The sequence below is a fragment of the Rattus norvegicus genome, chromosome 4, assembly GCF_021556685.1.
Source record: "Rattus norvegicus strain SHRSP/BbbUtx chromosome 4, alternate assembly SHRSP_T2T, whole genome shotgun sequence".
Lineage (NCBI taxonomy): Eukaryota > Metazoa > Chordata > Mammalia > Rodentia > Muridae > Rattus > Rattus norvegicus.
In genome coordinates this window covers 106,702,358-106,990,715 of record NC_141537.1, presented here as the reverse complement: position 1 = coordinate 106,990,715, position 288,358 = coordinate 106,702,358, and the positions used below count along the sequence as shown (strand labels likewise).

At 40.8% G+C, this 288,358-nt stretch overlaps 1 pseudogene; it reads right to left on the bottom strand.

The window, feature by feature from the left end:
* Window positions 1–137,181: 137,181 nt before the first annotated feature.
* On the bottom strand, window positions 137,182–138,976 carry Ptbp1-ps3 (polypyrimidine tract binding protein 1, pseudogene 3; annotated as a pseudogene).
* Between the last annotated feature and the right edge of the window lie 149,382 nt (window positions 138,977–288,358).

Genomic DNA, 288,358 nt, shown 5'->3' with positions numbered 1-288,358 from the left:
TTGGCCAGGAAGCCTCAGCAATCTTCCTGTCTCTGCTTCCCATAGCAATGGGGTTTCAGAAGGTACATGAAGTTATGCCCTACTCTTTATATAAACTCTTGGCTCTAAACTTAGGTCCCCATGGTTGTAATGTAAAAACCCTTATCCAGGGATTCACCTCTCTAGCCACAAACTGTTTAGGCTTGTTACCATAAGGTAATGGCCAACTTCATGAGTCAAATTGTTTTAACTGTGTTGCCCAGGCTCTTAGCCCAGAACACTATTCAAGCTATTCTGGATGCTTCTATTTTGAATGAGATTAACATTTAAATTAGTGGGGTCTGAGTAAAACAGATCTGTACAGCAAGATTGCTTCATGCAATCAGACAAAGGCCTCAGGATATGGAAAAATGATCTCCCCTGAGCACCAAGGAATTATAACAGCAATTCTCTTTCCTGGATCTCCTGTTTGCTACTTGCCCTGCAGAATTTAAACTTTCCGAGCCTCTGTAATTGTTAATCAATTTCTTAAAGTAACTCATTCTAACCCATGGTGTCTACCTAATGCTTCTGTAGGTACATGAAGTTGGGAGGGAGAAGAGGCACAGGGTGCTGGGTGTGAGAAAGTCAGAAAAGAGGAAATAGAAAATTTGTCCAAAACGCATTGGATATATGTATGAAATTCTCAAATAAATGAAAAGTATGTTTTAGAACAATTTTAAAAACAAGCTGTGAAAATTAAAATTAAAAACTTACTCTGTATACATGGTCTGTCTCTTATGCATCTTTGAATAATCCTAGCTAATGCATCAAAATGGACATTACCATCACCATCACCATCACCATCATCTTATTTTGCCATTTTAGGCAAATATATTTCTCTCATTTCTTTCTAGCAAGCAGTGAGTGTTGCATATTCATAGAGAGTTGAAACCTGTAAACTTGGGCACCATATTTATCCACTGTCAAGGGTCATCTTTTTTTGAAACCTCTATTTCCACATCTCTATTGGATAAATTGGGCAGGAACTGCAATTTCTTACCAAGGTGTATTAAAATATGTGTTACTCTAATTTGTTTGTTACTTGATCTCTAATGTACTACTCTTCAGTAATATTTTACTTTACCATTGAATGAATTCAGTAATTCTCACCCCTCTTCTCTAAAGCAAGGAATAAAGTTTGGTACTAGTCATGGGGCATAAGAGGCCATTCTCACAAGCCAAGAGTTCATCATGGGATTAGATAATTGTTTATCTTCCTCTTTATGAATTCAGCAACACATTTACTTCTGCATCAGGAAGAAATATCACCTGTAAAAGGGACAGATTCAATGTTTGAAAAGCTTGAATTTCTCAGTAAGTAAGGAACCACGGTGAGTTTAGGAATGAGTTGGGTTGAAGTTCCCAGACTTATTTCCTCCTCCAAAAAAAAAGGTAACAAGGGCAGCACTTTGGCTAGGTATTTTTGAAGTGAGTTACCACAGAAGGATGCTGGAATCCAGAAAGGGAAGTGGGAAGCTTATAAGACTCAGACATGAAATGACAACGGAAAGAAGATGGTGTGTCAGTACCTAACTTCTCTGCTCCCCAACTAAACTAGGACTCTTCGTCACCAGAAAAGAAGAAACTGAAGTAAGTCCCAGAAAACTCAACCAACACAGACACTGGTGACCCATGGAAATGTTTAGAAGCTTGCACAGTTAAGAGAGAAACTGAAAAGTGCTTTGCTTAACAAAAGTAATGCACATTGTCACTTCTAGTAAACCCCGGAGGGTAGGCAGCTAAAATTTTAATCTTATCTTGAGAAGGGAGCTATTACTCAAATTTATACTATTCCAGGAGCCAGAAAGTTCTACAGACTCCAATCCCTGAGATCTCAGCAACATCCCACTGGCCTTGCAGACGGGACTGAAAACCAATGAACCCACCTTGATACCACAGAGTGAATGGCACTTGGAAGGCCAAGTGTGTACAGACCTTTGTCCTATAGATGTTTTACCGTGGCAAATCTTGAGCATCCACAGGAACTGAGATGGAAAAATGTGTGAAGTTTCAGATCTAAAGCACCATAGCCCACTGCATAGAGTAGAGATGGCTCACAGTTGGCACTGCCAGCCTAAATATCTTGCAGTGGGCTTTAACCAACACTGACACACTGTGAGTGAGCATGATACAGTTATCTGGTGCTACTTCCTTCCTCCACAATCATCTGGATGTGGCTTTTGAACATAATCAAATCCAAGGCTGAGAAAAAATATACTATCATTGTTCTGTCTTACGACAACCTATTCCCCTTGGGTGGCCATACTGCTACCAGACCTGACAAGGAGAGATGGATGCTGGGATAACTTGTTTCTACTTTCCCCATCCTAAGCAGTTAAATGGACCTGGACTCCCATCAAGATTCTGAGGTTCCCTGACAATACTGACAGATTCTATCCAATGTCTGTGAGTAGATAAAGTGATTCCCGAATGCTGCTTTCCCATGAGTCAAACCACATGTGAGCCCACGTCACATGCGAGCTGACGGAAAATAGTGCAAATTTTTCATCATTCCTCGAGCAGTCAAAGCCAGAGGTACCGGAAGACCATTGTGTTAACGTATGTAAAGACATCCACATATACACATTTGCTATTAGAGTTTTCCGTCCATTAGTGGCCCAAGGGAGAAAAAAAAAGAAAGAAAACATAAGCGAATAACATTGTAGATAGAAAAAGAAGATAACACAATTGATAATGTGAAAATAAGAAAGTATCATTAAAAACTAATGAGCAAATAAATGTAAAGAAATTGGAAAATCCAAATGAAGTGGACAAGCTTCTGGTCAGGTATAATCTATTGGAACTGAACTGTAGAGTCACAGAAAGTCTAAATATGTCATGAGAGTGAGTCAGTAATATAAATGTACTGCTTGGCCACTAAATTCTACTTGATTCGGATGGACAAGCTAAAACTCGACGCTTGTCAAACTATGTCTTTAAAAAGATTGGCCGTTAGCTCCTACAGCTTCAACATCCCCCTTTGGGATTCAAGGGCACCTCCACACCTGAAGAGCTGTTAACAGTTGATGACTTTATGGAGTATGGAGAGCCAGTTTTCTTTAAGAGTGTCACCCCTGACAGGCTGACCATTCTCCAGTGGATGTCCAGACCTACAACTGTATGGGCAGTCAAAATTAGGCTCCATGAATCATCTTATAATAGAAAAGAAAAGAAAGAATGTTTGGGGTGATATGATATATATATATATATATATATACACACACATATATATATATATGCAGTTCTCAAAGGATTAAAAAAACTACATTATAAAACCAAAACAAAGCAGCAAGAAAACAAACAACTCAAGCAAGATATGGGCCACAGATATAAACAAAGAATTCTCAAGAAAGAAAAAAAGAAAGAAAGAAAAAGAAAGAAAGAAAGAAAAAGAAAGAAAGAAAGAAAGAAAAGGAAAAATGACTAAGAAATACCAAAAAAGAAAATGGATATAACTTTCAAACTCATTCTGTAAAGCCAGAATTATACACATACTAAAACCAACCAATGAAACAACAATGAACGTTATACAGCTGTCTTTAAAGAAGACAAATACAAGTCTCTCAACAAAATGCTAGCAGGTCTAATTCATCATCATCTCGGATCTTGTGCCTGTAGACACAGTAGATGTGTGCCCTGGTTGAGAACATAATAGCGCTGAGTGGACTTAGTGGCCTTTTATAAAAATGGAGGGAAGGCACATAAACCTTGAAGGGAAAGCACTGTAGAGGACAGAGGAGCATTGAAGAAGAGATGAGGGAAGATTTGGTCGAAACACATTATATGCAAGTGAAGACTTTTCAATAAAGCAATTATCCATCACGAGCAAGTAGAACTTATTCCGAGGATGCTAATACTGTCCAACAGCACAAAAAGAACACAAGCAAGGAAACGTGAGTCTGAGATATAGCTAACTGTAGATAACTTGCACAGCATGTGTGAAACCCCATGTTCAACTTCTCTCACTGAAAATAAAGTAAAAGAAAATTAAAAATATATGTAACAGCACATGAACGTAATGGATAAAAAACATGATTTTGCAATTAATGCAGGAAAAGCAGCCAGTAAAATATAACATGGCTTCGTAATAAAACCTCTCCTAAACCACCTTTTTTCACTGATTTTAATACAAGTGAGAAACTGGGTCAGATTTTATTATTTTTCAATAAGAAGCTTCTCTTTTGCCGAAGAGGTTACCCTTTCCCCAATAAGTTTTTGACTCCTTTGTTAAGAATCATTTGACTACTCATGCATATGCTTGTTTCTTGACATTTACCACTGTTACATGTGTGTGTGTGTGTCCTAAAATCCATAATTCAAAATCCATATGGAATTACAGAAGAGCCAAACAGCCAAAGCAATCTTAAACAAAACTGAAAGAATCACATTGTCTGATGTCAAAATATATCATAAATCTGTAGTCATCTAAACATAGTCATTTGTCGGTGAGTGTAAGAACAAGTGTTTATACTGTTGTTAGGGATTATGCTGTTTTAGTAAAATAGTAGTAATAGATTCTCCTCCAAGATCCATGACTCTAAGCTATTGTCTAAGTTTCTAGAATGAGGAATGTTTTCTCTCTTTGCGAGCATGCCTTAAGTTCTGTTAGAGAGCTTTTGGTTGCTGCTAAGGTATGCATGCCACTAGTAGACCCTGAGGTCCAACAGTGCTTTATACCCACTGTACTGCTGTAGTTCATATGTATTATAACTGGGCAGGACTGTTGGTTGCCACCTTCCTTTGGGAGCTTCCATGGTGATTTCTGGTAAGGTTGAAAGCTGCCATCAGAGAAGAGGCATTTGGATCAATTCTGGCTAAGCGTGAACTAAACAAGGACACGTCAAAGTGGACAGGGGAATTCCCATGTTGTTTCAACCTGACACAGAGATTTACAGGTAACTGAGAAATGCTGAGAATGGGAGAAAAAATCTTCTCCAGGGAATAACACACAATATGGTTACCCAATGCCAAATGCTGAGCCCTGAAAACATACATATGAGTGACATTGTACAAACTGAACAGATTATATTTAGGACCATATGTATATGCATAGACAGACGTCATAACAACTAATAAAAAAGAGGCTATATCCAGAGGGGTGTGTGTGTGTGTGTGTGTGTGTGTGTGTGTGTGTTGTTTTATAGAGAGAAATGGGAAGGAAAGAGTGTTGTAACATTTTAATCTCAAAAAATATAAAACAAAAACAAATGTTTTTTTCAAATTAAAATATTCAAATGGCCAATAGATCCATACAAATAAATAAATAAATAAGTAATTAAATAAATAAATAAATAAAATAGAGGGCATTCTACCTCATTAGCCCTTAGGGGAGTATAATGTGAAACACAATGATATATTTGTTGGAAGGGCTAATACATAGCTTACGGATATTTAAAAGTTTGCAAATACCAGTGCTGAGAAGGGTATAGAGTAAAGGTGTTCCTACCTGTTGGTAGGAACATAAACTAACAGTGCCATTATGGAAATCATATGGCAAACAAGATTCTTTTAAAAATTCAAAGTAGAAGTTTCACAGGAACCAGCTATCCTTGAAACTATCTCTGAATATCAAAGATCCATGTGAGCTCACATTTACGTAAATTTTAGTCATGCTCTGTTGGACCCAATGCTTTGGGCCTATGGTGGTATATCAGGATAGCACCATAGAGTGAAATAACTCCACTCACTTCATGGCCAGAAAGCAAAGGACAATGAGAAGGGGCTAAAGGTTCTTCTGTCCCTTAAAGACACAACTCCACCTACCTGGAGATTTCCCACTATGCCCTATCTTTTAAAGGTCTGAAGAAGTTTTAACACACAAATCTTCGATCACAACTTTTATTTGTAGCAAAATGGAATGAATTTCAGGTCCTTATATAAAGTAAAATAAATCAGAAAGATGACAAATGCTATTCTCTTTCATATAGTGATATCTTAATGTTGATCAAAATATATAATAATATTACTAGAGTCTGAGAATGGAGAGGAGAGATTGCAGGAGATGAGATTAAATGTACCAAGGCACAGCTAGAAATAACAAGGTCTCATATTCTGTAAAATTGTAAAGCGATAATAGTTCCCAATCACACATAATGGGAGGCCAACCACAAAGTGCTGATAAAGAAAGGGGGACATTAATTACTGTGATTTAGTCAGTACATATTAAATCATACCAGGGCAGGTACCATGGCGCATGCCTGGAATCCCAACAATTGGGAGACTGCGACAGAAGAACCATTAGCTCCAGTTTGTGCTACACAGAGAACTCCAGACCAGCTATACTATAAAGAGTTAGCCTGTCTTCACAACTGAAGAAGTCCACACATACGCAAATACTATAAATAATAAATATAATATATATAATAAAATATGTACAAGTTATATATACATATGTATATATTACTGTATAGCTATTATGTGTCAATCAAAAGATTTTTAGATATTTGAGAGATAAATGTTACTACTCTGATGTAAACATTGACTGCTGTCAGTTTCTGTTCTAATGTTGTTATGCAGCTGTAATGAGATAACATACTTGTTCTACTTCTGCACAATAAAATTTTTAAAATATTCTAAACTATTCTTAAAATTTTTACTGGAAAACAAAATAGCAATTACACAACCGTCAATAATTTAGTTCCTGGGCAATATTTGTAAAAATGTATTTCATCCTTTTTTGAGATAGGGAAAATAAGGAGTTTAATAGTTCGAAGGGTGTAGCACAGACACTGCAGTGGTCAACACCGGTGGGGTCTTCCAGCACTGGGCTTTCCATAGTGTCCCAGAAAAGTAGGGGGTTGGCATGAAGCGCACAGAGTGGATGGGCGGAAAATGGGAAAGAACAATGGAGCATCAGAGGCAGCGTAGCTCAGAATGGAAAGTGCTTCACATGTACAGGACAGGAAATTGCTTAATCCCCTTCATCCGTTTCACAACATGGAGGAGTTAGAGTTAGTGAGAGGTACCCTGTGCTGTTGGCATCAAAGCTCTACCTGCAGAGACACAGGAGAGAGAAATGGATAGTTCATCAAACAAGCACACATTTTTGTCATGAGGTAGAAATAGAACTAGCATATTTTATTCTCATTTTAGTTCTATACTTGACTTGAAAGACTGATAAGGCTGGCATCAGTGAGAGGAAGTCATATGGAGTACATGGAAAATAGGTTGACAATAAGCATCATAGTATTTTTTAAATATCCAAAACCCACAGCTCACTTTTAGCAACTCCTCGTGTGAGGCATATGAGGGTGGCAACTGTAGTGTGAGATTGTGTAATTCCCTGTGAACAAGTACTTACTATATACACAAAACAAAGTCCCTAGGAAGTACTAGAGAAACAATTGCTAAGTCATAATCCATCCATGTGGGACAAATTAAGTACCATTAAAGATATCCCTACCATGGTTTTAAGTGACTTAAAGAACATTTTTGTTACAATGTTAAGTGAGAAAACATAGAGGTTATCATGACACTTTCCGACTGATTTTGTCTAGGAGACTTTACCTGTGCCATGGCCACACAAGTCAAATGGGCCACTGTGGTCTGGCGACAACATCATATCTTCTTCTTCACTCAGAGATGAGACTAATTCAGTGATGTTGGCTGGATGAAGGTGATGTTCTGTCACTGTTGCGGACTCCCTTGCAGGCTATTATGTCAGTTTCAAATGTGGAACCTCAAGGGCTTTGGCCTCATCTTACTGCAGAGACTACTTGGCCACGGGCTCTCTAATCTTACATCTCGTCCTTCAATATTCTTAGCTTCAGTTTTTACATCTTCCATAGTGGGTTCTCAGTAATAAGTTGCTGAAGGTGCGAATTATTAGAATCGAATTCAATAATGAATTAAATTGCATCTTAGTACTTGGCATACACTAAAGGCACTCGATTTGCTGCTTGTTTTCATGCTGGGAAGATTTCCCAGGTGAAATAAACCATATGTACTAATGTATTCCATTAATTAATTAAGACTAAATTAATTAATAGTTAATGGGATTCACCCTCTGTGTGGAACCCTAACTACTTCTTAACGTAGTCCAGTGTGTTCCTTTTCTGGTAAATTAAGTATTGTAATGACCACTACTCCTGGAATAATAGAGTGGAATAATAGGATGTAATCTAAAAATGTATTTAATGTACTTAGCATAGTACATAGTTAATAATCAACAAAGCGATTATCTTTTTTTCATTTTTTATTGGATTATTTTCTTTATCTACATTTCTTTTTAAATTTTTTATTAGATATATTTCTTTACTTACATTTCAAATGTTATTCCCCATACCGGTTTCCTGTCCATAACACCCATTCCCTCCCCTCTCCCTCCCCTATACAGGTATTCCCCCCTATACTTCCCCCTTGTTGCCTCCCCCATATTCCCCTGCACTTTGGCAGGACCAAGCGCTTCCCCTTCCCCTGATGCCCCAACAAGGTTATTCTCTGTGACATATGCAGTTGGAACCCTGGGTCAGTCCATATATAGTCTTTTGTTAGTGATTTAGTCCCTGGAAGCTCTGGTCGGTTGGTATTGTTGTTTTTATGGGGTTTCGAGCTCCTTAAACTCTTTCAATACTTCCTCTAATTGCTCCCAAGGGGGTCCTATTCTCAGTTCGGTGGTTTGCTGCTAGCATTGACTCTGTATTGGACATGTTCTGGATGTGTCTCTCAGGAGTGATCTATATCCGGTCCCTTTCAGCATGCATTTTCTAGCTTTATCAATCTTATCTAGTTTTGGTGACTGTATATATATATATATATATATATGTATATATATATATATATATATATATATATATATATGGACCACATGTGGGGCAGGCTCTGAATGGTCATTCCTTGAGTCGCTGCTCTAAACTTTGCTTCCATATCCCCTCCTATGGATATTTTTCCCCTTTTAAGAAGGAGTGGGAACATCTGCATTTTGGTCATCCTTCTTCTTGAGCTTCCTGTGGCCTGTAGATTGCATCTTGGGTAATTCAAGCATTTGGGCTAATATCCACTTATTAATGAGTGCATACCAAGTGTGTTTTTCTGTGATTGGGTTACCTCACTCAGGATGATATTTTCTAGTTCATTCCATTTGCCTATGAATTTCATGAAGTCATTGTTTTTGATAGCTGAGTAGTACTCCATTGTGTAGATGTACCACATTTTTTTAATCCATTCCTCTGTTGAAGGACATTTGGGTTCTTTCCAGCTTCTGGCTATTATAAATAAGGCTGCCATGAACATAGTGGAGCATGTGTCTTTGTTGTATGTTGGAGCTTCTTTTGGGCATATGCCCAAGAGAGGTATAGCTGGGTACTCAGATAGTGCAATGTCCAATTTTCTGAGGAACCTCCAGACTGATTTCCAGAGTGGTTGTACCAGTTTGCAATCCCACCAACAATGGAGGAATGTTCCTCTTTCTCCACATCCTTGCCAGCATCTGCTGTTACCTGAGTATTTTATCTTAGTCATTCTGACTGGTGTGAGGTGAAATCTCAGGGTTGTTTTGATTTGCATTTCCCCCATGACTAAGAATGTTGAACATTTCTTTAGGTGCTTTTTGGCCATTCAATAATCCTCAGCTGATAATGTTTTGTTTAGCTCTGTACCCCATTTTTAATAGTGTTGTTTGGCTTTCTGGAGTCTAACTTCTTGAGTTCTTTGTATATTTTGGATATTAGCCCTCTCTCAGATCTCAAAAATCTTTTCCCAATCTGTTGGTTGCTGTTTTGTCCTAATAGCAGTGTCTTTTGCTTTACAAAAGCTTTGCAGTTTTATGAGGTCCCATTTGTCGATTCTTGATCTTAGACCACAAAACACTGGTGTTTTGCTCAGGAAATTTTCCCCAGTGCCCATGTGTTCGTGACTCTTCCCCACATTTTCTTCTATTGGTTTGAGGGTATCTGGTTTGATGTGGGACTTTATCTACATTTCAAATGTTATCCCCCTTCCTGGTTTCCCTCCAGAAACCCCCTATCCCATGCCCCCACCTGCCCCCATGAGGGTGATCCTCTACTCACCCATCCACCCATTCCCTCCCACCTCCCTGCCATCCTTTGCTGCATATGCGGCTGGAGCCATGGGTCATTCTATGTATATTTTTTGGTTGGTGATTTAGTCCCTGGGAACTCTGGGGTGTCTGTCTGGTTAATATTGTTGTGCTTCCTATGGGGTTGCAAACCCCCTCAGTTATATCAGTCCTTTCTCTAACTGTTCCAATGGGATCCCAGTTCTCGGTGCAATCGTTGGCTGCAAAAATCCACCTCTGTATTTCTCAGGCTCTGGTACAGCCTCTCAGGAGACAGCTATATCAGGCTCTGACAGCATGTTTCTCTTGGCATCCCCAATAGTGTCTGGGTTTGGTGACTGCATGTGGGATGGATCTCCAGGTGGGGCAGTCTCTGGATGGCCTTTCCTTCAGTCTCTGCTCCACACTTTGTCTTCATACTTCCTCCTAAGGGTATTTTGTTCCCCTTTCTTTTTTTTTTTCAAAGATTCATTAATTTATTTTATGTACATGAGTACACTGTAGCCATCTTCAGACACACCAGAAGAGGGCATCAGATCCCATTACAGAAGGTTGTAAGCCACCATGTGGTTGCTGGGAATTGAACTCAGGACCTCTGGAAGAGCAGTCAATGCTCTTAACCTCTGAGCTGTCTCTCCAGCCCTTGTTCCCCCTTTTAAAAAGTACTGAAGCATCCACACTTCGGGCTTTCTTTTTCTTGAGCTTCATGTGGTCTGTATATCGTGGCTATTCCGAGACTTGGAGCTAATATCCACTTATCAGTGAGTACATATCATGTGTATTCTTTTGTGATTGAGTTATCTCACTATATTTTCTTGTTCCATCCATTTGCCTAAGAATTACATGAAGTCATTGTTTTTAATAGCTTACTAGTACTCCATTGTGTAGATGTACCACCTTTTCTGTATCCATTCCTCTGTTGAAAGACATCTGGGTTCTTTCCAGCTTCTGGGTATTATAAATAAGGCTGCTATGAACATAACAGAATATGTGTACTTGTTACATGTTGGAACATCATTTGGGTATATGCCCAGGAGAAATATAGCTAGGTTCTCAGGTAGAATACATCCAATTTTCTGAGAAACTGCGCTGATTTCCAGGTGGTTGCAATCCTATCAACAACAGAGGAGGGTTCCTCTTTCTCCACGTCATTGACAGTATCGGTTGTCATCTGAGTTTTTGATCTTACACACTCTGTCTGATGTGAGGTGGAATCTCAGGATTGTTTTGATTTCCATTTCCCTGATGGCTAAGGATGTTGAACCTTTAGGTGCTTTTTGGCCATTCGATAATCCTCAGCTGAGAATTCTTTGTTTAGCTCTGTACCCCACTTTTAAAAGGGTTATTTGATTCTCTGGAGTCTAACTTCTTGAGTTCTTTGAATATATTGGATATTAGACCTCTATCAGATGTAGGATTGGTAAAGATCTTTTCCCAATCTGTTGGTTGCCCTAATGTCTGATTGACAGTGTCTTTTGCCTTACAGAAGCTTTGCAATTTTATGAGATCCCATTTGTCTATTTTTGATCTTAGAGCCCAATCCATTCTCTTTTCCCCTATGCCTATGTGTTAGAGGCTCTCCCCCACTTTCTCTTCTATTAGTTTCAGTTTATCTGGTTTTATGCGAAGGTCCTTGATCTACTTGGACTTAAGCTTTGTACAGAGTGGTAAGAATGGATCGATTTGCGTTCTTCTACATGCTGACTGCCAGTTGAACCATCACCATTTGTTGAAAATGCTATCTTTTTTCCACTGGATGGTTTTGGCTCCTTTGTCAAAGATCAAGTGACCATAGGTGAGTGGGCTAATTTCTGGGTCTTCAATTCTATTCCATTGATTTGCCTGCCTGTCTCTGTACCAATACCATACAATTTTTATCACTATTGTTCTGTGCTTTTTTTAATAAAGAGAAAGGGGCCTGTAAGGTGAGTCAGAGGATAAGGAATGATTGCTCCCAAATATGAAGACATGATTTAGGTCCCTGTAAGGTGCATGGTGTAAGAAAAAAAAAAACCTAGTACTCTTACTTGCCCTGTTGTCTCTATATACATAACAGTGTGTATGTGTGTATGTGTGCATGTATGCTAATTAAATTCAAGAAGTTTTAAGTACAAACACAAAGGGTATGTCCATAATCTATATCTCCTGTGCATGAATTTTGTTAAATGGTTATCAGTAAGCCCACGGAATCTGACCGATTGCCTGTTGTGAGTGAAACAATGCAGGTACAGCATAAATTTTGCACATTGAGGTCTACAGGAAGTAGCATGGCAGAAGTGTGTGCCACACACTAAACAAAGAAGCTCTCCTCTGTGCTTTGTAGGAAATCTTTCTTCTCTACGTGCACAGTGCTACAGATTTTCTGCATTGTTGCTCCAAAAAAAGCATCATTTCTGTCTAAGGGTGAGAATCAGTGTTTTAGAGAATGACAACAGCAGCGTTGGGAGTTGGCAAAGGGAAAATGTGGCTTGGATAATTTGGTAGTGATTTCTTTTCAAATTTTGGAGAAAGGAGTAACTAAAACAGCAGAATTTTCTAATTTGTATTGCACTTAAAAACGCCACTGGGTTTTTCCTGAAATGCTAACGACAAAATTAATTCAGTGTGATGTGAGAGAGAAACCACTGGAAAGCTTGCACAGGACACCACCAGCAGAATCATCCCACTGTACCGTTCAGAAGAGTGGAGTCACACAGGCGATCTTGAAGTACAAGTGGAATGTAGGGGGCCATAATTAGGAGTGGTGGGATTTGCAAAACATTACCAGCACATAGTCAAATGGAAAAGTTTATTGTGAAGATTTAAAAAGTGTGAATAAAGGACAGTTTGCCATTTAACTGATGCCAGCCCTGTGATGATACTCAGAGCACATGAATATATTCTTTTATGGGTACACACAGAGATAGTCATAAGCACACACACACAAATCCACATATGTACACAAGCACATACACACAAACATATACTCGTACATGCTTGTATAGATGTGCACACACTTACGTAGACACAAAATCACTGACATTCACAAAACCAGTGTTGGGTATGTTGGGTTTGAGATAGAAACTGAAAGGCTTAAAAAGGAAAAGCTTTATTTTTCTGAGTGCTCAGGGAGGCAGCCAGCTCACATCTGAACCCTGTCCGCAATGGGAAGCCATATTGTATACTTAAAGAGTGAAACTCCAAAATGAGGAGGGGCTTTGGTGAGCTACAGGGTAATCCAATCATATTTTAACATTAAGGGTTAAGCAAAGGAGTGTCTGTTGGAGACTAGGCCTCTTTCAGACTCCTGACCTCAAGATCCTTACCTCATCCCCTTAGACTCTCTAGCCAGGATCCAAGGGCCTTAATTCATCCTTCTAGAGATGGAGGCAGGAGCTCAAGGTGGTAAGGAAACAAAGGAGTGGGTCAGCTGCATGCAGTTAATGAGGGCTTGGCAGGTTATACATCCTTATAACTCAGGCAACTTAGTCAAGGTAACAGCAAGTTCTACATTCTTTTACCAGGTTAACAGACAATTAAGATAATATGGAGGGGTCAGAGTAAGAGCAGCTCTTTGAACCTGGGAATATGAACCTAGCTTGATGCTGTTAACAAAATGGGAAAGCAAAATGGGAGAATTGCTTTTGAAAAGGCTGGGCTCTGGTGGCTGTCTCCTTACAATGCCCACATATATACAGATTCACATATATACACTAATGTAGACACAGTCACACAAACATACATGCACACACACACACATACACACACACGCCACACTCATGAACACATGAATACAAACATATGCACGCACAATCACATTTATTCATATGAATACCTTTCACAAACATATGCATACTAATATACTTATACACAATCTCATACACACATATACAAATATACATTCACTCAGTGACACAGACAAACACACATACACTTACCTATATGTACATATATCTATCTATGCACAGAAACCTTTCAAGGAAGGTATTGTGTAATAGTTTTCCCCATATTGAAACATTTTATCCTGCAGAGGAGCTCTTAAATTAGGAAGGTAAACAACTCAAATGAGCTTCAGGAAGTCCCTGAAACTTACCAGATTCATTATGCCCCTCCCTGCCAGAGTAAGTAATAAAAACTTGAGTCTCACTCTCAAAAAATGAAAAGCTTGGCTCCAAAGAACACTCTGAGACCAGGCCTGCTGCCTGAGAGAAGCAAAAATCATCTCAGCTGCCCAGGTGAGGCTTATACCATAAGGCTCATGGAAAGCACACTCTCCCCATTTAGTTGCCTGCAGACAATGCAATGTGTTCTAGGTTCCCAGCTTTGCGAGCTGCCTGTCATAAAGGCTGGAATGGGCTTTGGTGATGCAGTTGTCTCTGAGTCATTTCTGCTCCTATAAGTAACTCCTTACCCATGTCCCTGTAAATCACCCCAATAAAAGTCATCAGTTCACCAAGGTGGAATTAAGTAGTGTCTGTACTTTGGTCTGTCATGGGCTCCCTATCTAGAGTAGAGTAGACATGTATGTTGGGCCTCTCTAATAAAATTTGTTACACAGCAGTTGAAGGATGTATGTAATGTAACAGGCCAGTGGAAAAACACCCTGCTACTGGCCTGACCCCAGGCTCGCAGACTTAGAAATCCCTGCCCCAGCAATTCAGAGTTAAAGGCTAAACGATGTTCAGAGTTAACGGTCAAACGATACTTCTGGTTACTATACTAGTGGTGCTGTACCATCCCACTACCTCCCTGTGCATGATCCAAAGACCCTATCAAACCCCGCCAATGTGTCCACTCTGCTCTCTACTCTTCCAACCTGTTCAGGGGCATCTGCTATTATGTTCTTCTTCCCAATAAATCTTTTGTGTGAGTCACACTATTGAGAAGTGTGACTTTGTGATATGGCTTGGCTGCTGGTTGCCAAAATACCTGTGTGTGTGTGTGTGTGTGTGTGTGTGTGTGTGTGTGTGTGTGTGCGCGCGCGCGCGTGCACATGTGTGTTGCATTGTGTATTTGGTGTAGGAGGGGATCCCTTTCAAAGAGTCCCAATGTTTATTGATCTACATGTCATTAAAGTGAAGAAAATGGAAGCTGAGTTATGAAAAATGTTTACAGTTTTCAAATCACTACTTACTGAGGTAAGTTAGACAGAGAGAATATTCCATTTAACTTAGGAAACAGAATTACAAGGCTGCTGTAGTTTGGATGCAAAATACTCCACCCAAGCTCTTGTGCTTCAACACTTGTTCTCCAGTGGATGGTGCTGTCTGTGGTGTTTGTTGCACCTTTACAAGGAGGAGCCTTGAGGAAGGAAGAGCAAACTGGGGAGGGGTGTGAGAGTGGACGGTAACCTTGAAGCTTCACAGTCCAGTCCCACACCCTATTCACTCTGCTTCCTGACTGGGTTTACAGTGTGGCTCTGTCTCCTTACTCCTTCCATGATTCCTTACCATGATAGTGTGATGCCTTCTCTCTGTGAGCCAAAGTAAACCCTCCTTGAAGTTGCTACCTGGGGATCACATCACAGGAAGCAGAAAAGTAACCAGCATAGTAGGAGAGAGGACAGAATTAAAATCTCAGCCTGAAAGGGATAAGCAGCACATTTCTTTCCTATATTGACATAAAAATGCACACTGTTGTGCCAGCTCTTTTGTTCCCCTGAACCCCAGGAACAATATGCTATGCAAATCCTCAGGAAAAACAGCATCTGAGGACAGAAGCCCTTAATAAAATTGTATAGCACTAATCCTTTAGAGGATCATAGAACCATGCTTTCTGTTTCTCTCAGGCACGCTTGGGCAAGGCTGACTTGGCTGTGCATCCTGATCTTAAGCATGGGACTGTCACCTTAGGGTATCATTCTGTCTTAGTGACTTTCTCATTGCTGTGATAAAATAGCCTGACTAAAGCAACTTGAAAGAAAAACTTTAATCTGGTTTACAGTTCCTGAAAGAGGCAGCTCTAAATAGTGGGACGGACTAGACCCAGCAGCAAACAGACAGAATGATGGCAGAACCAGGAGACTGGCTGGCCTCACTCTACCCGCAAGAAGGGAGCAGCAGGGAGAAGGAAGTGGAGATGGTAGCATGCCCAAAGAGATACAAAGACGCTTTTTTAGTGAGGTATAAAAGCTATACTTGTCTGTTGGTACAAGGATAAATATTAATGATGTAGTGAGAAATTTTACTGATATAAGAAACTGTTAATAATAGGTTATTCCTAGGTCCCATGACCTTACAAACCATGAATAATGGTCAAGATTTGCAGCTCCAGGCATGAATGCCCTACTATTAAATGTATGCTTTAGGTCCAATTAGACAGTTGTTGGCTATCCTCAGGACATAAGTACTATAGCATGTTTGGGGATATCTTACCAGTCTGATCATTGTTGTCAGTTACTTAAAACTTAATAGAACTATTGATTCTTCTTCTCCCATGGCCACTTGCTTAATACCTCCCAGTACTATGAGAGCTAGTTCTCAGAGAGGTGACTTCCAGGTCAATTCAACCTCAATTTCTTTTTTTTTTCCACATATTATTTTTTTTATTAACTTGAGTATTTCTTATTTACATTTCGAGTGTTAGTCCCTTTCCCGGTTTTCAGGCAAACATCCCCCTAATCCCTCCCCCTCCCCTTCCTTATGGGTGTTCCCCTCCCAATCCTCCCCCCATTGCCGCCCTCTCCCCAACAATCTAGTTCACTGGGGGTTCAGTCTTAGCAGGACCCAGGGCTTCCCCTTCCACTGGTGCTCTTACTAGGATATTCATTGCTACTTATGAGGTCAGAGTCCAGGGTCAGTCCATGTATAGTCTTTAGGTAGTGGCTTAGTCCCTGGAAGCTCTGGTTGCTTGGCATTGTTGTACAAATGGGGTCTCGAGCCCCTACAAGCTCTTCCAGTTCTTTCTCTGATTCCTTCAACGGGGGTCCTATTCTCAGTTCAGTGGTTTGCTGCTGGCATTCGCCTCTGTGTTTGCTGTATTCTGGCTGTGTCTCTCAGGAGCGATCTACATCCGGCTCCTGTCTGCCTGCACTTCTTTGCTTCATCCATCTTGTCTAATTGGATGGCTGTATATGTATGGGCCACATGTGGGGCAGGCTCTGAATGGGTGTTCCTTCTGTGTCTGTTTTAATCTTTGCCTCTCTATTCCCTGCCAAGGGTAATCTTGTTCCCCTTTTAAAGAAGGAGTGAAGCATTCACATTTTGATCATCCGTCTTGAGTTTCATTTGTTCTAGGCATCTAGGGTAATTCAAGCATTTGGGCTAATAGCCACTTATCAATGAGTGCATACCATGTGTGTTTTTCTGTGATTGGGTTAGCTCACTCAGGATGATATTTTCCAGTTCCAAACATTTGCCTATGAATTTCATAAAGTCATTGTTTTTGATAGCTGAGTAATATTCCATTGTGTAGATGTACCACATTTTTTGTATCCATTCCTCTGTTGAAGGGCATCTGGGTTCTTTCCAGCTTCTGGCTATTATAAATAAGGCTGCTATGAAAATAGTGGAGCACGTGTCTTTTTTATATATTGGGGCATCTTTTGGGTATATGCCCAAGAGAGGTATAGCTGGATCCTCAGGCAGTTCAATGTCCAATTTTCTGAGGAACCTCCAGACTGATTTCCAGAATGGTTGTACCAGTCTGCAATCCCACCAACAATGGAGGAGTGTTCCTCTTTCTCCGCATCCTCGTCAGCATCTGCTGTCACCTGAGTTTTTGATCTTAGCCATTCTCACTGGTGTGAGGTGAAATCTCAGGGTTGTTTTGATTTGCATTTCCCTTATGACTAAAGATGTTGAACATTTCTTTAGGTGTTTCTCAGCCATTCGGCATTCCTCAGCTGTGAATTCTTTGTTTAGCTCTGAACCCCATTTTTAATAGGGTTATTTGTCTCCCTGCGGTCTATCTTCTTGAGTTCTTTGTATATTTTGGATATAAGGCCCCTATCTGTTGTAGGATTGGTAAAGATCTTTTCCCAATCTGTTGGTTGCCGTTTTGTCCTAACCACAGTGTCCTTTGCCTTACAGAAGCTTTGCGGTTTTATGAGATCCCATTTGTCGATTCTTGATCTTAGAGCATAAGCCATTGGTGTTTTGTTCAGGAAATTTTTTCCAGTGTCCATGTGTTCCAGATGCTTCCCTAGTTTTTCTTCTATTAGTTTGAGTGTATCTGGTTTCATGTGGAGGTCCTTGATCCACTTGGACTTAAGCTTTGTACAGGGTGATAAGCATGGATCGATCTTCATTCTTCTACATGTTGACCTCCAGTTGAACCAGCACCATTTGCTGAAAATGCTATCTTTTTTACATTTGATGGTTTTGGCTCCTTTGTCAAAAATCAAGTGCCCATAGGTGTGTGGGTTCATTTCTGGGTCTTCAATTCTGTTCCATTGGTCTATCTGTCTGTCTCTGTACCAATACCATGCAGTTTGTATCACTATTGCTCTGTAATACTGCTTGAGTTCAGGGATAGTGATTCCCCCTGAAGTCCTTTTATTGTTGAGGATAGTTTTAGCTATCCTGGGTTTTTTGTTATTCCAGATGAATTTGCAAATTGTTCTGTCTAACTCTTTGAAGAATTGAATTGGTATTTGCCCTATATCTAGAGTATGTCACATGTTTAGCAGTAGGGATCTACAATCCAGTTCTGGGAAGCAATCCAGGGGCAATAGCCAACTCCTATGTTATTTTTTTGCTTGTTTGGTTGTTTGGTTGGTTGGTTGGTTGGTCTTTCTTTAATTTTTTTATTAGATACAATTCTTTATTTACATTTCAAATGTTATTACCTTTCCAGGTTTCCAGTCCATAAGCCCCCTAACCCTTCCCCCTCCCCCATAGGAGTGTTTCACCCCATTCACCCCCTTGCTGCCCCTCCCAGACATTCCACTGCACTGGGGGGTCCAACCTTGGCAGGACCTAGGGTTTCACCTTCCACTGGTGCCCCAACAAGGCTCTTCTCTGCTACATACGCAGACTCTCGTGGACCCTGAGTTAAGAGTCCCGTGCTCAAAACTAAGGATTTTGTTAGTCCATTATTCACAGGGGAACATTGTCACCCCAAGTAGCATGAGTTCATTCAAACTAAGAAGATATTGTATTTTAAAGAAGAGAAATAATGGCTAGAAATTGGAACAATTGTTAAAAAGCACTTGCTCTTCTTCCAGAGGACTGAATTTCAGCGCGACAGTTCATGCCACCTAGAAAGTACAACTCCAAAGCACCTGACACCCTCTTCTGTTTTTGAGACCCAGGTACCTTCATATATATGGTGTGCATATGCATTCGGGCACACACACAAAATACAGACAGATAGACATATTAAAAATCAAAACAAAGAGAAAGAGAAATAGGCACACATTGAAAAGATTTTTTCCCCTTCTGTTTTGTACTAACAGTCCCTGTGTTCAGTTACTTGAAAGATGGCCTTTTCTTACATCATCAGTCTTCATGAAATCCTTATGGAAGTGACAGTTGCAACCAAGCATTTAAAAACACTGAAAATGTCAGCTGTGGTGCTCAACATCCCATCTCTGTCATTAGGAATCCTTTGCCAGCTGCTTCTTGCAATCCTTCTTAACTTTTAAGTGAATGGTTATGTTGTAAGATGAGAGAACAGTGAGTAATAATTCAAGTTCAGCTCCATTTTTCTCTGGGGGTTAAGCAGAAGTGTTCTTACCACAGATTCATAGGCAGACCCAGTGAGCACAAATATACCTGCCATGTGGAATGAAACACGTGCTTATCTTTCTACACTGAAGGCTGGCAAGTCTCAGCTTAAAGGAAACATTTATCTGAGTTTGTGTTCAAAGAAGGCACTCATCTGGTTTAGTCACACCAAGCAGGCTGTTCCTGGGATCCCCTGAACCTTGTAGGATTTAAAGTGCATGTGATGTTTTGCAAACACTGGTTGGCTCAGGGAGGGTTCTGTAACAGGACAAAGCGGAATGGTATCCTGTTCAAGGCGGACAGGTGAACTTTGCTACAGCAAAAGGATAGACAGAAGGTTTGCAACTCATGCTGTTCTAAACTCTGACAAGAGGAATAACTTCTTCTGGAGCTACACCAATAATGAGATGGTAAGAAGGAGACATAAGACAAAGAGACAGGAAGAAGGGCCTCATTCAGAATCTGGCTACCACTTAATAAAGCAGGCAAGAAGAGATTAAACTCCACCCTAGCTATAGAGGTCAACAGTTTACTAAGGCTTGGAGTTAAAGATGGGATACTGGGAGAAGGGTCAGAAATAAAGTCAAGCTGTATGTCATCCTTGTCTCACAGGCTCAGCTGTTTATTCAACAAATGATTTTGAACATCTGCTAGATGTCATTACTCTTTTGTAAAAATATTTACTATGGTGTTTGTATGCACACATCCGCACAAACATGTACAAGTCAGAGTGCCTGTCCTTCCACCACGTGTGCGTCCCTGAGACTGAACTCAGATTGTCAGGTTTGGTAGCAAGTGCCTTAGCCACTGGGCATTCCTGCCAGCCCTAGGTGACATCACTCTCCCAAGTATAGGGTAATAAGCAATGCAAGAGACAAAAGGGCCCTTCTTTGTTCATTTCACATTGAGATGGAAGGAAGCAGAGGCAAAGTATGTAAGTAAAAAGCATGTTTGATATTAAGTACTATCTTGAAACGTAGAATAAAAGCATGAAGAATTATGCTGCAGTTAAAGTGAGGTGATTGCATGATCTGATTTATATTACTTAAAGGAAAACATCACTGTTCTTTGAGAATATGATATACAGGGACCAGTTATGACAGTTGAGAATGAGAGTTGAATTGAGGTACAGCTTGTAATGGTAGTAAGTACATGTTGTGGGTGTTTAGAGCACAGTGTAGAGATGTAACTTTTGCGTGTGTGGAGAGATAAAAATGTATGGGACTTAGTATTATTAACTAAATAAAGGATAAGGAGGAAGGAGGGGGTGAGTTTTTTTAAATTTGTAAGTGGGGAAGGTGGTGGGGCATTTCCAAAATGGGAATGACTGGTTAAGTGAATGTCTAGGTTAGCAATATCTGTTTTGTTTTTAAAAAGTGGGGCTAGTCCTCATTTACAAATATTAAATAGATAAAGGGGAATTCAATAATCATAACCAAGCCCTTTTATATTATTCCCAGAAGAATAAATCACTCCAGCAGACTATATCAAGTAGTATGGAATGAATACGTCTAAGACTTGGTTCTCTACCAAGAAGAGCCTGCATCAGCATCTTCACTTGAAGAAAGACATTGACTGCACAAATTCTCTTGACCGAGATGATCCATGGGGTTAAACTCTGTGCAGTGTGTGGAGGGCAGCCAGTGATGAAACTCCACACCACTATCTGCCTTCCCATATGAAGAGGGTCATTATGACCTTGTTACATTATACTCTCCATTTCCTTCCCCCTGACTAATATAATTGCAAATGAAGCCACATTTTCATAGAATTGCTTTAAATTTCTTTTGGTCAAATAAGACGAGTCTCAGCAACTTAGGTTAGTTTAGCATCCCTTGGCAAGTTGTAGGAACACTTAATGAAAAAAAAACATGGAGATTTCTTTCCAATTACTGAAGCATCCTTAATGATCTGAAGATTAGCTGTAGATCAGAATCATAATCGAGAGAGAGAGAGAAAAAATGAGATTGCATTGGAATTCTCTCAAACTTAACCTGAGATGACTTTTTTAAAAAATGCAAGCTCAGGATAATTCACTTTAAGTAGGAAAAAAAAGTGCTGCAATTATCAGTTAAAAGCAGACAGAGCAATTATGAGTAAATGACCTGAGGAGAAAATAGAGGGAATTCTCACTAAGTATGAGTCAGCAAAATGGGCATCACGCTGAAGCACAACTCCTAGAGACTAAAAGAAACTATAGAGACAGGAGAAGTTAATAAGGATGGGCCATTCAACTCGAACCCTGGGAATCAGAAGCATGGTACTTTCCGAAGACAAACAAGGGCAATTTTATGTAACAAATATTGACCTCAGAAGACATGGGCTGCCCTAGATTCATTCCTAATGAGTGACAAAACTTGTCAATTCACTTAATTTCTTTAAACACTAGATGGTTTGTCTATAAAATGTGTGTGATAGAAAAGTTATGTTGGTGATTCCATTTATATAGATTGTATAGATTAATTGCCATATAATTATATTTTTTATACACATAGTACTACATGTAACATATCCTTAAACCTATGTATTGGGAGTGTTAGTAAAGAAAATTTAAATTGAGGTATTAGTATAATACAATGAGAAAGTCAAAACTAGGATTCTATCTTTAAGGAACCCCATCAGAATGTTTAAAAAATATTAAAAAATTTTAAGGTAGCAACAATAAAGCAACAAGCATGTGTGGGGCTGTGTGAACAGTGAAGTAATGACTGTTCAAGAAGCTGGTTCTATAGTCAAGGACACTGTTCTACATGCTCCCATTGGCTGGAATTTATATACTACTGTTCCATAAGTTGCCTTAATGTATGTAATGTAAATTTCCCTACTACTGATTCTCAACTGCAGAATACCCTTCAAAGCCAGGTTGCTGAAATTGTAGAAGCACAAAGAATTCTGACTCCAAGGACTACAGAAGAAAACCATAGAGCAACTGTGAGTGAGTTGTTGAAAGGCTGAGATATAAAAACAAAATTCTTAGGGTCCAAGAATCGCTGAAGGAAAACCCCAAACTCCAATAGCTCACAATGGCAAAGTGTGTTTATTCTGTAGAAATTACCAGCATATAGAGGTCAACCACTCATCAAAATAGTGATGGCACAAGGGCCTTTTATACAGGGCTAGGTTAGTTCCAGAAGGATTAGGTGACCTTTAATATGACTGGTAAGAGCAAAGCAATGACATAAGTAACATTTTGATTGGCTGCTATGTTAGTTTCATTATATTTGAAGAATTTTAGAAACCAGCTCAGATCTGGCCATGCTATCTCCTCCAGCTAGGTGTCCCAGGAGCTGGCTCATGTGCCCTAAGTTAGAGCCATTGTTGACTAAAGGTGCATCATCAGTGGCTCCTTCTAAGGAGCCCAGGATAACTTCCTGGGGAAAATTTTTATTCTGAAGGTTTTCGGACCTCTCATTCCCCTCTCTGAATTGTAACTGAAACACATCTTTAATTTGTGACCTTTTTTATCGGTTCAAGACATTGGCTGAGGAATAAACTGGAACCTAAGTTTTATTGCTGAAGTGTGGCCATTTTTGACTTAGCATTTCAGCCTATGAGGTGAGACAATGGGACTGCTTCCTGATGACATTAGGACACTGTCTTAGGAGCCCAAGAAGGCTGAAATGCTAAGAGGAGGCTGAACATTGGTGCAAATATCAGAAGCATCTGATTAGGTAATCCAGCTGAAAGACAAGAAAGAAACTGTCATATCACTGGGCTGGTTAAGCATCAGCTTCCAGCAAGTCCAGAATTGAGCAGCTTGCAGTCTTTAGGTGATATCTGGACAGAGTCTGACAGCCAAGTGAAAAATCTTATGAGACAAACATAGACTGGAGACAGAAGTTAAAATTTTCTAGTAGTGGGGGACGGTAAGAAATCACAAGACCAAGAAGAAAATCCCATTTCAAGAACAGATGTGTACTTATCTAAACACTATTTCATCTGTGGCAAGTGGATCCAAATCTTATGACTTTTTAATTTCCTCAAGATTATGTGAATTTAGTTTACAAAGGGATGTACATTAGTATTACCATTATTGAAATTCATACTCTAGAAAAAGTAGTTAACAGATGTCCATAGGACAACAGGAATAAACTCATGCCTTTCAGAGTAGTAAATGCTGTAGGTTTGGGTTAAAAGGCACAGAACGTTCTTTCTTCAATACAGAGGGTTAGATACACAGATTGAACAGGGATGTTTTTGGCATGATGAGAAGATCTTTAAGTCTATATTTAGAAGACAACCAAAGAGAATTTAAAATCTTGAGCTTGTGACTGAATTGTAAGCAGCCATTGCTAAATTAGGTTATCAGAATTTCATTGATCAATGTTAAAATTGTGAACTTTTGAAATCTTAATATAACAATAGCATGGGAGAAATAAGAAACATCATACACACAATCATTTCTTTTTTAATTTTATTTTCTTGTATATTTTATGCATTTACGTTTCAAATGTTATCCTCTTTCTACCCTCTCCCATACCCTTTCTCCCTCCCCCTACTTCTATGAGGATGCTCCCACTCCCACCTACCCACTCCAACCTCAACGCTCTGGTATTACCCTACATTCAGGAAACAAGCCTTCACAGGACCAAGAGTTTTTCCTCCTATTGATGCTGAACAATGCCATCCTCTGCTACATATGCAGCAGGAGTCATGGGTCCCTCCATGTGTACTCATTGGTTGGTGGTTTCTTAAATCATTTCTTATATTTTTTATAATTTCTATTTATATGCCTTAAAATATTTCCTTAGACCCTACAGTCTTTATATCTTGCAATTATCAACCTTAAGAACCCCCGTTGAAGGAATCAGAGAAAGAACTGGAAGAGCTTGAAGGGGCTCGAGACCCCATATGTACAACAATGCCAAGCAACCAGAGCTTCCAGGGACTAAGCCACTACCTAAAGAGTATACATGGACTGACCCTGGACTCTGACCTCATAAGTAGCAATGAATATTCTAGTAAGAGCACCAGTGGAAGGAGAAGCCCTGGGTCCTGCTAAGACTGAACCCCCAGTGAACTAGACTGTTGGGGGGAGGGTGGCAATGGGGGGAGGGCTGGGAGGGGAACACCCATAAGGAAGGGGAGGGGGGAGGGGGATGTTTACCCGGAAACCGGGAAAGGGAATAACACTCAAAATGTATATAAGAAATACTCAAGTTAATAAAAAAAAAACATCCTTTTGGACTCTCTAATATTTTCATTTGCATTTACCAACTTTAAAACATATTCCACCTGAAATTACTTTTATATCTTCTAACATTTATCATCTGCACTGCCAACCTCACTTACTTTTCTAGACTTTCAAATATTCTTTAGAAGCTTTTCTATCCTCAGACCTTACATAAACTTTTTATTTAGTATTTTTACCAATGGGCACAGATGGTCGATTATTGAGAGCAGTTATTTAATACAAAGCCTGTGAGAAAGACAAACTTGTTTTTGTTTTTGTTTTTAAATAAGAGCCCTAGTAGTTTTACTTAACTAATGAATTGAGCAATGAACTGGGGGTTGATTATCTTAAGGTAAGGAGTTAGTTGCCTATTGTCTAGCTGTGAAACTATAGTTAGTTTAACAGTCAAAATGATCAGAGATCTGAGAAGGATAAATCATAATCTAAATCACCTGTGCCAATTAGACAAACCTATCTACTATACAGATGGCCAACCCATTATGTTCCTGTGATGCTGATAGCTCCATTGGGGATACAGGTCCCAGGGCAGGATCAATCTTCAGCTGCCAGGCCTGACAAATCTGAGACATCTTCTTGAGGAGGGAAATTTAGGAGAGATGATCTCATTTTATCTTTAAGCAACAAGTGGCGATCAGTTCTCCATGTGTCCTCTGTTCATGCTTCAGACCAGGCTCTGGTAGCAGGTGAAGCGGTGGGAAGTGGTTAGGATACCACAGTTCATGTGGTGTCCTTTGTTATTGTGCCCTTCTCTTCTTGGAGACCTTGGGAAGTCATTGTTAGGATTTTGGAGTCTCTGTCTGTCATAGTAAGTGTAAGCCTATTAAATACCATATTCAGCCGATCTCTGACTGACTTGTAGGCTACTACCGCTCTAGCATACCTGAGTCAAAACAATCTTTGTTTATTCTTAGTTATCTGCTTCAAATTGTGCCTTACAAACATAGAACAGGAGACTGAACAAAGCTTTAATCTTGTGATTAACTGCATCAGTACTTAATATATATTTCTGAGCATATTAAAGGATTTGTTCATCTTCAAGGTTACTGATTGTTAATGCATCAACAAGCAGAAACAGATCCTAACAATGAGAAATAGTCAATAGTGACTTACCTATACTCAGGTTTGTGTTACAAAAATGAAGGAACAAAGTACTCCTGGTTGCAAGAAATGGCAGCCGGTAAGGGTTGTCAGAAAACTTGATGTCTTGTTAGTGCTCTATATGTCTAGCCTTCCTTAAAAGGGATCATTCTGGGAAGAATATGATGTCTGGAGACATGAGGATCAAAGAAAAAGGAAGACTTTACAGCGCTGCTGGTTAGAGAAAAGAATGGGATGGGGAAAGAGATGTATTCCAGAGAATATCTAAATTAATATGACAATATGGACTTTTTCAATCTATTTCTTCTGAATTTTCTCAGAAGCTAGAGAAAAACAGAGCTAGCACAAACTGTTTAAAAGGGATCATCTCTGGATAGGAAAGGGGAGTGGCGGGATGACCATGCCACAAAGAGAATGTTTTTCACTAGGAAGACAGTGAAGTGTTTCTAGAAGTGTTTTCTATTTTGTCCTAGGTAGTATTGAAACTCTTATACCTATGTAAAAACGTAAGGATGTTCATCTGCTATTAAGGTACTTTATACACCTTTCTTTCATTGCATTATTTTTTAAATGAAGACATTAACAGATACTAAGAAACACAGTATAGAATCTATATGACCCACAGGCTCTCTAGGTGTTTCTTATAAAAATTAACAACTAAGAATCATTGAATATGTAAACATGTTAAAGTCTAAAACAATTTATTTTTTCAAAAGTTATTATGCTCGTTAACAAAGCTTTCAAAACATGGGGCTTTAAGGCATTAAATAATGCAATCTTTATGATAAATCCTAAGAGTGGTTCAAGACTAGCAACTGATGCAAGATAGCACCACAAGTTAATAACACAGAATTTAATGGAAAGGAGGTTGAAAAGGCATATTTAATACAAAGAAGAACCTTAAACATTGGACTGAGCCCGGGGACCCCAGTGGAAAAGTTAGGGCAAGGACTGAAGGAGCTGAAGTAGTTTGCAACCCCATAGGAAGAACGACAATATCAACCAACCAGAACTCCTGAAGCTCCCAAGGGCTAAATCACCAACCAAAGAGTACACATTGGGGGACCCATGACTCCAGCTGGATATGCAGCAGTGGATTGCCTTATAGAGCATCACTAGGAGGGGATCCCCTTGGTCCTGTGGAGGCTGGATGACCCAGGGTAGGTGAATGCTAAGGTACTGAAGGACAAGTGGGTGGAAAGGTGAGTGAGCACCCTCATAGAGGCAGGGGGAGGGGGAGGGGATGGAAGGTTGTGGAGGGGAAACTGGGGAGGGGAATAACATTTGAAATGTCAATAAAATAACCAATAAAAAATGAAAAAAGACAATTCCAATTTATTTTTTCTGGACAGCAATCATTGGTTTGTTGTATTTATTGTTGTTTTAATAGAGGGTGAGATAAAATAAGAATATGATCTTCGGGAAAGTAGTTATGAATTATAGGTGGATTTTATCTGCAAGAAGCCATGGTAACAGCAAAAGTCAATCCTACATTAGGACAGTAGTGGTGTGAATTAAAATAAAGTGCAGCAATGAAAGTTTAAAAGGAGTACCAAAAGTACTGATTATAATAATAGAAATACTGGTAACATTCACGGGCCATCTACTCTTGGCTATATAATTATTTACTCATCTGGCTCCATCAACAAATCCACAAAAAGGAGAGTTTCTTCACCACATGTTTTTAAAATGAGAACATTTAAAGGAGAGAAGATACAGCCATGTCAAAGTTTACTGGATAAAAAACAAACCCAGATTTTGAACCACGTTATGTCTGATTATGGTTGTTCTGTTGTTTTCTTTACAAGAGAGAGAAGAGAGCAACTCAAAGACTTCATGGAACTCTAAGTGACAGCTAAGTGGTGTTGCTGTTAGATAGACTGAGGAAAGAACAGATTTGATGGCCAACAGGATGAGTTCAACGTATTCACCTTGACTCCGAGGGTCATTAATTTTTAATATTTCCCTGCATTAGCATGTGTTGCCATAAGACTGAACAAAGGAGAAAGGGACAAAGCAGTGCTTTAGTCGCTCCTTTTTTATAACTTACTTTATAAGGCTTTTGCAAATAACTAGGTTCATTAAAATGTATCTAGTTTTAAAATTCTACCAGAATGCTAATATGCCTTCTACAAAGAAATTACAGGTATTACTATGCCCTAAGAACCTTGGAATGTTTCTATATTTGGAGATATGTTCTTTCCAAAGATAATGTGAAAATGAGGTCATTAGTGTGGCCCTCATCTAATATAATTACTATTCATAAGAGATGAGAAGCTTAAGACACAGACAGACACAGAAGGAAGAGCATGGGGAGACCCACTGCAAGCCAAGGGCAGAATTCTCTGAAATCAACTCTACCATCACCTTGATTTGGTTTTCAGCCTCACCATTATGAAACCATAAATTTCTGATGTTGGAAATCAACAGAGTGACCATTTGTTGTGACAACCCCAGAAAAATCCGTACACTCTGCATATTTACATTGCTATCCTGGGTCCTTAATTACCACTGTTGGGTGTGATTTGTGTGTCATTGCTGTGAGACTAGAGCTTGTGAGAATGAGATCAGAGATCTTGATCAAATTATTAGAAGCTCATACTACTGAGTTAATTATTAGTCATCTCCTCATCTGCACTGACCTGGCTTCCAGCTACAGCATGAACAATTGTGATTCTGGGAAACGTGGTCTAGACACCCCTTAAAATGGGCTCTTTGGGTGCATTGTCATCTTTTCTGTTCTCTGTATCATGAAGACAGGGACTTCTGCATTCTTCCATACTGATTCGTCTTAATATGACCTATTGTAAATAATCTGAGCAAGACAGCCTTTGTGCTCCAGGAAAGTGTATCCTAAAAGAGTTGGAGGAAGCAGCATAATGTTTAAGACTAGGAGGATGGATGGCAACCCTACAAAGAACCTACTATGGTGTGGACAAGGAAATAAAAGATGGTTTTTTCATCATACTAATGCCAAAATGTCAAGAGCAGTGTCAAAAGCATCAAATTTAATAATTCTACTATTGAAAATGAAGGTGGAAAACCTTCATACATTAAAGAGGAGAATTGGCATTCATGAATGAATCAATGACAATTTATAAGCCAATCTTTGGGGAAAGACAAATCTACCCACCATACTCCACACAAAATATGGAAGGATGAACATATGAAGAGTCAGTAAGGCTCTGATAAAATCACAGACTTGCATTTTTCATTAGCTTTCATCAGCATCTCAATTAAAATTTTTGATGATGATATCTGAAATGCATTTTATAAGGTTCTTTCTCAACTGGAATGTACAGCCCATCAAAGGCCTTCACTGTTCATTTACTTGAAGCTAAATATATGCCCTCATGAAATTTTTATTATTTTGCATTAAAATAGATTCATTACTTTAATTAAAAGATAACGAAGGAGCTTAAAAATTATGTACCAGAATCAAAATGTAAGCATTAGAAACATACACTTCACATTCTGATTTAGTTGCAAAAGTCAAAAGTTATAGCTTTCAATTAGAAAGTATAACCAGGAAATGGGATACCATTTGAAATGTAAATAAACAAAATATCCAATAAAAAAGAAAAGATCACATATATAACTGTCCAAATCAAAAGTCAAAAGCTGATGAATTACTCACCCTGAACCTACCTACTGAAAAGGCCATTCAGATCAAGAAACAGCCTAGAGAAGGAAAGGCAACTCGATTGTTAAGAGCACAAAGGGTCTAACAGAAAACCTTGGTTCAGTCCCCACCAGCCTGTAACAGTCCAGTTACTACCTGCAACTCCAGCTCCAGCAGATCTGTCTCCCTCATCTGGAGTCTGTGGGCACCTACACTCATGCATGCATATACTATTCCACAAACAGATATACATAATTAAAAACTTTTTTAAAATCTTTAAAATATACAAGTCAATCCTGCATATGTTATTATGCAGGACCCTAAATACCTTCTTTAATAGCAGAGCCCCCCATCCTTATGAACAATGGAATTTGAAAGCTGTCATAAGTGGAAAAAATATATATTCTGTGTATCTATTGTGTATATCCACCCCTCGCACTGTGGGATTCACCCATACTGCTAGTTACATAGAATTCTTTGTTCACTTTTACTGCTGTATGATATTTCGCCATGTAAATATTGAACATTTCATCATGCTATCAGTTGACTTTTATTTCATTGCAATTTTGAAGCCTTGTTGAACAGGATTGCATGTTCACTTCTTGATTAAGCAGAAGAGCATACATCTCTGTAAGGGAATTAACTCATGAATGAAATGACAATTAGGAATGAAGAAAATATTAACCAAATGTTTTCCAAGGTAGTTAAAAATAAATGCCCTCAACAGCCATAGCTATGACTTTGTATATTTCAAGGATGGACTCTACTAGACAAGAACTCAAACTTTATATATTGCTAGATTGAATCTGATAATGTTTGGTTAAAGATTTTTATATTTATCTAAAGGAGCGCTACAGGAAGAAATGCTTCCTAATGCTTCTCTTGTTTTTGCTGAAAAATCATTCTGAATTTCCTACTAAGATACTCTTATTTCTATGGGTATCATTTTAAGAATAATTTAGTTTTTTACTTTTCTATTTTCAGTGAATTTTATTTAGTTCTTTATTGACTTTTTATGCTTTTGGATTTATAAGCTCTACTTTGAATTGAGATATCACTCCATGTGAATATAAGAAACATACAACAATGCATTTGCATTCATCCTCACTGCATGCTTTGTCTCATCCCATCATTTATTACATTTACGTAGGTGGATATCCCGCTTGTCAGTCTTGCCTGCAGCCTCAACAGCAGCCTCCCTGTGATGTTCCCGCAGTATTGGTCTCCTGGTGGCAGATCTCTGTTTTTTGTTTGTTTGTAAATGTCTTTATTTTGCCTTCAGTTTCAAAGGATGTGTTTATCGAAACAAAAATTTAAGTTGGTGTTTTTATTTTTCCTTTGAGGGCATTGAAAATGTCTTTCTATTGTCTTCTGACTGAAATCTTTCTGCTTCAAACTGAGTTTACATTCTTGTTGTTTCTCATTCTGTGGCTTTTTTTTTGCCACAAGCTGCTTTAACATGTTTTTGTTTGATCTTTGTTTTTTCAAGTATTTGAAGAGGAAATACTAGTGTGATTGTCTCTCCGCTTGTCCTGATCGACTTTCTTTAGCCTGGACACTGGTACTGATTTGGAGACACAATTGAAAGTGTTTTTCCATCCTAATCTCTTTCTTTCTCCACCCTGCCCCCCCCTCTGCTCCTAGAGACTCTAACTGCACATATATTACAATAATTTTAGATTGTTCCTTGAACAACTGAGAGGTCCTTCATTTCTTTCAGTCTCTTTTCTCTCTATGCTTCAGTTTGTATGGTCGTTTTCACCATGACTTCAAAGTGCTCCTTAGTGCTCAATCCTGTGTTTCACTGTCATTTTTTTTTATCTAGTATGACATTTGTTTCAGTACCAATGCTCATAGTTCATATTCATATTTCAATATTTCATAGTTGATCTTGACTCTCTCAGATTTACTCAACCTATTTTGGCTTTGATTTAAAAACAGAACCTTTTGAAACAGTCTTCAAAGTGTTACAGAGACTTGGATATCTGTAAGATCTCGAATTTATCATAGGTAAATAAAAAAATTAAGTTAGGGGTTGGGGATTTAGCTCAGTGGTAGAGCACTTGCTGGCAAGCGCAAGGCCCTGGGTTCGGTCCCCAGCTCCGAAAAAAAATAAAATAAAGCTATTCTCTTACACAAATACAGCTGTCAGAATAACATTTAAAACATAAATTACTTTTACTAGCATTAATTTTATTAAAAGTGTGATTAAGATGAATGGCCTGGAGATGGATCAGTGAGTATGAATACTAACTCTACATGATAAAGATTTGAGTTCAGTATATAGTGGGCATTGCTAAACATGCCTGCAACCCCAGGGAGGTAGGGTGTGGAGACAGGAGGACTGAGATAAGAGGAGTTGCTGCTTCTTAGCCTTGCTCCAAATTCAAGGGAATACACAAGATAATGATAAAATTTGACAACAGACATCATCATCTTCACTCCACACAGGTGCTCAGGTGTGAGCACCTGCACATAAACCATGAACATATATGTATTCCCCACAGAGATGCAGACACACACACACACACACACACACACACACACACACACACAAATGCATTGAAATGTGATTCATATACCATAAAGTTAACAATCTAAAATGAATAATCTATTGGCTTTGTTGGATGCAAAATGCTGTGCAATTCCCATATCTAAGTGTTTCCAATATATTTTTGATTGACCTCTCAAATAGCTCATTGCCCAATTAACATTCCTCCCTACCCTCCAGAAACCATAAAGCTGTGATAGAATATATATATATATACATATATATATATATATGTATATGTATATGCATATAATATGTGTGTATATATACATATATACATGCCCTATGTATGTCTGCATATTTTATATAAATGGAACTGTACATATGTAAGATTTTTCTGGCTTTTTCACTCAACTCAACAAAATTTAGATATTTTGTGCATTGTAACATTGATTTAACTTTATCTATTTTTATGGATAAAAAAATCCTACTATGTGCAGATATCTCAATTTACCTGTCCATCCTTCTTTGAATAGATGTTTAGAATTTTCCAATTTTATACTATGAACAACAATCTGCTATAATTACACATCTATGTGGATAATAAGCCATGTATCTTAAATGTGTCTTCTCAGTTCTTTGGGGTACATATTAGGGATAGAATTGCAGGACCCTAGAGTAACTTTATATTTATTTTTTAATTTATTTTTAATTTTTTAGGTACTCTCATACTGCTTTCCAAAGTGACCTACTTTAAATTCCCACAGCGCTACTTTCCTACATCCTTGCCAACACTGGACATTTCACTTTTATTTTTACTGTTGTCCTAGCATTATAAAACAAGGGCCCCATTTGGTCTTGATTTTCATTTCCAGAAGGACTATTCATCAAACATTTTCATGTGTTTTTTGATTATTTTATTTTAGGCAGGATCTCATATAGTTATGGCAGTCCTCAAACTCACTGTAGCCGAAGGATAATCTTGAACTCCTCATTGTCCTACTTCTATCTCCTGAGTTCTGGGATGGAAGGTGTACACCGCCACACCCAGTTCATGTAGTGGTGGAGACAGAGCTCAGCCTGGGAATTTGAGCTTCATCTAAACTCTACCTTTTGGTATTTGCGTTGCCTTCACATCACTTTGTTCATTTTAATTGGGTCACTAATCCTTTCATTGAGTTGTAAGCGTTCGTTATAAATTCTGGATTAAAAGCTGTTATTTATTATGATAAGATAAGTTTTCCCACTGCTTCTTTTATCCTCCATGTTCTTGACAGTATATCAAATTAGAAAAGATATATCTTTTATTATATTAAGTCACTGATGTTTCCCAACTTCATTTTTCTTTGTTTTGGATAACCAATGGTGCCAGAACAACTCACTAAAAGGCTTTCTTTACCCATAGAATAATCTTACCCCCCCCCCATGATACATTGGTTGCAGATTTGGAGATTTGCTTCAGAACACTTCATTCTACTTCACTAGTCTACATGTATAGCTTCAGATGTCCAGCTGTCAATACCAAATTTAATAACTGTAGACTTAAGTTCTGAAATTAAGAAGTATGAATCTTCTAAGTTTCTCATTTTCAATATTTTTTACTATTAATACACCATTTTAATTCCACAATTGAATTGAGAACCAAGATTTTTATTTCTCTCTGAGAGCAGGGAGAAGAGGTCATAAAGAGTGGAGAAGAAGGAACAAGTGAAAGTAATGGAGAAAGACAATATTTTGAATCTCTTTTCTTTTTTATTAGATATTTTCTTTATTTACACTTCACATATTATCACCTTTCCTGGTTTCCCCTCCAGAAACCCCCTAACCCAGCTTCTATAAGGTTGTTCCTCAGCCCACCCACACCCTCCTACCTCCCACTCTGACCTTCTCCTACACTGGGACATCTTCACAGGACTGAAGGGCTCCCATTGATGCCCAATAAGGCCACCTCTGCTACATATGCTGCTGGAGCCATGAGTTGCTCCCTATGTACTCTTTGGTTACTGGTTTTGTCCCTGGGAGCTCTGGGGTATCTGGATGGTTGATACTGTTGTTCTTCCTATGGGGTTGCAAACTTATTCTTCTACTTTAATCCTTTCTCTAACTCCTCCATTAGGATCCCTGTTCTCAGTCCAGTGGTTGGCTGCCAGCATCTGCCTCTGTATTTGCCAGAGCTAGTCAGGAGACAGCTGTATCAGGCTCCTGTCAGCATGCACTTCTTGGCATCCTCAATAGTGCCCAGGTTTGGTGACTATATGTGGGATGGATCCCCAGGTATGACAGTCTCTGGTTGGCCTTTCCTTCAGTCTCTGCTCCACATTTTGTCTCCATATTTCCTCCTGTGAGCATTTTGTTCCCCCTTCTAAGAAGGACTGAAGCTCAGGGTCCTAGCCAGAGCAACGAGAAAACAAAAGGAGGTCAAAGAGATACAAATTGGAAAGGAAGAATTCAAAATATGACTATTTGCAGATGATACGATAGTGTACTTAAGTTATCCTAAAAACTCTACCAGAAAACTCCTAAACCTGATAAACAACTTCATCAATGTGGCTGGACATAAAATTAACCCAAACAAATCAGTAGCCTTCCTCTACTCAAAGGATAAACAGACTGAGAAAAAATTATGGAAATGACACCATTCATATTAGTCACAAATAATATAAAATACCTTGGTGTGACTCTATCCAAGCAAGCGAAAGCACTGTATGATGAGAACTTCAAATCTCTGAACAAAGATATCAATGATCTTAGAAGATGGAAGGATCTCCCATGCTCCTGGATTGGCAGGATTAAATAATAAAAATGACCATCTTGCTGAAAGCAATCCACAGATTTAATGCAATCCTCATCAAAATTCCAAATCAATATTTATAGAGTTAGAAAGAGCAATTTGAAAATTCATTTGGAATAATAAAAAACCCAGGATACCAAAAACTATTCTCAACAATAAAAGAACTTCTCGGGGAATCACCATTCCCGGCCTCAAGCAGTATTACAGAGCAATCATGATTAAAAAAAAAAAACTGTATGGTAAAGAAACAGACAGATCAATGGAATAGAATTAAAGACCCATAAATGAACCCACCCACCTATGGTCACTTGATCTTTGACAAAGGAGCTAAACCATCCAGTGGAAAAAATAAAACATTTTCAACAAATGGTGCTGGTTCAACTGGAGGTCAGCAAGTAGAAGAATGCAAATCGACCCATTCTTATTGTCTTATACAAAGCTCAAGTCCATGTGGACCAAGGACCTCCACATAAAACCAGATACACTGAAACTGATAGAAGAGAAACCTGGGAAGATTTTTGAACACATGGCCATGGGGGAAAGTTTTTCTGAACAGAACACCAATAGCTTATGCTCTAAGATCAACAATAAATAAATGGGACCTCATAAAATTGCAAAACTTCTGTAAGGCAAAGGTAACTTGCATCGCTATTCCTATATGTGAACCCCAAATTAAATCTACCCATGTCTAAATATGCATATGTTTATACACACACACACACACACGCACGCGCGCGCGCGCGCGCGTGCGCATTCAATACACATACATGTACATGCTATAAAAGCAAAGGGGAACTATTATGTGGAAAACAGAAAAAGCTAATGAGAGTAGGAAGAACAGATATGAACAAAGAATAAGAATGAATTGCATAAAAATGTCTTAGTTAAATCCATCGTTTTCCATGTTAGCTGAAAACATTGATTAGAAAAATACTTTCCTATTTCTATAAACAGGGCTCTCAGAATGCATACAGGAATTTTTAACAAATCTGTATATTATTTGTGTATCTGCTCCTTACAAGTAAGGAATTTTCACATTCATACATACAAAATGCCTGTCTAAGTATTTACATATAAGCTTCCTTTGGCAAGCCTATATAGTTTTAATGGAGTGAATCTTTTCAGCCTTATTTAAATTTATTCCCAGAAATTTAATTTTCAACTGATATCATAAGTGGGTTTACTTTCTTAATTTCATCATCAGATTGTTCAGCTCTGGTATATAGAGACAAGTGATTTTCCTGTGTCAAGTTTGCATGATGACTTCGTTTAATGTGTTTGTGAGTGCTCATAGTTCTCATGGTGGGTGATTTGATATTTTTCTACATAAAGGATGATGTCATCTAAAAAGTAGACCAACAATTCCTTTCCTATCTGAAGATCTTTAACCTATTTTTCCTGCCTCACTACTCTGAGTAGAATTAATAATGTAGTACCTATGTCATCAGGTGGAGAAAGCAGGAGTCCTTGTCCAGCTGCTGCTCTTAGATGAAAATCCTTTCTCCCTCATTAGAAAGCATGATATTACCATCTAACCTTCCGTAGATGCACAGTTGTCTGACTAGGGACTTTTCTGACCTGATTTTGACAGTCTCATACACTGTCACTGAGAAGGCTTCTCTTAGCTAGTGTTTGATGGATGTCCTGAAACAGTTCTGCCGATGGCACCAAGAGCTCAGCCTCAGCCTTACCTTTTTGCCTTATAGACACAATCATCCCCTGGTTGTTTGCTTGGGTCTTTCTGGAGCACAAACTCAGTATAGGAATGCCCACATCTTTATAAATTCCCTGTCTCCTACAGGTGCATTTCCATGCACTAATTACCCAAAGAAGCTCTCCACATTCTACACTCAGACTCTACGATGGGTGTGGCATGTGACAATTAAATAATACCACCCCAAGTGGCTACAGTTTTCTCACTTATTTTATAGTATTTTCAGTAAGTACACCTGAATTTCCTTCCCATAGCAAATTCCAAATTTAACAAAGGAAAAGTTCCCTATGTGTAGGCTTTAGATTTTTTTCAAGACCTACTTTAATTATTATTAAATGCTTTGGATTTAATTTAAGGATAATAATTTAAGGATTATTAAATGCTTTGTCCTTTCCCCCTTCTAGCCCACCATCCAAAGGTAGGCGAGAAAAGGTAGTAAATAGGATAAGGTGATGTGGACCTGTTTTGAAGCAGCTCTTTGGGGCAGTTCCATTGTTAGGATATCAGCGGTCCAACTCAATAGTGTCATGATACCAACAGTCCAGTTCAAAAAGTGTCACAAAACATGAATCAGTACCAGCAGCATGATCCAGCTGAAATAGCCGGGCTCTGCAGAATCAGTACATGTCAGCAGGAGTGATCAGAACCATCAGGGATAGCAGGCGAAGTTCTCTGCTGTGCCTCTCTCAGTGAGGTGAAGATCAGCAAAGGGAGACCAATGAAGTGTTGCAAGGTAAGCAGTGCTAGCATGCTGTCACACTCTGGTGAGTCTTACTTATACTCTATCCAAACACCACGTGTTCTCTCAGGGGCCTGCTTCAACAAAACATCACATGAGTGTGCATCACATGACACAGCCCGAAATTTCCATTTCACCTATGTTAAAAGCTCACGATGCCCATAATACAACCAACAGACCATATGGAGCATAGAAAGAAGAAAAACCAGGGTATAGATGCTTCAGTTCTGCATTGAGAGGGGAGCAGGATGGTTGTAGGAAATGAAGGGAGACAGGGACTGGTGAGGGAGACAGGAGAGGGAGGAAATAAGAGTGGCAGTATCAGGAACTGGAGGAGACGTGAAAGAGGTACAGAGGGTCAGGAAATCAAACAAAAATATGTAGCAGGGAGGATGAGGAACTAGGGATAGCCACTGAAGGGTCCCAGGCACCAGGGAAACTTGAGGCTATCAGAATCCAACAGGGATTACATTACCCAATTGCACAGAGAAGGGGGAGACCACCTCCACTAGATAGGCATGGCCCCTGGTTGAAGAATGGGGCCACCCACCAATCTCAATGTTTTTTAACCCAGAAATGTTCCTGTCCAAAGGAAGAACAGGGACAAAAATGGAACAGAGACTGAAGGAAGAACCAACTAGGTAGGGACTGCCCCACCTGGGGATACATCCTGTCTGCAGACACCAAACCCAACACTGTTGCCATAATCAAGAAGCACTTGCTAACAGGAACCTAGTATGGAGTTTCCTGAGGAGGTCCGGCCAACAACTAACCAATACAGATGTGGATGCTTGGAGCCAACAATCACACTGAGCTCAGGGAACCTGATGTGGGAGCTGGCGAAAGGACTGGAGGAGTGTTGTTCCCATTGGAGGAACAACATAGGCTAGCTTGACCACCCAGTTCTCCCAGAATCTAGACCACCAACCAAAGAGTATACCTGGAGGGATCTGTGGCTTCAGACACATATGTAGCAGAGGATGGCCTTGCCTGTCAGCAACTGGAGGGGAGGTCCATGGTCCCTGGGAAGTTTGATGTCCCAGCGTAAGGGGATGGGGTAGTGACGGGGCAGGAGAATGAAGGTGAATGTGACGAAGCACTCTCATACAGGCAAAGGGGAGCAGAGGGCAGATGAGTGATGGGGGATTGATGGAGGGGGTAAGTGGGAAGTTAGGTATCATTTGAGATATAAATGAATGGAATGGTTAATAAAAAATAAAAACAAATAAATTAATCATAAGAAAAAAAGGTAGGGCTCAGAGAGCTTTGGATAAACAAATACAATTATTTACTTCTGCATCATGTTAAAGATTATACAAACATTTAATTCAGTAATCCTTTACAGTTAAAACCAGTATCTGATTATTCATACAATGGTAGAAGTTATTCTTTTTAAATTAATTTATTTTTGAGATTATAATGTAATTAAAGAATTTTCCCTTCCCTTTCATCCATATAAATCCTTCCATATATTGTAGCTTGCTCTATTATAAATTCATTGCCTCTTTTTTATTAATTATTGTTACATGCATATATGTATACACACACACACACACACACACACACACACAAACACACACTCTGTGTCCCTAAGTGCATATATACAACTTGTTTAGTCTATATAATGTTACTTGAATGTAGGTTTTTTTTTCATCTTTATTAACTTGGGTATTTCTTATTTACATTTCAACTGTTATTCCCTTTCCCAAGGCTGACATTATTAATTCAACTAAAATTCAACTTTAAGGACTGGGGAGATGGATCCACAGTTAAGAGCTCTTATTGCTTTAGTAGAGAGGCCAATTTCAATTCTTAGCACCCACATCTAAACAACCCACAGCCACTGATAACTCCAGTTCCAGGAACTCCAGTGCCCTCTGAGTAAGTTCATACTTGTGGTCTACACTCATATAAAGATAAAAATAATTTAAACAAAAACAAAACGCAACCTTATTTGGATTTAATGTTTCTATATTGAAAATGCTTATTCCATTTCACACAACCATAAGTCACCAGTCATAGCTAGCTATACTCTGTGACTGAACACATCCTGGGATCATATTCTTATTTCTTTCCAAATAAAAACATTTTAGTGCATTTTATCCCCAATAAAACACTATCATAATTTTCTTTTAGTTCTACCAACCTATAGTTTCTATAGGTCTTCACAGAGATAAAAATTCTAGTTTCAAAATCAATATTTTCTAAGATAAAGATCATGTGTGATTTATTTCTGTGGCTCTTCGCTGACTCTGGTGAGAGGGACCCCCAGATCAATGTGGGTGTAGATTTGCCATCTTGGTCCTCTCCCTCCTTTGTAAGTCTCAAGTCTGATACATTTTCGAGGATCACACTGAGACATTTTACCTGGTTTATGGTGTGTTTATGGCTTTATTTTTTAATGAGCTTAGCCACAGGAGCCTCCCAGAGAATGAAGGTTCATTTAAGGGATAAATTGTTCCTTGCTCTAAGAACTCAAGAAAAACTTCCCTTCTGTTGGGTTTCTCCTCACTTCACTTCACCCAATTTGTTCAGCAAAAGCTTATGTACAAATATTAGGTCAGGAGCATCATGGGGGAAGGGGAAGGCCCAGCCTGGGAATAAAAGCCAGTGAATGAATCTAATTGTTGCAGTTTAGCAGGGACAAACACTGAGACCACGGGGTTTATTGGCTACTGTAGCCAGTGACCCAGGGATTGAGACTCCAACCTCATGAACAAGGAAGGAAGCACTATCAGTTTGTTCATGTCACTCCAGAACAGCAAAGAGAAAGGCCAGACAGTAGAGTGAGCACACTCTTAGCAGGAGAGTTTGCTCCAGCTAAGAGGCATGTGTGCATCAACGTGAGTACCCTAAAGGTGATACTGTAGTGGAGAGGTGTGTTGCCAGTTTGGGGGACAGTGCTTACTGTCTTGAAAGTTTTACTTCACAGCCTCAGGTGGGTCACATGGATGAGAGATTAGACAAACCAAACAGCCATGTTACATTGTTCCTCCCACTGAGTTCCAGTCTACATTTGTAGCTTCTGCTTAGGACCTAGCTCATAGCGATAAGGTATCAGTGTGTAAAATGTTTGAAGTTTGCTACAATGTTCCAGACTTCTCTATGTTTTCTTCTCTTCTCAAAATAAAAGAAGTCTTGTACTGGGAAGGAAGTTTTCTGAGTGTGTAGAGAGCAAAGACAGTCTTAATTCCTAGACCATGAAATGCTGTTTTCTAGTGGGCTTCACGGTGAGCAGTACAAAATATGACTTTTGGCCCATGTGTTCTATGCCCAGTCTTCAGAAGACAGAGAATCTGCTCACACATTCTCCCAACAGCCTGAAGTTTTCCTCACATGCCGTCCCTTCCTCGCCTTCCTATAATGGATGTGGTTTATAATAGACCTACTGCCTTAAGTAAGAGTTGATTTGATTAAGCCATAAACCTACCTACATCTGAGGAGAAAGGAACCAGGCTTTCAAAACCTGTGAAGAGAACTGACCACAGGGAAAGACACTGTAAATAATTTAGAGATGCCCAGTGAGATTACTCCCTAATATTTAAGGCCGTGAAGGAGCAGGCTCTTCAGAGTCATGCAATGCTTTCTCTCTGGAAGAGCTGCCATCCAGACAGTTGCTGAGTCATCTTTACTTCCTTAAAGTCTATGAGTCTTGCAGCTTAGCTGTCAAGTCTAATCAAGAATGGAAAAGCAAGGTAGTCAGGGTTCTTGACTCCTAGCTTGTAGATGAGACGTCGACATGAGATGAGAATTGCCTCATCTAAAGATACCCAGATTCTGGAATGTAGATTCCAGTTGTAATAAAAGCCTTGAAATGAGCCTGAAAACTGTCATCTCCAATACTGCACAAATACTTGTCAGACACTTAAAGTACTTTTGAGGAAGTTGTCATGCCAAGTATAGTAAGACACAAGGAACTGAAAGATGGCAGTCGCTACTTTAATTTTTATTGGATATTTGTCATTTACATTTCAAATGTATTCTCTTTCCTGGATTCTCCTCCAGAAACCCACTATCTCCCCCTGCTTCTTTGAGGGTGCTCTCCCACCTACCCATTCACTCCCTCCCACCTCCCCACCGTAATATTCCCCTACACTGGGGCATTAAACCTTGACAGGATGAAGGGTCTCTACTCCCACTGATGTGCAGCAAGGCCATCCTCTGCTACATATGTGGATGGAGTCATAGGTCCATCCTGAGTACTCTTGAGAGTACTCTTGAGGTTTAGTCCCTAGGAGCTCTGGGGAGTCTGGTTGGTTGATATTGTTGTTCTTATGGGGTTGCATAACCCATCAGGTACTTTAGTCCTTTCTCTAACTCCTCCATTGGGGACCCCGTTCTCAGTCCAATGGTTGGCTGAGAGCATCCACTTCTATATTTTTCAAGTTCTATCAAAGCCTCTCAGGAGACAGCTCTATCAGGCTACTGTCAGCATGCACTTCTTGGCATCCTCAAGAGTGTGTGGGTTTGGTGGATGTCATATGTGTTCTTTCATGATTTGGTTACTTCACTCAGGATGATATTTTCTAGTTCCATTCATTTGCCTAAGAATTTCATGAAGTCATTGTTTTTAATAGCTGAGTAGTACTCCACTGTGTAAATGAACCAAATTTTCTATATCCATTCCTCTGTTGAAGAATTTCTAGGTTGTTTCTAGCTTCTGGCTATTATAAATAAGGCTGCTATGAACATAGTGGAGCATGTGTCTTTGTTATATGTTGGAGCATCTTTTGGGTATATTCCCAGGATGGTATAGCTGTGTTTTCAGGTAGTACTATGTCCAATATTTTGAGGAGCCACCAGACTGATTTCCAGAATGGTTGTACCAGCTTACAATCCCACCAACAATGGAGTAGTGTTCCTCTTTCTCTGCATCCTCGCCAGCATCTGTTGTCACCTGAGTTTTAGATCTTAGCCATTCTGACTGGTGTGAGAGAGAATCTCAGGTTTGTTTTGATTTGCATTTCCCTGATGACTAAGGATGTTGAACATTTCTTTAGGTGCTTCTCAGCCATTTGATATTCCTCAATTGAGAATTATTTGTTTAGCTCTGTACCCCATTTTTAATAGGGTTATTTGATTCTCTGGAGTCTAACTTCTTGAGTTCTTTGTATAGATTGGATATTAGCCCTCTATCAGATATAAGATTGGTAAAGATCTTTTCCCAGTCTGTTGGTTGCTGTTTTGTCCTAATGACAGTGTCCTTTGCCTTACCAAAGCTTTTTATAAGGTCCCATTTGTTATTTCTTGATCTTAGAGTATAAGCCATTGGTCTTCTGTTCAAGAAATTTTCCCCTGTGTCCATGTGGTCTAGGCTCTTCCCCATTTTCTCTTCTATAAATGCAGTGTATCAGGTTTTATGTGGAGGTCCTTGATCCACTTGGACATGAACTTTGTACAAGGTGATAAAAATGGATTAATTTGCGTTCTTCTACATGCATACCTCCACTTGAACCAGCAAGGCATGCTATCACAGTGTAGATTGCTGTCTGTAAGCAGGTCAGAGTAGGTGAAAGACAAGGCTAGAGCTAATGATTAGACAATAGAAAAGGAGGGCAGCGTGAGCATTTTTGAGAGCCAGGAGAGATATGAGGGATAAGAGAAGGAAGGAAGATGGAGGAAAAGAAGGACAACCCCAATCCATGTGGCTTTAAATAGCCAGAGGTAGTTATGAACATCATATAAGGGGTGGATTATTACAGGACAGGTCACCCAAACTAAGTGCTCATCTTATATAAATATCAATTGGCTCTGAGTTCTTTGTTTGGGCATTTTTTGGGTTCAGAATTTACTGATTTAAATCTGACTGATAAATTACAAACCTCTACAGTTTTGATATTACTGAGTTACAGGGATATGTGACAGCTAACCGTAAATGGGCAGCCGCTGCGTGGTACTAGCCATAGAGGCAGCCAGACTGCTGGGGCCAGAAAGTAGCCGACACTAGCATGGGATAGTGCATCATTTTTTAATATCTCATGCAACATCAGAGCACTGTGCAAAAGTGCAAAATAACTTGACTACAGGCTACAGATGTGGCACTTAGGGAAAAAATAGTGTTTAAGCTTGGCTTTGAGTGCGTATGAGAAAGTTGAAATGAAGAACAGAAACTATCCATGGTGGACCGTGAACAAGGAATTATCAGCTATCCTTTTACTCTCTAGGTCCCTGACAAATGCTCTGTGCCAACAAAGTGACCGTTTGACGACAAAAACAAGTCAATTAGAAATTTTAGTTAAATGTGATGAATAATGAGGTTAAAGAAGATACCTGCTCTTTTTTATTACACTTTTGCTGTTATATATGATTATTAAGATGTGGGTAATTAACACACAGTAAAAATGTATTCAGCTTCTGGTTGGAAAGTCCACAGGCATGAATTATTGTCATACACAGCACTAGAAAACATGTGAGGGCAAGCAAGAGATCAAGTCAAGTTCTTAGCCTCAGGCTCTGTTACAACCAGTGTATCCGATTCATGAGGATAGAGTCTTCCTACCCTTCTGTTACAAATCTTACTGTGTCCATAATTTTTCTCAAGATATGAATTTCGGGGTCTCATTTAACTCTATCTGTACATTTCATATGAGAGACAGTAAGTGGATCTACCATGCAGATAGGGCCTTGCTTTCTGTTCTGTCAGAATGAGGGATTCTACCAAGCACCACTTGGGGATGTTTCTAGGAAGAAAAACATGCACCATTCTTCTCTAAAGCAGTAACACTGAAAATATAGTCATTTTGCAAACGGAGTAGCTGTACCTATTAACAAAATACCATTTTTCCTACAAAAAAAGGACAGCCAGTCTATGTTGGATTGAGAATTAAACCAACCCGATACCTAACAATGCTCAATATATTACAAGATGGAGGTTTTCCTTCTCCCTATTTCTCTGTTGTCTTTCCCACCAGTAATATTAACTGTGAATCTCCTAGTGCAAGAGGGAAAGGCACATAAGAGGTACAACTTCAATCACAAAGTTTACATCCTTGCAACTATAATCTTAAAACCTTGAAAAAATTAAATATGAATTTTAAAGACCTTCCCCCTTCAACCTTATGAAACAGGGAAAAGCCGCATTGGTGCCATCAGTGCAGAAAGAGAAATCCTGTCAGCAAAGGAGGAGATGTGTCTGCATAAGGCAGTTTGATCCACCTAAGGGAAGTATGTATGTAACCCCATGTCAGAAGTTTTGAGGGACTGGAGGATTCATTTCATTTCTGCTGAGGACCAAAACCTAATGGGTTTTTGTTGTTGTTTTGTTTGTTTTTTTAAGTCTCTGCCTTTTAATCTTTGAATGTACCTGTGAAGGAAATAAATAATACATTTGTTTATTGGTTTAAACACTCTATAGTCATTGTGGAAAGCACTCAGAATATAAGATAAATGAGCTTCTCGGAGAAAATGGAAACCCAAGTTCCTTGGTAAGGAAAATAAAAGCCGGGGTTGGGGATTTAGCTCAGTGGTAAAGTGCTTGCCTAGGAAGCGCAAGGCCCTGGGTTCGGTCCCCAGATCCGAAAAAAAAAAAAAAAAAAAAAGAACCAAAAGGAAAATAAAAGCCAGAGGAGAACAGAAAAAGAAACCAGATTACTCTTCTAACCCATAGAAAGTGGATACCAAAGAGACATGGCAGATCTAAAACTAAGCAAATAGGTCAAGCCAGGGACCCCAGGGCAGGGACTCCTGATCAAAGAAAACCTAGGAAGTTCTGAGACTCAGGTGAACTTATTTAATGGTAGAAGGGAATGAGCAAAGGAAAGAACTTGACATGCAAAAGGTCATACCTGCTGCTCATCTCAGTTCTCTCTGAGCTCTTAGATTAGGGGTGGGGAAACCCTAACTTGTTTGTTGTTGTTGTTGTTATTTTGTTTATTTACATTTCAAATTTTATCACCCCTCTGATCACCTCCCCAAGAAACCCCTCCACCCTTCTCCCTGCCTTACATGAGGGTGCTCCTACTCCTACCCCACAGCCTTAGCATTCCCCTGCACTGGGGCATCGAGCCTTCACAGGACACAGGGCTTCCCCTCCCATTGATGCCAGACAAGGCCATTCTTTGTCACATATACAACTGGAGCCATGGGGGTCCCTCCATGTCTATCTACTCTTTGGTTGGTGGTTTAGTCCCTGAGAACTCTGGGGGTTCTGGTTGGTTGATGTTGTTGTTCCTCCCATGGGGCCACAAAGCCCTTCGGCTCCTTCAGTCCTTCCCCTAACTCCTCCATTGGAGTCCCCACACTCAGTCTGAAAAGCATCCACATCTGCATAGATAAGGCTCTGACAGAGCCTCTCAGGAGACATCCACATCAGGTTCCTGTCAGCAAGAATGTGTATCCGGCTGATCAAGTTAGGAACTATAGGCCTTCTGTGAGCAGCCATTGCAGAGTGCCACTACATCCAGGAACCACATGGATTAACCTCCTGGTTAAGATGAAGAGATGTTACAAGCATCAGAAACAGGAAGGAAGTTGTTAATGGAAAGGACAAGGCCTTGACAGTACCACAAGCGCAATACACATGTCATAACAACTAGCTTTCAGCAGCTACTACAAAATCTCTGAAAATGTCATGGGACAATAGCCACCTGCCAACAAACCAGGCAGATCTTTCCGGGTAGAACAATGTATGCATGTACACAAATATTCAGTGATCATTATAGAGGAGACGGATGGAGTGTCTCTTGGAAGTAGACACCATTGTGGTATATGCAAGGCGCAGAAAGTAATTCCAAGTCGCATGTGTTCAGTCAGTTGGCTTATATAGGTTCATTCTTCCATTTCTATTTTGTGGAAGTTTGAGGAGTGTTGGAATTAGCACTTCTTTTAAAGTCTGATAGAATTCTGCAGCAATAAAACTGTCATCTGGCCCTGGGCTTCTTTTGGTTGTGAGACTTTTAATGACTGCTTCTATTTTTAAAGTGCTGTTTAAATATTATACCTGATCTTGATTTAATTTTGGTAAGTCATATTTGTCCATTTCGCTAAGGTTTTCCAATTTTGTGGAGTACAGTTTTTTTTTTTTTGAAGGAAGATTTAATGGTTCTTTGAATTTCCTCAGTGTCTGTTGTTATGTCTCCCTTTTCATTGCTGGTTTTGCTTATTTGGAAACTGCCTCTCTGTCTCTTGGTTAGTTTGGCTAAGGGATTGCTTATCTTGTTTGTTTTCTCAAAGAATCGGTTCTTGGTATCATTGATTCTTTCTGTTGTTTTCTCTGTTTCTAACTTACTAATTTCAGCCCCGATTTTAATTATTTCCTGTCTTCTATTCCTCCTTGGTGTGCTTGCTTCTTTTGTTCTAGAGCTTTCAGGTGTGCTTTTAAATTGCTGTTATGAGATTTTTCTAGTTTATTTATGGAGGCATTTAGTTCTATGAACTTTCCTCTGAGCACTGCTTTCATTGTGTTCCATAAATTTGGGTGTGTCGTGCCTTGATTTTAATCGAATTCTAGAAAGTCTTTAGTCTCTGTCTTTATCGCTTCCCTGACCCAGAGATCACTGGGAAGAGACTTGTTCAGTTTCCATGAGTGTGCAGGCTTTCCAGTGTTTCTGTTGCTGTTGAAATCCACCTTTAATCCATGGTAGTCTGACAAGATACAAGCATTGTTTCAATTATCTTGTATCTAAATGTTGAGGCTTGCTTTGTGACAGACTGCATGGCCAATTTTGGAGTAGGATCCATGAGGTGCTGAGAAGAAGGTATATTCTTTGGTGTTTGGGTGGAATATATATAGAAATGTATTAGGTTCATTTGGTCTGCAATGACTATTACTTTTATTGTTTGTCTGCTTAGCTTTTATCTGCATGTCCTGTAAACTCATGAGTGTAGGGTGGAGACAAGTTCCTGAACAGAACACCAATGGCTCGGGGTCTAAGATCATTAATTAATAAATGGAACCTCATGAAACTGAAAAGCTTCTGTAAGGCAAAGAACACGGTCCATAGGACAAATCAGAACCCTACAGATTTGGGAAAGGATCTTCACCAACTCTACAACTAACAGGGGACTAATATCAAAATTTTATTTTAAAAATTCAAGAAGTTAAACCACCAACAACCCTAATAATCCAATTAAAAATAAAATAAAAATACTATACTTCTGAAAAGGCTAGTTTTAAGAATGAAGAGAATTATCCTGGAGGACAAAAGACTCAATTTCAGAGGTGTTTAAATGTCAAGCCAAGGGTCTGGATTTCATCTCTTAATTTTAAGTTGACCTGAATGCGTTGTACAGAAGAAGGAAATCAGATTAATATGGGAAGTTAGGTATTCTAAAGTGAGTTGGATGATGTAGCTGTGCTAAAACAATGTTGTAGGGATCTCCAATGACACATTGTTTACTGATTCAAAAATGACATGATAAAGGAGTAAGTAAGGTTAGGATAACTGCATTAGTCTATTTTTTCTTTCTTTTTTTATTAGTTATTTTATTTATTTATGTTTCAAATGTTATTCCCCTTCCCAGATTCCCCCTGACAAGCCCCCTATCCACTCCTCCCTCTCCCTGCCTCACTCCCCCACTCACTCACCCACTCCTGCCTCAACAGCCTAGTGTTACCTATCCTGGATCATCAAGTCCCCACAGCACCAAGGGGCTCCTCTCTCAGTGATGCCAGGTAAGGCCATCCTTTGCTACATATCCAGCTGGAGCCATGTATTCCCTGTGTACTCTTTGGTTGGTGATTTAGTCCCTGGAGGTCTGGTTGGTTGATACCCTTATTCTTCCTATGAGGTTGCAAACCCCTTCAGCTCCTACTGTCATTGCCCTAACTTCTCCCATTGGGGTACCCACACTTAGTTCAATGTTTGTCTGTGTGTATATGCATCTGTATTGGTCTGACTCTGGCAGAGCCTCTCAGGGGACAGCTATACCGGGCTCCTGTCAGTAAGCACTTTTTGGCATAGGCAATAGTGTCTGGGTTTAGTCTCTGCAGATCAGATGGATCCCTAGGTGAGGCGGTCTCTGGATGGCCTATCCTTCAGTTTCTGCTCCACTCTTTGTCCCTGTAATTTCTTTTGACAGTAGGAATTCTGGATTAATATTTTTGAGGTGGGTGGGTGGCCCCATCCCTCAACTGGGACCATGCCTATCCACTGGATATGGTCTGTACAGGTTCTATCTCCCCTTTGTTGAGTATTTTGGCTAAAGTCCTTCCTGTTGGGTCCTGGAAACCTCTTGGGTCCCTGGCATCTGAAGCTTTCTAGTAGCTACCCCCAGTGCCCCCTCTCCCACTGCTGCATACCTACTTTCAAATTCCTGACCCTCTGTACTTCTCCCCTATCTCCTTCCATAACTGAACGGTCCCCTATTTCCTTCCCATCCTCTCTCCCTCCCAGATCCTTCTCTCCCTCTAATTCCCAGAGATTATTCTCTTCCCCCTACTGAGTAGTCCTGTAGCAGCCACACTTCGGTGTGATCTTTCGTTTTGGGTTTCATAAGGTCTGGAAATTGCATTACGAATATTCCTAGCTTCTTTTTTGCTAATATCCACTTATCAGTGAGTACATAACATCTATGTTCTTTTGTGACTGGGTTACCTCACTCAGGATGATATTTTCAAGTTTCATCTATTTGGTGCAGATTTCATGAAATCACTGTTTTTAATAGCTGAATTGTACTTCATTGTGTAAATGTGTTCTGTATCCATTCCCTCTGTTGAGGGACATCTGGGTTCTTTCCAGCTTCTGGCTATTATAAATAAGGCTGCTATGAACATAGTGGAACTTGTGTCCTTGTTATATGTTGGAGCATTGTTTGGGTATATGACTAGGAGTGGTAGTACTATGTCCAATTATCTGAAGAACCCCCAGACTGATTTCCAGAATGGTTGTAGCAGCTTGCAATTCTACCAGCAATGAAGGAATGTTCCCCTTTCTCCACATCCTTACCAGCATCTGCTGTAATGAAATACTCAAGGTTTTAAAACTTGGCACATGGTTTGGAATAGGTAAACTCTAAGTTTCTCATCTGCCTTCTGACTTGGCAAACCAAGTGGCACATGGCAAGAGATAACATGAATGTCTATGCTCATTTCCACCAAGATTTTACTAAGACACTGCCTTTTAATGGTTTTATCTAACCTTAATCACTTTCAGAAGGTGTGCCTTCTGAACACCATAGTAGGACTATTTCCATCTATAGCCTTATTATATGACTTTGTGAATTAAATTCTCACATGGGTTTGGAGAAATAATCAGAAAAACAGCACATCCAGATTAAGCAGAAAGAGAAAAATGGGGGTAGGTTAGGAATCAGCTTTCATAACTAGCTATGTCTTCCACACATCAGTCACCCATTTTCCTTCTAGGGCCTTTTTGCCTGTGACAAGTTCAGGTTAGAGCTATAGATAAGCTAATGCAGGAAGAGAATAAGGCTCAATGTGAGCCTCCCAGGGTGGCTGTTACAATACATGCTCCTGAGTTCTTTTTCAGGCTGACTGAACCAAAATACTAGATATGACTTCTGATGTCTGATGGCTTCCAGTATCTGTTCTGTATTATGTCAGTCCTGGACAATTTTAATGCATTATAGTTCTAAAGACAATTTCCCCAATTTAATCATTGTGTGCCTTCCACTTAAAGTATATTTTGATATTCAGCTGAGATTTGCTGGAACAGGAGGGAGCTGTGAAGTATAACTTCATAAGTGCATATGGTTAATGTGTGTTTAAAATATGGGGTTTCACCTTATTAACTTTATTGGCCACAGATTGCAAACTTAATACTGTCTCATTCAAGCCTTCTTCCACTTTTTCTGCTTTCCAGTTCATAGCCCTCTTCTTTCAGGTCTCAGGTACATAACTCAATGTTTTTCTTTATTACCTGAATTACTGTAGTCCTGTGTCTATGCTGACTGCTTTTGACTGATTCTGTTTCCCATGATGAGGTGGGAAAGTGACCTCTATCTTTGGCGTAAAGAGGTGGATGCCTGGCACAGCCACCACCAGATGCAGAACACACTGTGTTTTTAAAAGGCTGTGATAGCAACTGATTTTATACTTCTGTATGAGAACATTTCAAGCCTTAGTATACTCATGTATTAAATGAATTTTTGAATGTCTCTCATAAAACAATAAAAGTGAGGGCTGAGAGAGATGGCATAGTAGTTAAAGTGCTTATCATGCAGACCCAAGTTAAAAATGCCAGGCAGCAATGGGGGAGGATGGGGAGGGGAACACCCATAAAGAAGGGGAGGGGGAGGGATTAGGGGGATGTTTGCCCGGAAACCGGGAAAGGGAATAACACTCGAAATGTAAATAAGAAATACTCAAGTTAATAAAAAAAATGCCAGGAGTGTCAGCATACACCTGCAAATTCAGTGCTAAGGCAATGTCTCTTTGGGACAAGGAGGCTACTCAGAACACACTTGGCCAGCCTGTCTAGCCAAACTGGAGCACCAGACTTAGTGTGAGAGACTGTCTCAGGAGAGTGTTTGAGAAGACAAGAAGTACTGATCTCTAACCTCCACATAGATTTGTACACACATACAAAACCACACATACCTGTATACATACACACACATGCACATGCATACACACATATATACATACACATACATACATACATACACATGCACATACATATTACAATTAAACAACAAACTGGAAAAGTGTCTCACATTGTATCTGTCTAAAGAATTACCGTTACTACTTTTTCATTGTTTTTCTTTTTTTTATTATCTTTAATCTTTTTTAATAGTCTAGTCGTTATCCCCCTGCCGTTCTGCCCTCTGACAGTTCCTCATCCCTTTCCTCCTCTCCCTTCTCTAAGAGGATATTCCCACACCCCCACACCTTCACACTCCCAAATCCCCACATCCTCACAACCCCACACCCTACACATCCCACCAGGGCTTCCCACTCCCTGGGACCTCAAGTCTCTCAAAGGTTAGATGCATCTTCTCTCACTGAGGCCAGACCAGGCTGTCTGCTATGTATGAGTTGGGGGCCACAGACCAGTTAGTGTATGCTACCTGGTTGGCGGCTCAATGTCTGAGAGATCTCAGGGCTCCAGGTTAGGTGAGACTGCTGGTTCTGCCCTCGTTCTTAGCTTCTTCCAGCCTTCCCTGAATTCAACCACAGTTTCCCAGCTTCTATCCATTGGATGGGTATAATTATTTGTTTCTGTCTCAGTCAGCTGCTTGTTGAGCCTCTTGGAGGGCAACCATGCTAAGCTCTTATCTGTAAATACATCAGAGCATAAGAAATAGTGTCAGGGTTTGGACCATCCCCTTGAGATGGGTCCCAATTTGGGCTAGTCACTGGACCTCCATTTCCTCAGTCTTTTCTCCATTTTTGTCCCTGCAATTCTTTCAGACACGGACAATTTTGTCAGCGTTTTGACTGTGGGGTGGCAACCCCATCCATCCACTTGATGCCCTGTCTTTCCACTGGAGGTGGATTCTACAAGTTCCCTCTCCCCACCGTTGGGCATTTCATACAAGGTCCATCCCTTTCAGCCTTGATATTTTCTCACCTCCGAGATCTCTAGTACATTCTAGAGGATCCTCCCACCTCCCACCTCATGAGGTTGTATATTTCCATTCATTCTGCTGACCCTGGGTTTCACTCCTGGTCCCTCACCCAATACCTGATCAAGTTCCCCTTTTCCCCTTCCCTGCCACTTCCCATCTCCCACCCAATTCCCTCCCTCCCTCTGCTCTCTGGTTTCTTCTCCTCCCTAGTGAGATTGAAGCTTTCTTACTTGGACTTATTGCCTATCAACCTGTTTTTGAGTTCTGTGCATTGTATCCTGGGTAGTCTATGCTTTTTTGGCTAATATCCATTTATTAGTGATCACATACCAGGCATATCCTTTTGGGTCTGAGATACCTCACTCAGGATGATATTTTCTAGTTCCATTCATTTTCCTGAAAAATCATGATGTCCTTGTTCTTAATAACTGAATAGTATTCCATTGTGTAAATGAACTGCATTTTCTGTATCCATCCTTACATCTTCCATTGTGGGCCATATAGATTATTTTCAGCATCTGGTTATCACATATAAGGCTGCTATGAACATAGTGGAGCATGTATCCTTGTTGCGTGGTAGGGCATCTTTTGGGTATATGCCCAGGAGTGGTACAGCTAGGTCCATAGGTTGTACTATGTCCAATTTACTGAGAAACCTCCAGATTAATTTCCAGAGTGGTTGTACCAGTTTGCAGTCCCACCAGCAATGGAGGAGTGTTCCTCTTTCTCCACATCCTCATCAACCTGTACTGTCACTGGAGTTTTTGATCCTATCCCTTCTGATTTGTGTAAAGTAGCATCTCGGGTCATTTTAATTTGCATTTTCCTGATTACTAAGGACTTTGAACATTTCTTTAAGTGCTTCTCAACCATTAGAGATTACTCTGTTGTAAATTCTCTGTTTAGTTATATACCACATTTTTTGATTAGGTTGTTTGGTTTTATGGAGGTAAGTTTCTTGAGTTCTTTATATATTTTGGATATTAGCTCTGTATTAGATGTGGTGCTAGTGAGGATTTTTTCCTAATCTGTAGGTTGCCAATTTGTCCTATTGACTATGTCCTTTGCTTTTCAGTTTCATGAGGTACCATTTATCAACTCTTTTCTTTCTGTTATTGAATATTTTCTTTATTTACATTTCAAATGTTATGCCCCTTCCTGGTTTCCCCTCCAGAAAAACCCTATCCCATCCTCCCTCCTTCTAAGGAGTGAAGCATCCACACTTTTGTCTTCCTTCTTCTTGAGCTTCATGTGGTCTTTGGATTGTATCTTGGGTATTCTGAGATTTTGAGCTAATATGCACTTATCAGTGAGTGCACACCATGTGTGTTTTTTGTGATTGTGTTACTTCACTCAAGATGATATTTTCTAGTTCCATCCATTTGCCCAAGAATTTCATGAAGTCATTGTTTTTAATAGCTGAGTAGTACTCAATTGTGTAAATGTACTACATTTTCTGTATCCATTCCACTATTGAAGGACGTCTGGATTCTTTCCAGCTTCTGAATGTTATAAATAAGGCTGCTATGAACATAGTGGAGCATGTGCCTTTGTTATCTGTTGGGGCATCTTTTGGGTGTATTCCCAGGAGAGGTATACCTGGGTCCTAAGGTAGTACTATGTCCAATTTTCTGAGGAACCTCCAGACAGATTTCCAGGATGGTTGTACCAGGTTGCAATCTTACCAACACTAGAGGAATGTTCCTCTTTCTCCACATCTTCACCAGCATCTTCTTATCACCTGAGTCTGAGCCATTGGAGTTCTGTTTAGGAAATTTCCACCCTGTGCTCATGAGTTTGAGGCTCTTTCCCACTTTCTCTTCTATTAGATTCAGTGTATCTGGTTTTATGTGGAGGTCCTTGATCTACTTGGACTTGTGCTTTGTGCAAGAGGACAAATATTGATCTATTTTCATTTTTTTCTACATACAAATTGCCAGTCAGACCAGTACCATTTATTGAAGATACTTTCTTTTGCCCATTGTATATTTTTTGGCTTCTTTGTCAAAGATCAAGTATCCATATGTGTGTGGTTTTATTTCTGGGTCTTTGATTCGATTCCATTGATCAACCTGACTGTCTCTGTTATAGAGCTGTTACCACCATTTGCTCTGTAGTATAGCGTGAGGTCAGGGATTCTGATTCCCCCAGAAGTTCTTTTATTGTAAAGAATTGTTTTTGCTATCCTGTTTTTTTTCTTTTTCCATATGAAATTGAGAACTGTTCTTTCCATGTCCTTGAATAATTTCTAGCCAGAATAAATAAATAAATATCAAGGGATCACAAATTGACAAAGAAGTCAAGGTATCAGCATTTGCAGATGATATTATATTATATGTAAGCCACCCAAAAAATTCTATCAGAAAACTTCTGCAGCTGATAAACAACAGCAAAGTGGCTGGATACAAGATTAACTCAAACAAATCAGTAGCTTTCCTTTATACTGATGAGAAATAAAATAGGGAAGCAACACTATCCACAATAGTCACTAATAATATAAAATATCTTGGGGTAACTCTTACCAAAACAAAAAACAAAAAACAAAACAAAACAAACAAAAAAATTATCTATGGCAAGAACTTCAAATCTCTCAAGAAAGAAATCAAAGACTGCAGAAATAGAGACATCTCGCATACTCATGTATTGGTAAGGATTAACATAGTAAAAATGGCCATCCTATCAAAAGCAATCTACAGATTCAATCCAATCCCTATCAAAATTTCATTTTCTTTAAAACAAATCAGAACCCCTGTCCAAACAGTAGAGTTTGTGGCCAGCTCTGAGTCCACTCATCATTGCCATGGGACACAAGTGAGACAGCATTTCGTCAGTATGCCCTAAGTTCCCTGATCTTGGCATTTGAGGAAATGATTGTTACAAGTCACCTTTCTCATGTGGCTTTCTCATCACCACACTGTAACCTCCTCTTTGGTCAGTTCCTTTTCATTCTTTAAAACTCTGGTACCATCCCATGTCTGACACAGCTCAGGTCTGTCTTTTTCCAGAACAACTTGCATATCTGCAATATCAGTGAGAGATACTGGAAAATTGACAGCTCTCACTACTACAAAGACATTGCAGTGATGACATCCCAGACATCTCACTCCTGCATAAGACGCATCAGAATTTAGACCTTCTGTTTATTTTGTTTCTTAGTTGCATTCTTCATAATATTTCCTCTTTACCCCCAGTCTCCATTATCTCCCTGATCCTCAAGAACCTTTTATGAAATGATGGCCTACCTCATAGTTCCCCATTTCTTAGATTAAAAAAAGAAATATGCCTCAGGGTTTTGATTTCTCCCCCGTCTTTTTCTCTCAAGTGTGAAAATTTATATTGGCTTCACAGCACCTATATCATTCTGGAATATTCATAACACCCTTGGAGATAGAGGAAGACAGAAGGAGAAACTTAAACAATATTATTTGAATAGTTTAATTAATTATTAATTAAAATACATTTGACCACATTGTAATAAATGATCGGTTAAATTCCAAACAGGACATAAATGTTATAACATGATGAAGCTGAGGAGTATTTTGTGAGGAAGTATTGAAAACAGGAGACAGAATTCATTAAGTAAAGGCGTTCATTCTTTCCAAAGAATGTGAGGGAGTCTGGGACAGCCTAAGCAATAAGACAAGACACAAAGATGATCTTGAGAAAAATCACAGTTTTGTTCATTACTATGTTCAGAAAGAATCTAGGATTGTTATTGGATACCTATGAACAATTGAGAGTAAGTTTTAAATACAAGAAAGATATTTTCAAAACATTTAGTAGGAAGAATTCATCATTTTCTCCCTGTAGACCTTTTTCATTATTTTTTTGTTTGTTTGTTTGTTTGTTTGTTTGTTTTTACACTTCAGATTTTATTCCCCTCCTGGCCCACCCCCTGTGAGTTCCACATCCCATACCTCCTCCCTGCCCCACCCCTGCACTCTCCAGTCTCCACAAGGATGTCTCCACCCCACCCCCCCACCAGACCTCTTAACTTCCTGGGACCTCCAGTCTCTTGAGTGTTAGGTGCATCTTCTCTGACTGAACCCAGACCCAGGAGTCCTCTGGGTCTCATCTTAGCTGGTGTACGCTACCTGGTTGGTGATCCAGTGTCTAAGAGATCTCAGGAGTGCAGGTTAATTGAGACTGCTGGTCCTCCTATAGGCTTGCCCTCCTCCTTAGCTTCCCCCATCTTTCAACCAGAGGGGTCAGCAGCTTCTGTCCATTGGTTGGGTGCATGTATCCGCATCTGACTCTTTTAGCTGCTCACCAAAAGACCCAAGAATCAGCTGGAAGAATTCATCTTATTCATAGGTGCATCCGTACTCCGAGCTTCCTGGTGCAACCCATGTCATCTATGCCTGTCTCCATCTAAGAGCTGTGATAAGAAGAATCAGCTCACTTTGTCTGGTGAGATCTGCTCCAGAGAATTGTCCTAGTCCTTTAAAATGGTTTCAATATCAAACTTGTTCTGGAAAGCTTGATTACGTTATTTACTCTGTGATTTTTGAAGTGGCCAGAATTCTAGAAGTTTTAAAAACCTCTGTTGAATTTAAAAAAAAATTGTTTCAGGTTCCCAAGCCATCTTTGTTCTAATGCTTTGACATCTATATCATATTTATTGACATTTGGCTCATAGACTGGAGACACATATAAGCTATTAATTTTAGGTGAAAAATAGATCAGAAAAAAATTCAAGCTGTGGCTGTGGTGAAGGCTTGGTAAAGTACTTTCTACAAAGCTTAAATACATGAGTTCAGTCCCTAGAACCCATGGAAAATATTAGGGCATAGTTGCGTGAATCCCACTGAATCCCATTGCTGGGAAGACAAAGACAAGTGGTCACTGTGACTCACTGGCTAGCAAACTTTCATGAATTGATTAGCTCCATGTGACAGAATTATCTTCAAAGGAGAAACAAAGGTGGATAGCAGTGCAGGAAGTCACATCAAACTCTGCCATACATGCACACATACACACATACTCACACATAAACACAGACACTGCACAGAAATGTGTCCACACACATATACAACTACAAACAAAAAAGCTCCAGTGCTCCCTGCTGTACTATGTACTCATCCATGGTGTCCCATGCTAATAATAGTACAAGAAATGTTAGTTTATTTAGCCTTTTATTCATTGTCAACACTTGTTTTTATAATTATTTTATTTATTTACATTTCAAATTTTGTCCCACTTCCTGATGTCCCCTCCACAAACCTTCCACCCAAGCCCCTTCCCTTTGTCTCTAAGAGGGTGCTCCTCCAACCACCCAATCACTCCTGCCTCAACCCTCTAGCGTCCCCCTTCACAGGGGCAACAAGCCTCCACAGGACCAAGGGTCTCCCCTCCCACTGATGCCAGACAAGCAGTACTCTGGTACATATGTAACAGGAGCCATGACCCCGTCTAGGTATACTCTATGGTTTGTGGTTTAGTTCCTGGGAGCTCTAGGGGTCTACTTAGTTGATATTACTGTTTTTGCTATGAGGCTGCAATTCCCTTCCAATCCTTCAGTCCTTCCTGTAACTCTTCAATTCGGGCCCCCAGGCTCACTCCAGTGGCGGCTGCATCTGTCTCAGTAGTATATAGCTCGGTCTTCAGGAGCACTATTTCCAATTTTCTGAGGAACTGCCACATCAATTCCAAAGTGGTTGTACCAGCTTGCAATCCCACCAGCAAGAGAGAAATATTCTTCTTTCTCCACATCCTCACTAGCACATGCTGTCATGAGTTTTAGAACTATTCTGAGTGATGTAAAGTGGAGTCTCAGGGTAGTTTTGATTTGCATTTCTCTGTTGATTAAGGATTAAACATTTCTTTAGGAGCTTCTCAGCCATTGGACATTCCTCGGTTGATAATTATTTCCTTTGCTCTGTACCCAATTTCTTAATTGGGTTATTTGGTCTTCTGGAGTCTAACTTCTTAAGTTCCTTGTATGTTTTGGATGTTAGCCCTCTGTCAGATGTAGGGGAGGTAAAGATCTTCACTCAATCTGCAGGTTGCTGTTTTGTTCTATTGACAACGCCCTTTCCCTTACAGAAGCTTTTCAGTTTCATGAGGTCCCATTTGTCAACTGATGATCTTAGACATGTTCAAGGTTCTTTCCCGCCTTCTCTTCCATTAGATTCAACAAATCTGGTTTTATGTGGAGGTTCTTGATCCCCTTGGATTTGAGTTTTGTAAAAGGAGGTAAATATGGGTCAATTTGTATTCTATTGCATGCTGGCCACTCGTGCCAGCACCATTTGTTGAAAATGCTGTCTTTTTCTATTCGATGGTTTTTACCTTCTTTGTCAAAGATCAGGTGTCTACAGGAATATGGGTTTATTTCTGGTCTTCAATTCAATCTCTGTACCAATTCCATACAGTTACTATCACTTTTGCTCTGAGGTACAGCTCCAGGTCAGGGATGGTGATTCCCCCATTAGTTCTTTTATTATTGAAAATTGTTTTCACTATGATGGGTTTTTGTTACTTCAGATGAATTTGAGAATTGCTTTTTCTATCTCTATGAAGAATTGAGTTGAAATTTTGACGGGGATTGCATTGAATCTGTAGATTGCTTTTGGTAAAGTGGCCATTTTTACTATGTTAATCCTACAATCCATGAGCATTGGAGATCTTTCCATCTTCTGAGGTCTTCTTCAATTTCTTTCTTCAGAGACTTGAAGTTCTTGTCATGCAGGCCTTTTACTTGCTTGGTTAGAGTTAAATCAAGATATTTTATATGACTTGTGCCTATTGTGAAGGGTGTTGTTTCCCTAATTTCTCTCTCCTTTATCCTTTGTTTATCCTTTGTGTAGAGGAAGGCTACTGTTTTGTTTCAGTTAATTTTATATCCAGCCACTTTGCTGAAGTTGTTTATCAGCTGTAGGAGTGCACTGGTAGAATTTTTGGGGTTGTTTATGTGAACTGTTATATCCTCTGCAAATAATGAAACCTTGACTTCTTCCTTTCCAATGTGTATTCCTTTGGCCTCCTTTTGTTGACTAATTGCTAAAGCCAGAACTTTGAGTACTAAATTGAAAAAATAGAGAGAGAATGGGCACCCGTGTCTCAGTTCTGATTTTAGTGGGATTGCTTCAAGTACCTCTCCATTTAATTTGATGTTGTTTGGTTTGCTGTATATTGCCTTTATTATGTATGTGTATGTGCCTTGAATTCCTGATATTACCTAGACTTTTATCTATCTCTTATATTCTGTTGATGTTGCCTGCCTCTGTGCTCCTGCTCTCTCTCTCCTAGGTTTTTCATCTCCAGGGTTGTCTCCCTTTATGATTTCTTTAATGTTTCTATTTCCATTTTTAGATTCTGGACAATTTTGTTCAATTCTTTCGACTATTTGATTGTGCTTTCATTTATTTCTTTGAGATTTATGTGTTTCCTCTTTAAGGAGTTCTGTTTCTTTACTATGTTGTCCTGTTTTATTTACGAGTTATTTATGCCCTCACTAAGGTCATATATATATATATATATATATATATATATATATATATATATATATAAAATCCCTCTTCAGGAGATGGGATTTTAGGTTCAGGAGTGTGAGGGTATTCAGGGCTTGCTGTGGTGGGAGAACACAGTTTTTGATGGTGCCAAGTGGCACTGGTTTCTGTTGCTTATGTTCTTACACTTGCCTCTTGCCCTCTGGTTATCTCTGGTGTTAATTGGCCTTGCTATCTGTGACTGGAGATTTTCCCTCCTGTGAGCCTGTTTGTGATGGATCTCCTAGGAGTAAAGCTGTCTCTGTGTGTGGGAGGGGGTCTGGAGGGCCTGATCAGCCCTGGGCAGAGTTGCAGGCCAGGAGGAAGATGTGTCTCTGGCAAGGTAGTAAGATAGATGTGTTTGCTGGACCCACTCTCTGTTTTCTTACCACCTGTTCTCTGTAATCTCCAATCTTAAGGCATATTCTGCCTCAATGACCTTTCTCTACTTTCATATAGTAAAAAGTGTTATGAGGAAGATTTGCCTTTCTGGGTCTGGGTTATTTCACTCAGCACATTTTTTCCACCTATGTTCACATATCTGAAAATTCCATTATTTTACAGTTGAATAAAATCCCATTGTGTATAGATACCACATTTTCATTATCTATTCATGTGCTGGTAAGCACTGGGGATCTGTACCATTTTTAAATTATACCCTGGCCTCTAACCTCATCAGGAAATACAATACTTTCTTTTCTTGGTGGGAAATAGATTATAAAGATATAATCCATGCCCTAAAAACTAACCCACTTAAAGAACACACTCCAAGTGTGCGATCATTACTTCAGTGAATTTTAGAGCCTTTTCCTGTTTCCAGAAAGAAACTGCATGCCCTTTAGAAGTCATTCCCCATTCTTCCAGCCCCCACATTCCTAAGCAGCCACTAATTTACCTTTTGGCTCCATATTTGAGTCCCAATCTGAATGTCCAACTATGGACCTTTTTATATGAATGACACCATACACTTCTGTATGCTCTGGTTTCTCACACTTCGGTGTTATAAAATGTTTTAGGGGATCATTGTTTTCCACTCACAAATGAAAATACTACATTGTATGGAAATAACATATGTTTTAAGCTATTCATCAATCAAATTAGCATTTGCACTCTTAACTTTGTCCATTATGAATCACACTGCTAGAGACGTTTGTATGCAAATCATTTGTTCATGCCTATTTAGTTATGTTCTATCATGTGCCTAGAAGTGAAACTACTGTGATTACAAGAAGTTTCAGTGGTACACGAAAATTTGTTTTGATTTTTTTAAATGATAATTCAGTCACATACCGAGCAAAAACTAACACACATGATATTTATCTTACGCTTAATTAATTTTTTTTTACAGAGGATATTTTTATTTGGACTTACATTTTCATGGCGATGGTAGGTTATCATGGCTATACTAGTGTGGTGGTGAGAACTAGTCTATTCCTGTTGGTAGGGGGCAGATTAATTTTTGATAGTTTGAGTTTTGATGAAGCGAAAGTATTGTGTACTCAACAGAACTCATTTGTCTTAATTGGTTTTCTTTTGCTGTTATAAGACACCAAGACCAAGGCGACTTATAAAATAAAGGGTTTATTTGTGGTTTACAGTTTTAGAGAGTGAATCCATGATGAGCAATGGTGAGAATGGTGACAACAGAAAGGCAAGCATGACATTGATGCAGTACCTGGGAGCGTACATCTTAGTCCTTGGGCACTAGGCAAAGAGTTAATTGGGAATATAATGGGTTTTTGAAACCTCGAAGTTCTCTCCCAGTGAGACATCACTTCCATAATGGCCCACCTCTTATCCAACACCTGGTGACCAAGTATTCAAACATATGACTTAATTGGGAAAATTTTCATTCCAACTACCACACAATACACTGAGATGTTACCATCTCCTTTCATAGCAATATAGAAAAGGGACCTTTGAGATGTTGAACAATACAACAACCTACAAATCAAAATCAGCCAGTACATCATGAGTATGAATAATTGGCAGTTTATTTTGTACTGTGTTACTGAACAATTGCGTTTGGTTAAGTTGTTTATATAAAAAGCATTTTACCTTACGGTATCCCCAATGATTTTGTTTTTAAGAAATAAGTGAATCTATTATGAAGGGTGTCGTTTCCCTAATTTCTTTCTCGGCTTGTTTCTCTTTTGTGTAGAGGAAGGCTACTGATTTATTTGAGTTAATTTTATACCCAGCCACTTTGCTGAAGTTGTTTATCAGCTTTAGTAGTTCTCGGGTGGAACTTTTGGGATCACTTAGATACACTATCATATCATCTGCAAACAGTGATATTTTGACTTCTTCTTTTCCGATCTGTATCCCCTTGACCTCCTTTTGTTGTCTGATTGCTCTGGCTAGAACTTCAAGAACTATATTGAATAAGTAGGGAGAGAGTGGGCAGCCTTGTCTAGTCCCTGATTTTAGTGGGATTGCTTCGAGTTTCTCTCCATTTAGTTTAATGTTAGCAACTGGTTTGCTGTATATGGCTTTTACTATGTTCAGGTATGGGCCTTGAATTCCTATTCTCTCCAGGACTTTTATCATGAAGGGGTGTTGAATTTTGTCAAATGCTTTCTCAGCGTCTAATGAAATGATCATGTGGTTTTGTTCTTTCAGTTTGTTTATATAATGGATCACGTTGATGGTTTTCCGTATATTAAACCATCCCTGCATGCCTGGGATGAAGCCTACTTGGTCATGGTGGATGATTGTTTTGATGTGCTCTTGGATTCGGTTTGCCAGAATTTTGTTGAGTATTTTTGCATCCTTCATAATAGACCCAAATAATATAAAGTACCTCGGTGTGACTTTAACCAAGCAAGTAAAAGATCTGTACAATAAGAACTACAAGACACTGAAGAAGGAAATTGAAGAAGACCTCAGAAGATGGAAAGATCTCCCATGCTCATGGATTGGCAGGATTAATATAGTAAAAATGGCCATTTTAGCAAAAGCAATCTACAGATTCAATGCAATCCCCATCAAAATACCAATCCAATTCTTCAAAGAGTTAGACAGAACAATTTGCAAATTCATCTGGAATAACAAAAAACCCAGGATAGCTAAAGCTATCCTCAACAATAAAAGGACTTCAGGGGGAATCACTATCCCTGAACTCAAGCAGTATTACAGAGCAATAGTGATAAAAACTGCATGGTATTGGTACAGAGACAGACAGATAGACCAATGGAATAGAATTGAAGACCCAGAAATGAACCCACACACCTATGGTCACTTGATTTTTGACAAAGGAGCCAAAACCATCCAATGGAAAAAAGATAGCATTTTCAGCAAATGGTGCTGGTTCAACTGGAGGTCAACATGTAGAAGAATGCAGATCGATCCATGCTTATCACCCTGTACAAAGCTTAAGTCCAAGTGGATCAAGGACCTCCACATCAAACCAGACACACTCAAACTAATAGAAGAAAAACTAGGGAAGCATCTGGAACACATGGGCACTGGAAAAAATTTCCTGAACAAAACACCAATGGCTTATGCTCTAAGATCAAGAATCGACAAATGGGATCTCATAAAACTGCAAAGCTTCTGTAAGGCAAAGGACACTGTGGTAAGGACAAAACGGCAACCAACAGATTGGGAAAAGATCTTTACCAATCCTACAACAGATAGAGGCCTTATTTCCAAAATATACAAAGAACTCAAGAAGTTAGACCGCAGGGAAACAAATAACCCTATTAAAAAATGGGGTTCAGAGCTAAACAAAGAATTCACAGCTGAGGAATGCCGAATGGCTGAGAAACACCTAAAGAAATGTTCAACATCTTTAGTCATAAGGGAAATGCAAATCAAAACAACCCTGAGATTTCACCTCACACCAGTGCGATTGGCTAAGATCAAAAACTCAGGTGACAGCAGATGCTGGCGAGGATGTGGAGAAAGAGGAACACTCCTCCATTGTTGGTGGGATTGCAGACTGGTAAAACCATTCTGGAAATCAGTCTGGAGGTTCCTCAGAAAATTGGACATTGAACTGCCTGATGATCCAGCTATACCTCTCTTGGGCATATACCCAAAAGATGCCTCAACATATAAAAGAGACACGTGCTCCACTATGTTCATCGCAGCCTTATTTATAATAGCCAGAAGCTGGAAAGAACCCAGATGCCCTTCAACAGAGGAATGGATACAGAAAATGTGGTACATCTACACAATGGAATATTACTCAGCTATCAAAAACAACGAGTTTATGAAATTCGTAGGCAAATGGTTGGAACTGGAAAATATCATCCTGAGTGAGCTAACCCAATCACAGAAAGACATACATGGTATGCACTCATTGATAAGTGGCTATTAGCCCAAATGCTTGAATTACCCTAGATCCCTAGAACAAACGAAACTCAAGACAGATGATCAAAATGTGAATGCTTCACTCCTTCTTTAAATGAGGAAAAAGAATACCCTTGGCAGGGAAGGGAGAGGCAAAGATTAAAACAGAGACTGAAGGAACACCCATTCAGAGCCTGCCCCACATGTGGCCCATACATATACAGCCACCCAATTAGACAAGATGGATGAAGCAAAGAAGTGCAGACCGACAGGAGCCGGATGTAGATCGCTCCTGAGAGACACAGCCAGAATACAGCAAATATAGAGGCGAATGCCAGCAGCAAACCACTGAACTGAGAATAGGTCCCCTATTGAAGGAATCAGAGAAAGAACTGGAAGAGCTTGAAGGGGCTCGAGACCCCAAAAGTACAACAATGCCAAGCAACCAGAGCTTCCAGGGACTAAGCCACTACCTAAAGACTATACATGGACTGACCCTGGACTCTGACCCCATAGGTAGCAATGAATATCCTAGTAAGAGCACCAGTGGAAGGGGAAGCCCTGTGTCCTGCTAAGACTGAACCCACAGTGAACTAGTCTATGGGGGGAGGGCGGCAATGGGGGGAGGGTTGGGAGGGGAACACCCATAAGGAAGGGGAGGGGGGAGGGGGATGTTTGCCCGGAAACCGGGAAAGGGAATAACACTCGAAATGTATATAAGAAATACTCAAGTTAATAAAAAAAAATAAATAAATAAAACATGATACCGTGAAAAAAAAATGGGGTTCAGAGCTAAACAAAGAATTCACAGCTGAGGAATGCCGAATGGCTGAGAAACACCTAAAGAAATGTTCAACATCTTTAGTCATAAGGGAAATGCAAATCAAAACAACCCTGAGATTTCACCTCACACCAGTGAGAATGGCTAAGATCAAAAACTCAGGGGACAACAGATGCTGGCGAGGATGTGGAGGAAGAGGAACACTCCTCCATGGTTGGTGGGATTGCAAACTGGTACAACCATTCTGGAAATCAGTCTGGAGAATCCTCAGAAAATTGGACATTGAACTGCCTGAGGATCCAGCTATACCTCTCTTGGGCATATACCCAAAAGATGCCCCAACATATAAAAAAGACACGTGCTCCACTATGTTCATTGCAGCCTTATTTATAATAGTCAGAAGCTGGAAAGAACCCAGATGCCCTTCAACAGAGGAATGGATACAGAAAATGTGGTACATCTACACAATGGAATTATTACTCAGCTATCAAAAACAACGACTTTATGAAATTCGTAGGCAAATGGTTGGAACTGGAAAACATCATCCTGAGTGAGCTAACCCAATCACAGAAAGACATACACGGTATGCACTCATTGATAAGTGGCTATTAGCCCAAATGCTTGAATTACCCTAGATGCCTAGAGCAAATGAAACTCAAGACGGATGATCAAAATGTGAATGGTTCACTCCTTCTTTAAAAGGGGAACAAGAATACCCTTGGCAGGGAAGAGAGAGGCAAAGATTAAAACAGAGACTGAAGGAACACCCATTCAGAGTCTGCCCCACATGTGGCCCATACATATATAGCCACCCAATTAGACAAGATGGATGAAGCAAAGAAGTGCAGACCAACAGGAGCCGGATGTAGATCGCTCCTAAAAGACACAGCCAGAATACAGCAAATACAGAGGCGAATGCCAGCAGCAAACCACTGAACTGAGAATAGGACCCCCCGTTGAAGGAATCAGAGAAAGAACTGGAAGAGCTTGAAGGGGCTCGAGACTCCATATGTACAACAATGCCAAGCAACCAGAGCTTCCAGGGACTAAGCCACTACCCAAAGACTATACATGGACTGACCCTGGACTCTGACCTCATAGGTAGCAATGCATATCCTAGTAAGAGCACCAGTGGAAGGGGAAGCCCTGGGTCCTGCTAAGACTGAACCCCCAGTGAACTAGACTGGTGGGGGGAGGGCGGCAATGGGGGGAGGGTTGGGAGGGGAACACCCATAAGGAAGGGGAGGGGGGAGGGGGATGTTTGCCCGGATACCGGGAAAGGGAATAACACTTGAAATGTATATAAGAAATACTCAAGTTAATAATAATAAAAAAAAAAAGAAGATGAAACTGCTGCCAGGGTCTGCCACGTGGGTTTCCGTCAGGATTAAATAAGTAAATACCTGTAAAGACATCTTTACCCTGTCTCTGGAAACAGTAGGTCTTCAAACAATGTTAGCTGGAATGATTCCATAAGACTTTATATCACCGCCAAGGACTCCAGAGAAATACTTTATTCATTTATCACCCGGCACGAACACCTCACTATCACTCAGGTATGTGTGGGTGAAGAGTGCTCCTTCGTTCACTCGGCAAATGTAACATAGTTACAGGTGGGAGTGATGCTGTGAGGGATTTATGATGCCTAATGTATATCAAACTCCAATCGCACCTCTGTGTCTAATTAATCGCCATAGGAAAAATTTCACTAATAAAATTCTGTCTTATTACATAAAAAAAGAAATACTCAAGTTAATAAAAAATATATAAAAAAAGAAATAAGTGAATCATGAGTAGAAAAGTTTCTGCAATGACATTTTATCTCAATTCATTTAGTGAAAATTCTATTCAAATAAGTCTCACAGTATATAATAATAAGAGAAAAAAAGACCAACAATCTGGGTTCTACCAACAACTACATAAATGTCCACATATAAGTAACTGCCTGCTAGCTTTCCACACTGATCTTACTTGGAAAACGAAAGAACTGGAATTTTCATTGTGTAGCATCTTTTCTCCTCTTAATACGCTGTAATTTTATAAACATGTGTGAAAGCATTTTGACACATTAAAAGCAGTTTTAAAATATCAGCCACCATTATCACATATTGCCTCCTTGCTAAGAAATGGCTGTGTCCCATGGTGAAATAGCATCAGCATTCACTCTTGTGGAAAAGTATGTCCAAAATAGAGCATTTTCTCAAAAATAAGACTATGTATTTTCATGCAATTCTCAGGTGCTTATGGGACTCCTCAAAGGATGGGAGAGCACATTTACTTTTTCATACGTAACTCTATTTTCTGGAACAAAGAAAACACCATAAGGGGAATCCTCCATGAAATGCATTTGCACAACTTCCCTGGAAACATAAATGACTTTGGAAAGAAACAGAGAGCTATATCCTCCGCATAATTGGAACCATGATGAAAGTGCCCCATGGTACAGTGTGTTACAGATTTGGAGAAAATGAAGACTCGACGCTAAGACTTTAAAAAGTTACAGTAAACTGTTGAAAAGCACAAAAGATGTCGTTTTAGCAGAACCTCTCGTTCTATGGGGCTTAGGAATCTCAAAGTTAGTTCAATTTCCTGAGTGTTCCCAGTTCACACAGAAGATGAGCACCACACTCCTTTATGAAAAGCTTATTGTCTCTTGTAGTTCGGTAGGCTGACTAGATCAACTGGCTTGTTTCAACATGGGTTCCCCTCAAGAGGCTGCACTTACCTGCGGTTGGAGTTATCTGAATGCTCATCTCTTAAGGTGATTGGGGGTATCTTTAGTGATGTTCATCCAGTCTCTTTTAATACTGTACACTACTGGAAATGGGACTCAAAGTCTTGTGAATAAACCATTGGACTTTCTATTTCTGTTCCAGTTCTGAATAATGACATGGAGTCTTATATTTATTATTTGTAACTTTAGGTCTTAGCTTACTCTTGTTCCCAACTAGCCCAGATAACTTGAGTTAATCCATACAGATCAATCTGGGTTCTGTCATGTGACTCATTAGTTACCTCTCCTGCATTCCCGGCCTGCTTCTTCCTTTAGGTCTGGCTAGAGAATTCTCCCATGCCTGACTTTTTTCTAAGGTTCCAGTCTGCCAGAAGTCCTGCCTAGTCTCTTCTCTTTTGCTATATGTCATAAGCTTTTTATTAAATCAATCAGGAGGTAAGAGAGGGCATGTTTACAAAATATGATATAGCTATATGAATAAACAATACCAAAGTCCAGTCTGCTCTCAACTCTCTGCCCAGCATTTCAATAATGCAATGATAGTCTTTACACAAAGAGTCACCCCAACAGTTGTGCATGGTTGCTAACTAAACAACCACTAAGCTATACCCTTGGCCCCAAAATTAAATACTTTATAAACTGGATAATTTATCTCAGTTGCCTTTGCACTTAAAAAAATCTAAAAATGTATTCATAATGGTATTCTCACATGGTTGACTTAAGATAGCTCTCTTAAGTAGGCAGATCAGGAGTAGAAAACAGATTTAGGTATACTGTAGTTTGCCTAAAGCAGCATAGGTATGACCTAGAAAATATCCTGGTCTCATTTCATACCCCTTTTAGGTCACTATAGTACTTGTCTGATTCTAGGGAATTATGGTCCATTAATGGTAATTTTCATGGAAAGGATGCTTTCCTGGACGATGTACAGTGGTGCATTGACTGACATACTTAATACCACCACTCAAGAGCAGAGGCAGATAAATCTCAGAATTCTAATACAGCCTGATCTACAGAGAAAGTTCTGGTCCGGCCAGCATTACTTAGTAAGTTCCTGTCTTAAAAAAGAAAGTTTTCCTTTTTTGTACCAAAAAAGATTACAAGTACATAGCCCTCTATAAGCTATAGTAAGCCAATTTTGTCTTCTGCTTCAGAGCTCTACAAATGTTAGATTTGGTTGTTTTTCAAGATTTAACATGCTCCAAGTTCTTAGATATTCAGTTACTCTCAGTTATTCATGTAAGTTATATTTTTCTCTTTCCTGGTCCATGAATTCTGGTCATCTTGTTTCTAATATTTATATTTACGTCTATTGAGACATGAAACTTGACTTTCTTAATTAGCAGCAGTCATTTTGTTTGTCCATGTCTCCTTCTTTGCCTTCAGAGTAATGCAGTAGTAGCCAGATACCACCCTGAGTGTAAACATTTTCTTTCACTTATCTATCCTGACACTATGGATCTGGGGGCTTATATGAGAACCACTACAAAACTGCAATTCTCTCTTCCAAAGAGACGGTTGAATCTTTGCTCCCTGGTGTTTTATAATCTTTTGAATCATTGACAGATGGCACTAGAGATTTGCCCCACTTTGAAACTGAAAAAATATGCTCATAGAAGATAAACATCTTATTAACTCTAGAGGTCTTAATTTGCTCCATCATCCTGAAACATAAGCTATTGCTTCTTTTACTCACCTTTTTTTCATCAGGCCATATTTATGTAAAGACAGCAATATTTTTTCTGATACACATTTTAGTACCAGAAAAGCATCAAATCTTCAACCTCACACGCTATAAAACCTGCTATATATATTTTATGCAGTATACAGTACACAGATTCTTCCTTCTATATAAATTTTCCTTTTAGCTTCAAACATAGAATCTAAATTTCTAGTTGAATCTCCATAGACATGTTTTGGGGGGTATCTGAAATACAATATAAAGTTGCTTTTCTGATCCATTCATTTCTAATTTTCAAAAATTACTTTTGTTTTGCAGCCACAGAGGTAAGGTGATCAAGCGCCTGATAATCCCCTCCCTGTCTACAGCTTCTCTCCATCTCACTAGGATCGCCATAATTTTCTCTATGATTCTGACACTAAGAATCCAACAGTGACTAAAGGAATACAATTATCTGCTCACAGAAGTTTTTATTGCAGTAGAAAGAAACTTTTAAACAAATAATTACTGGATATAATTGGTGGAAATAAGTACTAAGAATAGTAAAGAGAAAAATGGGGACAACATCTTTGAACTATATTACCCGGCAGGATCATACTAGAAAAATGCCATCTTTGATCTCTGACATTCTGAAAGGCTGTGATGTAGCTCAAGGATAGCGTATTTAGCTCAGATTCATAAGGCCCCAACATTTAATTCTGTGCACCAGGATGAAGAAAGAAACAGCTTTGACTTCTGAAACAGGACTAATGAGTCATACAAGTAAAAGTCACATTGTTTTAATGCAGCAAGGCTGAAGGAACATCCCTCAAAAACATCTCCCCAAAATATTAATCATGACTGAGATTCTTTTTGAAGGGAACCAAGAGATGACTCCCAACAACACACTCAGTTCCTTTGTACATTCAGACATTGGTGGTTCAGTGCATCCTTGAATATCAATGCTGAGGAAATAGGAAACGGAGGTGAATTTTTTACCTCTTAACATACTGAATATTCTGTATCCCCAAACACATCCATAGAGCTCGATAAGAAATTTAGATTGTATATTTAAAGTTGAAAGGTGAAACCAGAGATTCAGTTCTATCTCTACAATGCTTTTTAATGAAAAGCATATGGCAGGGTTTATAACATCAGCTCCCCAGGAAGATGAAGGCTGGTCCCAGGAAGATGAAGGCTGGTCGCAGGAAGACGAAGGCTGGTCCCAGGAAGACGAAGGCTGGTCCCAGGAAGATGAAGGCTGGTCCCAGGAAGACGAAGGCTGGTCCCAGGAAGACGAAGGCTGGTCCCAGGAAAATGAAGGCTGGTCCCAGGAAGATAATGAAGGCTGGTCCCAGGAAGATGATGAAGGCTGGTCCCAGGAAGATGATGAAGGCTGGTCCCAGGAAGATGATGAAGGCTGGTCCCAGGAAGACGATGAAGGCTGAGAGCAAAGCACTTTGGGGCTTACAGCTTTCATACAATCCCCTCGAGGGAAAACGCCACTGCTTTGTTCATACTGTACATAAAGTGATTATAGATACATATTCAGTTGTGATGTTCTTCCTCACTTTTAACTGGGTTTTACTACATGTATCTGTGGCAGAAGAAATGTGAAGGAAGGTAGGCTTTGCAGAATGAGAGCTAACTCCCAGACCTACTCATCTTAAAATGTGCATGATGAATTCATGGCCTTGTCCAAGAAGAAAATGAGGGCAGTGAGACATAATAAATTTATAAACATGAAATAGAGGCTTATCTTGTGAATAACGAATGGCACTGTAGGAAAACTTGGGCAAGTGAGACAAGAGCAATAATCAAAAGTTAAATCAAGGAGTTCAAGAGTGAGCCAAACCCAATATTGAGAACCTCTCATGTCACAGGGGAAATGCACAGAAAGACATAAATACCTTAGTTCTACTCTGAAAAAACATGGTTTAATTTCAAGGTTTTTTTAAAAAAATGCTAAACTTCTGCCTTGCATATAAACACTAAATATGGGCTGGAGAGATGGCTCAGCGGTTAAGAGCACCCGACTGCTCTTCCAGAGGTCATGAGTTCAATTCCCAGCAACCACATGGTGGCTCACACCCTCTTCTGGTGTATCTGAAGACAGCTACAGTGTACTTATATATAATAAATGAATAAATCTTATTAAAAAAAGACAATTACATAAACACTAAATATTAACGTATATTCTGGCATCAGACACATGTTGCTTGCATACAAACGTAAAAAGAGACTCTTTGTCTTGAAATGACACTCGAGACACGCTACATATGCTATTCTTTGCAAGTGGGAGACCCAGCACTAACAAGACCATCAATAAAACATGTTACTATGGAAGGATAAACAGGTTCACAAAGCAGACAGACAAACACAGCATGGGCTAATAGACAGGAGAAATAGGAATGCCTCAGAAATTTGTCTTTTATCCCCTCTCCACGAGTAATTTATATAATGAAATAAAATGATAAATTGATGACTGGTAAATAAATCGATTGATATTAATAAACATTTTAGTATATATGTATATATATATATAATAGATGGATAAACAAATGAGTAGAACAATGTGTAGACAAATGTGTAAAATAAAGAAAAAGGAAAAAAATATTGATAAGAAAACCCAAGTTGGATAATGTAACAAGGGAGGCCCTTAGAGGATTTTATAAGCAGCTGCTCCATGGCCATTTTCTGTATCTCTACTAGATCTTAAATAAATCCCTCTACACAGGGAGGTAGATATGGATATCTTCATTAGAATTAATAATACGAAATGCGATAATGACCACAATTAAGTCTCATCAAGTTTGTGACAGAATAATTAGTGCCTCAAGTAGAGAGTACTATATATCCCTATAAATCTTCATCAAAATGGACTTTTAAAATGTAATTGCTTTGTAGTCTTGTAATATATTTCCTGTTGGAATATAGTTTTCTGAGTTGAGATTTTTCTTTTCTTCAGATTGGAACATCAATAGTCTCTGACAGTCAGGATAAAATGCTGATGCATCTTGAAATCTAATCTTCCCTCCTGCTTCCTGAATTTGATTCTGCACACTGTGAGATCTACACAGGAAGAAAGACAAAAGTTCACCTTGGAAACTCTCTTCATTTGTGGACCAAATAAATAAGTTTCATATTGAGTACCGATCCATCTTCCTAATTGACACTATGCAGAGGAAAAGTAAAGTAAGTTGGTAATTTGAAAAGAAAATTAACCTCATTGGCATCATGTGGGCAAGACCTGAACTTCCTTATAAAAATGACTCCAGTCCTTTCTCTAATTCCTCAAATAAAAAAAAAGATTCCGTTCTTTAAGAACTATTATATTCCAGCAAGGTGGATTTTTTCCCCCTGGGGGATTGGTACAAGAGAATTTTCACAGAGATGTTCTAACTTATATAAAATCATCTCTTTGAGAAAAGGGATGCAGGCAGAGAACAGCATGCAGTCAGCACTGTGGAAGAATTTTATTCCTCACAGATGAAAATGTTTCTGTGGAGTTGCTATAGCTTCCCCTCTAAGAATATAATTGCTGCATCTTAAATTAAGGGTTGTTATAGACCAAAACAACGTATGAGAAGAAACAAGGGAAAACAAAAGAATAAAGCATAGTAATAAGAAACAATAACAAAAGCAGACCAGTATGCTTACCAGAGCAAAATTTTTCATGATATTTTTCTTTCAATCTTCAGAGTTCAGTGTGTTAACTCCTGGATCCTTATGTGCTGCTCTAAAAGTCTAACAAACTCAGTCACATCCCATTGCAATCTCTTTCTCCTTCATGAACCGGGAATAGATAGATGACAGGGTCACCTGATAGCAGGCATATAGCATACATCACATATGAACGAAGCCTGCTGCCTTGTGGTATATGACCACCCTCCCCATTAGAAACTTTTAATGTCAGGGGAGAGTGAAGCTGCTTCTGCTTCAGACTCCCAGAAGTTTGTTTTGCTCTGCCAAGGTATTGTCAGAAAATGGTTGATTGAAAAAGACTTATAAGTGCCTAGTGGTGAGAAGCTCACCTCTGTTGCATTGTCTATATAGGCAATATGTCAGAAATCTCCCCTAAACTCAGCAGTCACAGGAGGGCCAGATTGCAGATAGCAGGTCAATTATAAAATAAAAGAATAAGAATTATAATTTCTATAGCCACTTAACACTAATGACATTAGACCCATTTATCTGCTGCTGCAATGGAGTCAGACAAGATCCAGCTAAATGACTAGGATTAAAAAAGAATCTAATTTCACAACATAAAATCCCCAGTATTCAATAAAAATTTTAATAAAAAGACCTAGGCAGATTTCAGACATAATGAGAAGATAGATTATAACACTAAAATGATGGAAAATCGGAATATATATTTTTAAAGAAGTCATTGCAAAAGCTTCTGTAAGACAAAGGACACTGTGGTTAGGACAAAACAGCAACCAACAGATTGGGAAAAGATCTTTACCAATCCTACATCTGATAGAGGGCTAATACCCAATATATACAAAGAACTCAAGAAGTTAGACTCCAGGGAGTTAAATAACCCTATTAAAAATGGGGTACAGAGCTAAACAAAAAATTCTCAACTGAGGAATATTGAATGGCCATGAAGCACCTAAAGAAATGTTCAACATCCTTAGTCATCAGGGAAATGCAAATCAAAACAACTCTGGGATTCCCCCTCATACCAATCAGAATGACTAAGATCAAAACCTCAGGTGATAGCACATGTTGGTGAGGATGTGGAGAAAGAGGAACACCCCTCCATTGCTGGTGGGATTGCAAACTGGTACAACCATTCTGGAAATCAGTCTGGAGGTTCCTCAGAAAATTGTAAATAGATCTACCTGAAGATCCAGCTATACTACTCTTGGGAATATACCCAAAAGATGTCCTACCATGCCACAGGGGCACATGTTCTACTATGTTCATAGAGGTCTTATTTATGACAGTCAAAAACTGGAAACAATCCAGATGTCCCACAACAGAAGAATGGATAAAGAAAATGTGGTTCATTTACACAATGGAATACTACTCAGCTATTAAGAACGAGCACATTCTGAGTTTTTTCAACAAATCGATGGAACTAGAAAATACCATCCTGAATGAGGTAACTCAGACCCAAAAGGATATGCATGGTATGTACTCACTAATAAGTGGATATTAGCCAAAAGAGTACAGAATTCCCAGGATACAATCCACAGAACTCAAAAAATTCAACAAACCAAAAGGCACAAGTGAAGATGCCTCAATTCCACTTGGGAGTGAGAAGAAAACAATCACATGGGAGGAGGGATGGAGGGCCCAGTGTGGGAAAGGGGACGAGGAGGGGAAGAGGAGAACACAATCATGTACTAGATGAGTGAAAGTGACTAAAGCCCTGAGGGCCAGCAGAAACAATGGAAACAGGCAACCTTGAGAAGTAGGAGGTAGGGAGACCCTCCAGAATGGGCCAGAGACATGGGAGGTAAAAGACTCTCAGGACTGAAAGGGACAGACCTTAGATGAAATACCCTGCAGTGGGGAGAGGGAACTTGTTGAGCCCACCTCCAGCAGAAATACACAGCATCAAATGAGGGATGGGGCGGCCATCCCACAGTCGAAACTCTAACCTATAGTTAGTTGTTCCTGTCTGAAACAACTGCAGGGAAGAAATGGAGAAGAATCTGAGGAAAAGAAGGTTCAGCAACAGACCCAAAGTGGGATCTAGCTCAAGAGGAGGCCCCACGGGCTGACACTATTACTGAGATTGTGGAGTGCTCACATAAATGGACCTATCATGACTGCCCTCCAAAAAATCCAACAAGCAGCTGAGTCAGATGCAGATATGTGCACCCAACCAATGGACAGAAGTTTCTAAGCCTGTGGTTGAATTAGGGAAAATCTGGAAGAAGCTGAGGAGGAGGGTGACCCTGTCAGAGGACCAGTAGTCTCTATTAACCTGGACCCCAGAGATCTCTCAAACACTGGGTCACCAACCAGGCAGCATACACCAGCTGATATGAGTCCCCCAACACATATACAGCAGACTGCTGGGTCAGGGTTCAATCAGAGAAAATGTACCCTAACCCTCAGGAGACCTAAGGTCCCAGGGAGTTTAGAGTTCTGGTATGGTGGAAGGTTGTAGGGTGAGGACATCCTCCTGGAGAGAAGGGGCAGGGAGGAGGTATGGAATGGGGAACAGTCAGAAGGTGGACTGGGAGGAAGATAAAATCTGGAGTGTAAAGAAATAAAGATTAAATAAAATTAAGAGAATGGAGTGGGAAATTAAAGGGGAAGTAAAGTCCCCATATGGCACGTGAGCTGCTAATGTGATAGAGGAGAGTGCGTACAGCAATCACACATAGCGCTCTGCAAAGACACACCCACAAGGGCCGCTGTGGGGGAGAGGTCACCCTGTCCATAAGAGCTAAACTGACAGAATATAAGCTTTTTGAAGACTCTGGAAATCTAGAGTTGCAGTATTCCAGAGGACTCTCACTGGAAATATCCATAAAACATCTGAGTTTTAAGAGGAACAGTGAGACTCATCAAAGGATTCTTATTATATTTGCTGGTTTATTTATTCATTTGTCTGTGTGTGTGTGTGAGTGTGTGCGTGCGTGCGTGTGTGCATCTGTGTGTGTGTTTTCACCATGCTGCATTCATGGAGATCAGAGAACAACTTTCAGGAGTCTGTTACCTTTTCTACTATGTGGGACTTGGGACACTAACTTGGTTTTTAGACTTAGAAGGACTGAGGAACTTAGTATAATCTAGCATAACATTATTTAAACATTTGCAAACAAATATTAAATAAACTAAATTATTTAGCTTTCTAGCACTCTGGCTGTTAGTAGCTTTAACTGTTAATTTCACATAGCCTAGAATCACCTGCAAAGCGAGTACTAATTGAAGTATTGCCCAAGTAACATTGGCCTTTAGTCATGTCTGTGGGGAATTGTCTTGATTGTTAAATGATGGAGCAATTAACAAAGCTGCTGTGAGGAGTACCATCCCTAAGCAAGTTAGTCTTGAGCTTTATAAGAAAGCAAGCTGAATTTAAGCTAGCCTGTGAGTCACCTCGTAAGCAGGGCTCTCCGTGGTTCCTGGTATACTTCTTGTCTGGGAAGTAAGTTCCTCATTTCAAGGAAATGCTATGTGGAACAGCAAGCAGGCTTGCCTTCAAGTTCCTGCCTTTAGTTCCTGAGCTGAGTTCTTCCAGTGATAGATTGTGACCTGGAATTGTTGGCCAAATAATGCATGGTTCAGAGAAAAAGGGTCCAGGGCTAAACAAAGAATTCACAGCTGAGGAATACTGAATGGCTGAAAAGCACCTAAAGAAATGTTCAACATCTTTAGTCATAAGGGAAATGCAAATCAAAAAGACCCTGACGAGTCAGAATGGCTAGGATCAAAAACTCTGATGACAGCAGATGCTGGTGAGGACGTGGAGAAAGAGGAACACTCCTCCATTGCTGGGATTGCAGACTGGTACAAACATTCTGGAAATCAGTCTGAAGGTTCCTCAGAAAATTGAACATTGCACTCCCTGAGGACCCAACTATACCTCTCTTGGGCATATACCCAAAAGATGCTCCAACATACAACAAAGACACATGCTCCACTATGTTCATAGCAGCCTTATTTATAATATCCAGAAGCTGGAAAGAACCCAGATGCCCTTCAACAGAGGAATGGATACAGAAAATGTGGCACATCTACACAATGGAGTACTACTCAGCTATCAAAAACAATGACTTCATGAAATTCATAGGCAAATGGAATGAACTAGAAAATATCTTGAGTGAGGTAACCTAATCATGGAAAAACACACATGGTAAGCACTCATTGATAAGTGGATATTAGTTCAAATGCTCAAATTACCCAAGATGCACAGACCACATGAAACTCAAGAAGAATGACCATAATATGGATGCTTCACTCCTTCTTTAAAAGGGGAACAAGAATACCCATAGGAGGGGATAGGGAGGCAAAGTTTAAAACAGAGACTGAAGGAATGGCCATTCAGAGACTGCCCGACATGTGGCCCATACATATACAGCTACCAAACTAGATAAGATGGATGAAGCAAAGAAATGCAGGCTGACAGGAACCGGATGTAGGTCGCTCCTGAGAGACACAGCCAGAATACAGCAAATACAGAGGCGAATGCCAGCAGCAAACCACTGAACTGAGAATAGGTCCCCCGTTGAAGGAATCAGAGAAAGAACTGGAAGAGCTTGAAGGGGCTTGAGACCCCATATGAACAACAATGCCAACCAACCAGAGTTTCCAGGGACTAAGCCATTATCCAAAGACTATACATGGACTGACCCTGGCCTCCAACTGCATAGGTAGCAATAAATAGCCTACTAAAAGCACCAGTGGAAGGGGACTGGTCCTGCCATGGTTGGATCCCCAGTGAACAGGATTGCTGGGGGGAGGGCGGTAATAGGGGGAGGATGGGGAGGGGAACACCCATAGAGAAGGGGAGGAGGAGGGCTAGGGGGATGTTGGCCTGGAAACTGGGAAAGGGAATAACTTTTGAAATGTAAATAAGAAATACCCAATTTAATAAAGATGGGGAAAAAAGAAAAAGGAAAAAAATATTTCAAATAACAATAAAACAGCAACACCATGTTATAAAATAAATTGATTCAGCAAAACTGTGTTCAGACGGAACTTTGTAGCATTAAATGTGCATATTAAAATAATGCATAATGTAAATGGTACACAGGAAGAAACTAAGAAACAAATGAGCAAGTTAAGTAAGTTGAAAATGAAAAGTTAGTAAAGAAAATAAATGACCTGAGTGGTGGTAATGCATGCCTTTAATCCCAAGCCTCCAGAAAGCAGAGGTAGGCAGATAGATCTCTGCGAGTTTGAGGCCAGGTTAGTCTACAGAACAGGTTTCAGGAGAGCCTGGGCTATACAGAGAAACCATGTCTCATAAAAAGAGAAAGAGGGGGGCGGGGGAGGAAGCAAGGAGGGAGGGAAAGAGAGAGAGAGGAAACCAAAAAATGTTCATTAACTAAAAACTAAATTAAATTATTGAACCTTCCATTAGGCATGATAGTTGAAGACTTTAATAGACCAATCTGTCAAAGTCTCCAATCAACCCAGGTTGGCTGATGGCAAGAGGTCTGTGAGTTTTGTGGGTACTCAGGTGAATTTTATGCAAGTACAGCTTGAACTGGATTAGATAAAAGCCAGGCTAGAGAAAGAGAAACTATTTCATCTCATTTTAATCACAGGTATGAAAGAGACTGGAAGCCTGAAATAAGCCTGTCAAGTACAGAAAAGAGTATAATTTGGGAGAACATTGAAATATAGGATTTGAAGGAAATGGTACCATAATTAACTCTGAGAAAAAAATATAAAAATATATTTCAAAGATGGTTTGTGTCCTATAATTTGCACATGGGGCCAATAGTTGTGCTGTTGTTTTTGTTCAAGATGACCCAAGCTGAGGGCTGAAGGTGGACACAATACAGTAGAATTAATCCAATATATTTAGTACAGTAATTAATATTTGACAACTCCAAGAAATGTATTAAATGAACATTTTTGTTTTTAAGATGTTGAGTTTAAAACACCATGATGATATCCAGTGTAATGATATTTGTCAGTTCGAGTAAAATAAAAGAAATGTAGACCAGAACTCTGATGGCTGTCAGTATTTAGTGGTGAGAATAAGTATTGTGTCATTCAAATCTTGACCCATGACACACGAATGCTCCCCAGTGGAGCACACAATGTATTTGAAGTCCAACGTATGAAGCAGACCATCAGTTTCATTCTAAAATCCTATAAACTACTGGGTGGGCTGTGCAGACTCTAACCCTAATCACCAGACCACAAAGAGCTTAAAATCACACCCAGCTGAGGCACTCTGACGACCCTGCCCTTCATCTTTGAGCTTCCTCAGCACCAGTTAGTGGAACATCTCTCTCTTAAATGCTGAAACTGATAGCATGTCTAACTTGAACTTAAACATACATTCTCCTGAAAGTAAAAGATCCTACCGATGGAGACCAACAGTACTGAGTTATCTGCCCGCTTTCTGGAGAGCTATTTTTAATCTTATTCATCTCCAGACATCATTTCTTCTTCCTAGGATGATCAGAGAAAGGAAAATATTTATAGTACCTGGAAGGTGTTCTGCCTTCCCAACAGTGACCAAGGCAGCAATATTTCTGTCACATTTCTCAGTGGAGCAGGAATACAGGAAATAACATGTGTTCAATTAGTGATGCAGCCTCCAGCTCAGAGTGTTTAGAGCAGGACACTTGATACCTCTGTCAGAGCTTTCGCCATTAAAGTAATAATTTCCTTTCCTAGGACCTGCTACATATGACCATGGAATTATAAACAGACTTAACTGCTAGGATTCAATAAGCCATACAACAAAATTAAACACAACGGTGTTAAAATAAAATGGACTCTGAGACTAAGGAAAGAGTATAGGTTAGGCTTTATTATTGTAACACAAAATGAAGTTAAAGAAACAAAGTGGGGCTGGGGATTTAGCTCAGTGGTAGAGCGCTTACCTAGGAAGCGCAAGGCCCTGGGTTTGGTCCCCAGCTCCGAAAAAAAGAACCAAAAAAAAAAAGAAACAAAGTATACCCTTAACCTAAAAAAGACAATGCAAGAGAATATACTAAAATATTTGTGGAAAATCATGGTTAAGTGTTTCATCTGTTCATAATTAACATGATTTTTAAAGTTGCATTTCCATAAGACACATATTAGAATGCTGGATTTGGTAGCCTAATCTCACCTAGGATAGAGGTTTGCTTCAAATACAGAGTAACCTCAGCCAAGCAACCAGGTAAAATTATGTTTCCATATGAGTATGACACGCATTTTAATGTTCTTTCTTAAACTATTGACTAAATGAAGGTCCAAATGACATGCACTCAAAAACACCTATTGGTGGCGGCAGGGGTGGGGGGAGTAATACAGAAACAATACAAAGAAGAGTAATATTTTGTGCAGGTGCTGTCCCCAAGCAAGTACTGGCTCAGAAGGACCCATGGAGTCCCGAGACCTTCCAAAAAGGGAGCAGGAGTTAATGATGTGGTGTCTCCTTTGAAACCTGAATCTTCAAAGCATGTCACTTATAAACACTACATGGTTTCCTATAGGTTGACAAGACCACTCTGTGAAATCATATAATGACCCTTATTTAATAAAGCTTACAACTAAAAGCAATGTTCTGTTATCAGAATCAAATAATAATTATACTATCAGTCATCTATCAATATTAAATGTGACAAGCTCCTTTGATATTAATGTTCATGTTTATTGCACATAACTAATCAAATTGAATAAAGTTTTAACCTGGTTAACTGAAGGAAAACATACACGTATCTTAAGATATTGTTGCTACAGTTTCTTAGACAATGGTAGAAGTATGGTGTATCAAAACCCTACCTTCAAACAGTTCTGAGTATGTGCCATTTATAGTTTCTTAAAAGATCAATTTAAAGAAGCAAATTCAATTACAGACTCATGTCATACGCTTTCCTGTCTTAGACAAAACACTATGGCCAAAGTCTTCTGAAGGAAGAAATTATTTATTTCGGTTTAGAGTTATAGTCCATCACAAAGAGAGGTGAGGGCAGGAATTTAAGGAAGGAACCTGGAGAAAGGAGCGGATATAGAGGCCATGGAGCTGTTGCATTTACTGGTTTGCTCTTCATGGCTTTCTTGGAATCTTGCCTTCTCTCTTGTCTAACTTAGGACCACCTGCCCAGGAACCTCCCACATTAATCTATAAAATGCCCCCATAGACTTACCTACAGGCCAGTCTTAAGGAGGCATTTTCTCAATTGAGGTTCATTCTTCCCATACAACTCAAGGTCTCTTTCTCTCTCTCTCTCTCTCTCTCTCTCTCTCTCTCTCTCTCTCTCTCTCTCTCTCTCTCACACACACACACACACACACACACACACACACACACACACACATACACACACACCAAATAACAGGACAAACAAAAACAAAAAGCTAACCACATTAGTCTTAAGGTCTAATTATAAAAACTCCAATTCAGAAAGTCACATTCTCTGCTGTATGAGCTGACAAAATATTTAATGCAACCATGTTTCCTTAAATATATGAAAGCATATTTTTATCAATCCATTCCTCATCTTCCCTCTAATTTCTACAGGATCCCTCCCCTTCACATTCCTCTCCCAATTTCATTTGCAATTAGAGTTGTTCTCATGTTTGTGAATGCAGGGATGTTTACTGTAGCATGGGTCACCTATCATGGGTCCCAGGTCTGAAGAAAACTGACTTTCTCTCTTTCCTATGGCTTTTTCTCAATTTCCTATGGCTTCTCAACTAGGGGCAGGACCTTGTGGGCACACCCTCCCCCAGCCACACTGTAATATTGGCAAACTGATCTTGTACCAGTCTTGGGTAGCAAGCACAGCTGTTGCAAATTCATGAATGCAACTGCCTGCTCTGTCCTGAAGGCATATTCCTTCATGTCCTCCTTAACTGATGTCTCTTACATTCTTCCTTTTCATTCTTTGTTCATGTTTCCTAAGTCCTGGGTGTGAGTGTTGTGCTATAAATCTCTCATATGGGATAAGTGTTCCTCCAGTCACTTAAATGCAGAGGCATTTAGAGCACTGTATTTCTCTGTCTTCACCTCCATCCATCAACTGCATAAAAAAAAAAACCTTCTCTGATGAGGGGTGAGCTCTATCCTACTCTATAGGTATGAGGTATATCAATTTAGCAAAATAATAGCTGTAAGTTCTCCCCTGGGATCTGTGACCTCTCTAGACATGGATCATTTGTTTACAGTACCATTCATGAGCTCCCTCCTGTTGAATGAGCCTTGGCAATCAAAATCATGCTCAATATCTAGAATTTTTAAAGAGCTCTACAGTTTGAGCACCAAAAGCCAAAGCAGCCAACCAATAAATGGACTAATTAATTGAATAGATATTCTCAAATAATGAAAAACAAATAGCCAATAAATATTTGAATTAGACTTCAATATTCTTAGCCCTTAAGGGAAATACAAATTGAAACTAATCTGAAATTCCATCTCACCCAATTCACAATAGTTTTCATCAAAGCAACACATGGCAGGCTTGGAGTATGACTTAGTCAGTAGAGTGCTTGCCTTCAAGCATGAGGACCTGAGCCAACATTCTTTAGAAAAAGTAAAAGAAAAGCCAAGCATAGTGTTGTGCCCTTGTAATCACAGCACAGGGGACAAACTGTCAAGATATCTAGCTTACTTGTGATTTTTAGACAAGAGGTGGGGAGGGAGATAGAGAGGAAGAGGAAGAGGGAGAGGAAGAGGGTAGCATTTCAGAAACACTACCTGAGTTTGCCCTCTAGTCTCCACATGCACACACACACAAAAAAGCCTATGCTGCACATCTGTGAACACATATGTACCTGTACACACAAATAAAGAGGGAGGAACAAACAAGAATGTAACATGGATGAAGAAAAAATAGAATTTTGCAGGTTATCATGTAAACCTGTTCAGACACTATGGAATCACGGTGGATATTTCATGTTTCCTTAATAATAATTTTAAAAACAAAAGCTAAACATAGATCCATTATATGGCGTTACTATATTGCTTCTGGGTATAAACTTCCCTATTTTGATAATATGGGGTTAAAGGGGTGGATTAAACATATTTGCTGCTCTTGTACATGGTCAAAATTCAGTTCCCCAAACAATATCTATGACAGCTCCAGGGGATCCCACCCTCCTCCAGATTCTACAGGCTCCCTTGCATGTTCTCTCTCTCTCTCCCTCTCCCTCTCCCTCTCCCTCTCTCTCTCTCTCTCTCTCTCTCTCTCTCTCTCTCTCTCTCTCTCTCTCTCTCACACACACACACACACACACACACACACACACAATTAAAAGTAAAACAAAATATAAGTGTGGATGATTCTAAGTACACCATAGAGATAGTTACACATTCATACTCATGTTTTCTGTGACATCACAATATCCAAATGCTCAAACATCTTAGACATCCATTCATAAATGCAAAGCTAAAGAAAATGTGGCAAACAGAAAGAATGGAAATGTCTTCGACTATAAAGAAAAATGAAATTATGACCTTCACAAGGAAAATGGGTGGGACTAGAGATCATAGAGATCCTCCAAATTCAAGAAGAAAAGCATCAAACATTTCCTGTCATATGTGGAATCTAGATGTAAATGTATGCATATACACATTTGTGTGTGTGTGTCTCTGTGTGTGTGTGTATGTGTGTGTGTGTGTGTATGTGTGTGTCAGTGCATCTGTGTATCTGAGTTCGTGTGTTTCTGTGAGAAAAGAGGGTAGAACTAAACATTTGAGAGGAGAGTGGACTGTCTTTCAGTAAAGAGAGGTGGGAGCAGGAGAGAGCAGTGGGATGTGTGAGAAGACGACAGGACGCTGTATGGCTGAAGGACAGAGAGCAGCCACAGAGTAGGAGGAGAAAGCCGGAGGGCCAAGGGCAATGTGTGCGTGAAGATGTTACAGTGAAACCTATTACTCTACATCCCAAGTAAAAGATAAACCAAAACCCTGAGTTCAAAATTAGTTACATGGCTTCACAGCTAATGCTACAGGCATCTACAGAGTCTCCATATTGTTAAAGTATCATGAGATATAACTTCAAAATAATATACTGCCCCAGGCCCACAGTTTTATTTTTCCCTGCCTCATTTCCCAATCATGAATTACTGTTAACAAAATAAATTATGTGCTTGGGTGAAGTCTCATGGTAGAGCACTTGCCTAGCTTATTCAAGGTCCTAGGTTCAGTCTTCAAAGCTACAGAAACAAGATTAAAATTTAATTTAGAAAGTAAATGACTCATGAATTTTAACATGCACTCTATTCTAAGCAACACAACAAAACCTCTGCTGACACAAGCCAATCTGGGATAGAAATGATCCCCTTGTTCAGTGAGGCCATGTTATGAGTATCACCCTACTGACAGTCACTTAGGAGCGTCTTGGCTACCATGATGACTGTGGCAGTACTGGTATCCAAGGAATACTCTTTGCATTAATAACAATCCAAAACTGTAAGAGTATCAATGCTGGTAATTCACATGGACTTCAGAGAAGCCACAAAACATTTCCTTTAGTAAACAAAATTCTTCTTGTGGCATATTTTAAATTTCAATAATTCTTTAGAATCTCATGCATGTATACAATAAAAGCATGATCACACCTATTCATTCTTTCCTCCCTCCAAATTTCCCATATCCTACCCAACATGTCTCCCTCCCAACTTCATGGTGTGTGTGTGTGTGTGTGTGTGTGTGTGTGTGCGCGCGCACGTGCACGCGCACGCGTGTGTGTATGTGTGTTAAATGATTCACTAGGGCCAACCAGTGTTGTCCTTATGTGTATTGGGTTATCCACTGGTGCACAGGAAACCTACTAGAGTCCACACCCTCAAAGAAAGAAAATTCCCCTACTCATTAACCTCAGCCCTAAAACTGCCAGAGATAAAGTCAGAGAGTACACTTCAACTTACAGGCACAGGTAAGGACTTTCTTAATAAGACTCCAACAACACAGGAAGCAAACAATTGACAAATGGGGCCTCGTGGAAATAAGAAGTTTCTGTACAGCAGAAAAGAACAAAGCAAGTTAATAGGCAGCCCACAAAATGGGAGCAGACCTCTGTCAGCTACTCATCTGACAGAAAATCAGTGTCTAGAATGCACAGCACATTAAAAAGCACGCAAGAAGAATTAAGCAGCCAGATTTTTAATGGGCTATGGAAATGAATGGAAGTCTCCAAGGAAAAATACAAACAGTGAGGAAACACTTTAAAGATTGTGTGTGTGTGTGTGTGTGTGTGTGTGTGTGTGTGTATGTTCTATGCATGATAATATATGTGAGGAACTCATCACTACCTATGGTTTCAAATATCCTTGGTGGTAGGGAGGAGGTAGGAGTTTTGCTCAGAAGATAGTGTGCAACTTTTCCCACAGTCTGGGAGCTTAGAGCAATTCCTCTACCCAGGAGATGCTGCTGGAATTCTTACTATTTCAAAGATTCCTTCGGAAGGAGGAGACGCCCTCCAACCAGCACCTTGACTTGGACATTACTGCACTTTTTAACTGTCCCCGCTAATAAATTTTATAGGTTGAGAATACTGGCTGAATTTCTACTTTATACAAATATAGAGATTTAAGGAATTGATGTTAACTATATATTTGCCTTAAAAGGGGAAATATTGCCTTTCCATCCATGTGTGACAAAATAATATGAGGCCCATGAGGCCAGGAGAAGAGGAACTAGAAACACAAGGCAAGGATCCCCTGAAAGTAAGATTCTTCACAGAGAGTGGATCAGTCACTGGGTTCATAACATGGGAAGTTCTTTTAAAGACTAAAATGAAGAGAACCATAAGTCAAGCCACTAACAGGTAGACTATGAACAGTTCACTAATTATTCACTTAGTAATAGTCCTTACCATTTTGATCTGGGAATTACCTTGAATTAAAAATCTGCAAAGATACGAATTCTGTCCTTGTCAAATTCTATTTAAGCTAGCTTAAGTGTACAATTTTACCGCCTTAATAGCAAATAACAATTTATTAAATATCAAGACATACACCAAAACATGCTTAAAATGTTTTTAGTATATTTGATCAGCATTGTAGATGAAAATGAGAGATACAGATGCACAATATAGATATAAACATAAGGATGTGGCCTATTAAATATTCCAGACACCAAGAAAAACTTGTCTTCAAATGCATGAGATACTCTTCCCTCATATGTGATATTGGGACATGAACAACATGCTCCTAAAACCTTGATTCCTGACCTGTGAAATCAGTCTAAAATCTAAGAGATTATGCAGACATATCAAGCAAGTGTGTCTAACATTCTCCATTTTTTGATAATTGTCAGCTGTGACACTGGATATACAACAGTTGAGGCCAAGAACATACACTAAGGCAATCTGACCAGTTTTTTTCCATTTCAGAATAAGGAAATTTCTGAACGTAAGACTCAGTGGGCAATGAAAACCTCTTGCCTGGAATTATTCCTCCATCTGGCCCTATTAAATCTTAGTGGTCCCTATATCATAATTTTATATGAATTAAAGCATTAAAACCTCACTTAAGAATTCATATATTTAGTTTATGAGGTAGATAGACTATTAGTCTCTGAAGAAATCTACACTTTTACCCTCCATAATGCGGAAATATGTTGCATTGTAGGGCACAGAGATTACACAGATGTAATACAGTTCTCAGGGCCTCAGGATGGGAAAATTACCTGGCTTACACAGGTGGGATGAATATGACCACATAATCCTTAAAAAATAAAAGTATTTTCTCTGGCTTGATGAGAAAGAAAGCAGGAGGAGACGCTCAAAAGTGCTACTGAACTCAACTCTGCCTTGGATGGTTTTAAAACACGGAAGGGGTCAAATGCTGGCAGCCTCTACCAAACCAGCAGCTGACAAGAAGACAAGGGCCTTAAAGTTCTATATCTCAAAGGACTGGATTCTGCCAACAATTTATATGAATAGGAAGCAGTCACCACCTACTCATAAGACCCCCAAAAGAGCACATTTTTGCCTTGCTATAGCCCAGAGAAACTCACGTCAGATGGTTGACTTGGGAACTGTAAAATAAAACTTGTGGCACTTAATGTAAACATGGTAAGGAGTTTAACTTCACCAACAGTTGATTTCTCTCCAAGGTAATGTTGTCTATGTTCTCAAATGTCCTGCCTGCTAAGAGAGGCTTTGTCTGACAGCTTTGGGCCCCAGATAGCCTAACAGCATGACTTACAATGGAGACCTTGGACAAAGCTATACCTGTTTGAACATCCAGAAGAACTTGTGACTAATATGGGCAGTATATTACCAAACTTTAATACAAACTGTAGACACAAAGGGATTAAAAGAGCTTCTGATTGATAATATTTTGAGGATATAGCCAAATATAATCCCTGAGGGGTGCTATCACCATCCATGACTCCATTTGGTGAGGAGACCCAGGAATCTGGATGATTTCCTTTAAGACTCCATTTCCTGTGCCTCTTTCTTTGGCTGTTAGCTTGTCATTTTCTCCATACAAAATCATAAGTATAATAGAGTTCAGTGGGTTCTGTGAATCAAGTCTAAATTCTGATGGTGACCTGAATTTTCAGTAATCTGTTTTGAATACAAGGTTCTGTATTTAAGATTAGGTCCAGAGTAACCATCCTGGAAATGGTCCCTCAGACTGTCTATTTCTCTGAAAGACACTGGCCATGAGAAACATTCCATAGTTATTTGTTATATCAGAAATGGCAAACCAATGAGAGAGAGAGAGAGAGAGAGAGAGAGAGAGAGAGAGAGAGAGAGAGAGAGAGAGTGTCCCTATTTTTCTCCTTGAAAGTGAAATGACCATAGATTCTTGTGTTTGAATATTTGGTCTCCACCTAATATTCTATTCACTTCCTCCTTCCAAATTATAGATGCAATTCGACCAGATGCAGCCATGTCTTTGTTAGCAGGATGAACTGTATGCCCTTGAACTATACACAGGAATAAGTCCTTCCCTATATTCCTTCTTCTCAGGTATTCTGGTAACAGCAATGAGAAAACTAGCTAAAGTATTGTGAGTATAGATAGTTTGCCTGGAACAAACACTTTAAGAGGTGGGCATGGAATGATAACTTTGATGGGGCATTTGTCTGCAAAACAATGGCAGTCAATGGCACAGTAAATACAAGCCTGAGTGGCAATGAAGTGAAGCCCACACTGAGGCAGGACCTAGTGCAGTCTGAAGAATTATTCAGTGACCACTCCTAGGCATATATCCAAAAGATGCTCCAACATATAACAAGGACACATGTTCCACTATGTTCATTGCAGCCTTCTTTATAGCCAGAAGCTAGAAACAACCTAGATGTCCTTCAACAGAAGAATGGATACAGAAAAAGGGGTACAGTTGCACAATGGAGTACTACTTGGCTATCAAAAGCAATGACTTCATGAAATTCTTAGGCAAATGAACTAGAAAATATCATCCTGAGTGAGGTAACCCAATCATAAAAGAACATATATGGTATGCACTCACTGATAAGTGGGTGTTAGACTAAAAGTTCAGAATACCCAAGAAACAATTCACAGACCACATGAAGCTCAAGAAGAAGGAAGATCAAAATGTGGATGCTTCAGTCCTTCTTACAAGGAGGAACAAAATATTCACAGGAGGAAATACAAAGACAAAGTGTGAAGCAGAGACTGAAGGAAAGGCCACCCAGAGACTGTCCACATGGTGACGCATCCCATATACAGATACCAAACCCAGTCACTCTTCTGATGCCAAGAAGTGCTTGTTGACAGGAGCCTGATATAGCTGTGTCCTGAGAGACTCTTTGAGAGCCTTACTGATACAGATTAAGATGTTTGCAGCTAACCATCAGACTGAGCACTGGGACCCTAATGGAGGAATTAGAGAAAGAACTGAAGGAGCTGAAGAGGTTTGCAACCCCATAGGAAGAACAATGATATCAACCAACCAGACACCACAGAGCTTCCAGGGACTAAACCACCAACCAAAGAGTACACATGGAGGGAACCATGACTCCAGCAGCATATGTAGCAGAGGATGGCATTGTCTGGCATCAATGGGAGGAGAGGCCCTTGGGCCTGTGAAGTCTCATTTCCCCAGTGTAAGGAAATGCCAGGGTGTTGAAGTGGGAGTGGGTGGGTGGGTGGGAGGGGGAACATCCTCATAGAAGCAGAGGGGCAGCGGGAGGGGGGACAGGAGAGGAAGGAACCGGTAAAGGGGATAACATTTGAAATGTAAATACATAAACTAGCCAAGAAAAAAGAAAAAAGAAATGTAAATACATAAAATATCCAATGAAAAATTTTATTCCATGACAAAACAAAAAACAATAAAAAGAAAGTCTAACAGGACCAAGTAGCAGGTTTCATTCACAGACTCTTTTAAGGGAGTAGTCTTTTAAGGAGAGGGTAAAAAATCTCTCATAGATGCAATTACTACGGAATAAGCTTCACACTCGCAACAAAAGTCAACCTAGCAATATCTTTCTAGGAACTTACTACTTTTAGTTTTGTGTGTGTGTGTGTGTGTGTGTGTGTGTGTGTGTGTGTGTGTGTGTGTGAGAGAGAGAGAGAGAGAGAGAGAGAGAGAGAGAGAGAGAGAGAGAGAGAGAGAGAGAGAGATTCATCCTTGCTTTTTTATCTGCTTGTGTATGGACATATGTGAAAAGGTGTCTGTCCGTGTGTGTGTGTGTGTGTGTGTGTGTGTGTGTGTGTGTGTGTGTGTGTGTGTCTGTGTGTCTGTGTGTGTGTTTGTATGTTTGCATGTGAGAGCCAAAAACTCTATTCTCAAAGTCTATTATCTTACATATCGATACCAAGTCTCTCATGGGAGCACATATGTCCAATTCAATTACTCTAGCTAACCATCTTGTTTCAAGATGCTTCATGCCTTCAATCCCTAGTGCTGGTATTGTAGGTGGGCCACTATATCTAATTTTTGCACGGGTACTGGAGGTATAAACTCCATAAAGAATTTTACACATGATGATCTCCCTAGCTCCTGGAACTCTACTCGCCCCCTGAGAACAGGATGTGTAATCTCTTACTTTCCCTCAGCTGAACTCATGATTCAGCCTTCATATATGTAATCCCAGGATGATGATCCTTGGAGCCAGTAACAGGATTTGATAACTCTCAGTATAGATGCTGCAAAATGACTTGTCTAAATTGTTGTAGATTTAGAATTTCTAATGAATTCCGATTCTTTCCTTTAAAAATGTATTTATATTTAACTATGTAAACTGTCTTTATAGGGGCATGTGCATATGAATATAGATGCCTGTATAGTCTATAAGAGCATGTCATAGCCTCAGAGGCTACAGATCACTGAGAGCTGTGCAAATGGTTGCTGGGAAGCAAACTACAGTCCTCTTCTAGAGCAGTATGTAGTTCCAAGCACTGAGCTGTCTCTCCCGCCCCACATCTTATTTCTGTTACAGACCCATACTGCAAACAATCACATTAGAAAACATCCCTTGAAAATTCTTCATTTTCTGAGTTGAATATTAATATTCTTTATAAATAAAAAATAAACTTCATAAATATTAGCAGCACATTGCTTTCCAGTAAATGCATTTAAAGAGGAGAGTCCAAGATTCACTGAGAAAGAAGCTTAGTGCTAATGACCTGTACACTATGTCAGCCTATGTGACCATTGTCTCTTCTCTGTCATGTATTCCTGATTCTAAAGCTCAGAGTCCTGATGCTGGTCCTGTGAAAGATCTTATCACACTTGAAATGTAGTTAGGCCAGGCCCATTCTCCTGACAGCATGTTCATCTGTTCACAAATTGGGAATTGTGAAAAGCAGGCTAAGCAGTTTTGGACATTGGATGAATATATTTGGAGATGAGTTTAGAGAAAACAGCTCCATCTATCCAACAACCACTAAGGAAAAAGCAAATTTTATGGTCTGTGATAAAAAAATTCAGTAAGACACCCATCTTCAGAGCTCTTTTCAAACCAGCACATTGACTTTTATTCCTCCTCCTGAGGCCCCAAGGAAGAAAATGAATGGTCTGAGTGAGCAATTATCACAACACATCGCTTCGGTTTGAGCAGTTCTGATTGAACTGTGGCCACCAGGCTACTTGGGAAATCACTCCGGTTCTTTGCAAAGGACCAACTGTAAGAGCTAATATACTTTCCAAGTGGAACCTCATGCATTTTCCAGAAGTAGCATAGACACATGTCAGCACCAATCTGATAAGATGTCCTCAGAGTCAGAAAGAACTAAACTCACCTTCTTCTGGGAATCACAGCAGATGAGCAGTGGAGAGCGAGCACTTGCATTTTGTGTTTGTTGGGCTGTATGGGGGCAGGGCAGGGAGTGTGCGCTAAGAAACCAGATGGCAAAAAGAGGTCCTCCTCCTCAGGTGAAGTCCTGGGCACTGTGACTGCCTGTCTTTAGAAAGTCTCTTTTCCTAAAAAAAAAAAAAAAAAAAAATCAAAATCTGCCTCTCTGGAGGACTTTTGTCCATATTTCTACAGGCATTTCTTCTTTGGCCACTGTGTAACAATACTTAAAACTGAGATATGACACATCACCTACTTGATCTCCAAACTCCAAGCTTGAGCCATATTTTGATGCCCTGTCAATCTTTCTGCAGCCCATTGGATAGCAGGATACCAGTGACCTCTCACTTGTGTCCAGACTTCAGAAGCCAACTTGAAGGTCTTGTCATTTGGTTTATCTTTTCGTGTATTTATCTGCTCTTCTCCTACACATTCATTTATAGATTTCTGTATGTAATGTGCACTTGGTTTTGTCCTGGTCTGACCCCCTTTTCATAGAAGTTGTAGCAAAGCTAAATGACCGCTTTTAGAAATCTGTTCTCTACTTCCAACATGTGGGCCTTGGGGCCTCTTGGGGACAGGAGGACTCCTGCCCGCCTATAGGCAGTTAACAGTTCTTGATACTTTTTTCTTCAGTGGTAAAGCCACTCATAACTTGCCCATGCTAATGGTAAGTTGAATAAGAATAGCCCCCATGGACACATGTATTTGAATGCTTAGACACCAAGGGCACTGTTTGAAAGGATTGTAAAGATTAAGAGACATGCCTTATTGGAGAAAATATGTCACTCAGGGGTGGGCTTTAAGTTTTCAAAAGGCCCTGCCTAGCCCAGAGTGTCTGCCCTCCTACCCCTCCCTCCCTCCCTTTTTCTATTCTTTCTCTCATTCTTACTGCCTGAAGATGAGGATGTAACTCTCAGCTTCTGAGCCATGTTCCCTGCCATGATGATAATAGACTAAGCCTCTGAGACTGTAAGCAAGTCCCAATTAAATGATTTATTTTCTAAGAGTTGCCTTGGTCATGGTGTCTTCACAACAGTAGAACACTGACTAAGACACCCATGCTCCTAGAAAGAACTTCAGTTAAACTCATTGGTTCACAGGAAGGAGCCGAAAGAGCCACAGATGTAGAAATCAGACTAGAAGAGCACAGAGTTCATAGAGCAGGGAGACAATTAACTATGAAATACCCATTGCCAGAATAATTTGACTTATTGCTTGCTCCAGAGGAGTGATGGTTCATGAAACTTGGGAAATAACACAGCCAGAGAAAACCAAACCCTGGACCCAGCCCTCTAGAGGTAATGACATAAAATTGACTTACCTCACATTGCATGTACTGCCCATATCCCCAGGGCTGTCCCCACATGGTCATATCAGTGCCCAACTCAGATTTCTACATTATGCCTTGCACTTTTATAGTACGTCCTTCTAGACAATGTACAAGCTATGAGAAATTCAACACAGAATGTCAATTTCAGCCTTTTCCCTTCAGCACCTAACTCATTTTCTCCTCATAAACTATTCAGAGCATTTAAAATTATTACTTTATGCCTAAGTCATAATGTTGGTAAAGCTTATGAAAAATCATCTCAGTGTTAATTCCCCAGACCCAACTTTAAAATATATTCCTTCTCAGAATCTGTCTATAATATAACCAGAAAAGGTTCTTTTTTTAAAGACATAGACAGAAAATAGATGAAGTAAAGATGATAAAATATTGGTTAACTGGAGAGAGAGTTTGGGTTTGGGATCTGTGAACATAGTTCTCATAGGCTGTAGAAAGAACAATTTTGTCCAAAGTCATATCTACCATTCTTTGTGGGCTGAGGAGGAAACTATGCCATGAACAATGTTTCCGATGGGGCTAGAGAAGTGGCTCAGTAGCTATGTGTGCTTGTTCCTCTTGCACAGTTCTCCAATTGAGTTCTCAGTAACCACATCGAGGGGCTCAGAGTCATTTGTAATTCCACTTCCCAGGACGCTGATGCCCTCTTCTGTCTTCCACTGGCATTGAGCACATATGGTGTGTGTACAGAGAAGCATTTATAGACACAAACACCTAAGTGAAAAATAAGACCATTTGTCATGGTCTTTCTTTAAATATTTAATCTTCCCTCTCTTTTCTTTTTTTATGTTTTTTATTTTATTGGCTATTTTTATTTAGATTTCAAATGTTATCCCCTTTTCCTGCTTCCCATCCACAAGCCCCCTATCCCCTCCTCCTTCTTCTATAAGGGTGTTCCCTCCCCTACCACCCTCTCTTCCCACTTCCCCGCCCTAACATTCACCTACACTAGGGGTTCCAGCCTTGGCAGGACCAAGGGTTTCTCCTCCCACTGATGCCAACAACGCCACTCTCTGCTACACATGCAGATGGAGCCATGGGTCTGTCCATGTGTAGTCTTTGGGTAGTGGTTTAGTCATTGGGAGCTCTGGGAGCTCTGGTTGCTTCTTGTTGTCATTCTTATGGGGTTGCAAAACCCTTCAGCCCTCTCAATCCTTTCTCTAATTCCTCCAACAGGGACTCTGTTGTCAGTTCAATGGTTTGCTGCTAGCATTCACCTCTGTATTTGTCATGCTCTGGCTGAGCCTCTCAGGAGACAGCTATATCAGGCTCCTGTCAGCATGCACTTCTTGGCTTCATCAATATGGTGGTTGTGTGTGTGTGTGTGTGTGTGTGTGTGTGTGTGTGTGTGTGTGTATACATATATATATATATATATATATATATATATATATATATATATATATATATGCTGGATCACCAGGTGGGGCAGGCTATGAATGGCCATTACTTCAGTCTTTGGTCCAAACTCTGTCTCCATATCTCCTCCTATGAATATTTTTGTTCCTCCTTTTAAGAAGAACTGAAGCATCCACACTTTGGTCATCCTTCTTGTGCTTCATGTGTTCTGTGGAATGTATTTTGGATAATTCGAGCCTTTGGGCTAATATCGCTTATCAGTGAGTACATACCATGTGTGCTTTTTTGTGATTGGTTTACCTAACTCAGGATGATATTTTTTAGTTCTAACAATTTGCCTATGAATTTCATGAAGTCGCTGTTTTTGATAGCTGAGTAGTACTCCATTGTGTTGATGTACCACATTTTCTGTATCTGTTCCTCTGTGGAAGGGCATCTGGGTTCTTTCCAGCTTCGGGCTATTATAAATAAGGCTGCTGTGAGCATAGTGGAGCACGTGTCTTTGTTATATGTTGGGCCATCTTTTGGGTATATGCCCAGAGTAGTATTGCTGGGTCCTCAGGTAGTTCAATGTCCAATTTTCTGAGGAACCCCCAGAATGATTTCCAGAATGGTTGTACCAGTTTGTAACCCCACCAACAATGGAGGAGTGTTCCTCTTTCTCCACATCCTCGCCAGCATCTGCTGTCACCTGAGTTTTTGATCTTAGCCATTCTGACTGGTGTGAGGTGGAATCTCAGGGTTGTTTTGATTTTCATTTCCCTGGTGACTAAGGATGTTGAACATTTTTTCTCACCACTTATTGGTCAAAAAAAATCTAGAAAGATTGTCTGGTTTGTTTTATTATTTCTTTTATTTTTTGAAATTACATTTTTTGCCCCTTCTCTTCTCTCCCCACTCCAAATTATCCCATATACCTTTCCATGCTCTCTTTCAAATTCATGACCTCTTTCATCACTAATTGTTACATAGATGTGTATGTATGAGTATGTGTATATACATATAGAGTCCTACTTACATAAGTGAAACCTGCTCAGTTTGTATAAAGTTATGTGTATGTTTGTTTTCAGGGATGACCACTGATAATCCATTGATGTGCTTTTCCAAGTGGAAGAGCATTTCTCCAATTCTCAGACTTCCTTAGCTGCCTGTGGCTCTTTATGTCAGATTAAAGACTTATGGTTTTTTCCTATCCAATTTGTCATGTCTAATGTCATTTGTCCTTGTTCAGCTCATCTTTATACACATGTTGCTTTGTTAGGCTCATCTTTTTGCAGTCACGCTGGTGAGACTTCATAGGTGTAACTTCTGATATTGCTTGGAGACACAATCTCCCAGCAACGCCTGCTCCTCTGGCTCTTAGGCTCTTTCTGCCTTCTCTCCTGCAATGTTCTCTGAACCTTAGGTGCAGTCTTCTGTTTCTTTTTTAATATGTATCCATAGGGCCCAGACTCCACAAACTCTGTATTTTCATTTAATTTAGTTTGCTTTAATAGTCTTTGTATGTTGAAAAAAAAGAAGTGTGAAGTGGAAACTTAAGGGTCCTTTGAAAAGTCAGTGTTTTTCTGGGGCAAATACATAAAGAAACATTATCTGTGAAAGACTAAGGCAGACTCTTAAAGGAATGTTTAGCTGAAGCAGACACAAGTGAAAGGACGATTTGCTAAAGCAAGCATGTGAAAGGACTCACGATGAAGAATTCTTTGCTAACAACATGTATGTATTGGTCTGCTTTACATGTTGTAGTTGAGCTACATTTGCCTGGACTCCATAGAGAGAAAGGCACAAAAAATAAACAAACAAGCAAATTTCTGGTGGTGTACCATGGTTTCCTGATGCTTCCTCAAACTTGGGCTGATTGACAAAGTGATGACAGCTGAGACAGACGCACATGCTGAGGCAAGACATGTGGAGGACAAGTGATGTTTGGAGGATATAAATAGGACTCAAGGGACAATAATGGAGTCTGAGCTAGGCTTGTTTATATAACATGGGTCTCCTGTTATCATTGATCAGAACTTCTGGCATTCCTCTGGATTCCCCTGCTGATTCATGCCTGGCTATCTCTACTAACTAGGTCATGTCACTGCTGCTGATTCCTGTTTGCTATCCTGACTCTACTGAACTAAACTGCTGAAGTGTTTTCAGCGGATTAAGCTGCTGCTAATAACCTGTAAATTGAACTGCTGGTTTCCAGACAACACAGATAGGAGTTGCTCCAAAGAATCTTATTAAACAGGTAGTTAGGCTCTTCTCCATTTCCATCCCTGCAGTTCTTTCAAGCAGGAACAATTATGGGTCAGAGTTATGACTGTGGGATAACAACCTCACTTGATGCCCTGTCTTTCTGCTGGAGGTGGGCTCAACGAGTTTCCTCTGCCCATTGTAGAACTTTTCATCTAGGGTCCCCCACCTTTTAGTCCTGAGAATCTCTCACCTTTCAGATCTCTAATATATTCTGGAGGGTCCTCTCAACCTCCTTCCTCTGAGGGCTCCTGTTTCCATTTTTCTGCTGGCCCTCAGGGCTTCAGTCCTTTTTCCCCACCCAATACTAGATCATGCTACCCTCTCCCAACTCCCCAGTTCTTTTTCCTTCCCAGATCCCTCCATTCCTACCCACTTGTGATTGCTTTTTCTCCATCCCAAGTGGAACTGAGGCATCCTCACTTGGGCCCTTCAGTTTATTGACCTTTTTTTAGTTCTGTGGACTGTATCTTGGGTACTCTGTACTTTTTATTTTTATTTTTATTTTTGGCTAATATCCACTTATTAGTGAGTACATACTGTGCATGTCTTTATAGGTCTGAGTTAACTCATTCAGGATGATATTTTCTAGTTTCATCCATTTGCCTGCAAAATTCAGGATGAAACCTCCTCACTCTAAATAGCTGAGTAGTATTCCATTGTGCAAATGAACCACATTTTCTGTATCCATTCTTCTGTCATGGGACATCTGGCTGTTTCCAGCTTCTGGCTATCACGAATAAGACCACTATGAACATAGAGGAACACATGCCCCTGTGGCATGGTAAGGCATCTTTTGGGTGTATCCCTAAGAGTGGTATTGCTGGGTCTTTAGGTAACTCTATTTCCAATTTTGTGAGGAATCTCCAAATTGATTTCCAGAGTGGTTGTACCAGTTTGCAATCCTACCAGCAATGGAGGAGTGTTCCTTTTTCTCCACATCCTCACAAACATGTGTGCTAAAGGAGAAGCCCAAGACCTGACACCATTACTATGATGTGCTATGGAGTGCTCATAAAAAGGGACTTATCGTGACTGCCCTCCAAAGATCCAACAAGCAGCTGAAAGAGTCAGATGCAGATATTTACACCAAACCAACAAACAAGCCGCTGACCCCTGTGGTTGAATTAGGGAAAAGCTAGAGGAATCTGAGGAAAAGAGTGAACCTGTAGGGGGACCAGCAGCTCTCAACTAAACTGGACCCCTGAGATCTCTCAGACACTGGATCACCAACCAGGCAGCATTACAGTAGCTGACATAAGGCCCCCAAAATATATACAGCAGAGGACTGCCAGGTCTAGGTTCAGTCAGAGAAGATGCACCTAACCCTCAAGAGACTGGAGGCCCCAAGGAGTTTAGAAATCTGGAAGGGTGGGTGGGTTCCCTCCTGAACTCATGCTGTCTCTGATTATCATGGAGTTATTAACTTTGGCAGAGAAGACATTCCTCAAAGGAAGAATGTGAAAACATGTACATTATTAAACAAGCAAGCCTTATGCCCAACAAGCATATGCCCGTGTGTGTGTGTGTGTGTGTGTACATATATATGTATATATTTTATATATATATATATATATATATATATATATATATATATATATATTCCCACTACCTCTGGTGGGTGGTGGTCTACAAGGGAAGTTAAAGCATTTAAGAACCATCATTAAAACTAAGGTTTGAAAAAATTGCAGTGTCCTTTGTGAGGAGTGAAAACCACACTTATCTATGGATATGAGGACAAATATTAATAATTTATTGGAGATTATATTTGTTTAGTGATTTTTTCTTTGGAATCTATTTCTGCCTCACAAAAAGTCATTTATGATGCTAGTGAGCCCAGTGACATCATTAATGTAGGGTTATGCATATTCAGAAACAGCAGCATATTCAGGAACCATGTCTAAACCTGCAATCTACAAAAGTCAGATAAGGAAAGAAGGGAACTGGAAGTTGAGTTGCTTCAGCAGGAGACTCAAAGAGACAGAGATGCTCGCAAAAGGTACACACAAAGGCTAATCCAGAGGTTCCAGGAACTGTCGGAGATTTACAGGGAGGATATGGGCTGGTTATAGCTTTTCAGAAAATAGACCAACAACTCTAATCAAGATGATATAAAAAAGGACCATGAATAAAAAGAAATTAAGTCACTGTCTCTGTGATCAAAGAGTAAGCCAGGCAAAAGAGGTCCTAAACCAGTGTGTCAATAAAATGAACTTTCGGAATGCTCTGGCATGAAAAATTAACTTCTCTTTATCATAGGTGAATATAATTACACAGGAATGTTAAAATTCTAGGTGACTGCCAGCATTCACAGAGCATAGCATTACTGCTATGATGGCAATTCCTGGTTGTCAACTTGACTACATCTAGAATGAACATCAATACAGAAATGGAAGGCACACCTGTGATCCAGATCTCCAGACTGGAAAACACAGGCTTCTGACCCAGTTTTTGAAATGGATATCTTGAGGCATAGGGGCCTGGCTTAGGCTCAGGCAAGGTAGTACATGTCTTTAATCCCAGGAGACTGAGGCAAGCAGATCTCTGAGTTCAAGGTCAGCCTAGGACAAAGCAAGTTCCAGATCCAGTCATGATAGTGCACACTGTTAATCTGGGCCAACCTGTAGGGCGTCGGGCAGTGAAAGGTACCCTGATTCCTGGTCGAGATAGGTAGAATCCTCAGGAGATCCAAAAAGGGACAGCAGGTGCATTCCCAGTCTCCCAGAATATCAGGACCCCACGTAGCTGGACCCCCAAAAACTCCCGTAAAGAGGTTTGAGACAGATCAGTCATATAGAGCAATGTCCCAAGTCCCTCTTCCACAGGTGAGAGTGTGACCACAGGTCACTTAGACTCAAAACAGATCAGTCCAAAACAGAAACAGGACCATGTCCCCAAATATGTAGATGAGGTCTTCCCAAGCTCTCAGGCTAAATCAATAGGAAGTACCTGCTGTCAGACATTGTCCCATCCAAAAACTGTATTTAAGGGTCATGTTCAGAATTAAAGGTGTGCAGGAATTATTCCACTGTCTGGGAGGTTTTGTCCTAAGAGATGTAACACCAACGCTTGGGGAAGAAATTGGTTCTCCCCGAAATCCCTGCCACAAGCCCCCCTGCACCCCTCACCAGCTAGTCAGTCTCCTGCTGGCTCAGCCCCACAGAGCAACCAAAGTGGCAGGCAGTGGAGGAAGAGGGACCGGCAGCTGGGGTGGTGAAAGCTGTTCCCCCTCCCTGCCTGAGATCTCTCCCCCTCACTGAACCCACACTCCTAGCCCAGCAAGAGATTGTTGTGGAGAGCCCTATACCACACCTTCTGCTGGAGGCCTATAGAAGGACTTTGGAAAAAAGACTCACTCTTCTTCACCTGACGCACTTAACTTGCCAGCACATCTGTGGGAGCCTACTCCTTTATGATTCCAGCTTATCCAGAAGACCAGGTGAAACAACTAGCCTAGAGGTACGGAGAAACTACTAGATTCTTGGACTTCCCATTCACAGCCGCACATTGGGTTAGTTGGACCACAAACAATAAATTACAATCCTTACAATAAATTCCATTAATATATAGAGAGACATCCCATAAATTTTGTTACTCTAGAGAACCCTGAATAATACAAATGTTGAAGAGGAGTTGATGAGATGAAGAGGGGTATCCATTTTGATGATGTAGAAGATATAAGTGGTTGTTAATTATTACAGAAAAAAAAAACTCTCACAGAATCAAAAAAAAAAAAAACTAGTATGGATAATCTACTAAATCAGGCATCTTAACCCTTAACACAAAGACTAATTCTTTTGGTCATGGAACAATAGCAACTCAGGATCTAATAAAGATATCTGAAGTTTCATAGTGCAATAGAGTGTGATAGATGATGAATTTACACATTGGAATTACAGGCTCCACTTCTAACACTGTATCCAGTTAAGAGGCTCACTAACAATTCCCAGCACTTAATACCAGTTCATACCCTGTACCAAAAGTGATAGTTAAGACACAGGGCATCCCAAAGATGGGGCATTTCATACCCATGCTTCCTGAGGAAGAAAGATATCCTGCTTTAACTATTCAATTAATTTTTGTTTGCCAACATTAATATTCAGAATAGAAGCAGAGAGCACTAGCACTGGGCAGAAAAGAAAATATAGCAATTTCGATGTTTTGAAAAAGAGATGTAGGGGTTGGGGATTTAGCTCAGCGGTAGAGCACTTACCTAGCAAGCTCAAGGCCCTGGGTTCGGTCCCCAGCTCCGAAAAAAAAAAAGAGATGTCCCCCATAGGCTCATATATTTGAACACTTGCTCTCTGGTGGGTGGTTCAGTTTTGGAAGGTTACTGAACCTTTGGGAAGATGACCTTTTGGTATTTATAGCCTCTCCCTGTTCTACTTTGCCTTCTCTGTTGACTATACAGACCTCTGAAATCTCTTTCCTTAGTATCTTTGTGACAAGCTGACTCATAGTGCACTGTTTTTCTAGGTCTACAAAGACCCTCATATAATTTATATTGCATCTTTATATTTTGCATAGTTGAGAAATTATATATTTCGAACTCAGGTTTCCAGTACTCTTTCCCACAGCCTTAAGGGCTATCCTGAAGGTCACAGTGTCCTAATATTTTCCTGAAATATTAGACTAACCCTCCCCTCTTGGATTCATGCTGTCTCTGATTATCATGGAGTTATTAACTTTAGCAGAGAGGACATTCCTCAAAGGAAGAATGTGAAAATACGTACACTATTGTACAAGTAAGTTTTATGCCCACAGCAGCCATCAGTACTCATAGTCTGTTCCTACTGGTATGTTCCAGGGGCAGGAACCATGTCATCCCATCCCTACCATGGCCAGGCTGAAGACAAAAATGGGAGAGGAGGCAAGAGAGAGAGTAAAGAAGAATTTAGGAGTATCAAACTCATGAGATAAAGACATGCAGAAGAGAGGAATAAGTCTTTATACAAGTTTAATTAAACTGAGTTTATTTTGATGACTAGGGGAACAAATTTCTTGTCCTTATATTTTATCACTCACATACAGAACTATTTTAATTTCCCTAAGCAGACTGTACATATTTTAAAAATTCAGAGTATGTGTTCATCTAGGGAGATAAACAGAAGAAATAAAATACCTGTTATTTTAATGTTAAAAAACCTTCAAAGGTACAAGTTATTACTCGTGGTTTCAAGCTTGGTGATGTGGAGGAGGTACTCTCGAGCCCTTGGAGACGATATTGGAACCTCACCCATTCCCCTTCTTCTTTCGCATTCTAGTTTTTAGGAAAACAGTTTATCACATGGTGTAGCGCAACTCATAAAATCAGTAATGAACCTGGTCAATCACAGACTGGAACTGCCTCTATGAGACAAAGAAAACTTCTCTTTATAAATTGCCTCAGCTACCTCTGGGAGTTTAAGAAAATAAAAAATTCTAGCTGTTAAACCTTTCATAGGCAGGTTCAATCCATGTAACCACAGAGGTTAGGTATAGGTCTCTCTAGGAAAGGAAAAATTAGTTCTCTCCAACTGAGTCCCATTGGATATACAAATCATACTTACAGGCAGTTATGAACTATTGGTAATGGGTACAGGGACTGGAATGGGAGGATAAAATGGAGAGTGAAAATGAAAAGAGAGCTAAAGGAAAGAAATGTGGGGAGGGACAGCTAAAACTAAGGACCAGGTAAAGGGTTATATAGAAATCTATGACTATAGAAGCTTTTCCAAAATATATACATGTATAAAAATATCTAAATGAAAACACCAAACAATGGGAGAGGTAAAGCCTCAAATAGACATCCCTTGACACCAAATCAAACTTGCAATGTAACTACTCAAATTTTTGGCCAAAGGGGCCCAGTGGAAACACCCAAACAGTCCAAGATTTTGAGAAGGCTATTTGCTGCTCTCCAAAAACCGATGGGAAGGTTCTGTTGCTGACAATACCTACATAATTCACTGAGCATGGAGAAGTTGAGCTGGTGCCTACTTACAGCCTTCACTCCACTACTCCGCATGCTACCAGATAAGAAAGGTAACCACAAGCTCAGCTACAATTCCTGGGATCTACAGTGATGACCTGCCTGTGAGATACATTAGGGAAAGAGTGGCCTGAAAGTTGTGGGAGTAGCCAATGGAACAATAAAATGACTCCTAAAAAGATTCAGATATAATCATAGTATCTTGTTTAGCCGTCATCAAAGAAGCTTCTTTTTATAGTTGATAGTAACAAATACAGAGACCCACAACTGTAAAATGTACAAAGAATGAGAGATCCTGAAACACTCAATCATCAGTGAAATGTCTCCATTAAATACCTCCCCTTAGAGGTCAGGGGACCCTATGAAAGAGGAGGTGAAGAGACTGTAAGATCCAGCGGGGATGAAGGACACCAAGGAAATAAAGCCTTCTAGAAACAATAGGACTAATGAACATATGAACTCAGAAAGACTGTAGCACTATGCACAAGGCCTGCACAGGTCTTAGCCAGATGACCTTCAAGTGCAGAGAAGGGAAGTTGACATAAGCCAATATGCCTAATCCAGAAGCTCTCTCAAACTGATAACCACTCAAAAAGGAAAAAAGCATCTCTCCGATGGAGTTTAATTGAGTATACCAACCACACTTAAAGCTAGGCTTCATGCCCACAAAGCAAATTCAGTGGTATTTTTGGAGGGTTTTGTTTGTTTTATTTTGTTTTGTTTTTTAACCTAACAGATCTTTGCTTATGTATTATGGTTTCTTTTCTTTTTACAGGTTTTCTTAATGTGTGAACTTGTATGTCTCCAAGTCTGTTTGTATTTCTTGTGCTTTTTCTTTGACTCTTTTTTTCTGTTTGCTTGTTTGTCCTATTTTGTTTGTTTTTTATCTATTTTATTTTATTTTTTCTTTTATATGTATGTTTTATAAAGAAAAAGAAAGAGAAAGAAAGGTTATGGATTTTGGTGGGTGAAGACGGGAAAGTTGAGGAAGGGAAATCATAAACATTATATAAAACATATAAAATCTATTTTCAACTTCGTAAATAAATATATAAATAAAATGAAAATAATTTTAAAACTTTATTTTAGAATAATTTTTTAAATATTTTAGAATGGAAGCAAGAGGAGCTCCCAAGACTACATCCTGGCTCAGATGCTAATGGCAGCTGATGGCTGCTGAGGGAAGGAAGTCATCTTTCTTGAGGAGGAGAAGAAGACATTGATAAATTGCCAGAGGATGATGCCTCACACGTGTATATATGAGCATCACTAATTGAACTTACTGGATTGCTAAACAAAAAGACACAAGTTTGCTAGAAATATAGAAAATGCTAGTAGTGATCAGGAGAGCTGGAAGGACAGAGTGAAGAAAGGATATGACCCAATGTATGCATGACATTTTCTTTTTTTTTTTTTTTTTTTTATTAACTTGAGTATTTCTTATATACATTTCGAGTGTTATTCCCTTTCCCGGTTTCCGGGCAAACATCCCCCTCCCCCCTCCCCTTCCTTATGGGTGTTCCCCTCCCAACCCTCCCACCATTGCCGCCCTCCCCCCATAGACTAGTTCACTGGGGGTTCAGTCTTAGCAGGACCCAGGGCTTCCCCTTCCACTGGTGCTCTTACTAGGATATTCATTGCTACCTATGGGGTCAGAGTCCAAGGTCAGTCCATGTATAGTCTTTAGGTAGTGGCTTAGTCCCTGGAAGCTCTGGTTGCTTGGCATTGTTGTACTTTTGGGGTCTCGAGCCCCTTCAAGCTCTTCCAGTTCTTTCTCTGATTCCTTCAATAGGGGACCTATTCTCAGTTCAGTGGTTTGCTGCTGGCATTCGCCTCTGTATTTGCTGTATTCTGGCTGTGTCTCTCAGGAGCGATCTACATCCGGCTCCTGTCGGTCTGCACTTCTTTGCTTCATCCATCTAGTCCAATTGGGTGGCTGTATATGTATGGGCCAAATGTGGGACAGGCTCTGAATGGGTGTTCCTTCAGTCTCTGTTTTAATCTTTGCCTCTCCCTTCCCTGCCAAGGGTATTCTTTTTCCTCATTTAAAGAAGGAGTGAAGCATTCACATTTTGATCATCCGTCTTGAGTTTCGTTTGTTCTAGGGATCTAGGGTAATTCAAGCATTTGGGCTAATAGCCACTTATCAATGAGTGCATACCATGTATGTCTTTCTGTGATTGGGTTAGTTCACTCAGGATGATATTTTCCAGTTCCAACCATTTGCCTACGAATTTCATAAACTCGTTGTTTTTGATAGCTGAGTAGTATTCCATTGTGTAGATGTACCACATTTTCTGTATCCATTCCTCTGTTGAAGGGCATCTGGGTTCTTTCCATTTTCTGGCTATTATAAATAAGGCTGCGATGAACATAGTGGAGCACGTGTCTCTTTTATATGTTGAGGCATCTTTTGGGTATATGCCCAAGAGAGGTATAGCTGGATCCTCAGGCAGTTCAATGTCCAATTTTCTGAGGAACCTCCAGACTGATTTCCAGAATGGTTTTACCAGTCTGCAATCCCACCAACAATGGAGGAGTGTTCCTCTTTCTCCACAACCTCGCCAGCATCTGCTGTCACCTGAGTTTTTGATCTTAGCCAATCGCACTGGTGTGAGGTGAAATCTCAGGGTTGTTTTGATTTGCATTTCCCTTATGACTAAAGATGTTGAACATTTCTTTAGGTGTTTCTCAGCCATTCGGCATTCCTCAGCTGTGAATTCTTTGTTTAGCTCTGAACCCCATTTTTTAATAGGGTTATTTGTTTCCCTGCGGTCTAACTTCTTGAGTTCTTTGTATATTTTGGATATAAGGCCTCTATCTGTTGTAGGATTGGTAAAGATCTTTTCCCAATCTGTTGGTTGCCGTTTTGTCCTAACCACAGTGTCCTTTGCCTTACAGAAGCTTTGCAGTTTTATGAGATCCCATTTGTCAATTCTTGATCTTAGAGCATAAGCCATTGGTGTTGACATTTTCAATAAATTAAAGAAAATCAATTTTAGTGACTTCCTAACTACAAACTATTAATTAACTACTGATACTGAAACATGTATTAATGAAAAATTGTCTCAACTGTATTTTATTGTAACAGAAAACTAACAAACTCGTAAGTATGATTATTAAGGTAAGATGCCATTGACTGGCATACCTTTGTCACTGTAGGAAAGGATAATGCAGAACTGACTGGAGCCTTTTTTTATATAATTATCTAAGACACGGGGCCTACAACAGTAAATTAGGACTCTCACAAGAGCCCTCTCTGTTCAGTGAGATGCACTTGTTTTCTTCTATTTATCTCATTAAGAAGCAGTAAACTCCTAGGTACAGTCGCAGGGCGAACTGGGCACACACCCCCTGACAGTTGGCAAATAAGACAGCAGATTATTCGCTACACATGTGGGCAGCCTTGGAAAAGACTACACTTATATCATAGAGAGCCACAGAAGAACTCATAGCTCCCACAAGTAATCAAAACCTGCAGTTCCCACAAGAAGGCATCCGGCTAGTCTGAGATAGAGGCAACTCACCGTGGTGCTACAAGCAGGGTGTGGCTTGAAAAGATCTAATTGCTATGAATTAAGTGCTAAAGGAAACGTGGAGCTGAGCCATTTGAAGCACTTCTCTCAAGCTATAATACAGGGTTATAATTTTAGGCATTATCTTACAGTCAAGGAACCACTGTACTAACAAGGAACAAAGAAACAAATCCAAATCGCAGCAGAGTAAGGACCGAACTCTGTTAAAAAGAGAAAGAACATAGCAAGCACGGAAGGGCTGCTTGAGACATTCAGTACTTACAGGAAGGAAATCCTGGGAAAGTTAGTCGGCCCCTCCCCCAGTTCATTGTCCTCTCTATGCTGAGAAGTCTGAGATGCACCTTGAGCTGCTATGTTTCAATTACCTATAAAACAGTGAGGTGAGCAGTGTTTACACAAGGAAATAAACTCTTGGGGAAGATTTTTATTTGGTATTAAGAGACACAGACTCCAAGATAGACATTTACATTTAGTAATTACATTGTAGACTCATTGATGATGGCATAGGCTAGGAACACGTTACATTACAATGAATAGAGTCCAAACAAAGACCTCAGATAAACACATAGGAAGGAAGCTAAGGGCTGGAATGGCCCTGGTGCAAAACTTTGTAGTCCTACATCAACTAATCATTACAGACAAGCTGTCAGCATGGAGGAAATGCGACCTTGAGTAAAGGCAGCTCCCTTAAGCTGAGGCCATTCTCAGGGGAGGGACTCAAATCTGTCAGGCACAGAGGAACTCATTTACTGAAAGATTAGACATTGACATCCCAAAGGGAACGGTTGGAGTGAGACACAACAGAATCCATTGCAAAGGCTTTAACAACCTGTCCATGTTCACATAGTCATTACTCTTCTGTGCCACAACTTAAACCCAAGTGTATCTGTTCCAAACCCATGTTCATCGTAATAGGATCCAGTTAACTCTACTGCAGTGCAGGAGAGGGATGAGAACGCCCTCCTACAACACAGTCGCCCAGTACATCTGTGCTGTTAAATCCAAGCAAAGGCCCACAAAGATATGATGTCCTCCTCTTGAGCTTCTTTTTAGTATTCTCTTCTCCCATGAGAGAGCCCACATTCCAGTGACTTTCACCACCTTTATTCATACACTGATCTCAACCATCAACTCCCTAAAATAGCTTATGATGTATTCCTTTGCCTCAAATCACTGCACAACTTATTTAATACGCATGTGATTCACATATCATATACATGCAGCATGTTTTATATATGGAGTATATAAGTGGATATATCAGCAAAATTTCTGTGTTAAATATATTTTACCTCAGCACTTTTGTGAACACCATCCATGGAAGGGACTCAAGGCAGTAACCAGGAGGCAGGAACAGAAGCCAAGGGTATAAGGGAATGCTGCCTACTGGGTTGCTAGCCATGGCTTGCTCAGCTACCTTTCTTATACAACTCAAGCCCACCTGCTTGGGAGTGGTACCACCCACAAGTGGCTGGACATTCATCAATTATTAATGAAGAACATGCCCGCCAAAACATACCCACAGGCCAATCTGATGGGAACAACTCCTCGATTGAGGTCTCCTCTTTCCAGATAATTCTAGTTACTATCATATTGATAAAAATTAAATAAATAAAACCATCATATATGTTCTCTCTCTCTGTGTGTGTATGTGTGTGTGTCTGTCTCTGTCTCTCTGTCTCTCTCTGTCTCTATCTGTATGTGTGTGTATGTGTCTGTGTCTGTCTCTGTCTCTCTCTGTCTCTCTCTGTGTGTATATGTGTGTGTGTCTGTCTCTGTCTCTCTGTCTTTCTGTCTCTGTGTGTGTGTGTGTCTGTGTCTGTCTCTGTCTGTCTCTGTCTCTCTCTCTCTCTGTCTCTCTCTGTGTGTATATGTGTGTGTGTCTGTCTCTGTCTCTCTGTCTTTCTGTCTTTGTGTGTGTGTATGTGTGTGTCTGTCTCTGTGTCTCTCTGTCTCTCTGTCTCTCTCTATCTCTGTCTCTGTCTGTGTGTGTATCTGTCTGTCTGTCTCTGTCTCTGTCCCTCTCTCTCTCTCTCTCTCTCTCTCTCTCTCTCTGTGTGTGTATATGTGTGTGTCTGTCTCTGTCTCTCTGTCTCTGTCTCTGTCTCTCTCTCTCTCTCTCTCTCTCTCTCTCTCTCTCTGTGTGTGTGTGTGTGTGTGTGTGTGTGTGTGTGTGTGTGTGTTATGTATAGTCTATAGTCTATGGAAGCTACCATGTGCGGTTGCACCAGCTCATGCACATATGGAGAGCAGAGGAAGATATTGGGTATCTTCCTGTAAAAGTCTTCATCTTAAATGTTGTAGGAGGGGGAGAAAGATTTATTTGTTGTTGTTCTTTATGTGTGTGTTTTGTGTCTGTGTGACCACTATGTGTTTGTGGGTAGCAGACGGTGTACCCAATCTAGCAGAGCTGGTCTGACAGACTGTTGTGGGCAGCTCAACATGGATACTGGGAACCAAAGTCAGATTCTCTAGAAGAGAAGTAAGCACTTTTAACTGCTGAGCCATCTCTCCAGCCCCTCATCTTGTTTACTGAGAAAGAATCTCTGATTAAATATGAAGCTTACCTCTTGGGGTAGAATAGCTGATAGGCCATCTCTCAGAATCTGCCTGAAGTTAAATGCACGTGTAGTCATAGGTGCCTTTTATGTGTGCACTGAAGATTTGAATACAGTTCTCACATATACAGAAAGTACTGCCACCAATGGGCCATCTCCCAGCCATGAAAAGCATATCTATATGAGTCACATTTTTTTCATTAGGACATAAAATATAGTGATAAGAAAATATAGAGGACTAAACATAGATACTGTTGGATGAGTGTGTTTTTCTCTCACTCAAAATGAGAGGGAAAATTCAGTTTTAGCCCTTGATCCTTGGGGAGCACAGGAAGTTAGTAAACCTTGAGGATGTAATTAGGTCCACATAAGGTTGATGGAAAAGTGTTCAGTCGGCCATTTTTATTGATTAAAATGGAAAATAATTGTTCTAGACAGTTATATAATGGGTGGAAAGATGTGTGTGAATGTGGTGTGCATGTGTGTGTGTGTGTGTACATGCACACATGCACGCACACATGTGTAAGAGAAAGAGAGAAATACATAGTGTTATAATTAGTGTTTTCTCATCGCCTGCCTGTGAGGTAGTCTGCAAATACCACTCATGTGAGTAATACGCGCAGTTTAGGAGGCAGGAGAGCCCAGTCTACTATTCAGCCCTGCCTCCCCTTCAGTGCCAGCCTAGCAAGAAGAAACTCCAATTCAACTTCCCTACCTAAAAAACGACACGGAAAGTTTTTTTCTTTCTCAGAAGTTCAGATGATAACTAGAAAATCAAAAAAAAAAAAAAAGTCTTAGGAACTGGAGTGTGAAAATACTTGAACTTGTTTTTTTTTGTTTTTTTTTTGTTTTGTTTTTTTGTTTTTTGTTTTTTAATACTTGAACTTGTTAGAGCAAAGCTTTCTCCCGTGGCTCATTATCTTAGCACCTTGACCTCACAGGCACAGCTGCACCTTCAGTGCTCACCCAAAGTCCACTTTCGCAGATTATGAAACAAAGAGCCAAAAAAAAAGTCAGTTACTTTTCAAGATTAGACAAGCAGATCAAGGGGTTGTATACACATCTGTCACGTTTCCAGGAGCATAGCTCCACTGCGAGAGTCAGTCTATGCTGAAAATATTCTGTTTACATTCAGAGGCTGCGGGAAGGCCTCCCTCGCATAAAACAACTTTTACAAGATTGCCATAATGCCTTTGTTTATTAGTTTCTCTGTGAATTCATTATAGTAGCCACTTAATTTATATTAGTCTCTTGACTCTGGTTGCTAGGTTGTTAGTTACTTTTCTCATTGCTAGGAGAAAACACACAAATAAAGCAACCAGGATGGTACCTTTTTTGGCTCATTGTTTCTGAGTACAGCCCACTGAGGTAGGTGTGGCAAAGTAACAGTTGTGTGAGGCAGCTGGTCCCATTGTAGCTACAGTCAGAGAGAAGTGAGCACTGTGGTCAGTTCACTCTCTCCATTTCACCCATAATGGGAGCCCGGCCCAGAGAATGGTTTCCTATGTTCAGGGTAGTTCCTCCCTTCTTAATTAACCCAATGTAGGAACTCCCTCACAAATACACCCGATGTCTGTCTCCTAGATGAGTCTAGAAGCATTACAGATAGTCAGGCAGTGTTACACCCATCATCCATATCTTCACAACACAAAAGGACATAGCAAACCTTGACCCTTGTGAAATGACCACAATAAATCCTGTGCTGGAAGGTTCTTTGTGAACTAGCATTCTGGAAACATCCCTTGTACTTACAAAACTGTCCAAAGTTACTAATTACCAGGACATTTAGTCACAATTCTACAGTTAAATGTATTCTATGTTGATAAAATGTTGGATGACAAATTCTTAAATCTGACTGAGAATAGCCTAATTCCAATTAAATACCTAGAGGGTATAGCACTAACCTGACTAAAACCATTAAACTGATCATTACCTTAGTTCAGATTAATTGAAATCCTGATTTGACTGAAGGTTTGATACCACTTTATCTACAGTTTCCCCTTTCACAAATTCAGTTATCTCTGGCCAATTACAGTCAGAAAATACCAAAAGGAAAATTATAGAAAGCAACAACTTGCAAATTTCAAATTGCACACCAATTGTGAGGAATATAAAGAAATCTGATGCCAGCCAACTCCATACCACCCAGAACAAGAAACATCTCTTTATGCACTGTCTTAGTTACGGATTCTATTGCCGTGAAGAGACGCCATGACCATAGCAATTTTTATAAAGGAAAACTTGCTTATAGTTTCAGAGTTATCATCATGTGGAGAAGCATGGTGGTGTTCGGGCAAATATGGTGCTGGAGAAAGAGCTGAGAGTTCTATAGCTAGAACTGCAGTCAGCAGAAGGGATTGACTCACTAGGGCTGGCTTGAGTATCTGTGAGACATCAAAGCCTTCCTTCACAGTGACGCAGTTCCTCCAACAAGACTGCTACTGCTCCAGCAAGGCCACACCTCCTGATAGTGCCATTATGGGCTAAGCATTCAAACGTATAGGAATATGGGTGGTAACATTCCTATTCAAACCACCACACACTGTACTCAACTCTGTGTATTGTCATGGCTAGTCAGTCACCCGCGATCCATTCTATAAGATTGATGGCAGAGTTTATAGTCAAGTGACCCTTGTTATACTTAATAGCTCTCCAAAGAAGCTGACAATTCAAATATGTCAAAGAAAAACTGCAAAATGCTAACTTTAAATGGAATGATTCAAATTCTATACTTACGAAGGAAAGAAAACAATCCTGTGGTAAGGTCTTGATAGCTACAGTGGGAACAAATCTTCTGTCAATGAAATTGTGAAGAAGGTAAAGAAACTTGTGAAATGTTGTTGTCATGCATCAAGTTGTCAACGTTGTAGCTGCAGAGCCTGATAAATGTTCAGCAGAGATGGAAAATGCACTAACTGTGTGAGTAGAAGACACATGCAGAAAACATGGTCTGATCACTGACATGTTGCACCAGAGGACCCTAAGCTATGAGAAGAACTCAGCCATAGATCCAGAAATAAATGATGTCAGGCCATTCATTGCAAGCAAGGAATGGTTCAAAATACTCTGGATAGATTTCACAAGAAGCATAAAAGTCACTCTAGAGCATGTGTCTGTCAACAACTAGTAACAGAATAAAAGAATTCGATTGAAGAGAAAGGATATCACAGAAAACAAGTCTTCAGTTATAATCAAACTGGGTTCTTCTGGATCGATCTATATATACATGTGCCCAGGACATTCCAAGGCATAAAGCATGGAAGGACAAGTTAATCCTGGGGGCATCGTGATCAGAGGCTTTATCTATGAATGTTTGTGGAGGGAAGCAGTCCCTTATCACTGTGGGATATGAAGTAATTCCAGGTAAGTGATAAAGGTCAAAGAACCCACAAACTCTGGAAAAATAAAACAAAATTAAAATACCATGTTCTGGCAGCACAGAGACACAGTAACATCTTATTTATATAATGGTTCTACGAGACATGAAAAATATAGTTACAAGAGAGGTAGATAGTAGATGCTGCCTCTGGCTATCCTGAAGTGTTTGCTATGAAAATACCAAAGTCATTTATTTACATCAAAATCCAACCTCTTTACTTCAGCCCTTTGACTGTGGCATTGTTTGGTTTACCAAGGTAGCATAAATCCACCCATCATGTAGTATTACAATGAGGACTCAGAAGAACATGTTGAGTCATTTACAAAGAAAAAGGACCACGTTGAAGAAGAAGGTGAGGCAGGTATATCAGCATGGGCACTTCTGAACTCTGCAAAAATACTTCAAATCACAAAAACAAGGCTCTGGACAATAATTCTCAGTTGAAACACAGTAATAAGGTCATCAAACAGTCTATGTAGAATTTAAGATTGTGCAACAAGTTTTGATGAGTTAGAGACAAACGTCAAGTGGGGGAAACTACCATCAATGTTCTCTCACACTGTTAAAAATATGAAAGCATCAATGGAAGGGGAGTCTCTTGGTCCTGTAAAGCTCGATGACCCAGCATGGGGAATGCTGGAGGGCTGAGGCGGGAATGGGTAAGTGGGTAAGCACCCTCATGGAAGCGTGGGGACCAGGGGAGAGGATAGGGAGTTTGTGAAGGGGAAACTGGAAAGAGGGATAACACTTGAAATGTAAATAAAATAACCAATAAAAAATACAAAAAGCATCTTTCGACTGTCAAAGATCCCCAACCGATAACCTCAAATGTTTCTACAATCCAACCATGGTCACTGATCCACAGTTACTTGAATCCAACAACACTCCCCACCCACCCTCCAATTCATCAGAGTAGCATAATGCCAAGTCACAATGCCTGTGTAACTGAGCTCAATTTATCTTACCTGTAGATATTTCATTATCCCAAACCACAGAGAGAAGTATAAACATAGTACAAAAATATATTTCTGACAGAAGGATGTATTCATGTTACTTTTATTGTAGTATGTCTTAGTTAAGGCTTTCATTCCTATAAAAGGACACCATGACCACAGCAATTCTTATAAAAGAAAGCATTTAATTAGAGCTGGCTTACCAGTTCAGATGTTTAGTCCATTTTCATCATGGCAGGAAACATGGCAACATGCAGACAGACATGGTGCTGGAGAAGGAGCCAAGAGTTCTACATCTGGATCTCAGGCAGCAGGAAAAGAGAGTGACCCAATGGTCCTAGCTTGAGAAACCTCAAAGCCCACCTCCAATGATACACTTCCTCCAACAAGGCTACACCTCCTAATAGGGCCACTTCCTATGGGCCTATAGGAGTCATTTTCATTCAAATCACCACATAGTACATTATTAGACTCGTTCTGCTTTATCATTAGTTTTTTGCTAATTTATTACTGGGCATAATTTACATATTTTCTTGGTGTAAACATGAGGAAAATCACAGTTTATTGGGTGAGTACTAGCTGCAGCTGCAGGCATCCACTAGAGGCCTTAATATATGTCAAGCACCCAAGTGAGTCTACTATAATCCCAACTTTGTGTTCGAAGGTTGTAATAATAATAGGTAACAGAGCCTAATTCAGTGGCAGGAAGTCTCCATTGTAACCAACAATCTCGTTCTCGCTGAATGCCCTGAAACCTTTCATGGGTCTTGAAATCTGAATGATGCCCAGGCTGAAAGTTTCCACCACTGTACATCTTCCCCAGTGCACACCCAAAGGTAGATGAATCCCGGCCATTTATGTACTTCCGAGATCTCAGCTAGCATCCTCCTCTCTCTTCACTGTTTTTATCCTCCCATTTTCTTAATTAAATAATGCCGCTTCTCTCAAGGCAACAGCTAGACAATTCTATTTTGAGGAACTCAACGTCTTACAGAAAAGATTGGAACTCACCCTGAATTCTAAGAACTTGCTTCAGTATTTTCTGTAAAAATCTCGGTAACAGGGCAGGGAGATTCTGGCTAAGCAATGTGCTTTTGCCTAGGCTGCTTTGTTACATGGCAAGCCCTTCAATGGCTTCCAGCAACATTCCTAACGTGGTTCATCTAATGATGCCCAATTGTGACGTATGCCTGCCCTTACTGGCTTCAGGTACATCCTCTTGCCATTTGGATAATAGCTTTAGTTTTGGAATAAATCTTGTGAAGTGGTCTGTTTCTCCTGGGCCAAAATTGGAGACACTCTTGCACAGAGGAGACCATGTGATGGCCAGGACTTCCTGGGTAGTTGAAAGTCTCTTTTTTATATCCCTTTTGGAAAAGACTGGGAGAGCAGGATAGAGCTGGACTTTTCATCAGGTGAAGAGAAAAAGATTTCAGCCACTAAGAGGATGAAGGGCATAGCTTTTCAAGGGCAAACAAAAGCTTGGAAACAGCAGTCTACTATTGCAGCCGAGTGATTCCAACTTTGTGCATATCCCTACGCAGAATGGCCTGAGGACACAGATCATAGTTTGAATAAAATATAGTTTATTCATTTATTCATTGCTTTCTTATTCATTCAAAGTGGTGGTCAAAAAATCTCCAGGAAAAAAATCTCCAGGAGTTTCTTAAAATAAATCAAGAGGCATTAGCCTTGCCACAGGATACAAAAGATGGCCTCTAGGTTTGTATGTCCCCAGTACCTGTGTTAAGCAGCCATGACTTTACCAGACCGCTCTGTCAGGTAGTGGATGGAATAGTAGATAGTATTTTTAGCTTACCGACATGTTATCTGATCCAAAGGAGATCCAAGACTTGTTTCTTATGCCAGAGTTCTAAAAGACAAGCACATTCAAAATAGTCCACACAGTAATCATCATGGATAACTGAGGGGCCCAAGGCACAGCAGCAGCTGTGGCCCTTGTAGGATGAGAACGAAGCCCAGGTGCTGTATGAGCTAAAGAAGCCCTCTGCCTTCTTCCCAGTGAAATGGTGGAAGAAAATCTTGGTGCCTGCAATGCTACCCTCACTTTTTAACCCAGAACTATGAATCTGCCAAAATATTATACATCTCAGTTGTTGTAACGGATTCATTGCACATTGATGTACAGAGTGACATCACAAGCCATGCGCACAATGTACACTGATCAAGCAGGAAAATTAACACTCCCGTTTGCTTCTTATTACTGCTTTTGGAGTCTTCAAGCTTATCACCCATTACTGTAAGTGACAGTGACCACACCGCGCTGCACACGGAATTCATACTTGTGCATTTGAATGCCTCCCGCCACACCCCCTGTGAGGATTAATCTTCATTGTCACCTTGGCTAGATTTAAAGCTAATTTTGAGTAGCATACTTCCGAAGTATCTGTGAGGTCGGTGCCTGAGAGGACCAACTGTGAGGAGATTTAGCCTGAATATGGGAAGTAGCACCCCAAGTAGGCTCAGGCACGTGAAATAACATGGAAGGAGGAAAATCGATGTGACTCCTGGCGTTTTCTATGGTTCTGTGTTCCTCTGTCATGATGTGAACTACTTGCCATGCCCTCCTACTGTGATGGACTAAATACCCTGAAACCATGGATAGTAAATAGCCCCTCCATTTAAGTCATGCATACCAGTTACACATGGTATTGAGATAAGTATCTAATAGATCCTCTCTCCTGGGAGTCTACATGCCCAGACTTAATGCCTCTCTAAGCCACTGCTTACGAGGAAATGGTGTCTACACTGACACTATGAAAATGGTGAACATCTCTTTACTATAAAAATCCTGTGGTAGACTCACAGTGTGAGAAGAGACTGCAGCTGTGGTCCAGTCAGGAGCTTCAGTCCCACAGCCCCGCATCTGTGGACTGGCAGTGGAGAGGACTCAGAGGTCTGCTGCACTACTCTGCCTATCTCTGCATTCCTACCACATCACTGAGTCACACTCGCTGTTTTGCTCAGTTTAGCCCCCAAGATCCAACACAACAGAGAAAAATTTCTCATTGGCCAGAGGAAAAAAATGGGAGCCACAAAGGTCATTTGATGCATGTAGTGTCAGGAATACATTACACTCTCTTTCCACTGCCCCATCTCTCTCTGGTTTTATATCAATTTTCCCTTTCTTTTCTTCTCCTGCCCCAAAGAAGAGAATAAATCACTTTCTAGGGAAAAGAACACACATAATTAACTTTATATGAATAATTTTAACCATACAATCCATAATCCCTACCTTATTGTTCAAGTGTATATGCAGGAATGTTTACTTTCACTTTCTATTGACTTTTCTATCCTTCCTTGTTGTTTGCAAAACACCAGTTTTTTAAAAAATCAGAACATTTTAACTCCTTATTTCTGATTAAATCTACTTTACATTCTAAAACTCAACTGTTTTCTATCTTCTTGAGCAAATGTACGTATCGTGAAAGGGGTGACGTGCCGTAATGTTCCACTTTAATAAATTGTCTAGAATAACAATTCAAAAGTATTTTTCATATCTTATCTGCCTTAAGTAATATTCCAAATCATTTCAGGAGTCTGTGAGAGGTTTTAAAATGAGAAATAACTCTAATTTACTTTCTCCCAGTTGTTGTGTACACTGCCCCCTTTAACTGTTGAGAAAACAGAACAATAGCTGACTATCCCCATCTAGAGCCTGTTTGGGGAAAATGTCATTGCGCCTAAGAAGTCATTTAGTATTCTGAGGATGGGCCGCAGTGCAGCCCTCATCAACATGTCAGGAAGAAAATCATCAATAGACTAACCTTGCGTTGGGATGGACACTGTGTTACCCGGTTTATATCCCCAGGATGCTGGTTTAGTTTCTATTAATGTGTCCGAAGATGGCTGTGCACAAAGTAACTCAGTGCTTTATGGCTAAAATGAACCAAACGGAGCTCTAACTTTCCTCTACGCCCGATTCCACCCCTGCATAAGCAGCAAATAAATAATTTAGAGTCTATCTGTTAAGCTCCATCATAAAAAAAAAAAATGAACAAAAGGTGCATTTAAAGAGTCGGGGCCTGGAAGCTGATCTCACTATTTCAAGGAGAGTCTCCTGATAAGATGATATATGAGTTGGGTCATAAACAGTATTTTAATGGGATTTCACTTTATTGCATACGTTTTATTTATGTTGACCCCACACATCCATCTTATTCCCTTCCTGAATCTTATGTGACCACTTATCTACTTTTCTGCTTCTCTCTTTTCTGTTTGTGGTAGTAGTTTTATCCCAGAGAAAGAAGAATTCTTAGGCTGCCCTTTATTCTCTAGGTTTCTCAGCCCCTGAGGCATATATTACTGCTTTCTCCTCCAGAAATTCTCTTTTCTTGTGGTTCTCACAGAACTCAATATGGTAGAACTGAAAATGATCCATCCAGGCAATATTGCCATGCATGGCAGCCTTAACACTCTTTCCTGAAAAGTCTCTCAAATCACTGAACCCTGCTTGTGAGATAGGCCAACAGTGCCATGAACTTGATCCTCCTGAAACTATTCCCTGACCAATGACTCCCTGTGACTGGTGTGATAATCCTTAAGATCTCGGGTCTCTTCCTGAAGGTAAGCATTAGTAGCTCATGCCTATGAGTTATGTGATACATTCTTCCAACTATCCATCACCTCTTCTCTCCCACTTCATCACTCCTTCTACAGTGCTTCCTAGGATCATCCATCAGATAAATTCCTGACATTTGAATTTGGTCTAAATTAATAAGTCTGTAAAAGAGGAGCTGGCAAAAAATTACCTTTCAGAATGAATTTTATTAGAGGGGAAAGCCTCACAGCTTCAAGTAGCTGTGATCAGGTCTTGAACTAGAAGGGGGGAAGTGGAAACTTCTGGTTCTTTGGAAAGTTAGTTACGTCAAATGATGGTTTGCTGGGGCACACAGGTGAAAGGTTGTCTTGCTAAAGCAAACACATGGAAGACTGTTTTCTTGAGGCAGACACAGGTGAAAGCATGTTTTGATATAGCAAACATGTGAAAGGACACTTGATGAAGGAGTATAAATATGACCCCACAGACAATGGGAGAGGTGAGCTCGGAGGGAGCACTGAGCTTTGGTTTGGTTTACTCTGCCTCACTATTCTTCTCTAAAGACATGCACATATTGGTTCACCTTACGTAACATTGTTGAACTCAATTTGTGATAACTCGGATATTTAGAGAAAGTTTCCCCAAAACTGCTTGTGAGGTTCTGTGACTTCACCTCAGGCTGGTTGGCAAGCCTACTGGTTTCTTTAAGACTGAACTATAGTTGCCTGGTGTCTGTTTGCTAAAAGGACTGGATTGTAGCTGCTGGTTCATTCCTCGTGTCTGCCTGTATATAGCACTGGTCTGCAGCTGCTAAGTTGTACTTGGTGTTTGCTACAGGACTTAACTGCTGAGGAAGAAGATCAAGCTCGTTCCCAAAGAACTATTGCTAACAGGTCCCCTTCGCCCACATCCTAATAGCTTTTCTTTTCCGCTACCTCTGCTGGATGGTGAATTAGAAGAGAGGTTTAACCCTTATTAAAAGTAGGTTGTCCTGGGTTCGGTCCCCAGCTCTGAAAAAAAGAACAAAAAAAAAAGTAGGTTGCAAAAAATATATGCCAACAAATTAAAACAAAAGAGATGGCGCATCATTGACATTGGTCCCAAAAGGAGCTGCATGGAGAGAAACAATCACCATGGATAACATTATCAGGATCAGAAATGGAGAGAAAGACCCAGAAAACTGGCATGTAATGGCCACACTGTACGACCTACCTATCCTAGTCCACAAGTCAAGAGGAAGGGAGGCACCAACTAGTTATGACCATAATATTACCTTGCAACTATAAGTGCAGCATAACATGCTTTCTAATCAACCCCTCTATCTCAGAGGGGGCAAGAAGCAAGCTGCAGGGAAGGGGAGGAGCCTAATTTCTGGGAAAAGGAAACAGATGGCAGAAGTGTGATTTAAAAAACAATCTTGTCTTCAGTCTGATTTTTAGAGAATCCAAACCTTTAATTCTATAGTTGAGTCTCTGTCCTTTCTTTTTTCTTTTTCAGTTGTCTTTTCTCTCACCAGACCTTCTGCGAACTGTTTAAGTGTTGATAATTCTTCAATCTCCATGGTTCTTAGTACACATTCATATTTCTGCCTTCCCTTACCTATCATAAATATGCAATAACTTCCGAGTCTGTTTCTCTAGGTGCAGCAAAACTTGCCAAGACTCATCTTCACCAAGATGCTTCTGTCCCACACCAGATGGTTAACTCATTTAGAAGTGGTGTCTGTCTATTTATTTCCTTATGACCAGATTCTAAATAGTACCTGATGCTCATAGACATTTAGTTAATAGAATTCTAATTAATTTTAAATATAAAAGAACTTTACAATGTTAATTTGCTGTTTAGAAAATACCAGTCATTTCTATTAAAGAAAATTGATGTAATTAATTTATACAATGTATTTAAATATGTAAAAGAAAAGGTGGAAGAGGGCACTGCCTTCAGGAGCCCAATAGCATGTATACCTGATTGAACCTTTTGCTTTCCAGTTAAAGCTATTGGTCAATGAATCAATTTACATATTTAGATCTAAAAGTGAGTATTTAATCAATTTATTTTTCATTATCTTTTCAGTAAATCAGTTATTTGGAAACTATATTGCCTATAACTTAGACAAATCTGCCAAGTGTCCAAGTATGTCAGCAATCAGAAACCACACTCCTTATGCTTGAAATAGGAGGAAACACAAGTTGAGAGTGGATGCTGGCTACACAGTGTCTTGCTAATAGTTGACATTCAAATGACTATTTCCTCAAGGCCAATAAAATATTTCATGTGTAAGCACTAAGGGTACAGGCAATAAATTAGGTACTTTTTGCTATATCTATTAAAATAGCAGACTAGGCTTTTGTTGCCATGTAAATTAGCCACCTAATTGCATAGGTGAAGAAGCCAAGATTCAGGCCTACTAGGTAGCTTATTTTAGACTGCAGCACAAATGATAAGCTCAGACCAAGATAATTACCTTCTGGTTGGGGGAATGGTTATTTCTTTGGGCTTCTTTGTCTCTTTTTAATGTAGATGACTATGTTGAGTGAGTGTATGTATATGCACTCGTGTGTGTGTGTGTGTGTGTGTGTGTGTGTGGTGTGTGTGCTCATGTGTCAGGGGGGCTCATCCACACATGCGTATGTATGTGCAGTGGCCAATGTGATGGCATGTCTTCCCTCTTGTATATTGAGACAACATATCTCACTCAAACCCAGAGCTTACTAATTCATCGAGTCAAGCTATCCAGCTTGCCCTGGGGGATCCCTGTCTCTGCTTCCCAAAGGCCAAAATTACAGCAGACTACTGTATTTAGATTTACTTATGTCCTGGGAATCAACTCTGGTCCTCATGTTTACACAGCAAGCATTTCACTACTGAACTACCTCCCTGGTTTTTATTTTTTCTATCCCACTTGGATAGTGTTCCCAAAATGTAGCACCCAAGACTCATAACTGTGGATTTGTCCCTTAAATTTATAGGGAGAGATTTTATGAAATCAGAAAAATTCCAACATAAAATCAATCTTAAAAATCACTAAATACAATAATTCTCCTCATGAAAATGGCCATTCTCTCTCTCTCTCTCTCTCTCTCTCTCTCTCTCTCTCTCTCTCTCTCTCTCTGTGTGTGTGTGTGTGTGTGTGTTATACAATTATATTGTTCCTGCTTAGAAATGAAAAACCAGGACCATTACTAACATTGCTAACTTCCTTATGACAAGCAATATAAAAGATAAGCAAATGGAAAACCAGAAGCTCTTTGTCTGGCCATCTACTACAGAATGAACAAGGAGCACATTGCCCTAGAAACTGAAGAAATATAATACCAAGATCCAAGCTTTCCAATGCATATATGTGCATATGAAGAAACCACTGTCAGTCAAGGCAGTTCAAGTGACTCCAAAAAAATCCATAAATGATACAGGCCATTCCTGTTGCCCTTGGTTGCCTCTCAGAGGTTAAAGACAAGTCCCTGTGTCTGAAGCCACACAAATCAGAAAATTTGAACTGGATCTAATTTGAAAGCCCCCTGTCTGCAGTCTAACTTTTATGTAAGAGGAGACACTTGTGATGTGCTGAGGGAGGGAAGTAACTATGTCTTAGGGTTCCATTGGTATACAGAGACACCATGACCAAGGCAACTCTTATAAAGAGACATTTAATTAGGGTCTGGTTTATAGGTTCAGAGTTCAGTCTATTCAGTTCCACCATTGTGGCAGGAGCCTGGCAGTGTCCCGACAGGCATGGTGCTGGAGGAGCTGATATTTCTACCTCTTGTTCTGAAGGCAGCTAGAAGACTCCAATCTTTAGGCAGCTAGTAGGAAGCTCTCTCAAAGCCCAACATGACAGTTACACACTTCCTCCAAGGCCACACTACTCCAACAGGGCCACACCTCTTAGGAGTGCTACTCCCTGGGCCAAGCATATTTAAATCACCACAAACTGATAGTTCTAACAAGCTGTGATGCTTATAAATCACAGCAAAATGGAAAAGGTAGCTAATAATGACACTCATATCTTGGTGGCAACCAACAGCTGTATAATTTCGCTCAAGGCCCATTCAAAAGGAGGAGAAAACATGCCTGGAACTAGAAGTATAACTAACTGCCAAGGAGTAGTGGAGTAGTGGAGTTATGAATTATAGAGGAGAAACTGCTTCCTCCATTTTGTTAGACTAGCATAATTCCTAATGATATGCTAAAACTTACCTTTATATCCACAGATAAATGTAGCTCTCATCCTTTCTCAAAGGATCTCTCTTTGCAGCCAACAGACACCATCACAGAAAACTAAGCTGGCCATAACACAGAGATAATGAATATGAAGGAGCCCCAGCCCTTGTGGATACAGATACAGTGCAACTGCATCTACAGCTCAGGAAACATTACAGAGGACAGCGCAGAAATGAGAGGCTCATGAAGTCTTCTGTGAGATAAGAAATGATTGGGAAACTGCACACACTGTACCACAGTAGAAAACCTGGCTAAACAAGACCTAATAATAACAACTCCAAGACAGGCTAACGTGGAAGGCTGAGAAAGCCCATGGAGCCCCACACATAGACAAAGGACTACGGACAAATAATGACTGCTGAGCAAGGAAGAATTAGTCTCTCCCATGAGTGAGGCCCCTAATTAATTATCCAGTATATAGTGACTAGCCCTAAAATCATATACACACAAGCAACAAAATGGATTCAATGGGCTTTCCTTATAGATTTATATGTGTATAACAACAGTAATCAAGGGAAAGAGGACATCAATTTGAGAAAGAGTGAAGGGGAAAACAACAGAAGACAAAAGGGAGAGGGAAGGAGAAGAGTGATGGGAAGACATTTTAATTAAAACAAACAAACAAAATGTGAGGGCCCGTTAAAAGAGAGAAGCCAGAAAAATAAGATACCTAAAAAAGAGACGAGAACAGTGGGTAGAAAACTACTACAGATAGGTATAATCTTAATCCAACAGTAATCACTTTAACATCAGTAGTCAGTTGAGATTGTCAGCATTGGTGAGAAGTAATAATGTGAGACTCAATTATATGCTGCCAATAAAAAAAATACAGATTGAAAGTAAAGAAATGGGAGGAGTAGGAAGAGGTGGAGTGGGGAGAGGGAAGGTAATGGAGAGAAAGAATATGGTCATAGCAGGATATATTCATGTGCACAAATGTCACAACACAAGGCATTAGTCTGTACAAGTGATATGAGCTGATACATACAGTAAAGAAAAAGCAGGGCATGGAGAGAGAACTGTCCAGGAAACAGAGGCATCATTAACATACCAAGGATACTCTGAATCCTCACACAAATCCCAAGCAATTGATACCTGTTAGATCTTGCAATTCAAAATGTCTCCTCTGTGGTGGTCCCAGCAGTTGCCTGTTTCAAAATACATACTACAAACAGCATGCAGTACCTGTTGTTCAACTCACACCATGATATTTGCTTTTGAGCCTGGTGCAACTTTTCAAAGAAATTCTAAAACTTTCCTGAGAAAGAAGAATGCTATGTATTTTAATAAAACTGAATGGGACAGGATTTTTCAAAGAAGTTTTCTAAAGCCTTATGGTTTTAACTTTTGTGTTTGGGTCCTTGGTCTATCTATCTTTGATTATTTTGTGTCTGGTATGAAGTAGGTATTTAGGTTCAGATTACCCATACTTTAGCCATCTATTTCCCTTTCCCCCACTGAATAATGTTCTTGGCACAAATCATCAAAAGTTACTTGGCCTTTTAAAGTGTATCCATGTTTCAGGGGCTTCGTTTCTGTGCCATTGCCAGGTTTGTTAACAATTAAATCAACCCAGTTCCATACAGTGTTAAACCAATATGTAAGAATGATGGGAGAGGGACAGTAAATAAGTGCAGACTGTAAACTGTGCTGGCATTCGTTGAGAGAAGATGGAGTAGATGCATTAATTTCAGAAACAGCCAGTTTCTCAGCAAGGAAAACAAAGAAAAAGGACCCATCATCTAATGATAAAAGAACTGTTCCACGAAAAGACACCGCAATCTTTAATGTTGTCTCAGTTGGGTTTCTGTTACTATAATAGAGGACCAAGAGCAATGTGGGAAGGAAAGTTCCTATCATCTTACAATTGTAGCCCATCACGAAGAGAAGTGAGGATAGGACTTTAGGACTAAAACCTTGAAGCAGGAGCTGATTTCAGGGACCATGGAGAGGCGCTCCTTACTGGCTTTCTCCCCATGTCATGCTCAGCTTGCTTTTTTATACTATCCATGACCTCCTGTCCATGGGTGACACCTCTCACAGGGAACTGCTCCTCACCTCACTTCTCAGTCAAGAAGCAAGAAAATGTTCTACAGACTTGTCCACAGGCCAATCTGATGGAGGAATTTTCTCAGCTAAAAGTTCTCTTCCTAGATGATGCTAGCTTGTATACTATTGACAAAAGAAAACTAAAAGCCAGTATAATATTTATATATATATATATATATAGTATGAATTCATGTATGTGAGACATATATTCATGTACATATTATGTATATATGTATATGCAATATATGTTGTTTGCATTTTGATACTCTATTGTTAAACACACACAATAGAACACAATAGAATACCCACTTTCATGAAAATCATGTGGAATAAGTAAGCATCATGAGGCCTCATTCTGAGCCCCATGACACATCTTAAGAGTAGAAATCACTGTGCTCTCAGAGCACAAATGATATCCATTAGAAAGCAATCAATGAAAGATGGCTGGGAAAAAAGAATATTAAATATTTGAAGAATAAACTTGAGTTCTAACTAACATAGTAAGTGTTCTCCGTGAGAAGCCACGGGGAATTTATGTCAAACTCAATGTGTCTTGAAGTCTAACACACTGAGAGAGACACTGAGAGCGGCACTCACAAGGAGTTTATAGCACTGAATGTATCCATTAGAAAAGAAATGTGATCAGGAAGCTTGAAGACAAGGGTCAATGGGGGAAGGCACTAGCTTCCAAAGCTAGGGATCTGAGTTCAAACTCCAGGTCCCTCATGTTGTTACACACATGCACACACACACACACACACACACACACACATACACACACACACAGAATACATACATGTAGTGAATGCTATCATCTAAGCTCATCTTGGTGAATTTTAAAAAGGAAACATAAATTATATCCAATGTGATCAAACAAAAAGAGGTGATAAATTTGAGATGAACTTGAGAATACTACCACTAACATGTATGTCTTTTCAACAGAGGAAAATGGAGTTTGGAAAACATAAATGAAGACAGCCCCATTAGAAAGGAGTGTATCAAAGAGGTGGTTCAGAGTCTGGCGCTGTGGAGAGCAGATGCTGTGGAGAGAGGCAAAGGAACATTCACTTCCCACTGGAAGACCAGCACATCCTTGTCATGCCTTGATTTTGGAAATGTGAGTGGACTGTGACTAGAACTGTGAGGAAACGTTTCTGTTGTTTCAAGACACCATAATTGTGATGATTTGCACAGCGGCAGTGAGGAAGCTAACACAGCATTCAAGAACTAAGTTTGTGGGGACAATGTTCAGAAAATATAGTTTTTCAAATTCTCACTCAGGACATCAAGATACTGAAATCATTCAAACTGAATTGTCAGCTGACATCACAAATGTCAGCCTTGCCAGAACATTCTGGAATTCCTGAACATTTTTCTTATAATGAGTTGTTTTCCCGTTGGACTTTTTTTTTAAATGTATCTAAATGCCTTCCTGCCTGTGTGTATGTGTACCATATATGTGCCTGGTATTCATAGAAGCCGAAAAGGGCATTGGATTCACTGAAGCCCGTTTTTAAAACATTGATGTTGATTATACTGAATTGAGTCTTAGAAATACCACCGAGTTGCTCATGTTTGATCCAGCTGCACATCCTGTTGTCTGAAGGCTTCATAAGAACAAAAGAAAGGAGGGGGGTTGACAGAGCAACATCACCTGTGAAAAGCATTGTCAGCCAGCGCTGGTGAATTGACTTGCAGAGTCCTTTGTCTGAAGCTAAGCATTTTTGTTATATTTGGACCTGACTACTACACTACATATTTCCCTAATTGGACACCCTCTTTATACCAGGAGAAAACACAGTTTCCACTCCTTTCCGTCATCCAAATTTCTCTACTCAAGCTTTCAAGTTTTATTTTTAATTAAATTCTTACATTTCCTCAAGTTTCAAGGTCCAATTCAAAGTAGCCAATACCATGTCATTCAAACAGGTTTCTCTGCCTGCCCTGCATATTAATAAGAAATCCTTGGAGCATACAGTCCAGACTGCCTGAATCATGTTTAATGCTTAGCTATGTAAACGCGCCTAGCAAAGCAATGATTTTTCAACATTGGCTGTGTCGTGGGCGCCAGGTTCGGGGCATATGGAGACATCCTCAAGAGCCTGTTGAAGATCTTTCCACTATGTTTAACACTCTCCCTGAAATCTTTATTTCATGAATGCCAAGCAGGTATCAGCCTCCATGTTGCTGAGGATCTCCCCTCTCAACCTTGCTATCTACTCATTGTGCTAGAAGACCCAGAGAAAGAAAAGTCAAGGGCAGTGACCTTACAGAATGCTGCTTTATAAGGAGTCTCTCTGTTGTTATGTCATTGATCCCTCTAGAAAATCTGTCAAAGTTGAGGACCCATACTTTCAAATTAATACATATATAAAAGATTTTATAAAATCTCATAAGGTCCATAATGACCTTATGAAAATCATCCTTGCATCTTAAAAGGATCCTAGAGCGGAAAGGGAGAAACCATAGGTTAAATCATCATGTATTAGACATTGAACATGTTTACCTGATCAATATGTTAAATGGCCTTATGATACTATTAAGGCCTAGCAGATTCTGTAGACTTCATAATAGCAAAGATATTTGTATTTTCCTATAAACAGCGGCGTAATTCCTCTGCTTGTGACGAGTTACAGAGTGAGTATGTAAATAAAGAAACGTTTAAAAAATCTAATCAGCCTGAGTCAAAGTCATCCTTTTAGGGAAAAACATAATCATTCTTACTTTCTGAAATCACAAGTCCTTAACTATCTTAAAACCACTGCTCCTGCATTCCCTGAGGAAGTAAAAAGATGAGGTAAAATTACTTCATTTACTTAAATGAGATTTCTTTTTAAGTAATATTGGACTTTCCTGGTCAATTGGGCAAGGCCTCATAGGAAAATAAAGAAGCCTTTGGTCTCAAGTCATCTTAGAAGTTAAACACCAACCCCCATTGGTTTTGTTTGCTTTTTCTTCCCTAATTCTCAATACTTTAATCTATAGCTTAGAAACCCAAAGATGAAAAAACTTCCAGGGCAAAAGATCAATGCCAGGGTGTTGAGGTGGGAGTGGGTGGGTAGGAGCATGGGGAGGGAGCATGGAAGAGGGGGGAACCTGGAAAGGGGATAATATTTGAAATGTAAATACATAAACTACCTAATTTAAAAAAAAAAAAAGATCAAGGGCAGAAGGTGATTCAGGTAAAGGCCCAAGCCTGTGTCTATAAGAAAGTTTTCAAGCACTTTGTAGTGGTTAAGTTTCTCAATGCACCACCAGACAAACACCAGACAAAAGCAACTTAAGAAAGGTTTTGCTGTTGTTGTTTTTTATTTTGTTTTGTTGTTTTGTTTTTATTTGTTTTAGCTCATTGTTTGTGGTGACAGCCCCTCATGGTATGAATTCATGATTGCTGGCATGAGAGACAGCTCATCATGTACATCCACTGACAGGAAGCAGATAGGTGAATGCTGGCACTCATTTTATTAGGCATGGAACTCTTTTTATTAGCCCGTGGAATGTTGCTGCCCACATCTCAAGTGTATCTTCCAGTCTCCATGATGTTACCTATATCTAGACATTACCAGAGTACTGTCTCCTAGATTACATTGGTCATGTGGAGTTACCAATGATAACTATCACAACTATAAAAGGTTCCCAAATGGAAAACTCAATCTAAGCGTTCAAATTATTAACCATCAGTTCATTGATTGACATATTCACCCATAACTCAATAACCTAGGACTGGTGTTTGGACTTTTACCACCACTCAATGTTCCAAGAAGAAGAATATGGAGTATGGAAAGAAGGTAGAATGCAAAGAAACTTGTAATCTAATAATTAGAAAAATCCTGCCAAATAGCATTGTGATTGTTTGGTTGAAAAATATCCTCCAAAGTTTGATGTATTGAAACACTTGGTCCCCTGTTGATGGTACTGTTTGGGAAGTTATGGAACTCTTAGCAAGTAAAGCTTTGGTGGAGAAATGCCACTAGGTTAGGATTGGAGTATGGATAGCCTAACCTCACCTCCTGTTCTTTCTCTGCTTCCTGTGTATAGGTGAAAATGTGATCAGACAATGTGTTGATCCCGGTACTATGCTTTCCTTGATTTTTCCATTCCTTCCCAAATATCATGGACTCTGATTCTCCAACTCTGAGCCAAAATAAACCCTTTCTTCCCTAAATTGCTTTTGGGCATGGTTTTTGCCACAGCAATGGAAACGTAGCTAATATAACCATTGACTCACTGAATAAATGAGTTGTAAGTCCAGATACTTGAATAAATACTTGCGTGCCTTTGCTAACCTACCACTAATTTTAGACTTAATCATCTTTTCACTGTTAGAGCCAAGGAACATTATGCTGTAGAAATGTTAGCCATCTCAGGAAAAAGACAATCTCATCTACTATTTCATATTGTAGAGTGAAGATAAAACCTGCTTTTCGCACCAGAGTAACACCCAACTTTGATTATCCGAAGAAATATTTAAGAAGAGCATTCAAATATGAACCATATGAATAGATATTTTCATCTTAAAGTACTTTTTGTATTCTAGAAACAGAGTAAAAGTGTCTTCAGTGGGAGTGGCCACAGAGTAGGAAAACTTTCCAGACACATTATTCATTGGCTTAACTAATTTTTCTTTAATTGGATATGTTTTTACTTATACATCTTTATCTATTACATATCATTTCAGATATTTGCATATTATATATATATATGTATGCATTTTAAGCCATATAAAACTTGAAAAGCTTTTTTCCTATGAGAGTATACACATAGCTCAAATATTAAATATTTGCCATTTAGATTTTAGAGTAAAATTTCTAGGTTTCCCATAAGAATATTTGAAGGAATATGTAATATCCTCAAGGTAAAGAGAGAAAAGAGATGAGAAACAAAGAACAAAAGCCAGCCTCTGTTCCTACAAAGAACATCTGAGCTAGAACGCCGAGCTCACCCACATCCTGGGGTTCTTCATGTTTTGATGCATGCATGCCCTTGGCAAAGAAAAAAGAAATCAAACAAGGCAAAAGCGCAGCAAGTAACAGTGAGAAGCTTCTCACATTTCCCCCTGGAGGAATAGCATTTCCTAGAGGAAGGTACACATGAGACTGGCTGCTTGTAACCTCCTCTAGCTCAGAGATGTGGGAATTACTCATACCTAATGCACAAACACAATGTGGTAGGTGATTCACATATCCCTGCCCCAGATTCCATTAAAGACTAGATTTCCCTGGAGGTCTCTAATCTCCTATTGGCCATAACCTAACCTTATGTATAAACCAAAAGTCAACCAGAGTGGAGCATCTCGCAATGAACAAATCACTACTGTTTATGACGTTAGTCACAATGCTAAGGAAAAGTCTATCTGCCATTGTTCAAATCAATATTCAGTGAGTATGGTGTGAAAGAAAACATCTCCTAACCTACCAGGCATGTGAGCATTTAGTTCCCATTGATGGCACTGTTTTGGGAAGTTGGGGAAGTATGTCCTGCTAGAGAAAGTAGGAAAGTAGGCCACTGGAGCAGGCTTTGAGAGTGCACTCCCCTGTCCTACTTCTAGTTTGTTCTGCTTTGTGTTTCCCGTGAGTTCTCACCTTTGTGCTCCAGCTCCCAATGAAACCATCCTTCCTTCAGGACCCACTCTTGCTCATGGTGTTTTATCACAGCAACAGGAAAGCAGCTCACTAGAATGCTCCCTAAGCAAAGCAAACCTTTTTATTATCCACAGAGAAATGCACAAGATAAAATTAATACAAGGAGGGTTTCTGATTTTCTAGCTATCTGATGTGGACCTTCTGCAATCCTACCATCACAAACCTCTATAAAAAGAACACTTTCCCAGCCCTGTGTGCCCAAGTTGTACCAAATGGTTCTGCTTCTGGAACAATTCTCAGAAAGTAATTTGAGTGTGCAGAATGGTGCTTGATGCTCTTGCTTGTAAATGCAATGTTTGTGGAAAGGATCTATAACCAGAAGCTGGTCAGCTGGTCATCATCTTCTGAGTCTGTTCTCTGCCAGGCAGCTCTGCCAAGCTGCCTTTTGTGTCTCAGCAGTGGGCTTACTCTTACAGTGTCTGCTGCTTCTGGTTTTCTCCTTGGAAAGAACAAGGAACTGGCAGGAATTATGTATGATCTCTTTTCAGCAGCCACAAATGACCACAAGCACATCGCAGGAAACAGTCCATGACACACTCTTTTTTAATGGTGGGGTTATTTTTTAACTCCAATATCTCTCTGAGTGAGAGTGTTCTCCAGTCCTAGCTTTTTAGCCAACTCCAGAGCTAGAAAACATACAATGCTTGCAATGTCCATGGATTATTTCTATGACTTTTGTTGTTATTGTTGCAACTACATAAACAAGGTAATATGACTTCTTTCCCTAGCTACTAAAACATTTCCTTATACAGTGGCCAAGTGATACTGCCCATTTGAAAACCACTTCGGTGCTGAGAATGACGGCCTTAAAAGCTAGAGTTGTTAATCTCACTACTAGTGGCCTGTGTAGGAACATCACCAAGGAAAACATCTGCTCATTGGAGGGAAAGCCAACAGCAGTCTCTGGAATCCCACAGTCTTGGGCATCTCCTCCTCCTCTGCCCCAATTTAAAATTTAAATGACTCCAAGTCAGAGAAAGCAAACTCATGTCACCAGATGCCACTTGCCACATTCCAAGAGCCCATCTGCTCCATTAAATGCCTCCATTGGCCACTTCATACAAGGCTCCAGAAAGAGCTTCTAAATTGATTTGGGTTCCCTCCAGTTTGTTAAGCTGATTTTCACAGGCAAGCAGCCTTATGAACATGGCAGTAATTGATACGTCATAGTCATTCAGTAATCTTCTGGGGCCAACGTGTGAGCATCCTCCCCACCCCAGCCCCCATGTCATTTCGCTTGAGAAGGATCTATCCAATCCCAGCTCTCATTACAATGTGAAGTCATCTTGGAGCCAGAGCAAATGTGGAAGGAAACATCTGTTGTAGTTTAAATGTGAAAGGTCCTGGGAGGCTCCTTGTTGAACACTTGATTCCCAACTAGCAGGGCTGTTTTGAAAGAGTATAGAACTTTTAGGAGGAGGAACCCCTCTGAAGAAGGTATTATTTGATACCCTAGGCCCCTTTCTATTTTTCTTGATTACAAAATGACTAATTGTCTCATTCACTGACACCATGACTTCTTAAGTATGCTGGGCTGTATCCTTTATTAAGCTCTAAGCAAAAACATATCCTGCCTCCCTCAGATTGTTACTTCCTGGGTATTTGGGGCTGGAGAGAGATGGCTTAGTAGTTAAACATACTTGCTGCTCTTACAGAAGACCCAGATTCAATTCTCAGCACCAACATGCACTCGCAACCATTTGCAACTCCAGTTCCAGGAGGATCCAAGCCCTCGTCTGACCTCCATGGGCACTGCATGTATGTTATATACTAACATACCTACAACAAAACACTTATACACATAAAAGAAAGATAAATAAATACTTTTATAAAGTATTTTTTAAGCATCTATTTGACTTGAAGTGATAAAATTTCAAAACACTGCTGATTTTAGACCCCACGTTTAGATACTTAGATGACTGCAGTGAGGAGAGTGGGAATTTGGCTTTGTGAATACGCTGTGATCTTTCTTCCCTTCACTTTCTGGGATCTAAAGAGAAACAATAAAATAATACCGATACAATTGCAATTGCATATGGGGTTTATTTGTTTATTTGGTGTTTGGTGTAGTCTTGTTTGTGGTTATTGGTGGGGTTTGTTTGTTTTGAGTTGGGGGGTATCTTTCTCTCCTCATGTGAATCTCATAGGGAGGTCTCCTGGGTTTCTCAAAGAGCCTTCTGCCAGAGCACACCCACAAAGGCTGAGCACCAACAAGAATTTACCACCAACCCCATCCCATCAATGGAGCCCCTTGACCTCTCTAGTTAGACTCTTAGGGAAGAGCCTTTTAAGATAAAGTCCAGGTTAGTGGGCCATACATGCAATTCCATCACTTGAGAAATGAAAGCAAGAAGATAGAAGGATGAAGTGGTCTGCATAGTAGTTCACGCCACTCCTTCTGGAATAACAACCAGACCCCATTCCTTAAGTTCTGTCCTTTTTCTTGGGCTCTAAAATGTAAAAATGTCCACACTTGGTTCCCCTTATGTCTGATATCACGTCTCAGTATCTTTAGCTTAGCGTTCTACTTCTACCTATCTTACAGTGTCTTTTGCTCCCCTGCCTTTTCTACATTAACTCAATAACCTCTCTGGTCTAACTTATACTTATGGCCTCTGTATCTGTCTTTCTAGCCCCAACCCTTCTGATTCCACATCATCTGTCTAGCTACTCACAGATAGAGATGCATGTATTCAGAGCTGGACTCTGTATTTTTGACAAAGAGCTTAATAGAAACCTCTCTTGACTAAGAACACTGCCATCCCAGCAGCAGAACTTTAGGAAGGAGGGAGGAAGGGACGAAAGAATGAAGGAACAAAGGAACAAAGGGAAGAAAAAAGAAAGATTGCCAGGGAATGTGTGTAGTTAATACTTCCAAGTTAGCTCTACTGAACCCTGTGTTTGAGCATCTTAAAATTCTATAAATTTTAGAAGGCAGTCATTGATGCCAATAATTCTATGTACACACATGCATGCTATGTCTGGTAAATACAACAAGTCACCATCCTATAGATATTACCCAGTTTGCCAGTTTTTAATTTATTTATAAATTTAGTCCACATAACTGTGCAGTAGTTTGAATTGTCCTTTGGTTAAAGTTGTCATATTTAACATATAAAATACAAGGTAGTCAGATAGACTGCTGAGAATACAATGATTGGGAGGAACACTCGTATTCAAAAACTATATGTTGTTTATCTGAAGGTCAAGTTTAACTAGAGATCCTCTACTATAGCAGTCATTGATTTGACATCTTACTAGTTGCCTTGTTAGTAAGTAAAGTGAGAAGTTTAATATATATTCACTTCATATTGTATCAAAGTCTGGGTTCTTCCTTAAAATAATTCTTAATTTTATGTTTATAATTTCTCTGAGGATCAGAGGAACAGGAAAGTGAGATAGGGAAGGGGGGTCAGCTACTACATCATTAGTGTGGCCAGCGGGACTTATTCTCTGGGGAGCTCGCACCAGTGAGGTAAACTTTCCTCATTGGGAGACAGGTGAGAGTTGTAGCCATTGTCCACAGCTCCTCAATCCTCCCAGCCTTGATTCTTCCTGGCTATAGGCTATGCATCCATGAATGAAGGCTACATAGAAGGGATAACGTTAAGTATGTTCCATCTCTGTGGAATGTCCAAGGAGCCAGCTTCAGTGGTAACTGAAGCATTTTTGTCAATGCTTTTGTTGCACTAACAATAAAAGAAAAGGATAGGCAAGCCGCCAACACCTCGGTCTCAGTCTCCTCATTGCCTTTGCTTCCTGTCACCACAGGTAAATGATTTGAACCATCACATGTTCCTACCATGATGTGCTGCCTCACCACAATCGGGAATCATGGAACTCAGACTGAAACTTGTGAAACCAGGAGACAAAATATTTACTCCATTAAGTCAATTGTTCAGATCTTTTGTCATGGATATAAAAGCTAACCACCAGAAAAGGCACACTGCAGGCATCCAGTATCACTTCCTGGGAACCTCAGTAAAGCATGGCCACAGTGTACATTTATTCCCCTTCAATCTTAATAATAATAATAATTAATAAATGCACTATACACTTTCTTTTTAAGTGTGTGTGTGTGAGTATGTGTGTGTCTGTGTCTGTGTCTGTGTCTGTGTCTGTGTGTGTGTGTACATATGCTGACATGCATTTAGGTGCCTATAGAAGACAGAAAAGGTTATCAAGTTTCCTGGAGGTGTAGTTACAGGTAATTGTGAACACTCCAAGTGGATGGTTGAAATCAAATGGAGGTCCTCTGCAAGAGCAACAAGCTCCCCTAACCTCTGAGCCTTCTCTCCAGCCCCAATATACAATTCACTACCTCTAAGTATAACAGCCTTGCTAATTCCTCGGGGCAATGGTGGTCCACTGTTTTATAAGTACGTTACCTTTCATAAAACTCCTCCAGTAGGAACTTTGAGAAATAGTACATTTAATTTAACTTGCTTGGCACGTCTATCTCCTCCAACAAAATATGAACTTCTGAAGGACAGGACAGGAAGGACAGGGAAGCCCAATGAGGGACAGAATCAGAATAAGCCAATGAATGAAGAGAGATGATTTTTAAGACAAGTTTTGTCTTATTTTCAATAGGAAATGTTTCTCCTCTCCTCTATGCTTTTCCACTCTTGATCCTGAAGCATCTTAAAAGTACTTCTGAGAAAGAGGGTTGACTGTGCTGTGGTACTATTTACCTGACGTTCTCACATCTCCCAGGAGCAGCAGTAAATGCTCCATCTGAAGTAATCAGCACTAAAGGTACCAGCCACGCTTTCATTTTTCTCCAACGAGGCCACGATCGATCGATCGCATTGTAGCTCCTTACACAATTAAGATTTTCACTCCCTCACCAAGGTTGGTGGTATAGAAAGTACATAATTAAAGCCATTCCCTTTTGAGTTGCTTACCATGAAAGCCTTAAAAGAATAAAATAAAAACTAATGTAAAACCATCCTTGTACCCTGGCACAACATCAGATTGCCAACATATGAAATGGCTTATTTTGTCAACCTGATAATGTTGCCCTGAATGCCACTGTCACTCTTTCCTGGGGTTTAGTGATTTTTTATAATTTAAATGCTGAGAAATGGAAACCAGGAACCATTGTAGGTTAGGCACTAAACAAATGCTCGAATCTGTAAGTAATTAAGTAAGCATCATGTGGGGTTGGGGATTTAGCTCAGTGGCAGAGCGCTTGCCTAGCAAGCTCAAGGCCCTGGGTTCAGTCCCCAGCTCCGAAAAAAAAAAAGCATCATGACTAAAATTAGCAAAACTAAATACCTTAGTATTAATCCAGCATTTTTAAAAATGAGAAATTTAAGAGTTTGGAAGATGAGAGAGAAGAGAGGAAGGCAAAAAAAGAAGGGAGGAGAAAGGGTGAGTTAAGGAAATGAAAAGAAATAACAAAAGTCAGAGATAAGAAACTCTGAAGTGCTCCTCAGAAACTTAAAAGCAGATGGTATAACGAACTGCTTCTGCATCCTATTCTGAGCACTTTTCAATGACTTTTTCCCCAGAGTAAGCTCAGACTTCATCCAATATTAAGGAATACAAACAATGAATGAGAAAGGGTAACAGAAGGCACATAAATATTTTATAACTATCAAATTAGGAGCATCATAAGTATTCTTTATTTTAAATACCATACCATGAATATATTTAAGTTGTTGAATATTGATTAAAAGAATACATGTCATATATTTGAAAATACAGATGATAGAAACTTTGATATGATAGGGTCTAGAGTCTTAAAATAATAAGATCATCTATGTTTAGTAAAAAAAGAATGCATTTTAGGAATTTGAAATCTTTGTGCGCATATGTTGGCATATTATAAGTCAGTATTGTTAAATGTAAAATGGCTTGCTTGCTTTTTTGCTACTGAGTTTGTCTCATATGGGCCCTGTACTACTGGGTATGGAAATCGAGCTATAAGCTCAAGTGGTTTGTATTTGCAATGAGAGTCTACTGGAGGGAACAAATTTTTCATTTACAAATGGTTAACAACTGGAGATAGATTTTGGGTAAGGGATAGGTTTGTTGGTCCTGCTTTGTTTAGAAGGCCGTGATATTTGCTCTCTTTTGTTTTAGTTGGTTGGTTGGTTGGTTGGTTGGTTGGTTGGTTGGTTGGTTGGTTGGTGGGTGGGTGGGTGGGTGGGTGGGTGGGTCAGTCGGTTGGTTGGTTGGTTGGTTGGTTGGTTGGTTGGTTGGTTGGTGGGTGGGTGGGTGGGTCAGTCGGTTGGTTGGTTGGTTGGTTGGTTGGTGGGTGGGTGGGTGGGTGGGTGGGTCGGTCGGTTGGTCAGTTGGTTGGTTGGTTTGCTTTGGTTTGGTGTCCTTCATCCTCCCTAGATCTTACAGTCCTTTTGCATCTTCCTCCACACACATGGTTCCCTGGACATTAAGAGGAAGGATTTGATAGAGACATCCTAATTAGGACTAAACATTCCATGTTCTCTCATTCTCTGCACATTGTCTCAGTGCCTGACTATGGGTCTCTGTACCTGTACCCATCTCTGATGATAACAGAGCAAAGCAATGATCTTGAATATACAAGAATGTCATTAGGAGTCATTTTATGGATGCAATCCTTTAGCAGAAGAGTAGTTATTGTTTTCCTCTAGGTCATTTGCCCATCTGTTCTCTGGTTCTTGGCCACCTGAGCCATGTCAGGCATGGCTTTCATCTCATGAAGTGGGGCAAAGTCCAATCAGATATTTCTTGTTTCCTCCCACAAGCTTTGTGTGACTATAACACTGTCACATCCTGCAGGCAGGTCATCATTGCAGTCCAAAGACTTTGTAGCTGGATTAAGCTTTACCTTCCTCTTTTGGTAGCATGGGAAGTACCTTCCAGAAACCATGAACACCAGTCAGTAGTGGTAAAGGCTCTAGATAGGAACCTGCTCAACTTCTCCCTGTTCAATGAGTTATGTAGGCATTGTCTTCAGCAACAGGTCCTTCCTGTCAGTTTGTGAAGAGCAACTACCAGCCTTAGCAATATCCTGGCTTGTCTGGGGGTCCCCATGGGGGGACTTTGGCCAAGAATGTGATTATATCTAGCCCATTCCTTGCAATGAGACATCCAGTTGGAGCTCTGTCTGCTCTGTTATTCGGTAATTTCATTTAGATTACCTTTATACATGTATATATTTTAGGAAGCTTCTACTGTATTAGGTTTCCATATGGCCTCTCATAGTTTTAGCTGTCCCTTTCCATATTCTCTTCCTGTTCCTCCTCTTTCCCACTCCTCCACATTTCATCTCTTCATTCCAGTGCCCTTCTGCCATGCACCCATAACTATTTACTTTGTTTCCCCTTCCTAGGGAGCTCCTTCTTTCCCCTTGCTATACCTAATGCCACTGGTTAAATGGATTATGTTTACTTTAAAAAATTAACAGCTAATATCCAAGTATAAGCAAATATATATTGTATTTGTCTTTTGGAGTTTGGATTACCTCACTCAGGATAAATTTTTCTTTTTCCATCTATTTATCTAAGAATTTCATTATTTCATTTTGTAATAGCCAAGATGCCATTGTGTAAATGTACCACATTTTCTTTATCTACTCAACTGATGGATATCTAGGCCTTTCACAATTTATAGCCATTATGAATAGAGCAGCAACATACATGGTTGGGCAAGTGTCTCCATAGTAGGATGTGAGCTCTTTGGGTGTACGTCTAAGAGTGGCATATCTGGATTTTGAGGTCAATCTCTTTTGTTTTTAAGGTTATAAAACTGCTTTCATGGAAAGTCCCCACTCCCCCCAGTACACCATCTGGGCTGGGGTAGATGTGGCCAGGGCTGACCCCAGACAATACTGAGGCTGTAGTCATTACCAAAATATACATCTGTCACCACAAAAAATGCTGCACCGCCTCAGCCCCACAGGTATAAAATCATAAATATTTATACTCTTCCATGACTTTCACAGAACTGAGGTGCAGGGAACCCCTCCCATAGAAACAGGCCAGGATGGAGGTGGGCGTCCGGAAGGAACATTAAAGCCTAGAGGTTAGTTAGCCCCTCAACTGGGCATAGTCAGAGGCGGGCAGAAAACAAAACTTTGGTCCAAAATTTGAAGGTAGAAACCCTCAAGTCTCAGAGCTTTTTCTCCAACCCTGGCCTGGGCCCACCTTCACTGGAAGGAAGAAGTGCAGGGGACACAGAAGCTTAGAGTACACACATACAATTGTACCACTGCTATACAAAGTTACTTTAAAACTATATCTCTTGCATATAAATGGAAAAGACTCGGGTGTATGGTCAAGTGGAAATATTGCTAGGCACAGGTGTCTGTGACCACACGGAATAGAATACGAAGGTCACACAAGGCTTGGCAGCTAAGAACGGCCTGGGCCCTCTGGGCCGGCCAGGGACAAGGGAGAATCATGTCACTTGATTATAAGGGTGTAGGAGGGGGCTGGGGATTTAGCTCAGTGGTAGAGCGCTTACCTAGGAAGCGCAAGGCCCTGGGTTCGGTCCCCAGCTCCGAAAAAAAGAACCAAAAAAAAAAAAGGTGTAGGGGAGTGGCTACTTGGCTCACTGCAGGTCTAGAGACAACTGGAGGCCTTAGAGAGTAGGTGTGTGGCCGTGAGACAAGCTGGTTTTGTAAGGCACAGAAAGTGGCTGTGCTCAGGGCACCGCTGTGGCCTTATGGTTGAGCCCCTCAAGGTATGGTGCTGGGACTGGTCCTTTGTGGCCCAAGCCATTTCCCACCACGGAAAAGTGGGCTAGATTTAATTTTTTAAAAAAACAGGTAAACTGATCTCTCTTTAAAAAAATAAAATCTCTGGTCTGTAAGGTCACTTCAGCTGCTTTTTAAAGTGGCTTTTCTGGAATGGCTGAAGCTTTCACAGGCCCACAGGCACTTAGATGGTGGACTTGGAAAAGAACACTCTCGGGTGGTAGTTCTCCCCCAGGTCATGGCTGTGCAGCTCAATTAGTGCCTGCACTGCCTCCTCCACAGAGCCCATCTGGATCAGTGCCATCTTGTGGTCCTTCTTGAAGAACTTGAAGCCTTTTGCCATATCACCATTGCTGGAGAAGAGGCTCTTGAGGCCATCCTCTGACACAGAGGGCGGGATGTTGGAGAGGTGCAGGGTAGCTGAGGGTGGAAAGATGTTCTGGAAGTTCTTGGAGCCTGGTTTCTGGACGCAATGCAGTGGTGAGCTGTCATAATTCTTGGTCAGTCCCTGGTCCTCCTGTCTCTCATGAGGCAGCTGCACGCTCTGATGCTTTGACGGTGTGATGCGTACTGACTTCCCATCCAGCTTGTGCCCGTTCAGGTGACTCATGGCCAGCTGGGCCTGGCTGCCGTCTGCCATCTGCAGGAGTGCATTCTCCTTCTTATTGAACAGGATCTTCATCCGCTTCACATCACCGTAGATGCTGAAGAGAATAAAGAGGCTTTGGGCTGTGACTCTCTCAGGGTTCAGGTTGCTGACCAAAAGGATGGAATTCCCAACTCCTGCCAACCCTGGGATGGCAATGCGGCCGGCTGCAGCAGCCGCAGCAGAGGGTATGGCCAGGGTGGCCAGGGCTCCATGGACATTAGGAACAGAGAGGCCTGCGGCCTGAGGGGTGGCAAAGGTGAGAGGGAACCCGGCTCCTGCATATGGAGAGTCTGACGTTATGCCGGGCACAAAGAAGACTGCTGCCATGGCCTGGCCAGTGATGGCTGGCTGTCTCCAGAGGGCAGAGCAGGTCGAGTGTAATCTCTGCTCTTGTCGTTATTGTATTTTACGTCGAGACTGGTGAGCTTGGAGAAGTTGATGTGTAGCGTACAACAAGCATTGTAGATGTTCTGGCCATCCAGGGACAACTTGGCATGCTGGGCGCTCACAGGGTCAGCATGTTGCAGCAGCACCTGGAACTGGTTGTTCTTGGTGAACGTGTGATCTTCAGGACTGCGCCAAACTTAGAGAAGATCTGGTGCAGTGCGTCCAGGGTCACTGGGTAGAAAAGGTTCTCCACGATGAACCTGATAACTGGCCTCTGGCCTGCCTTTGCCATTCCTGCATCCACCGCAGCAGCCGAGGCTGCCAAGGCCAGGTTTCCTGACTGTACAGAGTTCACAGCCTGCAGGGCTGCCTGGGCACGTGCCTGGTTGGGCGAGCTGTGGGTTTTGAACTCCTTGTGGTTGGAGAACTGGATGTAGATGGGCTGTCCATGAAGCACTGGCGCCACCCATGTGTAGTAGTTAACCATAGTGTTGGCAGCCTCCTCTGTGCTCATTTCAATGGAGGCCTGGTTCTTCCCCTTCAGCATAAGGAGGTTGGTAACGTTCCCAAAGGGCAGCTCCAGGGAGATGACCTCCCCCTCAGTGACATTACTAGGTAGCTTTTGGACATGGATGACTCTGGAAGGAACTCCTGTACTCCTATTGTCACCTTTGAACTTCTTGCTATCATTTCCATTGGCTACTGAGGCCAAGCTGCTCATGGTGAAGGGGCCGTTGTTGACATGTGTGGAAAAGAGCTCATCGGATCCCGGGACACTTTGTACCGACTGCTATGTCTGGGATGATGCGGTCCATGGCACACGAGGAGACCCGTGGGGGACGGAGCAGAGGCACAGGAATAGCAGAAACCAATCCCCAATCTTTCTAATATTCTGAGGAAATGCCAAACAGATTTTCATAGTTTCTGTACAAGCAATGATTGAGTATCTACTTACTCCACATCCTCACCAGCATGGGTTTTATTGGCTTTGGCCATTCTGACTTATATAAGATAAAGTCTGAAGGTAGTTTTGATTTGCATTTCCCTGATTTTTCTTGAATCTGTGAATCCTCTTTTGAGACCCCTCTGTTTGTATCTGTACCATACTTTGAAATTTGTTTTTCTGATGTCCAGCTTTTTTAGTTCTTTATATATTTTAGATATTATCCCTCTAGTGGATGTATAGTGGTAAAAATCTTTTCCCATTCTGTGCTCTGCTACTTTCTCCAAATGATGGTGTCCTTTGCTGTACAGAAGGTATGAGGCTTCATTTATTAATTGTTGATTTTAGTGACTGTACTAATGGTGGTCTGCCTGAAAGACTTCTTCTGTGCTGATGAGTTTATGACTACTCCCCAATTTCTCTTCTATCTCAGATGAAGTTATCTAGCCTTACACTGAAATCTCTGATAATGTCTCTATTTCAGACGAGATCGGGCGCGTTCAGGGTGGTATGGCCGTAAACAATGTCTCTATTTCAATCAAAGTTGAAAAACTATTAACTCCTTCCTATTATGAAAGAAAGAATAACCAGTAACTTAAGTATATTCCCCACCCTTTCATTTATAAGTGTGAAATGTCAAATTTTTAATTTCTTCATTTGTTATTAATGTGTGTATTCCTGTATGTGGGATAAGAGGGGGTGCATTTGCCCCAGTGTATATATAAGGTTCAGAGAACAACTCTGTACAGTCAGTTTCCTCTTTCTGCCTTTACATTGGTTGCAGGAATCAAACTGAGGTAAATAGAATTAGATAATAGTTCAGCACTGCCTTTCCTACAGAGCCATCTTGCTGAACCTGTGTTGCCAAGTTTTAAATATTCTCAACAAAACAAAGTTTTAATAATCTCCATCAATTTTCATCAGCTCTGCTGTGACATGATAGGAACAGGGTACTTTAGCAATATATAAGCCTATTTCCTTATAGGTAACGCAAGTTGATCTAATGTGGGAATGACCAAATGTCAGATAGCATGGTATATTAATAACAGAAACTTAAAAATGCATGAAATATTGTCATGCAGATCAGAGAGAAAATGTAAGTTTCAACTAACAAATAAATTAAGCTGAGATCATTAGACCAGATGACACTCAAATCTAAAAATTCAAATATTTCTTTTATTTTGCTAATATAATCTGCCATGTTACTAAACTAATATAATTTCTAATTACATTCCAAATATTTGTCCTTATACTCACTCCTCGCCCCTCACTAAGGAAACTTCTTTGCAACACACAAAGATCATTCCAGAAAAATCACCATAAATCAAATCTAATTTTTAAATACAGTATAAGATCAATAAAACACTGCCTCACCGGCCTCCAATGGTGAATCAAACCGAAAATATGTATTCTGAGCCATAGAAAATGTCACGGAAATGTCACAGAGGTTTATAAAAGTTCTCTTATAATTGAAAAAACTATGGCATGGATTAACTGAAAAGTGGTTAATATTTTTAAGTTGATTTTTCAATTTTTGCATCTGGCATAAGCACTCATACGTTACAAGAGAAGAAGCATCCTCTTAAAATTGACTCTCAAGTGACTCCGCCAGCCCACTTCCTTTCATAATTACACATGTCCCCAAGACTACCAGAAGAGAAGGAGGAGGAAAAGGAAAATGGATAAAAAAATAAAAGGAAGAAGATAAAGTAACAAAAATCAATGGGGTTTCCTTTTTAAAAAAGAAGGAAAGAACTATAGGAGGAATAATGAAGGAATGAAAACAAGTGTAGAAATAGAGAAGTTAGAGTATGGCCACTTTTGAGACTAAGAGCATGGAATTTCAGTGAAAAATTGTGTGTGTGTGTGTGTGTGTGTGTGTGTGTGTGTGTGTGTGTGTGTGTGTGTAAGTCAGGGAACAGCTTCTGGAAATAGGCTCTCTCCTCCTACCACCTTGACTCCAGGGATGGAATGCAAGTCATTAAGTTTGGATGCAATTAACTTTACCTGCCGAGCCATCTCGCCATCCTGGGTTCTTTTAAATCATCACCAATCAAAATGCAGAATTGTGGAGCCCAGTCCTAATGGATAAATCTACAAATGACTCCCCTAGCTAAGGCCCCAGGAACACTCCAGAAGAAGGGATAGAAAGATTAAGAAACAAAAATCGGGGAGATCACTATGAGACTGTGTTGTAGTTATATTATGATCTCAAAAATAAAAGAAATATTTTTAAAAGCCAAGAAAATGGTGAGTCTAAATAAAAACATGTTTAGACTATTTTCAAAAATGTGATTTTTATGCTAAACTGAACTTAATTAGTATTTTTTTTTTTTGTAATCTCAGAAGAAGCTTGATTCTCCTTTGCTCTCTGGTGCAGATGCACAGTAATTAAATCATCCTCCATTGCTCGGAAATCAGCCCACTGAGCAATTTCACTGAACATTTGTCTGCCTCGCCTAAGGATGCAGCAACCTTAACAGAGCAGCTCCTGTTGCAGGGGTGCCTAAGTCCACGTTAACTGCAGGGGACAGAGCATCAGAGTCAATGCATATAGCTATGGCCAACAAGACATAACACAGAGCTGCACTCCCTGTGTGGACCCTTGTTCCCAGGTGCAGCCTCTAACCGGTCACATCCACCCATGGACAGCTGGAATCTTGGGGGACCGAACAGGCTGGTTGAAGCAGTGATCCTGTGAGACGGACGGTGGCAGAAAGAGACTAGTCTTAGTAACTAAGAAAGAGAGAAAACTTTGGAGAGCAGATGAGCCCAGAATACTTTCTGAAGTAGTGAGTCATGACTGAGGACTGTGCTTTCCTGTAAATAATAGTGTGACTGCAGAGAACTGGAACCACAGCAAAGACAGACTCAGAAGACATTTTATTGTCCTTATAGCAGCATAGCACATCTACCTACCTATCATCTAGATATCTATCATCTTTCTATCTAATATATCTGTCTGTCTGTATATATGTATGTATGTATATCTATCATTTGTCTACCACCGTGTGTGTGTGTGTGTGTGTGTGTGTGTGTGTGTGTGTGTGTGATTTGTAAGCGTGGGCTTTACAGAACCATTTAAAACTGGTTCCTGCTGCCTTCTTCCTTGTTGTGACAGGCTCTCTTATTTATGCTGTGCTGCCTACTCCAAGCTAGCTGGCCTAAAAACTTCTAGATCGTTCTCCTTTCTTTCTTATATGTCTGTCTACTGCATGGGTGTCATCCATATGTAGACCAAATCTACAAAGATTTTGAGAGAGAGGTCAATCACAAGAGCCTATGAAAAGCTAAACAATATCAATAGACAGGCTAGAAAGAAATAGATATGCTAATAAACCAGGGAGACTGCAAGCACAGATGTGATCCGGGTGCAGAGGTTAAAGAAATGAACTCTCTGTCGGCCCTAACCTGCAAACATACACTTCTAGAATGTAACAACAATGACTCCACTGGAATTTTGAAACTGGCCATTCCTTCCTCCTAATCTCCCCATCCAGGTATCCCCCTCTAGAACTTGTATACATTATTTTCTTGCCCACTTAAGTATGGTGGGAAAAAAGCACAGTGTGTCTTACTAACTCTCCAAATACTTTACTTCCATGACTTCCCGCACCATATTCAAAGAAAGCACAGAAGTAAGATCTAGAATCTCAGCCCTTCCACCAGGAAGTTTATTCCCTAAGAACCAATTACCCTGAGTATAGAAAAGGTAACAGTGTTCAAAAGATTCATTCACTGAATCTTTCTACTAACTAAAATCCTGAGCAGTATTTTGCTCCTGCCTCTGGAATATGAAGAACCCATATTTTTCCCCTATGGAATGATACAGGAATCTAGAAAATGATACATCCCCGTCCTAGCTGTGGTAAATACTTAGTCTGCATCTATCTACCCCGTTATTGCTGATAATATTAATGCTAATCCAACATGTGAGCAAACTAAAAATATCGTTTGGTAAACATAATTTTGAATCATGGCCTCAATTTGAATAGTTCACAATTTATACCTGTTTACTATGCCCCACAATAAGGGTTATGTGTTTCATAAAATGCCATAAACTGTGTGTTAAGGTTTATTTTATCACAACAAGAAACTATGCTTATATATTTACTATTGCTAAGAAAATCATGAATCATTCCTACTAACAGGATCATAATGGTGATGTTCAGCACGTGGTTAATAAAATTGTTCATCGTGGTCTTAAACTAACTATGACCTCACTGCCAATCATAAACCCCTGCTCTTTTATTCAATTAAATAAAAGTTATAGCATTTTCTCTGTAAACATAAACTATCCCTTGCACTGTAAAAGTTTAATTTATAAAGTTAACAGAAAAACATATCAGAGAAAAATGAACAATATATTCCAAACTTAAGTTGGTGGACTTTACAGAGACCTGTATTGCAAGTGAGTCCCCTATCTTGAATCAATGAAAATATGTGCTAAACAAACTAAGAAGTGAGTTCTCAAAAACAAAATAAAAGAGGATGTAAATAAGTTATAACCGAACACAATGAAGCATTATTCACAAATTACATTACTTTTGAGTGACCAGAAGACCTCTCTGCTCTACTCAGTCTATGATATAATTTCTTGGGATGAAGAAAATAAAGATGAAGCCACCAGACCAAGGAAGGTAATAGACAATTACATAACTCCTGCAAATATGAATTTCCCAAACTGAAAAAGATTTAGTCATTACCTAGGCTCATTTTGTTGGCTGATCCTACAGATAGCATTTTTTTAATTCTGTGTGCTTGGAATAGTGATGGGTGAAATACAATGAGGATGGTGTCCAGTGGAGTATGAAATTGGTAGCATCGAGTCCAGCCTTCTCACTGACTACACTCATGAAGTCAGACCCAGGGAGAGCAGACATCTGTCTGTAAGTGTGGCTTTGACAGTAAGTTTGGGAACTAGTTGAATGGCAAGTCTCCATATCACTGTCCCTGTAATTCTGCACAAGTGACCCTGTACCTATAGTCTAGCCTGAATCTTTGGGGGTCTAATACCAATCTACATCCTCCCAGTATTCGATAAGTAAAGAAGACAGTGGGTTTTGATTAATGGAACTTGTGGACTCCCTGAGACTTCGATGTCAGACAGGTAAGCTTATCTAGGTGACGCAATGGTGGGAGGAATCTGACAGAAACTGAACAGCATGTGTATAACACAAAGGAAACATGGAGGACACAGGCTACGGCTGGGCCTCTGTCAACCTCTCTCTCCTGGCCTGCTCTTTCACTGGTCAATATCTACCCCTATAGCTTCAGAATCTAGCTCTGTTTTTATGCTATGTGAAGTCTGAAATACATAGTTTGAGTTAAATTTCAGTCTGCTCTACTAGTTAACTGTTTAATTGCTTTGTATAGACATGAGCTAACATACCATCAGATTGTCAGTGTAAACATGTAGAGTCCTGACGAATGTAATGCCAGATCATACTGGAATCCCCGTGAAAAGAGAAAACATGGTCTGCGGGGAGTAAGACTGGACAGAAAAACAAAACACCAAGTTAACCGATTCCTGAAGCAGGAGGCTTTATCAGCCTTCCTTTTTAGGTTCCGTTTTGCTACTAGTATCATGAACAAAACTCTCAGTCTTAATCTCTATCCACAGGCCATGACCAGAAAGGATTTTTTAGCTTCCACTGAGACAGGTGTGATCTGAGGACTCAATCCCAGCCACATGGGGGCTGACATGGGGGACTCAGTCCTTTGACATGGGGGGCAGGAAGATTTCATTACTAGCTAAGGAATGTGATTCGGTTTGGTTTGGTTGGTCAGTTAGTTTTCCACACTTCATGTTTTCCCATTCTGCTTTCTTCCACCCACTGGCTGGGATACAGAAGTATGACCTGACAATATTTCAGAGCATTGAGTAAAATTGACCCAAAGCTCTGGCACCTTCATAAAGATACAAAACCATCCTTCTGTTAATATCTCTAATTTATAGTCTCCTCTGTTAAAATGTTTTCAGTTCTCTCCTCCTTTAAGCTATATCATTTCTGATGTTAGAAACTGAAAAGGGTCCCAATTTACATTACGTTGATGTGTAGATGTGAAAGTAAGGAAATGCCCATCCAACAGCAAGAGTATTTGCACCAAGGTTGTTAATGATTATAAAACTCTGTATTGTTTGCTTTAGAATGCACAATACTCTGGTCATCATAGAGAGGAATTAATAATAGAAAAAAGGCTCAAAGACAAATGGGGACAAATTAGAGTCCTCAAGGTCTGAAGCAATCACTCAAATCTGTTCCACTCAATACCAACCTCGGCAAAATTACTTTCAATCCTGTGATAGGCAAGAAACAAATTAGGAAATAATCTAGAGAGACTGAGTCCCAGGTTAAATCTTGACCAATAAAGTGAAAGACAGGCTAAGAGAGTTATGATAGATTTGAAACCAGCTTATTGGTCAAGTCTCAATCTGGGAGCCCTCTGTTTCCTCAACCCTAAGATAACGTCACTAATACACCAGAATAGGGTTTTGCCCTTTATAGTCTGAGTACATTTTACATTTAGCCCTTTTGAAATGCTACATTGTATTTTATTGGAAAGGTTGCATCTACCCAAATAGATAACAAGCTTCTAAAATAGTTTTTACAATTCAATATTCTGCAAAATGTAAGATGACCAAATAAAATCTTATATCTACACCAATAAGTGATCAGAGGTAATGTGTAGGAACAGAATGGATGGCAGGGGTTAGACAATGGCTAGCATGTTTTTCAGATTAATGTGTTTGAGTTGATCTAACTCATTCCGTGTTACATTTGCTTATGTGCGTTTTCTTCTTGATTTTTTTTGTGTATGGTGGAGGTGTATGTATCAAGTGTGTATGTGGAGGTCAGAGGACTATTTGCAGAAGTCAGTATTCTCCTTCAGTCATGGAGGTCCTGGGGATTAAACTAGGGTCATCAGACTTGGCTGCAAGTACTGTTACAGCTAAGCCATCTTATCTGCTCCAGTTGACATTTTTCTTGCATATTAGGGCCCATAGTTTTGAAGCGGGATATTTTATCAAAGCAAGAATCTTGAGATCCAAATCAATCACATTGCATCCTACAGATGGACGATCCCCAATGACATAGCCACCCTCCCCAGGACAAACAAATAGCAATATCTGCTCGGCATGAATACGAAGAGAAGTGTTATCAATCATAACATCTGAAGCTCTACTGATTTTGTTTCCTAAGCATGAAATTAAAGAACACTTTCTACATAATTTATGGAATAATACCACCCAGGAATCCTGACAGACAGCATACGAGGAAAGTTAGAGAACAGAAGGCTGAATGCTTAACCCTACATGAAACACCTTTATCAACCCTCCCCCACTTTCTATGACAGCAAGGCTCAGGGAACATCCTAGAAGAGGAGGCAGAACAAATTTAAAAGCTGGAGAATGGGGAGGGGTGCAGGGAAGTGCTGTCTTCTGGACATGACTTGTCTATGTCACTCATGGACTCACAGTAGCTGTATAACCTACTCAAAAGTCATGCCAGCTGGTTGTGAGTGACCTGCCAGGTGACACTGCTAATGAAAAGCAGCTAAAAGTCACCAATACCTTCTGGGAGTTGACTTGGTACCATCTTCCCCCATCTTCATCCTGGAATGTTATCTGGACTTGAGACTGCATATGTCTTATGCATGCTATGGTAACCACTGTCTTACACATGCACACGCGCACACACCTTCCCTGTTAGGTAAATATACTATCCAATTCTAGACAGTAACCAAGAGCAATGACAAGAGCCTATAATGCTTGGTTGTCTATAAGAATCTACTAGCCAAGCACTCCAAAATAGTAACCAATTTCTGTCACTAGACTTTTTATTTGTTAGTCTGAGGTATCTAGTAGGAACACCGTTACCCCATTGAAGGTAATTGAATTTGAATTTTTATTTTTGTAGGTGTACAACATTAGGAAGCACCTGTAATAATAGGTTTCTATATGACTCTTTTCGAAAGGTCTTTGATGTCAGTAATCCATCCCCATATATCCTCCTAGACTCTGCCTTCCTGTCCTTGTCCTATTATGCCCTTCATAAACCATTATTCCCCCTTCCCCTTCATGCCTGTGTTCTATTTCCTATCCCTTGAGAGCACCTTCCACATCTTGTTGCTGCTTTCCTGACTTCTATGAGTATTGCAAATAAAAATAGCATGAAAAGAATCTAAGACAAAAATAGGGACTAGATCCAATGCTTTAATGATACATACTTGCTCATGGCCTCCCAATCATCTTGCCTGGGTAATCTTCTCTGAAGAATTAACTGAACACAAATTTGATTTAGGCAAACTACCTTGGATCATTATATTATCTTAGCTCTTACTGTCAATTTTAGGCAAAATTTTCTGAATGGATATCTTTAAAAGAATGCTTCTTTTCATAATTTTTCTAAGCAAACCACATTAGTAATAGCAATAATAATAATTAAAGTAATAACCCGCTTCCTCTTCTCTCTTCATTTGGTGACTTTGTTACCTTCATATCAGTTTTATTTTCTCTCTATAGTAGGTAGACAGTCCTCAATGGAAGCCCATGTTCATAACCAGTCTTGTAGCCCTCAGAGTGAAAATGATGTCAGCACAGGAGAGGCAGTGGCTACATAAAAGATATCCTAGGGCACTACCTAATTGTTTCTGTTTTCTAGACTACATTGCCTGTGGCTTGAGATATTGTTTGGTCAGGCAAGTAATGTGAGATTAGCCCTCTGGACTCAAAACACCTAGTGTATTCAGTCAGACAAAGTCATTTCAGGGAAGCAATTAGTTCAACTAGCTGCTTGGCTGCTCTAATAAAATCAGCCTGTTGTCTGACCTTCTATAGAAGCTGGGAAGGAAATTTCTTTCCCCCATGACTCTCTTGGGGACATTGTTCTGACTTCTCTTGATCAAAAAAGAGTATTGGAGTCCCAGCGTTTCAGTGACCAACAGCCATTGCATTAACAGATTCAAGGAAAACTAATCCTGAGCTACGTGAGAAGAACGCTGACTTAAGGATTTAGGGAAGGCCCATTTGCAGAACTTTAAGAAAGCTTTTTGAATTGTAATAAAGGACACTTCAAAGTGGAGTTCCTTGTCTTATAAAAAATTCAGTAACAATATTTTACCTGTCAATAAATTTTCCAGGAGCTTAAGACATGGCTCTTCCAGAGGACCTAGATTTGATTCCCAGCTTACAATGTCTAATTCTAGTTTGGGGAGTAAGGGGTCAGTTTTTCTCTTTTGGCTTCTAGGCACAATGCATGCACATAGCACACATACATATGTATGTACATACATACATACATACATACATACATACATACACACACATACTTACATATACATACATACATACATACATACATACATACATACATACATACATACATACATACTGAAAGACCCCCCTTAAAGGAGAATCATACAAGCTTAAGATCTACAAATATAAAATTAAAAGAGTAAGCCCCAAAAGCCACAGACTCAGGGCTAAGCCCTGCTGCCAGGAATAGCAGGCCATAAAGATAAAGAAAAGGAATGCAGGAACCAACCCAGGCTACCGGGACTGATTCATGGGCCACCCGGCAAGAAGACATCCCCCCAGTTTGCTCAGGGCCATACTTTAACCAGATGTCCTCCAGACCCTGATAAGCCCCTGACTTCTAGCACGTACTCTTCTGCTTTGTTCTCACTGCTATGTTTGAATGAGCCAATTGTGTGTAACCGTGCCAAAACCCCTAGCTTTCCCTATATAAACCCTGACTTTTGAGTTTCAGAGTCGACACCTCTGTCTCCTGTGCGGGATATGTGTTGGCCCGGAGATCTCTGTAATAGGTCTCCGTAATAAACCTCGCCTTTGCTTATTATATCCAAAATGGTCTTTCTGTGTCTGGGGTCCGTGATTTCCCAAGACTTGAGTAAGGGTCTCTCTGCGTGGGATCTTTCAATACATACATACATACATACATACATACATACATACATACATACATACATACAGGTGAACAGCCCTGTTGTCTAAGAAGACATAATAAATCCCTACCAAAAAGGGATTATTTACTCCCTACCAAAACAAAAAACAAACAAACAAACAAAAGAACTAATGATACAGGGAAGTCTGTATATAAATATGCATACAGATTTTAAATGAACTTTCTTCATCTGACTTAATCCTTCAAGAGCCAAAGATGATCTAATAAACACCACAGCACTAAGCCTGAAAATTGTACCTTGAGTTGTTGGTCTTAGTTGTCCAAGAGACTCATAAAACAATACAGTTATTACCTTTGATTGCCTCTCAGAAGTGGAAGGTAAGACCCTATTGCTGAAGAAATTGTGCATTTCACATGCAGATAAAAAATTAAAACATAAAATAAACTTAACAAATAAAACTATATATATACATATATACAGACAGTGGTGTGTGTGTGTGTGTGTGTGTGTGTGTGTGTGTGTGTGTGTTTCAGGAAAAAATAAGAAAATGTAACCTACATCATTTAGCAAGCACATAGTGAATTTTCTATTTATCCAGATTTGATGTTGGCTGCTGGGGATGGGGGCAGATAAAAGCAGAGATTTCCAAAAGGAATTAGTTAATAGGGCATGTATAACAGTAGTTAGAGTGTGTTTGAAGCAGAGTTTTCCACACAGCATTCACCCTGAGTGGAACCATTTTGTCAGAAGCTCGGCTTCACTCCACTGACTTAATCTCCTTCTATAAAGTCCAAGGTACACCCACCTTCACGAAATCTCCTTGTAGAGCAAATCAGGCTTTTGCAAAAACCAAGTGTGGCCATTCAGTGGGACACCAGGAAACTAGGGAAGCGTGTCTTGAAAGGAGTTGGTTCAAACCAGCAGGGACAAGGTGACAGGTAGCTATAAGGAGAAATAGTTGAAAAATAATAGAAAAAAAGTAGGTCAGGACCTAGCGGATCCACAATCTGTCAACAGTGCCCTTCGCCTTCATGGCTCTGTACAAATCCTGATAGCCTCAGGCTGCATTTAAGGATTAACCAGTGCCTTGAAGTAAAGTGTAGCCCCATTTTCTGAGGAAGGCAGGGCATATCAATCTGACAGGCAAAGATCTCAGAACTACCCAGTGGCTGTTGCCCTGAAGTTTGACATCCTGTCTTCCCCAGTGTTCTGTAAATTGCAACTTCATGCATGAACCTTCTATCAAGATCTGCAGACTGCTGCTGGTCCCTGGTTGTGTGCAAGTGAGCTAAGGGGCATATTTGTAATTTTTTTTAAGTTTAAAGAGAAGATAACCTAAAATTCAAATCCTAGGGATGTTACTGTGAAGCGCTCATGCCCATTCACTTAAACACGTTATATCCTTGCTTTTCCATAAATGACAAAGTTGAGTCAATGTCAAAGAGATACATAAAGTCCACCAACTTAAAATATATATTATTTAGTTCATTGCAGTTTTCTAGCCTCTGCTGTAGATTCACTATTTTCCTTGAGGTTCTCATACCTGGTGTAGTGGCTTGAATATGCTTGGCCCATGGGAAGTGGCACTATTAAGGGGCGTGGCCTTGATAGAGGAAGTATGTCACTATGAGGGAGGGCTTTGACATTCTATGCTCAAGTTCTGCCCATTGCAGAAGAGACCCAACTTCAGGCTGCCCAAGGAAGGCAGTTTCTCCTGGTTGCCTTCTGATCAAGATGTGAAAATCTCAGCTCCTTCAGCACCATGTCTGTCTGCAGGCTGCCATGCTTCCTGCTGTGATGATAATAGACTGAACCTAGGGAACTGTAAGCCAGCCTCAATTAAATTTTTCCTTTATAAGAGGTGCTTTAGCCATGGTGTTCCTTCATAACAACGGAAACCCTAACTAAGATGTATGGAACTCCTATCTTCATTCTTCAATTTACTTAAGATACCCTCTCTCCCACCCACAACCACACACAACCTGCTCCCCAGGCTGACTTTGTACACAAGGTTTGTAAGTTTTATTGGACTCACACTCATTTTACAGCAGGAAAATAAAATGACTGCTCTCTGTGTAAGGTCTCCTCTCAGCTTAACGCACAATGTAGCAGGGAGTGGAGATTCAGAAGTTACTATCACCTGACATGGGGTGCGTGTGCCCATGTTTGTTACAGTTGTGTTCGACCATGAGTAGTGAGGTGAAGCAATCCTGCACAGGATAGATGAGGAGCAAAGCAAACATGAGAACTGAGATAGAGTGAAACTGGAAATACTTTGCGAAGGAGTATTCTTCATGCCGAGACTTGTCTGGGGAGGACCAAAAGATTAAGAAATCAATTGTTTGGGGTTGGGGATTTAGCTCAGTGGTAGAGCGCTTGCCTAGTAAGCGCAAGGCCCTGGGTTCGGTCCTCAACTCCGAAAAAAAGAAAAGAAAAAAAAAAGAAATCAATTGTTTTTGAAGACTGACTATGTTCCAACTAACACATATTGAATCTGATTGACATTAGCACCCAAGATCATCAATATTTCCCCCATTGAAGCCAGCACAATGTTTATTTTACTGATGAGTTGACTAAGCCATGATATAGCCACATCGATAATGACAAGCCAAGACTCTCAGCCCCCTGACACCAGAGCTAGAGATGATGACCACTACACAGAACAATAACCCTCAACAGCACTTTGCAAAATGCTTAAAATAAGGAGGAATGTCTTCTGCACATAAAAAAAAAAAAAAAAACAAAAGCAGAGGTGAATGAGCACTGGTTACGGTAGAGCAACAGGGAGAAGAAAATGGCAGATTCCTTTTGCTGGGTCTCACAGAAAGAAAATATCACTAATACGATTCACTCCATAGTAAAATTTTATTCAAAATAAACCCATATTTAGTCTAATCCAAGGAAGGATTGTCCGGATGCCTCTAAGCACAAGCACCTATCAGCAGTCCTGCAAAGACAATGGCTTTCTGGTGTAGACATCACAGCCCGTAGGATAAAAACAACAAGAGAGCACGCCAGGACCCCTCTTGCTTTTACAGGTGTGTAATTAGAGCTGCACATGGAAGATGGCTGTCCTGGAGTCATACGACTGCTAGTGGCAGGTGCCAGACTGGATTTTCCATCACACTGCAGTCCATGCCACAGTGGCAGGAGCATGGACTGTGAACAAAGGCAGACCAGGTGGTGTAACACCTGTCTGGCCTGGTGTCTGGAAGTCATAGTTCTTCCCTTCCCGAGGCACTTCGGAATCTCCAGAAAAAAAGCTCACCCTTTCTCTCAGAGCAGTTCATTCTATTTCACTAAAGATAATTTGGAGCTGTGTATCCTATTAAATGCCTGCACAAAAAAGACCATTGTTCCAAGGAGAGTCTTGGTAAAGAGACCTAAAGGAATGGGATTTGTGACCAAAATGCCAACTCCCTCCTTTCCTGCTGGGCCAAATATCCAATAAAGAATAAAAACAGCATTCTTGGTCTTCTTGAGTCTTTATGGAAGACTGTTTCTCTCTTTCTTCAGGTCCTTACCTACAGTGAGTAGTATTTCTGGAGGCTAACATTACTGATAGTTCAAAGAACATTTTATTTTACTTAGAAATAAGTGTTATTCTGCTTTTCCAAATTGTGGTAGTGTTGGTGTTCAACAAAGGAACAGAACTAATAGAATGAATGTGGTGGGAAGAGCTATTATTATATTGGCTTGTAGAATGTGATCCAGGTAGTTCATCAATGGTTCTCTGATTACAAAATAAAACCTAAGACTCTGGTAACAGTTCAGTTCACAAGACTGGAAGTCTCTGCAGTCCCATCTGGAGCTAGAACCTGGGAGGATTTCTGGAGAACTGCTGGTCTTCAGTCTACATTGGAATCCTGAAGTAGTTGTTCTAACAACTATAGATAGATGTATCAGCAGTAGGGTAGATGAACTGGCCAATGAGAGTGAGGGCAAGCACACAAAAGGCAAAGTTTCCTTTGCCCGTATCCTTATGTAGGTTGCTACCACAAAGCATGGTCCAGACTAGCAAGGATCTTGATTCAAATAATCTGATTAAAGAAATTCTTCACAGCTATACCCAGAAGCTTGGGTTTTAGTTGACTTCAGATGTAATCAAGTTAACAACCAAGATTAGAAGAGATTATATTTGTTCTTAAAAACAGAAAGGTCTTGCTGGATTTATTCATTTCAATAAACATAATTACGTTCCTAAAATGTCCAAGAGGTTTTACTCAGAACAGGGAAGCTCTTCAGAGGAACCCTGTAAGATGGGTATCATCTCTATGTTGTGTTAGTAAATGAGGCCCTTTAAAAAAGCTCATGTGTCCGGGTTGGGGATTTAGCTCAGTGGTAGAGCGCTTGCCTAGGAAGCGCAAGGCCCTGGGTTCAGTCCCCAGCTCCGGAAAAACAAAAAAAAGAAGCTCATGTGTCACAGAAAGTGTTTAAAACTCAAATATATCATAGTACTTTGCAATTCATCAGCAACACTCATGGCAACCAAGATAAATTACTGGCCAGGTAGATGTTCCCTCATTTTGCCAAAGAGAAAGCAAAGCACAGGGATTTAAAACCACCTTCTCATAGCTGTTAACCTGGAAAGTCAGGATTTAGATTTATGTTTTCTGATTCAATTCTGCAGTTTTAGCAAATGCCCCACAGGTTTCTTCCTGCCTACTCCTGTTACCCAGTCAACTTTCTTTAGGAAATGATTGGCAGAAATACAGAGGTATGGATCTGAATTCTCATCGTTTTCCTTTTCTTTTTAATTGTTTTTGTTTTTCCTCTTGAAATTATTACTATATTTCTTGTTTCCATTTCCTCCCTCCAAGTCCTCCAATATACCTCCCCTTGCTCTCTTTCAAGTTCATGAACTCCGTTTTTTTATTACTGTATGCATATATATGTATCTGTATATGCATATATATTCCTATATCATAAATACAACCTGCTTACTTTGTATACATTACATGCTTGTGTCTTTTCAGCAATGACCATTCTTTTTCTTCTGAATTATGAACATATTGTCCATGATCTTCATGATCAGAGTAGGTATAGGCATGGGATATCTGTTGTAAGAAACAGAACAATACTCTGTATTGGGTTTTTGAATTCTGAGGTTACTCTGGTGATTTTGTTGGTATTTAGGGGCATAAAAGCCATTCTGGCTTCTCCCACAACAATTCCCAATATGTTTGTCATAATATTTCTCTTTCATTTCCCTGTAAATGGGATAAACTGCTAAAACAAAGCAATTTGGCTTTATGTTGTGAATCACACATGAGAAAGATACAAATTGAACGCATTCCCGTCAGCTCCTCTCACAGAGGGGATTGAGTTACATAGTCAGACTTTCAGGCAACTGAGACACCGAAGATCTGGGGACACTCCAAATCCCACTTTGGGAAGTCGACTGTGGTGGAAGATTGCAAACAAGCTATTATTTTGTCAATAGGAACAAAAGCCCTGATTAAAAATTAAAATACATTCTGTACTGGTAAACAGACAGCTGCCTAATTACTCACAAGATTTATATTTTGCTGCGCTAATTCTCTCGTGATGGTTATTTCCTACTCCCTGTAAACCTGGACACAATGAGTTTGACAGTGATAAGCTTTCATAAACACTTGGCTGTGCCTTTTATTAGATAGATGAGTTCCTGGTTATTAATATCTTCAAAACCCCATTTAAAAACCTTACCAGAAGAGGACTGGGCCCCTTTCACCACATGGCATTCAACTTAAGAAGAAAATGCTTATTTAGAGACACCTAATTATGGCTGATTTAAAATTCCTTATCTTCGAAATGGACCCTCTAATTTGCTATGATCCAACTGTCAGCAATGTTGAAATACATACACATAGTATAATATAAAGTAGCAAAAACACCAAACTACAAAAAATAGAACAAAAAACAAACAGCTTCCAGACACTTAGAGAAATATTTGAAAGAGGAAAGACCAAGAGCAGAGGGAGACGATGAAGCTAAATGGAGGAGGAGGTAGGGAGCTCCAAGAGCCAATGCCTCCCCAGAAACCTTTCAAACACAATCAAAAATTGTTCGTGTCAATTGTGTCAGATCTCAGCAGAACAGTTACAAGTTTGTAACAACTTAGTGCTGAATCAAAACAAACAAACAAACAAGAAAGCCATTTGAGCTGAAGAGGTGATTCAGCAGTTAAGAGTATTTGTTGCTCTTATAAAGAAGACTGGGACTCCATCTCAGCACCCACACTGGGACTCACAATCTTCTGTAATTTCAGGACCAGGTGATCCGACCCCATCTTCTGATATTCTGCCAACACCAGGCACAGACATGCATGTCGGTAAAACACTGCATGTAAAATAAAAATAAGAATCTAAAAGAAACACTAAAAAGAAAATGTTGTCTTTCTAATAGCAGGAAACGGTTTGTTGCACTTGTGTTCAGTCACTGTCCTGGAGATTGCAACAGGCTTAAGGAAGACTGCAGGACCTGGCTCTGGAAGGAGCAGAGTGAACAAGCTCTGCAATGATTTGTGTGCTCTGTTGAAAAAATAAAACTAAATCCCATTGTTTGCAGACCACACAGGGTATTGACTTAATAATCTCCAAAATATGTAAGGAGCCTACCTAACTCGGTAGCAAGAAAGTAATTCAATTTATTTAAAAAATGGGCAAATACTCTAAACAGATAGTTCTCATAGGACACTGAAGCAGCTGACCACTACCCCCATCCCCAAAAGAGTTGTTAAGCAGCACGGAAAAAAATGAGGAAATGAAAATCAGGACCACAATGGACTATAAGCTTGTAATTTTTAGGATGGATTTTATCAATCCAGAAAGTGTTGGGTGGGTTGTAGAGGAAAAAGGCACCCCAAGTTAGTGATGATACAAGTTATCACAGCTATGGTTAAAAACAGTGTAAATGTCCCTCAAAAGCTTAAAACTAAAACTACTGGGCTGAAGAGATGGCTCAAGGAAAAGGTGCTTTTCTCTGAAGCCTGGCAACTTTTCAATTCCTACAGCACCAAGATAAAGAGCCCACAGGAGCCAGAAATCCCAACTCTATGTCTAAAGCCAAAGGGAAGAGAACAATCTGATGAAAAGACTATCAGACACCAATGGTCACAGAATGTTGTTCACAGTAACAAAGGTAGACAGATAACCTAAGAATCCATGGATAGATGCATGGATGGATGGATGGATGGATGGATGGATGGATGGATGGATGGAACGTATTATGATATGTGTGCTATGTATAGATATAAAGACATACAGTTCAACATTTTATACTGCTTTGCACACAACTTTATTTGTTGAACAAATGAATAATTTTAATGTATATATAACTACAACAAGTGAATACTAGATTGAAAGCAAAATATATGTGCAAAGCTGTTTACAAGATAAGAAGGCTCAGAAAAGGAACTGAACCTGAGCTCAGCTTTGTCAACTGTAAGAACAGGTTGTACAGACCCCTGTGTTCTCTTCAAAGGCTCATGGCAGGGTTCAAATATAGGAAAATGTGCAAGCGTCATGTCAAAGCTATGAGCCATACAAATAACAGCCACTGAATTTCAAGTCGAGGAACAGTTGCATACCCTTCTCTGGTACTGATACAGTCAGCAGAAAGCGGCAGAGAGGCTATGTAGTCATTGATGAGAATGAATAGGCCATTCCTCAGAGTGGAAAGCATACATACTGCACTATTATGTGGCCTGTCCCAGTTAAACAGTCACTTTGCAAACTTAATGATGCCACAGGCCCACAATAACCGTAGAGAGAATCTCTCATGTACTGTGGGGAAGCATCACCTGTCAATAAAAAGCTGATGGCCGATGAACTAAGGCGGGGTTAGAAGGTTGGACACCTGGCACATAGAGATAGGAACTCTGAGAGAGAGTCAGGCATGGGAAGATTTTTCACCTGCACTGGGAAGGGACTCGTGAACCTGAGGAGAAGAAACCAGCCATATTACTGAATGCAAGTTAGAATAAATGGGTTATGTAAGTTATGGATTAGTGGGGAAACAAGCCCAAGCTTATGGCCTAGGGATTTATTTGTAAATAATTAAGTCTCAGAGTTGTTGTTAGAGAACTGGGGTAACAGTGAAAAACCCAAGGTTGCAAATAGCTCTCTACAAACAACTCTTTCACAGAAGCATAGGAGACAGATGTTCCTCATTTATTTATCTGTGAAATGGGTTGGATACAGTCACAATGGATACAGTGAGCACATCTGAGAGCAGTAAGATAGCAGTGGGGCATAGCTCAGGGCTTAGAGCACCAGCTTTTTTATTATGAAAGAGAAAAGGAAAGGAAATAAAAACAAGGAGAGAGAATTTGGTTCCCATGTGGGGCAGTTTGAGTGGACATGAACCAATATGCTAACTGAGATAATGCAAACATAGGAGGAAAAATAGCATATGATCTTGGGTGCAAAGTATACACAAAAGAAAGTTATTGACAAGGAGTAGAATAATAGTAACCATTGGCTGGATAGTAGTATTATGAAAAGAGGATCAAAGAATACAAAATTTCACTTGAAAGAAATTCAAGGCCCAACAATAGGGTATGGACCTGAAAGTTGGTAAGAAAATAGATGAATAAGGGGAGTTATGTGAGTGTTGAATAGCTTGACTTACCTTTTCTACAATGCACATATATTTCAATTTTCATTTGCCCATTAGAAACAGATATATAACTGGTTGATAAATTAGATAAATATATAAAGAGAGACAGACAAATGATAGATTCGATAGATAGATAGATAGATAGATAGATAGATAGATAGATAGATAGATAGATAGATAGATAGTATGGACTGAGCAGGATAGATTCAGGACTCCCAGAAGTCAATATAATTTTTTCTTCTTTTCAGATGTCTCAGACTTCGCAGAAGCTCAACATATGGCCTGATCAATGAGTCAATCAATGACTATGGGACTTTCCATAATTCTCATCTTGTCCTCAGCATGGACTTCATCCTGTAGCTGTTCTCAAAGCCAAAGAAGAGCACCGCTGATGCGGTGCATGCTGGTTTGTCCGCATGTAGCTGAAGGCACACTTCACTAGACGTATGTGCTCCCTCTCTTCAGTCTGATTATATCTAATTAGGAAATAAATATACACCTGTAGCCAAAAGCACCTGTCTAAGAGTTGCCACTCAGTGATTGGTTATACCATAGTCTGAAGCAAAATGGACATGGGAGAATCAGTCTTATGTCCCACAATAAATATGCATTATTTGTTCTAGAAAGGAGAAATGTCAAATGACATAGTAATTAAAGGCACAGAAATTATCTTATATACTATAATGGTTGGTATATGTCCTTACACACTCATCAAAATCCAAAGAATACACAGCACTAACAGTGACTTTAGTGAGTTGAACAATGGTACCTGAAAGCATGTTCCCTGGTTACACCAGATGTACTATTAAAGTTGGGACATAGATGGTAAGGATATCTGTTTGTGGAGTGGAGAGACTGAGTGAAAACATTTCTAGGGATTGAAAAATCTGGTAACCTATGTAAAACAGGTAAGAAGGAGCCACCTCTTCCTAGGACACTGTGCAGGTGCTCAGTACTTTTAAAATCTGTTGGAGCCACCATCGGTACTAATGATGGGAGCTTTAAGTTCTTATTGAAAGTGCTCCTTCTGGGATTCACTGTTCTAATAAGCAAAGACATCGTGGGATGGGCAAGCTGATTCATAATTGACAGCTATTGAACTCTCCTTTGCTGTTTTCACTGCCTTAAGCAAAAGGGTTGTCAGTCAAACAGCCAGCAAGACTACCTTTACAGCTACCTGAAGCACTTGGTATCTTGAGAAGGTTTTTCAATTATCAAAACTGACCCCCATGGCTCCTGAAAGCCCAGGCCCAGCTGACGTGCTGTTTGGAGGAGTATGTGCCCAACTTTCTTCTATCACAGCCCTCAGTAAGCTCTAGATGACCTCACAACCATTTATTCCTAGGGAGGGTGAAAATCACTCCCCCTAGCAGAATAGCAGAGGGACTGTTTCAGCTGATGCTAAAGAGGCCACCTGTACCCAACCCAACACACAACCTTGAGTGGTTATGACTGGTGCTGCTGCAAGGCTATGATGGATCCAACGCTACTATTCTGTGCTTGCACCGTGAAGCTTGGCAGCATGCAGGGGGTTGACAATGGATGAGTCAAAGGCCAAAGTGTAACAGCAGCAGGACAGCCAGCTGCTACTCAGATAACGCACTTAACTCAAAGGTGGCCATGGCAGGAAGAGGGGAAGCAGGAGAAGAGAGAAAGCAATAGAGGACTAATAATGAAGAAAAGTAGAAGGCTGTGTCTAAGCAGCCAGAGAAGAGATACAGAAAGCTCTGGTCACAGGAAGAGCACCAGAGTGTTGCTAAGTACTTACAGCCAAAAGCTATAATCCTAGCTAGCCTTAAGGACTACAAAATTCTGACCTTCTGAGTTTACACGAGAGTTGCTATGTGGGGTTGGGGAACTACAAATTCTTAGGTTCACACAAGAGCTGTAAAACTTGTAGAGCTAAGAATCCCCTTACAGAAACCCTGCCAGCAGGCCACAGGGTACCAATGCTTCCACTGCTATGCGTCTCTAGCCTGCTGCTGTTAAACAGTAAGAAAAATGAAAACAGCCAGAGAACAGCATTTGAAGAATTTTGCCCTGCCTACCCAGAATGCTTACCTACATGGAAACAAAGATTCCCAGGCAGTGGGTTGGTAGCACAAAGACCTTTTGCAGAGATCCCCATCACATTCCCTCTTTTCTCTCTACCATCTGCAGTGGCTCAAGTTTGCCTTTGGGCTGACTGTCCTCACAGAGCAAGACAGCTTCTGGAATTCAGAGCATTACACTCATACAATAACTTGAGCTGGTCAAGAAATAGTTTTCTGTGATCTTTTACCTAACAGACATCTCTAAGAAAAACTTTTTTTTTTGGCTTGGGTATAGAATTCGATCACAAGATACTCATGAGCCATTGGATGAAAGAATGAGATCACCATGTTTTAATCAGACTGTACCTGGAGTCATGTAAGGAAGTAGTAGATATTTAAATGTGAGTTTTGATGAGGATAAAATACATAACAAACATCTTCATAACATTTTGTAATTCGCATGATAAACAGAAAATTCTAGTGTTTTCTAGCTGAGAAAAGAACCTAGAGAGGAGAAGGGTGAGCAGACACATGACTGGGCACTTCAGATACTAGATGTCAAAATCCCTTTATCTTGGAAGTTGGGAGGGAGTTTTTTAACCTAGAATCCCTTGTCCAAGCAAGCTCACATCAAATGTTAAGAGTTAAGTCATGGTATTTTTTTTTAATATTGAAGAATTCATAAGTCTATTTCCTCAATGCTCTTTTTGAAGGAATTGTTGGACAATGTTTTTTTGTTTCTTTGTTTGTTTCTGGGGTTTTTTTTCAATATTTGGGAATGAGGTGAAGGCAATCTTCTAACATAAACGTTGGTTAAGTTAAAGACTATACTTAATATTGTAACTACTGGGAGACAAAGGGAGATCCGTCTGATCGTGTCCAAGGTAAGTACTACAACTACATACAAGCAAAGGCATGAGGGTGACCAAACAAGTCCAAGTGGGACACCTTCGTGGTTGCCTGAATCAAAAGAGAAAACACTTTCATCTTTTACAATGGTAGGATTTTTTAGATTAAAGCTCAAATATTGATACTTAAAAATTAAATAAACAAGATTAGGGAATAAACATTAGAAAAGAAATCAATAATCTCTCCGACTAAGGAAGGTTACCTCCTCGAAGGCAGGGCCATTCCTTCTTTGTCTTTTCCTCTCATGGCCACAAGAAAGCCCACAGGGGGTGGCTTTCCCATAAAGATGTAAGGGGAACCATGTTTCTGTGGTCTATCAACCGAGCCACTATCCTTAAACCTTTTAAAGAAGTTAATTTGGAAAAGGCCCACTTTCTTTACAATAGATTAGCCTGTGCTAGAAGCTACACCTTTGTCAATGTTTCTTCCAACACCCAGCACCTCACTGTAAGAACTGTAATAGAAGGCTTCAGGATACTGTTCTGTTTTTTCTTTACATCTGAAACCTTTAAAAGACTCAGCACCTTTAGGGAATATAGTTCAATCTTGAGGGTTCACTGCACATTCTCTGATTGGAGTTGTTCACTTGGAAGTCAAGAGGAGTTTAACGTCAGATGGAAATGAAGATACATTGTTTATGCTTGGGTGTTCAGTTTGGCCATATCAGAAACATTTGTACAGGTCTACAAGAAAAATGTACGGAAGTCTGCACCTCTAAGATTCTAGAATCTCGTCTTGAATTACAGTAGGTCATACAACTCACAAGGTACAGTGAGTTGTACTTACTTGTTGAAGTAATCATGGCTATATCACAGAGTGTAGTATAAAGTCGCATACACTTAAAACTGCATACATGCACTCACATGAATGCACAGATACATGTGCTCATGTGTAGGCTGCATATGTGTAAAGATGATCTTTAAGTAACTTAAAGGTGATTTAAAGGACAACCTAAGTTATCTCTCTTCAAGCACAGCCCAATTTGGATTTTAAAAATTAGGAACTCACAGGTCTAGACCTCATCAAATAGGCTAGGCTGCCAGTGAGCTCCTTCTGTCCTCTGGCTCAACCTCAGCAGCGCTGCCATTAGCAGTGTACACAACCATAGCTAGATTAGTTTTTACACAAATTCTAGGCATTACTACCCAAAGACTATACATGGACTGACCCTGGACTCCAACTGCATACGTAGCAATGAACACCCTAGTAAGGGCACCAGTGGAAGGGGAAGCCCTTGGTCCTGCAACGTGATTGTTGTGGGGAGGGCAGTAATGGGGGAAGGATGGGGAGGGGAACACCCATCTAGAAGGGGAGGGAGGGTTAGGGGGATGTTGGCCTGGAAACTGGGAAAGGGAATAACAATTGAAATGTAAATAAGAAATACCCAAGTTAATAAAGATGGAGAAAAAAAATTCTAGGCATTGAACTGAAGTCCTCATACTTACATAGTAAGCAGTTATTCTCATAAATCCATATATACATATACATATATATATGTATAATTTAATCATTCAAAAAATGTGAAGAACTGGAGCAATTGCCCTAGTGATTCAGAGCATTTGCTGCTCCTGAGAACCAGAGCCAGCATGCACACATGGTGGCTCACCATAACTCCTGTTCCAGGAGAACCAATGGTTTCTGATCTCCATTGGGTACCAGATGTGCATGTAGCACACAGACATACATGCAGGTAAAACACTCACGTAAAATAAAGATCTGTAAAGGTAAGTTTCTTTACTATTTTATAAGAATTTTCTATATCACTTCAAGATAGGATCCAACTTAGAGATTTTGAGTTTTGTTAATCACTACAGGAAGTACAAGGGACGTTTAAAACACTTCCAGGTAAGGAATACAATAAATAACTCCTCAGGGAGCCATGTCAGGCAAAAGAGTTTAATGGGGACTGTATGCAGAATTTATTATGCAGCCAGTGTCTAATGTCCCTGAAGTTTCAGTCTTAAAATGATACAGATGTTCTTTATGGTTTAATAAAAACCTGCTCAGGGTCTGCATTGTGAAATGGTAATAGCTCATTCTGCAGTCTTCTTGACCTTTTGTGCAGCTGGTTCACTGTTTGTCCTTACAAGTCCTCACTCCACTTACCCTGGTTAAGTCAGCATGCTGTGTCATAATCCGCAATCAATCCACATAAATAAAACAATTCAGTGCAGATGTGACCTGAATACACTTTTAGACTCTACTAATTATACAAAGCCGTGGCACAAAGGTTTCAAGGTCAGAGATGCCAACAGTGGATTTGCTCTGCGGAAAAACACAGAAGGGACTATGCTGCTGCCACTTATTACTGTAATTGCTCATTTACAGCATTTCAGAGTGCTCGCCACTCTGAAGGCATTCCATCACCCACACCAATTACTTTCTCCTTGGGTCACATAAGGAAAAGATTTGGCTTCTATGAAACTATAGAAATAGAGATTTGGGTCTAAGAGAGTGAAGGAGAACAAAGAAATAACAAAGAGGTATACATTCAGGAAAGAAGATTCTGAAATCTGGCAAAGGATTTTTCTTGTTTAATATGTAGTCTGTCACCCACATTGCTGTACTGAGGCTCAACAACCAGCATTAGATTTTGATTTCTAACAAGAAGACATGACATGGGCTGTGAGCGCCTCCTAGGATAAATGGTGGGCTGGAGAATCTAGCGAGACAAATCTCCACAGACCTGGGAAGTCATAAGGACAACTCTGGAAAATGCTCAGAAGGTGGAGAATTGCTTGAGTTACTCTGATGGTTGGAGATGTAAGCTCCAGCAGATACCAGGGCCTATCAATATATCAAGGGATCAAAAGCAGAGAGAAAAATTAAGCCAGAAGTGGGGTTGGACTACTACCCAAAGGTCAGCTCTCAATAGTTCACGTCAACCAAAACTCCACTTCCTAAAGGTTCCACAGTCTTCTAAGACTGGATCACGAGCTGGAAGCAAGTGTCAGAATATGTGAGCCCATGTGAGGCACGTCACACACAAACCATAGCATTGCACTTCTGGGCTCCATGAGCTCACCACCACCTGATAGTGAAAAACACATGTGTTCCAATTTCTAACATGCTCTGCACTCTTACAGTTCCAACATTGTTAAAATTTTTAAAAATTAAGAAGTCTGTTGTCTCTTCTGAAACTCTAAACAAACGCTTAACTGAAGGTACCTGTTAAACAATGTTTAAAGTCACATACTTTTGAGATAGACTCATGCAGAGAAAACCATTTCAAAAGGGAGGCCATGAAGGATCATCGCTGGTAAGATACCAGGCATTAGAAAGTTCCAGTTGTTCTCGAGTTCTCCAGTTCTCAACCAATAACCACTTATTCAAAGGCCAAGTAAAAATAACCCTATCTGCTTCATTTTTATAGACTTGTATCATGTGACTATTTAGTACACACTAACTTTATTTTATTAGATATATTTCTTTTTCTTGTTCATTTTTTAAAACATTTTATTAGATATATTTCTTTACTTACATTTCAAACTTTATTCCCCTTCCGGTTTCCTGTCCATAAGCCCCCATTCCATCCTCTCCCCCTCCCCCATATGTGTATTTCCCTATACATCCCCCTTATTGCCCACCCCATATTCCCCTGCACTGGGGATCCAACCTTGGCAGAACCAAGGGTTTCCCCTTCCCCTGGTGCCCCAACAAGGCTATTCTCTGCTACATATGCAGTTGGAGCCCTGGGTCAGTCCATGTATAGTCTTTTGGTAGTGGTTTAGTCCCTGGAAGCTCTGGTTGGCATTGTTGTTTTTATCGGGTTGCAAACTCCTTCAACTCTTTCAATACTTCCTCTAATTCCCCTCAAGGGGGTCGGTCCTATTCTCAGTTCAGTGGTTTGCTGCTAGCATTGACCTCTGTATTGGACATGCTCTGAATGTGACTTTCAGGAGAGATCCATATCCAGTTCCTTTCAGCATGCATATATATATATATATGGGCCACATGTGGGTCATACTCTGGATGGCCATTCCTTGAGTCGCTGCTCTAAACTTTGCTTCCATATCCCCTCCTATGGATATTTTCCCCCTTTTAAGAAGGAGTGGGAGCATCCACATTTTGGTCATCCTTCTTCTTGAGCTTCCTGTGGTCTGTGGATTGCATCTTGGGTAATTCGAGCTTTTTAGCTAATATCCACTTATCAATGAGTGCATTTTTCTGTGATTGAGTAACCTTACTCGGATGATATTTTCCTATACAATGCTCTGTCTTTGGTTCCTGTACCTTTGTTTATCTTAACTTTTAAATGCTGGGGTTGGGGATTTAGCTCAGTGGTAGAGCACTTGCCTAGCAAGGGCAAGGCCCTGGGTTCAGTCCTTAGCTCTGGGAAAGAAAAACAAAAAACAAAAGACAACAAAAAAAAAACTTTTAAATGCTTATTTATGTTACAGCATGCCTTAGTATTTTTTGGCTTTCATCGTTCAACAATATTCTACTGCATTGACCTGATGCATTTTCTAGATCCATTCAACACTTGATGGATATTCAAATTATTTTTTCTAGTAAATTTCTTCTATAAATACTTTCATATACGTTTTTATTTTGGCCTCTATTTTCTTTACTCTTCACAGGATTCCTAGTGATGGAATTACTAGATTACTGAATAGATTTCTGTAGAATTTTGTAAGAACGACAAAACTTTCCTAAATTGTAATTGTATTGTGCTACACTGGTTTTTGTCAACTTGACAGAAACTCAAGTAACTTGAGAAGAGGAAAACTCAATTGTAAAAAGTCATCCATCAGATTAGGATAAGGCTAGTTTATAGGGTGTTTCTTGATTAATGATTGATATAAAGGGCTCAGCCCACTAAAGGCAATGCCACCCTTGAGGGAGGAGTCCTGGGAGGTCTAAATAAAAATATAGATGACTGTGAGCTTGGAGAGCAGGTTAGAAAGCAATATTCCCCATGCTGTGTGCTTCAGTTCCTGCCTACGGTACCAACACTGGGTAACCTCTCTACAAGTTGTTTGCTTAAAGAGAACTGAAGCCCCCAAACAATACAGGCAAACACTATGGTTTTCTGTTGCCTACAAAAACTAGATGGCAAGATTGATAATGACAATATCATACTTTCTGACCATAAATCATAGAGAAGTTGAGGTGGGACAAAATTTGAACCTTCTTCTCTGCGGATGAATCTTCAGAGTATGAGGAGAGCTAATGCAGGCTGTTGGGACAGAAATTTTAGTGACTACTTTACCCAGCTGTGGGCCTTGAGCACATAGGTCCCAGCTAAACAGGCAAGATGTTCTGACCATTGCATTAGTAGAGATGTTGTGGTGGTAACCAACCACCATATGATTGGATTTGAGACCTCTGCACAGGATGGAATTCATGACTGGTACTGTAAATCTGATCAAAAGCCAGTGGGCCATAGATTAATGTTGTTTGCAATAGCTAATCAAAGACTGGTAACTGTGGAAACTCATAACTGGTCAAAGTGCTGAGAATCAATGACTACTGAATAGGAATCCATAAGTGGAAAATTTATATCATCTCAAGAATCAGGGGATGTTGCAGATGGCCCAGAAAGAATCTAAGAGCTGTAAGAAGAGAGAGCAGTATAGAGTATTGATGTCAAGGCATGGCATAGCTGTTGCACCCTCAGACTCACAGCAGCTGTGACTTTTTTGCACAAGACCTGCCAAAGATTGTGCCTGCCAACTTCCTGCCATGGTGAGAAGGGGAGAATGGAGGTCCTGATCCATCCCTGAGCATCTATATGCAGCTAATAGTTGGAGGCAAGGAAAGATAGTTTCATCACTGATGTGGCCTATGATAAAGCACCCATGCTGCTTTAACAATCATCATGTATGTTCATATAACAATCCTGATGAGCCTCATTCACACACACACACACACACACACACACACACACACACCACCGTCATCATTGTCGTCCTCATCATCCTTGTCATCATCATCATTTTCTTCAGCATAAAAGTTAAAAAGGAGGAGGCTAAGTTAGGGAGAAAAAGTAGAAAAAACAAAAAGGTTAATGGGAATGAGCATGATCAATGCAAATTAGTTACATGTATGAAAATGTCATAATAAACCCATTGTTGTGCATAATTAATGTTAATGAAAACATCAAAAACAACAAAATCCTGTCCAGAGTGTTGGGAAATCCTGTCATTTGATTAAATGGCTGTTCTCCCTCAGACATCCTTCTGTTACAAGCACTTCTGTCACCTGTCACTGCCCACAAAATAACCCCAAACACCACAAGAATAGAAATAATCCTATCTTTACATATTTCCTAGAAAAAAATAGATCTAATTTATATGTGCATATATATGCAACACAGGCAGCCAGCTATGCCTCAAACCATAATGTAGCTCCTGATGTGTGCCAAAAGTCACATAACCACTAAGATTTTAAGTTCTCCATCATGTTGAGCCTTGAGACTGAAAAAACACATTATGATAGGCAGTTTTCTTGCTGTGATCTTAAAGCATACCTGACCTGTTATTAAAGGCATAAATGAGGTCCCAATGTGAGTAAACATTAGCATGACCTTCCTGCCCAATAATAATGAGGCACAATGAGAAACTCTGAAGCACCAGGGCTTTTGTTCATTAATGAAAGTCAAAGCAGCAGTCAACTTACCAGAGAAACTGGGAGATGAATATGTGTGTAGTTAGTAGAGAATGAATGGAAAACAATCATACTGCAAACATGAAAAACCATGTGGACATCAAGAATGGTCTTGAGGCTAGAAGTCTAAAAGTGCTTACTTAGTGTGTGCAAAGTCCTGATAATGATTCTTAGCAGAAAGATAAAAAGGAACAAGGGAGAGGGAGAGAAAAGGAAAAGAGGCAGAAATGAGAGGAGAGAAGGTGAAAGGAGAGAAAAGAGAAAGGTAGGGGTTGGGAAGGCAGGGCAGGGCAAGGCAGGGATTGGGAGGGCAATGGAAGGGAAGGGAAGAGAAGGGAAGGGGAGGGGAGGGGAGGGGAGGGGAGGGGAGGGAAGGGAAGGGAAGGGAAGGGAAGGGAAGGGAAGGGAAGGGAAGGGAAGGGAAGGGAAGGGAAGGGAAGGGAAATCTCACTGATCCTACAAGACATTCTGACTACACTACGTGAACACACATGGAGAAAGGTGTCACAAGGATAGCTCTCCCTGACCCACTTCTACTCTCTGAGCCCGAGGCATTTGACTTGACTTACTCTGCAGCTATCTCCCATTTGCTCCTTTATCAGCAAACAGAGAGACCTTGTTCTTCACCTATGAATTCCCAAGATCCACTACACTCTCCCTCATGCCTGTTGCAGTATCTAATCATTCCCAACATTCTGCTGACTCCGTCCCTGCACTCTCCTTTGGACATTTTCCCCCATTGTCCTCACCACTGACACTTTTTGACACCAGGTCCTGCGTTGTCTGAATTACTGCAATTGTCTCCTGGGCTCCTTGCCAATTATTTTACCCCCTTCAATCCAATCTCCGCAAGCAGTCAGCGAAGTTGCTGAAAAGAACATGAGGCCTTTAATGACTCCCTAAGGGGAAGGGGATAGCACCTACTTAAAGTAGGCTCCACAGGAAGTGACCTCCACATGAACACACAGATACCTCCTCTTTTCTTATCCTGTCTTACACTTTTAATGTCAATCTCTCAGAGTTAATTATTATCTACACTTATAAACCAGGAGTCACAGCTTTGTATTTAGAGAGCAGCAGGGCTGTCTCTCCCAGAGGATCTATAGACAGATAATGGCTGCTGGTGATGAAAGAGACATTTTCTTCAACGATGCAGCCACTGGTAAAGTCCACACGCTCCTGTAAATAACCTTTCCCCTGGATTTCAGCAAGGAACCCTCAGGAAACTCTCAAAGACGGGAAAGTAGAAAGGAAAACTAGTTGGAAAAAGGAAGGGATCAGGAGGAGTGGGAGGGGTAAGAGAGGGTAGGTGGGGGCGTGGTCAAAATACACTATATGTATAAGTTGAATGACAGGAAATGCAATAATAAAATCCTTCGTTATTTGTAATACATGTTAATTAAAAATAAAACAATAAAATCATATAATTTGAAGTAATTATTAATGTAGAAATAGCAATGGTTTAATATTTATCATAATCCACATTTCAGATGCCCAGTAGCAAGTACTGTAGCAGGCAGTGAAGTCTGAGACACTTGTCTTTTTCTATCATCATTTACTCATCTCTAGGGTTTTCCCTAGGCAGCTGACTGCCTGGGTTGCCTGCTCTCCTTTTATATCCCGCCCCAAGGCTGTCACTGTCACACTGCTCTTATACTGTTCCTGACCTATTAAGATCCTCAAAACAATACCATGCTTCTGCATTCCACAGCGCTCTTATTTGAAAGAGCACCTAGAAAATGTTTTCTCCTGCATCACACATATATACAAGTGTTTGGAAGCTGGCATGTTCTTTGACATATGTTGGATGGAAGAGACATCATGATTACTTCCTGGCTTTTACCTCTGCTCTTCTTTCTCATGTGGCCCATGTGAGTCTTCAGAGGTAGAGTCCATTTTCAGGTCAGAAGCTGGAAACTATAAGCCAACCAGCACACAGGTATCCTAGTGACTCTCTTTTGATTATTTTTATGTGCATGGGTGGTTTTGCCTGCATGCATGATTGTACACTACATGCATGCAGTTCCCACAGAAGAGAGGATTGGATGCCTTCTTACAGTAGTGAGGTCCCAGCCAGTATGTGAGTATCAGCCAGTGCTCTTAAAGGCTAAGCTGTCTCTCCAGCCCCTCCTGAGAGTTATTGGTCATAGATGGCCAAGTGACTTAAGCTGGTCCAATAGCAGAATTAAGATAAAGTCTCTTCTGCAGAGCGGAAGAGACCACCAACACTGCCCACCCCTGCCCACATCCCTGGCCCAAGAGGAAAATGTATACGGCCTCTGGGTTCTCTTGGATAAGGGCACAGCAGCAGCGGGTCCCCTGCATCTGAGACACCACCGGAACCTGAAGGGACCAACCGGATAAAAAGTTCTCTACACCCAAATCCCGTGGGAGGGAGAGCTAAACCTTCAGAGAAGGAGACACACCTGGGAAACCAGAAGAGACTGCACTCTGCACACATTACTGATTCCAGAGGAAAACACCAAATGCCATCTGCAACCCTGGTGCATAGAAGCTCCCGGAAAGGGCAGCACAGATCTTCCTGGTTGCGGCCACCTCGGAGAGCTCATAAGCAACACCCCACGAGCAAACTTGAGCCTCGGGACCACAAGGCTTCAAGAAAGACGTGAAGAACTCCCTTAGAGAAACACAGGAAAACATTAATAAACAAGTAGAAGCCTACAGAGAGGAATCGCAAAAATGCCTGAAAGAATTCCAGGAAAACACAATCAAACAGTTGAAGGAATTAAAAATGGAAATAGAAGCAATCAAGAAAGAACACATGGAAACAACCCTGGATATAGAAAACCAAAAGAAGAGACAAGGAGCTGTAGATACGAGCTTCACCAACAGAATACAAGAGATGGAAGAGAGAATCTCAGGAGCAGAAGATTCCATAGAAATCATCGACTCAACTGTCAAAGATAATGTAAAGCGGAAAAAGCTACTGGTCCAAAACATACAGGAAATCCAGGACTCAATGAGAAGATCAAACCTAAGGATAATAGGTATAGAAGAGAGTAAAGACTCCCAGCTCAAAGGACCAGTAAATATCTTCAACAAAATCATAGAAGAAAACTTCCCTAACCTAAAGAAAGAGATACCCATAAGCATACAAGAAGCCTACAGAACTCCAAATAGATTGGACCAGAAAAGAAACACCTCCCGTCACATAATAGTCAAAACACCAAACGCACAAAATAAAGAAAGAATATTAAAAGAAGTAAGGGAAAAAGGTCAAGTAACATATAAAGGCAGACCTATCAGAATCACACCAGACTTTGCGCCAGAGATTATGAAAGCCAGAAGATCCTGGACAGATGTCATACAGACCCTAAGAGAACACAAATGCCACCCCAGGTTACTGTATCCTACAAAACTCTCAATTAACATACATGGAGAAACCAAGATATTCCATGACAAAACAAAATTTACACAATATCTTTCTAGAAATCCAGCACAACAAAGGATAATAAATGGTAAAGCCCAACATAAGGAGCCAAGCTATACCCTAGAAGAAGCAAGAAACTAATCGTCTTGGCAACAAAACAAAGAGAAGAAAAGCACACAAACATAAACTCATATCCAAATATGAATGTGACAGGAAGCAATAATCACTATTCCTTAATATCTCTCAACATCAATGTCCTCAACTCCCCAATAAAAAGACATAGATTAACAAATAGGATACGCAACGAGGACCCTGCATTCTGCTGCCTACAGGAAACACACATCAGAGACAAAGACAGACACTACCTCAGAGTGAAAGGCTGGAAAACAACTTTCCAAGCAAATGGTCAGAAGAAGCAAGCTGGAGAAGCCATTCTAATATCAAATAAAATCAATTTTCAACTAAAAATCATCAAAAAAGAAAAGGAAGGACACTTCATATTCATCAAAGGAAAAATCCACCAAGATGAACTCTCAATCCTAAATATCTATGCCCCAAATACAAGGGCACCTACATACATAAAAGAAACCTTACTAAAGCTCAAAACACACATTGCACCTCACACAATAATAGTAGGAGATTTCAACACCCCACTCTCATCAATGGACAGATCATGGAAACAGAAATTAAACAGAGACCTAGACAGACTAAGAGAAGTCATGAGCCAAATGGACTTAACAGATATTTATAGAACATTCTATCCTAAAGCAAAAGGATATACCTTCTTCTCAGCTCCTCATGGTACTTTCTCCAAAATTGACCATATAATTGGTCAAAAAATGGGCCTCAACAGGTACAGAAAGATAGAAATAATCCCATGCATGCTATCAGACCACCACGGCCTAAAGCTGGGCTTCAATAACAATAAGGGAAGAATGCCCACATATACGTGGAAATTGAACAATGCTCTACTCAATGATAACCTAGTCAGGGAAGAAATAAAGAAAGAAATTAAAGACTTCTTAGAATTTAATCAAAATGAAGGTACAACATACCCAAACTTATGGGACACAATGAAAGCTATGCTAAGAGGAAAACTCATAGCACTGAGTGCCTGCAGAAAGAAACAGGAAAGAGCATATGTCAGCAGCTTGACAGCACACCTAAAAGCTCTAGAACAAAAAGAAGCAAATACACCCAGGAGGAGTAGAAGGCAGGAAATAATCAAACTCAGAGCTGAAATCAACCAAGTAGAAACAAAAAGGACCATAGAAAGAATCAACAGAACCAAAAGTTGGTTCTTTGAGAAAATCAACAAGATAGATAAACCCTTAGCCAGACTAACGAGAGGACACAGAGAGTGTGTCCAAATTAACAAAATCAGAAATGAAAAGGGAGACATAACTACAGATTCAGAGGAAATTTGAAAAATCATCAGATCTTACTATAAAAGCCTATATTCAACAAAACTTGAAAATCTTCAGGAAATGGACAATTTCCTAGACAGATACCAGGTATCGAAGTTAAATCAGGAACAGATAAACCAGGTAAACAACCCCATAACTCCTAAGGAAATAGAAGCAGTCATTAAAGGTCTCCCAACCAAAAAGAGCCCAGGTCCAGACGGGTTTAGTGCAGAATTCTATCAGACCTTCATAGAAGACCTCATACCAATATTATCCAAACTATTCCACAAAATTGAAACAGATGGAGCACTACCGAATTCCTTCTACGAAGCCACAATTACTCTTATACCTAAACCACACAAAGACCCAACAAAGAAAGAGAACTTCAGACCAATTTCCCTTATGAATATCGACGCAAAAATGCTCAATAAAATTCTGGCAAACCGAATCCAAGAGCACATCAAAACAATCATCCACCATGATCAAGTAGGCTCCCAGGCATGCAGGGATGGTTTAATATATGGAAAACCATCAACGTGATCCATTATATAAACAAACTGAAAGAACAAAACCACATGATCATTTCATTAGATGCTGAGAAAGCATTTGACAAAATTCAACACCCCTTCCTGATAAAAGTCCTGGAAAGAATAGGAATTCAAGGCCCATACCTAAACATAGTAAAAGCCATATACAGCAAACCAGTTGCTAAAATTAAACTAAATGGAGAGAAACTTGAAGCAATCCCACTAAAATCAGGGACTAGACAAGGCTGCCCACTCTCTCCCTACTTATTCAATATAGTTCTTGAAGTTCTAGCCAGAGCAATCAGACACCAAAAGAGGTCAAGGGGATACAGATTGGAAAAGAAGAAGTCAAAATATCACTATTTGCAGATGATATGATAGTATATTTAAGTGATCCCAAAAGTTCCACCAGAGAACTACTAAAGCTGGTAAACAACTTCAGCAAAGTGGCTGGGTATAAAATTAACTCAAATAAATCAGTAGCTTTCCTCTACACAAAAGAGAAATAAGCCGAGAAAGAAATTAGGGAATCAACACCCTTCATAATAGACCCAAATAATATAAAGTACCTCGGTGTGACTTTAACCAAGCAAGTAAAAGATCTGTACAATAAGAACTTCAAGATTCTTAAGAAAGAAATTGAAAAAGACCTCAGAAGATGGAAAGATCTCCCATACTCATGGATTGGCAGGATTAATATAGTAAAAATGGCCATTTTACCAAAACCGATCTACAGATTCAATGCAATCCCCATCAAAATACCAATCCAATTCTTCAAAGAGTTAGCAGAACAATTTGCAAATTCATCTGGAATAACAAAAAACCCAGGATAGCTAAAACTATTCTCAACAATAAAAGGACTTCAGGGGGAATCACTATCCCTGAACTCAAGCAGTATTACAGAGCAATAGTGATAAAAACTGCATGGTATTGGTACAGAGACAGACAGATAGACCAATGGAACAGAATTGAAGACCCAGAAATGAACCCAAACACATATGGGCACTTGATTTTTCACAAAGGACCCAAAGCCATCCAATGGAAAAAAGATAGCATTTTCAGCAAATGGTGCTGGTTCAACTGGAGGTCAACATGTAGAAGAATGCGGATCGATCCATGCTTATCACCCTGTACAAAGCTTAAGTCCAAGTGGATCAAGGACCTCCACGTCAAACCACATACACTCAAACTAATAGAAGAAAAACTAGGGAAGCATCTGGAACACATGGGCACTGGAAAAAATTTCCTGAACAAAACACCAATGGCTTATGCTCTATGATCAAGAATCGACAAATGGGATCTCATAAAACTTCAAAGCTTCTGTAAGGCAAAGGACACTGTGGTTAGGACAAAACAGCAACCAACAGATTGGGAAAAGATCTTTACCAATCCTACAACAGATAGAGGCCTTATATCCAAAATATACAAAGAACTCAAGAAGTTAGACCGGAGGGAGACAAATAACCCTATTAAAAAATGGGGTTCAGAGCTAAACTAAGAATTCACAGCTGAGGAATGCCGAATGGCTGAGAAACACCTAAAGAAATGTTCAACATCTTTAGTCATAAGGGAAATGCAAATCAAAACAACCCTGAGATTTCACCTCATACCAGTGAGAATGGCTAAGATCAAAAACTCAGGTGACAGCAGATGCTGGGAGGATGCGGAGAAAGAGGAACACTCCTCCATTGTTGGTGGGATTGCAGACTGGTACAACCATTCTGGAAATCAGTCTGGAGGTTCCTCTGAAAATTGGACATTGAACTGCCTGAGGATCCAGCTATACCTCTCTTGGGCATATACCCAAAAGATGCCCCAACATATAAAAAAGACACGTGCTCCACTATGTTCATCGCAGCCTTATTTATAATAGCCAGAAGCTGGAAAGAACCCAGATGCCCTTCAACAGAGGAATGGATACAGAAAATGTACATCTGCAAAATGGAATATTACTCAGCTATCAAAAACAACGAGTTTATGAAATTCGTAGGCAAATGGTTGGAACTGGAAAATATCATCCTGAGTGAGGTAACCCAATCACAGAAAAACACACATGGTATGCACTCATTGTAAAGTGGCTATTAGCCCAAATGCTTGAATTACCCTAGATGCCTAGAACAAATGAAACTCAAGACAGATGATCAAAATGTGAATGCTTCACTCCTTCTTTAAAAGGGGAACAAGAATACCCTTGGCAGGGAATAGAGAGGCAAAGATTAAAACAGACTTAGAAGGAACACCCACTCAGAGCCTGCCCCACATGTGGCTCATACATATACAGCCATCCATTTAGACAAGATGGATGAAGCAAAGAAGTGCAGGCTGACAGGAGCCAGATGTAGATCGCTCCTGAGAGACACAGCCAGAATACAGCAAATACACAGGCGAATGCCAGCAGCAAACCACTGAACTGAGAATAGGACCCCCGTTTAAGGAATCAGAGAAAGAACTGGAAGAGCTTGAAGGGGCTCAAGACCCCATATGTACAACAATGCCAAGCAACCAGAGCTTCCAGGGACTAAGCCACTACCTAAAGACTATACATGGACTGACCCTGGACTCTGACCTCATAGGTAGCAATGAATATCCTAGTAAGAGCACCAGTGGAAGGGGAAGCCCTGGGTCCTGCTAAGACTGAACCCCCAGTGAACTAGATTGTTGGGGGGAGGGCAGCAATGGGGGGAGGATGGGGAGGGGAACACCTAGAAAGGAGGAAGGAGGGGAGGGGGAGGGATTAGGGGGATGTTTGCCCGGAAACCAGGAAAGGGAATAACACTCGAAATGTAAATAAGAAATACTCAAATTAATAAAAAAAAAGACAAAGTCTCTTTTCCCCTCAGTATATAGCCAAGAAAATGAAGTGTTCCAAACACTGCTGGAGGTTTCACAATAAGGAATCTGCCAACATAGACTTGAGCAGGACAGAAGGCTCTGTTAGGAAACTCCACCCTCAACTCTATTGTGTCTACATCTGAGAGCTCATAAGATGAGAATTTTCCTAATTCATAAACTAGTGTTTAATTAAAATTCACTAGTTACAGCCACTTCACCTTGATAGTTGTACTAAATGGTTATTACATATGGTCCTAGAAATTTTAAAGATAATCTCCCCTTCCCAACAATGTATGTAAGTTTGATATTTTTACCATCTTTTTGTGTTCATGTGCTTTTGTGTTTTGGCTTTTTATTGACATTTTTTTCTACAATATATTCTAATCATAATTCCCCTTCCCCCAGCTCATCCCAGATCTCGCCACCTTCTCCCTACCCAACTTTATACCACTTTTCTTTCTATTTAGAAAGCAAAATAATGGGCACCAAACAAAAAGAAACTCACATATTTTTGTTGAAAATCATTTCCAGAGGTAAGTTCCCCTACTCTGATTAGATTGGAATGTTTGGTCTAGTCTGGTTTGCTTTCATTTCATTTGGTTTGGTTTGGTTTGGTTTGGTTTGGTTTGGTTTGGTTTGGTTTGGTTTGGTTTGGTTCTGCCATCTCCAAAACCAGAAGACTTCTTGGTATCTCTCTGTCCATTGGGATTTTAGAATGTCACCGTAGAGAGACTTTGGTGTGACCCCATTATTTACCTTTCTGCTGGTGTCTGCTATTATTAGATTTTGGTAAAGCTTAGAAGTAGAGGATGTGCTTTGTGTCTTCACTCTGTGTATCTGAAGCCAGAGCTAAGAGTATCCCATCACGACATAGAGCTCTGATCAGACCCAGAACCACAGCTAGATTGGATGGGGTTTGTTGTTATCATCTTTATGGATAAAATGGGATGTTCTTGGTAAGGAAACACTTTAGTGGACTGTGGAAGACACGGGTGTATATGAACAAAATCTCCCTTCATTGCTCTCTCCCTAGACACCTTATTTAAAGTCAGGTTGGGGAGATGGCTCAGTGGTTAAGGGCACTGACTGCTCTTCCAGAGGTCCTGAGTTCAGTTCCCAGCAACCACATGGCGGCTCACAACCATCTGTAATGGGGATCTGATGTCCTCTTTAGGTATCTGAAGACAGTGACACTGTACTCACATACATAAAATAAGTAATTTTTTTTAAAAAATTTTAAAAAAAATAAAAAAATAAAATCAGGTTGCAAGCTACATAGTTACTCCTGACCACAAGACTGAAAAGAAGCCACACTAAGTCCAGGCCTTGCAGCAATTCTGCTTGGTTATTCCCACTCTTCCATGATGACTGGGCTGAAAATGAAGGAACCCCACGTAAACATGCCATAGTCCCTAAGCCAGGTACTTCTAGGGGAGCTACCCCATGTCTACCAGAGTAAACATGAACAGAAAATAGGTGTGTTCTCTAAGCCATTTATATCACAACAGCTATCATTCCTTACAGTAAATATAGCAACACTCAATGAATGCTTGCTGAATGAGTGGGTTGCCTTGCAACAGATATCATTTCCGTAGTGATTTCTGCCAAAGCCAAGCAAAAGAAAATTGATCTGAATTATATTCAAAATTGCATATTCTCTCATTCCACCAGGAAGTGTAGAGTATCTCAATCTGACATTGTTTACCCAAACACTACGTTTTCAACAAACACATCTGGCACAATACATATGCTTCATGAACATCATCTGCAGCTTTTACTAAAAGGGAACCATTGGCTAACTCAATACTGGGAGATTCATACTTTCTTCCTAGTACTTGACTTTACAGAGAGACACGTTTTATAGAATTAAAATTGATTTCTTTTTATTCTATCTTTTATGTTCTTTCCACCTATACACTTTCATCACTGCTATATTACAATCAGAAAAAAAAGTCAGTCTCTAAAAATTATAAATGAATGCTACAAATTTGAAAACGGCAAAATATAGCATCAAATTAAAATTGAACTAACAAAACAAATACTAGAGAAATCACATAATATATTCTGAAGCATTAGCTATAATAATGGTCATTATGAAAGGATTCTATCGGAGAAACAATTCAAGCAAATACATACCATTACAAAAACATCAGCATGAGATTATTCTTCTATTCAGTTATAGCAAAAATAAAATGTTCTGTGCTATTTTAAGGTTCTGGAAAATCGGTTTCTATCGCCTAAAAGCCAAGCACATGATATAACAGTGTGATCCTTAATGGGCTAGGATAAAATACAAGGTGCCTTCCAATCCAAACAAGAATTGAGGGAGGCAGCAGTGTTCACTTCCAGATGTGGAAGGTAAGTAGGAAATGATGGCAAGGGAGAGTAAAGTCCAGAGCGATAAGGAAGCCTGGCAGGTTGGGACTCTTGTACTTTGATTTAGCATCACATTCAACCACTCAGCATCTTATTCCCTACAGAGTATTTATCTTCAAGTTTTGTGGGAAGAGTGTAAATCTCACATAGGAATTAATTAATTTAATGCTTCAGTGTCCGACCTAATCAGATGATAAATCACTATCTCAGACCATATCTCTTACAATCATGACATCTCTAAGAAGCAAATTTGTAGATTAACTTATTGATTAAATGTGGAAGAGAGAGAGGGATGGAGGGAGGACTTACTGTCAGGCTTTGGCATGAACAATTGGGTGACTAATGGCGCCATTTATTGCAGCGGGCCACACACTTCTAATGTGTGTGGGGATCACCTAAAGAGCATTTAACTCTTTCAGATCCCTGCTTCACTCTGTAAAATCCTCACTGAGTAGAGTAATAGTAGGAATTAAAATGATTTGATTACTTCTAGAAGTGGCATAGATGATTCTGATACGAATGCCTTCAGGGATGTTTAGAAGAAAGCAGGAAGTGAAAAAGATTTATGGGGAAACCCCTATTTTAGTTCTATTCTCCATAATGTGCCAAACACAGGAGAAAAGGCAATTTAATGGTGGAGGCATTTATTTTGGCTCACAGGATGAGGGGATAGAATCCAAGGAGGATCAGGGAAGCATGGCAACCGAGTGGAGTGGCAGGTCATACTGTGGCCACAGTTGGGAAGCAGAGAGGTTGCTGGTGCCCATCCTTCTTACTCAGAATGGGACCTGAGCCACATGAGTTATGCTTCCCATACCTCAAGTGTGCCTCTGCACTTCAGTGAACCTCTTCAGAAAGACCCTTACATTTATGACCAAAGCTTCAACTCCAAGGTGATTCTCAACTCTGTCAAATTGACAATGGATATTAATCATCAGAGACCCAGGCATTGAGCTCTTCTGCTGCTATGAACCTGATGATTTTTTTTTCTATCTCTAAGCTACAATTGGAAAATGAAGCTGAGAATTATACAGTCAAAATATTGGGTAATCTCCAAACCCTTCCAGCAGAAGCATCTTTAGAAATCCAAGAACTTTATGAGCACAAAGAAATTAAAACCCAAAGACCATACATTCCAAGCCTGGTAAAGGATGCAGTAAATAGATTAAACCCAACAATATAAATACTCTGTAGTTGTGAGAGCATGTCAATATCCCATTTTCAGTCCAGATATCTTAATATTTGCTTCATAAAGTTTTAACATATTCTGTTCACTGAATTCCTAGTATAATTTAATGCTTACCAAGTGTATTCACCCATTTTCTGAGGTTATGACAGAGTGCAATAGACTAGATGATTTGTGAACAATAGAAGGTTCGTGAGGATAGGAAGTCTAGGTGAATGTCATTGGCATCGGGTAAGGGTGTTTGTGCTGTGTAATCTTACAGTAAGAATGTTTCCGAGACCTCGTAGGGTCCTTATTATTTTTGACGTTCTTACAATGCCAATGAAGTTTCAGTCTGGCTTTTGGAGGGGACACTCTGGTCACAACACAAATGAGAACAAGCAGTCCTGTAGGGCAGAGAGGAGATGAGAAACACACAGGTTAGAGTACCATGCTGGCTCCCTGGGGATAACAAGAAGCTGGTGTGGGGTGTTACAGGACTTGCAGCAGAGAAAGTTCCCCCCTTGATGTCCTAGAAAGCAAAAGAAAGGACAATATTGGTATGTCATTATCACTGACTTTGGGAGATCTGAAAAACAAGGATTTGCCATTTCATTTAAATATTTGATGATAGCATCTTAAAAGAATTCTAAAATACCGTCTTTAACCATCCTCATGTGTGCAAATACTTCTTAACTTCCAGGTGAGGTAATGTCACCAGTTTCCTCAATTTAAGGGCCTGTTTGAAACACAGGGAAACCACAAAGAAGGCAGAGATCTGCTGCCCTCCTCGGGGGCACAAGAAAGCCAAGTCCATGATACACTAATAAATGACAGCGCAGAGAACAATTTTTAATCAAATTCAAAGAATATTCCTCTGTCTAATCCTCAATGATTTCTTAACATTTTCTTTTTTATTCATTTCAAATGTTATCCCCTTTCCAGGTTTCCCCTCTGTAAAGCCCTTATCCATGCCCCCTTACCCTGCTTCTATGAGGGTGCTCCCCGGTTCACCCACCTGCTCCTGCCTGACAACCCTAGCATTCCTCTACACTAGGGCATCACGCCTTCACAGGACCAAGGGTCTCCCTTCCCATTGATGCCAGATAAGGCACCTCAGCTCCTTCAGTCCTTCACCTAACTCCTCCATTGGGGTCCCTGTGATCAGCCTGATGGTTGGCTACGAGCATCGGCATCTATTTTGGTCAGGATCTGGCAGAGCCTCTCAGGAGACAGCTGTAGTGAGCTCCTGTCAAGAAGCACTTCTTGGCAGCAGCAATAGTGTCTGGATTTGGTGTCTCCGTGTGGACTGGATCCCCCAGGTGTGGCAGTCTCTGGATGACCTTTCCTTCAGTCTCTGCTCCACTCTCTGTCCCTGTATTTCCTTTAAACAGGAGCAAATCTGGGTTAAAATTTTGGTGATGGGTATATGGCCCCATCTTTCAACGGGGAGTTGGAGGGTGCCTAACCTCTGGATATGGTCTCCACAGGTTCTCCCTCGCCTTTGTAGGGTGTTCCAGCTAATGTCATCCCCATGGCGTCCTGGGAGGCTCTTGCTTTCCTGGCATCTGGGACTTTTTGGTTGCTACCCCCAGGTCCCCAACCCCCATTGCTACATCCCTCTTTCCTAAAGGTTCTACCACAACCCCATGCCTTTTGGTCCTACGTTGTTTCACCAGCTCTCATTATCTTCTAAAGTCAAGAGCATGCACTCCAGTGGTATCCCAGGAAACAAAATTAGACTCATTTATATCACGAGCATTTTAGTACCTAATTCTGTCCATTTGAGTACGTCCTGCCAAAGCTCTATTTTCCTGACCACACATTGCAGTTGTTCTCCTCAAATCCAATTAGCTGAATGATAGATAATTCTTCTTTTTTAAATGACCAAAACTGGAGCTGAGGTGTTTGTGAGTTTGTTTCCCAGGACCTATGTTGGGCAGCTCACAACCACCTATGACTCCAGTTCCAAAGGATCACATGCCCTCTTCTGGCCACTGCAGGCAACTGCACTCATGGGCACAGATCCAAATATATAGAGAAACACATTTAATTAAAACTTAATTTTTTAAAAAATAATAACCCCCCCCAAAATCTGGAATTTATTTTGTTAAAGAGCATATAAAATGGTAAACTTGTAATAATATAAACAAATGTTTGGAATTCTTTGATAGCCTTGAATGCCCAGAAAATCGATGCATTTAAATGGAATCAAAGCACTCTGGTTCATTAGAGAACAGGTTGCCATGTAATATACTACTTACAACTTTAGGCGTTCACACATTTGTTACTTAGTACAAGTATTATTTCTTATGAAGAAATGTGTAAGCTCTCTAGGCAGGAGTTCGTTTTCAAAGTCTAGTTTTGCTGAAACACACACAGGCCTGAAGGCAAAAAGCTGTTAAAAAGCCATTGCTGACTGCAGAGACAGCCCCCTGTGGGGGCAGTTTTCATTCTGGAGAGTTTTTAAGGCAAAAGACAACAGGACATCAAATTGGATGGACTCTAAGAAGCTGCAGAGTTTAAACTGTAAAGTGAGGAGAATTCAGAGAAAATTGGAGGCAAATACTGGAGATGACAAGTGAGAAAGGGAGGGTTGAACAGGGAAGATGTTAATTGTGTGTCTTGAACTTCACGGTTGATGTATGCCTTCCCTTCTTAGCCCTGGCCTAGAAATGCTAAAGTGATGGGGTTGGGGATTTAGCTTAGTGGTAGAGGGCTTGCTAGGCAAGGTTGGGTCCTCAGCTCCAGGGCGATGGGGAGGGGAGAGGGGGAAAGAAGTACTAAACTGTATCTACTGCTCATCCTTAGGCCACTTCTCCTGTGTTGAAAATGCTAGGCTTCCCTTCAGAGAGACTCCATCCAGCAACTGATGGGAGCAGATGGATGCAGAGTCCCACAGCCAAACATGAGCTGGAATTCAGGGAGTCCTGTGGAGAAGCAGAAGGAAGGATCAGAAGAACTAGAGGGGCCAGGGACACCACAAGAGCATGGTCCATAGAATCAACTGACTGGGACTCATGAAGGCTGGCAGAGAACTGAGAGCCAGTAGGGGTCTGACCTAGGTCCTCTGTATATACATTATGAGTGAGTAGTTTGGTGTTTGTAGAATTTCTAACAATGGAAGTGGGGCTGTTTCTGGCGCTTTTGCCTCCTTGTCTGACCCTATCACTTCTACTGGGTTCCCTCATTCAGCCTTAATGTGATGGTATGTGACTGATCCTGTAGCTTGTTATTCCATGTTTGATTGGTGTCCCTGGAATTCTTTGATAGCCTTGAATGCCCAGAAAATCGAGCAGCTGAGGGAAGGCAGGGCAGAAGGGGATCCAAGGGAAAGGAAAGATTGTGGGGGGGATACTGGGGGACGGGAGTAATGCAGTCAAGATGTAATATATGGGAGAATAAAAAAAATTTTAAAAAAATGTTAGTCCCAATGAGGCTGTCTTGAACTTCACTTAATTTACATATCCAGGTAAAATGTAATTATTGAGATTAGACTAGATGCTACTTTACACCCCAAGCCACCTGCCTAGCACTGGAAAAGACAACATTTGAACTCAGGTCTAACTGGACAGTGGGTAGGGTCTAATGTAATGCCAAATTCTACTATGGTTTCTCTACTTACCAATTTGATATTGCCATAGAAAGTTTCACAAATGATGTTTGTGCAGCTAGAGAAATTCCTCAGAAATTAAGAGAATTTGTTGCTCTTACAGAGGACCAAAGTTTAGCTCCCAGCACCCAAGTGGGGAAGGTTACAACCACCTAGAACTCCAGGTCTAGAGGATTTGATATCCTCTTTTGGTCCCTTTAGGCACTCACACATAAATCACACACACACACACACACACACACACACACACACACACACACACACATTACAAGAAGTATTTGAGGTTATTTACAAAGTTATCTGTGGTGGTTTGAATAGGAATGGCCCCCACAGGCTCATATATTTGAATGCTTGGTCAATAGGAATGATGATATTTGATAGTAATTAAGGGATGTGGCCTGGTTGGAGTAGATGTGGAATGTGGCCTTGTTGGAGAAAGTGTGTGTGTCACTGGAGGTGGGATCCGGGGTTTCAAATGCTCAAGCCAGGTCCTGTCCCCCCCCCCCCTCTCTCTCTCTCTCTCTCGGCCTTCAGATCTGGATGCAGAACTCTCAGCTCCTTCTCCAGCACCATGTCTGCCTGCAGGCGGCTATGCTTCCTGCCATCATGACAATTGACTAAACCTCTGAAACTGAAGCAGGCCCCAATTAAATGCTCTCCTTTATAAGATCTGCCATGGTCATGGTGTCTCTTCACAGCAATAGAACGCTGACATTATCCAATAGTATTTTCTTCTTCTTTTATACTTCAGGTTTGCTGTTACATAGCAATAATAGTGATTTAATGGTGTTTCATTATCAATTTTTATTCAAATGAGCATTTGTGAATTTCTATTTGAATAATTTAAAACATTTTTCCTGAGAACAGTGGAAACATGGCAATGTATGCCTACTGCTCATAACCTATGCTAGTCTTCATGCTGTCTGCTCTTTACCTGTTCTTTCAAACTATTTTCTTTGGTATTCTGTTCCTAATTCAATATCAATGCTTTTCAAGAATGATCATAATAGTTCCACTAGTAGTCTTGTAAATGCCATATCTACCATCACTGAGCACAGGCTGTGCATGAGAATACTAACCATCTATGCTCACAAGGGCTCTGTGTAACAAGCCTCCCTGAAACATTTTCTTCTCCAAGTGGACATGGATCAAATAATTTAAAGTCACCTCTGAGCTTTGAGCCTAATTTTGAGTCTTCACTGTGTCTTACGCTAAGATTTCCCCATCAGTCTTCATCCCGAGTCCTAAGAGGAAGAGACAGCTACTACTCAGAGAGGCTGTGAAGACAGCAGCAGCACAGTTGGGCAACCCTTTACGCAGTCGCCAGCCTTCACTTGTGCGGTGTCTTCCACCGAAGCACAGAGCATGCTCAACTCTGTGCAGGAGTAGGATAACCCACTCTAGATAGAGCAACTGCAACAAAGGAAAAGAAGGGGAGAAGTCGGGACCTTTAGCCTACAAGAGAACTCTATGACCTTATTCAAAAGTGTTTTAATTTAAATACCCCTGCAAAGTTGGCTTTTGCTTTTCAAATACATCAAACTGTGGAAAATAAGATACATAAATGCTAAACCACATAGATACATTTCAGTAAGACCATGACAAAATGACTAGTGTGAGACACAGACTCAACTTTGCCTAAATCCAAAGTTCTTTTGTTTCTTCAATCAGAACATTTCTCAAAACAATAAGTTGTAAATGGAAATAGTTCTGGTGAAGTTCAGATTTTTAAAAAACATTTTCACATTTATTTTTTCACTACCTCAACTGAGACAATTTTCAGCATTTTAATATCTATTCTTAATTTTCCACCTATATTATTTAGTTACCACTGGTTACATCCTTAAGCAACTTAACTCACATCCAAATTAACTCTGTATCAGTCTCGAAAACATTTACCACACCATCCTATGTTTAACCCAAAAATAAAAAGATAAATATTTCTAGATAAATCATACTTTTTAATATACTGAGGTTCTGTTGTGTGTCAGCCACATCAAATTATTGAAATTTATCCTTGATAACAGCTCAATGTTTCTAAATCTACATTACTAATAGGAAAATAGAGCTTCAAGAAGGTTAAGTCTCACAGCCAGGATCACACTGAGACTCTTACTGTGTTATCTGGAAAGAGCCAATTAGCATGATCAATCTTCTATTCATAGACATTCCTTCTTCCTGTAATCCCTATAAATTGCGCACATCTATCCCAGACTCAGTGTAACACAGTTACTGCAACAAAACTTCTATAGATACAGACCACCACATAGTCTTCCTTCCATAGCACATTTCCTGACTATCAGAGTTTCAAACACTGTATATGGGAGAAAAGGGATAAAGACAAAATAATAGAGAGAAGATGATACTCAAGAGAATAAATGAATATTTTAGTAAACATAATTGGGGAAGCAGCAAGTTGGTAAAGTGCTTTGCTTGGCATGCACAAACCCCTGGGTCTGATCTCCAGCACCACATGAACTGCTAAAGCAGGTACAATCCTGCACACTTGTAATCCTGGCACTCACTGAGCAGAGGCTGAATGGTAAGGGAAAGGGTCTCAGTGTCCTGTTTGGTTAAGTAGCAGTTGGAGGCCAGCCTGAGCTACATGGGATCCCAAGAAAGAAGAGAAAAAGGAAAAATTAAGATCAACAATCTATCAAATGGAATGAGAAGTATAAGAAGAATAAAATGTACTCTCTTTTTTTTTCTTTTTTAACTTTTAATTTTTTACAGTCCAGTCTGTATCCCCCTCCTGATCCACCCTCTCATAGTTTTTCATCCCATTCTTCCTCCCCCTGTCTCCAAGAGGATGCCCCCCCCCAGGCTTTCCCCCCTCCCTAGGGCCTCAGGTCTCTCAAGGATGAGGTGTATCTTCTCTCACTGAAGCCAGACCAGGCGGTCCTCTGCTGTATGTGTGTCTGGGACCTGGGACCTGGTTGGTGGCTCAGTGTCTGAAAGACCTCAGTGGTCCAGGTTAGTTGAGACTGCTGGTCTTTCAGTGGGCTCGCCCTCCTCCTTAGCTTCTTTCAGCCTGTCCCCATTTCAACTATAGGGTTCCCTAACTTCATCTCCTTGGTTGGGTGTAAGCGTCTGTGTCTGTCACATTAAGCTGCTTCTTGGGCCTCTCAGAGGGCAGCCAGGCTAGGCTCCTATCTGTAAGCACACCATACCATCAGTAAGTGTCAGATCTTGGAGCCTCCCCTTGAGATGAATCCCAAGCTAGGCCTGTCACTGGACCTCCTTTCCCTCAGTCTCTTCTCCATTTTTGATCCATTGTTAGACAAGAACAATTCCGGCTCAGTGTTTTTGACTGTGGGGTAGCAACCCTATCCCTCCACTTGGTGCACTGTCTTTCTATTGGAAGTGGACTCTTACAAGTTCTCTCTCCCCATTTTTAGGCATTTCATCTAAGATCCCTCCATTTGAATCCTGAGAGTCTCTCACCTCCCAGGTGTCTGGTATATTCTAGAGGGTCTCCCTACTTCCCAACCACTGAGGTTGCATATGGCTCAGCTGTTAAAGGCTAGGCTTACAACCAAAACTATAAAAAGTATTTTCTTTGGAGGCAGAAAATCCTCAAAAATGGAAAGACCACATGATAACAACAAAAAAAAACCAATACAGAATATTTGATAACAGAAAACTTGGTCAGGTTGCTTCATTTGAAAAATATATAAACATTACAATATTTGATAAAATTAAAATATGAATGACAGCACCTAGAAGTAGAAGAAAAAGAAACGAGAGAACCAAATCCATATTCAATCATAGAGGTAGCTTTATTAGATAAAACTGAAATCTATAATTTTTTTTAAAAAAGGGACACTACTTTTGGAATTTCACTTTCCTCATGTTCTTGTCTGCAGTGTGGAAGGAACTTTTAGAGACAAATATACTTGTAGAAAAGGAATATTAACACAAAATTCGGTAATTCCTTCTGTTTTATCATTATTTTCCTTTTGGAAAAGCAATTAGAATAAAAGTAAAAAAATCAGGGCTGGAGAAATGGCTCAGGTGTTTAGAGGCTTCATTGCTCTTACGAGAATCTGTGGCCAGTTCCACATGGTGATCCACAACCGTCTGTAACTGCAGTTCACAGGAATTCAAAGCATCCTCTGGCTTCCTTAGGCACCAGATATGTACTCGATGTAATCCATACATGCAAACAAAACACTTATACATACAACATAAAATATATTAATCTAAAAATAAAATTATGCCTAGCATTATACATCACCTGGAAGTTTTACGAAATTACATTCATCCATCTGAATAGGGACAGAAAGTCAGGAGAGGGGGGGTTTGTTTACCATCAGCCTAGGCCTTTATTTTCCTGGCTCATTAACTGTAGTCTATTTTTCATGTTTTGCACTTTCTTCTTTCTGATTTTTAATTAGTATGATCATTTTTATTAGGAAAAGGAAAAATTATTTTGGGGGGAGTTAAATTGTATTTTTATATCTTTTTTTTTTTACAGTCCATTCATTACCTCCCGTCCAGTCTTCCCTCCCACAGTTCCTCATCCCACTTCTCCTCCCACCTGTCTCCAAGAGGATGCCTTCCTCTGGGCCTTCCCACTCCCTAGGGCCTTGAGTCTCTCAAGGATTGGGTACACCTTCTCCCTCTGAGGCCAGACCAGGCAGTCCTCTGCTGTATATATGTCTAGGACCTTGGACCAGCTCATATATGCTGCCTGTTTGGTGACTGGGAGATCTCAAGGGTCCAAGTTAGTTGAGACTGCTGGTCTTCCTATTGGGTTGCCCTCCTCAGCTTCTTCCTGTCATTCCCTAATTCAACCACAGGGGTCCCCGACCTCAGTCCAATGGTTGGGTGTAAATATCTGTATCTGTCTCAGTCAGCTGCTTGTTGGGTCTCTCAGAGGGCAGCCACACTAGGCTCTTGTCTGTAACACTGCACATCATAGCATCAGTAATAATAGCATCAGGCCTTGTGGCCTCCCCTTGAGATGGATCCTAAGTTGGGCCAGTTACTGGACCTCCTTTCCCTCTGTCTCTTCTCTATTTTTGTCCCTGCAGTTCTTTAGGCAGGGAACAATTCTGGGTCAGTGTTTCTTACTGTCAGATGGCAACCCCATTCCTTTACTTGATGTCCTATCTTTCTACTAGAGGTGGACTCTTCAAGTTCCCTCTCCCCACTGTTGGGCATTTCATCTAAGGTCCCTCTCTTTGAATCTGAGAGTCTGTCACCTCTCAGGTCTATGGAACTTTGTAGAGGGTCTCCTCACCTCCCACCTCCCCACCCCCATCCCAACGAGGTTGCATATTTCTATATTCTGCTGGCCCTCAGGGCTTCTCTCCTGTCTACCGCCCCATACCTGATCATGTTCCCCTTTTTCCCTCCCCTTCCCTTCTCCCACCCAGGCCCCTCCCTCTGCCTCCTGTGATTGCTTTCTTCTTCCACCCAAGTAGGATTGACACATCCTCACTGGGGCTCTTCTGCTTGTTAACCTTCTTGAGTTCTGTGGATGGTATCCTAGGTAATCTGTACCTTTTGAACTAATATCTATTTATTAATGAGTACATATCATGCTTGTTCTTTCGGGTCTTAGTTATCTCACTCAGGATGGTATTTTCTAGTTTCATCCATTTGCCTGCAGAACTTATAGTGTCCTTTTTCTTAATAGATGAATAGTATTTCATTGTATAAATGAACCACATTTCTGTATCGATTCTTCCATTATGGAAAATCTGGGTTGTTTCCAGCTTCTGGCTATCACAAATAAGACTGCTGTGAACATAGTGTAGCATATGTCCCTCTGGTATGGTGGGACATCTTTTGAGTATATGCCCAAGAGTGGTATAGCTGGGTCTTCAGGTAGATCTATTTCCAATTTTCTGAGGAAAATTATTTTTAAAGAACTGTATTTACAGACAGCTTAAGGATCTCCTTCCAATTTCCCAAGAAAATATTTTCTTATAATCATGTAACTCTATTACTTCAACAAATATTGGACTATCACTTTATCTGTCTAAAGCATTACACCAGTGGACTCAAGTCACCAAAATGAACAACTGCAATATGCATATATATGTATATATGTATATGTATGTGTATGTGCATGTGTATAGGTATACAATGTATATGTATATGATGTCTATATGTTTGGTTTTTCAAGTCTGAGTTCCTCTATGTAGCCAGAAATCTGGCACTTTCGTGATGCTTCTGTGAGTACCCACACACAAATTCTCATACACAAAGAGATGCATAAATAAAAGCAAAATAAATATCTTTAATAAAAAACATGAAAGTTTATTCTGGATCACTATTAAAAATACAGTTCATCCTAGCAGGTAGCCATGATGGCAGGAGCCTGGGGCACCTTGTCATATTGCATCTGCCATCAGGAAGCAGAGAGATATTAACATTCTCGTTCAGCTCACTTCCTCCTTTTTATCCTGTCTAAGACCCAAGTCCCTAGGACAAAACAGCCCCAAGTTAGGAGGGGTCAACCCACCTCACATAACGCTGTCTAGAATTTCCCAGTGAGCTGGGAGTTAGTTTAATGGGCATAGAGCTCATATAGAATGCACAAGGTCCAGAGTTTGATATCCAACACTCCATGCATTAGGTACGATGGTGCACGTCTATAATCCCAGCACTTGGGAGATGGAGCCAAAAGGCCAGAAGTGTTTAAGAGCTGCTCAACAATTTGGGAGAAGTTATGGAGAGGAATGGGGGATGAGTATGATCAAAATACACTGGATGAAGTTCCCAAAGAATTAATTAAAATACTGTGTTTTTTTAAAGAACTCCCTCATAGACATGTTCAGAGAATTATCCCCTACGTGATTCAGATCCTTCCAAATTTATAGTCAGTAAGAGATAGCACATCAGAAGTCTGCGTGGTATTGTCCCTGAATCAGTTCAGCTATCCCATTTCCTCAAGAGGGACTTCATACATCTCAGACCTTTCATTGTACACTCATAAAGAAGAAAAAGGCAGGAAAGACCATCGACAAAAGGAGAGCGAAGCTTGAATGATGAGCTACACCTGACCTCTAAGGCCAAGTCTGCCTTTGAAACTTCCACTCGCACTTTTGTAGTTGGTGAGAATTTTTGTGATTCTTATTTTGGGTCTTTCAGTTTTGTGGAAATTACAGGAACTAGGGTGGTTCTATGACCTTTAACCATGTGACACAGAATGGGAGCAATTTGACAGTAATCGTGCAGCAGTCCCTAAATCAAGCCAGTGTCTGCATAAAGTGATGGCATGAGAGATGACCCTCACCTTGTCCATTCCACAGCACTACTGCCAGTTTAAACTCACAGAAGGGCACAAATACTTGTAAGGTTCTGGTTATTTTGTTACTAGGGCGTCAATTCCTAAAGAAAGGGAAAACAGAATGATCTGAGGATATAAGCTACATTCTACTCATCACCTGACATATCCATGAGTGTGAAAGAAAGAGAGAGACAGAGACAGAGACAGAGACAGAGAGAGCTAAGTGAATAAATAATTAGGGGTGGAAGACTTCAAGGACAGTGGTGCTCTGTGTTATGCACTCTCACAGGGTCCTCTAAATAAAGACCCTGGTGATAAGAACAGTGTTTGCACACTGAACAAACAGAGGTGTGTAGGAGACCTGTCCCTGATGCACTGTCACCTTGGAATGAAGTTTGGGCATTGCCCAGGGAATAAACATAGCTGTCCTAGTATGGCTGTGCGACTACTGCATTTTGGATGGTCTTACAAACTTCAGGTCTGTTTTGTCTTTGTCTTAGTGTAAAATGAGGAGGAAATATGAGTAAATTAAATAGCTTCCTGTTCCTTCAAAGCAATACATTACTTGCTGTTTGATGTAAAGCACTGCTTAAAATGCATGGGCTGTGCTCATACGGTTCTGACAGGATCAAGATAAAAAGCTCTACCTGAAGCCCAAACAATCTACTCAGCCAGCTTCACTACAGAAAATGAGTGAGGTAGGCTGTCCTCTCTTCCCTCTCTTCTCTACCCAGCACCCCAGCCTTGCCTCCTTGGTATCCTTCAAGAAATTCTTGTCATGAAAACCATGTCCAACCAGACTCATCCAAGGACTTCAGAGTGTGAACTGAGGGTGAGAGTTAGAAAAAGAGAGGAACAGAAGATGTTATAGCTTCTGTTCTTTGAAAAGAGTCTCCCTGGACTCCTAACAGATATATAAATTGGTCTATCTGGGGATGGAATCCAGGCCTCGGGATCTATACAAGTTGCCTTTGAGAACCTAGATATGACAACTTTGAAACTCTGCCAATGAACATTCTCAGCTTTTGGCATTAACAGCAGCCTTCCTAGGGTTGGTAATTTGGAGATTCAAAGATTACACTAAAATAGAATTGTCTGTTCTCAGTTTCAATCCAACCAAAGACACGTTTTCATAACTACTATTGAGTTTTACGGCAGTATTTTGGAAAAAAAAATGCCTTACCGATTCAACATTCGCAGAAAGCTCTCTTCATGATATGGTCATTTTCAAATTACCTATTCCTAGTCTTAAGCAAGGCTCACTAGTGTACCCTCAGCAAACCATGTTGTTAATTTCAGCTATGATACTAGTGTGTGGAGAGAACATATGAGAAAGATGTTCATCTGTATAAAACTTCTTTTCTGGAAGGATTAAGCTTAGAATCCATGGGTCCATCCAATCCATGGCAATAACTCCTAAGATTTTGATGGGTTAAATAAAAGCCATTTGTTTCTTGCTTGTCTTACCTAACCCTCCAGGGCCATCAATAATTCTGTCCTTCGCACTCTCACAGAGCACAGGCTAAAGAAGCTGCCACCATCTTGAATGTTAACCATGTGGAAGAAATTCAAGAAGATCTCAACTTTTTGTGTAACCATTTCCTCCAAACTGGAACAAGTCTCCTGAAGGAAACTGTGAAAACACTTCAAGGCCCCCTCCCCACAGCTACAGAAACAATTGCTTAGAGGAGAAGCCTCCCCAACACGAGAAGTTGCCTGCTAGCTGTGCAGAGCCTCCTGCTGGACAATAGCTGTGTCAACACCCAGGCTGAGGTGGGATTTTCAGTGATGCAGTTGCCCATGAGTCACCTGTAAGGAACCACTCATGCTCCTGTAAGAAACCCCCACAAGCTGCTCTTTGGCGGAATTATTTCTTAGCTCTGATACACTAAATAGGGTGCCCTGATGGTGTGAATAGACATTTGTTTGGAGAAGTTGCACAAGGCATGTTAACATTGTTTCCTACACTGAAGTCATGGACTGAGTTAGCCTCCACGCAGCACAAGGGAACCCTGAAATATAATCTAACAGATTACTGTGAAGAGGGAAAAAAGAAATGTTCTGTAAATGCTATCCATGATACCCAGAGTTGCTCTTCAGAATACTTAAGGCGACCTGCTCTTTAGTACATGACTTTCGAATCAGGGCCGCCCGGAACAAAAACGTCCCTAGCTGCTTTTCTAAGTAATTTTTCATAATTTTCTCATCTCTGAATTTAAATACCTTCATCTATTAAGAGCAAGAAAACTTCAGTCACCGGGATTTTCGTAATAATTAAGGATTAAAGGAAGCAGCGTGCATGCGAAACCCAGTGAATGTGAGATGTCATTTGCAAGTGCTGCTGTTATCACGCAGGAGGAAGGGATCTTGCTTATCTTTCTTGCCGTTGGATTGGACACAGAAAATAATGTTTTTCACAGGGAAAAAATGAGGCAACAAAAGTGAACTGTGATGGGAATGTTTCAAGACACCTTCCATATGAAAATCTCTAGGCTCTGTCCCCTGTTACCCCATGGCGCCTCTAAGTTCCGCTCTTTCTTTCCTCTGCTACTTCATAATTTTGTTCCAGCAAGTCTTTCTACTTCCTCTCTTGATGAGACAATGAACAAAGGTTTCGGTTTCCTCCAGGAAGTAAGGAAAACCCTACGAGACACTGCCTAGTCACTCAACGGAAGGATGGTTTGTTCTTCACAGTCACTCCAGGCCAATGTGGTATTAGCCTGCAGTAGGAACAAGGACTTCTGAACAAGTGAATGAATAAATGTGTCTAATTTTAAAATCCCTTTTGACCCAGGAAAAGCAAGGTCAAGAGAAAGACAGAACTCTTCAATTAAATAAATCATTAGTCTAAAACCAACAGAAGCACAAAAGGTGACATAGACTGAGGTGACAGGAAATAGCCAATTGCTAGCTGTGACTTGAAGTCTTCAGGAAGTACACTATATCTCTATCCTTCAGTCTATATTTAAGCCGAACGTACCCCCTCCAGCATCTCCCAGTAACTTAAGTCAGACATCAAAACCAAAAGATCACGAAAAACTTGATTAACTTCTTGGATTGAAGTTTCAGGGGCCCACATGGGCTGGTGATGTATTGCTCAGATTTCTTTTTCTGAAACTGAAACCCTCCAGGTAAAATAGAATTGAAATCACACTGTTATGACTATCAATCCCCTGGTCTCCAAGAAGTCACTTAGAATGAGCACCGGACAGCAGCCTACCAAAAAAGGCACAAGGGAGATGGCAAACAATATGAATCAAAGGCAGAGCAGATGGCAGGAACAGCTGTGGCGTGACAGCCATACTCAGAATGTTGTGTCCCTCTTCCCCATGTAGGTTGTGTCATCTCATGCCACTCTGGCAGAGAAGCAGGACAGAGTTCACTGTGTCCCTTAGAAGGCTGCCCTTGTAAGTAAAGCCTTCTCCTTGGAGAAGTGGCTCTGGTTCTTATTGCTATATCTGCACTGGGAGTTCATAGCTATACTCTCTGTCCTCGCTTCCCACTATTTTTTCTGCAAGAAATTGGAATTAAAATTGGATGCTAGCAGCTAGGTGTGTGCAAAACCCTGGACCTTTAGTTTTGCACAGATCCATATAAAACTTTGCTTAATAGCTTAAAAATGTTTTTAAATGATACTCATTGTTGATTGTTTTACTGTTTCTCTTGAATAAAAGTTTGACAAAGGTTAATCAGTATAATTTTGCTTAATTATTTGAGAATTTCATGCATGTATACAATCTATTTTGATTATATTCACCCCTCTTCCTCTTAACTCCTTCCAGATCCACCCCCAACCTGATCACTTCCTACCAACTTCTTGATTTTTTTTTTAAATACAGCCAAGCAATTTGCGCTGCTCTTATACTCATGAGTGTGGAGTCATCTACTTGAGTATGGTCAAACTATCAGTGGTCATACACTTGAAGAAAATTGACTCTCTTTCACATAGGAGCTATCAGCTGTCAAGGGCTCCTGAACCAGGAGTGGGAGCTCCTTCCAGGGTGTTGATTGGCTTGGTCTTGTACCAGGTTTCAGTAGGCAACCAAAGTTGCTCTGAGTTCATGAGTACTGCAATTCTGCTGTATTCACGTAAATGCTGCTTTACTTCAGTTATCCACTTCCTCTTTCCACACAGCCTTTCTGTCCCTTTTTCCAATAGTTTTCCACAAACACTTAATTCTCTGTACCGTGACCACTTGTGGATTTCTGTACATGTACACATATATGTATGCACATATATACATGCAGATTACACATATTTTAAGTAACTATAAAATAATATATTTTCCTGTGGCTTTGTGGAAACTTCATTAGTGGTATTTGCACACCCCTTTCCCTTCTATACTCCCAGGTCAGCATAACTTTTAGAACACATGTAGACTACTACAAGATACACAACTGGTCAAAATTTAGACAATAAGTGACTTTTGGGTGCTAACTACAATCAATACCTCTACAGTGCAATGACCATACCTAGGACTGAGGGAAAATCATGTGTGTGGGGGGGACAGTGAAATTTGTAAGATCCAGAGGACAAGGAGGCCTGATGATAAATAATGTCCCATGTGAAATACCAACAATATGGTTGCCTGGAGAACATGATGATCATGGCAACAGCAGTTGATATGCCAGTGTGGAGGGAGGAAAATCCAGATGCTCTCCGCCCTAGATGGAGAGCTACAGGTCAACGACTGCTCAGCACAGAGGATCAGTTTCCTCGGGGGATGAGCTTTTACACTGCTTGTCCAATCTCAAGTCAGGCTTGGGCACATGCACTTATAAACAATGAATAATGAACTCAGTCGGTTATGGGGACTCCATAAAAATAAAAGAAAGTAATGACTGTAAGATAGAGGGGATGTAGGAGAACTTGGTTCAAGGAAGAAGGAATGAGGGTGATGTAGATGGAGTACTCATGGATGAAGTACACACAAAAAAATGTTTTTTAAAGTTATACCACTCTTTCTAATTTTTAAAAGATCCATTTTATTTTGAATTATGTGTATGTAGCAAGGTGTGAATGTAAGTGCCCACAGAATCCAGAAGAGGATGTCACAACCCAAAGAGTTGTTGTTAGGAAAAGCTGTGAGCTTCCTGACAGGTGCTAGGAACTAAACTAGGATTCTAAAAAAGTAGTGCTTTGAATCCCCACGCCATCTCTCTATGCTATTTTCCCTATATTGTTGCCTGAGTCTGTGGTACAAGAAACTAGGGCATTTAATAGAGACTGCCAAATGAACTTTGAAAGACAGTTGGCCTTGAAGCGAAGTGGCCTTTCTCAGGGTTGGATGTCCTTAAGGAAACTTTAGTAGATACTAAAAATTTATAAATCCTGCTACATGTAGGGGCCCAACACTTTGTCTAACACTATCTAGAGCTTTCAGAAGAGGGCATTATGGGAAGACACAAATATGCAAGGTACATTAGAGGGAAAGTTAGAGGGTTGGGGAAACTGGATAGGACTCAAGAAAATCATTTAACGAAGTTTATCTGTTGGAACTTTTGGTGTTGTAACACATGGTGTGTGGTGAAGAGAGGACAAGTGACCCAGGTTCCTTTATTTTTTTTAATTCTTTCATATATTACATCCCAACTTCAGTTTCCACTCCCTCCACTCCTTTCAGCACCTCCTCCCACATTCCTGTCCTCCAGACCCCTTCAGAAAAGAGCAGGCTTCCCAAGGATATCAACCAAATTCACTATAACAAGTTACAATAAGACTAGGTACGTATAATCATGAGGTGGAAAAGGCAATTCAGTAGGAGGAAAAAAAGTCCCAAGAGCAGGCAAAAGAGGCAGAGATGACTCCCCACTCCCATTGTTAGGAGGCCTACAAGAACACAGGCCTCTGTGTATGACATATACACAGAGGATCTAGGTCAAACCCGTGCATACTCCATGATTGTCACATCAGTTATCCAACCCAGCCGCCTCAGCACCACTACGCCCCTCCACCCCCAGGTATACACGCACACACAATGCTTATCTGCCTTCAGAATTCTCTGAGCTCCATCTAGCGTTTGGCTGGGGGTCTCTGCATCTGATTCCACCAGTTGCTGGATGAAGCTTCTTTGATGACAATTAGGCAAGCTTCCTGTCTATGGTAACTTGGGTACTTAAATGGAGGTGAGATTCATAAAAATATGGCAAGGACATGTCTCTGCGTGCTCTGTAGGAACATGGGAGAGAATGAGCTTCATCCTTATGACAGAAAAAGACTTTTCTGGAAAAGAGAAAAGTAACCAGATCGCTGCATATGGTAGCTCCGTCAGCCCTCAGCACATTCCTTAGAACACACGGCAGAGATAACCTAGGGTCTATCAGTGTCTACCAGAATCTAAACCTCTGAAATGTATTCACTGCATCTACTTACATATGTATAGATAGGAGAGATAGAGATAGAATCAGATATATCTGATATCTCGATGCATAACCTCAGGCCTAGCCCAGAAAACCTCCTGGGTTTCATTTACCTTAGAAAACTTTTAACTGGAAAATGCCAGTAGAATTTAACTGGATCCTTGAAAGAATGTCATCCCATTCTTCTCCCTTCCCTTCCCTTCTTCCCTTCCCTTCCCTTCCCTTGTCCTCCTTTCTTCCTTCCTTCCTCCTCCTCCCCCTTCCTTTCTCTCCCCTTATTCTTTGTCCAGTTGTCACAAGTCTAACGGGATAAACAGAAGAGTAGAACAAGAAATGAAAAGACTGAAGGTCAGCAGATATTCTCTGTGACCTTGGGAACGTGCTTTTATTTCTCTGTATATTCTTTTGCGTTTATCTATAAATCTAAAGCTATGGCAATATATGGCATTCATTGAAAGTGAATAAGTGAATAAGTGAATAAGTGGCATTCATTGTGTGCCTAGGTATGTGACTATCATGAAGTTTTTTACTTCTCTGTAAGTTCAATTTTAACTTCCTATGAGTTCAGAAAACCATAAAATCACTTATTTGGCATGTATTTTCTTGTGATAATTTAATAAGCCAAAGACTAGAGTAAGGTTTATAGCTTATTTTCATTTCTAATCCTATTTTATTTTCTAACCCATTAGCAAACATCATCTCACGGGTTCCAAACATAACTCTTCTCCTTCCATCCATCAGATATATGAAGAACTATAACCAATGTGTTTCATCTCTTTAATTACACATGCAGATGTTGAAAATAACAACAGTGGCAATAAAATATTGTGGACTCTATCCACTGGCAAGTAATAATATTTCTTTTCAAATTATGATAAATAAAGAGAAAGCTAAATGCACACAGATAGTACATCAGAATAATGGAGTGGTTTGTAATTCTCATTTCTTATATGCATGGGATGATTTAGCAAACATAAAATTCTAGATCAAAGACTCACACAAAATATACTTTTGTGCAAATGCCACAGAAACACTTTGTGGAGGGTCTGGGATGGTGTCCAGTTGAGTCTCTATGACCCCGTTTCAGAGGCTCTAATATATTCGGGTGGAAGCTTTAACTAGAACCAAGAATGATACTGCTGATTTTCCTTGCTTATCATTCTCAGACTCAAAGGACTTATCTTCTATCCTTCAGAAGTTCAAGGTCCCCTCAATTAGGTAAATGAGACCCCCTAGGTCTTCACTTAATCTTTTCTTATTTACTATTGTTTAAATTCTGGCTTAAGACACTTATAATCTTTCTAACTCTATTCACAACCTGTTCTTGATAAATGATGAACCTCAATCAAAGGGGTTCATGGCTGGGAAAATGCCTCAGTCTGGAACGTGTTTGCCTAGCTAGCATGAAGACTTGAGTTTGAATCCCAAGAAAGAACATTAAAAGCCATTGTGGTGGGACTCATCTGAAGTCACAGTGATGGGGAAGATAAGAGGCAGATCTAAGTGGATCCCAGGAAGCTCTTGGCTGGACTCATGATGCTCTAGACCAAAGAGACCCCGTCTATATCAAAAGGTAGAAGGCACCTGAGAAACAGCAGGTAATTCTATGCCCTCCACATATGCACAATGTACATATCCATACACACACACACACACACACACACACACACACACACACACACACACACTATACAGCAAATGTACCCATTAATTTCTGCAAACAATGTGCCTTGTCAACTGAGCCTACATGTAAGAAAAAGAAATACTGCTTTGCTCATCTTTTCTTTATTTTATTTAATATGTTATTAAACCCCCTTAATCCCAGCACTTAGGAAGCAGAGGCAGGCAAATTTCTATGAGTTTGAGGCCAACCTAATCTACATAGAGATTCCAGGACAGCCATGGTTACATAGTGAGACCCTACCTCAAAAGCCTTATCTTACTTTTTTCATACTGTGAGGGTGAGTGGTCTGATGAACTCCTTCTCTTGGCTAAGTTGAGGGTTTGATGGGTAAAAGGATGAGGACAGGGATAGAAAATGGAGATGAGGAAGAGTGGAAGGTGGGCTACAGGGTTGGGTGGAACCCAGGTTCTCACTTGGCTCCTCTGAGTTTATTTTGCACACGAGAACAAATGCCTCTGCTTGGCTACAGTCCACACACTCACAGAACACTCACAAAACACTCACCCAGCGATAGGTCTGATGTCTGCATATCAGGAAAAAGAGGAATTTCGGGGAAACATCACAGAAATAATGTCACAGTTGTAAGTATATCACCAGTGCATTAGAAGGGAACGCTGGCCATAAAGAACCATTTATCTGACAGCCACTCAGACAAAATGCTTTCCAAAGTTTTACATAACTGCAAGGTACCGAATTTACATCATTATTGGACACTGTGAAATGTGTTTTCTTTTCCTAAATGCCTCTTAATAAGCCACTGCAGGTCTATTTTTTGTCTCCATTGTCCTCTCCAATAGACCATCTGTTAGAAAGACAGAGTGGGAAGTGCAGGTTTGCTGGCCACAGATGAGCACTGGCTTTCTCTCACATCAGCCAACTGACCTTGAGCCACTTTGAGTTCTGCTATATTTTCCACTTCGCAGTACACATAGGAAAGTAGCCAGTGAGGCTGGCACTAGAGGCAGGGGGAAAACTCAAAGATGAAGTGTGTGTGTGTGTGTGTGTGTGTGTGTGTGTGTGTGTGTGTGTGTGTGTGTGATGTCTTTAGCATAATACAGCATATAGAAAATTCTAATAGGAAAGACGTTGACTCTAAAGGGAACACAGTACACGCCCATCTCCACTTTTGAGTAAAGAAAAAAGTAAAATGTGTATGGGAAGAGCACGATCACATAGTTAAGGACAGTTGCTATGATAAAAAACTTAGATATTATACTGAGTGATATGTTCAAATGAGGAATAAAAATGTGCCATTGTCCCTTGATACCCATTTATTCCAGGACCCCCACAGGAACCATGACCTGTGCATGTTCGGGTTCCATATATACAGTGATAGAGTACTTGACTAGAATCTGTACACATATTCCTATATGCTCTGGATAGCCTGTAATGCCTACTACAATTCAGATCTTATACTGAATCCTTTAGAGAATAACAACAAAAAAGTCTGTAAAGGCAACAGTACTGATAGTTTTATCTTGGGTTGTTGAATATGCATCAGATACAAAAGGCTATGTAATTAATTAATTGGAATGAAGGCAAGCATGCAGATGCTATAGGTGGAATACAGATATGACTGCAAGAGGAGAGGGACAGGAATGGCTTATTGTGCTGGGAGCTGATCATCAATGGGTAAGCAAACTTTAGAAAGGATGTACAAAGGAGCTGATAAGTCTAACACATACTACATTTGACAAATGAAAAGTTTTGAAAGGCAAACAAGCCATCCTATTGGAAAGAAACTAGAGTTCCTTCTAGAACTTAATAAGTAGAAGGTAGGACTGATAGTAAATGTCTTTCAGTGTTCTGGTCAGTTCTCCACAATAAAAATTACTTACATTAAAATATTAATAAAGTTAAGGTATAAATAAACAATATCAAAATATTAAAAAACACAATTTCTCAACTGAAGGCCATCACTGTCTCTCCATAACTATATATTCTGTCTCCACACTGCATCCACCTCTCCTCTCTGGCCCCTCACTCTATACATAATCTCTGTGGTCATATGGATTATAGCATGTCTACCAAAGGCATAAAGGCTAGCATCCACAATCTGTACCCAGAGCTGGGGCTGTCCCACAGCCCTCTGGACCCAAAACCTGCCCACAGAGAGCTGGTCTCCCAGGAGCTCTCACTCCTAAGCCCACAGGTGAGATCCCACTTTTACTCCACTGAGTGTCCAAAGAGACCCACCAGGAGCCCGCAGGGTGCAGGAGCAGCAGGGTGGCCTGGGACAGGACCCTTCAGGTCTCCATCTGCACCCAAAGCTAAGGCTGTCCACAGCCCTCCAGAACCAAAACCTGCCTAGAGAGAGCTGGTCTCTCAGGAGTGCTCTCACTCCTAAGATCACAGGCTCACAGGCCCACAGGAGGGACAAGCTCCAGTTAGAGACAGCAAGACAAACTAACATCAGAGATAACCAGATGTCAAGAGGCAAGCACAGGAACCTAAGCAACAGAAACCAAGAATACTTGGCATCATCAGAACCCAGCTCTCTCACCACAGAAAGTACTAGATATCCCAACATACTGGAAAAGCTAGATTTGGATTTAAAATCACATTTCATGATGGGGATCGAGGACCTTAAGAATGACATAAATAATTCCCAAGAGAAATACAGGAGAAAGGAGTACAGAACTAAACAAAAAATTCTCAACTGAGGAATACCGAATGGCTGAGAAGCACCTAAAGAAATGTTCGACATCCTTAGTCATCAGGGAAATACAAATCAAGACAACCCTAAGATTCCACCTCAAACCAGTAAGAATGGCTAAGAACTGACTCAGGTGACAGCAGATGCTGGCAAGGATGTGAAGAAATAGGAACACTCCTCTATTGTTGGTGATTTCAAGCTGGTACAACCACTCTGAAAATCAGTGTGACAGTTCCTCAGAAAATTGAACATAGTACTACCTGAGGACCCAGTTATACCACTCCTAGACATAAGCCCAAAAGATGCTCCAACATATAATAACAAGAACACATGCTCCACTATGTTCATAGCAGCCTTACTTATAATAACCAGAAGCTGGAAACAACAGATGTCCTTCAACAGAGGAATGGATACAAAAAATGTGGTGCATTTACACAATGCAGTACTACTCAGCTATTAAAAACAATTACGGATCCCAGCCTGCAGCAGCTCTCTGCTCCCAGACCCCGTGAGAGAGAGAGACCTCACCGCCTGGTCAGGTGGGCACTCCTGAGGCTGCAGAGCAGAAGAGACCACCAACACTGCCCACCCCTGCCCACATTCCTGGCCCAAGAGGAAACTGTAGAAGGCCTCTGGGCTCCCGTGGGGGAGGGCCCAGGAGCGGCAGGACCCCTGCCTGAGACACCGCCGGAACCTGAAGGAAACAGACCAGATAAACAGTTCTCTGCACCCAAATCCCGTGGGAGGGAGAGCTAAACCTTCAGAGAGGCAGACAAGCCTGGGAAACCAGAAGAGACTGCTCTCTGCACATACATCTCGGGCGCCAGAGGAAAACACCTAAGGCCATCTGGAACCCTGATGCACTGAAGCTCCCGGAAAGGGCGACGCAGATCTTCCTGGTTGCTGCCGCCACAGAGAGCCTGAGGGCAGCACCCCGCAAGCGAACTTGAGACTCAGGACCACAGGTAAGACCAACTTTTCTGCTGCAAGTGACCTGCCTGGTGAACTCAAGACACAGGCCCACAGGAACAGCTGAAGACCTGTAGAGAGGAAAAACTACACGCCCGAAAGCAGAACACTCTGTCCCCATAACTGACTGAAAGAGAGGAAAACAGGTCTACAGCACTCGTGACACACAGGCTTATAGCACAGTCTAGCCACTGTCAGAAATAGCAGAACAAAGTAACACTAGAGATAATCTGATGGCGAGAGGTAAGCGCAGGAACCCAAGCAACAGAAACCAAGACTACATGGCATCATCGGAGCCCAATTCTCCCACCAAAACAAACATGGAATATCCAAACACACCAGAAAAGCAAGATCTAGTTTCAAAATCATATTTGATCATGATGCTGGAGGACTTCAAGAAAGACGTGAAGAACTCCCTTAGAGAAACACAGGAAAACATTAATAAACAAGTAGAAGCCTACAGAAAGGAATCACAAAAATCCCTGAAAGAATTCCAGGAAAACATAAATAAACAAGTAGAAGCCCATAGAGAGGAGACACAAAAATCCCTGAAAGAATTCCAGGAAAACACAATCAAACAGTTGAAGGAATTAAAAATGGAAATAGAAGCAATCAAGAAAGAACACATGCCAGAGAGCCTGTGGGCAGCACCCCACGAGCGAACCTGAGCCTCGGGATCACAGGTAAGACCAAATTTTCTGCTGCAAGAAAGCTGCCTGGTGAGCTTGGGACACACGGAAGCAGAATTTCTCTAGGACCGGGCACGTTCTGTGTTTACCGGAAGTCCCACACCCGCGGATCCCGTCCCGCAGCAGCTCTCTGCTCCCAGACCTGGTGAGAGAGAGACCCAACCGCCTGGTCAGGTGGGCACTCCTGAGGCTGCAGAGCGGAAGAGACCACCAACACTGCTCACCCCTGCCCACATCCCTGGCCCAAGAGGAAACTGTATAAGGCCTCTGGGCTCCCGTGGGGGAGGGCCCAGGAGCGGCAGGACACCTGCCTGAGACACCACCGGAACCTGAAAGAAACAGACCGGATAAACAGTTCTCTGCACCCAAATCCTGTGAGAGGGAGAGCTAAACCTTCAGAGAGGCAGACAAGCCTGGGAAACCAGAAGAGACTGCTCCCTGCACACACATCTCGGACGCCAGAGGAAAAAGCCAAAGACCATCTGGAACCCTGGTGCACTGAAGCTCCCGGAAGGGGCGGCACAGGTCTTCCTGGTTGCTGCCGCTGCAGAGAGCCCCTGGGCAGCACCCCATGAGCGAACCTGAGCCTCGGGACCACAGGTAAGACCAAATTTTCTGCTGCAAGAAAGCTGCCTGGTGAACTCAAGACACAGGCCCACAGGAACAGCTGAAGACCTGTAGAGAGGAAAAACTACACGCCCGAAAGCAGAACACACTGTCCCCATAACTGACTGAAAGAGAGGAAAACAGGTCTACAGCACTCCTGACACACAGGCTTATAGGACAGTTTAGCCACTGTCAGAAATAGCAGAACAAAGTAACACTAGAGATAATCTGATGGCGAGAGGCAAGCGCAGGAACCCAAGCAACAGAAACCAAGACTACATGCCATCATCGGAGCCCAATTCTCCCACCAAAACAAACATGGAATATCCAAACACACCAGAAAAGCAAGATCTAGTTTCAAAATCATATTTGATCATGATGCTGGAGGACTTCAAGAAAGAAATGAACACACTTAGGGAAACACAGGAAAACATTAATAAACAAGTAGAAGGCTACAAAGAGGAATCGCAAAAATCCCTGAAAGAATTCCAGGAAAACACAATCAAACAGTTGAAGGAATTAAAAATGGAAATAGAAGCAATCAAGAAAGAACACATGGAAACAACCCTGGATATAGAAAACCAAAAGAAGAGACAAGGAGCTGTAGATACAAGCTTCACCAACAGAATACAAGAGATGGAAGAGAGAATCTCAGGAGCAGAAGATTCCATAGAAATCATTGACTCAACTGTCAAAGATAATGTAAAGCGGAAAAAGCTACTGGTCCAAAACATACAGGAAATCCAGGACTCAATGAGAAGATCAAACCTAAGGATAATAGGTATAGAAGAGAGTGAAGACTCCCAGCTCAAAGGACCAGTAAATATCTTCAACAAAATCATAGAAGAAAACTTCCCTAACCTAAAAAAAGAGATACCCATAGACATACAAGAAGCCTACAGAACTCCAAATAGATTGGACCAGAAAAGAAACACCTCCCGTCACATAATTGTCAAAACACCAAACGCACAAAATAAAGAAAGAATATTAAAAGCAGTAAGGGAAAAAGGTCAAGTAACATATAAAGGGAGACCTATCAGAATCACACCAGACTTCTCGCCAGAAACTATGAAGGCCAGAAGATCCTGGACTGATGTCATACAGACCATAAGAAAACACAAATGCCAGCCCAGGTTACTGTATCCAGCAAAACTCTCAATTAACATTGATGGAGAAACCAAGATATTCCATGACAAAACCAAATTTACACAATATCTTTCTACAAATCCAGCACTACTAAGGATAATAAATGGTAAAGCCCAACATAAGGAGGCAAGCTATACCCTAGAAGAAGCAAGAAACTAATCGTCTTGGCAACAAAACAAAGAGAATGAAAGCACACAAACATAACCTCACATCCAAATATGAATATAAAGGGAAACAATAATCACTATTCCTTAATATCTCTCAATATCAATGGCCTCAACTCCCCAATAAAAAGACATAGATTAACAAACTGGATACGCAACGAGGACCCTGCATTCTGCTGCCTACAGGAAACACACCTCAGAGACAAAGACAGACACTACCTCAGAGTGAAAGGCTGGAAAACAACTTTCCAAGCAAATGGTCAGAAGAAGCAAGCTGGAGTAGCCATTCTAATATCAAATAAAATCAATTTCCAACTAAAAGTCATAAAAAAGATAAGGAAGGACACTTCATATTCATCAAAGGAAAAATCCACCAAGATGAACTCTCAATCCTAAATATCTATGCCCCAAATACAAGGGCACCTACATACGTAAAAGAAACCTTACTAAAGCTCAAAACACACATTGCACCTCACACAATAATAGTGGGAGATTTCAACACCCCACTCTCATCAATGGACAGATCATGGAAACAGAAATTAAACAGAGACCTAGACAGACTAAGAGAAGTCATGAGCCAAATGGACTTAACGGATATTTATAGAACATTCTATCCTAAAGCAAAAGGATATACCTTCTTCTCAGCTCCTCATGGTACTTTCTCCAAAATTGACCATATAATTGGTCAAAAAACGGGCCTCAACAGGTACAGAAAGATAGAAATAATCCCATGCGTGCTATCGGACCACCACGGCCTAAAACTGGTCTTCAATAACAATAAGGGAAGAATGCCCACATATACGTGGAAATTGAACAATGCTCTACTCAATGATAACCTGGTCAAGGAAGAAATAAAGAAAGAAATTAAAAACTTTTTAGAATTTAATGAAAATGAAGATACAACATACTCAAACTTATGGGACACAATGAAAGCTGTGCTAAGAGGAAAACTGATAGCGCTGAGTGCCTGCAGAAAGAAACAGGAAAGAGCATATGTCAGCAGCTTGACAGCACACCTAAAAGCTCTAGAACAAAAAGAAGCAAATACACCCAGGAGGAGTAGAAGGCAGGAAATAATCAAACTCAGAGCTGAAATCAACCAAGTAGAAACAAAAAGGACCATAGAAAGAATCAACAGAACCAAAAGTTGGTTCTTTGAGAAAATCAACAAGATAGATAAACCCTTAGCCAGACTAACGAGAGGACACAGAGAGTGCGTCCAAATTAACAAAATCAGAAATGAAAAGGGAGACATAACTACAGATTCAGAGGAAATTCAAAAAATCATCAGATCTTACTATAAAAACCTATATTCAACAAAATTTGAAAATCTTCAGGAAATGGACAATTTCCTAGACAGATACCAGGTATCGAAGTTAAATCAGGAACAGATAAACCAGTTAAACAACCCCATAACTCCTAAGGAAATAGAAGCAGTCATTAAAGGACTCCCAACCAAAAAGAGCCCAGGTCCAGACGGGTTTAGTGCAGAATTCTATCAAACCTTCATAGAAGACCTCATACCAATATTATCCAAACTATTCCACAAAATTGAAACAGATGGAGCCCTACCGAATTCCTTCTACGAAGCCACAATTACTCTTATACCTAAACCACACAAAGACACAACAAAGAAAGAGAACTTCAGACCAATTTCCCTTATGAATATCGATGCAAAAATACTCAATAAAATTCTGGCAAACCGAATCCAAGAGCACATCAAAACAATCATCCACCATGATCAAGTAGGCTTCATCCCAGGCATGCAGGGATGGTTTAATATACGGAAAACCATCAACGTGATCCATTATATAAACAAACTGAAAGAACAGAACCACATGATCATTTCATTAGATGCTGAGAAAGCATTTGACAAAATTCAACACCCCTTCATGATAAAAGTCCTGGAAAGAATAGGAATTCAAGGCCCATACCTAAACATAGTAATAGCCATATACAGCAAACCAGTTGCTAACATTAAAGTAAAGGGAGAGAAACTTGAAGCAATCCCACTAAAATCAGGGACTAGACAAGGCTGCCCACTCTCTCCCTACTTATTCAATATAGTTCTTGAAGTTCTAGCCAGAGCATTCAGACGACAAAAGGAGATCAAGGGGATACAGATCGGAAAAGAAGAGGTCAAAATATCACTATTTGCAGATGATATAATAGTATATTTAAGTGATCCCAAAAGTTCCACCAGAGAACTACTAAAGCTGATAAACAACTTCAGCAAAGTGGCTGGGTATAAAATTAACTCAAATAAATCAGTTGCCTTCCTCTCTACAAAAGAGAAACAAGCCGAGAAAGAAATTAGGGAAACGACACCCTTCATAATAGACCCAAATAATATAAAGTACCTCCGTGTGACTTTAACCAAGCAAGTAAAAGATCTGTACAATAAGAACTTCAAGACACTGAGGAAAGAAATTGAAGAAGACCTCAGAAGATGGAAAGATCTCCCATGCTCATGGATTGGCAGGATTAATATAGTAAAAATGGCCATTTTACCAAAAGCAATCTACAGATTCAATGCAATCCCCATCAAAATACCAATCCAATTCTTCAAAGAGTTAGACAGAACAATTTGCAAATTCATCTGGAATAACAAAAAACCCAGGATAGCTAAAGCTATAATCAACAATAAAAGGACTTCAGGGGGAATCACTATCCCTGAACTCAAGCAGTATTACAGAGCAATAGTGATAAAAACTGCATGGTGTTGGTACAGAGACAGACAGATAGACCAATGGAATAGAATTGAAGACCCAGAAATGAACCCACACACCTATGGTCACTTGATTTTTGACAAAGGAGCCAAAACCATCCAATGGAAAAAAGATAACATTTTTAGCAAATGGTGCTGGTTCAACTGGAGAGCAACATGTAGAAGAATGCAGATCGATCCATGCTTATCACCCTGTACAAAGCTTAAGTCCAAGTGGATCAAGGACCTCCACATCAAACCAGACACACTCAAACTAATAGAAGAAAAACTACGGAAACATCTGGAACACATGGGCACTGGAAAAAATTTCCTGAACAAAACACCAATGGCTTATGCTCTAAGATCAAGAATCGACAAATGGGATCTCATAAAACTGCAAAGCTTCTGTAAGGCAAAGGACACTGTGCTTAGGACAAAACGGCAACCAACAGATTGGGAAAAGATCTTTACCAATCCTACAACAGATAGAGGCCTTATATCCAAAATATACAAAGAACTCAAGAAGTTAGACCGCAGGGAAACAAATAACCCTATTAAAAAATGGGGTTCAGAGCTAAACAAAGAATTCACAGCTGAGGAATGCCGAATGGCCGAGAAACACCTAAAGAAATGTTCAACATCTTTAGTCATAAGGGAAATGCAAATCAAAACAACCCTGAGATTTCACCTCACACCAGTGCGATTGGCTAAGATCAAAAACTCAGGTGACAGCAGATGCTGGCGAGGATGTGGAGAAAGAGGAACACTCCTCCATTGTTGGTGGGATTGCAGACTGGTAAAACCATTCTGGAAATCAGTCTGGAGGTTCCTCAGAAAATTGGACATTGAACTGCCTGAGGATCCAGCTATACCTCTCTTGGGCATATACCCAAAAGATGCCTCAACATATAAAAGAGACACGTGCTCCACTATGTTCATCTCAGCCTTATTTATAATAGCCAGAAAATGGAAAGAACCCAGATGCCCTTCAACAGAGGAATGGATACAGAAAATGTGGTACATCTACACAATGGAATATTACTCAGCTATCAAAAACAACGAGTTTATGAAATTCGTAGGCAAATGTTTGGAACTGGAAAATATCATCCTGAGTGAGCTAACCCAATCACAGAAAGACATACATGGTATGCACTCATTGATAAGTGGCTATTAGCCCAAATGCTTGAATTACCCTAGATCCCTAGAACAAACGAAACTCAAGACGGATGATCAAAATGTGAATGCTTCACTCCTTCTTTAAATGAGGAAAAAGAATACCCTTGGCAGGGAAGGGAGAGGCAAAGATTAAAACAGAGACTTAAGGAACACCCATTCAGAGCCTGCCCCACATGTGGCCCATACATATACAGCCACCCAATTAGACAAGATGGATGAAGCAAAGAAGTGCAGACCGACAGGAGCCGGATGTAGATCGCTCCTGAGAGACACAGCCAGAATACAGCAAATACAGAGGCGAATGCCAGCAGCAAACCACTGAACTGAGAATAGGTCCTCTATTGAAGGAATCAGAGAATGAACTGGAAGAGCTTGAAGGGGCACGAGACCCCAAAAGTACAACAATGCCAAGCAACCAGAGCTTCCAGGGACTAAGCCACTACCTAAAGACTATACATGGACTGACCCTGGACTCTGACCCCATAGGTAGCAATGAATATCCTAGTAAGAGCACCAGTGGAAGGGGAAGCCCTGGGTCCTGCTAAGACTGAACCGTCAGTGAACTAGTCTATGGGGGGAGGGCGGCAATGGGGGGAGGGTTGGGAGGGGAACACCCATAAGGAAGGGGAGGGGGGAGGGGGATGTTTGCCCGGAAAACGGGAAAGGGAATAACACTCGAAATGTATATAAGAAATACTCAAGTTAATAAAAAAAAAGAAAGAAAGAAAGAACACATGGAAACAACCCTGGATATAGAAAACCAAAAGAAGAGACAAGGAGCTGTAGATACAAGCTTCACCAACAGAATACCAGAGATGGAAGAGAGAATCTCAGGAGCAGAAGATTCCATAGAAATCATTGACTCAACTGTCAAAGATAATGTAAAGCGGAAAAAGCTACTGGTCCAAAACATACAGGAAATCCAGGACTCAATGAGAAGATCAAACCTAAGGATAATAGGTATAGAAGAGAGTGAAGACTCCCAGCTCAAAGGACCAGTAAATATCTTCAACAAAATCATAGAAGAAAACTTCCCTAACCTAAAAAAAGAGATACCCATAGACATACAAGAAGCCTACAGAACTCCAAATAGATTGGACCAGAAAAGAAACACCTCCCGTCACATAATTGTCAAAACACCAAACGCACAAAATAAAGAAAGAATATTAAAAGCAGTAAGGGGAAAAGGTCAAGTAACATATAAAGGCAGACCTATCAGAATCACACCAGACTTTTCGCCAGAGATTATGAAAGCCAGAAGATCTTGGACAGATGTCATACAGACCCTAAGAGAACACAAATGCCAGCCCAGGTTACTGTATCCTGCAAAACTCTCAATTAACATAGATGGAGAAACCAAGATATTCCATGACAAAACCAAATTTACACAATATCTTTCTACAAATCCAGCACAATAAAGGATAATAAGTGGTAAAGCCCAACATAAGGAGGCAAGCTATACCCTAGAAGAAGCAAGAAACTAATCGTCTTGGCAACAAAACAAAGAGAAGAAAAGCACACAAACATAACCTCATATCCAAATATGAATATGACAGGAAGCAATAATCACTATTCCTTAATATCTCTCAACATCAATGGCCTCAACTCCCCAATAAAAAGACATAGATTAACAAACTGGATACGCAACGAGGACCCTGTATTCTGCTGCCTACAGGAAACACACATCAGAGACAAAGACAGACACTACCTCAGAGTGAAAGGCTGGAAAACAACTTTCCAAGCAAATGGTCGGAAGAAACAAGCTGGAGAAGCCATTCTAATATCAAATAAAATCAATTTTCAACTAAAAATCATCAAAAAAGAAAAGGAAGGACACTTCATATTCATCAAAGGAAAAATCCACCAAGATGAACTCTCAATCCTAAATATCTATGCCCCAAATACAAGGGCACCTACATACGTAAAAGAAACCTTACTAAAGCGCAAAACACACATTGCACCTCATACAATAATAGTAGGAGATTTCAACACCCCACTCTCATCAATGGACAGATCATGGAAACAGAAATTAAACAGAGACCTAGACAGACTAAGAGAAGTCATGAGCCAAATGGACTTAACGGATATTTATAGAACATTCTATCCTAAAGCAAAAGGATATACCTTCTTCTCAGCTCCTCATGGTACTTTCTCCAAAATTGACCATATAATTGGTCAAAAAATGGGCCTCAACAGGTACAGAAAGATAGAAATAATCCCATGCGTGCTATCGGACCACCACGGCCTAAAACTGGTCTTCAATAACAATAAGGGAAGAATGCCCACATATACGTGGAAATTGAACAATGCTCTACTCAATGATAACCTGGTCAAGGAAGAAATAAAGAAAGAAATTAAAAACTTTTTAGAATTTAATGAAAATGAAGGTACAACATACCCAAACTTATGGGACACAATGAAAGCTGTGCTAAGAGGAAAACTGATAGCGCTGAGTGCCTGCAGAAAGAAACAGGAAAGAGCATATGTCAGCAGCTTGACAGCACACCTAAAAGCTCTAGAACAAAAAGAAGCAAATACACCCAGGAGGAGTAGAAGGCAGGAAATAATCAAACTCAGAGCTGAAATCAACCAAGTAGAAACAAAAAGGACCATAGAAAGAATCAACAGAACCAAAAGTTGGTTCTTTGAGAAAATCAACAAGATAGATAAACCCTTAGCCAGACTAACGAGAGGACACAGACAGAGAGTGCGTCCAAATTAACAAAATCAGAAATGAAAAGGGAGACATAACTACAGATTCAGAGGAAATTCGAAAAATCATCAGATCTTACTATAAAAGCCTATATTCAACAAAACTTGAAAATCTTCAGGAAATGGACAATTTCCTAGACAGATACCAGGTATCGAAGTTAAATCAGGAACAGATAAACCAGTTAAACAACCCCATAACTCCTAAGGAAATAGAAGCAGTCATTAAAGGTCTCCCAACCAAAAAGAGCCCAGGTCCAGACGGGTTTAGTGCAGAATTCTATCAAACCTTCATAGAAGACCTCATACCAATATTATCCAAACTCTTCCACAAAATTGAAACAGATGGATCACTACCGAATACCTTCTACGAAGCCACAATTACTCTTATACCTAAACCACACAAAGACACAACAAAGAAAGAGAACTTCAAACCAATTTCCCTTATGAATATCGACGTGCTTGCTGACAGGAGCCAAATATGGGTGACTCCAGAGAAGCTCTGCCAAAGCCCTACTGATACAGATGAGGATGCTTTCAGCTAACCATTGGACTGAACAAGGGGACCTCAGTGGAGGAGTTAGAGAAAAGACTGAAGGAGCTGAAGGGGTTTGCAACCCCATAGGAAGACAACAATATCAACCAACCAGACACCACCAGAGCACCCAGGGACTAAACCACCAACCAATGAGAACACATGTAGAGACTGATGACTCCAGCCACATATGTAGCAGAGGATGGTATTATCCATCATCAGTAGGAGAAAAAGCCCTTGGTCCTATGAAGGCTTGTTTCCCCGGTATGGAATGCTAGGGTGTTGAGGTGGGAGTAAGTGGGTGGGAGTAGGAGCATCCTCATAGAAGCAGGGAAAGGAGAAGGGGAAATGGGAGAGAGGGAAATAGGATAGCATTTGAAATGTAAATACATAAAATATCCAACAAAAATTTGTAAAAGGCTAGCATCCACACATAAGAGGATACATATAATTTTTGTCCTTTTAGGTCTGGTTTACCTCATTTGGGATGATTTTTTTCTCTAGCTGCACCCAATTAAATGGAGGATTTGTAAAAATATGTATAATTCTGTCTCTTGTGTGGTCAGCTGACAATGTTGGAAGGTAACAGATTTCAGAATAACTTGAAGCAACAGTAATAATTACAAGATGAATGCGATGGTTGGTCTTCATTCTCACCTTGATTGTATCTGGAATCAGCCAAGGGCAGTCTACTGGGCACTTCAGAGAGCAAAACATTGTTTGTTTGTTTGTTTGTTTGTTTGTTTGTTTGGTTGGTTGGTTGGTTGGTTGGTTGGTAAATATTTCCTGCTCACACAGATGACTGGCTTTTCCATTTAAAAGGCCCAACATAAAGCCTTCTAGGGAAATGTAGCAATTGTTTGTTGATGTCACCAAACCCAGTTAGATATTGGAAAAAGTACTTCTCTCCATTCTCTGTCCAGACTCTGGGTCACATTATCTCTTTAGCTTGGATAAAGACTGGTTGTTTGTACATAGTGGTTAGAGCTGATCACTCCTGGCCTCACCAAGCAGCTGCAGCTCTTCCAAAATATCTCAACACTTCATCCCATTGAAGATCCAGTGGCAAGTCAGGCTGTGTCTTTGTGAAAGTGTAGTAGCCTACTGTAGCCCAGAGATTTTCAACACCATTGTTTTAATGGTTAATAGTATTTCAGTGACTTTTTTAAGTGACCAAATGGCATGGTAGCTGAAAGTTTGCCTGCCACTCAGTCTGACACACATTCCTCTATTTCTTCAGACTGATTTTCCTCCTTATATTTCTGTCACACATCACTCTGTCATGTTGGTTGTTAACACGATCCCAGTACTATGGTTTCTGTCCTAGCTCAACAACACTGGCAGTGCTAAATCTTGCCAAAAGCCAATTGTAGTATTCAGGAACAGCAAGAAAGAGAACACTGTAGTAAATTTTTTGTCCTTGACTCAGTGGCTTCTAGAACTCTGACCAGACAGAAGTCTATGATACAGAGGGTTAGCCCACCAAAACGCTGTTTCACAAGGCTCAGGCAAAACAGAATAGGGACGTCAAATCCACCTCAAGAGAGTCATATTCATCAGATTTCAGTTTATGACATGCAAAGATTCTAACTACTTTGATCACTGAAAGCATGAAGGTGATGAGCAAGCCCTAGGCCTACCTAGCCTGAAAAATCAATCAAAAATGAACACACACACACACACACACACACACACACACACTTGCCCCAAACACAGACACACACACACTCTCCCCCCACACAGACACAGACACACACACACACATGCACTCACATACAAACACACATACATGCACATACTCTCCCAAACACAGACACACACACACTCTCCCCCCACACAGACACAGACACACACACACACACACATACACACAGACACACACACACATGCACTCACACACAAACACACATACATGCACATACTCTCCCACACACAGACACACACACACACTCTCCCCCAACATAGACACAAACACATACACACACACAGACACACACACACACACGCATGCACACACAAACACACATACTCTCCCCCACACAGACACACACACACTCTCCCCCCACAAACATACACGCTCTCCCCCACACAGACACACACACACACACACACACACACTCTCCCCAACACAGACACACACACATGCACATACTCTCCCACACACAGACTCTCTCTCTCTCTCTCTCTCTCTCTCTCTCTCTCTCTCTCTCTCTCTCTCTCTCTCTCTTTCTCCCCACACACACAGATACAAGGCCTTAGTGTTTCCCTGTTCTTCAGTTTTATAAATGTTTCTACAATCTTTTATGCTCCTTCCTTCACAGTCCACTGCAGAAAGCTCACATTGGACTCCACTAGTTCTAAGGAAAAGAGTTCCAAAGCATAGCAAATTGCAATGGTCAAAAGACCCGTTTATGCTCTGAACAACATTGCATTGGCATTCATAAAGCCAAATATGACAGGAATCTGAGAAATTGACAGAAACTTAATTGTGGTGGAAACGATAATACTTGCTGCTCCACGCTTGGCTGATGAAGAGGAACAAACACATAAGCATGTGTATTGTGAATACTAAAACTAATAAGGTTTAATATTGGGATACATGTCATTTGCTGTGCTCTGCCGAAGTCACTCTTCCTTTTAACATATTTTTGAGAGATTATGGTCCTTTGAAAGTGTGCTAAGCAACGACTGCTGCAGCTCATAAATAAAGGTTATACATTTGTTGAGGTTTTGGCTTAGTAGACAAATAGTCTTTGAATTCATAACAAATGCATACTCAATTATGAAGTACATTAAGGTTATACTGGGAAAGCACAAGGAAGAGACCATGGCATGGGAGGCACAGATTCTCAGTAGACCTGGTACTCTGGCTCTCCTCAAAAGGAGGCTTCTGTAACTAAATCACAGTAAGCAAATGGTAAGGGGGTGTGGTCACATGGTGGGGGGTAGATGGGCACTCAACCCTACAGTGCACCTTGGTATTGTTTCTGTCCTAGGAGTACAAATTAATGGACAGCATCCTCTGACTTGGAGAAGGGGCTCGAGCTACCTCCCTTGCTTTAGTCACGTGGGCAACGATTGATTGCAAAAGAGCAAGAGTACAAGTGTCCCTGAGAAAGCAATACCAGTGGGCCAAGGGAGAGAATACAACCACTTGAAAGGAGGTGAAAGTCATAACTTTTGAAACAGATGTTGAAAAGATATTTTTTTCCTGACATTTAATAGAATTTGGTAATAAATTGGATGTGAGTAGTGTAGGAAAGGGAACAATTGCAAATGCCTTTGAGAAAAACAAATGTTTTGTTGAAAACTTTGTGGAACATTTACAAAGCATGTATCTGATATTTAGTCAATAAACTATCCCACTCAGAAATGCATATGCTGTTGTCTCTATCATTCACTAAAATAAAAGCAAAAGTAAATGGCCACATGGATATTAAAAAGTAAAATGCCATAATAAGACAATGACTTTTACTGTCTTAAATAATAACTCTTGAGCCAATGAAAAAACCCACACTGAAATTATACATTATTAGATGAGAAATCGTATACATCAATTTCAATAAGGCGTGTATAAAAGTCAAGTTTGGAGACAATATCATAAACATAAATGACTTCATTAGTAAGCCAAAGGCAAGGAAAATAAATGAAATAGTGCTTTTAAGTTCAAATTATATGAAAGGACAAAACTAAAAGTGTACACAAAGCACCAGAGGAAAACTAAGAATACAAATAAAAATAAAATAAGGCCCAGAGTGGAGAAAATTACCCTGGAGAAAGAGATAAAGGGACTGGTCCTTTGAAAGCAAAGTATCTCTCAAACTAAGCAAAGATTTATAACATCAATAAAGAGAAAATTGAAATATTTAAAAGCTCATTAAGAATTACTGAATCTCAGCCTGGGGTGGTGATGCACACCTGTAATCCCAGAGCTTGGGGGGGGGTGGAGAATTAGGAGTTCAAGGTCATCTGCAGCTACCTAGTGAATTTGGGACAACCTGGGCTACAGAAGACCCTGTCTCTAAATAAATAAACAAACAGAAACATTAAGTCTCCCACATTAGTGAGAAACACAGTCATTGAGAGTGGTATATGAATCATACAGGAGTCTGTTTAATTTCCTTCCAGGTGACCCATATAAGGGTCTTAATGCTTATTTCATGCAAAAGGGCCTCAGATTGACTTGCAGAGAAAATAAGCATAATACTTACAGAAATTTCAGGGAAAAAAACTTATCATTCACTCCCCCACACCTTATCTCATAGAAGGGGGTGGCGCACAGAAATGAGGTGGGTGTATCATGGACTCCCAAATGTCTAAACCCCTAAGCCTTGATTCCATGGGTATTAAGATGTGGAACCTTTGGGAGGAAATTGAGTCCTAGGAGAGGAGCCTAAACCAGGGTTAGTGTCCATATTAAGAGTCTCTGGAGGAATATAACAGATACTAAAATGGAGAATTGTTAGATTGGCTTACATGGTATGGTCAGAGTAGATCAACAATGGCTGTCTCACAACACAGAGGCCCAAAACTCAGTAGTTGCTCAGTCCAGGACACTGGATGCCTGAGCAGTCCCAATCTGGTGTTAAAGGTACAGAGGATTCCTGTGGAGCTGCTGGCCTTCGGTCCACATAGGAAGCCTGAAGAAGGTGGTTCTCATAGCAGTGAAGAAATCAACACTGACAACAACAGGACTTAAAAACTTGCCATCAGAGCGAAGGCAAGCAGGCAGAAGGAAAGAGTGTTCCTTTTTCCGTGTCCTTTTATCCAAGCTGCTACCAGAAGATTTAGAGTGGGTCTTCCTGCATCCGTTAAGGCAATCAAGACCATCTCAGCACAGATGTGCCTACAGCCCAAACTGATGTAGCTAATCCTTAGAGGAGGCTCTGTTCCCAGGAGATTCTAAGTCATTACAAGTGGATAATTACAATGTAGCCACTACAAGGTTCTTACAAAACAAAGAGAGCTAGCTTGCTCTTTTTCCATCAGGCAAGGAGACAATGAGCCAGCAGTCTGTGTTAAAGCAGAAGCCCACACGCAGTAGCTAACTGAAAATGGCCCTGGATTTTCAGCCTTCATAACTGGGAAAAATAAGTGTTCATAATGGATGAGCCGCCTCGCAGCCCCAGCAAGTATGGCCATGATTTTGATCCTCATCAACATATGTGCTCAAACTTACTGATCCCTACTGATTGCTCGGTGTGTGCGAAGCACTTTAGGTGCTCTGAACAGGTGTCTTATAAGATTCTCAAAAATATTCATGTACTGCAGATTCTAGGATCCATATTTTGCTATCTTCCAAAAAGTACAACAGAAATTTTCAATAAACACCAAAGCAAAATGGTTTCGAATGACATCATTATAAATAGCGATTGTGCCAATTCTCTCTGAAATCAATGTACAGTATTAATAGAAGTACAATCTAATCCAAATGTAATCTCTACACTTACTGTGGTATGATATTTCCTGGGGAGTTCTAAGTAGAGGTTTCCTCATGCTAGATGGGGATCTGATTACAAGCCAAAGGGATTATTCCCCTCAAGTGGACCAGAATGACCCAGTGAGTTCACTGTGGTTATGTATAGGAGCTCGGTGACAGACTGGGTAACCTAAAGGAACCTGGATGCCTCAAGGCAGCCACATTCCCAAGATGTCCCTCCCAGCATGGACAATAATGCTGCAGTTCTAGAGCTCCCTGTGTACCTTCCAGATAGCCTCACCAGAGAGCCCTCTTCTCCTTTGCACTGTAGATCACTATCAGTGAAGTCCTTGTCCCCTGCATTACAGACTTCTGCTCCACCAGAGTCCTCTTCTCCCTGCAGTTGGGGCTACATGTATAACCTTGGAGATGGTTTCCACCACATTTCTGACTTCTGGGTTCAGTTAGTTTCATTAATTCCCTGAGTCTTATAGGCCTCCTAGTCAGGAAGAATGTTTCAAGGCAGGGATAACAGCTGCACCGCACTTACCCAAGTGTATGTCTGGTTTTTCCTTCTTGGGTAAAAATGATGGGTGAATCTAGCTAATAATTTTTTCAATAAAAAAATTAAAGACATGTTTCTCTAACAAACATTAAAACAATTCAGAAAACTATGGAAGAGCTAGCCCAGAATATATCACTCTAGGACAAAACAGATGTTAGGATATGATAAAAAGTTATTTCAGAATAGTAGGGAAATTATGAATTATTCAGGGAACAGTGCTAGGGCAATTGGCTTCATGATCTGAAACTCAAAGGAGCATGGATGACTGACCAAATGAATAAATGCATTCCCATATTCTACTGCCTTCCTTTGTGCTGGTTGGCTACCCTTGAAGTAGAACCCTTTCTCAGACAGCAGCTGGCAAAATAAAGTTATTACACATGTAGTTATTGGCGCCTTCTTGTGCCATTCCCTTTCTGAGATGAGAGAAGCAAAGAAGTGTGCAAATTTCAGTGCAGCCCCATGTCATAGGGCTAACATTCAGCCTGTGAGTGTCTGAACACGGCAAGTTTATTAAATATCTGTTAGTGGGCACCATTGGTAGCAGAACACAAATGAGGCCAGTGGAAAAGGAAGAGACAAGATTCTCAGGAACACACACCTAAAATTGTAAAACCCAGGGAAGGATGGGCTAACAAGGAAAACTTTGTGCAGCAAAGCGCCTTGACGCTGTTGTGGGGTTTTCTGTACAAAGGAAGAATGAGAGGGTGAGTTCAGGAGAAAGACGCCAGAGCTAAGGAAGAAACAAGGAGGGAAAAGCGATGCATCTGAAATGGAAGAAAGGTTGGTCCAGGAAAAGAATGGAATACAGATGGACACTGTATGGGAGGGACAGCAAGACAGCAAGACACAGGAGCTGCACATGAGAGGAAACAGCAAATACTTGTAAGCAAGCGAGTGACTCTGAAAGGACAGCTCGGTGTTAAAGGAAGATGCTCCTGTCAGGAGGACAGAAGTCAAGGGAGAAATGAAATCAAGGTGTCTGACATGAAGGCTAACTGCAATCCAGATGTGATGTGACAGGGAGCAAGAACACCTGATGATGGTGACAAGGTGTGAAGTGCCCATGTCCCCCGACCACGGGCTAGAGTTTCATTAATCACCTTAAATGCCAAGGGCAGCATCAGGTGTAAGACCTAGTTAGCACCCAGTAGACAGACGGCTCCTTCCACCAGTGTTTTCAAGCCAGCTGGTCCCAAAGAAGAAAAGTCCTGGTCATGAGAGTCTTTCTCTCACTTTTCCCTGGACCTGGTCTTCATTTTATTCATCTTAGAAACCATCTAATCCAATCTCTGTTTTCATGTGTCTTTTTCTTAAAGCATAGTAAAGTCAATTGTATTTCTACTTATTGACAAAAACATACAGATATTAAACTTAAAAATAGAATGGTATTTACTACCGATCAAAATGCTTCAATATACTTTAATAAAGTGATAATGACAGTGACAAACAGTGCTCCTGAGTGGAATTAAAGAAAAGCTGGGTGCATTATTTTCAGAGGCTCCAACTCAACACAATAAAGTTTTCAAATCTCTCCCGATTATATGTGCATGCTTAATTTAGCTCTTGTATAGTCTCAGTAAGAATTTTTCAGAGGTATTCAAAAGATTAATGTAGACTTCTAAAGAGAGGCAAATGAACTAGATTCTCTATGACAACTTTCAAAATATGAGACATAAGCTAAGAGAATCACTTTACCTAACTTTAAGATTAATTAGAAAGATCAGTATTCACAGCTACGTGGTAGAGGAAGGTAGCCTGTAATCTGGTAACCCTAGTAAGCATAAGCACCTGTCTGAGTTTCATCCATTAGCCCCACAATCCAGTTACAAACAAACCAAACAAAACTAGGCATGGTGCATATGTGCTTGTAATGTCAGTGCTTGGGTGGGGGAGTGGAGGTAGACCGATCCCTGGAGCAACAGTCTAACCCAGTTCTCTTGGTGAGTTACAGGCCAATGAGAAAGCCTGTCTCAATGAAACATAAAAAGGATAGATCATGACTGAAGTTGACATGCCCACAGAGAGAGAGAGAGAGAGAGAGAGAGAGAAAGAGAGAGGCGGGGGGAAACATAAGAATGAAATTTACTTGAGTACTTGAAGAAAGTCAAAAGTCAGGGGTTGGGGATTTAGCTCAGTGGTAGAGCGCTTGCCTAGCAAGCGCAAGGCCCTTGGTTCGGTCCTCAGCTCCAGGGGAAAAAAAAAAGAAAGTCAAAAGTCTTAGGTTGGAGTCTGGGTGTGTGTGTGTGTGTGTGTGTGTGTGTGTGTGTGTGTGTGTGTGTGTGTGTTGCACATTGTGATTTGTTTCTGTGTGTGGTATAGTGAGTATGTTGTGTAAGTGTATTTATAATAGAAAGCACTTTGGGAAAACAAAAGTAAATTAGCCCTGAATTCTTGTCAGTTCTAACACTACATGTGTGCAGTTTTATAATTTCACGGAATATCAGATATACTATTTCCTACTTTGCAGAAATACTGCAAATGTTAAAGATATGTCACATATAGTAGCATGACAGCCTAGTGCTAAAGACACAAAAGATAAAGAGGTACCACAATTGTGAACAGGATGCCTTGGAATATTAAGACACTGCTTCCAAAACAGGAATATTTGCTTTCTCCTTAAAATTCAATTATAACAGCAGTCCTCATGACAAATCACACAAACAATTGATTTCTGTCCCCTTAGAATAGCATAATTGAAGTCATCTTCTTTTATTAAGTAAACTCCCTCTCTCCAAGAGTGGCACCACCAAATGCACCCTCTCTCCAGGACAGTTTGATGAAATGGTTTGCTGTAATTAGTTTTCCCAGGGGAAAAACGAATAAAAGCCTCTCTTTGGGTGTCAGGGCTCTGCTGCTTCTCCAAGACACTGAAATTCCATTATTTATTCTGTGCATCTAGATGGTAAATGGGGGTCTCTCATCTACAGTTTCTCCAAGCTGCCTTCAAACTGACTTGGTAAGAAGACTAGAAATGTGAGTGGGTTTCCAACCGTTAAAGGTACTTTTCTCATTTTTCATGTTGACATTTTCAAAACTCATTTGTCTCCTTGGCTTTCTGGCTCACTGCCACCTCTGGAGTGGGAATCCCAATCTAACAAGAGAAAAGGGGGACTTTCTGCTGTACTCCTCTGCAAAGAGACATTGTAGCTCGGTACAAGGACACCTGGATACTTTTAAATACCCCCTGCCTGCACAGACTTTGTTGGGCTCTAAACAGAATTCAGAGATGTGGGTGCTGTCTTTTTGTTGAGAAAATAAAGTTTATTCTGGAATACTGAGACTTATAAGAAGTGAAATGAATCAAATATATGAGAGATGGAGACACAAGAGGGGGTGGCACCAGTTCAGGAAAGAAAAACAACATCAAGGTCTAGGCAAGTGGCCTATGACAGGGATTTAGATCCCATAGGAAGTTTCCAAAACTCCCTATGTCCAGGGTTTAACCCAAATCATTCGAATCATCTCTGGCAATGGGACTGGACTAGTTGTTGTTAATGTGTAGTTAAGATCAAGAATCGCCAATATAAATACCAAGTTCTCGAAATCAGAAGCATGGCCATTAGATGAAGGAGTGTTGAATAGCCAAAGGGACAGTTCTGCCTGTGTGCACTGAATACATTTCATGACACTAACGGTAAGAAGATGCTGTGAGAGTCTAAGAGATACAGGTGCTCTGCTGGCTAAGAGTCCGCAGAAGGCCACAACTCTCTTGTTCACAAGTGAAAGTGGATGCCAGGTTGCTAGCCAATTCCTGGTGGGGCAGACACAGATGACCTCTGAGAGGGAGAATTTAACCTGAGGAGCTCACTGACAGTGATCAAGTGAAACACACACACTGCGATCTGAAGAGAGCCCTAGTGCTGTCTAATGCCCTGGGTCATCAACAGCAGGACCAATGAGAATCCCACAGTCCAGGGAGAAACTGATGTTTGCCACAGACAGAAGGTGAGAGCGAGTCACTACAGCCATTCACCTGACCATTGTGACTCTCACCTCTGCCTGTCTGCAGAAACATCCGCCTTCTCAAGCAGAAAGCCTAGGACAAAACAAATGTTGGCGATAGCTGATAAATGTAAGGTTTTATATATATATATATATATATATATATATATATATATATATATATATATGTATGTATGTATGTATGTATGTATGTATCATATATATTTGTATCATATATATTTGTATCATATATATATATATATCATATAATTTAACAATTCACCATACTGATGAACACAGCAACACATTTTGGGGGACAGTGATTTTTATAACCTGAAATACTTATTTCTTTTGTTTAAAACCAAAGTAAATCATTCAATGCTATATAATATGTAAACTATATTGCTATACATGAAATAAAGCAAGCATGGCTTTAACTCTGGCAAGAAAAAAAGAGAGAACAAAGTAGGGACATTCTGAAATTACATTGTATGTCATATATGGAAATGAAGAATTGGAGGGTGGGCCTCCACTATTCAGAAATATATAGTTAACATAATATGTTCTCACATAGAAGAGTACATATAATTTATAATAAGCATGCCAACAGACAGACAGACAGACAGATAGATAGATAGATAGATAGATAGACAGACAGACAGACAGACAGACAGACAGACAGATAGATAGATAGATAGATAGATAGATAGAAGATGCATACATACATACATACATACATACATACATACATACATAAATTTCAATGATACAAGTCTGGATGAAATCTTGCTGTTCCTAAGACTTCTGTAAAAGAATAGAATTACAACAATTTATAGAGAAATAAAACCACTGTGGAAGAAATGAATAAAAAGGCAAGCTAAAATTAACATATATAGCATATGCTAATTATATAGTTGAATGATTACTTAAATAATACTGAGCTGTACATCCTACAAAGTGCTTCACCAAAGTGCTTCAGGGGGAAGGGGAGGGAAGGCATTGGTGTGTCTGTCCTGGAGATAAGAACACACTGTTGGGCTGGAGAGATGGCTCAGCCGTTAAAGGCTAGGCTCACAACCAAAAATATAGGAACACACTGTAACAGGAGAGCTTGGCAGAGTCAAGGTTGGGAACATAGAGCGATGGGCAAGCACCACATAGCAAAAGTTGAGAAATTTGCCTTTTAAAATAGTTTAATGTGCATCTGGAACAAAAGGAAGCTCAGCAAGCATGGGTGTGGAAAGCACTGAGGGAGGGAGAGTCAGAAAAAAAGGAGGGAGGAAGGGAGGGAGGGAGGGAGGGAGGGAGGGAGGGAGGGAGGGAGGGTAACCAATGTATATTGGTATCATGGAAGACTAGAGATGAAAACACTAGTTATAATGTTGGGCTGCATATATGCACATGTGCACACACATGCATATATGTGTTTATGTGCATCTATACACTTACATGCATATTTGATATTACATGCATATGTGTAATCATACATATAAAACCATGGAACTTCTTCAGGTGTTTTTCCTCGGGTTTTATCATCTTGGATTTTGAAACAGGATTCTCACTGGCCTAGCATTTCCAAATAGGCTAAACTGGCTGACCAATGAACCACAGATGGCTGTCTCTACCTCCTGAGGTGGAATTATAGGTCCGTTCCACAACAGTCAGCTTTCTTCATGGGTTCTGAGACTCAAACTCAGGTCTTTGTGATTACCCAGGAAGCACTTCACCAATTGTCCACATTGGTCCAGAAGAAAAGACAGGAATGGAGCATGCATCAAGGAACTTCCAAGGAGGTACAACAAAAGGGGTTGTTTGAGAAAAGTTGGCAGACTCTGGGCTGCAAATAGTACTGAGCTAACTGGTATATGACTGTTCTTTTTCTCAATACTGTAACAGAATACCTCACTAAATCAAATTAAAGAAGCCAGAGCTTGTTTTAGCTTGACATCTGAGTATACAATCCACCATAGCAAGCAAGCCAGGCAGCAGGAGCAGGAGCAGCTGGTCACATTTCCTCCATAGTCAGGAAGCAGAGAAAGATGAATGCTAGTGTTCGGCTTGATTTTCCCCTTTTCCCAGAAAATTGCAATATCGAATTTATTGTGATAAAGTTGTAAAAGGTAGAATAGATAACTAAGATCATAATGAAATATAAAAAATATTATAACGAGTTTCTTGAATACTTGGCAAATTTAAATCTAATAGTAATGGATCATAAGATGAAGGGAAAAAGACTGGATTTGAAAGTTGCAGTACTAAGCCCAACTTGACATTTATAGACAGATCTGGACTATTATATTGTTTTAGATATATTCTCTCTCCGCCCCAGTCCATAGAGTCCACATTTAAGATGAGTCTTCCCACCATGATTAACATCATCTACAGAGTCCATCACAGCCATCCCCTAAAGGTTTGTCTAGATCATATCAACTCGATGACTAATATTAGCCACCACAGGAGCACTGGAACGATTTAGAACAAGGAGGCAATTAACTTGGTATACAATTTTGATCAAATGAAATGGCTGGATACAAGATTCAACTGATTGATTTATATTTTTTTTAAAAATACACTGACAAAGAAGTCAATTGCTACCTACAGAAATTAGATAGCCCTCAGAGTGTCCAAGTATCACGAAGACAGAAAATAAAAAGATACTGCTATTCTACCAGGATCCTTAAGACCTATAGGCAGCCCCTGTTTCCTTCTTATCTCAATGCATGCCACCATATCTCTGCTTCTGGTAGATTCCTTTAGTCTGGTGGATACCTTATAAGAAGTTCTTTCACTAGAATGTGGCAGCACGTTCTGTAATCCAACACCTGGGAGGTAGAGGCAGAAAGATTGGGAATTCAAGGTCAGCCTTCCCTGCAGAGTTGTCTCAAGGATGGCCCAGGCTATTGAGCATCATTTCTCAGACAGACAGACAGACAGACAGCAGACAGAGAGAGAGATACAGAGACAGAGAGAGGCAGGGAGAGACAGAGAGAGACACAAAGAGACAGAGAGAGACAGAGAGTGGCAGGCAGACAGACTGACAGACAGCTAGATGATCTTTTCATTAAGCTTTCCACTTAGCCCTTGAGTGACCAGCTCATTCCAACCAGACCCCATATTGCAACTGCTAACCTCTCTTTTGCCCTGGGCCACATAAATCCTGCTGTACCACATTTCTCATGTCATAAAATTCTCCTTACAGAACAAGTGATTCTTGGCACCATGGAGCAATATTTTCATTTAGAATGATATTTCTACTGTTTATTAAAATTAGTTATGAAAAGAGTACTCACCCATAACTAATTTTCCAACATTTTCAGTGCATCCCCCTTGATCTTACTTCTAAATGCCTCAAGGGTCAACTCAATAATCAAAACTAATGTTCTCTGATTAAGGATATGAAGCCTTCCCACTGCTCAATAACCACCCTGTGGCTTCAGTTCTGTGCAGTTTTCTTTCTTTTCTCCAGCAGTGTGTTGAATGGTCTCCAGGCAGGGCAGAGAGGATTCCAAAAAGAGCAGATCCTGCAGAAACTCCAAGTTCATGACTTTCATCTTCGCACACAAAGCTGCTTTGAGTCCTCGATACAGATGGATTAATATGTTTCGATTTTAGTTGTCCATCTACCTGAACTGCTACGCCTCACCACCATTGCCATAACTCATTATGAGCTCATAACTGCTACTTCTTTATTCTTCTTCTCCTAGCTAAAAGAGCATGAAGTAAGCAGTAGGGGAGTAGACAAAAGAACATTGATAACTCCTTCAAGGGTCAGTTCTTTTCTTTGCAGGTTACCATAGTGACTGCCTCCTACTAACTTGGGTTTTGGCTCTCTTTTCCTACTGAAAATGCTTCAGCTGCATTAATTAAACAGACATGATGACTTGAGTTAGTGAAGTCATTGAACAGACCCATACTTACTTTCCTGGAGTGTCTTATATGATATCTGGCTTTTTCTTATGTTTCTGTGTCGTATCACAGGTTATGATAAAGACCACTATAAATCCATCAAAATTATGTAAATGTAATGGGTTGCAGCATTGACAAAAGGCATTCTGCCATGTGTCTATATATCTACAAAATGTCTATATATATGGTCTATTGGTGATCTAAATGAAACTATGGACTTGTGTGTATTTGTTTTGCAGCTGGCCACTTCCTTTAGTCCTATTATTCTGCTGTTTTCCACAGTCTTTTAATTTAATTTTCTTCATATGTAGAAAAGTATTTATACAGTTTCAATATTTACTATGCTTAGCTCTTTACCTGGGGAATTGAGTTTTCATGATATCATATTAGGGAGTAGAAAGCAGACCCCAGAACTTTGTATGACTGCTTAACAGACTGAACCACGGGGACTCAGGATCTGGGAATAGATTCTTAGGGGATGATTGGGAAGATAAATGAGAAGGCAATCAGGACTCAAATGATCCTGAAATGAGGGCTTCCAAAGGTATTTAAAGTGATTACAGGTTCATGTGGGTTAGACCTGTGAGGAAGTTTGAAGTTCCTTAGGTTTACAGATTCATTGTCTGTATGAAGACAATTATATCCAAAGAGACAGTAATCTTCTGATGCTTTAGGTTTAAGTGCAATCCAGAAAACTTTCTACACTCACCGCACTGAACTTGTAGGAGAGGATCCAACCAAGAAGTCAGAGAAACCGTACCTTTGGCATTTTTATATCCCTTTGGTTGATGAATGGTAAAGTACTTCAAGCCCGCTTTTCTACAGAGCCATGGAAAGTAGACTAGATAGATAGATAGATAGATAGATAGATAGATAGATAGATAGATAGATAGATAGATAGATAGATAGATGACATATACATACATACATACATACATACATACATACATAATAGATAGATGATAGATATAGATGATGGATAGATGATAGAGATAGATGTAGATAGAAATAGAGATATAAATGATAGAGATAGGCAGATGTAACACTGAGCCATCACGTTCTTTCCCTACAATGAATCAACCATTGGGTCCTGGAAAAGCTCACCTTGCTCCTTAATAGCCTCAGCTATTATGCATTTCAAAATACAAAATACGCACCTTAAGATTAGAGGCTGTCACTAGCTCTTAGCTATGTTTTAAGACCTTTTTTCTGTTCTGTATAACAAATATTATTTAACTGCATTTAGACATTTTAGAAGTCCTGCCACCCTACTAGCATGCCACATGGTACAGTTGCCTCTGTGGGGAAGTACAACCCATTGTCTACCATTCCACCCCCACACCTTCACATTCTGTCAAATTGCCCAGTTTTCCCCAACGAGCTTATCTAACATGGTGGTACAGTACCCCCAGCCAACTATGAGCTTCTGGGAACCTATAGAGCCGTTTCTTGGTGTGATCTCAGCAAATACATCTCAACAATGGTTCATCCACATGCCTGTCATTCTGAGTCCCTCCTCTTCTGTGACAGTCCACCTCTCCTTCCTATTGTCCTTACACACCTCCTTTACTGCAATCCCAGAGTCCATGCCCGTCACTTCAATGGTTTCTATCTCTTCCCCAAGCCAAATGGTCTTGCTTCTGTACAACATGTCTCAGGAATGAACAAATGACATCCCTGGCTCTATTCTAGAACAAATCCCTCTGGTCTCTCTTTACAAACGCCAGGGTAATAAATTAAGCAGCCACAAACAGTGACCATTGTGTAGCGACAGAAAAGCAAGTGTTGACACTGGCAGTTCTGACTGTGAGAAGAGAAGAAAAAAACCAGCAGAGATCACATCTAAAGACAGAAACCACTAATGTAAGCTGACAGGGCCACCCTAGCAGCCCTGTGCAGAGGCAGCTAGAAGTTGCGAGGTTAGGAACAGAAAGACAGGAAATAAGCCTGAAGCCAAGACTAGAGCTTTAAGACCAAACTGTTAACTTTTTCAGTCAGTCAGTTAGGGTGGCAGTTTGAAGGGCATCCAGGAAAAAGCATGAGGGTAGAAACCATAGGAATATATTCATCACAGAAAGAGAAATTAGGGTCTCTGGGTGGAGCAGAGACTGATAACAACAGATTAAGAAAAGTTTAGGCATGAGGCAAAAGAAATGGGCATAATTTGGGGTAAACTGGAATACAGATGGAATGACAAATAGAGCCCCAGGTTTAGGGGTTCTAACCTTTCCCCAGATCTAAGCTCTACTGCAAGAATGGTTGGCAGGACAGACTCTTACATGCATGGGACTAGGTGATCACAGGCAAATTTAGAGCCTACGACCATCCAACCAAAGGATCCTCATTGCAAAGTCTGTAATGGCCAATCTTGAATATCAACCTGAGTAGGTTGCAAAGCAGCTAGGAGAGAGGTGGGAGAGATGGAGGGGAAGAGGGAGGAAGAGGAGGGAGAGAGAGAGAAAAAGAGAGAGAGAGAGAGAGAGAGAGAGAGAGAGAGAATTATAAAGGTATTTCCAGATTATTAATAAAAGGAGGGAAAACCAGGCCTTAATGTAGGCAGAGGCCCTTCATGAAACCAAAGGAAAAGAAAGAAGAAGTCCACTACCACAGGCATGTGTTTGCATTCATAGTCCCCATACCCTCTCCTGGCTATCATAAAGTGGATATATCTGCCCCACAATCCCTTTTCACCATGATCTTTGCCTGACCAGGGGCTCAACCATAATGGATCCAGCTGACCATGGGAGGAAACCTCAGTAACCATGAAGCAAAAAGAGCCTGTCCTTGTTAAATTGTTTTTCCCATGTTATGTGTCACAGTGCAAGAAAAGTTAACTGAATCTTTAAGTCGTTAGGCACAGAGTACCCAAGACTAGCCTTTCTTGTATGCACAAATTTTTATAGCCAACTAAGTTGACTCTAGCATTGCAACTTAGATGTATTTGCTTAGCTATGTTTTTGTGAGGTGAGATGCTCTGGGTACCAAGGAAGAACTGAGAAAGACTGGACATCCAACTCAGTTCTCTAAGGTTCTAAATCAAAATTCTACAAAGAAATGTCCGAGTCTAGTCAGGCCCAGAGACACATTGTACAAGTTCTCTCAGTCTCTCTGCTCCTTTCTGCACATTCTCTTACTACATGTCCTTGCCAAGTAGGAAACTAGAAAAAAAAATCTCCTGACATGGAGTTTCTGTTATGATTCCGCCCATCCTCTGTAAGAAATAGGACTGAACTCAACAACACTCTTCTGCATCATTTCCAAAATGTAGAGCCACCAGGCAAATGACCAAAGTCCTGGTGTAAGTCCTCCTCCCTCCCTGAATAAGGCTATGTTCCCATATCATGTAATAATAGATAACCCAGGTAGGTAAGAGATTCCAGGACAGAGAAGAGCCGTTTGAGAGGGAATATAAATATATTTTTTGTGTGTCATTTATGATCTAAAGTTAGAAGTGTGACTGATACAAGGGTCACCCCTGTCTTCAGGGCACTCTCAAGCCATCATGAAAGACAAGCATGTGCACATATATGATAGTCTGATGTGACGAGGATGGAGGGAGAAATACAACTCAGCTCTGTAAGAAAATGAGGATGAGGATGAAGATGTCTACCACAGAAGAGAATAAGAAAATAGATTTCTTATGGTAGTCTTTGAAAGGGAAGTGAATGCCTGCTTGCTAAGGGACAAAATAGGGGAAGATATAGCACTCCAAGCAGAAGTAAAGGCGTGCCATAAGAGAGAGGCCATGAGACAGTGCTCTCACAGAGGGAAGAATGAATTATCTGTCATGTGCTAGGTGCTGGTCATTTGATAGAGGGGTTTCATTTCAGTTCATCATGAATTAGAAAACTCAAATTGAAGATATCCTTAAACTAATTGATACATAGTTATTCCCAAACCTTTCCTGTCTTCATATTTTCCTTATAAATAATAACATTGTAATCTCCTAATAGAGCCTTCTTTACCTTGCACCTCTCCTTATATATTGTAATACTGAGAAAGGGTAGCACCTGTACCTGTCTCATAGCTGTCTAGCCTTATCTTGCATTTCACTCTAATCTTAAGAAGGCAGCCCTGGGCTGCATCTTTCCTTGTGTTTATTGCTCTGATATCTCTCTGCCTCTATAATCTGCCCAGAGTCTGTGCTAAATGCAATCTTCTTTCTACAGAGAAGCCTGAGTGTTCTTTACAAGATGAAAATCTATACGCCACCTCATTGTAAAATCTTCTCATACCTCAACACTAAATTTCAAGAGAGACAGACTACAGTTCCTTGAGATCATTTACTATCTAACACACACACACACACACACACACACACACACACACACACACACACACCAGGAAGTAGCTCCTATTCTTTAACCACTCTTCCTATTCCTTATTATAAAGTCTGAGATTAAGGACTTAGGGGGAAGATGCACAGAACACATGAAACTCAAGAAGGATGACCAAAATGCGAATGCTTCACCCCTTCTTTAAAAGGGGAACAAGAATACCCTTGGCAGGGAATACAGAGGCAAAGTTTAGAACAGAGGCAGAAGGAACACCCATTCAGAGCCTGCCCCACATGTGGCCCATACATATACAGCCACCCAATTAGATAAGATGGATAAAGCAAAGAAGTGCAGGCCGACAGGAACCAGATGTAGATCTCTCCTGAGAGACACAGCCAGAATACAGCACATACATAGTCGAATGCTATCGTTAAACCACTGAACTGAGAACAGGACCCCTGTTGAAGGAATCAGAGAAAGGACTGAAAGAGCTTGAAGGGACTTGAGACCCCATATGAACAACAATGTCAACCAACCAGAGCTTCCAGGGACTAAGCCACTACCCAAAGACTATACATGGACTGACCCTGGACTCTGACCTCATAGGTAGTAATGAATATCCTAGTAAGAGCACCAGTGGAAGGGGAAGCCCTTGGTCCTGCCAAGACTGAACCTCCAGTGAACGTGATTGTTGGGGGGAGGGCAGTAATGGAGGGATGATGGGGAGGGGAACACCCATATAGAAGGGGAAGGGGAGGGGTTAGGAGGATGTTGGCCTGGAAATCAGGAAGGGGAATAGCAATCGAAATGTAAATAAGAAATACTCAAGTTAATAAAGATTTTAAAAAAACGACTTAGGGAGAGCACTAAAGCTGATTGTCCTTTAAGGTAATAGATTTATTTATTAAAATAGTCAACAACAACACAGAGATGCAGCATGGTAGAGGCTGTTAGCAGAAGTTGTGCCCATAGGGCAATGTAGAGGTCACCCCTTATAGGTTTCCCATGCAATGTGGATGATGAGCCTATAGTATATGCTTATAGTCAGATGGCCTCTGATGGCGGGCATTAGGGAACCCTTTAGCTGATGTATGCTTGTGATATGTTATCACTCTCTTACATGTATACTCACGAAACTTTAAAACCCTTTAAAAGACCAAAGCCTTGCCCATTGCTATGCTTTGGCCACAGTGTTTTCCATCCATCATCCAGATAATGCTCATTCCCACTTCAAGAAGCATCTTGGGTTTCTCCATCTCTGAGACATGAATGCAGAAAGTCCAGCCGGTGATGAAAGCCTTTCGTGCTTGGCCACACTATTCTGGGAGTGGTGCCTCCACAACCAGATTATTCCCAAGCTGACAATCCAATTACTGATCACTCTCGTGCCTGCTCTACCTCAAAGAGCACATAGAGATAATGCAGAGCACTTTTTTAAATAAATGGATGCCTAAATGATCGCAACAGCAGTAAATCTTTGGTTATGCAAGGTCAGTAGCTAGGTCTTCTGAGTGAAAATTGACACAAGACCTCTTCAAGAAGCTTGGAGAGCTAGGTAAACCAAATGTCATCAAATTATTAATCAATTTATTCAGTTCTCTCTTCTCTGAAATTAGAAGCGTGTGAATGAATATGTATGAACATGTGTAATTATAGTGACTTACACAGAAATTACCCAGCAAGCCTTCTGGTTCTAAGTTCATAGGAGCCAGATGCTGGTTTCTACCTGTCTTCTATGTGGTGTCCTCTCTGAAGCATCTGGCTCTACAGGCAAATCAGCTAAGACTCAGCTCTCATTCTGAGCTACCTCTTGTCTGCTGCTCAACAGTCTATTGTCAGAAATGCCAGGACCCTCCAGATATTCCTGGATGGGAAGCCCTGTAAGATTAATTGAGAGGAGACATGGTATCATTTCCTCTTTGAAATTGCACCACACCCTAGAAAGTTGCATGCTCCTCCTGTTGATCCTCTTCCAAAAAAATGCTAGTCCTAAATTGTCTGTTCTTTAACTTAAAAAAATGAAAGAAAACAGGGAAAAAATTACTTTTCTATGCATTGTCATGTCCAGAACCTGAAGTAGGTAAATGATGCTAGTAAATTGCCCTCTGGAAAGCTCTCAAGATGTCTTTGTCATGTGTTAAGCCTTTGTGCAAACCATTTATGCTAACTCTGCTGCTATGTATGCCCACCACAGCCCCAGAAAAAGGACCCGGAGAGTACAAAGCCCAGCAGCAATTAATTCCATTAAAAAGCCCTTATTCTCTGGGTTTCCTCTTCAGTAAACAATGATACAAGGTCATCTGTGCATCCCTCAGTCAGTAGTGGCTTTCATGGGATACCATTCCTCCTTCTCTTTCTATTTAAGATGTTTTTATATAATCTTTTGATCATATTCGTACCCCTTCCTGAGTCCTTTCAGATCCTTCCCTAGCAACACGACTTCATGTTCTCTGTCTCTCTGTATCTCTCTCTCTCTCTCTCTCTCTCTCTCTCTCTCTCTCTCTCTCTCTCTCTCTCTCTCTCTCCTAAAACAGAACAAAGCAAAACCTACAAAAAATGTTTAAACTCCATGCATGGCATTGTTTTACAATTAATAATGATGTTCACCAAAGACTATTTTAAGAAGTATCTTATTAATTCTTTGCTAATTCCATGCAATCTATTTGGATCACAGTCACTCCCAACTCTTCTCCTAACCCCTCCCAGCTCCACTACCACTTCTCCGTCCCACATCTTAGTGTTCTTTTTAATTTTTAATTTAATAGTCCATTGACTCCATTTGTCTTATCCATATTCTTCAGGGGGTATGGACCACCCCCTGAAGTATGGTGAATCTTCCAGGAACTAGATAGACCCTTAAAGAATACTGATGTGCGCTTCTCCACTCAAGTGTGCATAGCTTCTCAGAGTGTGGCACACATGAACCTCTTTCCATTCTGTGCTGGATACTTTTATGTCAACTTGACACCAGCTAAAGTCATCTGAGAGGAGCGAACTTTTATACTCATGATTGTAAATGTTTTGGAATATATAAAAATTCCATGAGACAGAGAATTCCCTTGAGACAGAGAAAATGATGTCCATCCAATCCCATCGAGTTTGACAGAGCAAAGCTACTAGCCATTCTAAGACCCTCACCTAGGATGGATTCCTGAGACACAAAAACAACAGTTTTCTGGCTTTTAAAAGTCCTCTTTGATTGGGCAGAAAATCTTATCCTTACTAATAAGTTGACTTCTGGGCTAGTATCTTAATGTTAATAAGTTGCAATCTTATTTTTTAATCTCTGTTAATGAATAGTTTCTCACCACTATCTTCCATTAATCTTTAAACTGCTGCATTTAAATTTTGAGTTATGACAAAGCCGTAATTTTCCATTCTCCCATTTATGGCATCTTATACGTCCTGACAGTATCTCTCCTTATTTTTCTGAAGATTTTTACTCACAGTCACAAGATTTACTTCTGCCAGTGTTGCAGAACTCTGAGAGTCTCTACTCCTCTGGACTACACTCAACTGCAAGCTAAGAAGGGTGTAAACGACTCACAGAGGTTTATTTAATCACCTAAAATATACTTCAGGCCTGGTGCTGATGTTCCTGGAGGTCATGGAAGACTGATTTCTGATCCCCCTGATTCACAGCCTTAGGGATGACTTTGCTGCTGGACACATCAAGACACCCACCACATCCTTTAACTACTTCTCTCTTTTCTGTGACCAAGTAGCTGATAAGAGGACACTCTAAGGAGAAAAATTTCATTCTGGCTTATAACCCAAGGAAGTTATGGTGGGGAAGGTATAGAGGAGGAGGCTGTTGGTCACAGCGCAACTGCAGTCAGAACATGGAAAGGAATAGCAAGTGGGGATTGGTCTTAAAACCTCAAGTCCATTTCCAAATGACTTGCATTCTCCAGCAAAGTGCCACCTTCTCTAGGTTCCAAATCATTCCTATCAGAGTCATCATGCACTTATAAGAAACATCTCATGTTTGGATCACAACTGTATCATATCTGTTTTATAGCTGAAAAGAAAAACAAGTGACTGTGTTAAATTAAAAAAAAAAAAAGACAATGCCTTCGTAAGTTGGGCTGTAGGCATCCCTGTAAGGCATTTCTTAGTTACTGATTGATGGAGGAGGGCTCATTCCATTATGGGTGATGCCATCCCAGGGCTGGCGATCATGGGTTTTATAAAAAAAAAGTATGCTAAACAAACTATGGAAACCAAACCAGTAAGCAGCATTCCTCCATGGCCACTGCATCAACTTCTGCCTGAGGTTCCTGCTGTGTTTGAGTTCCTGCCCCAACTTCTTTTGATGCTGAACAGTGATTTGGAAGTGTAAACAAAATAAACTCTTCCCTCTCCAAGTTGCTTTTGTCCTGGTGTTTCTTGGCCACAACAATAGCCCTAAGACACATTCAGTGCGTGAATATTGACTGGCTTGATCATGTGAAGACAACCACAACTGCACAAGTTCATGAGTGCAGAGAATTGGGTTCAGAAGGAATTTTTAAATATCTAGACTGTCTATAGGATGCTTTTGGGGGGATTTCTTTTTTATTGGATATTTTTTATTTACATTTCAAATGTTATACCCTTTCCCCATTTCCTATCCATAAAATTCCTATCTGATCCCCCCTCCCCCTACTTCTATGAGGATGTTCCCCAACCCACCTGTTCCTATCTCTCCACTCTGACATTCTCCTACACTGGGGCATCAAGCCTTTGCAGGACCAAGGGCTTCTCCCCCCATTGATGCCCAACAAGGCCATCCTCTGCTACATATGCAGTTGGAGCCGTGGGTCTGTCCATGTGTACTCTTTGGGTACTGGTTTAGTCACTGAAAGCTCTGTTTGGTTGATATTGTTCTTATGTGGCTGCAAACCCATTCAGCTCCTTCGATCATTTCTTTAATTCCTCCAATGGGGACCTCATTCTTAGTTCAATGGTTGGCTGCGAGCATTTGCCTCTGTGTTTGTCATGCTATGACACAGCCTCTCAGGAGACAGATATATCAGGTTCCTGTCAGCATACACTTCTTGGCATCAGCAGTATTATCTGGGTTTGATGACTGTTTGTACAGCCGGATGGGCCGGATACCCAGGTGGGGCAGTCTCTGGATGGCCTTTCCTTCAGTCTCTGCTCCAAACTCTGTCTCTGTATCTCCTCCTGTGAATATTTTTCTTCCCCCTTTAAGAAGGACTGGAGAGGGGTTGGGGATTTAGCTCAGTGGTAGAGCGCTTGCCTAACAAGCGCAAGGCCCTGGGTTCGGTCCCCAGCTCCGAAAAAAAGAAAAAAGAGAAAAAAAAAAAAAAGAAGGACTGGAGCATCCACCCTTTGGTCGTCCTTCTTGAGCTTCATGTGGGCTGTGGATTGTATCTTGGGTAATTCAAGCTTTTGGCCTAATATCCACTTATCAGTGAGTACATGCCATGTGAGTTTTTTTGTGATTGGGTTTCCTCACTCACGATGACATTTTCTAGTTCCATCCATTTGCCTAAGAATTTCATGAAGTCATTGTTTTTACTATAGAATTTTTTAAGATTTATTTACTTTTATTTATTTGCATAAGTGTTTTGCCTGCATAGATGTTTATGTACCATGTGTATGAATTGCCTATGGAGGTCAGAATAGAATGTTGAAGTTCCTGGAACCAGAGCTATAGAAGATTGTCAGCTAGTATGTGGGTATTAGGAATCAAATCCAAGTTCTCTGGAAAATAAGACAGCGCTCTTAACCACTGAGCCATCTCTCCAGACCCCAGAATATTTTTAATCTACCACAATTGGTGGTAAATATGTTGTCTGGCTATTTGGATAATTATTTTTAAAGAACTAGACTTTGAGTAATACATAATTTGTAAGAAAACCGTGAAAAAGCAATGGATCACTACTGCCTGGGGACACGGTTGTAAGACTGGTCAGGTATTTATCTCACTAAAACATTGGCTCCTATAGCTCCTTCACACCTGTTGAAATTTGTGAAATAAAGTCTTTACTATTCTTTTTCTCAGGTAAGTGAAAGTCTAAATAACAGTTTGAGAACTGCTGGATCATAAGGCACCTGTTATACTCAGAAGTAGCTAGAAAATTAACCAGTTCTATTCATCAGAATGAGAGTTTATATCACATAGCCTCCTGGTGATTACACTACTGAAGAAGCAGTTATTCTAACCAGTCAACTAGAATCCTCCCCCAAGACCTCAAATGAAAACAGGTGATTTGTGGTCAAGAATTCAAAGAGTTCTACTTCTGAAACATGTTCAGGTGATCTTGTAAACCTATTGAAAGAGGCTTCCTCCAGCCTCCCAAGGTTTTCCAATAAAACTTTGCAAATGTTCTATACTGCAACTACAGAAAGGAATGTGTAACTAAAACATCCCCCTGAGCTCTGTGTAAGTGTGGTCTAAGCATCCATTCTTCAGGACTGAGGTGCTCAGTGCTGGTCAGTCTAGAGCATCAGCGTGATGAGGTTTTGAATAAGTATAGAAATTCGCCCTGGGGCATGTATGTGAGAGAAGTTTTGGTGGGTGATAGAGGTAGGTAGGCCCTTCCTTCATGTGGATGGTACCATTCCCTAGGCTGAGGTCATGAACTGAGTGAGAAGGGGTGAGCAGAGTTTTCAGAATTTGCTCTATCTGGTTTTTAGCTACAGTGGGACTGTCTGCTTCATCGCCTGCTGCCATGCCTATCCCACAATGCACCAAAATGTACACTTCCTTCTTTAATTAGATTTTGTTAAGTATCTAAGCAGAGTCACAAGAAAGATAATAATATCCTTAGAGTCTATGAAGTATATTGAGTTATCATTGGCAAACACTATAACACAAAAGAATACCTAGGGGATACTTTCATACCAATTAAAGATTTTATTTTGTCTTTAAGACATGGCCTGTAACAGCTTGAAGGGGCTGCAGACGAAACAATCTAAAAAATAGGCAATACCTAGAATAGCAATATATCGCCATTAGTCCACAATTACATTGTAAATAATTCAACACGTTTCCATTTGTTGTTTAGTACACACAATGTCATTCTCCCATCTTAGCTTCATTTTTGTGTCTATTGTCTCTTTGCCATGTTTCCTTCACTAACCTTAGATGGTTTGCTCCTGTCAAAACCCAAATACCAAAATGGTGAGCAATGCTCTGGCACTTCAGACCTCAGAACAAACTCTGAGCTCCACACAACTCAGAGATTTGGGGCTTGGTAGAATTTTGTTTTCTATTTGTGTAGATTTATTTAATTTCTTTTTTCAGAATTTTATCATTGTAAATTTCAAGTCTCCTATTTCCTTGTCAAATGCATTGCTAGGTCTTTGAGTCATTTAGGACCTTCTGGATGTAGAATATTTTTTCTTTTCTTTTCATTTTGTTTTAGACACAGTAAAATTAACAGAAGTTATGAACTAAATGCATCTAACAGATATCTACAGAACATTTCACCCTAAAACAAAAGAATGTACCTTCTTCTTACCACCACATGGTACCATCTCTAAAATAGACCATATAATTGCACACAAAACAAGCCTCAATACATACAAGAAGATTGAAATAATCCCATGCGTTCTATCAGATCACCAAAGACTAAGGCTGGTCTTCAATCACAACAAAAGCAATAAAAAAAATCACACATACCCATGAAAATTGAACAACTCTTTACTCAATGACAACTTGGTCAGGGAAGAAATTAAAGACTTTTAAGAATTTAAGGAAAAAAAGGCACAGCATAATTGAACTTACACGACACAATGAAAGCAGTGCTAAGGGGGAAATTCAAAGCACTAAGTACTTTCAAAAAGAAAGATCCTACACTAGGAACATAACAGCATACCTGAAAGCTTTAAAAAAAAAAAAAGGCAAACACACCCAAGATAAGTAGAGGGCAGGAAATAATCAAACTCAGGGCTGAAATCAACCAATTAGAACCAAAGAGAACAATACAAAGAATCAACAAAAACAAGAGGTTGTTCTTTGAGAAAATCAACAAGATAGATAAGCCCTTAGCCAAACTAACTAAAGGCCACAGAGACAGTGTCCAAATTAACAAAATCAGAAATGAAAGGAGAAACCTAACAACAGAAATTGAGAAAATTCAAAAATTCATCTGTATTTATCACTTTGTACAAAGCTCAAGTCCAAGTGAATCAAGGACCTCTACATAAAACCAGAAGAGAAAGTAAGAAGTAGCCTTGAATGCATTGGCACAAGGGAAAATTCCTGAACAGAAAACACTAATGCCTCTAGCTCTAAGATCAACAATTGACAATTGGGATCTCATGAAACTGAAAAGCTTCTGTAAGGCAAAGGACACTGGCAATAAGACAAAGGAGCAAACAAAAGATTGGGAGAAGATCTTTACCAACCCTATATCCAATAGAGAACTAATATCCAAAACATACAAAGAACTCAAGAAGTTAGACTCCAGAAAACCAAATAATGCAATTTTAAAATGGAGTACAAAGCTAAACAGAGAATTCTCAACTGAGGAATCTCAAATGGCCAAGAAGCACTTAAAGAAATGTTCAACACCCTTAGTCACCAGGGAAATGGCAAATCAAAACAACCCTGAGATTCCACCTTACAACAATTAGAATGGTTAAGATAAAAAAATCAAGTGACAGCATATACTGGCAAGAATGCAGAGGAAGAGGAACACTTTTCCATTGCTGGTGGGATTGCAAACTGGTACAACCATTCTGGAAATAAATCTGGCAGTTCCTCCGAAGGTTGGAAATAATTCTACCTAAAGATGCAACTACACCACTCCTGGGCATATACTCAAAATATATCCCACCATATCTCAAGGACAGTTGCTCCACTATGTTCATAACAGTCTTTATAATAGCCAGAAGCTGGAAACAACTCAGATGTCCCTCAACAAAAGAATGGATACAGAAAATGTGGTTTATTACACAATGGAATACTACTTGACTATTAAAAACAAGGACATCATGAATTTTGCAGGCAAATGGATGAAACTAGAAAATATCATCCTAAGTGAGTTAACTCCAGACCCAAAAGGACAAACAAAACACAGTATGTGCTCACTGATAAGTGGATATTAGCCAAAAAGTTCAAAATACCCATGATACAACTCATTGACCACGTGAAGCTTAACAAGAAGGAAGACCCAATCCCACTTAGAAGGGGGAATAAAACAATTGACTACTTCAATCCCACTTAAAAGGGGGAATAAAATAATCACAGGAGGCAGAAAGAGGAAGGGACCTTGATGGGAGAGGAGAGGAGGGAAGGAAGGGAGACAGGATCAGGTATGCGGGAGACAGGAGAGAAGCCCAGAGGGCTAAAATAGTGAATAGAAATATTCAGCAGTGTGGGGTGGGGAGGCAGGGGAGGAACCTCTAGAACATCCAAGTTACCAGGGATGTGAGAGGTTCCCAGAACCCAATAGTGAGGACCTTAGTTGAAATACCCAACAGTGGGGAGATGGAAACCAAAGAGACCCACTCTAGTAAATAAACATGGCCCCCATTTGTGGTACAGGGCCACCCACTCGTCAACATTTTTGACCCAGAATTGTTCCTATATAAAGGAAATTAAGGGACAAAAATGGAGCAGAAACTGAAGGAAAAGCCATCCATACACTCCCCCCTCCCCAACTTGGGACCCATCCTATGCACAGACACCAAACCCTGGCACTATTACTAATACCATCTTGTGCTTACAGACAGGACCTTAGCATGGCTGTCCTCTGAGAGTCTCTACCAGCAGCTGACTGAGGCAGATGCAGATACAGCCAGCCATTGGACTGAGCTCAAGAACCCCGATGAAAGAGTGAGGGGATTGAAGGAGATAAAGGGGATTGCAATCCCAGAGGAAGAGCAACATCAACTAACCCAGACCCCTCAGAGCTCCCAGAAACTAAGCCACCAACCAAAGAGCATACATGGGCTGGTCCATGGCCCTGATACACATGGACCTCTACAAAGCAGAGGACTGCCTTTTCTGGCCTCCGTGGGAAAGGATGCACTTAATCCTGTAAAAACTCGACGCTCCAGAGAAGGGAGATGCTAAAGCGATTAGCGATTGGGTGGGAGTGGGTGAGTGGGTAGGGGATCACCTTCTCAGGAGCAAAAAGGAGGGTAGTTGAGGTGAAGAACTCATGGAAGGGAGACCAAGGAGGGGGACAACATTTGCAGTATAAATAAAACAATTGACATTTTTCCTGCATTATATTTTAACACCCCCTTTCTTCTTTACTTTAATATCCAATTTCAACTTATTATTTCTTTAAAATATCATGCTTGACCACTCACTTCCAACCAATGAAACATCACTGTAAAGCATCTAATTGGCACACATCAATAAGCATTTATGTCTTGGTCATGAGTTTGGAAATTGCTGATCTAAGTTAGGCTTAGAGGTGACTAAGTTTCAATCTAAAGTTTTGTGACTCTGTGTCAATTCAGTGCTTCTCATCTTCCTTCAAGGACAATCATGTTAGCAAGTATCACTAGTCACATGGGTTAGACAACCATATACACAATCCCACAAGTGCCATTCCAACCTCCCATTACCTTATGGTTGCTAGGATCCATTGGTAAAAGGAGACAGATGGTAAACTAAAGTAAGCGACAAGGCAATACAACTTTTCTCATGAAGATGGAATGATCTGCTTAGGTCACATTGCAAAGGCCATGAACACATAAAAGGGTCAAGAATATGTATCAATTATTCAGCCTACATTCAGATTAACTATGTTCCCTAATCTCATCTCTACAACTCTAAATTACGTCAGTATTTCTATATTGCATGCAGATGTGACATAATGGAAGGACTTTGACAGTTTGCGGTTAATGGCAAGTCATTGCACTTGTGTGTTGACAGAAGACACAGCTGCCCAGATAAAATCAGGACATGATCAGGTCAAACACTGCAGCATGGATAATAGAGGGACTTACGTCGTCCCACTCTTAATTGAACAGCTATTGGCAGTTGATGACTGCTCAGGGAAAGAAGGTCATGTTTTCCCAGGAATGCAGCTCCTGGAAACTTATTCAGATTTCAGTGGATGGTTCTATACTCATGCGTATATGAACAGAATAAATTAAACTCAGTAAATTCTAAAAGAGAAGAAGAGGACATAAAGTTGGAAGGGGAAATGGTAGTGGGGTCTGGGAGATGCTGGAAAGGGAGAGTTGAGGTGGGCATGATCGAAATATTTTGAACACATTTATGAAATTCTCAAGAATACATTTTAAATGATGCTACAATTTAGTGAATGCACGAAGCATCAGGTGGCACATTAAAATCTTTATGTAAGCTTTATAAAATCCCAGCAGAGCTTCTCGACAAAAAATATATATTAATAATTATCTTGAATTCACAAGGAAGGAAGCTGCTGAGAGATATTATGTGGCTTTACTGTGACCACAAACCTCAAAAGGAAGTCTCAAACCCAAGGCTAGCTGCAAAGTCTGAATTTTTAGAGTTTCAACTGATTGTAGTTGTTGGGTTTTTTTTGTTGTTGTTGTTGTTGTTGTTGTTGTTGTTGTTGTTGTTGCTGTTGTTGTTGTTACTGTGGGCTTTTGAGACTGCAACTTAGCTACATTTCTCCTCTGCCCCTCTTCTCACCCAACCTTTCATATATCCTGCCCCAACTCCCCTTCAAATTCATTGCCTCTTTTTTATCAATTATTATTGTATGCATGTATGTTTTTGAATATACATATATATTCCTAAATATAAGATGTTCAGTCCATATAATGTTACCTGCATGCAAGTTTTCAGGGCTGAACATTTGGCACTGGACAACCAGTTGGTGTGCTCTTCCCTGAGTAGAACCCCCTCCTCCCAACCCCAGGTTTACTCAGTTGCCTATAGTTCTTTGGGTAAGTTGAGGCTCCATGGACTTTTTCCCAGTGTCCCTTAGTGACATCAGAAGCCAATTTTGTAAAGTTGTCAGCAACATGACTGCCCAAGATCTTTTGCCTCTCAGTAAACTATTTTCTCCCTTGTGTGCCACATCTAGCTCTGCTAGACCAAACTGCAGTGTCAAGGAAATTAAGAAAAGACAGACAAACACGTGGAGAGAAAACTGGAATTGGCTGGTTTTGGTGTTTTGAATAAGAATGGCCTCCATAAGCTCAATTATTTAATGTCTGTTTCCAGTTGGTTGACCTGTTTAGGATGAATTACAAGGTGGGACCTTGTCTTAGTTTGGGTTTTATTGCTGTGAAGAGACACAATAACTATGGCAACTCTTATCAAGGAAAACCTGGGCTTGCTTACAGCTTCAGAGGGTCAGAGGATTATCATCATCATCATGAGTAGCAGGCAAAGTCTGGGCATAACTTGATCATAGAAGACCTCAAAGCCTGCCCCAACAGTGAGATCCTTAATCCAACAAGGCTACACCTACTCTAATAAGACCACACCCTACAGGGCAGACATTCAAACACATGAGTCTGTGGGGACCATACCTGCTCAACCCACCACAGTCCTTGTTGTTGGAGATGTGTCACTGGGAGATGTGGGCTTTGAGGTTTCAAAAGCCCATACCAAATATCTCTCTCTCTCTCTCTCTCTCTCTCTCTCTCTCTCTCTCTCTCTCTCTCTCTCTCTCTCTCTCTCTCTCCCTCCCTCCCTCCTTCCTCAGATCAGGTTGCACATTATCAGCTATTGCCCCAGCACCACGTCTGTATGCCTGCTGCTATGCTCCCTATCATGATGATAGTGAACTCACCCTCTGAAACTGTAAGCAAGCCCCCAGTTACATGCTTTCTTCTAGCAACTGCCTTGGTCATGGTGTCTCTTCACAGAAATGTAACAGTAACTAAATCATATGATCTGGAGTCTCTGCTGAAGAGAACTCTGGAAGTTCTTCATATTTAATATCTAGAGTTAAGTTGAGAGGCAGACTTGTGCACAGCTAAACAAGGAGACAGGATTATTACACACAGATAAACAAGGAAGTAGGTCATATGGTATACAGATGAGGCAACTCATCTCAGTAGGCACCGTCTCTGTAGAGGAGCAGTCTTCAGGCCATAAACATGGAAGAAAGCGGTGTTATTCTGGTTAATATTTCCTGCACACACTACTCAGATCCACACTTAGACAGAGGAATTCATTGCCATGTCTCTAAGCCTCTCCCCAAAAGAAAGCTTTGGCCACTTTTCCATGGTTCTGAGGCTCTAGCATCTTTGACATGGCCACCTCATGGCAATAACATGCCTGGCCACTCAGTCCTTCACTCACCCAGAGCATTCTCCAGTTCCTGTACTTATGGACGTAGATCAACGCAAAACCTTTATCTGATTTGTTTCTCATCAACCCAGTAACTGGAGCAGAACGTGAAAGATGTAGAAACTCAATACTTACTGAATTAAAATTTTCCAGGTTCAATTTGTCTTTTCAGCTTCTCTGCCACTTTCCTTCTACCACCTCTATGTTTAAAGTTCTGCCAACCATTTATACCACTTGGTTACTCAATAACTAATATTCTACCATTTATCTAAAGTTAATTTCCCCCTAGATTGTATAGAAAAATGCAGGAGTTTAGAATGCACAATATCCCTGTGGTTCCCTCCATCCATAACTAGAATGAGTTGGTAGCATCAGGGCTTCCAGGGGCGCTTGGGGGCCTTTGTGAAATGCATCTTGTCTGCTAAGTGACAGCTAACTCTCTCCTTTGAAATGCATGTTTTATTTATTATCATAAGCATTCTTCCCAGAATGACAGTTGTAATGGCCAGAATGGCATACTATATACATCATAAACACAGAGTATAGTAGGAAAGTTTATGCCTCTAAATCAAAAGATCTGTGCTCCGTCTAATCCATTCATCCTCCTCACACCCTTCCCCTTACTGACCTCTGCTCTCAGCTGTTAATCCATTCATCCTCCTCACAGCCCTCGCCTTACTGATCTCAGCTCTCAGCTGTTAAGTTGATGAGCTGTAGGCTTGTCAATGAGCCTGACTTAAGTCCCGTGTGAAAGTATCTATTAATCATGAGCCTAGAGTAAAAATTCAAGACTCGATGATCATTAATGAAGCATAAAGAGTGCGCATCCACAGAGTTTATATATAGAATCTCCTTTAATGCCAGGTAAATTTTCAAAGGACAGATTTTCAATTTCAAAAAAGTTGCTAATAACTATTCTACACTTATAATGGCTAGGAATGTAAACATTTACAAGAAAATAAAAAAGCAATATAATTCAAAGGAAATATATGCATGTAGATATCCCAAAAAAAGAAAGCGCAAATGCATTTTATTCAATACGTTCAAAGAAGTTCTGTTAATTTAGTACATCACTTATATTTCACATAACCTCAGCACATGAACACTACACAATATATAAAACAATATTCATAGTAATGTCATATGTGACCATGTGGATAAGAATTTGAGGTTGTGTTTCACTGTTTCCCAAGCTGACATAAATCTTTGTATATAAGCTCACTCTTGCAATTTTTCCAGCTTTGCCCTGAGCACACTGGGATTTAACATACCAAACGATAACTCTACTCTAATTGAATAAAAATAAATAATGACCAATTACAAGTAATTAAAATATTATTGCACCCATTAAAGGAAAATCCATTTAGCTAGTATAATGGCATTACATGTGCATAAAACATAGGTATATTACAGTTCAGATGATATTAAAATGAGCATATTTAACTTAAATTTTAAAAGATTATAACACACTTTGTATTAAGTTCTTATTCCACTAGAATTCTTTTATCAAATATGAAATGTTACTTATGGATATCAATAAAAACATGTTTGATTGGCATGATAGATTCTAAATATAAATATTTCTATGTTATTCCATGGTCAGCGTGCTGTTTGTCAGAAACAGTGCAAATATGGATATTTTGTGCTTCTTTTGTTTTGTTTTGTATTTTTACAAGAGAGAAAGAACATGAAGTTTGCTGGTTAGGGAGGGAGATAATCTGGGATGATTTGTTGGGGGAGAGGAAAGAATTTAATCAAGATATTGAACAAGAACATTTAAATAAAGAATAATTATGACACTTTATTTTCTTGCAGTAAGAGTGAAGCCTAAAACACTTAAGTTTAAATAATGTGTAAGACCAATTCTGCCTTTACCATCCACGGATTAGTAACTGTGGCATGTTGAGATTTTATAATCCGACCACATCTTTGTCTACACCTTCTCATGTGTTCCAAGAACTGACACCTCAAAAAATATGGTCTCAATTTTGAGAGCCGTTTAATGGGAGATCTGAAGCATGGGCATTCATTAATAGGATAGAAAGTTTTAATTAAGCCCCATATGCAATTATAACTTTGCTGGTTATTAACAGTGATGAGAAAAATTATAGTGCTATGATCACAGCAGAACTATTAATGGGTTTCTTGATGACATAACATTTGTTTAATGGAAGTGTTTCATTTTGTGTGCAAGTGCCATCCGAAGGCAATTTGTCATTGTTATTAATTTAGGATCATTTGATCTGTCTCTCAATTCTGGGTTCAATTATGAGGCTGAAGGTGGCAGAAGTTTCCATCTTGGCTTCCTGCCTGGCAGAGATTTTATAGCAAAAATAAAATTGGGGCAGACATCAAAGTGGTTTCTCTGCTAAAGGTTGGACCACTTAAAAGACACCAAAGACCAGGGGTGCAAAACAAAGAGAATTTCCAGAAAGTGTTTATGCATTGTGGGTCATTAGAGTCAAAAACTTTTCATGAATATGAAAGTGTTTTTTGACAATGAAATGAACTGACCTAAAGCACTCTACCCAACCTTGACAGTTTCTAATGCATCTGCTGTTGCCACACCCAAGAATACACGAACTAAGAGGAAGTTCTCCACTTCGAGTAGGATTTGTAGACCAGAGCTGTCTACAAATCTGTCTGATGGGACTACCCTGAGAAATAGCCCACAGACTGGAGGCTACATCAACAGGAAGTGACTCTCAGTTCTGAGTCCTGGAAGTCTGAGACAGCTGAGAAAGAAAGTTTCATTTCTCCTGGCCTTGAAGATGGCCATCTCCTTGTAGCCATTTCTAAATCCCGAATTTCTACTTTCTCTTCTAAGAAGAGCACTGGTTATAATGGGGCAAGTCCCATTGCCATCACCTCATTTACCTTTAATTTTCTCTTTGGTGGCCCTGATTCCAATATGGTCCATCACACAGAAAGGTAGAAAGGCATAAAATCAAGAAAGAAGGAAATTGAGTCTTTAACCAATGTCTTTTTACTATTTATTTATTTCATTCATTCATTAGTGTGTGTGTGTGTGTGTGTGTGTGTGTGTGTGTGTGTGTGTGTGCACATGTACATGAAGTGTGTGTACATGTATATCTACATTCACCTGGAGGCCAGAGGTGGACATCAGGACTTACTCTGACACTCTCCTCCATACTTTTTGAGCCAGAGTATCTCAGTAACTTCAGCTTTGCCAGCTGGCATGGATCCCTCTGTCTCTCTGCCAACCACTAGTATTAGTTATAGGGACATGGCACCATGCCCAGATTTATATGGGTGTGGAGGATCCAAAGGCAGGCCCTCATACAGGGTCAGTAAGCACTTTAACCACTGAGCCATCTTCCCAGCCTCCCTTTTCATTTCAATTCTAAATACAGATTTAATGAAACAGATCTCCAAAATCCAGGTTCCTGCCTCACCCAGAACCTAGAAATAAAGAAGGAAAAAGCATGCCCTACCTCCCCTGTGGTGGTTGCTGCTTCCTACCATACCTTCCTACTCCATTCCCTCCTTAGAAGTTTTCATATGGCCTCGGTGTGCAGATAAGATGATCCAAGTGAGGGCTTTGCACTAATTTTAGTTCCAAGTTATTCATGCTTCTATGTCTTTAGACTTAAAATAGTGTTAAGCAAAAAATCATTCTGGAGATGGGAGGGGATTAGGAGAATGAGTTTGGATTCTAGGTTTATGAGCCTCCTACTCATGTCCTTTTTCTGAAGAGATTGCTATCTTCACACACACACACACACACACACACACACACACACACACACACACACACACCATAATTTTCCAAAATGGAAAGCTAGGGCTCCATGTTTGAATTGGGGATTCTGGTCCAGCTCATCAGCTTTTGGACACAGTGGCTGTGAAGGGACGGAAAGTACAGTCCAATTCCCAACATGTTGAGCTGAACAACCAGGGTTGAAGTAAGAAGTAGTATCTAGGCTGAAATGGATGTTAGACAAGGATCTACAGAGCTGAGTGTACAACAGAAGTTCAAGACATGGTAAGAAGAAACAGAACAGTGGAGAGGATGAAGACTAGAGTTAAAATCATTTGGCTTTCTCCTGTTATAATCTATGTACCTCCAGCTGGTCTTGAGCTGACTAGGTAGATGAGGTTGGCCTGGAACTCACAGATATCTACCTCCCTCCAGACTACTGAGACTAAAGGCATATGTCAACCAAGCCCTGCTTCCTCTTGAAATTTTATATTAACAGCTACATTCTAACTCAAATATTTTTTTAGTAGGGTGATACTGGAGAAATATTCCTTTTACCTGTGTTCCTTGGCTTCACCTTAACAAAACAAATATTAAAAGCATTGATTCACAGCATTACTGAGAGGACTAGACGAAGTCATGAAGGTAAAATACACTGTCAATGTCTTCAGTGCATTACTAACCTCTAGTACCAAGGAGGAAGTACAATGACGTTTTGTTAGGTGGAAAGTGGAAACTGGAGTTATCTGTGCTTTATTAGAGAGACATTTCCATTGTTGTAACCAAATGGCTGACAGAATGAACTTAAGGGAGGGAAGGTTTATATGGAAACAACTTCAGAGTTGTTTCACCCACTCTCTTGGACACCATGTCTCTTAGCGTGGTGAGGCGGAGCTATATAGTATGTTCACATGTTGGTGGGTAGGAAGGAAAGAGGACAAACAAGAGCAGAGACCAAGAACAACTTTCAGAGTGATCTGCTTTATCAAGGTAGGTTCTACCTTCTAAAGTTTCTAGATACACAGAAGCTGAAACCCCAGCATTCAATACAGGCACCTCTGGGAGAAAAGCCATGTTCAGACCACACAAGCACTTCTCAAAAGATTGCCGTGAATACTGTTTTTGTTTCTAGACTTCCTTCATATATTTATTTAATATAACTGCACAAATAAAGTTATAAATATATAAATAATTTATTTGGAAATGTGATTTAACTACATAGCATTTATTATTTACATATCATTTTGAACGAGCACTTTTGTTTTTCATTTGTGGGTGCACACACAATTTGTCATTCTGACAATATGTTTCAGACAGCTGCAGCAAACATGCCAAGTGGTAGTTTGCATGAGATTGGATGAGAGTGGTCCTCCATGGCTGCCAATAGTAATAGGGCATAACTGTGCACAGAGAATCACAATAGTAAAACCAACTGAGGATCAGACTGTGTTGTATTGTGTACGCTGATGCATGCCCTGGTGATTCTACACATCTTTCGTAAGAAGCTATTTCTCCTTTCTCCATTTATTTGCATTTTGCCATCATCTTCTCACACCCCTCCAACTTTTCTCTTTCCCTAAAGATGCTCTGCACGGGTCTGTTAGCCTGGTCAACAGTGTGAGCAGAGAGGACCCTGCATACATACCGGCTTAACTAATATCCAGTGGTCAAAGAACTTACCTCATTGTGTCCTGCATGTGGGATGTACTTAATTTTACAGTGCACTCGGCATTCAAACTGATTTGCAGCTGTCAAGGTTAAGTCATCCTGATTGAGATTCAACACATTTCCTGGATCCCTGCTCTCCATTAGTACTCAGTCTGGCTGCCATGAGAATCAGCTGGGGAACAGCGGAAAGGATTGATGGCTACACTTCACTTCTGGCCAATTAAACCAGAATTTCTTGAGGGCAAAGCCTGGTCACTGAGAACTTTGCAATCTTCTTGGGTAATTCTACTATGCAACTCAGGATGAGAAGAGCTGGGTCAGGTAGCTCAGCATGATGACCCTGGCTTTGTAGTCACAGATCCAAGAGCCCCTTACTGCCTAATTCGTTTTCATCTGTAAGAAGAATGAGGGAGCCCATTTCAGTGGGTTATTTTGAGATATAAATAAAATCATCCATTCAGTGTATGTGGGACAATGCCTGGCACACCATATGAATCTGATAAATGCTATTATATCTAGTAGTATTTTGTCTCGTGTGACCCTGGCTGAGAGCAAACATGCCCCCTATATGAGTGAAGAAAGCAAGCACAATACTTATTCACAGAGATCTTGTGTGAAAGCAAAAAACCTGATTGTAAACTTGGAGCTCGCTTTTGTGCTACCAAAACATCTTGATTTTTATTAAATCCTACTGAGTATAAGTTCGTACATGCCTATAAATGTGACACAAATGCCATAGCTGTTATTTTCTATTGTCTATGCTCAGCCAGTGCCACGCTTTAGACTCTAGGAAGAATGAGCCTGCCTTGGCTCTTGCTGCAGGGGACTTCAGTGCTTTGAAACATCGTCCTGTGTATTTTCCAAGTCCCCTTTGGTGAGAAGCAGATGATAAAGGCAACAAGCTGGGGGACCCTGAACCTGACCATGCAGGATCCAGTTCTCACCTGGAACAAATCACTTCCACTATCTGGGGTGATTTTCCTTCACTGATACTGCTGAAGATTGGACTACCAGATGGAGCAGACATACTGACTAGAGTAACTCAAACTGCTGAAAGAGGTAAATATGCCACAAATAAGTTTTTCTCACTTTCAGCCTCCTAGAGGCTCTAAAGTATATGATGTACACGAGTCATGCACTCAACAAAAGTAGACAGTCACATTGGAAAATCACTGGAGCCGCTGTTGCTGCATTCTCCTAAGCCTGTGTGTCTCTTATTAGCAGAAGCCAAAGAAAATAAACCAATAAACATGCATATTCAGAAAGGGGGTCACAGTGTAGCTTGAAAACGGCAATACAAAGTACTCAAGTGGATTCCAAAGGTACTCGTGAAACAAAAACATGTTCTTTTGTTCAGCGTCCCCCAGGCCAATGGGGTAAATAATGACTATATGGGTTGATGTATCATGCTTGCACCTACTTAATCCCTAAAACATAATTTCCTCATGTACAAAATAGAGCTAATCACAATACGCATCTGTAGAATTGTTGAGTGAAATGAGAAAGCCAATAGTGAACGGCCCAGCACAATGTCACTAACAAAAGCCACGGTGCAGTGCTAATTATACTAATAGTTACATAAGGAACATCTCCAGTGCTTATTAAATGTGGGCCTCAGGGCAGCTTGTAATCAGCATACAATGAACCTACAATCAGTATGAGCTGGAGTGAGCTCAAATAAAGGAATCCCTACTTGGAGAAAATGGAATGTTTCCTGGGAAGGTGAGTATAAGCCCATCTCAGAAGGAAAATGGTTCCTTTTAAGCAGGACTATGGAGTGGAACAAGAAGATAGGAAAAGATAAAGAAGAAAATCTTGACTCCTGAGGCTGCAGAGCGGAAGAGACCACCAACACTGCTCACCCCTGCCCACATCCCTGGCCCAAGAGGAAACTGTATAAGGCCTCTGGGCTCCCGTGGGGGAGGGCCCAGGAGCGGCAGGACCCCTGCCAGAGACACCGCCGGACCCTGAAGGAAACAGACCGGATAAACAGTTCTCTGCACCCAAATCCCGTGGGAGGGAGAGCTAAACCTTCAGAGAGGCAGACAGGCCTGGGAAACCAGAAGAGACTGCTCCCTGCACACACATCTCGGACGCCAGAGGAAAAAGCCAAAGACCATCTGGAACCCTGGTGCACTGAAGCTCCCGGAAAGGGCGGCACAGGTCTTCCTGGTTGCTGCCGCTGCAGAGAGCCCCTGGACAGCACCCCACGAGCAAACCTGAGCCTCGGGACCACAGGTAAGACCAAATTTTCTGCTGCAAGAAAGCTGCCTGGTGAACTCAAGACACAGGCCCACAGGAACAGCTGAAGACCTGTAGAGAGGAAAAACTACACGCCCGAAAGCAGAACACTCTGTCCCCATAACTGACTGAAAGAGAGGAAAACAGGTCTACAGCACTCCTGACACACAGGCTTATAGGACAGTCTAGCCACTGTCAGAAATAGCAGAACAAAGTAACACTAGAGATAATCTGATGGCGAGAGGCAAGCGCAGGAACCCAAGCAACAGAAACCAAGACTACATGCCATCATCGGAGCCCAATTCTCCCACCAAAACAAACATGGAATATCCAAACACACCAGAAAAGCAAGATCTAGTTTCAAAATCATATTTGATCATGATGCTGGAGGACTTCAGGAAAGACCTGAACACACTTAGGGAAGCACAGGAAAACATTAATAAACAAGTAAAAGCCTACAGAGAGGAATCGCAAAAATCCCTGAAAGAATTCCAGGAAAACACAATCAAACAGTTGAAGGAATTAAAAATGGAAATAGAAGCAATCAAGAAAGAACACATGGAAACAACCCTGGATATAGAAAACCAAAAGAAGAGACAAGGAGCTGTAGATACAAGCTTCACCAACAGAATACAAGAGATGGAAGAGAGAATCTCAGGAGCAGAAGATTCCATAGAAATCATTGACTCAACTGTCAAAGATAATGTAAAGCGGAAAAAGCTACTGGTCCAAAACATACAGGAAATCCAGGACTCAATGAGAAGATCAAACCTAAGGATAATAGGTATAGAAGAGAGTGAAGACTCCCAGCTCAAAGGACCAGTAAATATCTTCAACAAAATCATAGAAGAAAACTTCCCTAACCTAAAAAAAGAGATACCCATAGACATACAGGAAGCCTACAGAACTCCAAATAGATTGGACCAGAAAAGAAACACCTCCCGTCACATAATTGTCAAAACACCAAACGCACAAAATAAAGAAAGAATATTAAAAGCAGTAAGGGAAAAAGGTCAAGTAACATATAAAGGGAGACCTATCAGAATCACACCAGACTTCTCGCCAGAAACTATGAAGGCCAGAAGATCCTGGACTGATGTTATACAGAACCTAAGAGAACACAAATGCCAGCCCAGATTACTGTATCCAGCAAAACTCTCAATTAACATTGATGGAGAAACCAAGATATTCCATGACAAAACCAAATTTACACAATATCTTTCTACAAATCCAGCACTACAAAGGATAATAAATGGTAAAGCCCAACATAAGGAGGCAAGCTATACCCTAGAAGAAGCAAAAACTAATCGTCTTGGCAACAAAACAAAGAGAATGAAAGCACACAAACATAACCTCACATCAAATATGCATATAACGGGAAGCAATAATCACTATTCCTTAATATCTCTCAATATCAATGGCCTCAACTCCCCAATAAAAAGACATAGATTAACAAACTGGATACGCAACGAGGACCCTGCATTCTGCTGCCTACAGGAAACACACCTCAGAGACAAAGACAGACACTACCTCAGAGTGAAAGGCTGGAAAACAACTTTCCAAGCAAATGGTCAGAAGAAGCAAGCTGGAGTAGCCATTCTAATATCAAATAAAATCAATTTCCAACTAAAAGTCATCAAAAAAGATAAGGAAGGACACTTCATATTCATCAAAGGAAAAATCAACCAAGATGAACTCTCAATCCTAAATATCTATGCCCCAAATACAAGGGCACCTACATATGTAAAAGAAACCTTACTAAAGCTCAAAACACATATTGCACCTCACACAATAATAGTGGGAGATTTCAACACCCCACTCTCATCAATGGACAGATCATGGAAACAGAAATTAAACAGTGATGTCGACAGACTAAGAGAAGTCATGAGCCAAATGGACTTAACGGATATTTATAGAACATTCTATCCTACAGCAAAAGGATATACCTTCTTCTCAGCTCCTCATGGTACTTTCTCCAAAATTGACCATATAATTGGTCAAAAAACGGGCCTCAACAGGTACAGAAAGATAGAAATAATCCCATGCGTGCTATCGGACCACCACGGCCTAAAACTGGTCTTCAATAACAATAAGGGAAGAATGCCCACATATACGTGGAAATTGAACAATGCTCTACTCAATGATAACCTGGTCAAGGAAGAAATAAAGAAAGAAATTAAAAACTTTTTAGAATTTAATGAAAATGAAGATACAACATACTCAAACTTATGGGACACAATGAAAGCTGTGCTAAGAGGAAAACTCATAGCGCTGAGTGCCTGCAGAAAGAAACAGGAAAGAGCATATGTCAGCAGCTTGACAGCACACCTAAAAGCTCTAGAACAAAAAGAAGCAAATACACCCAGGAGGAGTAGAAGGCAGGAAATAATCAAACTCAGAGCTGAAATCAACCAAGTAGAAACAAAAAGGACCATAGAAAGAATCAACAGAACCAAAAGTTGGTTCTTTGAGAAAATCAACAAGATAGATAAACCCTTAGCCAGACTAACGAGAGGACACAGAGAGTGTGTCCAAATTAACAAAATCAGAAATGAAAAGGGAGACATAACTACAGATTCAGAGGAAATTCAAAAAATCATCAGATCTTACTATAAAAACCTATATTCAACAAAATTTGAAAATCTTCAGGAAATGGACAATTTCCTAGACAGATACCAGGTATCGAAGTTAAATCAGGAACAGATAAACCAGTTAAACAACCCCATAACTCCTAAGGAAATAGAAGCAGTCATTAAAGGTCTCCCAACCAAAAAGAGCCCAGGTCCAGACGGGTTTAGTGCAGAATTCTATCAAACCTTCATAGAAGACCTCATACCAATATTATCCAAACTATTCCACAAAATTGAAACAGATGGAGCCCTACCGAATTCCTTCTATGAAGCCACAATTACTCTTATACCTAAAGCACACAAAGACACAACAAAGAAAGAGAACTTCAGACCAATTTCCCTTATGAATATCGACGCAAAAATACTCAATAAAATTCTGGCAAACCGAATCCAAGAGCACATCAAAACAATCATCCACCATGATCAAGTAGGCTTCATCCCAGGCATGCAGGGATGGTTTAATATACGGAAAACCATCAACGTGATCCATTATATAAACAAACTGAAAGAACAGAACCACATGATCATTTCATTAGATGCTGAGAAAGCATTTGACAAAATTCAACACCCCTTCATGATAAAAGTCCTGGAAAGAATAGGAATTCAAGGCCCATACCTAAACATAGTAAAAGCCATATACAGCAAACCAGTTGCTAACATTAAACTAAATGGAGAGAAACTTGAAGCAATCCCACTAAAATCAGGGACTAGACAAGGCTGCCCACTCTCTCCCTACTTATTCAATATAGTTCTTGAAGTTCTAGCCAGAGCAATCAGGCAACAAAAGGAGATCAAAGGGATACAGATCGGAAAAGAAGAGGTCAAAATATCACTATTTGCAGATGACATGATAGTATATTTAAGTGATCCCAAAAGTTCCACCAGAGAACTACTAAAGCTGATAAACAACTTCAGCAAAGTGGCTGGGTATAAAATTAACTCAAATAAATCAGTTGCCTTCCTCTATACAAAAGAGAAACAAGCCGAGAAAGAAATTAGGGAAACGACACCCTTCATAATAGACCCAAATAATATAAAGTACCTCGGTGTGACTTTAAACAAGCAAGTAAAAGATCTGTACAATAAGAACTTCAAGACACTGAGGAAAGAAATTGAAGAAGACCTCAGAAGATGGAAAGATCTCCCATGCTCATGGATTGGCAGGATTAATATGGTAAAAATGGCCATTTTACCAAAAGCAATCTACAGATTCAATGCAATCCCCATCAAAATACCAATCCAATTCTTCAAAGAGTTAGACAGAACAATTTGCAAATTCATCTGGAATAACAAAAAACCCGGGATAGCTAAAGCTATCCTCAACAATAAAAGGACTTCAGGGGGAATCACTATCCCTGAACTCAAGCAGTATTACAGAGCAATAGTGATAAAAACTGCATGGTATTGGTACAGAGACAGACAGATAGACCAATGGAATAGAATTGAAGACCCAGAAATGAACCCACACACCTATGGTCACTTGATTTTTGACAAAGGAGCCAAAACCATCCAATGGAAAAAAGATAGTATTTTCAGCAAATGGTGCTGGTTCAACTGGAGGGCAACATGTAGAAGAATGCAGATCGATCCATCCCTATCACCCTGTACAAAGCTTAAGTCCAAGTGGATCAAGGACCTCCACATCAAACCAGACACACTCAAACTAATAGAAGAAAAACTAGGGAAGCATCTGGAACACATGGGCACTGGAAAAAATTTCCTGAACAAAACACCAATGGCTTATGCTCTAAGATCAAGAATCGACAAATGGGATCTCATAAAACTGCAAAGCTTCTGTAAGGCAAAGGACACTGTGGTTAGGACAAAACGGCAACCAACAGATTGGGAAAAGATCTTTACCAATCCTACAACAGATAGAGGCCTTATTTCCAAAATATACAAAGAACTCAAGAAGTTAGACCGCAGGGAAACAAATAACCCTATTAAAAAATGGGGTTCAGAGCTAAACAAAGAATTCACAGCTGAGGAATGCCGAATGGCTGAGAAACACCTAAAGAAATGTTCAACATCTTTAGTCATAAGGGAAATGCAAATCAAAACAACCCTGAGATTTCACCTCACACCAGTGCGATTGGCTAAGATCAAAAACTCAGGTGACAGCAGATGCTGGCGAGGATGTGGAGAAAGAGGAACACTCCTCCATTGTTGGTGGGATTGCAGACTGGTAAAACCATTCTGGAAATCAGTCTGGAGGTTCCTCAGAAAATTGGACATTGAACTGCCTGATGATCCAGCTATACCTCTCTTGGGCATATACCCAAAAGATGCCTCAACATATAAAAGAGACACGTGCTCCACTATGTTCATCGCAGCCTTATTTATAATAGCCAGAAGCTGGAAAGAACCCAGATGCCCTTCAACAGAGGAATGGATACAGAAAATGTGGTACATCTACACAATGGAATATTACTCAGCTATCAAAAACAACGAGTTTATGAAATTCGTAGGCAAATGGTTGGAACTGGAAAATATCATCCTGAGTGAGCTAACCCAATCACAGAAAGACATACATGGTATGCACTCATTGATAAGTGGCTATTAGCCCAAATGCTTGAATTACCCTAGATCCCTAGAACAAACGAAACTCAAGACGGATGATCAAAATGTGAATGCTTCACTCCTTCTTTAAATGAGGAAAAAGAATACCCTTGGCAGGGAAGGGAGAGGCAAAGATTAAAACAGAGACTGAAGGAACACCCATTCAGAGCCTGCCCCACATGTGGCCCATACATATACAGCCACCCAATTAGACAAGATGGATGAAGCAAAGAAGTGCAGACCGACAGGAGCCGGATGTAGATCGCTCCTGAGAGACACAGCCAGAATACAGCAAATATAGAGGCGAATGCCAGCAGCAAACCACTGAACTGAGAATAGGTCCCCTATTGAAGGAATCAGAGAAAGAACTGGAAGAGCTTGAAGGGGCTCGAGACCCCAAAAGTACAACAATGCCAAGCAACCAGAGCTTCCAGGGACTAAGCCACTACCTAAAGACTATACATGGACTGACCCTGGACTCTGACCCCATAGGTAGCAATGAATATCCTAGTAAGAGCACCAGTGGAAGGGGAAGCCCTGGGTCCTGCTAAGACTGAACCCACAGTGAACTAGTCTATGGGGGGAGGGCGGCAATGGGGGGAGGGTTGGGAGGGGAACACCCATAAGGAAGGGGAGGGGGGAGGGGGATGTTTGCCCGGAAACCGGGAAAGGGAATAACACTCGAAATGTATATAAGAAATACTCAAGTTAATAAAAAAAAAAAAAAAAAAAAAAGAAGAAAATCTTGCATGGACCTCCCAGTCAATATTTCAGGATGGATGGACCAGCCGAACTCCATCTTAAGATTAGAAGCCATTTTATTACAAGGTCAAGAAAATTCATTCCTGTTTTATCTAAAACTTAAGTTTGACCCATTTCGATGCATGTCTTGACACAGTTTTCTGGAATTTGACATGTTCCGTCTGCACCTTATACTCTGACCCTACCCTGACCTCCACCCTGATAAAATGTTCTTCCAAACTATTTAGATGTGTTCTGCCAAGTTCCTAGGTAAGCTAAAACCCTTAGAAACCTACTAGTCTTGCAGTTTTGGGGGGGGGGTTTATATAAGCCCCACTTTCTTCTACACTCCAATATTCTGAAGTGTCAGATCCCACATTTAGGGAGAAGTAGTTACTAGCCCAGCTATATTGTGCACATAACAATAAAGCTTGCTTAATTGGATTAAAGAATTTGGGTAATGGTCTTTACTCTTGTTCAGTGGGATTCAGTGCCTGAGAGTCATGGTTGAGTGAAGGCTCTAAGATCAAAGAGAAGCGTATTTTTTCCCATAAACTCACAAACACTTCAGATTTCCCAGTGGGTTTTCAATGGTCCCAGCAGGTAGAACAGTAACTGATGACTGTTGGTGTCTGCCTTGTGTGTGCTGAGCAGAATGACATTTCTAACACTTGAGACAAAATGGTCCCAACTCCAAGTCCAGTGACAGGAAAACACCTTGCTTTGGTCCTGGGTCTAGTTTGTATTTTTATTTTAGATTTTGAAAATACAAAGTGGAGTGTGTAAGCAATGGAGACTACAGATGTTTACGTGGCAGTCAGCAGCCAGTCAAAGGCAATAACCCATTGTTTCAGCTATTTCTCCAGGTCATTCCAGTCTGGGTAGCAAATGAGGTCATGCTTGGCAAATAGGCAGTAAGAGCAGGGCTTTAAATAAATCATTACATAAATCAATAAATCAGTATTTAATTATTGGTTTTTTACCTCATTTTACTTCAAAAAGAGTTCTCTCATCTCTCTCTGTCTCTCTGTCTCTATCTCTGACTGTGTCTGTGTCTCTCTCTGTGTGTGTGTGTGTGTGTGTTTGTGTGTGTGTGTGTATCATGTGTATATATATCATGTGTTCATGCAGGTGCATGTGCACATGTGTGTGTGAAGGTCAGAGGATAATGTCAGGTATCTTCCTCAGTTCCTCTTCACCTGATGTTTTGAGACAAGGTGTTTCACTACATCTGGGACTCGATGATTCCATGAGGCCAGCTGTCCAGCAAACCTCAGTGATGTACCTGTGTCTGCCTCCCAGCACTGGGATTATGAATGTATGCCAAACGTGCTCAACTTTTTTTAACATGGGTACTGAAGATCCAAAGCCTATGCTCACATGTACTGCACTGTACTGACGGAGTCATGTCCCCAGTCCTAGATGATGATGGTTTTCTATTTGTTTTGTTTTTTTTCCTTTGTTTGCTTATTTAAAGGAAGAAAAAAAAGCTGGCTTGTGTCAGTCCTGAGAACTGATCAGATCTGAGCTTCATCTGCACTGTCGTGGTACATGGTGGTGGCTTCTTCAACTAGAGGTGGTTCTACTAGTGGTGTCAGAAATATTAATAATAATTAAAAACACCTTTGATAACAAACCAATCAGATGGACATCAGTCAATCACTTGTGGGAGACCTGGAGCTGTGGGAAAAGCAATATAGCAAGTTCTGAGCTCTGAAGAGAAGAAACAGGTAGGGGTGTATGTGTGTGTGTGTGTGTGTGTGTGTGTGTGTCTGTCTGTCTGTCTGTCTGTGTGTCTGTGTGTCTCTGTGTATCTGTGTGTGTCTCTGTGTATCTGTGTGTGTCTGTCTGTCTGTCTGTGTGTCTGTGTGTCTGTCTGTGTGTATCTGTGTGTGTCTCTGTGTATCTGTGTATGTGTGTGTGTGTGTGTACTCATGTACATGCACACGCGTGCATGCACACATACTTGTATCAGATAAACTAGTTCTGGGGCTGAAAATGAAGTTTGGTTCCTAGAGCACTTTCAAAGCATGTAAAGTGCTCTGGACTTGATCCCCAGTCCTACATGAATCAAGCATACTGAGATCCCAGTCCCCAGAAGATGGGGGCAAGAGAATTTTAAATTCAAGGTCATCATCAGCATTATCGCATGATTTTTTTAAAATTTATTCTTTGAGGGGTTGGGGATTTAGCTCAGTGGTAGAGCGCTTGCCTAGGAAGCGCAAGGCCCTGGGTTCGGTCCCCAGCTCCGAAAAAAAGAACCAAAAAAAAAATTTTATTCTTTGAGAATTTCATACATGTATGCAATGTGTTTTGATCATACCCATACACCATAGAAACTTCTAAGCCAGCCAACCCATACCCCAAACCCTAGTCTACTACAGGTGTGCTCAGCAGGAGTTCTCAGTCCCAGTCCTGTGCCTTTACTGTTTCTGCCAACTTTGTGCTTTAGAGGACTAAGTATTTGTGTTGGGGAATGCAGAGCAGAGCACACAAGTCCAGTGTATGGCCTGCTTACCACAGTCTGGACACACGCATAGAACACCGTGCTGGCCAAGAAACACTGCTCACATCATTCTAACACATGTGAAGCATCTCATCTGCAGCAATTCTGTGAGAGTCTGCACACAGAGATAAGCACACAGATGGCGTGAGCCCTAAGAGAGCACCCAGCCTAGGGCAAGAACAATTTATCAACAGCTTTGGCCACGATAGCCACAGAAGTTTGACTTACACTCCTTCCAGGTAATTAATGCAGAGTAGGTAAAAGAATTTTATTCACAGTTCCACAAGGGAGTTATCTGTGTTTTGATTTATTCTGGAAGGTGCCACAACTGGACTTGGAAAGTTGTTTGAAAATAGCCACTGAGACCATAAATGATGACAGTGGGTCAATTTGGCAACTAAACTATCTTATATAAGATAGAAACAAGAACTGGAGAAGTTGGGAACTAGGGTGGAGAGACAAGAAGTGTGGGGAAGACATTTATGACAAAAAGTGGCGGCAAAGCAGTATCCTGTAAGAGGTTTCCAATGGCAGAAGGACTGAGGGACAATTAAGAACATGAGTAGCTAACTTTCCAGTTAAAATTATTGATGTGATACAAATCATCTTTCCTCCTCCCCCATCACTTCAGTGGATCTGTGACATTTTTAACACTATGAGGATGGTTTGGGGAAAGGAACATTTTTAGGCATTAGCAGGGAAGCAGAGTAAGAGGAGCCCAAATGGTCATAAAAATTAGTTGAAGAATGGTAAGGATGAAGGGACAGGTGCTGAATCACAACCCCAGAGATTGGTGGAAATCATGGGACAGTTCAGAAGTTTTCAGAGGGTGTCTGAGGTGGTGTGAATATGCTTGGCCCAGGGAGTGGCACTATTTAGATGTGTAGCCTTGTTGGAGTAGGTGTGGCCTTTTTGGAGGAAAAGTATCATTGTGAGGGTGAGCAAAGAGTGCTTCCTTCTAGCTGCCTGAGAATACCAGCTTTCTGTTTATCTTCTGAACAGGATGTAGAACGTTCAGCTCCTCTAGCGCCATGCCTGCCTAGATGCTGCCAGGCTTCCTAACATGATGATAATAGATTGAACCTCTGAAACTGTAAGTCAGCCCCAATTAAATGATCTCCTTCATTAGAGTTGCCTTGGTCATGGTGTCTCTTCACAGAAATGGAAACCCTGCCTAAGACAAGAGTTGGTACCAGGGAGGAGTTTTAGGATGTTGCCTAGAGACTGTTCTTGTATATTTTGGTGAAGAATGTGGCTGCTTTTACCCTTGTCTGAAGAATCTACCTGAGGCGAAGGTAAAGAGATTTATATTAATTGTATTAACAAATGAATTCTCAAAAAAGTCCACCATAGACCTTGTCCTCTGGTTTACTCTCATGAAGAACATTTTGATCAATCATAGTAAACTTAAAAAGGAAAAATAATAATAGTAAAAAATAGTAATAAAAGGGCACCAGAAAGTTCTTTGGCAATAAATCCTGTGTTTCAGGAGATAAAAAGATTAAGGGAATGGTAACTTTGACAGAAGATCTCACCCAGCTAAGCTTATTGTTTATGCAGTTGCCATTGAACAAGGAATAGTTACATAATGTTGTTTGATATTGTTGTTGTTGTTGTTGATGATGATGATGATGATGGTGATGATGATGATGAACTTGAATGAACTATGATCCAGAAATGGAGGACACACCTGTGATTCAGATTCTGAGGCTTGAAGACACAGGCTTTGGATCTGCATCCTGAAAAATAGTGGCCATAAAAAGCTTAGGTCCAAGCATGATGATACACATCTTTAATCCCAGAGGCAAGACAGAGACAAGCAGATCTCTGAGTTTAAGGTCACCCTGTTATGGAGAAAGTTCTGAGTAGCGAAAAGCTTAGTGTGGTGGTACATGCCTTTAGTCCTACAACTCAGGAGACAGAGCTATGAAGATCTCTGAATTAAAGGTCAATCTATAGAGCAAGTTCCAGGATAGCCAAGCTTAGGTAGTGAAAGATGTACTAAAACAAGGGGACCCTGTTCCAGCCCCATCAAGCAGCAGAATTCCACAGCTTTGGCCATATGGCTCTGACTTTAGAGTCAAGATTAGCCTATGAAAGGCTATTATTGGTGCAGCCTAATCACAGAGGAAAACCCCAGGGTATTGGAGATGCCAGTACCATGGGATGACCTCCAAGAACAGCAGCAGCAGTGGAGTGGAATCAACCATAGCCTAAAGTCCAGAAGCAGAACGGGAGATGTGACCCAAATCCTTTGGAGGAGCTCAGAAGATCATGGATCCCAGATATTGGAACAAGAAGGTGTGAAGTTCAAGTTATATCAGAGACCCTAAGATATTAGAGATGCCAGAGCCAGGGCATGCCTGCTGAGGAAACCCTGCTAACAGGGAGCGGAACCATACCAAGAGACAGAAGAGTATTGTGGTCATCAAAACTGAAAGAACTTGGACATCAGACATAGAGATACAGAGTTTGGAGTTTACCTGGCTGGTTTTTGGTCCAGTATTTCTCCACTATGACATTTTGAAATGACATATCCTGTGCCTTGATATGTTGAAGGTATATTATCTGCTTTTTTATTTTGACTTTATATGGGATTACAGGTATGTGATTGGATGAATCTCAGAAGAGACTTCGAACTTTGGACTTTTAACATTGTTGAGACTGCTGTAGACTCTGGGGACTTTTGAAGTTAGACTAAATGTATTTCTCAATATGCCATGGCATAGTATGAACCCCCATATATTCATGTGTTTGAACAAGCCTATGGGAGCCAGGAAGTAGAATATGGTAGTTTGAATATGCTTGGCCCAAAGAATGGCACTATTAGGAGGCGTGACCATGTTCAAGGACATATGTCATTGTGGGAGTAGGCAAGGAGTGCTTCCTCCTAGCTCTCTGAGGATACCAGTGTTCTCCTGTTTGCTTTCAGAAGTATGTAGAATTCTCAACTCTTCCAATGCCATGCCTGCTGGAATGCTATGGCTATGCTTCCTGCCATGATTATAATAGACTGAACCTCTGAACCCAATAAAAGTTGTCCTTTATAAGAATTGTCTTGGTCATGGTGTCTCTTCATAACAATAGAAACCCTAAGACAGTGTCCAAAGGATGAGGGCAATTTACTTACATCTCAAAATCAGGGTGGTTTGTGCATATAGTATGTTCCAATAACATCTGAAATGTCTGACATGTTCACGTTTCACTGTAACTACAATAAAGTTAGAGTACACCAAACACTTTAGGCATATAAATATATATATATATATATATATATATATATATATATATATATTTCTAATTTCTCTTCATTCTTCAACAATTTTATACATATATACAATATAGGTTGGTCAAACTCACCCTCCATCTCCCTCTACCTTCCCCAGACATCCCCTAACATGTCAGCCTTCACATACCCAAACACATACTATTTTTTGTAACCTCCTCAATCCAACTCATGTTGCCTGCCAAAATGATGACTGATCTTTTCGCACTGAACTTGTGCAGATTTTGTGGAGATAATCACAGCTGTAGTGAGTTCATGAGAAAGCACATACATTTTGAAGCCTACTTGTGAAGCAAATAGGCAGCCATAATTTCCCCCATCACTTTGTACTCTGGTTAAGCTTTCAGTCAACCACCCACCCCATTTGGTAAATGCCTGTTACAACTCCCCGGGTTTCCTACACCCTGAGATTAATGTCTTCTCTGCCTGTCGCCCACCTGGAATATAGTGTGCATTTACTTCTCAGTCTCCTCTCCATTCACAGTGCTCTGTTTGTGGAGCAAGGAAGGAGACAACTCAGTCACCCCAGCAGACCGCACTCTTCCCAGCACGCTGAGCAGGTTCCTGAGTGTGCGCAGCCTGTGTCAGCCACCATTTCCACCTCGCCTGCATCATACAGTTTCCATCCAAACTTCACATTAACAAAGAAAGAAGAGGGCACATGTGGGGAAATTAAAAGTTCAAGAAGGGCAGCATGTGTTTTCGTTCAATAGAGAAGTCATTCGACTCTGCTGAAAGAGAAGCAGGCACTGCTTTCCAGCAAGGAAAAGAGAAATAAGAGGAGGAGCAATGGAAGACAATGAGAAGGAAGAGAAGAAGGGGCCGAGAGACAGGAAGGAGAGGGAAGGAGTACCTGGAGAAGGAAGAAAAGATGGGAAGAAGGAAGGGAAGGGAGGGAGAGGGGGAAGAAAATGATGTCGCTAGGAGGATTTATTCTATGAAATGCCAGAACTAGAAGCCATAAGACACAAATCTGGCTCCGTCTGAGTAAGGTGGCTAAAACAGCTACATCCAACAACTTTGAAAACTCTTCTTTTATAGAGATGCTGGAAGCTTGAAGATAAAGAGAAGTCTGAGCTGTCACTTGTTAGACATCCGCCGGGGAGGGTTTCAGGAAACTAAAAACAAATCAGAAATGACTGTAGCTTCCAAGTCTCTTGAACGTACCACAGCGAAACTTCAGCTATATCTATGCAGAAATCCAGTCTCCACTGCAGGAATCCCAAGGCATTCAGTCATAGAGGATAAATCCAAACGCTTTTGCTGTCGTCTTATGGGAGAATATTAAGTGTTCTTTCAGCTGATTGTTCACAAAATGAACTGTGAAGAAATCAAGAGAAACATAACTGAGCATATACAGCCATAAGGTTAATTCTGCTCCTCTGTGGCGAATGCAGGCAAGAGAGAGAATTTAGGATACTAACAAGAAGAGGGTGCCCTCCAAAATAAAATCCCTCCCTAGTGATCAAGCAAAAATTGAAGCTAACAAAAAGCCATTTTGCAATTGTCATTAAATTCTCAAGAGAATTGACCCTAAAATTTGGAGATTTTTCTAGATAAATCCAAACTCATCATATTTACCTTGAAAATCACAGCTCTGGGAATGAAGAAATGACTGAGGTTAAGAGTGCTTGCTGCTATTGCAGGGGGCAATTCCATTCCCAGCACCCACATGGTTTCTCAACCATCTGACAACCATTCTAAGGATCTGATGCCCCCTTTTGGCTTTCATGGACACTGCATATATGTATTACACATACAGACAAGCAAATACAAATACAAAAATAAAAATAGAAGCATGCATCGTTCTCCAAATTTTGAGAGACCAGAAAGTCATAGAGATAGAAGCGTGAGACTCATTGAGTCATTGAACCAATGATGCTGTGAAAATATCTAACAAACATCCCCATGCACTCTAACTGCAATGAGACTAGGTGTTGGCCATGTGCTGTTGGGCATAGGCCTCCCTTACTGGCTTGTATACCCAGTGATACTCCACTGGAGAAAGCTAATGCCTTCTTTGGGGGAAGTTGTCAATTGGAAATAGGCTAGAGAAGAAGACTCATGTCCACTTCCCAGAGGGAGTGAGAAAGGGTGTGTGGAACTGAATGGGTGGGGAACTAAGAAGATCTGAAAAGAGACAAGGGAGAGGAAAGTGTGGATGAAATATACTGTACAAAAAAATATTTTTAACCTTAAAAAAGGGGGAGGTAGTTATCTACTTTAAAGATAGAAGAAGCCACACAAGAAGTAAGGACAAGGCCCCTGTAAGGATCTGATGCAAGCCACAAGAGTAGTAAGGAAACTGGAGTTGACAGCTAGAACTACACTGAAAGGAACTAACAGTGCCTGGATGATTTCTTCCAGTGTTTGCAAAGGACAGCTAGCCAACACATGAATGTTAAGACCCTCTTCAAGCACCTCTCAAGACCTCTGACCTCAGAGCTATGGAATAACCCATTGTTTTAAACTGCAGGGTTTGCGGTAAGTTAAGGGAAGTAATTTAAGGAGGCATTGTTCCCTGTGGAAGAGAAGCATGATGTACCCTTTTACTCACCTTACTTAAACATCCTTAATAGCTGTTATTAAAAGGTCAGCCTGGACAATAATCAAGATGGATAGAGTGTGTCTTCTGTGACCCCAGTACTCCCCTCTCTGAGCCCTTCACCCGGTTTAGGTGGTTAGCACACTGCCTTGTGTCTTCCCATCATCAGAGCTTTTAAACAAGTTAATGTACATCCTCTAATGTAACCCTCTCAGGGAATTTTTCCTATAACTAAGATCAAAACTCAACCCAGGAGTTGGGATTAAAGAGCAAAGGAGAAACCATCACTTTTCCCAGGAACCCTTGGAAGGAGAAATAATGGCGGGTCCTGAATATGTAAGTGGACTTGATGATAACTTGGTGTACATGAAAGTGAGAGAGTTGAAAAATACAACTGGACAGCTAGTGATAGGGGAACAATGGACGGGTGTGTGTGTGTGTGTGTGTGTGTGTGTGTGTGTGTGCGCGCGCGCACACGCTTACGCATGCACATTTGTGTGTCCAGTTTCAACGTTACTCTCAGTGGTGTAGACTTCAAGTTTGTCAAACATTAACTTTAAATGTTATAAGATTAAACATACACAGAGAATCAAAATCGGGGCAGTCAAGATTTCTCTCTCTGAATAGACCCCCCATTTCACCTTACTGTTTTCATTGATTTTACTTTTAGGGAAGGCACAAACACTCATAAGCATATGAATATTTTTACTTTATTGAAAAGACAGCCTCAATCTGGTGATAAAATATGTGCCCAAAAGAATGACTGACCTCTACCCATTATCCTGTCTACATCCTCTCTTCCCTGCCAATATTTAAGCATGACCCTGAGATTAACAGAGGCTGACTGTACACTCATCACCAATCTTCCCTTCACTACGGACAGAAACAAAATCAGTCCATATGACGAACTTCTAAGCTTCACAACCAATTAGCTGCTGACTTCACAACCCAAAGGATGAAGCTTAGGAAGAGGACAGGTTTCATCATCAGAAATATCTATCTTTAAAAAGAGGCCTCCACTCTGCTCCCAAACCCCGTGGGAGAGAGACCTCACCACCTGATCAGGTGGGCACTCCTGAGGCTGCAGAGCAGAGGAGACCACCAACACTGCTCACCCCTGCCCACATCCCTGGCCCAAGAGGCAACTGTATAAGGCCTCTGGGTTCCCGTAGGGGAGGGCCCGGGAGCGGCAGGACCCCTGCGCCTGAGACACCGCCGGAACCTGAAGGAAACAGACCGGATAAACAGTTCTCTGCACCCAAATCCCGTGGGAGGGAGAGCTAAACCTTCAGAGAGGCGGACACGCCTGGGAAACCAGAAGAGACTGCACTCTGTGCACATCCAGATGCCAGAGGAAAACACCAAACGCCATCTGGAACCCTGGTGCACGGAGGCTCCCGGAAAGAGCGGCGCAGATCTTCCCGGTTGCTGCCACAGCGGAGAGGACTTAGGCAGTACCCCACGAGCAAACTTGGGCCTTGGAACCGCAGGTAGGACCAACTTTTCCCCTGCAAGAAACCTGCCTGGTGAACTCAGGACACACAGAGGCAAAATTCCTCTAGGACCGGGCACTTCCTGTGTTTACCGGAAGTCCCACACCCGCGGATCCCGGCCCGCAGCAGCTCTCTGCTCCCAAACCCCTTGGGAGAGAGACCTCACCGCCTGATCAGGTGGGCACTCCTGAGGCTGCAGAGCGGAGGAGACCACCAACACTGCCCACATCCCTGGCCCAAGAGGCAACTGTATAAGGCCTCTGGGTTCCCGTAGGGGAGGGCCCAGGAGCGGCAGGACCTCTGCGCCTGAGACACGGCCGGAACCTGAAGGAAACAGACCAGATAAACAGTTCTCTGCACCCAAATCCCGTGGGAGGGAGAGCTAAAACTTCAGAGAGGCAGACACGCCTGGGAAACCAGAAGAGACTGCACTCTGTGCACATCCAGACGCCAGAGGAAAACACCAAACGTCATCTGGAACCCTGGTGCACAGAGGCTCCCGGAAAGAGCGGCGCAGATCTTCCAGGTTGCTGCCGCCGCGGAGAGGACTTAGGCAGTACCCCACAAGCAAACTTGAGCCTTGGAACCACAGGTATGACCAACTTTTTCCCTGCAAGAAACCTGCCTGGTGAACTCAAGACACAGGCCCACAGGAACAGCTGAAGACCTGTAGAGAGGAAAAACTACACGCCCGAAAGCAGAACACTCTGTCCCCATAACTGGCTGAAAGAAAACAGGAAAACAGGTCTACAGCACTCCTGACACACAGGCTTATAGGACAGTCTAGCCACGGTCAGAAATAGCAGAACAAAGTAACACTAGAGATAATCTGATGGTGAGAGGCAAGCGCAGGAACCCAAGCAACAGAGACCAAGACTACATGGCATCATCGGAGCCCAATTCTCCCACCAAAGCAAACACGGAATATCCAAACACACCAGAAAAGCAAGATCTAGTTTCAAAATCATATTTGATCATGATGCTGGAGGACTTCAAGAAAGACATAAAGAACTCCCTTAGAGAACAAGTAGAAGCCTACAGAGAGGAATCGCAAAAATCCCTGAAAGAATTCCAGGAAAACACAATCAAACAGTTGAAGGAATTAAAAATGGAAATAGAAGCAATCAAGAAAGAACACATGGAAACAACCCTGGACATAGAAAATCAAAAGAAAAGACAAGGAGCTGTAGATACAAGCTTCACCAACAGAATACAAGAGATGGAAGAGAGAATCTCGGGAGCAGAAGATTCCATAGAAATCATTGACTCAACTGTCAAAGATAATGTAAAGCAGAAAAAGCTACTGGTCCAAAACATACAGGAAATCCAGGACTCAATGAGAAGATCAAACCTAAGGATAATAGGTATAGAAGAGAGTGAAGACTCCCAGCTCAAAGGACCAGTAAATATCTTCAACAAAATCATAGAAGAAAACTTCCCTAACCTAAAAAAAAGAGATACCCATAGACATACAAGAAGCCTACAGAACTCCAAATAGATTGGACCAGAAAAGAAACACCTCCCGTCACATAATTGTCAAAACACCAAACGCACAAAATAAAGAAAGAATATTAAAAGCAGTAAGGGAAAAAGGTCAAGTAACATATAAAGGCAGACCTATCAGAATCACACCAGACTTTTCGCCAGAAACTATGAAGGCCAGAAGATCCTGGACAGATGTCATACAGACCCTAAGAGAACACAAATGCCAGCCCAGGTTACTGTAGCCTGCAAAACTCTCAATTAACATAGATGGAGAAACCAAGATATTCCATGACAAAACCAAATTTACACAATATCTTTCTACAAATCCAGCACTACAAAGGATAATAAAGGGTAAAGCCCAACATAAGGAGGCAAGCTATACCCTAGAAGAAGCAAGAAACTAATCATCTTGGCAACAAAACAAAGAGAAGAAAAGCACACAAACATAACCTCACATCCAAATATGAATATAACGGGAAGCAATAATCACTATTCCTTAATATCTCTCAACATCAATGGCCTCAACTCCCCAATAAAAAGACATAGATTAACAAACTGGATACACAATGAGGACCCTGCATTCTGCTGCCTACAGGAAACACACCTCAGAGACAAAGACAGACACTACCTCAGAGTGAAAGGCTGGAAAACAACTTTCCAAGCAAATGGACAGAAGAAGCAAGCTGGAGTAGCCATTCTAATATCAAATAAAATCAATTTTCAATTAAAAGTCATCAAAAAAGATAAGGAAGGACACTTCATATTCATCAAAGGAAAAATCCACCAAGATGAACTCTCAATCCTCATCTTCGGTTGGTTTATATACAAGTGTGCAATTTCTAGGCTTGAAAGTAAAATGATGCTATCTGGTGCTGAATAGAGGAGCCTTATTTTTTATTATGGCAGCTTGCTATTTTTGTAACATGGTGATTTGGTTGAACACAATAAAGTACAGTAGTAACTGAAAAAAAAAAAAGAGGCCTGTCCACATAGCCTGACAGTGACTTCACCCTGATTAAGTCTTAAATTTATCATTAAAAATGGAGCAGATATAGTAAGTCATGTATAGGATTCCCACGGGGATAAAGGAAATTATGTGTATAATATATTCATTACACTCCAGGTAATTAAAGGGCCAGGCAGTATGAACGGTGCTAAGTATAATCACTGCTTTAGTCTTGAGAATAGTCAAAGAGTCAAAAGGAGTAGCTCCAGGGAGTCTGATGTCAGTGCAAGGTCTGAGTCACATGATCACCCACAAGAGAAAAGTGCATCTTAGAAAGGAGACATTCCCATACTTTAGGAGCAGAGGAGTGTGGGAGACATGTCCAGGATGAAACTCCTCTGTTAAAGGGGAGGGTGGGAGACATGGCCAGGCTGGGGTCTTATGAGGAATGCACTAACTGGGTAATCCAGATCAGTGCTGCTCGGGCTGCCACAGGCATGGACCAGACCCACACTTGACTCCTCTAGCATCGGCATAGCCTCCAGAACTAGAACATTCCTTTAGTTATGTCACTGTTGTTGCAGCTATTTTGGGACACCCAGGGTCCTCCTGTCCACTTCACAAATTTTGGGACTGCACATATGCCTCACCACACTCAGCATTTCTGTTACGTCTTGGCAAACATTTGATAAGTTCTGAGTAATGCTCATCAATGTTGAGATGATATTAGAGTAAAAAGAAAAGAGTCCTTTTTTAATCCAGTTTTTAAAGTATTTGAACAGATTAGAGTGGTAAGCAGATCTCACAGGACATCATTGCTGTCGACTTCATGGAGTTGACTGAGATAAGAATATGGCTGAACAGCGGCCAAAGCAAACAGTTCCATCCCTGTGTACTCTTGGGATGGTGGTTTAGTCCCTGGGAACTCTAGGGGTCTGGTTAGTTGATACTCTTATGGGGTTGCAAACCCCTTCAGCTCCTTCAGTCTTTTCTCTAATTCCTCCACTGAGGTCCCAGTTCTCAGTCCGTTCTCAGTCCAATGGTTGGCTGCGAGCATCTGCCTCTGTATTTGTCTGGCTCTGGCAGAGCCTCTGAGGAAATAGCTATAGACCTATGACTCCAGTCGCATATGTAGCAGAGGATGGGCCTGGTTGGACATCAATGGGAAGAGAAGCCCTTGGTCTTGTCAACGCTTGATGCCCCAGGGTAGGGGAATGGCAGGGCAGGAATAGTGGGCCTCTGTCTTGGTTCCCTTTCTTCCTTCTTTCTTTCTTTCCTTCTTTCCTTCTTTCCTTCCATGCTTTCCTGAGCCTTTCTTTCTTTAATTTCACACTCAGAAGGCAGAGGCAGATCTCTGAGTTCAGGGCCAGATGTATCTATCTACAGAGAAAGTTCTAGGACAGCCAGGGCTACACACAGAAACCCTGTCTTGAAAAATCAAAATAGATAGATATAGATAGATAGATAGATAGATAGATAGATAGATAGATAGATAGATAGATAGATAGATAGATGTAAATAAATCTGGAAAACGTGAGACCAGCTGATTAATACCATAAAACAAACCAATCCTTAACCAAGAGTGACACTCTAAGACAGCAGATCCTGAGACAACGATCCAGTTTGTCGAATTCAACCAGCTTGTTCAGTGAGAGACCCTGTCTCAAAAAAATAAGGTGGAAACCAACATGGATCTCTGGCCTCCAAGTGAACACACCCACACTTAAACACATACACAAGCATATACCATGTACACACAGAGAGTGTGGAAAGGATAGTCACTGTATCCTGCAAATCCTCTCCAGTTGTTTTTCTAGAAAGTGGAACCCTGTCCTCAGACGAACTGGCACACTGACCATGCCAAACTTTCTTTCCCTCAGTGAGCTTCTTCTTGATCAAAGGAATAGCTGACTGAAAGAGGTTTGTACACTAACACAAAGGTCACTTGGAAAGGTCAAGTTCATCAGTTAGTTCATGTAATGATTTTTCCAGCCTCTGCTTCTCCTCTGTATTCTTCCCCCCAATGACCAACAACAGTAGAAGCCAGCACACGGTGGGTTGTACCACTCTGCCTTGCACTCCATGGCTCCAAGAAGTGAGCAAACATTCTTCCTAGGCAGGACATTCCGGGCTCTGTCCTTTATCATAAAAGGCCTGTCCTAACAGGACGCTTACAGAGGACATGGTGTTTGTTAGGAAGTGACTAAGGGACCACAGCCAGACAGAATCTTTATGTACTCTAAAACTTAGTTTCATCTAAGTTGGAAGAACTATTTCCCAAAACCCCAAAGCAAGAAAGCTTTAGTCTCTTACCCTTCGAAATCCCAGCTCTGGACGCACACGCGCCAGCCTTTCTGTCTGTACACACAAAGAGGAAAAGCGTCCCATGCCATGCCTTAATCACCACCCACCTGCAAACTCTGGGCTCAAACTCATCAGCGAAGATGAATCTGCTTTTAGCCAGTCAAACCAAGGAAGTCAAGGTGACTACAACAGATAAGCAATCAATAATCAACAGGGGAGGCGAACGGCACTAAAAGCAGAGGTGCTTGACTTATGGGGCAAAGCCTATCAAAGCAAATGACACCCACACAAACCCACACACAAAGAGCAGAAAGCCGAGATTAAGCCCGGACTAGAAATGGCCAAGCTGGGACCCCTGGGTGCCATGAACACCACAAGTGAAGCTGACAGTCCCAGCTGCCTCCCTGAAAGACTCATATTCTGGCTAAGTTTAAACAGTCAACTCAGACTTTTCTCTCATTCCCAGGAAGGCAGGCTGCAGCAGATGTTAAGTGCTCACCCAGACATTGGCATGCCTTCTTTCCAGACAGATACTTTGTACACAGTGCAGCTCCAGGGTCCAGTGGCTAAGAGGTTTAGAAGAATGCTAATCGGACAGGATGCTGTAAAGGTCACTGGAGGATTGGAGAGCGATTAGAGAGTGATCCCGCGTGCTTCTCTTCCATTCCTCTCTTTTTTATGTTTTAAATACTTATCCCATATTTTATTTTGGCTGGGGGGTTGCATGTGTGTGAGGTACCTCAGAGGCCAGAATAGGGTGTCAAATGTCCTGAATCTAGCGTTTTAGGTGGTTGTAAGCCAGTCAGCATAGGTACTGGGGACTAAACTCAGGGCCTCTGGAAAAGTAAAGTGCTCTTAGCTGGTGAGCCATTTTCCCAGCCCTCTCGTTCTGGCTACAACAGAAACAGCATGTAAGCATCATTCCTAACAACAATACAGGAGGAAGGACCAAAATGTTCTTCTCAAACAGTGTCGTACAACAAAGTAACTGCTACAACTCTCCACAGGCTAGAACCATTTCCCTTCCTCTGAAAACCAACATCACTTTAAAACGTTACAGTCCAAGTCATCAGTGAGAAAACCGAAGCATGGAGGCATTGATCCAAAATCAAATGACAAATTCATGGCAGAAGGCCTCTAAGTAGCCCTGAACTCTCCTGGCTCCCTACTACATACATAAGCTGATTCCAATACCACCTCTTCTGCAGAATCTCACTAATCTCCCAATATCCCAGGACAGCTACCAAAACCCCGCAGCCAGTTACTGACCCTTATTGACATCTGAAATTCCTGTCACTCTCAGGCTTATTTTCAGATACCTGAGAAGATTGTCATCACATCTGAGAACACGGTGCCTAATCCCTGATCTCCTTGCCTGCAGTGCCCCCTACTGGCAACTTCAAGCCGCACGTCGCCCCTTTTCCTCCACCAGTGAAAAGCCCGGACAAACCATTTCCATTCACTGTGACAACATCTCCTGACCGGGTTCTTCTCATCGCGATTTCTGAAAGCCAGACTCTTCCCACTTCACACCGTCCAGCCATGCCCTGATGTCGGCACAGACATCAGCTCTAGTCCCTACCCTGACTCTATTATAGTCCTTCTAGGTGCCCCTGTCCCTACCACCCTGACTCCATTATAGTCCTTCTCTCCTTGAGGTAATCAGTCCATATCTCTCTCAGCTCTTTTCCTTTGGTCAGTTCTGTGAAGGTTTCACCTTAAGCTGAAATAATGGCGTCACCTATCTTATTTATGATGGACAGTTTCTCCCTATTCAGAAGATACTATGCTGCTATACTTGAGGCAAATGGTATGTCTCGTGTAACATCAATAACGGAGCCTTCAAAACAAATAATACGACTTTCTGTAGGTAAAGTGACTCCTAAAATCCATGCCCAGTAAATCTGTGTTGGCAAGTCGTTTTCTATTAAGATTCACAGAATTTTATTGAAGACTTCTCAGCAAGTCAATACTATTCAGATAATTGACCCCTGGAAGTGCGTTTGCTGCCCTCTGGAGCTGCCTGCATTTATGTTTTGGTCAAGGATAATATCAACCTCCCAGCACCATGAATCTTAAAGATACGACCACAGATAACACCTCCTTTTCTGAGTCTCTTCCTTCCTTCTTTCTTTCCTTTCTTTTCCTTTTCTTTTCTTTTATTTATTTTATTTTATCTTTGTTACTTTGTGATCCAAGCTGGTCAAAACTTAGATCCTCCTGCCTTGCTTCTCAAATGTTGAGGTTAGGGGTGTATACCCCTGAGCCATCCCCCTTCCCCTGAATTTCTGCTCTCTTTGCATTTGGCAGAGGATTGGCCAAAATCTAACAGACTTCTGGACCGTGATGGTGCACACCTTTAATCCCAGCACTCAGGAAGTGCTCTCTGGGCAGATCTCTGAGCTTGAGGCCAGCCTTGTCTTCAGTGCATGGTCCAGGATGGCCAGAGCTACACAGAGAAACCCTGTCTCAAAAAAAACAATCTAGCAGACTATATAGTATATCTTTCACCAGGCTTGGGGTTACTAACAGTATGGAAACAAAGGTAAGTAGACAGGCTGTGCTCTTGAGTCATGTGATCCCGTCATCCCTTTAACCAGTCTGGGGTCTCCTGATGGCGCTGACCAAGGCTCAGTTTTATAAGAGAAGACCTAAACATAGAATCTTGTGATAAGTTAGTGGACATTAAGCTATATCTCAGATACTTCACTGAGACAGGCAATCCGTGCTACAATACCATGCCATCAATCTCCGAATCCCTGATCTTCACATCTCATGACAGACGCACACTGTGATGGTTTGTATATGCTTAGCCCAGGAGGTGGCACTATTAGAAAGTGTGGCCCTATTAGAGTAGGTGTGGTCTTTTTGGAGTAGGTGTGTCACTGTGGGTGTGGGCTTTAAGACCCTCATCCTTGGGCCTAGAAGTGAGTCTTCCTCTAGCAGCCTTCAGATGAAGATGCAGAACTCTCAGCTCTGCCTGCACCGTGCCTGCCTAGATGCTGCCATGCTCCCACCTTGATGATGATGGATTGAACCTCTGAACCTGTAAGCCCCAAATATATGTTGTCCTTTATAAGAGTTGCTTTGGTCATGGTGTCTGTTCACAGCAGTAAAACCCTAAAACAAACACCAAGATTATCCCAAACTCAAATAGCAGGCTTCATCTGACAGATAGTCTAAGATGAAATTAATTTCAACATGAACAGGAATCTGTATTTCCTCCTATATATAACACGAAAGTGAAGTTTCTTCACTAGGAGGCAGATATTGTCTGGGGAAAATAGATGTATTCTATATGTCTCTATAAAACAATATATAGAGACAGCAATTAAATTTCAAATAATAGAAATTCTTATCATTTATTAAGGATGTTCAGTAGCATTATCCGAATTTTATGGATAAAGCTGCTAAAATCCTCAGAAGTTGCAGAGGAGCCCCCTAAGTAGAGCACAAACATGCTTCCAGGTCTCTTCCTGCACCGGGTCAATTTCCCTAATACATGTGTCTTAGAACAGACCTTTCCCCTGGCAAATTATTTATGTGCACTTCAACATACCTCAGATTTGCAGTAAGTTAGTCGAGGTTGAGAAACAAGAAGAGTACTTCTCCAAAGGTTACCTTAACTGTCACCTCCAGCCCTGCCCCACCACTCAGCCACATCTTTCAGGTCACATGCCTTTTGCCCAGGTTTCATTTCTGGGGTTTCCTAATTAGGTCTCTATGTTTATTTTCATTTTGAAAAATCTGTTAGTAGGGAATGGGCAGTGCAAAGAGACATCACAACACCTGGACTCACAGAAGCGCAGTTGAAAATAGGGTCCCAGCAGATTATATTCACTCCCTGAGAATTTGATAAGGAGGTTACTTACAGATAAGTTTCTCCCTTTGTCAGGGGGCATGTCTCTTGATTAAGAGCTGTGGGTGTCACTAGGCTTGTAGGAACAAGGAGAAGACCCAGAGGAGAGAGCACTTTCCCAATATTTAAAGGGATTCATCACGACTGTGTATGTTCTATGCGAAAGCAGATACAGTCAGGGAATTTCATGAAATGATGTTATTTTTGTGGAAATCCTTCAAGAAAAAAAACACAGGAGCTATGGGGCAGGGTGGTGATGGGGGGAGATGTGTACCCATCACCAGGAATGAGAGGGACCATCAGTCAAGGTGCCGAGAGCTAATGCCTTTGGCAGGATAGCTACTCTCGGCAGAGGCATGGGCTGTGGCTGCCCTAAGTCCAGCATCCTTCCAGAGTTCTTTGCTCCCAGAGCCACCCACCCTTCCTCAACCAGCTGTACCCTTGCAAGACGCCCTGACATTGTCCTTTGCAGCCGTGGCTCTTTGTTGCTGGCTGTTAAAACTGAAACCTTTTATAGTGTACATAAGCCAGAGGTGACACAATTAAATGAAACTATTTGTCATATAAAATTTACATCAGCAGGAATTAAATGTCAAATAACTTAGGATTGACAGCCTCCACTGAGTCATAAAGACTCTAAATTAGTCTTGTGAAGGGTGTTCGCACACAGTCCCTAATAAACTCCACTCTGCCTCAGACGTACTCTCCAAAAGTGCCAAAAGGAGAATGTCAATGATGAGACTGTTGAATCCCTCACAAAAAAAGTTGAATGGTGATTAATAAGTCATCTTTACGAACTTTGAAGCTTTCACAAAGCAGGACACACACCGAGTAGAATTCTGTCTTTGATGACTGACAAGCAAGCTGTGGAGTTCCCAGTGACCCATAGCAAGTGATTCACGACTTCAGCTCCAGGATACCAGTGCCTCCCTCTGGTCCCTTCCAGCACTGCACTGTGGCACACAGACATATGTGCAGGCAAAAGACCCAAACACATGAGAACAAATACATTTTTTTAACTAATGTATGGTTTTAATTTTTAAAGGATCACTCTGTGACCGCTAACCACATCTCTTTAAAGACTTATTTTCCTTTTAATAATATGCATATGTGTGTATCCACACGCAGGCATGTGCCTGTGTGAAGCCAGTGCCAATGGAGTCCAGGACAGGGTGTTAGAGCTCTTAGTTAAACCTAAATGTTAACGTGTAGCAGCAGTCTGCTTTCTTTTTTCTTTTGTTCAAGATAAGATTAACTCTGATGACGCGGGGCGAATAGGATACTGCTCATATGTTACAGGTACTAGGAAATATGCACACAGACAATATCTATGGCTTCAGGTAAATTATGTAAGTGGAGTTTGGAAAATCATTCCTCAGCTAAATACCTTAATGGAAAGGATGAGGCAGAGTGGTGTGTGTGTGTGTGTGTGTGTGTGTGTGTGTGTGTGTGTGTGTGTGAGAGAGAGAGAGAGAGAGAGAGAGAGAGAGAGGAGGGAGAGAGAGGTTGGGGGAGGGAAAGAAAATGGCAGTGAGGAGAGGAGAGTGGACAGTAAGGTGTTGGTGTGTAACATTATGTGTCACACATCACTGAGCTGGATCTGGTCTATCGCCACACAAGGACCTATTATATTCAGTTCTTAAGGGGAAAGATCCAAAAGCAGGAACAAAAGTAAAGCAGTGTTATGACCTGCAAACACTCTGACTCACACCTTCACTAACGTACATAGATGAGGGCTAGAGGCTGGGATCTGCATAGGAGAAAGAACGTGTTATTTTCTATTCTTGGTCTGGGTTGCATCACTTAACATAGTAATCTCAAGATCCACCCACTTTCTTTCAAGTTTTATCATTTCAGTTTTCTTTCCAGGTGAACACTGCTCTATGTTATCTGTAGCACATTTCTCATGTCCAATCGGCTGCTGATGGACAAGCATCAAAGCTGCTCCCATTCCCGTTTCTGTGACTAGGCCAGGAATGAGTGTGGATGGACAAACCCTGGCGTGCATGTGCCCGAGAGTGGAGTAGCTGATTCAGGTGGCAGTTCTAACTCCAGGGCTTTGTGAGGTGCACAAGGGCTTCTATAGCAGCTGCAGTGCTTAGCACATGCCCCAGAAGCCAAGTCCTTACCCAGTGTTCATCCCAATTCATTCGATGGTATTCTTTCTGACCAGTGTGAGCTGAAATCTCAAAAGCAGTTTCAATTAGTATTTATGTGATGGTGACTAGACACTGAGCACTTTTTAAAAGTATTCATTGCCCACTTGTGTTTTCTTCTTTCAGGAAGCGTCAGAGGCAGGACAACTAAAACAATGTATGAAAGGCAAAAAATAACATAATACTTGCTATACCAGCTGTCCCCAACCCTTAAAGCAGTGACCATTTAATATAGTTCCCCATGATGTGGTGACCCACCAACCATAAAATGATTTTTGTTACTGCTTAATAACTCTTAATTTAGCTATCATAATGTAAATATCTGTGTTCTAATGGTCTGAGGTGTGATCCCCTGTGAAAGGGTCATTCAACTCCCAAAGGGGTAACAACCCACAGCTTGAGAACCATTGTCATATGCTGGTTTTTTAATTATCCTTGAGAAGAAAAGCTAATTTTAAAGAACTTTAAGAACATGGGAGCCAGAGAACTAAGACTCAGAGGCTTTGGGCTCAAAAGTAAAGGATGTGGCTGGACATAGTGATCTCATTTCTGGGGGTGGGAGAGATGGCTCAGTGATCAAGGGAGCATCTGCCCTCACAGGAGACCCAGGTTCTTCTCTCAGCATCCACGACTGTCAGTAACTCCACTTCCAGGGGATCTGACACCCTCTCCTGGCCTCCTACAGCAGTAAGCATGCACATGGTACCTATACAAATATGCAGGTAACACCCATGCACATGAATAAAAATATGTTTTAATTACCTCAGTTCTAAGCACCATCTGGTGGCATCAACTTCAAAATCAACTCCGGGCCAGTGCACATCCTTCTCAGGCATCAAAAGTCTGTCCAATGGTGACCTCCAGGCAGTAGGACACTGTCAGACAAAATGCAGCAAGGCAGTATTTTGTTTGACCTGTTTCCCAGGGGTTATTTTATCTCTTTGGTGTCATCAACATCATTACTTTCTCAAAGAAGATGAAATATGAGACAAAGCTGTATTTTGTGAGTATATCACCCAGGACAAATACACAAATAGGTGGGACAAAAAGAGGATTGGATGCCAAGCAACCAGAGCTTCCAGGGACTAAGCCACTACCTAAAGACTATACATGGACTGACCCTGGACTCTGACCTCATAGGTAGCAATGAATATCCTAGTAAGAGCACCAGTGGAAGGGGAAGCCCTGGGTCCTGCTAAGACTGAACCCCCAGTGAACTAGACTGGTGGGGGGAGGGCGGCAATGGGGGGATGGTTGGGAGGGGAACACCCATAAGGAAGGGGAGGTGGGAGGGGGATGTTTGCCCGGATACTGGGAAAGGGAATAACACTCGAAATGTATATAAGAAATACTCAAGTTAATAAAAAAAATAAAATGTAAAAAATAAATAAATAAATAAATGGAACTAGAAAAAAAAAGGAGGATTGGAAGACATGACTCTTAAATTCATGAGTCAGGTGCCTGATGGAAAATTATATCAGCCAAAAACTTTTGACATACTCAAATAATTACACCCTAACAGAAGAAGCTTAATATCTCTAGTTAAATACTGTATTGGATGAAGCCTCTCAGAAGACTCGTATGTTAGGCTCCTGTTTGCAAGCATAACAGAATATCATCAACACTGTCAGGGATAGGCTCTCTCCGTTAGGGTAGGTCTCAAGTTGGACCAGTTAGTTTTTGGTCACCCCTCAATCTCTGCCCCATCTTTATCCCTACACATTTTGTAGGCAAATTTTGGGCCAAAGGTTTTATAGATGGGTTGATGTCCCCTTCCCTCCACTGGGAAGTCATGCCTACATTTAGGAGGTGGCCATTTCAGGCTCTATAGTCTCCACTGATAAGTGTCTCAGCTAAAGTCACTCCCATATCCTCCCATGAATATCCTTACCTCCATACAACCCCCCATCACAGCCAATCATTAGACAGGAAGTGTAGACGAGTTGGGAGAAGGATTGAGGGAGCCAAAGGGGTCAAAGACATCGCAAGAAGACCTACAGAGCTGCCAGGTCTATCAGGGCCTTGGTCAGGGTGGAATGACATGGTTCCCACCCCTGGAACAGGGCCAACAGGGTATGAGTCTCCACCAGTGTAGATGGCTGCTGTGGGCATAAGGCTTGTTTGCATAATAATTTAAAATAAATATTTTCACATTCCCTCTTCAAGGAATATCTTGCCTGTTAAAGTCAATCAGAATCAGCATGAGTCTGGGAGGTGAAGTGGCTAATGTCTCAGCAAAATGGTAAATGCTGGGACATTCAGGACAACCCTTAAGGTTGTAGAAAAGAACTCTAAAAACATGAGCTCAAAAATATATAATTTCTCATCTCTGCAAAATATAAAGATGCAATATGCGTTATATGAGTGGCTTCACAAATCTAAAAGAACCAAAGCAGCTGCCCCATGAGCCAGTTTGTCAGAAAGATACTAAAGGAAGGAGGAGATACAGAGATTCAGGGAGTGGTGATCTAAGGAGATCCCACCAGGCTAAGATTTTTGTTTAGGCTTACTAGGGCAGACAGATTCCTGACTTCAAGGTCAGCCTGGGACAAAGAAGGTTCAAGTCTAGGCCCAAGCATGGTAGAAATGGTAGCTAGCTTATTGTTTGTGCTTAACAAAGTCAAACCATTCTCTGAATTCTATTGCAGTGTTAAAAAAATAAAAGTGTATCCACAGACCAAATGAAGCTCAAGAAGAAAGATGACCAAAGTGCTTCAAACCTTCTTAGAAGGGGCAACAAAAATATTCATAAGAGGAGATATGGAGACAAAGTTTGGAGCAGAGACTGAAGGAATGGTCATTCAGAGCCTGCCCCACCTGCGGATCCAGTTCATATACATACAGCCACCAAACCCAGACAATATTGCTGATGCCAAGAAGTGCATGCTGACAGGAGCCTGATACACCTGTCTCCTGAGAGGCTTTGCCAGAGCATGACAAATACAGAGGTGAAAGCTCGAAGCCAACCATTGAACTGAGAGCGGGGTCCCCATTAGAGGAGTTAGAGAAAGGATTGAAGGAGCTGAAGGGGTTTGCAACTCCATAAGAACAACAATACCAACCAACCAGAGCTTCCAGGGACTAAACCACCATCCAAAGAGTACACATACACAGACTGGCCTCCCCAGTATAGGGAAATGACAGGGCGGGGAAGCAGAAAAGGGTGGGTGGTGGGGAAAGGGAATAACATTTGAAACGTAATTTAAAAATATCCAATAAAAGATGTGAAGGAAAAAAATAAATGAAAGTGTGCGTGAGTAATGGTTTGCACATGCTTGGCCCAGAGAGTAACTATTAGAAGGTATGGCCCTGTTCAAGTAGATGTGGCCTTTTGGAATAGGCATGGCATTGTTGGTGTGGACTTTAAGACCCTCATCCTAGTTGCCTGGAAGTCAGTATTCTGCTAGCAGCCTTCAGATGAAGATATAGAACCTCAGCTCCTCCTGCACCATGCCTGCCTGGATGTCGCCATGTTCCCACCTGATGATGATAATGGATGTAACCCAGCCCAATTAAATGTTGTCCTTTTAAGGACTTTCCTTGGTCAAGGTGTCTGTTCACAGCAGTAAAACCCTAACTAAGACAGTGTGTGTGTGCATGCATTCTGCTAAGAATCAAGAGGTTGGGGTCATAGGATGCAGATTCATAGGATAATCAACCTGAAATAAATGACTGAATTGGTATGTAAAATTAAAAAAAATGGACTTTTAGTCTGCAAAGGATGAACTATCCAGAGAATTCTTTTGAATACCAGGAGAAATTGCTTAGAGAACTGTCTTGGGTGGAATATATATATAGAGAGAGAGAGCTTCCTAGAGATCTCCAGAAAAGGCAGAATGGAGGAAAAATCAATAAAGAGAGCTGTCTCAAGCAGAACATAGGTCGTCAGCTAGGACCCATGATTTTTGCCACTCTCAAATACCCCTTGTCTCAGAATCCCTCTCGCAGTGGAGGCTGGTCCTTGGCATAGAGCCAACAAACCTGGGCCTATGGGAATTCACAGAGACTGAACTACAAACCAAGACCTAGGTCCCCTAGACATTTATATCAGATGTGAGGCCCAGTGCTTCCCTAACAATTGGAGTGGGGACCACCTCTGACTCAGACTCTATTGCCTGGGCTGCCTTGTCTGGTCTCAGTGGGAGAGGATGTGCTTAGTCCTGATGGGACTTGATGTGCCATGGGGGGTGGGGGGGTAGGTACTTCTCTAAGGAGAAGGAGGAAAGGAAGTGGGAGGGTGGGACTGGGAGAAGAGGAGGGTGGGGGACTGTGATTGGAATGTAAAGTTAATTAATTAATTAATTAATGAAAACAATAATAATAATAATAATAATAATGTATTGGAGAGAGGGAAGGCACGATAGGTAAGAGCTAGGTAGATCTCAACCCAGGGTCTCAGAGGTTTAGCCAGCTGGTGCAAAGGCTTGCCCTCCTGAGAGAGGGGATTGCAGTGAGCTAGGCATAGCAGGGAAGTAATGATCCCAGTGTAGCAGCCTTGACCCACAGACTGGAAGGCCTCTGTGTTCCAGCATTGTTGTCCTTCACAGCACCGCCCTGAAGCATGTGCTCAGGTGTGGATCCACAGAGAACTAAGCTACCATTAGTTGCAAAGGAAGCCTGTCTGACAGTACAGCCATAATTATCCCCCCACCCCCGGGAACGACTTATGAATAGTCCAGGAAATTCCCCCTCCTCCTCTCAAGTAGTCTACACACAGGATAATCCTTTCCTCTTCTGAAATGTTACGGAAATGCCTTTTTAAGAGATACTTTGCAACATGAGTCCATCCCTAGCAGTTGGAGGACAAATCGCGTGGATAAAGTTTAGGCCTAGCAAGTTTGCTTGCTCTGTGATAACGCAAGTTAAGGCCAACTCGGAGGAAGAAATTCGAAGAGTGGATAGAGTTGTGTAAGAACAAATGAGGAGACAACCTGGAGCCACACAATGGAATGGCAGAGCAGCATGGAGAAAGAAGCTAAAGCTGGAAAGCACGCCTGCGCAGTCATGTGTGTTTCTCCTCCCCATAGCACACAGACATCTGGGAACACTGAAAAGCACATGGCCAAGCAGATCCCAAGAAGGGGATGTATAGAAAACTCAGCAAAAGTCTAAGGGATGAAAAGCCTAGCACGATCACGACAAAAGAAGGGTCAAGGTGACACCGCATGGCCCAGGAAATACAGAATAGCTATGACTACAGTAGAAGCAAAGAGATCAAGAAGTTTTGTAATAGGGAAAAAAGCAAGAAGGCTGGAGAGACCCGTTGTTGGGCAACGGGTGAGGTTGTACAGATTATTTAAGATATGGTCAGTCCTGTCCTGGACATGTGTCTCAGCTGGAACATTGCTTCCTAACATGCACAGAGTCCCCAGTTCGATCCTCAGCACGGCATAAACTGGACACAGTGGGACATGCGGCACACACCTATAATCCCATCATGCCAGAGGATCAACTCAAGGTCATTATTTATAAGCTACATAGCAAGTGTGAGAATAGCCTGAGATACATAAGACTTTAAAGTCAATTTTTAAGACTTTAAATCAGTTCCTATGGGTTTTTTCAAGGACTAAGACATAACTATGACAGAGGAATATTATCAATGCATAGAACCTAAAAACCTAATGTGTGTGATCCAATGACCATAATTAAAGCTCACTGAAGTCAATTATAGATGGAGCATGGAGTTGCTTGGGTTTTCTTTTTATTACTTCAGATGTTCATGGAGACTTCAGAGGAGAGGGAGGGTAGCATTTATTCTTCCCCATCTTTGTGTCTTTCTTTGAAAAACAGTTAGTTCTCTGGGTAGCCTTGAACCAACCCAGTGCTTCCTTGTTCATGATTTGGAGGTCTCAAAACTAACTGTGGGATGTGTGAGGACTAGAGCTTCCTGGGGTGTGGAGGGATTGCTCATCAAAGCGAGGGTTCTACTGCAGCCTCTTTAGAAACAATATTCTAAACCGGAGTCCTGCTAATCTCCAGGAGAGAGGCCTGAAACACGGTGCTTTCTGCATCCCTTTGTCTGTAAAGCACATAACCTGGAGGCAAGTCAATCTACCTGACCTAGTCTTCCAGGGCCCTGGAGGTGGCCTCGCAGGGCATCCCGGGATTTTGTGACCCCTTGCTGCATATCTGTAAGTAATAAATCCACTTCAGATAACTTGGGGGTAAGAGTGTTCTGTCTCCCCAGACAAAGATAAGTTGATAGGCAGTGATGGTGAGCCTTCTTCGCGTTCTTCAGTGTCTCTTTCCAAATGTCAGGAGCTGGAATTGCACGCTGTGTCCCACCGTTGTACCGATCTGACCACAGGCGGAAAATAAAGACGAGAACTTAGAAGGCATGCCACGGGAAGGATCCTGCAATAAGATCTCTTGTTTTCCACCAAGTAAATGTGAAATTGCTGAACTCAAAAGGCACATCATGTCTGATTGCCTAAGGGCCAAGCTTGGTGCTGGGTACCCAGGAAATGCTCAACGAAATCATATTGCTGGAAAATATTCCACATCTTCCCTCAGAAGGAATCTGCATGCCACACACATTTTAATCAGAAGGACCTTCCCTCCAGCTCCCTCATCTACTTCAGCCTGCAGAGTCCTGAATTAGTCACAGGATCCAGCTGATGCTGCTTCTGTAGCTGGCTGTAAACAGGCACATCACCAGTGTTGTGAGGCGGTTCCCTTCCCCACTAGACTGCACAGCATTTTGTAACAATAAATATTGCTAAAAGAACAGAAATCCCATTGACACCTCCCAAGCTGACAAGGCCTTGATTGGTGTGTGTTAATGCTGGGCCCCGAACTCCCTTGTCATTAATTACACATCAATGACATATTTGCCTGTGACAGAGAGTGAAGGGAGGTGCATCTTAAAGATCTTGGCATGCCTGGCCCTGGGGGCTCTGGGAGCTTGTGTAGGGACAATTATGAATACTAAAACTGCACTGAGCTCATCTAGAATGACAGAGAAAATGGGATCTCTGCTCCAAGGGAAGGGATTTGCTGATACTGTATATTCACCATGCTCAGAGGGCTAGTCCGGGGGTGGGGAACACAGCTGCTTGAAACAGTAAGAAGTTGTGTTTATTAGTATAACATCATAATCATTACCATCGTCATCATTGTCATCATCATCATCATCATCACCATTATCATGACTTTTAAAACACAATGTATGATTATACAATACCTTATTTAAAATCATCTCTATTAAGACAGCGATAATTTGTTTGTTATACGCAGAATCTAAATCCAGTATCACACATGTTGCAGACACTCCACAAATATTTAGTGAATAAATGAACTAATACATGAATGATAAAATCTAATCAGTATCTGAAGTAAAAAATGAAAAAGCAGAATGCCTTAGGGACTTACTCAAAATCGTCTCCCTAGTCATAGACAGCATCAGAATTCAGTGACAGCGTCTGTGCTGAGACCCATGTTCTTCCCCCTGTACTCACTCGTGAGCTTCTGGGCACCGTGTGAATGAATTCAACTAGCCCTGGAAAGATGTGAACAAATTTCTGTTCATCACAGATAGAGGGCCAAAAACAAAGCAAACTAACAAGAATGAATAAATAAATAAATAAATAAATAAATAAATAAATAAATAAATAAATATCAGTCAAGCAGACTTGGTGAGCCAGTCAGTTTATTGCTTTTAGCTCCAGGACTATAAATGAGGGATCACTTCTAGGAGAACGAAGGATTGAGCATTGTCACTGACAAGCCTGCCCAGCATGAGTGACAACTTAAGGCTGACAAAGCTCTATTTCTTTAGCTTTCTGCATAACTTGCAGACCGTTTAGCTGGTCAGAGTCTTCTCTCCCTGGCAAGAGAAGACCAATATAACCTGGAGGAAGAGCCTTGTGAGTCTGGTAAATTTTAAGAACTTGCTAAGACTTAAGAGCCTTGTAAATTACTTGCCGAGTCTTAAGGAGCCTCTCTCTAAGAGGGAATGTTTAGTTCAGAGTAAATATCTGCACAGCACTGGTGTTAAGAATATGCATGTCACCCGCGGATCCCGGCCCGCAGCAGCTCTCTGCTCCCAGACCCGGTGAGAGAGAGACCCAACCGCCTGGTCAGGTGGGCACTCCTGAGGCTGCAGAGCGGAAGAGACCACCAACACTGCTCACCCCTGCCCACATCCCTGGCCCAAGAGGAAACTGTATAAGGCCTCTGGGCTCCCGTGGGGGAGGGCCCAGGAGCGGCAGGACCCCTGCCACAGACACCGCCGGACCCTGAAGGAAACAGACCGGATAAACAGTTCTCTGCACCCAAATCCCGTGGGAGGGAGAGCTAAACCTTCAGAGAGGCAGACAGGCCTGGGAAACCAGAAGAGACTGCTCCCTGCACACACATCTCGGACGCCAGAGGAAAAAGCCAAAGACCATCTGGAACCCTGGTGCACTGAAGCTCCCGGAAGGGGCGGCACAGGTCTTCCTGGTTGCTGCCGCTGCAGAGAGCCCCTGGACAGCACCCCACGAGCGAACTTGAGCCTCGGGATCACAGGTAAGACCAAATTTTCTGCTGCAAGAAAGCTGCCTGGTGAGCTTGGGACACACGGAAGCAGAATTTCTCTAGAACCGGGCACGTTCTGTGTTTACCGGAAGTCCCACACCCGCGGATCCCGGCCCGCAGCAGCTCTCTGCTCCCAGACCCGGTGAGAGAGAGACCCAACCGCCTGGTCAGGTGGGCACTCCTGAGGCTGCAGAGCGGAAGAGACCACCAACACTGCTCACCCCTGCCCACATCCCTGGCCCAAGAGGAAACTGTATAAGGCCTCTGGGCTCCCGTGGGGGAGGGCCCAGGAGTGGCAGGACCCCTGCCACAGACACCGCCGGACCCTGAAGGAAACAGACCGGATAAACAGTTCTCTGCACCCAAATCCCGTGGGAGGGAGAGCTAAACCTTCAGAGAGGCGGACAGGCCTGGGAAACCAGAAGAGACTGCTCCCTGCACACACATCTCGGACGCCAGAGGAAAAAGCCAAAGACCATCTGGAACCCTGGTGCACTGAAGCTCCCGGAAGGGGTGGCACAGGTCTTCCTGGTTGCTGCCGCTGCAGAGAGCCCCTGGACAGCACCCCACGAGCAAACCTGAGCCTCGGGACCACAGGTAAGACCAAATTTTCTGCTGCAAGAAAGCTGCCTGGTGAACTCAAGACACAGACCCACAGGAACAGCTGAAGACCTGTAGAGAGGAAAAACTACACGCCCGAAAGCAGAACACTCTGTCCCCATAACTGACTGAAAGAGAGGAAAACAGGTCTACAGCACTCCTGACACACAGGCTTATAGGACAGTCTAGCCACTGTCAGAAATAGCAGAACAAAGTAACACTAGAGATAATCTGATGGCGAGAGGCAAGCGCAGGAACCCAAGCAACAGAAACCAAGACTACATGCCATCATCGGAGCCCAATTCTCCCACCAAAACAAACATGGAATATCCAAACACACCAGAAAAGCAAGATCTAGTTTCAAAATCATATTTGATCATGATGCTGGAGGACTTCAGGAAAGACCTGAACACACTTAGGGAAGCACAGGAAAACATTAATAAACAAGTAAAAGCCTACAGAGAGGAATCGCAAAAATCCCTGAAAGAATTCCAGGAAAACACAATCAAACAGTTGAAGGAATTAAAAATGGAAATAGAAGCAATCAAGAAAGAACACATGGAAACAACCCTGGATATAGAAAACCAAAAGAAGAGACAAGGAGCTGTAGATACAAGCTTCACCAACAGAATACAAGAGATGGAAGAGAGAATCTCAGGAGCAGAAGATTCCATAGAAATCATTGACTCAACTGTCAAAGATAATGTAAAGCGGAAAAAGCTACTGGTCCAAAACATACAGGAAATCCAGGACTCAATGAGAAGATCAAACCTAAGGATAATAGGTATAGAAGAGAGTGAAGACTCCCAGCTCAAAGGACCAGTAAATATCTTCAACAAAATCATAGAAGAAAACTTCCCTAACCTAAAAAAAGAGATACCCATAGACATACAGGAAGCCTACAGAACTCCAAATAGATTGGACCAGAAAAGAAACACCTCCCGTCACATAATTGTCAAAACACCAAACGCACAAAATAAAGAAAGAATATTAAAAGCAGTAAGGGAAAAAGGTCAAGTAACATATAAAGGGAGACCTATCAGAATCACACCAGACTTCTCGCCAGAAACTATGAAGGCCAGAAGATCCTGGACTGATGTTATACAGACCCTAAGAGAACACAAATGCCAGCCCAGATTACTGTATCCAGCAAAACTCTCAATTAACATTGATGGAGAAACCAAGATATTCCATGACAAAACCAAATTTACACAATATCTTTCTACAAATCCAGCACTACAAAGGATAATAAATGGTAAAGCCCAACATAAGGAGGCAAGCTATACCCTAGAAGAAGCAAGAAACTAATCGTCTTGGCAACAAAACAAAGAGAATGAAAGCACACAAACATAACCTCACATCAAATATGAATATAACGGGAAGCAATAATCACTATTCCTTAATATCTCTCAATATCAATGGCCTCAACTCCCCAATAAAAAGACATAGATTAACAAACTGGATACGCAACGAGGACCCTGCATTCTGCTGCCTACAGGAAACACACCTCAGAGACAAAGACAGACACTATCTCAGAGTGAAAGGCTGGAAAACAACTTTCCAAGCAAATGGTCAGAAGAAGCAAGCTGGAGTAGCCATTCTAATATCAAATAAAATCAATTTCCAACTAAAAGTCATCAAAAAAGATAAGGAAGGACACTTCATATTCATCAAAGGAAAAATCAACCAAGATGAACTCTCAATCCTAAATATCTATGCCCCAAATACAAGGGCACCTACATATGTAAAAGAAACCTTACTAAAGCTCAAAACACACATTGCACCTCACACAATAATAGTGGGAGATTTCAACACCCCACTCTCATCAATGGACAGATCATGGAAACAGAAATTAAACAGTGATGTAGACAGACTAAGAGAAGTCATGAGCCAAATGGACTTAACGGATATTTATAGAACATTCTATCCTAAAGCAAAAGGATATACCTTCTTCTCAGCTCCTCATGGTACTTTCTCCAAAATTGACCATATAATTGGTCAAAAAACGGGCCTCAACAGGTACAGAAAGATAGAAATAATCCCATGCGTGCTATCGGACCACCACGGCCTAAAACTGGTCTTCAATAACAATAAGGGAAGAATGCCCACATATACTTGGAAATTGAACAATGCTCTACTCAATGATAACCTGGTCAAGGAAGAAATAAAGAAAGAAATTAAAAACTTTTTAGAATTTAATGAAAATGAAGATACAACATACTCAAACTTATGGGACACAATGAAAGCTGTGCTAAGAGGAAAACTCATAGCGCTGAGTGCCTGCAGAAAGAAACAGGAAAGAGCATATGTCAGCAGCTTGACAGCACACCTAAAAGCTCTAGAACAAAAAGAAGCAAATACACCCAGGAGGAGTAGAAGGCAGGAAATAATCAAACTCAGAGCTGAAATCAACCAAGTAGAAACAAAAAGGACCATAGAAAGAATCAACAGAACCAAAAGTTGGTTCTTTGAGAAAATCAACAAGATAGATAAACCCTTAGCCAGACTAACGAGAGGACACAGAGAGTGTGTCCAAATTAACAAAATCAGAAATGAAAAGGGAGACATAACTACAGATTCGGAGGAAATTCAAAAAATCATCAGATCTTACTATAAAAACCTATATTCAACAAAATTTG